Source organism: Pteropus medius, unplaced genomic scaffold, assembly GCF_902729225.1.
Source record: "Pteropus medius unplaced genomic scaffold, Ma_sr-lr_union100, whole genome shotgun sequence".
In the NCBI taxonomy this organism is placed as follows: Eukaryota; Metazoa; Chordata; class Mammalia; order Chiroptera; family Pteropodidae; genus Pteropus; species Pteropus medius.
This window is the reverse complement of record NW_024349225.1, coordinates 4,432,920-4,721,277: the sequence shown is the minus strand read 5'-3', so window position 1 is coordinate 4,721,277 and position 288,358 is coordinate 4,432,920. Positions and strand designations below refer to the sequence as shown.

Here is a 288,358-nt window from a genome sequence, read left to right as displayed (position 1 = left end):
TTTTATTATATACACATCTGGGATTATTTAAAATTCAGCAGTTTGATTAAGGTACCTTAATTGTTATAAAATATGGTAGTTTATCTGCCACTTTAAAATTATAAGATAAAAGCCAAAGCAAATAAAAAATTTTCTTTTATGATAAAGGAATGTATTTTCTAATCTAATTGTGTATAACGAAGTATCAGAAAGTGGTAAGATCAGGTAAATAAAGTACGGTATATTGTAAATTGAATGCAATGCAACCATTAAAAATATATTTGTGAAAAGTATATAACACGTAAAAATGCATGTCATAATTGTGAGCAACAACAACCAAAAAGCGAACATAGATTTTTACAGAGAGAGAGATCACAAAGAAGTAAAAGAACAAAATCAGCTGGACAGAGAAAAAAAACGGGTAGGAACTAAACTAAAATAATAACACTGAGTAATGGGCTCATGAATAAATTTGTTTCCTTCTGTTTTTATAAGGGCTATGGTTTATATTTTATTTCAAAATGGGTAAGAAAGAAAAAAATAATAAAATAAAATGGATAAGAAAGAAACTTTAGCCAGAGAAACAGTCCAGACAAAGTTATAACCTGCTTAGCTAAGGTCTAAAAAATCTGCTTAACAAACATGCAATTGCCTAAATAAAATCATTACATATTATTAAATTAGTATTTAAAAATCAAGGTAAATGGGTGTCCTGTTAACTGCCAAAGCATGGCAAAATCAACCCAATCATTTGACGAGTAGAAATAATCAATAATAATCTCTCAAACAGCATCAATTCCCCCATCATTTTCAGGAATATTTATACACTTGAAATAAGCAGTAGATTTAGCTAAACTATGATTCTGTGCTCTAGTTATTTCGAGCACGTAGTCTCAATTTTAAACAACCAGTAATTATATAATAATAGCAATTTCGGCTTAACTGTTTCTTTTCTCATTTTTGCTTCTATATTACAATTTTCACACATGATTCTTTCACAATATATTATATGAACATAATTATAGTAAGTGAATTGAGAGTAGAAGAAATAATTCTCCCCATCGTGCATCCTCACAGACTCAGACTACCTTCTTTCCTTCCACTTTTTCATGAGGCACACTCATCCTCCCACGCCCTCACCCTGACCCACTCAACCTCCACACACAGAAAGGATTAAGAAGTCACGGGAGAAAGAACTCAAATGTACTGGGAGGTATAAGAAGCATGTAAAATGCAATGAGCTTAAATCATTTTTCTTAATAGTTTCATTGCATTTGGCTTCTGATTAAAATAACTTCTGTTCCCATCTATGACCTTGGTGTCATAGTTTGTTCATAGAAACTCCCTTCCTTGCAATCCCAGCCAGTCCTTTTCTAAATCTCAAAATATTTTTTTGTCAGTGTATTGAAGTATAATTTATAAAACCTAAATTCAACAATTTTAAGAGTACAATTCAATGAGTTTGACAAATGTTTATAATCATACAACCACCACATGCTCATGATGTATTTTTATCACACCCCAAAACCCAATGGAAAAAAACCAATTCAAGTCCCTAAAATCATAATATTTAAAATGCTTCCAAATAGTGTTGTCCTTTGACAAAGTGAAGTGTAGTAAGTCTGGTTTCTAAAAGTTTGAGAGGAAGGGCTATGCCACTTATTTTTGTGTATATAAATAGCAATTTCCTGGAAGATTCTAAGTTTTATAAGAAGAAATATAAGTTTTAAGGCACTTGTTAGTTTTTAAGAAATAAAACTCACTTATAAAAGAATTTCCCTCCGAAAATATGTCTTTTTTTCCTCCACCAAATAGATGTACACTTAAAAAAAAATTTTTCCTTAATATAGCAATAAAACAAGTGCTAGCTCATTGTATCAGCTCAGTAGAATATGTTAAAGAGTGTACCTGATAGATCACTATGAAAAGCTAATAGGAAGAAGATTTGGCAAACTTTTGCTGAACACAGTGGCTGGTGCTCTTTAAACATGATCACGTTGCTTCGTCTAACCAGCCAGAAGACTGCACTGAGCAGATTAGAGCAGAGTACCCCTCCAGAAGTAGGAAGAGGAGTAAGATCAAAAACAGAAATCAAGAACTCGTTCATCCCAAGAGAACGCCCAAAGGATCAGTACATCTAGCTCCAAGCTGAACTTGTCCTCTTCTTGCTCCAGTGACCTTGGCTATCAAAAACCAAAGTCACCATTGTCTCCCTTACATCTCCTCTCTTGCAGACTTTTCAGGACCATCTAGTTTGCTGGTTTTTTCTTTATCTTCTTTCACAACTTCCTACTCAATGTTTCTTTTACCAATAAATGACGAGAAAAAAATCTATCCATCTTTTAAATGATCGGAAATGAAATAAAAGTCTTCAGAGATTAAAATCTAGGTAGACGACTGAAAGTTTGAAATCTGCTCAATTCAGAGTGAAGGCTGCCAAAACAGGTGTATCTATCAACCTGCAGCCTGGGAGAGCAAGAGACTGACAGTTTGATTTCTTTTGGCAGGTTTCCCATATCTCAATTTATGAGGCAGACTCTGCGGTACGGGGTGCCTGAAATGCGCATGCTCACTGCGGTAAGACTGAAACTGACTCAAGGAGAGTTTAAGTTATACAATTTCAACCTAAGCTTTCTGGGTGTACACAAAAAGATATGCTTTACTAGATGAGGACCATCAACAAGTAAATCAAACAAGAAATGAACAAACTCATCCACTAAATAAACCAATCAAAAATAAATAAACTTAAGTGATTCATGCTATAGGCGGAATGGAGCAAGAGCATATATGTCTATGAAGCCTTTACACATAAACACACAAGCACCAACTTGGGAAACAGAGTTAAGGAGTTTGGATGCTCAGTGTTTCAGCCTCCCTCCTGGTAGACCCCTCTGGTAAAATTGCTGTAGTCACCACGTGTACATTGTGGTTTTAGGACATATGCTGATATATAAAAAAAAAAAAAAAAACACAAAAGGATGTGGCTTGACCAATTTAGTGTTTGGTGACAAAGGCAACACTTCAGCAAGAGGTAGGCTGGTCCCTGGGCATGTTTTAAAGTGAATACATTTCATTGCTCCTAAAATACACAGTTTCTTCACATTTTAACATCTCTAAATTGGGAGTGTGTCTTATAATCGATCCAGTCTTATAACTATCTTCCACAAAGTTGCTGTCATGGGGTGGTTACATGTGTACAAAATGGTCATAGCTGTTCATCTGCTGTCGCATTCACTGGGCTCTGTTTACAGTTAGTGCTGAATTCAATTTCCATTTTAATATATCTTTAAAAGATTATACTGATTCAATATCAAGACAAAAAATTATTGTGTAAATAAAAAGGCATGGAAATGGAGTTGCAGGATACATTGGATATTAGTGGAATAAATATTTACCTTTGGGAAAATGACCACGATTCCTTATTTAATTGCAAAGTGACATTTGATTGTTTTATGAGGTCTAAACAAGAGAGAGAAAATTTTGAGCTGAATTTTGTTACAGTGGTACATGATAAGTACGATCTACTTCGTGCCAAGCAATACAACTAAAAGCAGGCAAAAGTACCAATTATCGCAGAAGAGATCCAAGAAGTGACAAAGCCACTAAAGGTCAATTCTTGTGTAGTACAGAATGGTCACTGAACGGGAAGTACTTTTTCTCTCAATGATACATAAAATAGTAGTGCACTTATAACTGAGCTCATATACAAGTCAGTGAAATACTACAGTCAAGTTTGTCTTCAGCACCCTTTTCATGGTCCTCCTCTCAGGGATACTGATATTTGAGACAAAACATCTAGTTATGAAATGAGTTATGGACAAGGCTAGTTCAACCATAAACTATTTTGCATTATACCCCTTGGAACAATCTGGACTATATGGAAAAATCATAGGTTCAAATATATTTGACTCCTTTATTGGTGGCTACAGAGTGCCAGTTCATCCCAAAATCACAAACTCTTCCTTTTGTATATTTGGCTTCTTTGACTTGAATTTTAGGACTTAAAAAAAAAAAAGCTTGAAAGCTACTAATGCTTAGCATAGTATTTAAAAAACAAAACAAAACAAAATAATGCTTGGGGATAATCAAGAAAAACGTATCTGCCTCTCTTTTCCTTCTTAGTGCCAGTCTTTTTATATCTGTTTTCTTTAGCATACAGAAAAATTATCCCTTTTCCCTACTAAGGACCACCTATGACCCTTCCAACAAAAAGTAGAAACGTAACAGATGACGGTTATAATGGCAAACTCTCAATAACCCAGAGAGCATGACGAAAAAGTCCCTCTCTCAAAATCTGGCTGGAGACACAGAAATGAAAGAATAACTATACTGAATTAAGTACAACCCCTCAATTCTAACACCGGAAACTCTTTCAATACCCCCATAACATTCCCACAGTACATTTGCTCTTCTTTTTACTATTCCCTGCATTCCTGTCACGCTTGACTATTGTCTTGCCAGCATGACCTGCTATGCTTTCCACTCGGAATGCCCTTTTTCAAGTCCAGTCCAACCCTCCAGAATCCTACCCAGTCTTCAAAGTCCATTCATTCAATATATATTAAGCACCATCTCTGTGTAGAATACTAAGGCTAAAAAAAGTGGAAGGTTCTTTCCCCGAGGAGCCATCAGTCTGATCTATCTGAAATGCTACATCTTCTCCAAAGCCCTTGTAGATCCACTCAACTGTGATCTCTCCCTCCTTTGAATTCATTTCTCTTTTATTATTTTAGCTTAAGAATGTCTTAGTGATCTCCTCCTACATACCAGGGGTAACACTGGGCACTTTCACATACATTTAATCTACACAACAGCTTCACTAAGTAGACCCTCCACGGACCCACGGGGCACATGAGAAGACAGATGCTCATAAATTCATATTCTTAGTAAATGTCCTGTTAGGGACCTAGAACCTGGGTTTATTGACTTTTGTATCTGGGATAATTTCCATCAACATTTCAGCAGCTCTCACTTGATCTTATTATCTGTGTGCTCATTTACCTTCTCTATTTCAATAGAACTTTAAAACAAGAATCCAGCTCATTCTAATGTATAGTTTGGACACTAATTATATGAAACGTCTGGCTTACGATGGCTGCTCAAAATGTGTTTACAAAGAAAGTTGCATCCAAGTATTCTGGTGAACGCCAGTGCTGGTTTATAATGATGCAGAGATGAGAGTCTGAGAACCAAGTGACCTCCCTGCCATTGTGAGAAGTCAGGACATATTGAACCTTACTGGAAGTGGGGATGAGAGCCGCGAAGGATCTCAGAACCCATATGGGGAAATCGGTGGTTCAGGAAAGGGGAAATGACCTTATTGACTGGAAGGTCTAAAGTAAACAACATGCTTGAAATGTATTAAAATAAAAAAATGCAAAAAGATAATAAAAGTTTGTGAGAATTCAGACTGGCTTGTTCAAGCTCTGTTCAGAGAAGCTGAGAGAAAAGTAGATACCTAGGGTCGAAGACAGTCTAGCTGGGTAAATTCCAAGGTCTGAATCCAGGAACACCAACAGAGTCAAGAGTTAAGTATTTTTAAAGCTTTGACCAGAATCTGGGATCCAGAAAGAAAAACGATCCTCCTCCACTAGGAACTTACGCAGCTGAGAGAGCTCAGTGTGAATCTAGTGGTAGAGGAAGAAGCTACACAGTGAGAAAAAGCTACAGGCTCATGATTGAAATCACATGCAGACTAACGAGGCAGTGACAGAATTTCAGAGTTGGAAGGAACCATAGCTATTATCTAATCAAACCTGTTTTTGTGATAGAAACAAAAACAGGGGAAAGTTGAGTCTATTGAAAGGTTTACACTTACATTAAACTAATTAAGTACACAAACTTGCTCACTTATAAATGACCTCCACCGAATATAGCTGTGTTCCCAGAGTCCATCACCAGGCAGTGAAAGCCATAAATACGCAAAAGGAATGCATATGCATGCCCTGCCCAGCAACGATGGATCCTGGGGTCAGAGACAGAGAGAATTGCTGCTGGAGAGGTCTCGCATTCCAGGGGCATGGACCTAGAGGCAGACACTCAGTTTTTGATCCCTCAGCAAGTGAAAGTAGAACACGTGCCAGGGAAAGAGGGATGGAGGGCCCTTCGAAGGAGCTCCTTGTGTAGGGGGCATCATCCTTTTCATAGTCCCAGACTGCCGCTTCCCGGTATGGACTAGTTTCCCGCAGCTGCTGTAATAAATTACCACAAGCTTAAAATAAGGGAAACGTACCCTCTCACAAGTCCAGAGGCCAGAAGTCTAAAATCAGTAGCATTGGGATGAAATCGAGGTGAAAGCTGGCCCGGCCCACATTGGCAGGGCCACTCTCCCTCCAGAGGCTCCAGGGGAGAATCAGTCCCTTGACTCTTCCAGCTTCTGGCAGCCACTGGCATCCCTTGGCTTGTAGCTGCATCACTCCCATCTCTGCCTCAGTGTTCACATTGCCGTCGTGTGTGTGTGTGTGTGTGTGTGTGTGTGTGTGTGAAATCCTCCTCTGCCTCCCTTATAAGAATGCGTGTGATTGCACTTAATCATCTTGTCTCAAGATCTCTAACTTAATCACATCTGCAAAGACCTTATTTCTAAATAAGGTCACATTTATAGGTTTGAGGGATTAGGACCTGATACCTTTGGGGGATATTCTTTGGCCTACTATACTACGTTAATAGAAGTCACTCCCACTGTCAATATAAAAATATCTTCATATAAAGAAACATAGTGTCTTGTATGAAGCCACAGTGCCAGACTGTCCTCCATGTCCCTTTGTTCCCTGCACAGGCAAACTTTTTATAAGGATTAATTATAAGTTCATCTAAGGAAGCAATAATATTAGGCAGTACAAATATTCAAAAAAAATCTAAGAAAATTATCTAGGTATTCATTCCTGGCTTCTTTCAGCAGCTGATTTTAAAATCCTTCCTAAGATGGTTCTAGAGCTTACACAACCTTCTACTGAGCTCCTATAACCCTTCAGGAAGTGGCCCTCATTAGTTCTTTCCTTCTGCTTCTCCACACCACCGCCAAGAAAAGGCGAAGTTCTATTATCCCCTCATAAATGGCTGGAGTTTGCATGATGTTTGCATACTGTTTGGTTCATTAATGAACTCAGTGAATGTTTCTTAACTACCTATCACGAGCCAGACACTGTGCTAATCCATGGAGAAGTAAAGACAGAAGGTGGGCCAATGCCTTCAACGAGTATAGCAGAAATGGCAGATTGCAGACTCTGTGAATGAAATGTAAATACAAGCTATAACGAAAGTAAATACGGGCATCAGGGGAAACTACTGGCAGGGGCAACATGTTGCAGAGAGAACTCAGGTTCTTGAAACAGAAAGAACTGGGTTCAAATCCCAGTTTACCACTTACTGCCTTACTGTGTGACTTCAGGCAAATTAAGCTCTCTGAGCCTCAGTTTTCTTACCTGTAAAACAGGGACAAAGACAACCCACTTTAAACAGAAATGGTGAAAACTAAATCGTATAAATATAGGTAAAGCACTTGGCACATGGCAGGCGCAAGGGGCATCTAAGTGGCCTGAGGGAGTTAGGAAAGCTTGATGGAGAAGTTAGGCCTGAACCGAAACTTGGCAGGCATGTAGAGTTGCCTAGACAAGTCTAGGCAAAAGCCAAAGGCACAAGGTATTTGGAAAGAAGGTCACGAGACGAGGCCAGAGGGGTGAGCAGGAGTCAGTCATGAAGCAGCCATGGAAGACCTTCTAATGGGGAAGTGACATGCTCAGATTTATACAGACATGCCAAGAATAGTTTAGGGAACACTCCTCCAAAAAAATGAGAGTGAGATGAGTTACAATTTGGTGTGATAATCCTGGCAAAAGTTCATAAGGGCTTGAAGTTGGACACTGACATGCAAGTAAATAAAAGAGGAGAATATCAGAGACATTTTGGAGTTAGAATTTACTATTTAATGGGGCATTGCCAGTGACAGGAAATGGACAGTAAGATCGAGATGGCTCCAAGGGCCACCCCCACCCCGCTCCATTTTCTTTCTTTTTTAATAAAATTAAATGAAATCTTTCTTTTTAAATCAATGCAAAAGTATGTTGAACATATTTTCAGCTTTTAAGTGGGTGTTTTGACAGCATGAAGCCACTATGATTATATTTTTAAATCCTTTTAAGTTTTTTCTTCAGAAAATTTAATAATTTGGATGGAGTTAATTTAAAGCATTCTTCTTACTAATAGGAATTATAGAGTGCTGAGAGACCCTAGATGCCAAATATGAATAAAATATAAAGGTAGAATTTTAAGGCTCGTAATCATGACCAATATCCCACAGCCGGTGGATAAACTGTACCTTTAAAAACTAGTTGCAGCAGCTGAATTAAGTTAAATGGAGTGGGTCACTTTATCAAATATCCATTTGCCAATTTATTCTTGAAGTAAATTGATTACCATTTTCATAGGACAAGGATTATGGATTATTTTGACTTCCTTTTCCAATAATTTTACTTTTCTTGCCCAGGTTAACATTCCTTCAATTGTCAACAAATGTGTATTGAATTGCTGTTCTATGCAACTGTACAAGACGCCACAAAATTATAAAAAAGTTATAAAGAATTTGGTGCTGGACAGAGGTGAGATACAGCATGTTCAGTATAAGGCAGGATACACTGGGTACCACATAAGTGCCACAAAGTTCTCACAGTTCAGAAGGCAGTTAACCTCCAGGGGAAAACACTGAAGACAGAGATGAAGGCAGAAAAAGTCTCAGGCAGAGAAAATGACATAAACAAAAAGGCTGAATGTAGCAAGTCCAAGGCTTCTCTCTCATTCTACAGTTCCCCAATAGAGCATGCTCTTTCTCACTTGTTATATGTATTACATACTATATTCTTACAATAACATAAGCTAGAGAAAAGAAAATGTTATTAAGAAAATCATAAGGAAGAGAAAATACATTTCTAGTCCTGTACTATATTTACTGAAACCATGAGTTTACTTTGTTTACAAGATGAAAAACAATCCACACATAAGTGGACCCGAGCAGTTCAAATCCTTTTGTTCAAGGGTCAACTGTAGTAGTTTTAGCAGACAAGCGAAGGTGGAGATGGGAAGACAGGGTGACAAGGGGTAAGAGTGAAACAAAGTAATAAATATAAAAGGTCGGTGGTGAAGGAAAGGAGAGAGACAGGACGGCAGCTCAAGGAACAACAACTCAAAAGATCAAAGGAAGGGATTTCTTGGTAGTGAGAATGAGAATGGTGACAATGGCATCTGTGGGACAGTAGGACTTTGGCCTGTTTCCAAGATGAGGAGAAGCAACCAGTGAGGAAGTGGAGACTCCAGACAGAGAGTAAACGTAAGGGGTGAGGTCAGGTCCTGGGCTGATTTGGGACTATGAGGAGACACCCCTCGCCTTAAAGGACAGAGTGGCCATTTCGATATCATTATGGCAGGAGAGGTCAGTGACCAAAGTCCCTGGTTGCTAGAATAGCTCTGCCCGCTGCTAGAGTCAACAGATTTGTGACTGGACCTCAGAGGCTAAACAAGAACCTCCACATTCACTGCAAGACCTTGGGTTACGAAGAAATCAGTGATTGTGAATGGTGGCAAGAAACCATTATAGTGAATAAATTTCCCTAAATTACTTTTGCAGGCCCGGCAGTGACTTGAAACTTTTAAATACTTCAAATCATGTAATACCACAGACTTCCCCCATACCATTCAGCAGCAAGCGCCTTAAAAATATATGAAAGAAAACAATTTATGATTTATTGCTTTTAAATGCTTTTCTGATGAAAGCACTGTTATAGGTATATAGGATCCTAATTATAAATTAATATACCCTATTTTAGTAGAGGGTTGGGGAAAGGACTATTATTGTCTTAAAACCTTGTGACTATAATATGATTCATATTAACTTACTATTAAAGCAGGCATTTGGCAAGAAAGTTTAGCAAAACACTTGTATTATAAATTTTTTAAAGACTTGTCCTCATTAGTTCCATGAGTAAAAATGCTTAGGCACATTCTGCATTCTTAGTTAATAGATGAAATAAATAATCTTTGTAAAAATGTGAGAAAGCCTTTTCTATTTCTGAGCAGAAAAGATACATAGCAAAATCATCAACATTTTGTCACTCACTCTGCTCGAGATGGGCTGGATGGGTGGACAGTACATCTCCTGGCTGGCTGAAGGGGCAACGTGCTACAAACGTTGATACAACAGAAAGGGCATCTGGACTCACTTTAGTCTGCTCTGTCTTATGTCCCAATTATTTTCTGGTTCATTTTATGGGAAAATGTGGTAGACATTTATTGACTCTGGTCATCACTTAGAACAATACCCAAACCACTTAGAGATTTGGCAAGAAAAAGGAAAGGAGTTTAAAAAAAGAGACAAAATAGAGGCAAACAAACTAAAACCAATCGAAGCTCTTTGGCAGCCCTGTCCCTCTCTACCCCAACAAGTCTTGTTCTATATTAGGGTAGTTAAACATGTAAATAAAAATGTCAACACTTTTATCTGAAGAATCTGGGGGACACTCCTTGGACCCCCTGAATTTAGGTTGTGGGAAGGGGACAGAACACATATACCTAATTAAGGTCTGGTCTCCCCAGTTCTCTCTCAGAAACAAGTTGTATGAAGGCGTTAGTCCCACCATGAACTGTCTCCAGGACCTGGAAAGAGGTACAACAGTGCCGGGCGAGTCTGCAATGAACTGTTTGAGGTTACAACTGGGTTGATGGGGTCCGTTGCTCCAACAGGGAAGTGCAGAGAGCATATGAGTCTCCCACAAAAAGGATGTCCACAGTCCTCGGGAGAAGAGGGATGTTTTCAACCATAGGGGAAGGATACAGAGACAGCTCAGATAGGTGATATTAAAATAAAGGACTGATTTTGACTGAACTTCCCACAGTTCGCAGCCCAATGACAGAAACTTTATTAAGCTAACACATAGTACATAATTAGGTCTGCATTAAAAAAAATTTTTTTTAATGAGACAGATTAAAGTTTCCTGTGGTCCCTATGTTATCATTGACTCAAATACACAAAAATTATTGACCCATACAACAATTTCTTAGGGAGCCAATAGTTTATAATGAAAGCTGTGTAGACCAAGAAATACAATAATAAACTATCAGAAAGAGAACACAGTAATTACTCTATCTTTCCACTTCCTGTGTGCATGAAAGTTAAGCTTTTTTTAGTCTATTTAGTTGTTTTCCGTTTAAAAGAGGAGATGTATTTTGCAGGTTACAAAATGCAAAACACTTAGCTTTGGAGCGAATCTATAGCACAGCAGGAAGAACACAAATGAAAGAGAAGCTTGAATTTCATCCCCCATTTGAAGAACTCTTTACAAATATATTTAATGAGCAAACTTTAATCTTAGACATATGTGCAGTAAAAATATACTAAGAGCCGCCATTTTTATCTTATTTTATTTTTAATAGGGACGATGTTTAATTCCTTTGTTCAGAAATCCTATCTGGCTTATAGAAGAAGCTTTTTAATGATGATGATTTGCTTGTACTTAAGTGTTTGCTTCAACAGTATGTTTTCTGACCCCCGCTTCTCCTTAAGAAAGATTCTTTCCTATTCCTCCCATATTCTGATGACAGGAGTAGATACAAACCACGAGAAGAGAGGAAAACAAGTGTTGCTCAGAGAAGTCAGGCAGCCAGACGCTCAGGGAAACCCTAGAGGAGAATGCTTTCTGAGCTTAAAAATACATTTCTGTCCATCTACGAGGCAACGCAGAAAACCTTTCAATCAATAAAATCATTTCCCACCAGCGGGGCTGTGCTATGTCTCAAGGCTGGGCCTCCGACAGCGACATTACAGCCCTCAGGTTGAGAAACCCCTTTTCTAAGAGAAGACCATAGAGTTTCTAGAGCTGTTGGTTCCTGGTCACTTTCAGAATCCAGGATAAAGTTCTAGGGCAACAGTCAGGGACGGCATCCTGGGACAGGCTCTGCATACGAAATTAGGCTTTGACTTTCTTTCTAAAATAACCAAATTTCATTAGTTTTTTTCCTCAAAAGATGCAGCGATACTCTCTTTTTCCTTTCTTTACAAGTCTCTGTATCCTCACTCAAGATTTGTCAGAGCTGCCATTTTTAAATCATGTCTCTCCTGGACTCTGTCATTGTCGTGCTCGACTAACTGCCCACGTTCAGCACCAAGGTAATGAATGAGCAGTGAGGGCATCGCTCCCATTCCAACTCTAACTCTGCATACTGACAGTAAAACCAGGCCCTGTGACTTGTCACGTCAAATATGAGAAGGGTACTTCCAGGTGACTTGAAAAACAATGATGTTTCAGAAAAATCCTCAACCCAGAACAGAGAAAAGAAACGTGCAAAGATAAGAACATCAGCGAGAATGTGAGCGAAGTGTTTTGTTTATTTTGGATCCTTTTTCTTGTAATCTGAGATGTCTAGGAATATGCTTCAGCTTTTTGGGTTATGGGCCCCTTTAATAATATGCCGAAAGTCCTAGATGCCAGAAAAAACAGTATGACACAGAATTTTGCCACTTCCAATTCCCTGACACCAAGTCAAGACATTTTGATGTAGATGTCTGTGAAGAATCCTCTGAAGCTAGCAAGACTAACTCTCTCAGGTACAAAATTAGATCAGAACGAGTTCTGTGAAAAGCCTGCACTGGCCATTTTGTCCTGAGAGAGTAAAGGAAAAAAGGAGATTCTATCTAAATTTTATTAATATTTCAGTTCAGACTTAAATTCAATTTTTAAAATGGTGACTCTTTTATAGGTCTCCAATCACTGCGACTTTAATATACCCATGCATCAATGCCATTTCTTAAGAGAGATATTTTCATTTTCTTAATAGAAGCAGAGAGGTTATATTTGGGGTTTATTAATGAAACTAGCAAATGTTAATGCTGAATGACACACGAAAGAAACCATAATGTTTAGCAGTTGCCCACATACCTCGTTGCTTGAATATTTGCATCTTGCTAAGGTAATGCAGTGTAGCAAGTCAAAACTGGTAACTCGGCAAATGCAAATTACTATTTAAAAATTACTTCCAAAATCTTTTGCTAATATAGTTAGTGGGATCTTATATGAATTCATCTTAAAAGTCTCTATGAAGTGCTAATTTTTCTAGTACACTATAATAGACACAGTGGGTGATACAAAAGAGTATACATAGTTCACTGTAGAAGAATATGCACCCAAAAGGGAGGAAAAAAGCTCAGGATATGAAGCTCAGCACAAAAATAGAGGCGGCGGGGGTAGGATGATCTTCTAAAACGAAATATGGAAAAATGACAAACTATATTTTCCCTGCCACATTATACAGCAACTGCTATACAGTTACCTCTATGGACCTTGCTGTGTATTTGGAGCATCAAGGACTCATATCCATAAGACGCCCAGGTACCACTGGAATAAAGAAGCCTGCTCCTGGGAATGGTCACCACTCCTTGTTGGGGGTATTAAGGGCTCTGTGCAGAGGAGATGTGGTCAGTCGTGCTTGCTGTCCGTCCACCTTTCTGATGACTAGTTCTGGAATATAATAGTCTACTGAAACATACTAAGCCCCACTGATTCAGTCCTCAGATCATCATGAGAATGCACTGCATTGCTAGAACACAAAAGGAGCATCATTAGCACCTAAGAAGTCACAGGATGGAGACTAAAAGACCCAGGAGCACAAGTGGGGTTCTTAGACCTCTTTTCTTAATGGCTAGGGACTTTGAAAAGTGAGAGTATTGGGGAAGTGAACAACTAAGTATGAAGAGACGATCGGCAAATAGGATTTTCTATTTGGTGTCTTTATGCACTAAAACGGACTTTGGGTAGGGTTGGAGTACATTACATGAGGACAGAGAAGAAAGTCTTGGAGATGACTAGGTGGTCTTTAAATTGAATATGGAAGAAAAAAAATGAAGCAATGCTCCTATACAACCATGAACCCAGTTACCCAAAAGGTCTGCAGTCATGTCATGGGATAAAGAACAGTTCAGAAGGAGCCATAAGACTCCTATGAAAAAACAACTGGGAAAAGTTCCCAACATGATACTCTCAAGGGTCTCGTAGCCATATGAAACTAGTATAGAGCATGGTAACTTAAGAATAAGATGGCGAATACAATCTTATAATAATTACTGGGAGTTAGTAGTATTCCAAAGAATATCTGAAAGGAAGGGGGACAAGGAAATATCACGTGTCCTCTGTGTGAAAATCCATGAACCTAGGTGGTAAGGATGATGAGGTGGTAAGTTTGAATGAGGTTTAAATGAAAGGAAAAGATATCTTATTGTTGCTGAAACTGAAATGAACAGACTCTCTGGCCCAGTGGAAGAAATGGACGATGTGTTCCTAATTTAGTTTACAGTGCTGGCACAGAGGCACGAAACAGTTGCGATGGGAAACCTCAGCTACCCAAACATTTCATTGGAGATACTAAACTAAAAGCAGAATGTCTGACACGTTACTGCCTGGACTGCATAGCAACTTTATTTCTCTACAGAGAGAGGAAGTAACCAGGGGAACTGCTACGTGGCTCTAATTCTAAACAAAGATATCAGCTAGTGAAGTAAAATAACGAACCTTGGGTGACAGCAATTATGCCATTATACCATATGACAGATGGTGAAAACGATAAATATTATGTTACGTATATTTTACCACATTAAAAAAAACAGACGTCTGGCTTTAACCAGACAGACCTGGGTTTGAACCCCAGATTCTTATAGGTTGAGCCCCCTTGCTATACACACAGGAGCCTGGGTGCTGGTGAAGATCTAGAGACCAGGGGGAATTGGCTGGGACTGGGAAAGAGGGGGCGGCCTGGCCCAGGAGCTAAGTATGAGCAAAGAGGCAGGGGCGGAAATTAGGAAGAATCCAGTTCTAGAACAATTCGCTAACAAAATAACTATCCAAATAGGGATTGAGTAGCTTTAGAAGATAATGAGTTACCTGTTACTGGAGGTATTGAAAACCAGTCATGGGCTTATTAAGGGCATTCAAGCATAATATCACCTTTAATTACCTTTAAATTCTCTTCCAAAGGGGCAAGCAGGTGATATTTATTCTTTAAACATAATCTCCTTACACTATGAGATATATACAGTAATGCCCCCAGATAGTGGTAAAGTGGAAGCATAATAGAGATGGAAAAAAATTCTCGGATTATTTGTTTATTCAACCTAGTCCCAGATAAGTACAATCAAGATATTAAAGAATATGTAGCAAGAAGAAAAGATCCTTAGGGAAACCATCAGCAAAATAAAAAGACAGTCTACTGAATGAGAGAAGATATTTGCCTATGAGACACCTGATAAGGGGTTAATAGCCAAAATTTATAAAGAATTCATACAACTCAACACCAAAGAAACAAACGATGCAATTAAAAAGTGGGCAGAGGACCTGAATAGGCATTTCTCCAAAGAGGACATACAGATGGCCAATAGACATATGAAAAGATGCTCAACATCACTAATCGTCAGAGAAATGCAAATTAAAACCACAATGAGATATCACCTCACACCTGTCAGAATGGCTATCATCAATAAATCAGAAAACAACAAGTGTTGACGAGAAGATGGAGAAAAGGGAACCCTCAAGTACTGCTGGTAGGATCACAAATTGGTGCAGCCCCAACGGAAAACAGCTTGGAGGTTCCTCAAAAGGTTAAAAATAGAACTGCCTTATGACCCAGCAATTTTACTTCTGGGTATTTACCTGAAGAAAACCAAAACACTAATTCAAAAAGATCTATGCACCCCCATGTTCGAGGCAGTGTGCTATTTACAATAGCCGAGATATGGAAACAATCTATGTGCCCATCAATAGATGACTGGATAAAGAAGTGGTACATATATACATTGGAAAATTACTCGGCCTTAATAAAAATGAAATCTTACCATTTGCATGGACCTAGAGGGTATTATACTAAGTGAAACAAGTCAGACAAAGATAAATACCATATGATTTCACTTATATGTGGAATCTAAAGAACAAAATAAACAACAACAAAAAAAATGAAAACAGATTCATAGATGCAGAGAACAAACTAGTGATTGCCAGATGGGAGGAGGGTTGGGGGTTGGGTGGAAAAGGTGAAGGGATTAAGAAGTACGAATTGGTAGTTACAAAATGGTCATGGGGATGTGAAGTACAGCATAGAGAATACAGTCAATAATGTTGCAATAACTATGTATGATGTCACACAGGTACTAGACTTATGGGGGGATCACTTTATAAGTTGTATAAATGTCTAATCACTATGCTGTATAACTGAAACTAATATAAAATAATATTGAATGTCAACTCTAACCGAAAAATAAAAATTAAAAAAAAGATCCTTGAGAATAAAAATGGTCAAATTCAATCATCATTATTAAATATACTTATAGAATTTTAAAAAAGAGATCCTTAGGTATACATGGTATTTAGAATTCAGAAACATTTCTGTCTGAAAGAGGTCTGGATTCAGTTAACTCCAGATCAAAGCAAATATTTATTCATTTATTTATTCATTTATTCAATCATTCAGCAAACAAGTATGGAGGACACATCATGGACTACAAAGAGAGTAAGAAAATAAGATAAATTCTCTGCTATCAAGAGCTCAGATTAGTTTCTGTATTATAGGAGGTTTGGAAATTCAATGTGGATGATTCACTGCACTTCTATTATGCCTTTTGTTTTAAAGCTATAATTTTTAAAATTGTTCACACTCTGACATCTAAGAAGTACTTCTAAGAAAATAATCAGATGCGCTTTAAATATTTATACATTAGGATGCTCACTAAAATATTATTTATAATAATGAAAACCTGAAAACGACCTTCATGTCCAACAGGAGGAGAATGGTGAAATAAATTATAGGATATACAGAAGCTAGTGTCCTCCACAGCCAATAAAATTTATGCTTCAGAAAAATATTTGGTGATAAGGGAATTGTGTGTGATATAATGTGGAATAGCAGTTTACGGGTTTGTATACAAAATATGATCCATGGAGATAGCACACTGCACTTCCCTCTCAAGACAAAGCCGTTATTTATCCTGTGATAATGCTTTCCTCTAGAGTAACTATCAAAACTGAGCTATGGCAATGCTAAGGGGTATTCATTGCATATGTTCAAGCGTAAAATCAAACTGGAATTTAAGTCTCAGCTCTTAATGTGGAAATCGGGGATGATAATATTTATAGAAAATTATGTAGAACTGGGTTTGGGTCCCTGCCCTGCCATAGACCAGCCATAAATAAGGCTCTCCCACCACCAGGCAGACAGCAATCATCACCGTCACTACTGCCATCAGTACTGAGTGGAGGCCAAGAAAGAAGCAATAAAGAGATAATTCAATGGAGTGTTCATTTAAAACAACTCAATTAAGATAATGATTTTTTTAATTTGCTTTATCTTCAAAGTGGTTTTTTTTTTTTTAGATCGAGGGTTGTAAAGGTAAGGAGCCCACCTGCCCCTATCACGAGTGGCTGCATTTACAGAGAAGTCTTTGTTAATTTAGAAGGAGATGGTCTCATGATTGACCATCTATTAGCTTGATGCTGAACAAGGAAGCTCTGAGCCTGTTGGTGAGAAAGTGCACGATTTTTTTCTTCCAGGCCATCCAGGATTGTTTAACCTAGTGAGGTGAAATTTGCTAAAGGTAATTGAATAGTGAGAAAGAGCTAATGTAATTGATTCTCCACCGTAATTTACTCCATACTCTTAAGCAGAAAGTCCCTGAATACATTGCCCTTCCACTCCATCATTCTCCTGATATATAATAGGGGCCATTAAACTAGGTAAGAAGATGAATTGCTAGAGATGATTATGCATGCCTTTAGCAGCCCATGAAATGTACCCAAGAACAATAAAGATATCTGATGACCTGCCAACAAGATGCTGATGCAAATGAGAACATCATGAATACACTTCTGCTTGTTCATCTAAAGGCTACTATCATGATATATAGAGAGAAAACTTTCACTTGCTCATAGCATCATGAATAAGAAGCTGGTTTCAGATTAGGATATGCCAGAAATGAAAATTCATGGCCAAATGCCTAATTTAGCTATAAAAGAGGACAACAATGGACATAGATCAGCATCCAAGCTTATTTCTTTTGAAAACAATAATTTCATTAGATGACAGCTCTGATTGCTCTCCTGAAATTATAATATTTGGCACTAAAAATTATTTGTAATCCTCAGAAGTAAAATACGTTGTAAATATTTGTCATCGGCCTCTTTCTGACCTTAAATAATAAATGATGTTTCGGACCTGAATTCGACGACCTTCAAAGTGCCCATGAGAATTAACACAAAAAGAGATTGAGGCAATTGATACAGAGCCATCAGGTATTCAGAAGCCCGGCTTCCTCTTGTGGCTACACAGTGACATGTACATAAGAGCAGGACACTGGCTTCAGGGAAAACTTCATCCATTAAATACTACATGTGTGGCCTCAACCACAGACTTAATCTCCCTGCACCTATCTTACCCTCTGAAAAACAGGCACGATAATATCTATCTTAGAGGATGACTGTGAGGGTTTAAATGAGGTAACATGTAATATGTTCTTAACATAGTGTCTGGCAAGTAATTAAAGGCCTTGCTCAACAAACAACACTTTGTTGTTGCTGTTGATAGAATAGAGTCCCTAGTCTCTATTCTATCTGCCTATCTGATCTCTCCACTTGGATATCCAACTCAGCATGTCCGAAACTGAACTCTTCATTTTCACCCCCAGTCTTCCCTGTTTTAATAAGTGACAACTCTATCCTTTCTGACCTTCCAAGGTCAGAAACCTTGGAATCATCCTTGAAGGCACGATATTACCTCCCATCCCACAGAACTCATTGGCAAATCCTATCAGCTCTACTTCCAAAATATATTTGCAACCCAAGCACTTCGCATACCTCAAGCTACCCTCTAGTCCAAGCCGTCCTGACCTGGATTATAGCTCTAGCTTCCTAATTGACCTCCTGCTTCCTCCCTTGTCCCTCTTACAGTCTGTTCTCTACATAACAGTCAGAGAAAGTAGATTATGTCATTGGTGTACCCAGAACTCTCATGGTTTCTCATCTCAGAGTAAAAGCCCAAGTCTTTACAATGGCCCATAAGACCCTCTGTGATGTGGCCTCACCTTCCTCCCTGCCCTCCCGAAGCACATGCCTCTCGAACCACACTGGCATTCTTGCTGCTCCTAAAACGAGACAAACACTTTTCTAAATTCAGAGCCTTTGAATTTGCTATTTCCTCTGCCCAGGACGTACCTCGCCCAGATATTCCTGTATCCCACTCTGGCACTTCATTCGAATGTTAGAGAGGACTTCCCTGACCCCTGGCCCTTATCACGCCCTTGCCTCTTCCCTGTTCTTATGTTTCTTCATGATTTTATGACCACATGCCATCTTATTTGTTTATTTACTTCTTCCCACTGCCACCACCTCCATGACGAAGCCCCTAGTCTCTTTTGTTCCTCTCAATTCACAGAACAGGGCACATTCTATTTGATGACTAGGATAAAAGGTATGAAATGAATGCCTCACCATAAGAAATAGACGTGATCCATGAAGCTTTATAAGTTCATCCAAAGTAAGATTCTTTGGAGAGCCTTAAACAATTAAACGACTTTTTTACTAATAAGAAAACTGAAGCCTAAAGACAAGCCCAAAGTCACATGGTAAGTGTTAGAACCAGGCCTCAAATAACCTCTTCCATACCAAGTTTCACATACCTGTCCCTAAAGTCCATGCTTTCTACTGAGTCTGGAGTAGTCTCAACACCATAAATTATAGAAAATACATATCAGTTTAGTTCTGGTGAGAGGCAGTACTATGATCCTCATTTTATAGTGGAAAAAATCAAGGTCAGAAGAGGTTAGATAACTTCAAAAGTTTGCACAGCTAGTGATGGGGTCAGTACCTGAACTTGGGTGGTCTGCCTACAGAGCTGATTTTCTGTTGAATCAAGAAAGCTGCACAGTTAACATTTACAATGAATATTTTATAAGGATTTATCTGTTCTGTAAGTTCATTTTACTTTGTTTACTTTTCTGAAAATGGACAGATACTTATTATAAATATCAGTTTGAAAATTTTTATTACAAATCAATGTCTCACACTCATTTCAAAAATACATCATATGTATATATCTATCCTTTTAATTAACAAGGCAAAGTTTTAAAAATACCCCAGGAGAAATGATGCCTTTAGCTAGCAACACCTCTCAAGGCATCATATATTTTCATGAAAACCATTTGGAGACACTAAGTCTGCGCTCTCTTTCCCAGACATCAATCGATGTCAATAGCTATGATGATCTGAAATAAGCCAAGTAGTTATGGTACGCCTTCAGACTTTCTCGTGGAAGTGTCAAATAATATTGAAGAGAGAAAATAACAAAACGTGAAACATAAAGAAATGAGATATAAGTCATCATCATGTCAAATCTGGTCAGTGGTGGACCACTAACGGTCAGAAAGCATTCCTTATGGCTCTTCTCAGAACTTCGAATTCTAGAGACCACTTAAAATGAAAAGAGAGGCAAGTATAGAGAAAATGGGACACCCCAGATCATCTTTTCCTAAGAGTCTAAGTAAGGTAACTACATTATTTCAATTTCAACAGCAAATTATATAATTTGAAATCACTTACATTATTTACAAGTCCTAAGAGGGAAAAAAATGACATGCTGGGAATACATCATTTAAGATAAGGGATTTAAAAAATATAAACTCTCATCTTAAATATTACTTAAATACATAATGACCCAAATGTGATCCTATGAAAATGGATATGTTATAGAGGGAAAGAGAATTGGAGGGGAAAACACCCATGGAAAAGAATATTCTGGAACAAAAGGTCATTAAAGACTCCAGACATCCTCTTAAATTTGGCTATAGAGTCCAGAGCAGGAGCCAAGAAAAGAAAATGGGAGAAAAAGAAGACAAAGCCCATCATTTCTTTCTTTAAATTGCTATCCACTCTACCACCTCCTGGCTGGGAGAAAGGGGTGGTCGTGTTAAGTACTCTGGTTCCACATGGTTCCATCCTTGAAGACAAAATCCAGAAGAGTGGAGAATAGTTTAGCATTTCTTTCTGAGCTTAAACATTCAACAGAGCGAAATGCAGGGGGCCAGGGACAAAGGAGAATGACCTCAGGGCTTCTTTTTTCTGGGTTGAGGAGCAAGTTAAGTACCAGTCAGTCTATCCACCTGTGCACACAATTCTTCAGTAGCAAGGGGAAGCTATACTTAACTTTTAAATCTAGGGCTGGGAGATTCTGGCTTTTCTATCAGAGGAGACTTCAATCATCTCTTGACAGATCTAGGATATTGAAATCCAAGGGACAAAAACTTCTCAACTTGGGTAGGGACTACAACCAGAGTGGCCAAGATGTTAAAGGCCAGGTCTACACAAAATGGATTTGATGTCCAAGTGGCTGAATAAATGTTTTACTTTCCCCTGATGGAAAAAGAAAAATCTAGGATTGAATAATACATTAGATTGAAAAAAAATACTGCCATTTTCCACATTTTTATGTGTAAGTCTGAATTAGAATATATCCTGGTTTAGACTGGAAACTTAAAGCTTGGAGATTTTTGGTTCAGTTTAGTTTGGTTGAAATACCATGGACTATGACAAGATCTCTGTACCAGGGGTGGAGACCTGAGTTACAGTCCCATGTCTGCCATTACTAGCTATGTAGACAGGGGCAGCTCACTTTGTCTTCGATTACAAGAAAGGAGTTACACTAGATGCTAGTCCTTTACAACATCATTAGTTATAAAAGAAATAGAATATAAGCCAGAGATGTGAGCCTCAAATGTAATTTTAAGATTCCTAGTAGCACGTTAAAATTTTTTAATAGATTAAATTAAATTTAATATATTTTATTTAACCTATCGAACCAAAATAATATCACTTCAATATGTGATTGCTACTAAATAATACTAAGACATTTTGCATTCTTTCTTTTGTACGAGTTCTCAAAATCCAGTGTGTATTTTACACTTGCATAATACTTTAATCTGGACTAGCCATATTTCAAGCGCTCAGTAGTCACGTGTATCTAAAGTCTACCATATCAGACAGCTCAAGTTTGGAGGGCTTGAACTGTTCTTATCTAAAGATAAAGATACAGCCTACCCTCAAAGTGAGAATACACTTAAAGCAGAAAAACTATTTATCACAATGTTTGGGTCGACTTGCTGAGGGAATGTAAGGGAAGAGGTGGTCATCAGAGGGAGAGGACTTTTGATGGGAATTGCCAAACAGGAAGATACAGAAGGAAGCTGTGTCATGCAGAAACTTGACGCTTAGACAGTAATGATATATGCCACCTTCAGGCCTGGTCTATAAAATGGTCGCAACTAATCCACCACTGTCCCTCCTTCTATCTGTAGATATATGCGGATATCCAGTTAAGGTCTTTTTGGTCCTGGAAATAATGGAGCCACTAGATCAGGGGTTCCAAATCTGAGGTCAATGGACTCTTATGAGGGTCTGCAGATAGAACTCAGGGGAGTCCAAAAGTTGAAGAGGGAGAAATACTTTTTTTAACTTCTAACTCAAATTCAGCATTTCCTTCAATTATGAATGTAGGCAACAAACCACAGTAGAATTTAGCAGTACTTGTGACTCTGTCATCAACAGAGATCCCAGCTGTTTTCATAGCACATTTCGCTTGCTGCTTATCTTAGATAGCATTTCATCATAATGACAGCAGTTATTACACCCACCATGAGATCTTGTCATTGAAAGCATTAATGAAGAAATGCATACATTGTTATGTTACAGATTTTAAAAAATATTTTGATAACTGCATTTTAATAAAATTGGTTTCTTTTGTAATCCTGTGTATTTTTTTTTTCATTTAAAAATGTTATTCTGAGAAGGGGTCCATAAGTTTCACCAGATTGCCAATGGTGCCCATGGCACAATGCACTAGATGAAAAGAGTCTAGGTCCCTGAATGACGACCCCTCTCTATTCCACAAGGAATCACATCAGATTGAGTAATGAGTGAGATACAAATCATTATCAAGTCAAGCCACTGAGATGGGAGTGTGAGTTTCAGCAGTCAGTCTATTCTGACTAATATACAACTGAAATCTGGCTTTAGGCCACTGGCGATTGGTTCTGACTGCACCCAGATGCCATGCACTGACGAGAAGGACCCTGGCAGTAACGTACTGTTAAACTGAGTCTCAAAAAAAAAAAAAAAAAAGGCCTATCATGGCTGATTTCAAGCTACCAATATGATGTAATTTTAAGATTTCTAGTAGCACATTAAAATTTTGGTTAAAATACCAAACTCCAAGATTTGGCACCTGCCAGCCAGTGAGAGCTAACGTCTGGCACACCACTGGAGCTGCTGTCTCCCATGATGGCTCCTAGAAAAGTGTCTTCCTACTGCCTCCCCTAATTTGAGGGGAGGGATATATGAAGAATCTTGAGAATAACTGTTTAAAGGCTCTATTTAAACCATGGTGCCTAAGTATTTCATAATGAATAAATAAAGCAGACAGAATACCTTAGATGCAGTAATTTGTAAATTCAACAAGCTATTGAAAAGAATCTAATTAGTACTAATTACAATCCTAGAATGTCCTAACAAATTATAATGCCATTGCTTCTGTAGAGGCATTGTGTTTAAACACTCTGAAACATTAATTAGTCTACAGAACAAATGTGCGAAATAGGTATTATTCGACAGTATCTGAAAGCCAATTATTTACTCTGAGAATGTTTGATGCCATTACTTATAGTAAAAACAAATTGATTAGCGTAATAGTTGGGTTGGGAAATTGAATAATTATATTACCTTCATTCCTGAGCTCTTCTTATCTCACTGGGTATTATTCCTCATCCCCATTTTACATATGAGAAACTGAAGGCAGCCAGTTGACGGCTCCATAATCTACAGAGAATCCAGCTTCATATTCAGTGAGTCCTAAGATTATCATGCCTGTTTTTCAAATTTGACAGCTCCAATGATGAGTCTTTTGTGCCTCACTTCCCAATTCTAAATATTTTCTTCAATAATAAAGAAGGTGCCTAAAGTTACCATTTTACTTAAAGTTTTAAAATGACCTACCATGCCTGCTTTCACCTATTTGAAAATTCCATATTATGTTTTGCTAACATTTAGATGAATTTTAATCTCTGAATTAAGCTATTTGTAATCTCATCCACTGATAATATTCACTTCAAAAAATCGTCAAATTGCTTACAGTTAATATACAGAATCAAAGATTTAGTAAATGTTTCGGTTTATACCAAGGAATAAATTACCGGTTTAATTCATTTAAAGTGGATATGTCACTGTTCAAATCATATCAAGTTGATATTCCTTTCCATTAAAGAAAAAGTTATGTGGACAAAGCTTGTAATTTCTGGAAGGAAACTAGATAACCTGTTACCTTTTCTCTGAGACACTGACTTGCCTGGCACATAGTAGGCATTCAATAAATATTAGTGTTTACTGTTATTGTTATTATCATTCCTCAGACTGGGAGCAATCATTTTTCATTAAGAAGTGACATCCCAGTTGATAGTCAAGCTCTTACGTCTTGGTCATGCTCTAAAATTCTTATTTACTTTAAGTTTAAACAGCACATTTCAATTAATGTTACTAACTTAATCTTCCTCTCCAATAGAACTATTTAAAATATTTATACTCCAGATGTTACACATTTTCCATTGTTGCTAATAAAATTTATCTTAATCTAACTCGAAGCCCGTGTCTGTTTTGTTTAGGCAATTATTCAGACATATCTCTCTAACTCATTCAGCATGACTTATGTAGGAAATAATTTTTCAAAAAAAAAATGCATTCAGTTCAAATTGGGAAAAACCTCTGAATTCTTCTGAGCTAATCATAGAAATTGTCTCTTGTCCTGTATGAGCATGAGCAACAACGATAATGGCACAGGACCACAACTAACGATGTCCTTTTTGAAAGAACATCCAGTTTCCCTCCATTTCTGAGTTGATTCTGCTTGCCTGTCCTGGCCCTAGAACAGCACATGTCAGCAGTTCCACGTGCAGATCTGCTCTGCTTCTCTCCCAGATCCACTGAGAAGGTTGGTAGCAAGTAGTACAGCTACATTCTCCAACAGATGTTCCACCAGACCTCAGAAACACAGTAGCCATATTGCTCTTCCCTAAAGACTGTAGAGAAGAATTATTTTTTACATCTTCCATTTCTCTCTTCACCGTGTTCATGTTTTCTGCTACTTTAGCATATGAAAACTGTCCCAGCATCCTTGTCTGCTAATTTCACTGTGTCTATAATTCCCAAATCTCTTACTATTGATGAATTTTTTCCCCAGAGTTACATTTTTCTGCTTCTTCATTTGTCTGGTAATTTTTGATTGGATGCTGGATAGTGAATTTTACACTGTCGAATGTGTATTTTGTTGTATTTCTATAAAGAATGTTGCACTTTGTTCAGGCATGCAGTTAGGTTACTTAGGATCACTTTGATCCTTTCGAGATTTGCTTTTACATGTTTTATTAGAGCAGGTCCAGAGCAGTCTTGAATTCTAGGGCTAATTTCTGCTGGCTGCTACTGAGGAATCTATATACTGCCCTATGTGTTACAAGGTCTTTCTATTTTGGAAGATGGGAACATGAACTATTCTCAGCTTTGGATGAGCACCAGGATTATTTGGCTCTATAAATCCGGAGACAAATTATCTGTTTTAAAAAAGATTTTGCTTTATTTCTTTGATAATTTTCTCCCCTTCATTTTCTTTGTTCTCTGTCTTCTGGTATGCTTGTAAGTCAGATATTGAAATTTTGGGACTGACCCTTTAATTTTTTTGTATTATCTCTTCTATTTTCCATATTTTGATATTTTTGCCTTATTTTCTGCAAGATTTCTTCAACTTAATTTTCCAAAGCAACAGTTGGGTTTTTGAACTCTTTGATCATTAGATTTTGAATTTCCAAGAGCTATTTTTTATTTTATTATTGTCATTTCTTTATTGCATCCTGAATTTCTTTCATAAACTCAATACTTTTCTTACTTTTTAGGATATTCATAATAGTTTTTCTTTTTTTCTCCTTTTATTTATTTATTAATCAAGTATTTATTGATGACAAGCCATATACCAAATAGTAATCTATTTGCTGAGAATATAGCAATGAATGAAGATCCCACTTTTATGGAACTTACTTTCTAGTGGTGGTAGGCAGGCAATAAAGAATTAACAAACAAACATATCATGTCTGTAGACTGTAAATGCTATGCGGGATCCCCTCCCATCAAACCCCTCGCCCTCTTGCTCACTCCACTCCAACCATACCACCTTTCTTCAGTTCCTTCAAGTTTCATCTCCTCCTTCCCTTTCTATATGCTGTTCTCTCTACTCAAAATACTCTCCCCGGTTCTTCGCTTGAATAGCAACTGAACACCATATCGTAAGTATATCTCATCTCCTTGCCCTATCTCTATCATCAGTTTTCTATCTCAGTACATTTTTTACTTCCTTCATGACCTTTATCAAAACTTGTAATGTTGGTTATCTACCTAAAAGCCATTCATGTTTCTTCCTTGCTAACTGAACCTCATTTGGTTCAGGTATCAATGATCTTCCCTACAGCCATGTGCTTCAGAGAAGGCTGCCCCTAATTCCAGTCCAGGACTAAATCTGTAATCGTCTAACCTAATCGTGATAATTCTAGGCTTTCGCAGTGATGACTTAGGAAGGAATGTGTGACCTAATTCTGATCAGTGGGATGTAAGGGGGAGTAAGGCATCTGGGAATGGTTTGCTCTTATAGAGACTCAAAGAAGACACAGTCCTCTTTTCAGCCTCTGAGACATCGTTTTACCTAAGAATGTGATACCTATTGCTGCTCTAGGCATCTTTCAAACTAAAGGAGAGCTAGCCTACAGATAGTAGAAAGATAAAAATAAGCCGACCTTCGGTGGTATCACTGAGACACTAAAGTTAGTCTGTCTTCATACTTCTTTATGTTCCTGTGAACTCTTCTTGAGGAATCTACTAGATAATGAGCTTTGAACACCAGAGAGATTTCAACATAAGGACGAATGCATTAAATAATATTTATTTCTAAAAAAAAAAAAGTAAATGAGAAAAGAGAATATAATATAATGGTTATAGTCTGACACAGTAAAACCATAAAATAAAATTGGAGAATGGGGATAGCATATACAAAGAATCGTATTACTGATTCTTAAAACAATTTGTTCATTAGTTTTCCACAATCATAATTAATGGTGGTAGGATTCATATTGTTGTCTGAGACTGTTATATATATAAGGTGAGAGAAAGTAAATGAGAATTTGGGAATATTTAATTCTATTTTCTTGTGCGTCGAGAACCAAGAAAAAAGAGATATAAATATAATGTAGTAAATATACACTTTTTCCTAGTTCTGTCCACTAAAATGGTCCAGAAACAATAGTCAACCTAGTCCTAGCAACGAGCCTCCCTAGGCCCAAACAATCATCTTGAAATACCATTTCCCACTACGATAAATCAGGGCTTCTTATAGATATTGCTTGTTCCAAGTACAGGATAGGAAATAAACAATATGAGCCTAGAATAGCCTGACCTACCAGATGGCAAGGAAGCTATCAAATACTATTAGGGTAATTTCAAAAGGACTCAGAAGTCAACCTGAAGAGGCTTTCATTGCCAATTATGGGAAATTTAAACTTCAATGAGGATAATCATTACAATGGAATTCGTGAGTTCATAATGATGCTTTTTAAGTTCATTGATCACCTTTGGGGGATGACAAGAAACCAATAAATTATCTTGAAAACTAGTAAATAAAAGGAAAAGATAAAGTTTTTATCCTGCCTTGCTTATATGAACTCTAATACAAAGTAACCGAATAATAGATAAGGAAAGTAGCATTCTATATAATTATTCTAGTCAATAAATGAAAACAAGTGACATAATTAGAACATCACCATATTTTGAACCCCCAGTGAGTTAATGGGTCTTGGCAATGAGCATCAGTGGTTGCTAATATCACAAAGAGACAACCACATGGTATGTGCCTCCAAACGAAGAACACAGCACCACCTATAGTCTTGACAAAAGTATAATCTTGAGTCCGATCAAGTCTTACGATCACTGTGTGGAACTTGCACCATTAGCAAATGCCAGACTGTGGAAAGCTATGCATGTCAAATGGCACAGATCCTTTGACAGATAATTAATTTGCAAGCAAAAGACAGAGATGTAGGGGAAAACTGTGGATTAAAAAAAAACTTAAAACAGATGTTTTTTAAGTGGGCAAGACTAAACGATAGTATTTAAAAATGCACTGTAAGGTGACAAAACCATAAGGAAATATAAGGAAGTCATCGCTATAAAATCTAGGATTAGTGGGTGATGTGGTAGGCTGTTACAGTGCTAACCTCCAACGAACCATAACTCAGGTTATTCATGACTTCACGGAGTCCCTTACTCTTGAGTCATGGCTGACCTCAGACTTGATTTAACCAATAGAAGGTAGCAAGTAATGCTATGCTATTCCAGGCCTAAGACATAGGAAGCCCTGGCAGCTTCTAGAAGCTTTTGCACTCTTGCAAACCCTGACCCACCATTTTAAAAGTCCAGTGCCCTATTGGAAAGACAAGGTAAAAGGCCACCTAGAGAGACAGAAAGCCCTCTAAGGTGAGGCCAGTCGCCAGCCAATCTGTCTGTGGAATGTAGCCACAGGAATGACCACCAGGAAATACAAGGTATAGAACTGCCCAGCTGAACCTAGGGCAAAAGCAGAATTGTGAGCAAATAAATTGCTGTTTTAAGAGCCAGTATCTTTGGGGGGAGTTTGTTGGGCAGCAATAGACAACTGAAAACAGTAGTTATTTTGGGAGAGACAAAAAGGTCTGGTGTTGGATGGAGTACACGGAGGCTTCTGGGATGGCTACTGAAGTTCTTCCCATTTCTTAACCTGGCTGATGGCTTTAAGGATATTTGCCTTATAACGATTTATTAAGCTCTGCATTTCTGTTATGTGGTTTTCTGAACCTATGTTTGGGTTTAAAATAAAAATGATTTTTAAAAAAGAAAAAAAGTCCACGTGGTTTGGTATAGACACATTTACTGTTCTTCCAAAATTCCTTCAGACAATGAACTTTTAAAAAATCGCTTTGGGGCTCCTAGTAAAAACTATTAATTTATTCTAATCCTAGAGACATCAATGTCCGAACACGAAAAGCATAAAAATATAAACTACTTTGGGTCCTAGACCTTGCAATTTGTGAAATTGAATTAAATGCTTTCATCTCTCTAAATTTTTCCTTCTTAAAGTAAAAAAAAAATATGTAGTACAAAAAAAAATAGTCATTTTTTTATAAGCTGGTTTGTATTTTCTTATTGGCAGAAACTTGCTAGTTTCTCTTTTAAATGAATTTTCCAGTTTCAAAGGAGAAAATCTGTATTGCATTTGGGGTTTGTTTGTGTTGTCTGTGTGTGTGTGTGTGTGTGTGTGTGTGTGTGTGTGTGTGTGTTTTAATTTGGAACTGTTAAAATTTTAGCCCTCACGTCCTATGTTTTACTCAAGTGCTTTAAATGGACTGTAACAGATGAACTGCTCTTTTATTCTTTTGTCTTCTTTTCCATTATTCTTTTATCTTTGCTTCTCACTTGATTTTCCATTTCACAATGCAAATTGTTGTATGTACCTTTTTTCTTAAAATAGTATTACTGAGCTTCACTGACAAAAAAAGAAATTAAAATTTTTCATTAGGAGATTAAAAGCCACCACCATAATGCACATTGCATATTTTGTAAAACTTTCATAGCACCGTTAACTTAGTTATATTAGAAACCACTGTTACAAATTGAGTTCCTGTTGTTGCACTTTCCACCCAGTTCAAACCTTCTCGAAGATTACAATGGAGTAAAACTCAATCAATTGAGGAGCCTGTGGCAAAAATAAATTAAAAAATAAAAACGTTAATATCACTATTGTCATTTTAATAGTTGTTATGACTAAAGCACCTTGATGGTGTGGTCCTCTTGCTGGCAATGCTTCTAGAAAAAAGAAGTGTTTTATCGGGCAAGATCTTGATTTAGCATCTGACTCTATGAGTTCATCAAAGCATGAATTGGGAACCAAGAAGGAAGGTCACTGTTTCTTCCACAAGTACGGGAGAAATGTTAATTTGTCTCAATTTAGTGTCTTTATTTTTGATGAATCTAAGAAATTCTCAATTCATGCTAAATTCCCAACATCTTGATTTCCATTCACAGAATCTGAAGGTGGTAAAAAGTAATGATTGCCACTAGAAAGCTCCAATCTGCAATGGCTTTCCTGATTTAAAACTCCTCTTAGCTTCATCAGTAGTTTGGTATGCTCGAAGGCATTTTTAATTAAAATATAATGTAATCGATATACGTTCATACGTTATTCATACTGGGTCCTCTCCTTCATTCTGCCTTCCCTTCTATTAGGAGCTGTGATTCCTAATTTTAAGAGAATCCATTCATTTCTACAAATTAGGAAGTGAGACAAATATTGATGGTACAGTCTTTACCCACTTCCTACTGTCATTTCTAGCCAGACAAATTGGCCTCTAAGATAACATTGTCATAGTTATCCAGATAAATCAAACCAGTTCTTATGCCCATCTCCTACCAGCAAATGACAACTGAAGAATATCCAAATGTGCGGACTAGTAAAACACTTCTAGGTTAAGTAGACTGCAACCACGTCCAGTTCTCCTACCTTCGATTCGCCTTGCCCGTGGAGACTTTAGTCACTGCTATCAGCATAAATTTCATATACAGTCACCCAAGTTAACTCTTACAGGACGAATATGAGAAAATTCCCCGAGAGAAATACATGTTGTTTTTAAGCTGAAACTCATCTCTTACTTTAAAGCATCAGATCACTGATGAGCATTTCAGAGGAAGCCAGTGGGCCCTTCACAGCTTGAGCGTGACTTACTGTGCAATAGTAAATCTAGGAAAAGAACAGTTATTTTCTTTTATAATTGCTATTTGCTTTTACCAGGCCTAGAAGTGTCCACCAACCCCTATCCAGGACCTGTGTATTCCAGAGTTGCTAGCTGCAGCACCGATTTTCCATAAAAAGAGAAAAGTGACACTTATACCTAGATTATATGAGCTCTATTTTTTATTAAAGGAAGACCCTTTTAGGTCAGTGCTAAAATCATCACTAAAGGCTAACAGATGACGCTGCCCATGTGATTAAAATTTGGTCTCAGTATTATTTATTAAATTAAACATCTTATTAAGGGAAGTTACTGAAAGTCTTTAACAATCCTAAAAATTTATTCTGTTGTAAGAAACATGAGTGCGGTAATAATTTTCAAACTAACACCTTTAGAAATGAAGTAACGCCTTAATGCTCCTAATACCCCTTTACTTACCGATTTACCAAAGCCTAAGAAATAATGTACTCTCAAAACATCCACGTGCCAAAGATTGCACCAAGTTTTGAGGCACACAAACCAAATGGCAGCTGTTAAATGATTTGTCTAAAAATAAATGCTGATTCAGACAGCTGCTGCTAACCCACAAGTTAAGAAAATTCACTCCAAATACACTAGTTATTCTCCATATGTTAGCAAAGTTTATCAAGCTTGAAAGAAATTTATTGTCTCGGCTACAAGAGCTTTCAAATCTATAATATTTCCCTGGCAGCTACTTTATGAGAAACGGGTCATAAAATTGTATTTAAACTTTACAGTCATACTTTCAATCACTCTGCTTACAATTAAATCAAAGCTTGAGAATATTTATGGGCTAAAGGATGGGCAAAGTGGTGAAGATAGGGTTATAGTTTTTTTCAAGGATCTGGGGCTTCAAAACCATCAGGAAACGACAGCCCATGACCTTCACTTGCTCATGCACTAACAATCCACAACACCGGTGCATTTTTCCAATGCTCTTTTCTCCTTTGGCAAGACTTGTATTCTCAAATGAGGCAACGTCTCGTTTTCTCTGGAGATATTCTAACTTTAACTCTTCTCTTCCCTCAGTCCCTATATACCTTGAGAGTGCCCTTCCAATAAGGAGATGAAACTGAACAAGACTAGAGGATGTGGTCACTGTCACACAATCTGCTATAGTTTTATTCATTCAGAATGCATTCATTACAAGTCCTTCCTGTGCACTGGCTATATCATACTTTTGTAGGTTTAATAATTTAATTTCGGAATAAAAACGTTATACATTTTCTTATCACATGAATATAATGCATGCATCAACAGCAACTGTCACGACCACGAAGTCGTCTTCAGGCAAGTTAATCTCTCACGTTGCTGGACTTCCAGAGATTGCTGTAGATGACCATGCTTCCACTTCAGGTGTTTTTCTAAGCTTTTCAGTGAGATGAAGTCTTTTAAAATAAATGTCATAAACTCTATGCAAGCCCCTTCTCATTATGTTCTCCCACATCATCCTTTTAGTCCCCCACATACACACTGGTGAAAACAATGAGCAGATAGTCAAATGTGTAAGACTAAGGCAGGCTTAGGTTAGCTCTTTTACTAATATAAATAAGTCATTCATATTTTTCCCACTTTAAATGACAGCGAAGGGATACTTGACAAACTTTTATCCCATGAAGGTATGGATTGTTCATGACCTTCTAGCTCCAAAAACACCAGAGCAGGAATCTGGCAAATCAGTTAGACTATGCTCAAGCGCCCTGACTTGATATCCCTTTCAAATAGGTTTAAACATTTTGGTGACTGAAAACAAATATGAATAAGGACACTAAATAAATGCTTTCTTTTTATGAAAAAGTTCAGAGGCCAGAAAGGGGTATCGGGTAGAACTTAACCATTTCTTTACCGAATTATGGTAAAACCTAGAGTTTCACGCCTAATTTAGAAAGTATTTCTAAAGAAAAAAAAAAAACAAAACACCAACTCACAAGATAAGCAAATATTAGGTGGTGGTTGTAAAGGTGGGGGGGGGGAGCCAGGGAGGCCAAATACACCCAGTCACTATTTCCTGCAGTTTCAGTTCAGTTGTTTTTTTGTTTTTTGTTTTATGTTTTGCTTTTTTTTTGTTTTGGCCTCACACTCTTTTCTGAGTCACCTTATCGATGAGTCTCTCCCCATCTATAACTTTAGCGCTAGTTACAAAATTTGTTAGTGTTCCTCTTTTGATTTCTCCCTTCTCTGGGGAGGGAAGGGAACCTCACAACCTGGGAGCAAAATGACATTGTCCTTTCTGCCTCTGATGAAATCATCCCCCAAGTCACACTCTGAAGTTCAAGTGAAACCATGGCCCACGCTGCTTTTTACAAAACCAGGCCACCGTGACCAGGAGGGAAATTCTGCTTACAGGCCGGGAATCCCCTGAGAGATATCCCCGCGGTTCTCTGCGGCAAGTTCACAAAGAACTCCAAACGAAGTCCGGCGCCAGAGGCCGGAGGGCGAGGTGTTTCTGCGCGCGGGACCCGGGGAGGGGCGGGAAGGGGCACAGGCGAGACCCGGAGGCTCGCGCGGCGGAGGAAGGGAGGTCGTGCCCCACCCGGCAGCCTGCACCTGCCTCTCCCAACCATCCCGCGGCGCTTCCCGAAGCATCCCTAGCCCCACCCCGGCCGCAGCGCGCGGGCCGGCTGCACCGCGCTGGGTGGCACCTGGGGACCCCGGCCCCGGGAGGTAGAGAGAGGAGGCGCGGAGACCGGGGCGCACTACGAGCACCCGCTCGGGACGCCCCCACTAGGCGGGCATGGCCCAAGGGTCCCCCGGGCGGGCGTACCTCGGATGTAGGCGCACTTGCCCTCGTCCAGCTGGCTGGAGGCCGAGGCGCCCATGGCGGCGGGGCTCGCGGGTGCTGCTCGGTGGCGATGGCCCGGCCCGCACCTCGGGCGGCACTGACGGCTGCGGTGCGCGCCCGCTCCTCGCTCCTGGAGGCTGATGCGCTAGGCACCAGGGCTCTGCAGTTAAAGGGCCCACTTCCTCCGAGAGGCGCCGCCTTCTGGGCGCCTCCTCCAGGTCCGCGCCCTCTGGGAGCCGTGGGCTGGGCCCCGGCCGCCTTCCCGCCCGCGCTGCTCAGCCGAGCTCCGCGGGGATGTCTCGTCTGGAAGGACTTCCCGCTCCTCCTCTTTGCCAGCTTCTGCTTCTTAATGTCATGGATTTAGGGCAACCGAGAAACACCTTGGGGTAAGTGGACCATTTCCCTGGTGACTGGAAACATCTGTGAGCTGGAACCTTCCCCACTCACGTCCTAGAAGGCGGAATTCTGGGTCTCATCGCTTTGCACGTCTTCTGGTACGAGAAGCAAGAGTTCTCCTCAAACATCCCTACGAACTTGTTACAAATGCAAAATATCAACTCCCTCCGTCTCTGCCCCTCTACATCCAAACGCGCGCGCGCGCGCACACGCACACATACGGACACACACACACACACACACACACACGGCCACGATTAGAAACTCTGGGAGCGGGGCCCACCAATCTGTGTTTTCACAAGCACTCCAAGTGATTCTGACGCCTGCCGAAGTTTGACAAACAACGGTAAACTGTACCTTCCCACGGCCAAGAAGTTGGGCCAAGGAGGGGCTAGGGAATGAAGGGGAAAAAAAGAGAGAAAAACTGAAAAACAAGGAAAACGTAAGGCTCGGTGCTACAGTATGCTGCCAGCCCTGAAACTTCTTAACACTTTAATCAAAGTCTGTCCTTACACCTTTAAGTTCAGTTTCTCTTCTTGACAAACTGGAAAGAATTCATTAGAAAGGGCATCTGTTCTTTTCCCACAAACACTGTTTAGTTTGGCAGCCTCTCCCAAACAAAAACCCTCTTGGGCAGGAGGGTCACCACTTATGTCTCCCTATTCTTAGCAGTCAGATTTTTTTGAAGTTTACTTAACCCTCAAGGTCCAATGGTCTCTACATAGGAGGACCAGGCCTGAGGAAGACGTTGAAGGCTTTTCCCTCCAAAGGTAATTCGCTAGCATTATAACAGGTCAGCATTACAAATGTCTCACATCTCACACCCCATCTCACACCTTACCTTCCAGGCCATCTGGAAATCCTCTCGATTCTACAGTTGACTCTTGAACGACACGGGTTTGAACTTCACGGGTCCACTTATATGCAGACTTTTTGTCAATAAATATGCAGTCAGACCTCGGTATCCCTGAGTTTCGAATTCATGGATTTTAGTTATTTGCGGGGATTCTGGAACCAATTCCCCACTGATACCAAAGGATGATGACTGAGTTTGGGGGGAGTCAAAAGTCATACGTGAATTTTTAACTGGGAGCATCAGTATCCCTGCATTGTTCAAGAGTCAACTGTACTTTCAAAATATATCCAACATCCAACCATTTCTCATCCCCTTCACTACTATCGCCCGCATCAGTTCTTACCTGGATCGTTACAATAGCCTCCTAACTGTTCTCCCTTCTTCAGAGAAAAAGCCACGGTCTGTCACTGACACTGGGCCCGAATTTCTCTCTTCCCTCATCTATGACCACCACCCACTTCCTCTCTCTATTCTAGCCCCACTGGCCCTTTTGCTCTGCCAGGATCACACCAAGCTCAGGGCCTTTGCACATGCTCTTCCTTCACTTTGGATGCTCTTCCCTCAGATGTTCACATGGCTCACTCTCTAAGCCCCTCGCTTCATTCAAATCTCCACTGAAATGCTAACACCTCAGAGAGGCTTTTCTAGACTCCCTGCTTAACCATTAGCCCTCATCTCTTTCTGCCCCTTATCTTTCATTATTTCTATTTGTACCATTTAGCATCATCAGACATATATTTCTCTGTCTGTCTCCCCACACTGAGAATGGAACTCCATAAGGTCAGGGATTTCTATGGAAATGCTGTGTCGTGTTCGTTTTTTAATTATTTGTTCTCTTTTTTATTATTTTTCTTTAAGGGCAGGGATCTTTATCCATTATGTTCTCTGATGTATCTCAAATGCTTAGAACAGCACATAGTAGGTATTCAATAGATAACTATTAAATAAATAAATAAATAAATAAATAAAATATAAAATGTAAGAATTTGAATTCAATAAAAGCTGTAATCCTAATGCATAAAGAGCATTTCTGGATAACTACATACTCAATGATTTAAACTACTCGACGTTCAATTCTTCTCTCAATATTGGCTCTTATAATGAAGCACATCTTCTCAGAGTAGTAATTCTTTTCATCATATAAATTGCTATAATTGTGCCTCAGAATACTATTAAGGTTATTAAAGAAAACTAATTTTGATCTGCCAGAATATAGTTTTAGCTTGTCATCTTTTGTTTGAGAACACTCAGAAAAGATTGATTATTTTGACCTATCCTTCTTTGCTCATTTGCAGCGTTCGCAGATGGAACAAGGTACAAGGAAGGATTTGTACGGCGTCAACAAGCTTTGTAACCCAATAGTTCTAGCTTTGAATTCTAACCTGATAACTAAATAGCCATTGGACTTGGTCAAGTTGCTTAAATTACCTGTCTCAGTCTCTTTAACTGTTAAATGGAGCTAATAACACTTACCTCATGGGGTGTTGACAAAATTAAATTTAATCAAGTGTGAGGCACTTAACATAGTCCCAGGAATGTAGTAAATGTTCAGTAAACAGAAACTAGGATTATTATTATGAATAAGGACAAGCATGGTCAAAGAAACAGTTTTCTAGAGAAAGTGGAATTTTAATTGGATCTTGAAAATCATTGAAGTTATATTAAGAAAGAACTTCTGTTCCATTTTTTTCCCAAACAAATAAAGCACTTTTTCCCCAATCGGTTTATAGGAAAAATTAAGGAACTCATTATTTTAGTCATAGTATTTAATATTTGAAAATCCTATGTGGGCATCATTTTATTAATCACACACTAAAAATGAGTCTCCAAGCAATTCAATAACTTTATGAACCAGATTCAACTTCATATGATTCAAATCAGCTAGTTTAGAAATTTTCCTGTGCGATGTTAGGTTCTGTACTGTATCCGTGTATTTAGTATTAAAATATTCTTAAGACTATTTCTTCCAGGTAAGTATCATATTCTAAAATAATTACCTTTTTAAACATCTTAATTGAGATATAATTCACATATCATAAAAATCTACCAATTTAGATTAACTTTTTTTAAAGGAGCAAATTGGTTAAGTAGACATTCAGTGCCGTTAAAATGTGCGTGTGTTTTGGGATTCCCTTGCATGTCATAGAACTATGAACCGCTTGGTTGCCATGTTCTCATTTGAGTTAATGCCATTGTCTACTTAATTGCTTGCAGAGGAGGGACAATCTCACACTTCTTTGTACTTCCCCAAATACCTCTACTACCCTGAAATGTAGGAGTAGGAAATTTGTAATTATTTGATTGATTGATATGTACACACAGTAGGTTACATAGTAATCTCATTTAATATTCACAAAAAAAACATTGAAGTAGGCACTATTATCATGATCATTTTACACATGAAGAAACCAAGGTTAAAAAATTCAAGGAGTTTATCTAAGATCACCTGTCACCTGGCTCCAGAGTTCATCCTGTTAACCACCATACTGCTTCTTTTATCTGAGCATTCTAGGTTTTACTATGGAAAATTAGAAACTATCGATAAACAAAAAGAAAATGTGGAGAGAATCACCCAAGTCTCAGCATCAATACCTTTAGATAACTTTCATTGCCAATTTACTGTAGATTCCTACAGATTTACATATGTGCAATTGTAATTCATAATTATTTGTAAATTTAGAATTACTTATTTAGCAAAAAATGTTCTCTGTATATTCTATAATTTGTGACATTATTTTTCATTTGAAATATTTTCATTGAAGTAAATATTTAGATACAGGTCAATGAAATTCATTGGGTAAATGTAATTTAATTCACTTACACAGCAGCAATGTATACATGCCTCTCTCCCTACTCCTCGATCACATTGGACACTTTTATGTGTTTTATTATTTCCTTATCATTATTTTCATTATTCTTTTTAATATTTGGCAATTTGGGAATTGAAATAGGTATTACATTCTATTATTTAATTTTGAAATTCTTTAATGAGAAAGATTAATTATTTTACCCATGGGCTTTCTTTGTGTATTGGCTGTTGTACTTTTTCATTCTTCTATTGATTTTTTTATTCTTATTGATTCGAGTAGTTTTATATGTAAATATAAAAGACATTGACTCATTTACTGTGACACACATTGCAAATGAAACACATTTTGCTTATTAAAATGTATTTCCCTATGTTCTTTATTGAATCACCTTCTTTAAAGATTGTGCTAATGGTCAACAAAGTGTACAATCAATTTAATTTGTCTCTGGCACCCTCTCATCTTTCCTTAACATTCACTTCCCTTCTTCTTTTTGTATAATTTCTAAAGAATGCCTAACCTTATCAACAATATCTTTTATACGTTGTCGTACAAAGGAGGCTATTAAAAGTCATTGTATGGATTTTTTTTAATGACGCTCCTTCACCTATTAGCAAGATTGTTGTAATAATCTTATATTACAAGGATTATAATCTTATAATTTTTCTCAGGGATATAAGCTTTAGAAGTTCCAGTTTTCATTCTGATACTAACTTGCCTCATGATTTCGGAAAATAAATTTCCTAAGCTTTATATTTCTTGTCTTCAAAATGAGTATCTGTGAAAATTAAGTGAGATTATATATGTAATGCACTATATACCTATTACTATGCCCAACACATGAAGAGCATGACAAGAAGTAATAAATGAGAAGGTGTTTTGTTAGCTGTTTAACTGTTTATTAACATATCAATGCTTGTTCTTTTTATTCTTATGCTAATTATAGTACCTTTGTTTTGTGACCAGCAAATCACACTTTCTAGGAGGGCCAATTATGAAAGGAAAAAAAATATACCTATTGTATTTTAATGGTCTATTTGAAAGACATAAAAAAAAAAGCTGCTTCATAATACAAACTATAGAAAACTAAGCTGGATAAAAATCTTTTCTAGGGAGAATATGTAAAAGATGGAATCCCATTTCTGCTCATCAATGATTTTTGATGGGAAGTTTGAGGAGCTCCAAGGTATGTGGAATTTTTATTAGAAAAAGATAGATATTTTAAATTGAGAAACATTGCTTTTGCTCAACATGCTTTTCAAATATGAATCATCACAATTTTAATATAGATCTCTAGCATTGCATAAGACCTTAGACATTGAGGCCAAGAATTTTAACCCAAACCAGCCAAGGCTTAGAACTAAGAATGAGAAACTCTAGAACCAAAGGGGCATTTGGATGTGTAGATACCAATCTTCAAGTGTGACAGAGACCAGATCAGCATAGTCGCCCTTGTAAAAGTTATAACTGTATTTATTGCTATAGATAAACAGGTTCTAAGGGTCTTCTGAAGGCAATGCTGACTACCCTGTATAGGACAAGTTGTAAGCTTCGTACTAGTGCACAGAGGAAAGAGTGCCACCTGCTGGACCAGCAATGATACTCCATGCGGGGGCAGGATTTATGACAATGAGAAAAGACAGAACCTCTGGTCCAAATCAAATTCATATGCTTGCACTTTAATTAGTTTAACAGTCATTTAGCATTATTCAGCTATTTGTTACAAGCTTCTTTTGTGCCGCTGACAAATGAATTACTCTTCCAGAACAGACTTTTCCTGTCAAATTTATTTTGGGAGCTAATTCTATTATTTTATAATACAAGCTTATACATACTGCTTATAACACACATTTTGACATTAATTATAATCTATTTGATTATTTCCTCTTGGAGTCACAGTTCACTCTTTTCTTTATAGTGCAAGTCACCAACACATTAATTCTCCTAGTCAAGTATCAATAGTTGTGAAAAATCATTTTCCAGGATTCTGACTCCTGTTCTGGTGTGCTTGAATGGGCAGATAGGAGGAAGTATTGGCAGGAACCTCCAAGGGGATGCAGGAACAGTGAGATTGGTGCATCTGGGTGGAAGGGATATTATATCACTGATATTGTTTAGAATTTGTGTACGTGATGATAAAAAGGCAAGCTGACTTTATCATTGCTTTTCTGTTCTATACAGACAATGCACCCCTTATTGCCTTAACCAAGGGTAGACCACTCCTACAGCATCCCCCGCAGTACACCTCCAACTATTTTCACTCACAAATGGTGTGGGTAGTAGGGCAAAGATGTCCAGAGTTACATGTCTTGTATATGGAAAGAATATACTCTTTTCTGCCTTGGTTTGACTTATTGTATCTGCTTAAAACTCTCTCATCCACACTACCTTAAACTCCTTTTCTTATTTTGACATTGTACCAATTATCAGTTCATTTAGGTTACAGATGATAAAGCTATGAAATTAAATATCTTAAGGTGAATCCATTAAATCAGATTACCGTCTCCCAAAATTTAGCTAAAATCAGCTCACTGCAGGAACAACAGTTTTGAAGGAGAACAGCATAATCTAGGAGCATGAGGGCTTTTGAATACGTTTGGTTAGTCTATTTCCAAACTGGGCCAGTCAGGATCTTCTATTGTAAATCGGGGTTTCTATAGGATTTCCCTGTTGTAGCTATTGGAAAAGACTGTTTCTGGGTTTGATAAGCTGGTAGGATATGAATGCTGAGCTGCTTAATGGACATTTGTCAACCAGAAAGAGAGCCCCTGATTGAAAAAAAAATAATGCCCCGATGACATCACATTAGTTGAGTCCTGGCTTGCCCAGTTACATGGAACTATAAATTCCCCACCATTTCTGATTGTTAAATTAATTTGAATTGGATTTCTGTCTTCCTTCCCAACCAAAAGCATTTTGACCAATATAAGGCTATAAATACAGGACTTATATTCAAGATTAAAACATTCTATAGCTATACTATATCCCTTTACATACTTGATTAAAGCAAATGTAAGTAGACATTGCTTTCAATGAGTGATTTGCAGCATATGCTAACAAATGGCAGTTAGCACAATATATAGCAATTCACTTTTCTTAGTCATTTTTTAATTCTCTGTAGTCAGTTTTTCATTCTAGACGTTTGATTAATTATTGGCTCTGCATATACACTAATTCCAATTCAGATTTAAAATTATTTGCCTCAAATTTTGGCAAGAGAATTAGCAGTCCTTCTGCATATCATGACCTAAATATATATAAACCGAGTCCCTTAGTACTTTCCTTTTATTTATTTTTTAAAAATTAGATTTATAAAATTAAATTTTTTAGTTCTAGTCATGTTGCAATTAAATTAGGAAGCATGGCAGAGTTTGGATTAGAATGAAATCAGATTGGCAGAAATTCTGCAGCCTTAATGTCTATGTTTTACATTGTGCTGTTAAAGTTATAGCCACATAAATTATATCACTTAATCCTGGAATTCTTGGAAATTAACTACTGTAAGAGCAATAAGTTTAACTTGGAGAGAGCTCTGTGTAGACACATGAAGGTGAAGAATCAGTAGAAAACCAGCGGGAGAAGAAAGGTAGCATTGACCTTCTGGGTTTTCTATGTTTCTTTGCTTGTTGATGCACTAGAGTCTTGATGGCTATGACTTGGCCTCTAAAGCCTAGAACAGGTTTAAGGTCAGCACTCAATAAGGGCTTATTGAATGAATGAATGTTCTACTATAGACACAAGTCCAGGGTGCAAGAAGATTTCTCCTGTAATTGCTGTAGGTTATGAGACATAGTCATTGCAGACAGAGCCAAGAGGAATTTCAGGTGTTCTTTTTTTTTTTTTAAGCTTCCTCATCTTAATAGTGAAGAAAATGAGATTAGAAAAGCTAAAGTGACTATGCAAAACAATGATAGAGTAATAAGTCAGTTAACAAACATTTATGGGGTACCTCTACTGGATAAATGTTTGGCACCATTTCAAATAATGGGGGTACAGAAGAGCATAAGACAGGCAAAGTCTCTACCTTCAAAAGAGCTTATATTCTAGTGGGGGGAGATGATTAACATGTCAGTGAATTAATAAGATAACTTCAGGTCCTGATCGATGATGCTAGGAAAGGACTAATATAGAATATTATGGTGGAGAATGATGAAGGGTGGGGAGAGACACAACCGAATTATTAGACTACTCAGCATAGGACTCTCTAAGAACTCTCACATGAGCTGAGCCCTGAGGAGTGAGGACACACCCATGCAAGTGTATAGAGGTGGAGTATTCCAAGGGCAAGTGCAAAGGTCCTAAGATAGGAACAAGCTTCGTGAGCTCGATGGAAAGGAAAGTAGTGCTTCGACTGGAGTGAAGAGGGGAGGAGATGGACAGAAAGGAGTTTAGGTGGGCAGACACCACGCACTGCAAAGCCCTGTGTATTTAGGAAAAGGAGCCGGGTTTTATTACGGAGGGGGATTGGATGCTGTTTAAAGGGTTTCGAGGAGAAGAGACATATAACCAAATTTTCATTCTAGAAACATCAGTCGGACTGCCGTGTGGAGAATAGACTAGGTGAGGAAGAGAGGAGGTGGCGAGACTGATTGGAAGCCTGTCCTAATCCAGGCTGGATGGTGGTCAGTTGGACTAGGATGTAGCAGTGGAGAAAGGGAGCAGTAACTGGACTCAAGACATATTTCGTAAGTGCCTGTAGGACCTTCTGGTAAATGCATGTGGGCATTTGGGCAAATGAAGATGCCATTTACAGTGATGGGGAAGACTTTGGGAAGTAGGAATTGAGAGGATAGGAGAAATGATTAGTTCTGCTTTGGACATGTTAAGCTTGACACTCAAGTGGAGGTGCCAAAAGATAGTTGGATAAGTAAGTCTAGACCTCAGGATAGAGGTCAGGTGAGGTGGTGTGGATTTGGAAGTCATCGATAAATCAATACTATTTAAAACCATGGTGCTAGGAGAGAGCGCAGGTAGAAGAGAGAGGAGAACTCTCTCCCAGAGCCCGCAGCACTGCGAGAGGCCTGCCAGTGGAGGAGGAGCCGGCCGAGGGGCTGAGAACAAGCTGCCAGAGGGAAATCGGAAGAGTCTGACGTCGTGGATGACTACTCCGGCAACCTTAGTAAGAGCTGTTTCTTATCAGTGTACAGATGGGAGAATACAGGAATGAAAGCCTGGCTGACATTGAAGGAGGTGAAAATGGGAGGTGAGGACAAAAAGTAGCAAGTTAAACATGGCATTTGGGGATTTTCCCGTGGTGTGAGGAAGAGAAGCGGAGTGGTGGTTGGGGTGGAACAGAGGGCCGAGAGAGACGTGTCAGACTGCTAACGGAGACGTCCGTTGGATGATAAATGAGGGGAAGGGAATAATGAAGCTGCACAGCCAGGTGGAAGGATTGGCCTTTGGCCTTGGATGGAGCACGACTGCTTCTTCAACTGTAACTCAAGGGAAAGACGGACCAGATTCTGATACAGGTGGGCTGCAGTGTTTGGAGGGGAACTGAGGGAGTTCATGGCCAATTCCATGAGAGTGGAATCCAATTTTCCCAAATTCTACTCCAGAGGGTAACCACACAGCCTCCATTAGAATGATAAAGTTGTATTTGTTGTATTAGACACAGAAGCTAAAACTTTTCAAAGATGTGATTTGATGGATTTGCAGTGTGAAAATGTTCTACAAAGCTGATCATCTAAGTTTAATGGTACAAAAATCCCATCATCAATTTAAACGGGAGTCTTACAGCACTAAGCGTATTTTGAGTACATTGTAAAGAAACACAGCTCTCAGGTTTCAGTTTAAATAAAGGAATAAAGTCAACACAATGAATTCAAAAGTAGAAAGAATCTTGGTGTCTGAAGTCGTTGTTGAACCACTTAATTAACTCGAGAACAACCCCACCCCAGATTTTTTGTTATGTGAGTTAATAAATGTGTTGAATGTTTAAGCTGTTTTTTGTTGGATTTTGTCACAGCTGAAAGTATTTTAACCAGCATAGTATTTTATTGGGACAACTGGTAGCCATCTGGAAAAAATAAAGCCCAAACTTTAAACAAAAATAGATTCCAGATAGATCAAAATACAATTTAAAAAGTACTGAACAAAGCTATGGGCGAATTTTCCTGTAATCTTGGATTAGTGAAAGTCTTTACAAGCATGACACAAAACCTAGAGGCCCCATGTGGATGAATTGTTGAATAATACCGTGATACTTTAAAACATATTGTGATGTTCGTATGGAGAAAAAAATGAGAATACATATGTACGCATTGCATATACCTTGTATAAAAATATGGCTCTATGTTCATTGGGTTCTTTTTAATTTTACTATGTTTTCTTATTTGATTTGTTTTAAAGATGTTGACTTAATTATTAATATAATGGAACATATAAAAAAAAAAAAACCTAGAGGCCATACAAGGAAAGATTGATGAATCTATATAAATGGTAAAAATTCTTCATTAAAAAAACATTACAAGTCAAAAGACAAGTGAAAAGTTGGGGAAATTTGCATGGGCGTGCAATTGCACTTTAGGAACGTGTCCTAGAGAATTATTTGCCTACTTGTAAAATGACCTTGTACAAGGTTATTCTTTGTAGCATTATTTGTGAAAACGAAAGATTTATTTCACTATTCTCAAAATGATTACAGTTGCTTTTCTCAACTGTCACCTGAGAAATAAAAGGACTTGTCAATAATAGATGATGAGGAGCCTTCTGAATATGGACATAACTCCTGTGGTCTTTCTGTTGGATGTGACTTACTGGCAGGTTTCTCAGGAGATGAAAGCAACAGCTTTCTTAGAATCGTAGGCTCATGGTTTGGCTTTGGCGCTGCTCAATTAAAGATAATGATGTGATATCTAACCGGAACTGTGAATAGAATAGCCCGTTTAGCCACTACAGCCATAAAGGCTCAGCAAAAATCCTTACGTTCTCTAGTCTGGGTAGTCCTTCACTACACAATTGCCTTAGATTATTTGCTTGCGGCCCAAGGAGGAAAGCAAATCAATGGTCTCTGCCTTATCAGGGAAGCAAAACCATCAACAGACAAGGGAGAGAGTTAAATTACTAAATTAAAGACACTTACTAATGGCAATTAATAAGTACATTACTTCACACATCAAAAAGGCACTTAAACAGCTATTATTTTGCTGCATAAAATACATAAAAATAAAAATCACTTAGCTATTCGACAGATTGTAAAGCTGTTAAATACACGAAAGGCTTTAGTGCTAAACTGTGTCTACTTAAAACACAAAATTCACTGCACGTAGCTTAATGCTATTTCTCATTTTCAAATAAAGGTCAGCTTTTAAACGATCCATTTTCTCAAAATTGTCCAAGAGTTAGTTTTTATTCCGGTGCCCTTGGACCTTTTGTCTCCATTTTCTGTTTTTCCTTTTTTGGAGCCCAGCTCGAATTACTATTTGCTGAAAATAGCGAACTACAGATTGTTTATTTCACATCTAACAGTACCCTCAGTGAGAATGACAACTCGTTATAACTAAACAAATTAAATTACTGTAAAGTCAAATTATGATGAGTCCACAATAGCTAGATAATTACAGATCAGTGTCACTAGTCTATCTACCAAGGACACGCTGAGTAATGAACTAGGTAACAGTCATTAGCCATGTATGATGTCTAGTCATTTCAGATACGTATTCTCCTTTAAGCCTTATGATCAGGCTGCAGGTGAGTATACACGTCCCTATTTTATCATTTAGGAAATGAGGTTGAAGAAGGTTGAGCAACTGCCCCTTGCCCCCAAATTAAACAACTATGAAGTCACAGGACTTAATATAAACTCAATTATTTTTCTGACCCCAAAGCCTATGCTCTTAATACACTGAGATTTTGTCATGCACTACAGCTTTTCACTTTAATATACACATTTGCACTCTGGGTGTTTTTATCTGAAATTAGGACTTAAGGCAGCTTCTTTGATACTGTGACTCAGCTGAACAGACACAATTAAGGTAACATCAGATTACAAAAATCATGCCACTCATTTTAAATTATTTTTCAAATACCAATCTTATTTATGCTTTGGTTGATGAGCAATACGAATTTTCCAGACGTTATTTATTGAATCTTAGAAATATACAAAATAATTTTAAAAACTCATTTCTTAACAATTATTAAGAAAAATGTAAGTTTTCATCATCATTCCTTTGTTTTCCTAAATTCCATTCATGCTATACAGTAGCGTTCCTGTCGCTTGCTTCTGTCACATACCCAGTACTATAAATGCAAGAGTCCCTGATTATTTCATGTCTACAAAGAAGTTAAAAGATAATGCTTTTTTCTCCCCCTCTCCTTGATAGAAGGAATTTCAGATACAGATTAGTCAAAAGTCTCCTGACCTATGGAGTAACTCTTTGGCAGAACAATGCTGCTGACCTAAATTAAATAAATTTCCATGACTTAACATGAAATGTTTAATGTAAATTTGTTTTTATAGTTCAAGAGAGGCTATGCTAAATATGCGATGAATTATAATTAATTAATGCAACATTTGTTATATGGTATTAAAGACTAATATCAGGTCTTATATTTAGGTCTTTGATCCATTTTGAGTTAATTTTTGTGTATGGTGACAAACAGCGGTCTAGTTTCATTCTTTTGCATGTGGCTTTCCAATTTTCCCAGCACCACTCATTGAAGAGGCTTTCTTTTCTCCATTGAATGTTTTTGGCTTTTTTTGTCAAAAATGATTTGCCATATATATGTGAGTTTATATCTAGGCTCTCAATTCTGTTTCATAAGTCCGTGTATCTGTTTTTCTGCCAATATTATGTTGATTTGATTATTATTGCTTTGTAGCATAATTTGAAGTTGGGAGTATGATACCTCCAGCTTTGTCCATTTTTCTCAGAATTGCTTTAACTATTCAGTGTCTTTTGCAGTTCCATACAAATTTGATGATTTTTTTGTTGTTCTATTTATTTTAAAAATGCCACTGTGGTTTTTTGACAGGGATTGCATTAAATCTGTATCTGGCTCAAATGTAAGACCTGAAACAATAAAATACATAGAATTTATAGGTAGTAAACTTGTGGATTCTAGTCTTAGAGAGAATTTTATGAATTTGACCTCAAAAAACACAGAAAGTAAAAGCAAAAATAAATGAATGAGATTATATCAAACTAAAAAGCTTCTGCAAAGCAAAAGAAACCATCAAAAAAATAAAAAAGGCAACCAAGCAAATGGGAGAAAATATTTGTGAACAACACCTCTGATAAGGAGTTAATATCCAAAATATATAAAGAATTGATAAAACTCAACAACAACAAAAACAAACAATCCAATTAAAAAGTGGGCAGGGGGCCTGAACAGATACTTCTCCCAAGAAGACATACAAATGGTCAACAGATATATGAAGAGATGCTCAACTCCACTAGCTATTAGGAAAATGCAAATCAAAACCACAATGAGATACCACCCACACCTGTTAGAATGGCTAGTATCAACAGGACAAGTACTAACAAGTGTTGGAGAAGTTGTGAAGAAAAAGGAACCCTTTCACACTGCTGGTGGAAATGTAAATCGGTACAGCCACTATGGGAAATAGTATGGAGTTTTCTCAAAAACTTAAGAATAGAATTACCATATATATGAACCAGCCGTCCCTCTTCTGGGTATCTACCTGAAAAATTGGAAAACATTTATTCATGAAGATATATGTACCCCTATGTTCATTGCAGCATTAGTCATGGTGGCCAAGACATGGAAACAACCGAAGTGTCCTTTGGTAGATAATTGGATAAAGAAGACATGGTACATATATCCAATGAAATACTACTTAGCCATAAGAAGAGATGAAACACTGCCCTTTGCAACAACATGGATAGATCTTGAGAATATTATGCTAAGTAAAATAAGTCAGATGGAAAAAGTCAAGAACCACATGATTTCACTCATATATGAGATAGCGACAAATGAACAAGCAAGACAAACAAAAACTCATAGACACAGACAACAGTTTCGTGGTTACTAGAGGAGGAGGTAGAAAAGGGTAAAGGGGGTCAAATAAATGATGACAGAAGGAGAGTTGACCTTGGGTGGTGAACACACAATGCAATATACAGATGACATATTATAGAGTTGCCCACTTGAAACCTATATAATTTTATTAACCAATGCCACCCCCATAAATTTAATAAAATTAAAGAAAAAGACTAATATCAAATGAGAACCACCAAAGACTGCTAGAAAATCTCAGGTCTATATGGGAGGACTCTGAGCTTCTGAGGTCCTCCTGTTAGGTTGAAAAGAATTTTCAAGTTATAGTATCCATTGTGGCAGAGGTTTCAGGGAACAGTCACTATTATACACTGTAGGGGAACATATAGTTGGTGTAACTTTTCAGTTGGAGAATCTGATGTTATCAAAAACATTAAAATGATTAAATTCTTCAATGACCAATATTTTCTCTTAAGGAGTTCATCCTACAGAAATATTCATTATGAAAGAGATTCACATGAAAGGATGTATGGAAAGCTTATATACACAAGAGTTTTATGCAAGGATGTTTACCATAGATTATTGATACTAAACGAAAAAACAAAGTTGAAAGACTTAGATATTCAACAATAGGGGATCTGTTTATTAATTGGTGGCACATCAACATGATAGCATACAATAGGCAGTGTAATATACTAGTTAGAGGATAGGTTTTTAAATCAGACAAAGATTTAGTCCAAATTCAATCAGATACTTGCTGTGTAATTTTAATATCTTCTAGCCTCAGATTTTTCATCTGTAAAGTAGTGATAATAGTGTCTACTTTTTATAGCGATTATAATAATTAAATAGTGTACGTTTCTAAACACACATTATCTAACACTTGAGAAATACTATTTTCTTTCTATTACAAATTATGTTTTAAGTATTTCAGAGTATGGGAAAATGCTTACAATATACTATTAAGATTTAAACTGTATACTGATAACGACTGCAATTGCAGCATAATTCAAATAGTCCTGTAACATATTGGTATGAATATATTAATGCTCAACTTTTCTTTCTCATTAGCCCCTCACTGGGTAACTGCATGACCTCCGTTCTATCTCCCTAGTCTTCCCCAGGCGTTTCTGGGACACCCCAGGGTATATCTTATGTGCACTCCATTCCCATAGCATCCAGGCTACTCCTGGTGTCACTTTGTCCAGAGCAACTGAGTTGAAGTCTCTTAATGTGATCTGAAATTCTCTGTATTTCTTGGCTTTGGTGCCTGAATCTAAACTGAAAAATTGTGTAACTGTCTAGAGAATTAGTGCTGCCTGACTTCTACTGACTTTCTTAGGACTTATTCTCTCCTTAGCAGAGGCTAGATTTTCTTTTTCTTTAGCATCCTCCTTTTACCGTAGACATAAAGTATGAACGTAGGAAATTCTTATTAATGCAGTCTCAAAGATGCAGTAAGGAATCAATCGTGTCATAGATAACTCTGACTCAGCAAGAAGTTATTTTATGCTAAGAGGGTAGATATTTCTGTATTGACTTCTCCCCATCGTTCCCTACACTACCACTATCCAGCCCGGCCTAAAACAATGGAAAGGCAGCAAATCTCCGTTCTGGGCTCCTCTGACCTGGCAAATTCTTCCCCAACTTGGGCTGCTGAGACTGCTAAACATGAAACATGCTTTCTTAAGGAACAAGGCAGGCGTAGGCACTGGGCGCTGCATTCAACAGTGCTGCCCTGTATCCTTGGTCAGTTTCACAGGTATCCTTCCTTTTTTTTTTTTTTTTTCCTGTTTCTTTGCTGATTTTAGGTAAAAATGAAACTAATCTCAATGAACTTCTCATTCACATTCAAGATGTAAACCTAGATCAGCTGTGTGGTCTGTCCCAGTTCATCAGATACAATTAAAAATCCTTTAATACAATATGTCGTCCAGTCCTCTCAAAACAGTGATTTAGCAAAGATAGTTAGTGCTCACCAATGACTCTATAACCTCCTCTACATTTACAGCCTCCCTGGCAGATAGATTTGGGCCATGTGACTAGTTCTGGCTGATGGATCGAGTAGAAATAACATATGTCTCTTTCAGGCCAAGGAAATGAAAAGCTGGCATGCCTTCTCCATCTCCCTCCCTCGCCTGCTGTGACAACCTTAGAGTGGAAGCTATTAGTCACAAGAGGGAGGACAGTTGCCAGATCCACGATGGAATCTATGAGAGCAAAAAATGTAATTTCATTGTGTTAAACCACTGAGATTTCACAATTGTTACTGCAGCACAGCCTATCCAGAATATTTAATAACTAGGACAGAATGGGCACTGATCTATCAGAATGCAATGACCCATAGCCAGAACAGACATTGGCTGTAAACAACTGGTATGGTCATATGAGTCCATACCAGTTGAATAGCCCAGAAAATAATCCTACAAATTTATCCCAATTTTATTGTTGATGAAATTGAAGTTCAAAGAAGGTCACGTGGCCTGCCTAAAATCAGTGACTGGTAAGTGATAGTCGATCCAGCTCTGTTTGATACGCAGTCCATTCTCTATCTTGACACTCTGCTTCCTATTTGTTGAATGATGCCTAAATTACCTCAACAACTCATCAAAAGTTAGGTGGCAATAGAACTATCCAAATAACTTAATTGTTTATCTCAACCATGGTAGTATGGCCCAATAGTATATGCTTATTATTGTTGAGTATCCTTTAACTTGAATCCATTCTTGCCTCTGTATAGCATGTCAGCATTACATCTTGCCTTTTCTTTTAAAATTTCCTTTTGTCATTATTCATCATTAACCCTGAAACTGTATTATTTAAGTCGATACATCCAAGTTTATGATATAACATATATTAAAAATGCAGGAGAAAATTAAATTAAATTAGATGCTTGGCCTTTGTCATAGCTCTTTTGCTCCTGCTGCTCATTCTTCATTTAAATTCATAAGTCTCTCTTCTCCATGACAGGATAATCATCTCCGCAGCAACTAACTATTATATCACAACATACGGTGCCTGTGAGTGAGAACCGATCAGCAGGAGCTGAGCAACACTTAAGCAACAGAGATTCTATTTTCATACAAATATCTCTAATTATAATAAGCTAAGGAAGAAATATATCATTTCCCCTTTACAGCTCCCCCCCCCCAAATAAGCAGAGCTATTTCTACATAGTTTCTCACAAAAATAGAGTACCTTCAACCACAGATGGCTTTAATAAGAGCGTATTCCTATGCAGAGATGATATCACCTGTTATTGGAAGGCAAACATGTGTCTAACTGGAAAGCAGGCACAAGTTAAATTAAAATTACAGATTACTGCAGGGTTTAAGAGTAGAAATCAAAGCAGGATCTGTGTTTTACAGATTGCTAATAACATTCAAACCAAAACCTCTTCAAAAGTGAAAGGAAGAGTACAGAAATGTTTACTTGACCAAGAGATGAGTATCACAGGAGTTTCTCCTTCCAAAGGAAATTTGCAGTGAGAGCGGTGTGGTCAGGAGCTCATACGAGTGCTTATCACAGTAATGACAACGTGCTTTAAATTTGAAGTGGGTTTGAACACTATAAAACACTCTTAAGGCAACATTTTCACTGGCAGGCAGAATTCTCTAGAGAAACTGAAACCATAGTACATAACGGCAATGAAGTCCAGGAGAACAGTAGGTGATTATCATACACTGCCAACTACCCACTGTTTTTACATCGGTTTCATAGAATTTAAAGTCAGATCATATTTATAATCTATAATGGACAATCTTACAAGTGACATGTGTTGTTTGAGGAACACCAATCTTGCCCCTCCCACTAGGGGACAAGCATCTCTGGGACAGATACCATGTCTTATATGACTACGTTCTTTTCTATAATGCTCAAGGCAATCCATGATAAAGAGGTACTGTACTTTAATATTGAAATGACAAGGTCCTCAAATCTAAATTACAGCAGGAAAAAAAAAATCATTGAAATTGACACTGTCTCTCTACCCTTTTAGCCCCAAAGTTCAAATGAGTCGGGTGGCAGGGTGACTGCCATTCTGGGTTCTCTCATCAGTGGATCTCTCCCCAGTTGTCTAACCCTTTAGTCTTCTAATGCGTTTAATTCTTAACCTGGATTCCGTTATCAGCCATCCCACAGAGGCTTTCTCCTGGCACCCTAACTTTCTAGTCCCTGTGCTCTTGTGACAGTATCTGTCCTTCCTGGATCATCTCTTTTGTCGCTTTGTGTGTGCTGGTTCCCAGGCTTATAATTGTCACTAGAGGAAGTCATGGAACTTCATTGACATGCTTTTCTCTAAATTCACACTTTTCACCTCAACCGGGCCCATACTGTTGCCCAGGAATCCTTTTAATCTTCTCTAACTGATTCCTTAACACTATCTACATTGGGAATAACATTCAAAAATTTTAACTTGTATACCGGAGGCAACAGTCGTAAGCTGATAGAGCAGGATCTGAGAGAGATTCTCTCGGTATTTACCCTTTAATTGCTGACTGACAGTCCTGGGGAGGAAGCCGGGGTTGCCTGGGCAGCAGATACAAGAATATGTCAATATTTTAAACAACAGATACATACAGTTGTATGGTTTGAACCAATTGAATATCAGTCCTGATTTCAACTATGACTTTTCCAACAACTGTCTCTCCTTTTTCCTTGCCCCTCTTCACCATCAACCTTTCTATGTTATTCATTTAACAATTATTTATTGAGCACTAGGCATCATTCTCAGCAAACAAAAGAGACACACATCCCTCCCCTTGCGGCCTTGCGTTCTTGTGGGAGGCAACAGATAATAACAAACACAGGAAGTAAATTAGATAGCATATTTGAAGGTGATAAGAGCTATGGAAAAAAAGAAAAAGGAATGGGTAGGGGAATTGAGGACTTCGGGGAGCAGGGGAAGATTTTAGATATGGCGTGAGGGTTGGGGTTATTGAGAAAGTGACTTTAAAGATGAGGGATGAGCCACATGATGGGGCCAAGCATTCAGGACAGAGGAAACAGACCACATAAAGGCTAATGCTCTAGATTTCCTCATTATCCATTTCGTTATAGAGTTATAGGAGTTCTTTATATAGTGTAGATATTCTCTTACTGGATATATGTTGCAAATATTTTCTCCCATTCTGCATATTGTCTTTTTACTCTCTTGATAATACCCTCTGATATTAAAAAGTTTAAAATTTTGATGCATTCATTTTACCTATTTTTTCTTTTGTTGCCTGTGCTTTTAGTGTCGCATCTAAGAAATCATTGCCAAATCTAGTTCTAAGAGTAAAACCTCACTCTTAAGTTCTACCTAGTTTATTTAGAAATCTAATAATTTAAAATATAAGAGATCGCTTTTATTTGTTATTAAGTTAATATTCAGTTAAAGTTTAAAACACTAAATTCCCCTGAAATATTTTAAGCTATGTATTTAAATTTTACATAATTTTCACGTGCTTCAATATCTGACAGAATAGACTTAAACCCTAAAAAACATAATTTATCTAAACATTTAAATAACCAACAGACACATACGAATTGTTGCAATTGTAAAACATATCCAGAAATGAATACAAAAATGAGAATTCTATACATTTGAGCTATATCATCATTTTCTATACATTCCCACGGTTGCAGAATCACTTATCTAACCAAAGGTAGCAGATTTTACATCTTACTCAGCCTAAAATTTAGGACTACAAAAGTGCCACAGATTTGGGTCACTGGAAATTCTGCACCTGGGGGCAATTCTTGAGCCCTTTCTTACTGTAATGGGCATTCTCCTGCCTACTCATTTTCTTGCGACCTAATAAGTAAATGGAAAACACAGATTTGAGCTCAGGAAGGAAATTAGAAATAAAGATACAGATTGGAAAGTCCTTGTCGGAACACAGAGTTGAAGTTGCTGAAGATCCCAATAGAGAGAGGATATGCGTTCAGACCCTTTTTTTTCTTTTAAACAAGCAACTTATTTTACAATTTTAATCACCTATTGTGACTAATCTCTTTTCTGCCTGATTGGATTCTATATTATTTTCTTGTATTTCTTTTGCCTCCCTTTTATAGGCCAGACCCCTTGAATTTAGAAAGCTTTAACCAGGATTGGCTACCCTCCTCTTTTTTGGAAACTGCTTCCTTGCTTTATGAGGCTAGCCTCCTGGATGTTTTGTTTTGTTTTGTTTTGTTTTGTTTTGTTTTGTTTTGTTTTGTTTTGTTTTGTTTGATCTGCCTTCACTGACTTTTTTGTTCTCTGATTCTTTAGCTCTTTCTTCCCCCCGGCACTGCATAAAGGTGACCAATCCCCAAATTTCAGAGCAGAGCTTTCTATTTCTCTCTATGTTCTCTCTCCATCGGAATCTTCGGGACCTTGAACTCTCTCAGCTTTTGACCTGGACTTTCCAATCTGTATCTCTGTCTCCGATTTCCTTTTGAGCTCAGATCTGTTTTCTATCTACTGCTAGAAATTTGCCTTTAATTCACATTCAGCTGATCTAAAAAAAAAAATGTTTTTATCCTTTTTACAAACTAACACCCCCTCTGAAATTCTCTTACTGGTACTAGCATTCTCCTAGGCCCAAGACTAGGAGAATATATCCAGAAATGAATACAAAAATGAGAATTCTATACGAAGAGTATGAAAAGAGAAAATTGGAGATTTTAGGGACTAGAGTAGTAGGAATGATGGTACAAAATGAACATATCTGGAATAGAATCTTCAGAGAGAATAAACCAACAAACCCCAGCTTCTGGGTTGCGTTCCAGATTTGTGCCTCTGTGTCCTGCCAGGTTTGGTTGCTATGGAACAGTTACCTCAGGCCAAGTTAAAGCTCATAACTCCATTTGTTGGGGAGGGGACAGATGAGCTTCCAGGTGGGCTCGAGCTTTTCCCACTAGTTAAAAAAAAAAAAAAAAAGGCTATTTAATAAAATAGAGCTCAAGAGTTTTTCTTTACAGAAGCATCCAAGCTAATTCACTGACTTCAGGTTCACCGCTCCCTGAATTTTAACTCAGTGTTCATTTGTCCTTAAGCACCCTGAAGATTTCTGTGACTCTTTTCCTCGCCTCTTATATTTGATCTGACACCAACTCAAGTTTTCTTTCTCTAATATATTTCTCAAGCGTGCATATTCTTGTCCACTCCCTCAACCATCACCAGGTCCAGGTTCTTATTACCTTATTCCTGAAGTACTTTTTTTTAATTTTTTTTTTTTTTTTTTTTTTTGGCCAATGGCCTTTCTCCTTCCAATGATCAAGTCTTGTGGTCATAAGAGAACTTGAAGTAAGATAGTCCAAAGTCCATCTAACTTTTGTATCACCTCCCCAGTGCCTCTTATTGCTTCTCTAACCGGGGTGATTAATCCATCTCAAGCACAGTGATGAAGTTGGGTACCATTTTACTCTCTTTCTTCAAAAATCTCCTCTGGGTTTGCCAGAGTAAAATTTGAACACCTGACCTCGTTTAAGTAATGCTCATACAATATAATAGTGATCAAATGCTTCAGCCTCATATCTCATCACAGCCTCCCCTCCACCCACAGTAGACCACTCATAGTCCTCAAATATCACATGCAATTTCACTTTGCTTATCTGCCCACTTGATTTGCTCTACCCTAAAATGTTCCATTCTCTTCTTACAAAATCCTCCTTATTCTTCAAGATCTAAGGTTCAACTGCTCCTTGTTAGAAACTGTCTCCTCTTTTCTGCTCCCCTAGCATTTTACTTATACAAGAGATTAGCTTTACTAATAGCTGTGCATATGTTTATCTCCTTCAGAAAACTGTGACCTGGAGGACATATATTATGTGGTGCTTTTGTTTTTTTGAGGAATTTTTGAGATATTGCAAATTTCTATTCTCCTGGCTTTCTGCTTTGCAGACATTTTGATTGGTCTTATGTGTGGCAAAGAGTTTTCATATGATTATTAATCAAGCATTCAGTCTCTCACTCTGCACTAGCAGCACAGGGGCTGCAAGACTGAATTCTCGTCACAAATAGTACATTAGGGCTGATGACAATAGTTATAAGAGGACAACTGCTTTCCTGGCACAGAACTAACTGTAATGGGGCAAATTAACTTCTAGCACCTGGCGGTGGCCACGTTTAGATCATTAGATCTGCCTATGGGACATGGTTTTGGGGCAGTCTTTCTAAGAGTTTAGCTTTGAGCCTTATGTTTTAACCATCCCAAACTTCTGTGAACTACCTCATACCTTTTAATAAAACTTCTTTTCTACTCCGTCAGTTTCTGTTGCTTACAACCAAGAACCCCGACTGATATATTTTCCATAGACCAACTAAGTCAGGATCATAATATTTAACAAGATCTTGCTGAAGGCTCAGGTATAATACATGAAAATGCAACACAAATATTAACCTAACACAGGCTACTAGATGATTGTTGCTCTCAGGACTTACTAGCTCCTAGGGATTATATCATAGGCCTCTGTACCTAGTTTCTGACATGGCTACATATGCAAAAGCTAGCTTTTCAGATCTTTTTCATTTTCTTTCCCCCTCATGCCTAGAAGAGTGTTCAGAACACAATGAGCGCTCAATACATGTTAGAGGAAAGTTAAACAAATGAACAGATTGTTTTGGCAGCTTATAGACATACAATGCGACATTCAGGTAGCTTCTTTTAGACATATGTTTAATTTCCTACTAATAACTCCTTACATAGAGAGGGGCCTTCCTTCTGTGCTTTTTTTAGACAGTCAATGATTACTCCAGCTTTGAGCAAATTAACTCTATTTGGCAGTTAATCTGTATGTATGTGAACACATGTGTGTGTCACCACAGTATACTCAATTGTCTTGGGTTGTTCTCTTGTGATAGAAACTGTCTAAATGGACTATTTTTTAAAATTTCTTTTTACATAAATGCATAGTAAAAGTAAACTGAAAACTAAATCACAAGTACTTTTGAGAAACACATCTTTGCTCAGTTAATGTTTTTCAAGACAATTTCTCCTCAAAAATAGAAGAATGCCCGCAAAATTATTCTATATTGTGTATTTTTTGTTCCAAGATGGTTTCCAAACTAAAACATTTATTATGAGAAATGTTTTCTCCATTAATAATTTTAAGGTTTTGAAAAATAAAGATTATATAACTATAGGTTGATAATTCATGTTAGGCTAATGTGGCAAAAAAAATTTCTTCTTAGATGTATATCCTTAAAATAAAATTACATTCAATATTTAAATGTGACTTGAAAAAATAGATTTTTTTTTTTAAAGCTTCAGTTAAAAAAAGCAGATGGCAGACAAAGATGTGTTACTGAATTCTAGCTATTATAATGTGATGTCTAAATTCCAGATGAGAATGAACAAATGGGTATGTGTAAATGTTAATATTTACATACCAGATCTGTATTTTCCAACAATGTTTTGTTTTAGATGAATTAAAAGTTACTTGGGAAATCTTATATCTTTCTCAAAGTGAAAATAATTGCATTTCAAAAGCCAGAAGTTTCAACAACTTCCAGATTAAGAAATGAAGTCCCAGTTAGTTTGAAAAGGTGATCGGAGAACTTTTATTCTATTACATAACTAACATGAAAGGAAACTTCTGAACCACCTCTAAGTTCTCACTTTCTGCTTTCAAGTCAAGGTCACATCCCTGTCCCCTGTCTGCCCTGGGATGGCCTCCTCCATTAAGCATCCATCTGGTTTGAATTCCCGCCATATGTGATAAATCGATGCGCAACAGATAATAAATTTGGAAGACTGACTTTGTACAGGGTGTGGCTTCTATTCTCTTAGCCTTTGCAAGTCTGATGATTTTTCCATCTCAGCTAATCTATGTGATAGTAATGAGAGAAGGCCCAAAACACAGAATGGACTTTAGAACTAAGAGCTTATCTCCAAAGGCAATCAGCAGGAAACTTGAAATACTATCCCTGGTGTTGCTGTGTCTTTATGAGCTTTGAAAACTGAACCTACCATTTCACAGCTTATTATGCTATGGTCCTCTTTATCTGATTATGTTTCACAATTAGGGATTATTACTTAATTATAATGGACATTCGCATTGGGATTATTCATACACTTATTCTTTTATTTTTGTACAAATATTAAGAAACAAAAACCTAGCACCCTTTTTATTAGTTAAAGCGGGACCACTAACGGTAAGAAGGCAGTGTAGAATAGTGGTTAGGGATGTGGACTTGCTCACCATTATACTTGAGATGACTTAGGCAAGTACCGAAATGCTTTAAACCTCTATTTTCTCATCACGCAAAATAGTAATAAAGATGGTGACTTCCTCATAGGGTTGTTGTAAAGATTAAATGAGGTGATGCTTATAAAGTATTTAGCACAGACCTGACATACACAGAATTTGTAAGGTTGTTGGCTATTAGCACAGTTGTGAACTTACCTGCAACTCTTCTAATTTCCAGATTAAAGCTAATATTGGCAAGACTGGAGCCCTATGAGAGATGCTGTTCCACAGCGTGTAATTAACAATGGGCCTCAAGGGAGAGTTATTCCTATTGCCTTTCTCATATCCGCCTCACCATGCTTGGTATGCGTCTGTCTCCCCGACTAGATGCTGGGTTCTTTGAGGATAGGGTCTACGCCTTATGTCTCTTTTAATTACTTGTTAAATTGTGGTTAATCATGGACTCTTGCTAAGGGAATGTATAAATGAACATGTATGTAAATATACCTGAAACATTAATTTTAAATTTGAGTTATTTATGTGGTTTTAAGAAGTTATCTAAAGCATAATTTCTTTTAACAGGTCTGGCAAAGCAATATAGATAGTATAGCTACAAATAAAACAACAGTTCACAATCTTATATTGTTCTGTGTTTACATTTCAAAGAGGAGGTCCGGTTTAGGCATTTCATGTGTGAGATACCTATTAAATGTCCAAGTGGAGGGGCTGCTTAGATAGTTGGACATAAGTTTACAGAAGTCCTTGGGTTTCCAGAAACTTACAGAAGTCTGTAAGTTTGGAGAAAATTGGGAGTTGTCAACATATGGGTAGTATTTAGAACCATGTAGCTGGATAGGATCACCCAGGGCGAGGATATAAATTAAAAGGAGAAGAGATCCTAAGACTAAACCCTGGGCCATTCCAAACTTAAGAGTTTGGGGTGATGATTAGAAGTCACAAAAAAGACTGAGCTGCAGTGGATCAGAGGGTCAGAGGAATTAAAAGAACCAAGAGAAAGCCAGTCATCGCATGTTCAGCTCTCACTGTCCCTGGCTCTTTGCTTCTCACTCTGATTCCTCCCATTTATCTCAGGAGGTTTTTTTTTTTTCCAATTTTGGTGCTCCATTTGGATCGACATCTCTAGTTTTCCTAACTGACTCTCTGCTTCTCATGACCCTCACTCAGTAATTCTCTGTTTTGCATGTGTCTTCAGATTTGGTCCACCTGAAACTTTAGGAATCAGAGTTGGGTGAGGGCTGTCGCTATGCCAGCCTCAGCTCACGTCAGCCATGCTGTACCATGCCTTCATTCCTCACCTCACTTGTTACCCTCTCAACTGGGGGTGGAGGAGAGATAGCTATTCTTGATGTTCTTGGCTTTAGACCCCCTGATTCAGCTTTCACCCCCTTAAACTTATCCTGAGCCCTTTTTTTCTGGACCTTGTCCTTGCTCGTGTATTTTATTCTTGCTCCAGCTCTGGGCATTTGGCCACTTTGGACAAACAACCTGTCCTTTTCAGCCAGTTCCTGAGTCCCTTTATTTCTTCTCAACCCCACACCCAGTCTATCCTATATTCAGTGGCTAATACTCTTGCTGTGACCCTTTAGGTCGTTTGAGTCATATTTGGAGGGAGGTCAAGCCTCCTGAACTCAGCCTAATATATTGCCCAAACTTTTTACCATGTAGTGATCTCAGAGAGTCTAGAAAATAAAAATTCCCTGGAATAGAAGATGGAAAATGCAAATATTTGATTCTCAACCTACAATCGGTACTTGCTTCCAGCAATCACATGCTAAATCAGTAGGAATTTCTTAAGGGAGTACCAAGGAGTCTAATTAGCAAATAACACCTGATATTTCCCCTAGAGACTATGGAATTTAAATTAGTAGGCGGAGATAGAATCCCAAGATAATTATATAGGTCCTAGAACTCTTTTAAAGAGTTGCTGTTTGGGAGGTCTATAATCATTGGTTAGTTCCTGTTTAGCCTAACTTCTTACTAGTAGGGTTAGGAATGTTTAGGGGAATGGCAATTGAGGTCTTGTAATAAGCCATTTGAATCCCTGATTTTTAAGGCCACTATACAACTAGATCTCTAGAAACAAAAAATTTCCAAGTTCTAGTTTGTCTATTTATTTTGGCCAATGACGCCTGATATAGAACAGCTGTTTTCTTTGCTTCAGTCGTTCAGTTAATAGGTAGATAATGTGCTGAAATTGTCACTCATTTTTATTAGATGTTTACTTTTTATATGTAATTGCGTTTTTACTGCTTTTATGATAAAACACATTTTATCCCATTGTGAAACATTCAAACGATACAGAAATTAAGAAATAATTTAGGAACTAAAACTTCTAAAAAGTACTCCTTTCCTTGAATATAATCTCTCAATAGTTTGGTGTACTTTTTATTGTTTTTGTACTACAAAAATGGGATATATGGTACATAGTTCTAAGAAACTTGATTTTTTTCCTTGATATCTTTCTATGTAGAGTCAGTGCTTGTGGCTCTCATTTCTAACAGCTCTGTGATGTAGTACTGTATGAATATGCCAAAATTTATTTAGCTAAAAATGTGTTATTTTCAGTGTCTCACAAACATAAGCAATGCAAAAATTAACATCCATGTATATATTTCTTTGCACACTTGTGTGAGTACTTCTGTAGGATACATTCCTAGAATTTAATTTCTTAAGCTAAAAGCTATACACATTGGAATTTTGAGAAATAACTACCAAATTGCCCTGTTAAGAGGTCGTGTGTCATTTTTCATACACATCGATAATGTCCATGATATCGGTGTTCATAAACATTAACCAACAATGAGTATTATGATTGTGTGAACATGGTAGGTAGAAAATTCTATTCAAATTTGCATTTTCTAAGTGTTACTGTATGAGTAAACCAGGCACTATTTTGTCAAATATATTAAGCAAGCATTTTTAGTGACTACTTTTTAAAATTTGCAATTATTATCATTACTTAAAAGCAGACCAAATATATCTCAGGAGCAAGATGAATAGTGTAGATACATATGTGTATAACATGTATATATTACGCTGTGTCAAGTGCTGGGACCTATATAAAGATGAATGGTGACATGGAGCCCTCATGCTATTTTCATTCTGGCGGGATGGAGGCGTGCACTTGCACACTTCTCATTGCAACAAATAAATAGGAGAGAAAGATGCTAAACATAGTTTGAGAACTAGTCAACTTTCAAGTTCCAGTTGGCATATTAAGATTAATGTATATCACTTAAACTTTTGAAATGTTATGAAATGTTAGTGTGTTTTGACAGCATTCTTTAAAATCAACATCCAAGTACAGTTTTTCTTGAAAGTCCACCAATAATAAACTCTCCTGTTGGTCATTATATTTCTTTGAGTAGTTACAAAAATATCATATGACATTCCTAACATATGGATTCTCCCGACCCAAGATCATTCCTGGAGTATTCAATACCAAAGATAGCAAGCGACCTCATTGCTTCTCTGTTCTATTTCTCTAAATAACTCTGTATTTTCTGTGTTTGTTGAGAGACCTGGCTCTTTTTCTGTACCATGAATGGCGCAGTGCCCACAAATTATGTTTGTGACATCTTGTAATGCAGTTTGTTTTAACTATGTGTCAAGCCCCAAGCTAAAGGTTGAGGTAAAAATATAGCCAAGCCTAGTTAAAGAACTGAGTCAGGAAATGAATAGGTTGGCAAATAATTAAGAACTGGATCATGTGGAAGAAAGGACAGCTGCGTTGAGGTCAGGCCCATAGTAGTCTTTCAAATTTTAGGAAAGGGTCAAACCAGGGCAGCTAATGTGATGAAGTCTAAGAGTGAAGACTGGAGGCTACGGATATATAAACATCGAGAAGTCAAGGACTTGGAGATCCACTAACTATGGACATTAATATTGTTCTAGAACAAGAACTAATTAAATCAGGATAGGAATGAGTGTTGGAGAGGGATATGACAAGGTGAGTTAGGCCACCAATTTTTTCCTAACAGGATACAAGGACAAGAAGGTTCATTTGCAGCTACCTTTAATCCATCTAACTCCATATGTGGCAGACATCATAATTTTTAAGGAAGCAGAGTCAATTCTGATCTTATAAGCATGATTTATGAAATGTGTTTATTTTAAAACATGATAAAACAAAAATTGTCTATAGACTAAAACCCATAGAAAATATCTCTTCTTGCTGTAACACGTGAAACTTCAGTTTTCTAGGTTGGCCAGAATGGTTTTTAGATTTACCTAAATTATAACTTACTTTAATATGTTATTCAATGTATATTTAAATGGTCCACTTTTGTGGAGTATAAATTGCTAACGAGTCAGCAGATGGATACTGCAGTGGTTTCCAGATCTTGACGTAGTCAAAAATAAAAACTTTCTTTGTGTGGGTGGGATTTGGCAGTTCTTTTAAATTCTTTATTAAAAAAACATTTCCAAGAAATGTGATCGATAAGTGATGTCTTTACCCTTCACTTCTCACCCCACAAAAACCTTTCTAGCACTGTGCTTTGTAAGTGGGAAAAATTAAAATGCCCACAAAGGCAGTTTGAGTGAGCTGTAACTCACTTTAAATATTTTGCACTCTTCACCTACCCTTCCCCACTGGGATCATCCAGCCTTCTTTTCTAGAGAAGTTTCCATTTTAGTTCCAAGTTTTGATCTTAATTGTCTATTCTTTGTTAGTTTCCAGAATGATTCTTGGTGTTCTTAACATCAATGCCAAGGCACAAATCTCATCTGTTGCAGTAAATATTATGAAAGGAAAATACCCACAAAGTTTGTATGAATGGAATAACCTTTCTTTATATTAGAAAAGTAAAACCAGTAATTATTTTGTATTTGAAGTTTGATATCACAATAGTATCTCCCATTTATGTACTCCATTATTAACTGCAAAGAAACAGTTGGCGATTTGTGCTGCATCAGAATGAAAACTTTTATTCATTCTTTTGACTTTTCAAACATATGGTAGTTCATTATTTTAATAAAATGCACTAACAGATGTTAGGCAGAATGTGGCCACATCTGGGACATATAAAATACTATTCCAAGTCTCCATAGGAAGGAAATAGCAATATTGTTTAGTTCTCCCCCAAAATCCAACTAGCCCGTCTCATTGAATCTGTTCAACTCCTTTAAGCTGAATAGTTAAAAGTAGTATGAATTATTTTGGTTGTCTTGGGAATGTAGAAAGAGAACAATGAACAAAAACACAAAGGTAAGTGTCACAGAAAGAAACACGCTAGGTTGAAATACAAATGAAAGCTTCACTAAAGCTTGTGGCTAGAGCTATATATATATTTTTTTCACTGGAGAGGTTGTAAATCTTGAGTTGCCTGCTTCCTGAAGCCACCTTGAGTCATAAGTCTCTTTAGGCCTTTCTAAACGTCCCTATTTAACTTGATCCTTTCAAAGAAAGTACAACACACCTAAAACATGCTAAATAAAGATTCTGGTAGAAGATATATTTTGACTATATACATATACATATATATATATATATATATGTATATGTATATAATGATTATATATACATATACATATATATATATATATATACATATATATATGTATATGTATATAATGATTAAATCCTAAACTATTCCGTTCTTCTAATCTACCTTTTAGTTTTAATTTTGCTTTCTTAAAGCAAGTTTTCTATGAACACAAAAATAAAACTTGCTAGTTTTCTTTCAATGGATCAGATTCATATACTGTTATATTGAGCATCATCTCTAGCTTCTTGAAAATAGACCACACTGAGAATTGGAATAAATACTAGTATTGAGAGGAAGCTCTGGAGATGTTCTGTTTACCAATATACTGTTTACCAATTAGAAAGAAAAAAAAAAGGCTGGAATTGTGTAAGTAGCACAAAGCAGGAAGGCACAAGTGGCTTAATGAAAAGTATCCTGAACTTGGAGTCAGATGACCTACCAGTGTGAGCCTCAGCTCTGCCACTTTGAGCTCAAGTGACAGAAGTCACATTTCCTTTGTCTATAAAGTAGGAATAATACCTTCAAGGATTGTTCCAAAGATGCGGTGAAACAATGGATGTAAACGCGCTCTACACTGGGATACATATCTAGCTTATCTATTGGTGGCCTGCAATCTTCATCTCAGATGAGCAGATAACAATTAGATATTTGGAGGATAGCTGAAAATAAATCCATGTGGTAGATCTGAATTTCCATTTAAGACACATTGCCTAACTAAGAAAGCCTATGGAAGGACTAAATGAAATCTTGATAGAAATTTCTGTTCTTAAGTGATAAAAGTGAGGTAAACCAAGCTCATATGTACATTCTACTTCATATATACACTGGGATCAAAGATTCCCAGTCTTTCATTCTCTTGACACCTATTTCTTGAGTATCTACTATATGTGCCAACCATTGTGCTAGTCTCTAGGTATACACTGATAGACAAGATTTCCACTTTCAAGGAACTTACGTCCTAATAATAAAAGTTATATTAATATCTTTATTCCAAGCATTTGGTAAAGTGTAGGCACATAATAGATAGTCAATAAAAGTTAGTTGAGCTGAACTAATCTCTAATTTTGTAGCATTACTATAGCAGAGAGCCAAGAAAGAGGTAATTTTGTCATCAGAGATGCCTCCCCAATTCACTGTGTGATTAACAAGATACCACTTCTGAAGTTTTGAGGGAAAAGAATCTTTTTAACTAGAGAGTTCATCTAGTCATCCGCCTCTAACACGATGCTTGTATTATGTGGTATTAATGTAATGTTTTCCTACTTAAAATGATTATCACTTCTAATTAGTACATTTAACATGGGGGCAGAGTGTTAGAAAATGTTGAGGGTGGCATACCTATGTCAGATCCAAAAATTAGCAAAAAGAAAGTAGGCTGGATATATTGTATCAGTATTGATAGACTGACCATGGACTTCGATTTAATATACTAGTAAAACAGAGTAAGGAAATGGAAAGTCCATTCTATTATCACTATAGTCAACTCTTAACAAGTACAGAGAGTTTATTTTTCAAAGCATAACTTTCTTGAAGTCACTCACCAGAGCCAGTGTTATAGAATGAAACTTCCTGGAGTTTTTTTCACAATATCTAGGAGATGACTGGTGGCATCTGTGTGGTTGACAGTATTGTTCACCAGTATCCCCACTTCTCCTGAACTTGGTTCAAGGACTGGGTTCAAGGGCTCATTCCGCTTGCAGATGAGGGAGGCTATGTAACCAGTTTTAAACACTGAAATGTCATCAGAGATCTGTTTCCTTCCCAAGCAAGCTAAGGCTGTGAAAAGTTTATGGAGATTTTTACTCACTTTGTTCTTTTGCCACAGACTCAGCTGCTGTGTTCTAGGTGATATGGTTCCAAGATGGGTGGACCCTCTGTTGACCTGGTTCCCAGAGTAACTGGAACAGAGTGAGTCTGATTCACATGAACCATGAAGCACAAGCAAGCAATAAACTCTTGTTTTGTTAAGGCATGGAGATTTTGGAGATATTTGTAACTACACCATAATATAACATTTCCTGATTAACATAGTCAGTGAAGGCCCATAGTACTCTCAGTGTTAAGTTTTTGAGTAAGCAATAAAATAGACAATATGAGTTCTAATCATTTGTCAGTAGTTTTTCATATTAAGGATGCAAGCCTGAGGTCTAGTTTTTTAATCATATTTAATCCAGATATCCCATAAGTTTTACATTTTCCCACTAATTCTCCTGTGAATCTTTTTTAAGTACTATATTTAACTTTCATCTATAAAGTTCCTATGCTTTCTGCAAATGATCACTTTTCTCAACATCAAATGAATTTCTTAATCTAACCACACATCATTATTTTTGCAAGCATTTTAACTAAAGCAAATGTTCTGAATTATGAACATCCTTAATTGAACTACACATGCAGTCATCAGAAATAAAGAAAGGAGATGCTTCTCCAACCGCACTATCTCTAGAACTTGGATCCTTCCAGGAAGAGAAAATTAGAAATAATATTGATTACTTTTTTTCACATTGGAGGAAGAGCTTAACCTTGAAGGACTTGTAGAACCTGAGAATTATAATTTCTTATGTAAAGCTATAGATAGTAAGTTTGAGTTTTCAAGTCACTGAAAAAGAATGCTTTGCTCTTCATTACTTACTATAATGGATTGTTAGGTGGGATGCATAATGTGTTGTCTTTAATAGCTTAATTCCTGTTCTCTTTCTTCCCACCTAGCCAAAGCTATCCACAAATTCCTACTCAAATCCAGCTCCTCGGGAATCATCCCTGAACATGCCAGCTGGAATTGATCTTTTACTTTTCCAAAATCCTAAGTAAATTCATACCGTTTATTTGGCATTGCTTGTAGAGAGTTTAGAGAGTTCAAAAGCTGAAAAGGACCTAAAAATCATTCTACATAATCTTCTCATTTTGCAAATAAGGAGAATAAATCCTGAGAGTTATGCAATTTTCCTAAGTAACATGGACACACATTGGAGGCTACTTTGCCCAGTTCCCAGTGTAGTCCATTCCTTTATGCCACAAACGCCTTCACACTTACTGCCTGGTATTACTGGTTATTTTTTCAAGAAGACTTGACATCTCACCAATAGCACATCTTGAGGTCGGTGAACTCTTTAACTTGTGATTTCTTCACTTTATAGCTTAATCTATACGCATTTTTTTAATATAATTTTTTATAGACTAATTGGTTGTGTTTTAGGTAATGTTTACATCGATTTAACCTATTCTTATCTTCTCAAATTCAAAAGGTAATCCTGGAAGGGTCCAAAGAGGCAGGAATAAAACAGCAGCAAGGTAAACAGTAAGAGCTGATGAGAACAATCAGAACGCTTACAAAAATCCAACAAGACACTTCTAGAATTGAAGGTCATTTTCCCTGGAATAATCACATCTCGTAGGTTCACTCTGCAAGGATGGAAAGTGTGTTTGTTGAAGCAGGATGGCAGGATGCCCAAGTGCAGGTGAAGTTGTAGAGGTGAGCGAGCGAGGAGGGCTTCTGCCGGGCGGGACGGGGGTAAGAACAGTCGCGGGATTGCCGAACTCCAAGCCCAAGCCCCAGCAGGCGGCCTGGGAGCTCAACGGGGTGGCTGGGCCGAGTCGGGGGACGACGGGCGGGCGGAGCGGGGCCCCGGGCGCGGCGGCGCCGTCGCTACCCGGGCGTTGCCGGGGGGCCGCGTCGGGCCGGCGGAGGGCGCGGGGGCGGGGCCGGCCGGCCGCGGAGGGGCGGCGGCTCGGGGCCTCCAGGCCAGCACGCGGCGGCGCTCCCGCGCCGAGCACGTCCCCGGCCTCCGCCTCCGCCCCCTCGCTCGCTCGCTCCTTCCCGCCCTCCCCGCCGCGCCGGCCGAGCCGGCTTCCCCTCGGTCTCTCATGAATATTGAGCGGCCCCTGTTGTATTTCCCGAGCTCCATTGCGGAAGCCGAGGCTCGCCATATTGTGCGGCGGCGCCGGCGGCCGCGGCGGCTTGGACCCGAGTCTCGCTCCAGCCGCGGCCAGCGGAGTCCCGGGCCGGGGCAGGGGCCGGTGAGTGGGGCGGGCGCGGGGGCGAAGGGCGCGGGCGCGGCGGGCCGGGCCGCGCGGCGTGCGGAGCGGGCTGCGGGCGGCTGACGGCGGCCCCGGGGCGGGGGGTGTGTGTGTGTCCGCGGGGGTGTGAGGGGAGATGGCGTCGCCGCCCCCGACCGCTCTCGGGGCGGGGATGGCGGGGGACGCGGCTTCTCATTGTTCCCGTCCCTTCGAGGGTCTGGGCGGGGGTCGTGCGTCCGGCCCGGGGAGGACCCGGTGGGCGAGCTCACGGCTTCCTGCCTCGGCTGCGAGCCCCTCGCTCCCCGCAGTTCAGCGCGGAGGCCGGGGCTGCGGTGCGGCGCCTTCGCCTCCCGGGCCGGGGCCCCCTCCTCTCCTCGGCGCCCTTTCCGGAGGCGAACGGCGTGGAATGCGGGTTCTTGCCCTCGGGCTTCCCCCTCGCAGCCGAGGGTGTGTGTCTGCGCCGTGGGGGTGGGGTGGGGCGCTTTGTGCAAATAGCCCCCTTCCCCCAGGGTGCTGGAGTCGGGGTTCGCCGGTGGAGGCGGTCCTCGGCGTCGGAGTTCCTTGCGGGCGGGGGTGTAGAGACCCCTTTGGGTTAAAACATTCCTGGAGTGCCGCCCGCTTGCTCGGGGGTATCTGTTGCTGCTTTCTGAAACCGCGAGGTTGCCCCGAGGGGTCGTGGGGGGAGGGGGGTCTCGGTTTGTTTCTGCTGGAAGCTTCGCGTTTTGAATGCTGCCCTTTGCGCCGAGATCTTTGGTACCCCCGCTGTCGCCGGGGAGCCCTCGTTTTGGTTGTCAGGATCGTTTCCCTGCCACCGAAATAGCCTTCCTACTCCCGGAGATAGTGTTAGTAAAAAATTGGTCTCAAACTTTGAGGTTCATTCCGATGATTTGCCCGCTAAGGCCGTCATGGCTTATCTCCTTGAAGGCTTTTTGGATCTCTCTACTGCGTGGCTGTCAGAAGTTGTGGGAGAATGTGGGAAAATGGTTTGAAATTGTCTGGTTTCCTTGAGGGGTGTGAAGAAATTTTCTGTGAAGGGGATAGGTTTTGTATTCGTTATGTTAATGTGCTTTATTTTAAAAATTAAAACCGAGACATGGTTTCAGTGTTTTAGACGGAGAATTATGCTCAAAACCAGTGTATGCGTGATTTGCATCATATAATCTACCTTCGGTAGTTCCAAGATGATCAGCTGTAATACTTAGTGTAATCGGTAGATAATCTACTTTCCCCACTTGCCTTGGGGTATAATTGTTGAATATTTTATTAACTTAAATATTCATTTTTAAGGACCAAGATCAGTCTGATTCTTTGATTTATAAAGAATTTAAATGGCAGCAGTCTGGCTCTTGGTTATCTCTCCATCCCCACCCCCCGAAATTTCTGCTTGTCACAATCAACAGGTGTCTTTTAAAGTCTTCATTGTCCATTGAACGTACTTTTTCCGTAGAAAAATGAGTAGTCATATAAGACTCCATTTTCCAGGGATAGCACAGCAAATATGGCCTCTCTTTCTAAGGATTTGAGTTATTTCCTTCAGGTACCCTTGCGGAGTCCACATTTGAGGTTAATTATAGTAGGTGTGGGAGTGAAATGGGGAATTTATGAAAGAAAACGGACTGACTAGTCTCTTTGTGTATTTGAAAAATATGCTATGGTCCTCAAATGTGCTGCGGTCCTCAAATGTGCTGCTTTGAAAGATTTCAGATTAGAACTACTAATATAATGCATACAATGCAGACATTCAGAATACCGAAATTTTTGAGTTTTTCTCTGCCTGCGTGGAGCACTCAGACAGCTCCCAGATTTGTATGGATAGAAATGTAGAGCAGGTCAGCAAACATTTTTGGAATTTCATTTGTCTATTACTGACCTTCAGTGCGTGGTGTCAGGTCTCTTTGATTTATTCATGATTTGTGTTTATATTATGCAGTCGTTGGAGTAAAGGTGATATATGTGTAATGAATAATATATAACCAGATGTTTCAGTGACAGTTTCATTTCTATATGTTAGCTAAAAACCATAATTCCTTCCAGCAAGAGAAGTGAGTTAACATTAAAAGGCACTTTATTAAAATTATGACAGCATTTCTGGTATGACTTAAAGCACCTCATAATTTTATAGCGAGTCATTTATTAAATCTGGAGAAACTAAACAATGCATCACAGTGTACAGTTTTAAAAAAAGAAAAATACTGTGAGGTTATGTATATTCTGCACACATACAGATCTACACTTGATTTTTAATTAGTATTTATTACACATGCTGTGGGGGACATACATTGTCATCAAACATCAGTTATTTGATTTCCTGAGTTTTTCTCTCTTTCTCTGAATTCTGTTATAGTGACTTATTGAATATTTATTTGCATTTAACTGCGTAGATCCCCATATAATTTGGGGTACAAAGATACAACATTTACCCTGTCCATTCACTGAAGGTCCAGATAGCCTCTCTACCACCCATCACCCTCTGGTGACAACCGAGTTTCACCGTTTTTATTTAATGTGTCAAATGGGTCTTCTGGTGTCTCGCTGTAAGGAGCAGCGTGGTTGATCTTAAAGGATGTACTTGACTGTGATAATGCAGCTCTTTGGCATCGAAGTAGAAGCTGGTATTAATTAGTATGTCCATGGGCAGGAGCTAGGTGATGAATCCCTGACTCCTAGGTGCTCGGGTTAGGTGAGCCATGGCCAGATTCTAAGCTATGTGGAAGAACTCTGGTGGAACTGGCCACAGACTTTCAAGTTTAAAATTCTTTTCACTTCTGTTTTATTTTACATATGTTAGGCAGTTGAAGTACACTAGTACGTCTAGGCCTACTGATAACTTGTTGGATGCTCAGCACCTATATACATTACTAAAAATTCAGAGAGTCCTATTGCATGAATTTGCATTCTCCCATTTCATTTTGAAAATGGATTAAGAACATGTTTACTGCTTCTACATAGCTGCTGTTTTGTCATAATTTTTAAAAAATCAGTTTAAGTACAATATATTGTCTAGTGAGGTCATCTTATTAAGTGAAGTAACCATGTGAAAACTATCAAAGCATTTTTGTCGTTTGTTTTTAACAAATGTGTTGATTATGGGCTCTCCTGCAAGAGAGATTTCTTTTTGTTTCTATGCTATAGAGTGGAGTTGTATTTTCTGAAGAGGTTAGTTTCTAAAGTCAATATGTAAAATGAAAATCACATGTGGTAAAAAATTATACTTGAAAATCCTTAAGGGAGAGCAGCATACCAGTAGGTTCAGCTCAGTTTCAGCGTTGGAACAGATTGCTGTTTCTATTGCTGAACACTAGGTGTTCAGTTTGGGGCTTGCAGTTTGGGGCTATTTTGAATAACGGCAAAGAAAAGTCTGTCAGTACCGGAATCACATTCAGCATGGCGTAATGCTCACACTAGGAGAGGCTTGTGGGAACTCATTCCACCGAGGAACAGCGGATCAGCTCTGACATCTCACATTTTCTCTCGGATGTGTGCTGTAGTAAAGGAGGTGGCTGTGTGCGCTTGGAATAGCTTGCACTATTTAAATATTTCTCGTTTCCTCTCATTTTTCAAATTAGATGGTTTAAATCACAAAAGTTATATGATTTTTATGCTGCAACTTAACAGACACAAATTTAAAGCATTTTGAGTTATCCTTTATAAAACAGATTTTGTCTATAGGAATAACTCCAAACTTTCTTCCCCCTTCAAAGAAGCAGCAAGATACCTCAGAGGAGAGCAGCTAGAATCACTGTGTTTATTAATGTGTTAGTGTCGAGTAGAGAAAACAGAAATTTCAATAGGAATCTCAACAGAGGGGATTTAATATAGGGAGTTGGTTAGATGGGTGTAAGGGCAAAAAGAGAACATTACGGTAATCCTAAGAGCTCAGAGAAGAGATTCCACTGACTTGGTTCTGAACCTTTGAGGAGGTCAGGTGTGTTTAGCTGCTGTTAGGGCTAGTGCTGGGAGTGTGGAAAGAAGCTGGAGACTGGAACCGATTACTGCTGCCAGGGTCAGGGGTTACAGTTGCTGCTGCCAGGAATTGAAAGGAAGTCCCTTTGCCCTCTCTTCCTCTTTTATAACCACTGTTTACTACCCCCATTGGCAAAGCCTAGCGAGGAGCCTACTGGCAGAAGAGTCAGTTAAATATAGTTGTACAGTCTCCATAGAGCAGAGTCTAGAATGGTGATTTGGAATTGGGGGTCAGTGAATGAATGACCTGCACAAATAGTTTAGGTTAAAATACAGTAATTTAAGTAGGGAATCCTCTCCTTACCTTGCCTGTTCAAAAATCCTTTATTTCTTCTGTGTGCCAGACCCTATGCTAGAGATTAGGGATAGAAAAGTAAATCGAACAAGATTTCTGTCTTTGAGGAATTTACAATCTAAGTGGAGATGACAAATGAAGTATTGTACAGTGTGTTAAAGGCAGTAACAGATGAGTAATGTGCTTTGAAACCCAAAGGACATAGCATCCTACCTGCCTCTTCTCTGCCTAGCTAAACATAATGACTACTCTTTATTTCGTATCTTGGTCAAATCCAACTTCATTTTCCCTCATTCCTGTGTTCAGCCCAACTCCTATGAAAGCTTTTTCTGAGATGCCTCAATTTTCTCATGTGGTTATAATCATTATTAAGCATTTCTCTGTGCTTTATTCATTTGGGTTATAAAGACCATCACTTTCTCTGCGCTTCTAGTCTGTCCTGGTACTGTGCATGTAGAAGATGTTTGAGGAATGTTTATTTTTGCACTGGATAATGGGAATTAAAATATTGATCATTACCTTTGCAGACATTGTATACGCCTTCCAAGGTCATTAGAAAATAATTTAGGTAGAACGTTACTTGATTTTATAGATATGAGAATTGAAAGAGTAAAATAATTGGTTAATATAAACTGTATTGTACCAATAGCTGATCTAGAGATAGGACTTTGGATTTCTGATGTGCTGTATTCCAGAGCCAGCAATTTTGGAAGGCATTCTGTTTGATGGCTAACTCAAATCTTCTATGTCTTTTATTATAGCCTAATATACTAAAATCTCACAGTTATTTTGGGGGGTGGGGGAAGGAAACACAACTCTCTCATTTTATTACTTAAAATTAGAAACATCTTGCAGTTTTTCTTTACATTATTATTTTTAGTTGTTTATTGTCTCCTTTTTTTTCTATTCTCTGTATTACCACACCTGTATTAGCTATTGTAAAAAGTGCACATCTGCAGTACTACTTTTTAGAAGCGTTTTCTGCTTGTTTCCCCCACCATACACACACTTTGTTAATTTAACTTAAAACCAGCTGATTTTTCGCTTTTAAAAAGATGTATGCCTCCATGCCAGTAATTGCATTAAAGCCTCACTGTTTACACTACTTGCTATATAGAGTCTAATTCAGGCTATCTTGGAATCCAGCCACATGCTTTATAGAAGTCTTTACTATGTTACAGAAGGGGTAGTGTTGGACATAGTAGAAGGAGCTTCAGAATTGAAGGCAGAAGACTTGGTTTCTAGGTCTGGTGCTGTCACTTCCAAGAATGTTGGCTGTTTGTTTTCTATTAAAAAAAAGAAAAAAAAAAAACAAACCACCCTTGTTGACCTTACAGGTTATTTGTAAAGACATGAGAAGTAGTGTAAGTAAAAGGGGTTTTGTAAACAGTGAAGCATATTGTAAATATAAGGAGTGTATGTGAAGAAAGAGAGACAGATGGATTGATTTATGGCCCGGATCCTGGGGTTGGTTTTGTGTCTTTCAAGTTTTTAAGTTTCCATATCTAAAAGAAAGTCGTTAGGGTGAAAATGGGTTGTGGGAGTTGTGAATGTCCTATATAACCTTACTTTTCCCAGGTCTTGTGATAGTGTAGTATTTTCCCCTAACAGGTGTGAGGTGGTATCTCATTGCGGTTTTGATTTCCATTTCCCTGATGATTAATGATTTGAGCATCTTTTCATTTACCTGTTAGCTGTCTATATGTCTTCTTTGGGAAAATGTCTACTCAGATCTTCTGTCCATTTTTTAATTAGATTGTTTGGGTTTTTTTTTTTTGGTTATTGAGTTTTATAAGTTCTTTACATATTTTGGATATTAGTCTTATGTCATATATATGATTTGCAGTTATTTTCTTCCATTCAATAGTTTGCCTTTTCATTTTGTTGATGGTTTCCTGAATATTTTAATTGCTAATAAGGAGCACCGCCTTAATGGACATTTAAAAAACCTATGATTTAAACATGCTCCATTTTGTAAAGAGGTTTAGATCTGCATATTGACCCTTAAAATCGTGTTGATTTCCAGTATATATGACCTATACCGAATTTTTGCTGCTTTCCTGAACCTAAATTTTATGCTAATCTTTGATTTCATCAGAGCTATGAGTTCTTTCTGTCCTTAAAGTATCTGGTTTTTTTCTCATACCTCTTCTTACTCTGGCCTTTGAAACTGCAGGAGCTGCCTTTCTAGTTTTAAACTTTTGATGTGAGTTGCAGATACCAGAAGACAAGAAAGACCTGAAAAGAAGAAAGATTAAGTCATTTTACCTTTTGGAATTGTTTCAAGAACCCCAAATGAGAATTGAGGTTTCCTGAATCCCAGTCTGGGTGCTACTATTCTGCATAGTAGTTTTTTCTTTTTCAGCAAGATAAAATCCACCTTTTGTGACAAGGGGACATTAGGAACACTTTCTTCATTTCTTTATTCTTAGCTATTGTTGTCTTAAAACTCTTTGTTAAAATCTGTGCTTATTGTAATAATAATAACAATAATAATAATAGGGCTTGAAAAAATGGAGAGAACCCTACTCCTTACAAACTCCAAACAACTGTGTTGCTTTCTAAAACATAACTCTTACATAGCTGTAATTGTAGTACAGATGCAAATTAATGGCTTCTCTCATCACTTTACCTTCCTTACAAGTTTTACTCGTCATTGCATGTGGTATTAATAATTACTTTTCATGATTGAAGAAATTTCCTTTTGTTGATGCTGCAGCGAATGTCTCCCTGCTTGCTGATGGCACTATTTGTAGTAGTAGGAATGATGGTTTGTGTGGTGTGTTGGTTAAGGGCATGGCCGTCTTAGTCAAACAGACCTGGGTTTGAGGCTTGCCTCTCATCCTCAGTGCAAGACCATGATGCAAATTGCTTGCTTGCTTGTTTATTTAATTACTTATATTTTGGCTCGATTCCCTTATTTATTAAATGAGGGCAGTTGTACTACTTTATAGAGTTGTTAGGAGTAAGCAGGATTTCATATAAAGTGGTAAACACTCTAAATGTAATCTCTTATTATTATTAATAGCATTATTTTCTAGAACTGGGATAACTGGGTGAAAGAATCTGAATGTTTTTGTATCTCTAAATATGAATTGCCAGCTACTTGCTGAAAAAGTTATTCCAGTTGCTATTTGGAAAATGTGAGGGCATCAGCCTTCAGCTTTCTTTTTTTTTTCCTTAACCTAATTATTTTTTTTCCTGTGTCACTGCCTCACCACAAATTTGATTTTTCAACAGATTATGTTCTTACCAGACATGTAGATCCCATTGGTATATGTATTTTCAGTGACATAGGGAATGTTGTTGTGACTTTCTGCGTTGTTACTTGCTAAAGCACGTCTGCTGCTTCTGTCAGGAATCTGCCCTTGATGAGAAAAATAAAATAAAATCTCTTTCTAGGAAAGGATAACAACATTAGTATACCACTTTTCAAAAGTTAACTTTTGTTCTGACATATGGAGCTTTGGACTAAAAGTCAGTGTAGTTAACTAGATTTCTCTTCTTAGCTTTGTCTTGATATGCTTATGTAAATCTTTAAGCTTTGCTTTATGCCTTAGTTGTAGTTTACATCTTCCTCTCAAAGACAGAGATACTAGATCTGTCCATTAAATCAGCAGATTTTTATTGGGAGCCAACTATGTGTGCCAATGACATAGAATCTACAGCCAATAAAATAAAACTGGTTACTGCTACCACATCAATATGCTCTCTTGTTTACAGTTTCCTGTAACCTGGGTAGGGGTGTGAAGTAAAGTTGGTAGCCTCCTTTGCTTTAGTTAGAACTCAGGATTTTTCTGTTCTGCTCAGAAAATTATCATTGTTCTTTGCGTCTCTTGGTCTTAGGGCACTGGAAGAATTAAAAATATTCCCTCTCTAAGAATGCGGTTAGTTTGTGGTATAGAGTTGGTGTGTGTTCAAGGCTGAGAGCCTAGATTATGCCAGAGTCTGAGATCTAAACTACTAGTGAGTCAGTAGTTTGGCAGTAGGTCACTAGATTCAAATAATTGGATGAAGCAGTTGAAAACCCCTTAGGCAAGCAGAGGTTGAGGCATCCTTAGAAGTTACAAAATCTAGACTGGCAGGTGAGAACCAGAAGTAAAGCACCAGTGTAAGGAATATCTTGTCAGAGAATTTAGAATTCAGGAAATCAACAGAAATGGAAAGTTCTGACCAAATAAAGTAAAAAATATGTAACACAAGAGAAACAAACAACCCCCCTCCCCCAAATGTACAGCCTGGAGTATCAAGGATACCAGTTCAGGGGAAAATCTATAGCCAGCTTATTGTTTAAAATATATTTTCACATAAGCCAGGTGGACGTGGAGAAGTATGATATCAGCAATTTTCTTTAAGACAAGGAAAAAAATTGAAGAAAGCCTTGACGATGATTTGGAATGTTAGATTTGTGAACTTTAATACAGACTATGCCTCTTTTTGACCTGCTTTGAGAAGATTAGAGGAATCGACTGCTTGTGGTTGAAGTATTCAAGTCGAAAGAAGTTGCCAAAGGTAGAATACCTTCTTAGCTCAAGAGGAGAGGACTGTCTTTAGGCATAGTACTATTAAGGATATTTAAGCAAGCTTTTGGTCCACAAAATATTAGAGCTAAGAGGGCTCTTGCTACTTGATATAAATTCTTATAAATTTATAAGAATTTACAAATAAGGAAATTGTATCCTCAGCTAAAGTGACTAGGCTTATCTCACTCAAGAATTTAGAAACAGCATTTTTACCATTTGAGTATATTTGCAGAATATTTGTGACTACTCCTATTTCAGTAACCAATATTCCTGTCTCCACCTAGTGGCAACAGATATTTTGCAAGGCTGAGTACAAATGTGGGGGAACACTGCTAGGGGGAACTTTATTAATCACCACATTTGAAGAAGAGTCATCCTGGTAACAATTGTGTCATCTTTGCAAAGAGAAAGGAGGAGAAAGGAGGTGTGCCTAATGCTTATTTTCATATTTCATAACCTTATTAAGGAATTTGTGAACTCTGTACAGTTATACCTGAGTTAGGCGGCATGTTCATTGTTAGTGTAAAAGTGTTAAGCTTGTGTTGTAGAGTTTACATATATACACATACATGTTACATACATATGTATATATTCACACATATAGTTTTTTTTTTGTTATGAGTTAGAAGATAGCATGGTAACTTCATCGTTGGAGAAGAGATGAATTAATAAATGATGATGGGACAATAGCCAGTTACAGATAATTTAGAACTCAGGAAATCAACCAAAATGGATAATAGCCAGTTGGTGGTGGTGGTAGACGGCAGATCCTGACCTCTTAAATGTACAAAATGAAACTCTGATTGTATTAGAAGAAAGTATGGATGGATGGTGGATGTTTATGTAATTTTAGAGTGTGGATGAGCTTTCCAAAGAAGCCATAGAAGAAAAGATAAATACATTAAAAACATGTAAAAAAATAAGATCTATATTCTAAAGAAGTCAAGAACAAAGACAACAAATTGGGGAAGAATATTTAACACTCATGACAGGCAGGTAAAGGTTAATTTCCTTAACAGAAAAAGTCCGTAACAGAAAAAGTTCTTACTTAAAAGTATTTATATATAAGTAATTGACAGACCAAAAAATGGCCAACAAAGCTTTGAAAAAGCTTCAACTCGTGATTGAAGCCTTGAAAATTAAAATAACAATAAATATCATTTCCCATCTATAAGATTGGGCAAGCTTTTTTTAAAAAATGCTGCTAATCCTTAATTGATAGATGGGTAAATTGGTATAGCAATTTAGCAGTATTTGTCAGAATAAAAAAATTTGTTTTCCTGCTTTTCAATCCAGTAATTTTGCTTTTAGGAATTTGCCTAATCAACTTCTTACCTAAGGCAACTTATTGTAAAAGATTAAGTCAGCTTTACAATATGTTTTAAAATCAGGAAGTATAAGTCTTCCAACTTGTCATTTTCAAAATTATTTTGGTTCTCTGGGGTCCTTTGAGATTCTATATGAACTTTCAGGATGGGTTTTTCTACTTCTGTAAAAAAAACAGTTGAGGTTTTGATAGGGATTGCATTGAGTCTGTATATCACTTTGAGGAATATTGTCATCTTTATGTTTCTTCTGGTCATGAACAAGGGATGGAATGTCTCCATTTTTGATTTCTCTCAGCAGTGTTTTGTGATTTTCAGTGTACAAGTCTTTTGCCTTCTTGGTTAAATTTATTCCTAAGTGTTATTCTTTTTAGTGCTTTTGTAAATGGAATTGTTTTCTTGATTTCTTTTTCAAACTGTTCATTGTTAGTCCATAGAAATGTGGCTGACTGTTGAATCCCTCGCCCCCCGACTCTGCTGAATTCATTTATCAGTTCAGTATCTTACACCTGTTTGTGCACACTTTAGGGCTTTCTACATATAAGATTAAGTCATCTGTAAACAAACTTTTGCTTTTGGGAGTTTGTGGCTTTATTCTCTTATATAGCCCATGCATTTTACCTCTTAAGTTTTTCAGCTATGCCCCTCCTAATTCATTCTTCTTATTATTAATGGAGCCATTGTAGGCATTTATTATTTGTATTATCGCACAAGTCCTTTAACTGAGTGGTCCCCAACCTTTTTGGCATCAGGGAATCTAATGCCCGATGATCTGAGGTGGAGCTGAGGCGGAGATGCTAGCGCTGGGGGAACGGCTGCAAACACAAATGAAGCTTTAGTTGCTTGCCCGCTTACCATCTCCTGTGCAACCCTGTTCCTGTACAGGTCCATGGCCTGGGAGTTGAGGACCCCTGCTTTACCTAGTATTCTTGCTTTGTTAAAGATCTTCTTCCACCATTGTCAGAGTTGATCTTTTTGTCTTAAATGCAAATCTGACTTTGTCATTCTACTGTGGATATTTCCCCAACATCCTTGCATGGTATGTCAGGCCTTCCTAATCTGGTCCACAATTTAAGCTTCACTCTGTGCTACTCCCAACCTCCCTCTTTTCTGTTAACCTAAAAATAAAAAGCCAAAAATGAGAGGCAAGAAGCATTTATTAGAGATCAAAAAGAATTGCAATTCAGGAAACTGATTCAGACAGAGGCCCAAATGGTGTCCTGATTACAGGATGAGGGCAGGGAGTTTTTATGAGACAAGGGAATAATTATATGAATAGAAGAATGAAATTTCTATTGGTGTTAAAAGCTGAATTACTCTTTAGTTATACATAGCTGGTTACTGATTTTGTCTTCAGAAAGAGTCTGTAATCAGTTTTCATGTTCAGGAGGTGTGCTTTCGTGTTAGCTATGCAAATGATTGTAAGACAGTAGTGGTTCGGCCTAGTCCAAGGGTTATTTTGCCCAGTTCAGACATTCCAAAGGTTCAAGAAGCAAGACATGCAAGGCAGTTCCTTTGGGATGGCTACTCTGGCTCCATTTTTAAATGGCTCCACCCAGTTATGTAAACTTTTCACAGTTCTCTGGACTTGTGAACTGCTTGGAATTTCCCAAACACACCATGCTGAGCTGTGTCTTTCTTATTCTGGTCCTTCTGGACTCCTTTCCTTTCATCAGTTGGTTAACTTCCACTTTAAACTCTCTTCCAATCTATGGCCATGCCACCCTGAACAAGCCCGATCCCGTCTGATCTCGGAAGCTAAGCAGGGTCGGGCCTGGTTAGTACTTGGATAGGAGACCACCTAGGAAGACCAGGTAGGTGCTGTAGGCATAAAAAATAAAAAAAAAACAACAAGGGATTGTAAGGGGTTGACCTTGCAATCTGTAAGGTCAACCAAGGGTTGCCTCACCTAAAAATAAACAAATAAACAAACACTCTTCCGAGGAAGAGTCTCATTCTTCAGGAAACTTTTTCTGATTTCTGCTCCTCCTTTTGACTGCTTCTTTGTACTTTTATAGCATTTACCAAATTGTATGGAAAACATGTTCAGGGCCCAGCAGGAAGCAAACTCATGGAGGGTCTCATTTCTTATCATATACTAGCTCTCATTGTTTCCTAAACTGTTGAACTCAACTAGTTTTCATTATGGATCTGTTAGCTTCTGGTAGGGGTAGACAGAAGGACAGAAGGAAAATAAAGCTGTTGCCCATAAAATCAGTGTTGACTAATATTAGACCTTGTTAGGTGCATCCTGAAGCCTTGGGGAAAGACTGAATTGCACCATTAAGAAAGTCTGTCTGCTGGAGGGGAGGGCGAAGGAGTAGTGTTAGAGGAGATGAAATAGTGATGGGTGATGAGAGCTAAATGGTAGGAGGGCACAGATCTAGATCTATATTATCTAGGTCTGCATTTTAAATATTACTTTAAACCACCTTAAAACATTTATTTTCCTTATAATAATAACTTAATTATCTAGAGACTAGAAAACATTAACTCTATTACCAATACTCAGAAACTTAATTAAGACTAGATAATGAAGATTTGGTAATTCACCTTTGAAAAGTTTCTGCTCTGTGTTCCATAGTATGGGAAAAATATAATCCAATTAGGAATTGATTATATTATCATTTTAAATAAAGAAGCTATTAGGTTAGCAAAAGTAAGTTAGATGAGTCTTCCAGATGTTTAGTACAATGACTTTTTCAATATAGAGCACTTCCTTTGTGTCTTCAGACATTTACAGAAATTAATGTCTGTCTGACAGCTGTAGTTTTAGATTAAACTGCTGCAAGTGGTTTTTATGAGGTGGTACTTACTGCAGGCAGTGTTATGATGGCAGCTGGATTGCTTACTCAGAATTTATTATTGCTCCCTGGTTTGCCTAGTGTTGAATAAATTTCTAAAAGCTAACACCTGTGTCCTGTAAACAAGCAGTGTTTTAATTAAGGAACAAATCATTTGCTCATTCACATGTTGTATAATATAATGCAAGAGGAAAAGAAAAATTCTAAAGATTGGAAGAGTTAATTTGATGTGACCTTTATTTATGTTCACAGGCGACAATGGCCATGGAAGAAAAAGATAAGATTTTTATTACAAAAAAAGAGAAGAGCTTCTTAGTTTTGTTTCATAGTGCCTAGGGAAGCAAATCTCAAATGAAGAAAAATGCTTTATAGGAAAATGGGATATAAAATAAGTAATTTAAAAGTGATTGTATTTTCTGATACATATTTCACAGTTTTGAAAACAAATTAAGCACTTCTGGCCAAGAAGGCATAGTAGGTAAACGCTGTGCTCACCTCCTTTCATGACCACATCAGAATCACAACTAAACTACAGAACAGCCATCGTTGGGAGTCGCCTGAGCTCTGGCTGAACAGAAGTCCTGCAACTGGGGACATATATAAGAAGCCACCTTGAGGCTGTTAGGAGAGGTGGAGACGTGAAATGGCTGAGCCCACACCACATGTGGCAGTTCAGAATCAGAATGATATCTTGGCTGCAGAGGTTCCCCCATAGGAACAAGAGGTCCCGGCCCCACACCGGGCTCCCCAACCCAGGGTTCCAGTGCCAGGAAGAGAAGTGTCCACCACCTCTGGCTGTGAAAACCAGAGAAGATCATGGCTGAGTGAGAGGAGGGCTCTGGGTGTCAACAGACATTCTTCTTAAGGGTCACATGCTGACGGACTCTCTAGCTCTGAGCTCCAGCAGTGGGGCAATTGCTTGCCAGGGACATACCGGGAGGAAACTGAATTGTCTGGCTTCAAGGCGAGGGCTGGAGGGGCAGCTTTCTCCCAGACATGTGCTGGCAGAATCCATTGATTTTAGTTGAACCCTTCCTGCTCCTGCATGCAGATGGAGGCAGCTGCCATATCTGAGTCTCTATCAGTCTGACTAACATAGGTCATCCCATCCTGGTGATTCCCTGAGACCCTGCCCCGCCCAACTTGTGGGCCCACCCAAGCCACCTCCAGTGGCTTTTCCATACATATGGCCTGTGTTGTCTCATGCTTCGGACTTTACTAAAATCTCACAAAGGTGCACAAAACCCACACAAGCATTTGGCCTCAGCATGCCCCATGCCTGTTGCTGAACAGCCCAAGCCTGGCACTAGCAGCAGCCAGCCTCGTTGCTCTGGCTTGACCCTTCAAAGCATCTCTAAGCCCAGCAGGGGTGGCAGCTATCTGCGAATTAGGGGTGACTCTTGACAGGTGGCCCTGGGCATAGCACAGACTGTGGCTTAACTTGGCCTGCGTTGAGGCCCCTTCCAGGAGGCCTTGGGGCCGGTTTTCCTGATGGTCTGCTTCAGTGGAGCTGGAGCACCACTCTGGGCTGTATCTGAGGATGACACATCCAAAGGTCAGACTGGGCAGGCACCAGAGGGCTGCTAAAGTGAATCCAGCTCCATAGGGTCAGCCCCTCACTGGCCAGTCCTCATAATCAATCAGCCTAGGAGTCAGTCCCTCCCACTGACATGCAAACAGCAGCCAAGGCTACAACAGGAGGGCACATACAACCCACACTAGGGACACACCTGGAGCACCTGGCCCAGGTGACCAGAGAAGATTGTGCCACTGGGTCCCATAGGACACCTACTACATAAGGCCACTCTGCTAAGACCGGGACTTAGGATCCCTACCTGATACATAGAAACAAACAGAGAGGCATTCAAAATGGAGAGACAAACAGGTCCCACATGAAAGAACAGAACAGAGCTCCAGAGAAAAAACTAAACAAAATGGAGACAAGCAGTTTACCAGATGCAGAGTTCAAAACGCTGATTACAAAGATGCTCAATGAACTTAGAGGAAAAGAGATGAACGCAGTGAGAACTTTAATAGAGAGATAGAAAACATTAAAAAAAGTCAAACGAAGAATACGATAGGCGAAATGAATACATTAGAGGGAATCAACTGTAGATAGATGAAGCAGAGGCTTGAATCAGCGATTTAGAAGATAAGATAGCAGAAAACACCCAGTCAGAACAGCAATAAGAAAAAAGAATCCAAAAAATGAGGGTAGTTTAAGGGAACCTGTGGGACAACATCAGGCATACCAGCTTTGCATCATAGGGGTACCAGAAGGAGAAGAGAAAGTACCAGAAATTTAAAAACCTTTTTAAAATTAATAATGACAGAAAACTTCCCTAACCTGGCAAAGGAAGTAGACATTTAAGCCCAGGAAGGTCAGAGGCCCAAACAAGATGAACCCAAAGAAGCCCACAGCAAGAAACATCAAATTAAAATGTCAAAGGTTAAAGACAAAGAATCTTAAAAGCAAGAGAAACTCAATTAGTTGCCTACAAGAGAGCTCCCATAAGATCAGCTGATTTCTCAACAGCAACTTTGCAGGCCACAGGGATAAGCACGAAATAGTCAAAGTGATGAAAAGCAAGGACCAAGGTTACCCAGCAAAGCTGTCATTTAGAATTGAAGCACAGATAAAGAGCTTCCCAGACAAGAAAAAGCTAAAGGAGTTTGTGAACACCAAATCAGTGTTACAAGAAATATTAGAGGGACTTCTTTAAAAGAAGCAAAAAAGATCAAAGATATGAAAAGTAAAATGGTAATAACTAGACATGTATCAACAATTACTTCAAGTGAGAAAGAAATAAATGTTCTAATCAAAAGACATGGTGGCCGAATGGATAAGAAAACAAGACCTTTACATATACAAGAGATTTACTTCAGATTGAGAGACATACAGAGATGAAAGTAAAGGGATGGAAAAAGATATTTAATGAAAATGGAAACAAACAAAAAATCTGGGGTTGCAGTACTTATACCAGACAGAATAGGCTTTTAAACAAAGGCTGTTTATCATGAGACAAAGAAGGACCCAGAAATTTCACTTCTGGGTGTTTGTAGGAAGAAAATACTACTTTGAAGGGACACATGCATCCATATGTTTATTGCAGCATTATTTATAGTCGCCCAGATATGAAGGCAACCTGGATGTCTATCAGTGGATGAATGGGTAAAGAGGTGGTACATATATACAATGGGATGTTACTCAGCCATTTAAAAAAATTTTAAAGGAATGAAATCTTGCCATGTGCAACAACATGTATGGACCTCAAGGGTACTGTGCTGAGTGAAGTAAATCAGACATAGACAGATGCCATATAATTTCATTTGTGGAATATAAACAAAATAAATGAACAAATAAAACAGATACAGAGAACATTTTGAGGGTTGCCAGATGAAAGGGGGCATTGAAGAGGTGAGTGAAAAGGGGGAAGGGATTAAAAAAGTAAAAATGGGTAGTTACAAAATAGTCATGGGGATATAAAGTATAGTGTAAGGAATTTAGTAATACTGTAATAACTGTATGGTATCAGATGGGTACTAGGTTTATCAGGGTGATCACTTTGTGAGTTATGTAAATGTTTAATCATTATGTTGTACACTTTAATATATCACGTTAACTATAATTGAAAAATAAAATTATTTTTAAAAATCAAGGAAACAAATCATACAGCATAAAGACGTAAAGTGTTGGCTGTGAGGTTATAAGTTCTCTTACCTTAGTCAAATGTGGTAGACTGAAAAATGGCCCCTCAAAAGATATCCACATTCAAATCTCTGGAATCTGTAATGTTACTTTATGGAGGGTGGGGTCTTTGCAGACATCATTAAAATCTCAACATAAGGAGATTATTCTGGATTATCTGAGTGGGCTCTAAATGTCATCACATGTGTCCTCATATGAGAGGCAGAGTGACCACAGGCAAAGATTGGAGTGATGTGACCACAAGCCAAGGAATGCTAGCAGTTATTCCAAACTGGAAGAGGCAAGGAATAGAGTCTCCCACAAAATCTCTGGAGAAAGTGCGGTCCTGTCAACACCTTGCTTTTGGCCCAGCGATACTGATTTAGGAATTCTGGCCTCAAGAACTGATAGAAATAAATTTGTTTTATATCACCAAACTCGTAATTTGTTGCAGCAGTCTTAGGAAACTAATGCAGTAGTCATTCTTCAGAGTGTAAATGGACATTTCTAAATAGCTCCATTTACCTAAGGTCTCCATTTTGAGAGGGTATAATTTATCGCTCACTCATATTAGACTATAGTTCTGTTTCAAACACTCTGAATAGGCCAGGCCATTCTTATGATTAGAGCAACTGATAAACATCTTTAGGCACAGAACTCTGAGGTTTTTCGCTCCAAATAAGTTATATTTAATGCTGCTGCTGCCTTTTGGTGGGGGCGGGGGGGAAGTGGCAGGGGAATGTTTTATTCAGTCTGGAAGCTCCCTCTTGGCTTCTTTCCTAAAGCTGCTGCACTCTGGTAAGAGTACAATTTAGACTCCTAAAATTATAGGACACAGTGTCAGACCTTTTGCTTGCACTTGTGCTATTTCATATCAATTCTTCTTTCACTTATACTATAGAAAATGTACACTTGAGGTTCTTATTGAGAATTAAATTACTTACTATGCCCTAGTATGTGCCAGGATCTCACTTGAGGCGTTAGTCTATTAGGGAGTCTAACCAAAGGATGAAGGCCCTACGGGTGTTCTCTACACTTCAGTCCTTATATTTTTAATGATCAGACAGCAGTGCACCTGGCGCATATTGTCTTAATCCCCTCAGAGATGGTATATGTGTTGGAGGGGTGTGATAATCCAAGAAACACTCTTTGAATGTCTCTGAATGTTCTGCAAAGCTGTGGTTCAGGTTGTCCTTCTTTATCTAGTGCCTTTCTTGTAAAGAATCTACATGTTTCTAATGGAATTTGAGACAGAAGTGTTTCTATCCAGTATTTTTCTTTTTTCCTCTTAAGATTCTAGGAACTACACATAGTGTTCAGCCATAGACAGGTCACTAGCAGTAGACAATTGACAAAGAAATCTGCCTTTTTTTTTTTTTTGTTATTGTCAGTATTTGTTATAGAAAAGGCCTTAAACAAGTAGTCTTGGATGAGCCTGCCAGTTGATTTTTTTTTATCACATGAGGCACTTAATATTCTTACGTTCTTTTCTAAAATAATTTATTCTTTTTGAAAGGGGGTTGATATAAGATTTTTAATAACTTACAGAGTGGCTAAATAATTTTTTTCCTGGTCTTTTACATGTGGGGGGGTTGAGTGTTAAGAAATAAGAATCCTTGTATAAAGGAAATTGTGTCCTCTCAGTTTTATAGCTAACATTTATTGAATGTGCCAGGCACTTTATATGAACATCTCATTCAGCTTTGCCAATGACCCTGAAAATAATTGTCATTTTCCTGATTAAAAAATAAGGTTTGAGGGATTGAGAAATTTGCTTGTGGATTTATGGCCAGTAACTGCCAGCACTAGGATACAGTTCCAGAAATCACTTAGTGTGCTTTCTAGTTGTCTCATTTGTTGTACCACAATGTAAATACATCCCTAAAATACGAAGTTCTCTGCCCTTATTGTTGAGGAATTTGTGGTTTAGTGGATCTATTTTTCTTTCTGAGATGATCGTGATGGTCTTAAGAGCAAATATATGGCCCCAGCAAGAGATTCTGAGGGTGAATGGAACCTGTATTAATATTATCTTTAATTTTTTTCTGCACGAAACCTATTCTTTGCCACATCTAACCTCTGTAGACTTGATCATGGTATTTTAATACTCCCCTCAAACAGTTTAAGGATTGTAGATTAGGGGTGGGATAAAAATGGCACTCTAGGGGAGCCTCTACGTTATTTCGTTTGCTAGGTACTATTAAATGAATACTTACGTAGAAACAAGGTTATTAGGGTTCAGGTCCCTCTACTAGTCTTCAAAAGACCAGTCTATATATACAGTGAACCTAGTATACAAATAAAAATTTCCTAGTATTTCAGACACATTATTTAAGTATGATATGTTTTTAATGGAAAAACTTAGAATGGAAAATTTATTTTAATTTTTTTAAGTATAGGGGATATACAATATATTAGTTTCAGGTGTTCAATATAGTGATTTGACATTTATATACCTTACAATGTGATCACCACACTAAGTCTAGGAATCATCTGTCATTATGCAAACTGAACACAATATTACTGACTCTATAGAGTAAAAAGTTTAGTTTCTAAGTTGGGGATTTAATACACTTTTTTCCTGAAAAAGTATTTTTTATATTCCTTTTTAAAAATTTGTAATTCTTAAAGCTTGAAGTATTATAAGGTAATTTTAGGAACCCAATTCTGTATGTTAGAATGATCAATTTTTAATAGCTATATTCATATTATTTTGAAAATAGACACAGAATTCCTAGGACAAGGATAGATTGTTAACAGCAGTGACTGGATCAGTTCCCCTCCCCGCCGCTCTCCCCCACCCCACCCTCGCCCAGCATTGTACTGAGAGCCAGATGTTTGGTAGGTGGGGAACCTAAAAAATATGGATCTGGAGCTTCTGTACTTATTACCTGAGAGAGCGACCGAGACCTTTGCTTCTGGTATATTTTCAGTTTAAAGATGCTTCGGTCTGTTTCTAGCTAAGACTATTAATTAGGAATTGTTGAATTTATTTCTTGGTATAAAGTTGAGTATAGCATTCTCATCTAATTTTAAAAATCTATTTCTAGATGTATGCATTTTTAAAGCTTTTGGTTTTGTCAGAAATTGAGCTATAGTATTAAGTATATCAAAAAACTAAATTTTGTTTTTGTGAACAAGTCCATTTGTTTTTTATTTTTATTTTTTTCTGTTTCTGTTTGATTTGTACTTTTATAATGATCATATTTCCTTTAGGTTCATATTCTGATTTCTAATGGTCAATTCATTTTTTTCAGTCTTCATGGTTTTATTGTTTACAAATTACAAGTTATAAATACTGGTGAGATTTCATTATACATCCTATAGATTTTGATAAGGTAGTAGTTTCAAATTATTCATTAATAACAAATTTGTAATTTCAATTTTGATTTCCTTTTGCCCATTCCGGAGTGGCTTTTGACCTTCTACTCAACCCCATTTGATTCTTGAGAAGATCACCATTGTGGCCTCTCTTTAGGGCTGTAACATCTTGTGTGTTTTCCCCTCTACTTACCAGCAATACTGACCTACCTTTCTAACATGTCTATTCCTTTGAATAGATCCCTCTACTTTAAATAAATAGTTCCCCTTCTTCTCTTGATTATCTAACCCAGTGCCCTTTTAAAAATCTTTTATATAGCACTTAAGAAAGCTTTAATTTATTGTGTGCATACTTGTTTTGTTTACTGCTCTTATTCCTAGTACTTTTTACAGTGTGCAGGGTGCAGTAGATAATCAGTATTTGAATGAGTGGATGGTATATAATTTTATAAAAGGGTTGGGGCAAGGAGAGGAATCTACCTGGATAAATAGGCCTGTTCTCAGGCAGATTATTTTTGGTAAAAATGCTTCAGGAAAATTGATAATATAGAAATTCTCTTAAAATTAACCAAATCTTGCGTATAGCCCTCTAGAAAGCTTTTGGGTAGTTAAGGAGAGCACATACATATTCCACTTTGAAGATTCCTAGTTAAATCATATAAATGCAGCATTGGTAAGCAGTGGTTTTCTTTATGTACCATTTAAGGTTCATTTTTTCCTTTCTAAATACCTTACTTTACTCATTTAAGTTTTACTGAAAAGCAGGCTCATACTAAAGTAGACTCATTTCTGAGTGTAGGAGAAAGTATTAGGACATATTAAGCTATTTAAGTCACTGGGGTAGACATGGAAGCAATTGTAACACAATACAAGTAAGTGCAAAGCATGGAATGTACTTTATACCTCTGCATTAGTTTTATTCTACTCAGACATGTATAACCTTTTCTCTCTGGCTTCTTTCAGATTTTTTTTCTTAATCTTTGAGTTTCTGTAATTTGAAAATGATATGCCGAGGTGTAGTTTTTGAGGCACTTTTTCTGCCCGGTGTTCTCTGAGTTTCCTGGACCTGTGGTTGGTAATCTGACATTAATATGGGGAAATTCTCAGTCATTATGGTTTAATTATTCTGTCTCTTTCTCTCTTTCTTCTCCTCTTGGCATTTCCATTATACATAAATTACATGTTTTGTCATTATTTTGCAGCCCTTGGATATACTATTCTGTCCCCACCACCCCCACCCCCAGTCTTTGTACTTTTTGCTTTTTGATGTTCAAGGATTCTATTGGTATATCCTCTGGCTCAGCGTTTCTTTCCTTAGCTGTATCCAGGCTACTGACAAGCCCATCAAAAGGCATTCTTCATGTCTTTTACAGTGGTGTTAATTGCTAGCATTTCTTTTTTTTTTTTTTCCCCCCTTAGGATTTCTACCTTTCTGCTTACATTGCCCATCTGTTCTTGCGAGCTATTTTATCCATTAGAGCCCTTCACTTACTAATCATGGTGGTTTTAAATTCCTGGTCTGATAATTCCACCATTCTTGCCATGTCTAGTTCTGATGCTTGCTTTGTCTTTTCAAATTGTGTTCTTTACCTTGTATGCGTTGTCATTTTTTCTAGATAGCAGGACATGATGTACCAGGTTAAAGGACCTGCTGTGAACAGGCCTTTAGGAATGGTGTAGGGAGAAGAAAAGGGTTCTATAGTCCTATAATTAGGTCTCAGTGTTTCAGTGAGCCTGTCCCTCTGTACTGTGTGCACATCACAGGTGTTCTCAGACTTCACCCCACCCCTTTAGACGTGGCAGGATGGCTAGAATGAACTAGAGTTGGGTATTTCCTTTCGCCAGGTCAGATGGGTTCCAGATAATACCTCAGCAGAATAGGTTCTGGTTAACCAGTTTCCCTGAGAGCAGGGCTTTTTAAGAAGTCTTCAGTGACCTAATCAGTGGTTTAAAGAACTATAAGGTAGATTTCTGTGTCTTTGGCAAAAGTTGGACTAGGTGCCCATGCTGAAGAGTCTGAGATTTTCCTGATTTAGTTTGAAGTTGTATGACCATGAATTAAAAAAAAAAAAAAGTACTGTTTTGGGTTAAGACTGTTTTCTATACATTTGGTAATAATTAAGTACTTTCTGTATATCAACTTTTTGGGCACTTAGAGATCGGCAATAGTCTCTTGCTCTCAACTAGCTCATATTTATAAGTAGAGGGAGTCTTGAGCTTTTCCTCTTTTTAAGTTTTTGAGAAGCCAGTGTGTAATTTCTATTTTTATTATTCTTAGGCTTTACAATTTCTAAAAATCGGTTTTGAGATTTACTTCCCTTTCAGATACTAACATTGTTTTTCTCTTCTTTTTATTCCTAGCAATGTCTCAGGCTGTGCAGACGAATGGAACTCAGCCATTAAGCAAAACATGGGAACTGAGTTTATACGAATTACAACGAACACCTCAGGTAATGTAGGCTAAGATAACTTAGGGGAAATATGAGACATGTAAACTGGGATACATTTTTAGAAAATAAAACTTGAAAGAACATAATAGTAATAACATTTATATACAAACAGTCCCGACTTGTGTATATTTGGTTGACACTTTATTCATCGATTAAACAAATATTTTGAGTGTATACTCTGTACCAGGTCCTAAGACAGGCACTAGGTGATGTAGTGAATAAAGCATGGAACCAGCCTTTAGGAGTTCATAGACATTAAACAAGCAGATATCTATGGAATTACATATTTGAGAGTTTGGGTAAAAGGAAAGTCCTCAGTGCCGTAATAAATAATGGTGGGGGGAACTGGGGAAGACTATTTTGAGAACGTAAAGATGAGAAAGACTAGGGGAAGAAACAGGCTTGAAGGAGATAAGCATGCTTAAAACAACCTATTTTGAGTTTGAGATGCCTATGGATAGGCAGGCAGAGATGTTAACTAGGGGTCTGGACTAAATATAAAATTTTGGGGTTTGTCAGCACATTTTAAGCAATGTGAATGGAGAAGATAGCCTAGAGAGAGGAGCGGAACTGCATCCAGAGGCGCTTCAGCATTTAGAAATTAAGTAACTGATGAGCCGGCAGAGGAGACAGAGTAGGAACAGCCAGAGAAAAATAAGAAAAAATGGGAGCTGGAGACAGGGAATTAAAATCTAAGATGAAATGTTTCAAGAAAGAGGTTGCAGATGAATAAGATGAGAATTACAAAAGCGTACATTAGATTTGGCAGCATGTCCTTGGTGGCACTTGAGTAGATGGTGCTCCTGTGTTGAAGAGGGAAAAAGTGAAAATGCATAGGCAATTCTTCAGAGAAGTTTGGCTGTGCAGAGGAGCAGAGAAATGAAGCAGAAACTGGAAGGGAACATAGAATCGGGAAGTTTTAAATTTTGTTTTGTTTATAGGATGGGCGATAGACTTGTGTTGACACCTGACACACACACCCCTCCCCACCAGCACTAAGGTGCATCATTGTACATCTCTCTGCAGCAGCCCTGTGGAGGTACTAAGCGAGGCTGGTTTAGTGAAGAGGGAGAGATTGCTGAAGCCTGAGAAAAACTAGAATAAGCCAAAAAGTGATATACTTGAGATGGTAGGAAGGAATGTACTTTTGATAGGAAGAGGCATCCTTCCTCCTTGTAGCAAGAAAGAAGATTTATCAAGATTTCATAGAGGGAAAATGAGAGCTCTCTCTTGTAATGAAATTTGAGGTAGGGTAATCTATTGAATGTTCCAGGAGAAAGAGTTCTGCAATTAGAAGAAAAGATACAGTGTACCGAAAGGAAAAGTGAGTTTGTTAGAGAAACGAGTTGCTGAGCAGTATTTAACACCCATTTGAGGCTGGTGAAATTTTTAGTGATACCTGTCTGGTTGTGAGATTCCCCCTCTCTTTCCCCCACAGTGCTACACACCTGTACAGATTTAGGCATGGAGAACATGGATGGTTGAGTTTATCCAAGGTTGGTGTTTTGCTAGGCAAGTTCTTTCTAATTAGGAAGGGGAGGATAGACTTTTACTAGCTGAGTCATCATCATACTCTGTTTCCTCATCTCTAAAATGGAGGTTATAATTCCTAAATCAAAAGTTCATGTATGTATTTAAGATAAAATACAGAAAGTGCTTTATAATGAAATATATTATAATTATCTTGAAATATGGACACTCGATAATAGTGATAGTTATTATAAATGTAAATATATTTTACTCGAGTTCTTTATGGACAATATCTATAGTTTCTCTCTCTTTCCTGGTGGAGTCATCAGTCTTTGACCCTAATAAGAAAACAAGAATAATGGAGAGGCAGTGGAAACAGGAAGCAGCATTAACATATGGGAAGCCCTTATTTCTCCTTGCATCTTCCTTTTCAGTAGTCACCTACTAGACCTCTTTCCTCAATCCATAGGAGTCAGTGTTGGTGGCTTTAGAGCTAGGTAATTTTCTTCTCGATGCCACTTTGTGGGAAGGGTGGGGGTGGTGGGGGGGGACTTCTTCCTACATAGGAGTCACTGATCTCTTTGCAGCTGGGAGATGTGCCCTGGAATTCTACACTGGAACTCCAGATGCATTTCCTCACTGAAACATTTTTAGACAGGACAAGTAGAAATACTAATACTTGTTATCCTTCAGATGTACTATAGTTTAAATCAGTTTGTAGGTTAGCCCGACCACTTTGTTATAAAACTGCTTCTGTGGACCAGACTTTTTAAGGTTCAAAAAGTGATTTTAAAATGAAATCCTGTTGAACTGTATATAAAATAGAGTATATATTGGAATCTTAAAATAACTTAATGGATGGTATGAAATGTATATTTTACAATAGTCTTTTATCAGCAGGACTGCGTTCTCAGACCTCCAGTGGATGCCTGAAATTATAGATAGTACCAAACCCTACATATGCTATGTTTTTCTTATATCTACCTATGATAAAGTTTTATTTAGGAATCAGGCAATTTCATGGATAGATTTGTTCTTACTATAGATCTTAGCGACCTCAGCATACAGTATTTTTTTCAATCCTAAGGAACAGTTATTAAGTTGAGAACTTTCACCTTTTCACTTAACGGAAGCACTTTATGGCTTCTCTGGCATATCCAAATTGTCAGCATTATTACTCTTGCACTTTGGGGCCATTATGAAGTTAAATCAGGGTGACTTGAACACAGGCACTGTGATACTGAGACACTTGATCTGATAACTGAGAGGGCTGCTGCATGACTAAAGTGTGCCGTGTATACAGCAGCCGTACGCTTGGCAAAGGGATGGTTCGTGTCCCAAGTGGGAAGGGGGAGATGGCATGAGATTTCATCACATACTCAGAATGCTGCACTATTTAAAACTTGCGAATTTAGTTTTGGAACTTTCCATTTAATGTTGTCAGACTTGGTTGACTGCAGTTGACTACGGCTGATTGTAGTTGATGGCGGGTGACTGAAATCTCAGAAAATGAAAGTGTGGATAAGGCAGGGGCTACTGTATTTCAGAATGGTGTGAATGTTGAAGACAGGAGCATTCTTAGGGTTCATTTAGCCCTAATTTTCTTATTTTGCAGGGTAAGAAAACAATTATTTAGACTCACATAACTAGTTAATATAGCTAGCACTAGAACCTAAGGCATCTGAGTCTGAATGCAATGTTTTTTTTTTTTTATTATTATACCAGGCTAATTTACCATTAGTTGTCTTTAAAACATATTAATATGTTATCTTTAGCATTAAAATAAGAGCATTTATATAATGAGGTTGGGGGAGACAGGAGAATTGGGGGAAATTAAAGCTAAAACAAGATTGGCTGTGAATTGACAGTGGAAGTGGCTGGATGAAGGGTATGTTGATGTTCATTTTTGTCATTTTCAGTATTTGTATATTTGTACTTGCCCATAATAAAAAAATAGGTAGCATTTAATTTTAAGGAGACTCTTTTGTAGGAGGCAATAACGGATGGCTTGGAAATTGTGGTTTCACCTCGAAGTCTTCACAGTGAACTAATGTGCCCAATATGCTTGGATATGTTGAAGAACACCATGACTACAAAGGAGTGTTTACACCGTTTCTGTGCAGACTGCATTATCACGGCCCTCAGAAGTGGGTATGTTGAAATGTGTTATGCTAGATACTTAAATTGCACCGGGACAGTGCGTGCCCTGTGGGTTTTGAGTGCTCAGGTATTCATTTGAGAATTGGAAATTTTTCTGAAGTCTAGGTTTTAATTATTGGAGAATCTTTGTTTTGAAACAGTTGATTTTACACAATTTTAGAAGCTTTAGAAGATGAGTATTTGAGGAAATTACAAAGAATAAAGCCATGGTTTTACCACTTCTTAAGTATATAAAATAATATTTATGTGCTGTTTTAATAAGAGAATCGATAACATAAAGTAACATATATTAGTCAGTAGGTTTTTCTTATATGACATGGATATCAGAAAGGGGAAATTTATATGAGGAAAGAATAAATTTCTATGTCTAAAATGGTTATATATAAATTATCATTCTGAAGTATTTTTCTCTATTGGAAAGTAGTATAGAATGTCTGCAGTTTCCAAAACTTTGCTTACCCACTAGTCAGATTTTCAAGAACGTTTAGGTTAATTAGTTTAAATTTCTGTGGCTTAGTAAAGGTATTAGAATAAAGATGATAACTATCTAGAAACTAGATATTTTTGTCTTTAGCCTGAAGATACTGGAATTGTTTACATTTTTTTCTCTCTTTTTTTATTTAGCAATAAAGAATGTCCTACCTGTCGGAAAAAGCTAGTTTCTAAAAGATCACTAAGGCCAGACCCAAACTTCGATGCACTCATCAGCAAAATTTATCCAAGTCGTGATGAGTATGAAGCTCATCAAGAGAGAGTATTAGCCAGGATCAACAAGCACAACAATCAGCAAGCACTCAGCCACAGCATTGAGGAGGGGCTGAAGATACAGGCCCTGAACAGGTATATGGGAAAGAGGGTTTTAGAGGGGGGCCATTTTTCTGAATATTTTATTTAATGTCACATTTACTTAACAGCCTCCGTTTTTCAAAAGACAGAGTACAAAAACAAATTGTAATTCTGCATGGCTATATTTTCATGCAGGTGCAGTCTGTGGCTCCAGGTATAATATATGCCTCTAGGTATAATAGGTGTTCTCTTTAAAATACTAGAACTTTTAAAAGCCTTCTCTCATACCCACTTCTCTCTGCACTTCCCTGCCATTCTGTTTCTCCTCGTTATAGCATAACTTCTTGAAAGAGCTGTCTTTGCTCACTGTCTCTCTCCTTCTCCCATTCCCTTTTGAACCTTCTATGGTCAGGCTTTCACCTTCACCCCGACCCACATATCATCTTCATCATTGTTACCGGTGATATTCACATTGTAAATTCTAATTGTTGATTCGCAGACCCCATCTTAGCATTTGACAAATTTATTTTCCTTTAAATAGTTTTTTTCAGCTGGCTTTCAGGAGGCCATATTTTCCAGGTTCCATTTGTATGTGATTAGCTGTTTCTTAAACTTGCTATGTCCAGTACAGAACTTTTTTGTTCTTACCCCCTCCCTCTCTTCATTCTTGATCATTTCAGTTGATGGCGGCTCCATCTTTCCACCAACTTTAGCAAAAAACTTTGGAGTCACCCTTAACATCTCTCCTTTTTTCTCACATTATGTATTCCAATCTGTGAATAAATATATTTTATCTTTCTCCATAATATATCCAGATTGGTCTAGGCCACTGTCATCTTCCATTTGAAGTACTGAAAAAGCCTCCTGATTGGTGTTTCTGCCTTCCGTGCTTACCCCCACGGAGTCTGTTTTCAGCACAGCAAACAGCCAGAGTGATTCTGTTAAACTGAAAGTCAGATCATGGTTCTCCTTTGCTTCAAAGTCTCTAATAGCTTCTGTTCACATTCAGGTTAAAAGGCTTTAATGAAGGCTTCCATAATCTAGCTACTTTCTACCTGCATTCTGTTTTCCTCTCTTCCTCTCTGACGTCTCTTAATATATTCTCAAGAAGAGTCGTTTTCCAAAGTAGGAGATGCCAGTAGAGCCCCATCCATACCTAGTTGTTCTCACCTTGTCTGAACATCAGAATGACTTGGGCGTCAGGTAATACCCTAGAGTCTCTGGGTCCAGGCATCAGTATTCGTAAGGTTCCAAGAGTGGTTTTAAAGTACAACCTGTAGCCACTGGCTGAGAGGTTAAAAGATGGGCTCCATTCTCACTATATTAAACTGACTTACAATTCTGTATAGCAAAGTAAAATAAGGCATTAAATATTGAATGTATTTATTTTAAAAGATTTATACAATCCTAAGAGTTGGAGGGACTTTAATGGTTATTCAACTTAGCCTTTTACTGGGAGAGAGAATCCCCATTGCAGAATCCTATAGCTAGTCCTTCGGTTTTGCTTGAACATTTCTTGTGGATGGGAGTATGTGGTAAGAGCTCCTTTCACTTGCTGACAGCTTTATTACAGCTTCCTTACTTTCTTTCAAACTCACCAAGCTTCGGCTTCAGGGCCTTTGTACTTAACTGTTCTCTCTCTCAGGAACCCTCCTCTTCAAGATAATCCACAGGGCACCCTTTCTCACTTTTTTCAGGTGTCTGTTAAGTTCCTGTCTTTCACCTTAGGACTCCAAACTTTCTGCCTTCCCTGCCTCAATTTTCTCCACGGCACTTATTCTCTGATATGTATGTGTTATCTGCCGCACTAGTACAATATAAGCCCTAAGAGGGTAGAGACTGTCAGAATTATTGATTCTTATAATACTAGGACATGGAACCATGTTTGGCTTAAAGTAGCTGCTCAGTAAATGTTTTTGAATGCATGATTTTTTTTAAAAAAAAGTTTTTCCTTTGTATTGAAATAACAGTCTCTTGTGCAACAGTCTTGGGTTTGTCTTTGTCAAAATACTTAAGTTGAATTCTACATTTATTTTAGATTCTGCTTCTGTCTGCTAGTTCTTCAAATAATTTCCCATAGACACACATTATTATATGCACTTTTAAAGGTTAAATATTCACAGTCCTGATTTATTATAGTTCTTCATGTGACATCCAAGTTTGTTGGTATAATTCTTGAAATGCTACCTCTAGAACAATGTGTAGTATTATAGATATGATTTGATAAATGCAGGATATAATAGGCTATTGATCTCCATTATCTGAACATTATTCTATGAAAGCTGCCTGAAATAAATTAATCGAGCTCTGCAACCTCAAACCGTTTTTGGGAAGAAGTGTGGGATAAAAATAAACACATTAGGACAGGTGACCATGTCAGATCACTTTATAGTCGGCTGAAACAACTTTTCTTTTGCTTTAGTTTTAGGTTTTAGACAATATATAAGTATAGTCCTTACAGTTTGTTTTGTTACCTTGGCCCGTTTATACTTTTTTAATTCTGATAAAACTCACATAACATAAAATTTAGCATAACCATTTTTAAGTATAAGTTCACTAGTGTAAGTACATTCACATTGTTGTACAACCAATTTCTAGAACTTTTCATCTTATAAAACTAAAACTCTGTACCTATAAATCCACAATAATTCCACATTTCCTCCTCCCCTCAGCTCCTGGTAATCACTATTCTGCTTTCTGTTTCTATAAATTTGACTACTTTGAATACTTTAGTTTAATCCTATGGTATTTGTCTTTTTGTGACTGGCTTATTTCACTTAGCATGTCTTCAAAGTTCATTTATATTGTAGCATTTGCAGGATTTTCTTTTTAAGGCTGAATAATATTGCATTATATGTATTCTTATCTTTTTGAATCATAGTTTTATTATTTAACATATTAGTCATCTTTCCTAAGCAGTGGGCTGTTATTTCCTTGTTCTGGCAATAAACATGTAATAATTACGCTGTTTTTAGACGTGCATGTTCTTCTTCCATGTTTCTTTTTCATTATTTACCCCTTCTTGTATATACAGGTACAAAAAGGAGTGGTGTGGTTGAAAGAATGTGTATCACATCCTAGTTCTAGTTCTGTCACTTACTGGCTTAACCATGGGCCTTACACCTGTTTCTTCCATTTTCTCAATTATAAAATGATGATAATGCCTTGACTGTTGTTTTATTGAGTAAGATATATGTGCAAAGCACCTTGCCCAGCTATTTGTATTTAGAGTTTAGCTTGTTAGATTGCTGTTTCCATATCCATGCTCCTTATTTACATACCACCTCATTTGCCTCATTAGCATAATTTTGCATTGCATTAGCAGGCTTCGGGTGAGGTCAGCAAGGAGGGATTGCTTACCATTCCTCTTAAATTTTGTTTCAGTAAGAATTTCTAATTAAAGAGGCATAAATATCTTCCCTCAGAACTTTTAAATATTCTTATCTGAATCATGCCTTTCTTTAGATTTAAAATCTCAAAGAGGTATCAAAATGTAAATAAGGATTGCCAATAATTCTTATAGTCAATAAAGAAAATTATTAAGTGAATATAAATATTTGTTTAAGTTATTTAAATGGTTGTCTCTGTGTGAGTGGGGTTCTCTAGGACCTTTCAGGGACATGTGGGAAATCCATTATCCAACTTGGAGCAAATTCAGTACTCAAGATTTTCTTTTAGAACTCTATTAAAGCTCAGTAAACATGCTTCAAAATTGATTCATTGAAAAGGCCTAAGTGTAAATTTTCTGCAACCTTTTTTTTTTTTCCCCATTAACTAGATTACAGCGAGGCAAGAAACAACAGATTGAGAATGGTAGTGGAGCAGAAGACAATGGTGACAGTTCTCACTGTAGTAATGCATCCACACACAGCAATCAGGAAGCAGGACCTAGTAACAAACGGACCAAAACATCTGACGATTCCGGGCTTGAGCTTGATAATAACAATGCAACAGTGGCAATTGACCCAGTAATGGATGGTGCTAGTGAAATCGAGTTAGTATTTAGGCCTCATCCCACACTTATGGAAAAAGATGACAGTGCACAGACAAGGTAAGTGTGTGGGTTAGTTTTAGATTATCCACATTCAGAAAATTTAACAGGGGAGTTTAAAGCCAATTTTGCATAAGAAATAAAAGCAATGTTTGTCATCCCATTGAATGCTAGGGCTCATTTGGTTATTCTGGCTGTCTAGGTGGTTTTCTTTTTCATGTGCTTCCCACCCACAGTTATATATCTGAAAGGAATGAGCCTCCTAGGTAGACGAGGAAAAGGAATCATTTAAATTTTTGACATTGATACTAGTGTACCAATAGGCTCTAAAATTTATTCCTGCAAGATGACTCCTTCACCACTGTACCTTCTCATACTGCCTGCCCATGAGTGCAGATAAGCATCAAATATTTGTTCAGTGAGTGAGTGATGTGTACCATGCTTTAAAAAGAAGATCCCAAGATTAGCACTTTTCTGTTCAGTCTTAAAAATCAGAAAATCGATGAATTCTTAGACAATAAGAAATTTGCTCATATTCTTACTATTCTTGGTGTAGGCAGCAGAACTTTGGTCATTGGGGTTGAGGGATATGTTCTTTTCCTCAGTACTGTTTTTACTGAGTACTCGTATATTTGTTTGATTTTTTTGTCATATTTTATGGATGGTGAGGTAGGTGGCCTGGTAGATAAAATAGTGAGCATGTACTTTCCCCTCTTCTGTACCTTTCAATACGAAATTACTAGATAATAGAGGAATAAATTTCTGATACTATTTTTGTGAACAGTCGACATATTTACATTTTATAGAATTGTTTTCTATAACCTTGAGTACATTTTCATCGTTGATCTAGAAATTAAATTTTTAACGATTTATTTTTTCAGATACATAAAGACTTCAGGTAATGCCACTGTCGATCATTTATCGAAGTACCTGGCTGTGAGGTTAGCTTTAGAAGAACTTCGAAGCAAAGGAGAATCCAACCAGATGAACCTTGATACAGCCAGCGAGAAGCAGTATACCATTTACATAGCAACCGCCAGCGGGCAGTTCACTGTGAGTATTTAAAATAATAGGCTGTTCAGACCGGGAATGCATTGGCCATCTGAGGTTGGCCAGTGGTGGGTGGGGCGGGGCCTAATAACGTGGTACAGGACCGGACCTTGCGAACCCCTGAGAGAGAGAACAGGGTGGTTAAACTTCTTGATACCTCTTATGTGTTCTTTTACGAATAGTATAAGCGGCAAGAAGTTTATCCTGAGATTTTTTTTTTTTAAGGTGGACTTTTAGGTTTGTTCCATCTCACTATTATTGTGCTTTGAGCAGTTTTCATAATTCTTTCTTTTTTTGTTTTAGGTATTAAATGGCTCTTTTTCTTTGGAATTGGTCAGTGAGAAATACTGGAAAGTGAACAAACCCATGGAACTTTATTATGCACCCACAAAGGAGCACAAATGAGCTTTTACTAAAACCAATTCTAAGAATGAACTTTTTTATAGCCTATTTCTTTATTATTAAAGATGTATCGTCATTACTTTTATGGACAGAATCTTGGATATGTTGTTCAGTTTTCTTCCTGAGCCAGACTCGTTTACACTATTAGAATCTTTCCCCTTAATTTAAGATTTCCTTTTTGGAAGGGACTACAATTGTTTAGTACTTTTCTTTCCTTTAAAAAATATATCTAAGTTGTATGTCTTCACAAAGTATGGTTCCATTTGGAGCACCCTTTGACCCAGGAATTTTTCATAGTTCAGTATTCTTAAGATTCAGTTGGCCATCCTTTTCCCTCCCCTCAAGAGTTTAGGCCTTACAGAATGTTAATAATATGTATTTTGACTTTTTTTCCTGGAGTCTTGTATATTTATAGTTTTCTATATAAGCTGTAGTATCTTCATGAAGACCAAGGCTCAAATTTACTGTGCTTAAAAAAATTCTCATAGGATTATTATTTTCATGGTATTTTCTTCCATAATATCTCATTTTAACAAAAGGTTCTTTATGAACTTAGTGTCCATTGTCATGCAATGTTATTTTTTTTTTTTTTCCATTTTTCCCCCGCTGTAATTTTGGAATTTATGATCCTGGGAAAGAGAATCAAACAAAATCTCAAGTTCTATGAGAACTTGGTTCATTTACAGATTTCACTGAAGAAAGAAATATTATATTGGTCTTGTGTAGTCTTCAGGTGTATATTTGAAGAGGTCTTTCTTCGCATTAGTTCTCCTGTCACTTCAGTTCTTCTATTATGTGTTTGATGTTTTTTTCCTATTAAAATACCAGAGATATGGAGATATTTTGCACTTTAGCCTTGATGAAAAGTACAAGATATGTTCAGAGCTTCCCTAATTCTTTTTTTGTTAGCTACGTAAGTTAAGAATAATATGGCACATAGAACTAATAGCAGGAAAAAAAAAGTTTGCTTCTGTTTGGAAAGTGTGTTAAGCATTTCGTGTTGCCATATATCAGTTTATAAAATTTGGTGCTCTGCTAATTACACTCTAAAGAAGCAAGTTAGTGGAGCTCGAGCCCTGCCTTGGCATGTAGTAAAAGATAATTCTGTAGGAAAATGTCAAGCCAGTTGGGTAAAAGTCATTCTGCTCTTCTTAGTTTTATACTGAGGGATAGTGTTTGGCATTTGGACCCAGAAGGCTTTATGATGACAGGTCAGAAATAAGATGGACTTGTGTGTTATTTTTCATCCCTGTCCTGATTTCAGGTATGTTTCCAAGTTTATATTACAGTATTGCATTGAGAAATAAACCCTAAAGGGTTTTTGCCATGGGGGGACTAGTCCTCTCGAACCATTGTAACTAAAGCCTGTCTATTCATTATAACTATTTATCTGTCATTTTTGACAGATTGGGGCCAGCTTGACGTTTTAAATTCTTCAGTCCAATATGAAAATTTAGAGGCTTATTCAGGTTTTTACCATTTTATTAAAAATACTTAAAATGTGTTTTTACAGGGTTTTTTTTTGGTAATCTGTGCCATGAAATTTGAAAACCACCAAAAACCAAGGGAAATTTTGTATTCAATTCCTTTTCTGGTGTAATGTTAAGTTGTATAGATTATTGATGCATGTCCACTCAATATAACCCTGGTTTTGTGATATAACTGTTTAGATTTTATTGGTGACATTAGATTAGTAGTTGCATTAAATAACTAAATTCCCATTGTGATTATTGAAATTTTGTCTTTAAGCAAAAAGTTATTTGTGAATATAAGCTTTGTGCTTAGAGAATGTATGTATCAGTCACTATGGGAGGATGTAAACTCTGCATCATTAGTGATTTCATTGGACGTGTAATCCTTTGCAAAATATAAGTATTTGAGCATCAATGTAGTGTTGTGTGTGTGTGCGCGCATGTGTATGTTTTGGGTGGGTGGGTACTTTTGTTCATCGCCACCAACCAAGATTTCATAAAGTATTCGAGAATTCTGTAACCACCATCTCAACTGAGGAACAAAGGTCACTGAATGTGGTGAGGGCCTTTGGATACATCGTCATTTTAAAATTTATTGTAAAATACAATTAAATTTACCATTTTAACCATTTTTAAGCATACAATTCATTGGCATTAAATGCATTCACAATATTGTGTAACCACCACCACTATTTCCAGAATTTTTTTATTACCATAAACTCTACACCCATTTAACAGTAATTCCCCATTTCCTCTTTGTACCCCAGCCCCTGGTAACCTCTATTCTATTTTCTCTTTGAATTTGACTAATTTTAGGTACCGTATGTAAGTGGAATCAATTCAACATTTGTTCTTTGTGTCTATCTCATTTCACATAGCATGATGTTTTCAAGTATCATTCATGTTGTAACATGTATCAGAATTTCATTCCTTTTTATGGCCGAATATTTCATTGTATGTATATACACATTTCGTTTATTCATCTGTTGATGGACACTTAGATTGATGGACACTTTTTGCTATTGTGAATAATGCTACTCTGAACATTTTTGTATACATATCTGTTTGAGTTCCTACTTTAATTCTTCTCAGTATATACCAAGGAGTGAAGTTGTTGGGTCATATGATAATTCTGTGTTTAATTTTTCGAAGAACCCCAAACTGTTTTCCAAGGTGGCTATACAATTTTACATTCCCACCAGCAAAGTATTCCAGGTTTTCTACATCCTCACCAACAGCTTGCTTTGTTTTTTTTTTTGAATAGCTATCCTAATGGGTGTAAAGTGTTATTTTATTGTGGCTTTCATTTGCATTTCCCTAATGGTTTGCTATGCCAAGCATCTTTTCATGTATGTATTGGCCATTGTATATCTTCTGTGGAGAAATATCTAGTTCAATCTTTTACCCATTTTTAATGGTGGTGTTTTTTTTTGTTGTAGGAGTTCTTTATATAGTCTGGATATTAATACATTATCAGATATGTGATTTGCAAACATTTTTTTTTTATTCTGTGGCTTGCCTTTTTACTTTCTATAGTGTCCTTTGCACAAAAGTTTTAAATTTTAGTGAAGTTCAGTTTGCCGATATTTTGTTGTTGTTGCCTGTGCTTTTGGTGTCATATCCAAATACAATGTCATGATTTTCCTCTAGGTTTTCTTCTAAGAGTTTTATAGTTTTAGCTTTTACTTTTAGGTCTTTGATCCCTTTTGAGTATTGTATTTGTTGAAAGGTAAGGATTTAACATATAGACATCCAGTTTTCCCAGCATCTTTTGTTGAAAAGATGCCCTTCTGCCTTGGATTGTCTTGGCGGCCTCACTCAAAAATTAATTGACCTTATATGTGAGGGTTTATTTCTGGGCTCTGTTAACGACTGTACTTTTGCCAGTATCATACTATTTGTTATTGTAGCTTTGTAATATAGCTTTATACATCATTTTAAATACTCTGAACCTTGTGAGAAAGACAGTATTTCCTTTGTATATTTGAGAAAACTGAGACTCAGGATTCTTAGATAACTGAACATGAAATAATTGAAATGCCAGATGAGAAAAGGAGTCATCTTAAAATCCTCATTACATACCTACTTGTGCAGAGCTGTATGCATCTCAAGAAAAAAAGAAAGGAGGTACTAATCTAACCTGTGGCAGAACTTGAGGCTCTATATGCAGGAAGTGAAGGCTAAGGCAGAGTTGTAAACTTCATGTTGGCATGTTGAAGGCATGTCCCAGCACATTCACAGAGCACTTCATCAAGCCTGGGAGAGTTATTGTTTCAAGGCATTTAAGGAATTTTCTGTCCAACCATTTGCTGACTTTTAAGCTAACAAAGCAGAATATAGAGATCACACAGCCTCAATTCTGTAATGCTGACTTTACAGAATTAGTCCAGGAAGTTCACTAATCAAACAGCAAACACCACCAACCCCAAGGATGTGAAGGGATTCTTTTGTCCAGATGTGCCACATTATAGTATTTTAAATGTCTAGTTTTCAGCAAATTTACAAGACATACAAAGAAATAGGAAAGTATAAGGAAGCCCAGATGTTGGGCTTAATTAAACAAAGACTTAAATCAGCTTTTAAAAACATGTTCAAAGAACTAAAACCATGTCTTAAAACTAAAATGTGAAAGGTCTTTCATCAAGTAGAGAATAAAAATAGGTAAAAATTATAAGAGAACCAAATAGAAATTTTGGATTGGAAAAATACAGTAAATGAAATAAATTCAATAGTAAGGCTAAGCAGATTTGAAATATAAAACGAACATAGGCCAATTGAAAGTACCTACCAGAAAAAGGAACGAAGGAGGGGCGGGAAACCTACAGAGACCTATGGGACACCATCAAGTGTGTTAACATGCATAATGTGAGTCCCAGAAGGAGAAGTAGTAAAGGGGCATGAAGTGTATTTGAAGAAATAATTGCCCAAAATTTCAAAATTTGGTGAAAAACGATCTGTACATCTAAGAAGCCCAACAGACGCTTCCAAGACACATTTTTGGATGCAGAAAGAGAAAAGTGATACAAGGGATCTTAGGTTGGATTAACAACTCGCTTCTCTTGAGAAGTCTTTCAGGCCAGGCGGTAATGAATGGCATTCAAAGTGCTGAAAGGAAAAGGCAGTGAACCAAGAATTCTAGAGGCAACAACATTATTTCTCAAAAATGGAAGGTACTAAGACATTTCTACATAAAACAGAACAAATTTGTTAGTGGCAGGGAGTCTTAGGCAGAAATGAAAGGACATAAAGGACATTAGGTGGTAACATAAACCCACACAAAAATAAGGAGCACTGGTTAACAACATAGATTTATTAGTGTGAGCTTGGACTATTATAACGAAATGCCATAGACGGGGTGGCTTGAAAAGCTCATTTATTTTTCATTGTTCTGGAGTTTGGGAGTCCAAGATTAAGGTTTGGGTAGATTTGGTTCCTGGTGAGGATCCTCTTCCTGGTTTGCACACAGCTGGCCTTCTCAATGTTTCTTCATGTGGCAGACGAGGAGAGTGTTCTGGCTACTTTCACTTTTTATAAGGACACCCTCATGACCCCATCTAAACTGATTATCTCCCATAGGCTCAGTCTCCCAATACCATCACATTAAGGGTTAGGGCTACAACATAATGGATTTGGCAGGGATGCAAACATTCACTCCATAACAGTACTTTTGTTTGTAATTCTGATTTAAAAGAAAACTACATGAAGTAATAAATATAAAACTGTCGAATGGCCTATAATGTATAAGTATAATTTTTATGGCAATAGCATAGAACATCCAGGAGGGAATGGAGCTATATTGGAGCAGCAAAGGTTTTGTAATCTATTAAAATTAGGTTTGTATTAATCTGAACTAGATTATTTTAAATTAGGATGTTAATCTCTAGCACAGCCACAAGGAAATAATTCCAAAAAAAACAAAACAAACAAACATGAAAGAAACAAGGAAATTAAAGTAGTATATGAGAAAATAACGTTTAACACAAAAGCCTGTAATGGAAGTATAGAGAAAGACATAATAGAAATCAGCAAACTAACGTATAAATCCTGTTACCATTAATTACATTCGATGGTAATGGACTAAACACTACAATAAAAGGCAAATATTGGCAGAGTGGACTAAAAACAATGCAGGTACATATTGTCCATATGAAGCATTAGTTTCAAAAAAAAATTGAAAGCAGAAGAATGGAAAAATATACCAACAGAAACTAAAAGAAAAGCAAAGTAGCTATTAGACTTTAAGGCATACCGTACCCTAATTGTGGTGTAACCTTGGCCAAGGGTCTTAGTTCCTTAACCCCATTAGCAGTGTCCTAAGATGAAGGGGTTGGTGGTGTCTATAGTCCTTTCCATCTCTGAAACACAAATACTTTAGCTTTGAAAGTATGCAATAAAATATGGGATTGGGCACACTTAAGATAATACATTCTTACCAAACGTATTGAGATTTTCAAGTCGTAACTGAATACTGAGATCTGGAGTTTAATGGGTTTTAATTCAAAGTTGTAGTTTGCAAAGATTTTGCTATCAAAAATAATTCTGGGAAAATCTTGGCCATAGAAAGTGGGAATGAAGCTGAGTTAGTGTTTTGTGCATATGAATAGGTTATTGAGTACGAAGTATACTGGTTAAGAGGGTTTCAGATATGGAAAAAGTAAAGTAGGCCAGTAGTTAACTATTTTTGTAATAATTCTATTCCAGAAGTTTCTATGGGACTGCCTGTGGTCAAAGTTTATAATTAAACTTTTATGTATGTCTTTATTTCCCATAATAAAGTAGATCACCAAGTGACTGAAAGCATGAGCACTGAAGTCAGCCTGGGGTTGGATCCCAGCTCTTTAATTTCAGAATGGCTTTGGGTAAATGAGTTAATTTCATTTAGACATACAATAGATTATGTAATATAGGTAAAGACAACACTGTGTAGTGCTAAATCTCACACTTCCTAAGAAATGTTTTTACTTGGCAAGTTTTGTTCTCTGGCCTACGTGATCTAAAAATAGGTTGAAGTTTGCAGTTTGGGGATAACTCATATTTACAATGTACTCACATTTTAAAGTTAACAGTCTTATCCACTCTTGAGAACTAGGAAAGGATCCATGGGTTAGAAGAAGGGTTCCAAGCAGAGTGGGAAAAGGGTGGCAGCAGAGAAAGGGATCAAATGGCCATGGATGATAAGGTATGGTAGACAAATGTAGATATTGGCTTTTACTTTTTATTGATGCTTCTGCCTTTGTAAACTCTTCTTGGGCTTTGTGAATTCCTTTCCCTAATGAGGGAGAGTCAGTCTCCATATGGAGACTGAAATTGTGAGAGATTCGCTTTTCTGGCCTCTCCTATAGCTTTAAGGCTGAGATAGATGGAAAAGAAAGTTTGATCTTGTAAATCGGCAGTTTGCTATCTTGTCAGGTCTCTTAAGTGAGAGAAACTGGTCAAGAGAGTGGCATTCTGAGAATTGGATTAAGAGTTTTAGGAAAATTTGGACGAATCAGTATCCTAAATCTTTACCTCCAGTGAGCTTCGCTTAAAGTGGAAGAACCCCCTTAGATGTTTTTGCTTTGGCCGACGATCCCTTAATAACCTCACTCAGGTAGTTACCTTGCAAAAAATAGTTCACTGCTTTATCCCTACAATTAATCCCTCGTCTCCAGAACAGATAGCCAGATCCCAGTATGTTCTGAGAGACAAATACAAAGTGCATCCTGAGAGAGCGCAGAGTGCTGGATCTTGAAGGAACTTAATTTGAAGTGTACTCCAACTATCGATATGGGTACACTTATTCCAGAGAGTCTGTCTCATTTTGTCAGCTTGCACAGCTGGGTGTGGTTCTATATACTTGGTTGAAGTTTTGAATCAGCATAAATTGGAAGTGAGATGCTAGAAATGCCTTGATACAATATAGAGAGAGGAAATCAGAGACTTAGAAGGGGAGTGTTGGAGTGGAATTATGTGTGATCTGCTCGGCCATCTTCCTACTATATCCCGCAGAAGAACCCGATTGACTATTTAAGGCATTGAGAAACACACAGGTGAACAGAGAATTAGCACCCTGAAAAGCTTTATAGTATAGTCTGACAAAGGGATATTTTTTGGCCTTGGCTACTTGATTATGTGACCCAAATGCCCCAAGTGGTTCTATTTGATTTATGTAACTGAAAACTATAGGTCTGACTTGAGCCACTGTAGTAGTCACGATCCCTTATCCATTTCCCAGTTGGATTTAGTTCACACCCTTTGAGAAAGGACCCTGCCATAACATCACAAGTTTGTGTCATGTATGTCCCTCTTAGCCTTCTCCAAAGTAACCTGTGGCCATTTACCACAGCAGCTATGCAATGAGGAAAGAAATTCGTAGATCTTTTGGGATTACTAACTGGCCTCGTTTAATTCCTGGAAATCAGAACATCATGTATTTATTCAGAGTAGAGTCTGATAGATGGAGTTTTTACCCAAATCCTTAGTTCCTTCTCCCATTTCCTGAGTATGTGGTTAGAGTATTAATTAGCAACTAGCGAAGTCAACACACCGGTTTCCTGACTGGAGTAAGAACTGGTTTCTTGTGTTTACTATTTCTTGTGTTTAACAGAGGGATACAACTGATGTTATTTTATGTCCCAAATTACTGTTGTTACAGGAACAAGGTGGTAATGTAGAATCAAATGGAATTTTAAAACTATTTTCCTCTTTAGGTTGATAGAGTCCTTTAACAGAGTTCCACACTGCTTCCTACCAAACTCTTCAGGAAGTCTGCCTGTATATGTGAAATTAATACAGATAAACATCTATTTAAAATAACAGTAATTTATATAATTGTTATCAAATTAGGCTCCTGGCATAAAACTCAGCTTCATCAATGATCAAAATATGCCATGCTGATAAGCATTTAGAAAAATTTGAGACTGTTACTGAATTTAACAATATATTCTAAATCGGAAGGTCCAAATATTAATTTGCCTTTGGATTTATAGTAATTTTTCTTTTAAACTATGCAAACAAAAAAGTAACAACTTTTATTTCTTTTTGTGCGCATTTCTGAGTTATAATTTTAATTGGCAAGAATTATAGTTTTTTTATGTTCGTCATAGAAGCTAACTTGCACTTCATCTATTCATTTATTTTACTAAAATCAATGATTCCATTAATTGGAGCAAAGAAAAAACATCCTCCTAGGACCATGTTGTAATAATAGAAAGAGATTTCTTTTATTTCTGCCAAATAATCTATGTAGATGTAATACCTCACTCCCTGGATTTTCGTATATGTCATGGCAGTGATTTCTTTTTTTATGTAGTATATTTAAAATCTCGTAACTCCATCCACCAAGCTTAATGATTATAAAGTTGTTTCCTCTAACAGATACTTTAGGGTAAATATGTATTAAATCCTTGAGACAAAAATCTAAACTTTATACTAAATCCTTTCACCCAAACTCATAATTCAGATGAAGCAAGAACAGTATTTATTACTGGAAACAAAAACTTTTTTTTTCCAACTAATTTTCATTGTTATGTTAGCTTGGGCTACTTACACAAAAAATCAGTACACACACACACCAAAAAAAAACAAAAACAAAAAAAAACCCTACAAAAGAAAGAAACACCCTGAAAACAAAAAATCCTTACTTCGTAGGTTCATAAGGTAACAAGTTTAAATCTGAGGTAGCACAACCAGGCAAATGAAAATGGTACGTGCATTAACTGAGGCACTTGAGATCACCCAATTTGTTTAATTTATAACAAAATCTCTACTTGAGAATTTCAGTGCTTGCGAACAATTACAACAATGGTCTCATTTTTCTTCGACAAAATCTTACTTTGAAGTTTAGTCACCTAGACCTTAAACTTACCAGAAAAATATATTTTTATCTCAGGCAAGTATTTAATTTCTCAAAAGCCAGTAATAAAAGATCAATGTGGGATAGGTATGATTTCTTAAAATCAGGATTATATTTTAGCTTCGTAATTGTGAAATACGTTAGTGACCTGAAAGGACACTGTTCTTCCAATTCTATTCAGGGCAGTTTAAGTACAGATGTGATTACGAATAGTAAAGAATGGCTTCCATAACATAAAATTCCAAACACTTTGCATGTAAAAATTTTTTGAGTTATTAAACAGTAGGGTGATCTCAGTCATAAACTTGACTTCATATGAAATGTTTTCTTTAAAATTTTAAGTTTTCTTTAAGAAAAACTTGAAAAGCGTAGCTTCCAAATCAGCTTAAAATTAGAAACTGCTAATTTATTGAATGAAAACAGTACTGTTTTTATTTTTACACCACTGAGTTGAAAGAATAGAAAAGAACTACAGTTGGTATAGAGAACAATTAGGCCATCTATACAGACATCTGCAAATAAACTCTACATTTACCATCTTCTGCAACCACTTGCTTCTGCTTTGTCATTCACTGACATTTCAACCCTGTCAGTTACTGTATCTTCGGATGCTGATTGGACATGGCCCTCTGACTGTCCTCCAGTGTAGGTGGGGGTGCTGTACTTTAAAAGGATAGATTTAAACTGCATCAGGGGTGCATCTGTACGAACACCCATTGGGTCAAAATGAGTTCGGCTTACTCGAAAGCCTGCTTGAGAAAGATAGCACAGAAACTTTTTTAACCTGCAACAAGGAAAAGAAAAAAAGTTGTATTTTTATTTAAATCACAGTGTTATTAAAATATAAAATATATACGTTGCCATTTGCTGGCTATCTTACTTTGGCATATTCATCCCTTTAATGCTGTGTCTGTGGATGTTGTAATAAAAGGGAGGATGTTCAGTACTGACATCAGTCTTTTGCTTCTTGGCTAAATTTGTGATTGTTTCATTACCTTTTCTCTTTCCTGAAACATATACAAACAGACAAAGTTAGCGTTCTCTTAAAAATTCCAATCCAAATACTTTTATAACTATTTGCTATCTCAAGTCTGAATCCTCTGACATACCATTTCAACTTATCTATCTGATCTTAATTTTTAAGAGAACTTTTTATTATAAGAATATTTATTCTTGATATTTTCACTGTCCTTCAGTGATGTAATTTTTAACCGCTGAGTCAGAACTTACTTTCTACCTTCAATTTCAAGTCTCAACTCTATTATCTGTAGAAAACTTTTTATGAATTCTAGGCCAATCACCTCACAGATTTCATTACTGTCAATACTATAAGTTTGTCATTTTTCCTTTTATTGTTTCATGTATGTAGATCTATGTATGTAAATCCTTTCTTCTCAGGTTATAGTCTACGTTCCTCGGGATAATGTCCTTCCACTCTTATATCTACCCTGTACTGAATGCCAGTATTTGGTACATCATAGGTATTCAGTGAACACAAAACATGGCCAAGGTTACACAACAAACCGCACAAAGAAGTAGAATGATACTCTAAATCCAAAGTTCTTTATAGCATACTATAATGCCGTTTTCTTCCCTTTAATAAAGAAATTAAGTAGAATTAACCATTTTAAGTGATTTGAATGTTAGCAAAATCGCTGCACATGCCAAATGAACATGACTTAAAGCATGCAATAGTCACTAAACAACATGCTATTAACAGGAGTTAAGGTTTTCTTGTCTTTGAAGAGCAACACTAAAATGTTAACCAACTAATACACGATTACAGGTTATAATTATAATCCTCTGCTCTTTCAACTTTAACACTCTTCTTTTTACCTGTATTCAAAACATTTAGAATCTAAAGTTGTCTTTAGGTTCTAATATCTGATATAAATCTGTTATAAATCTTACACCCTTTTGATAGGAATTTTCAATGCCCAGTACAACTATATTTTAAAGTATGTATATATTCCAAATTATAAGAAAGGCTATATAAAAAATTCTTATGGCTAGAGAATAGGTCTTCAATGGAATTGCTGTATATATGCTGAGAAAGTTTGAAAAAATAAAATTTAATCTTAACACTATAAACTTATCAAATATAATTTGATCTTATTTTGGTTCACATGGTTCTTCAAGATCTTCTAGTTCTTTCAAAGTGATCACCATATATTAGAGATGTGAACAAAGTACGTGTTAACAGAAATTTTGAACTGAGCAAATGCCAGATAAACAAGTTTTATTATAATTATGTTGTCAATATAATATGATAAAAGTGCATTTTGAAATAGGCTACCAAAACAGTCTCATCTCTTCCTACCTTTGTGCCACCTTTTTGCACAGATACACACATAGGTACATACACCCACACACATATCCGTACATACCTTGTGCAGTGTAATTATCTGTTGTGGTATCATCTGTAGTTTTAATAAATACACCATATTCTTCTAAAATTAAAAAATGGGAATCAAAATATTTTACAGAATGACATTACATAACGATTCGAAGTTTAAATAAAAGCTTACTAAATTATAGCCACATTCTTCCTATGAATATATACATATTACAGACTGGCAAAAACAGGGCAAGAACTACATTTTTAAGTCTATAGTAGCTGCTGTTTCTAATGACTTACGAGAAATGCTAGGATGTCTAATAGACCCACCATAAGGTCAACAATCAGACAAAACTACAAAAGCCTATTTTTACTAAAAAGAAAACAAAGGAGAAAAAAATCTAGCTTCTGTGTCTCAATAGATATTACCAAAAATTTTGGCCATACTACTCTCAGAATTACCTAAGGTTTCTATTTCTAGAAAGCAGATATAGGGTAGTAAAACCACAACAGACTTTCAGTACTTTTAATCTACTAAAATTAGAATATATATATCTTAATAAAATTATTATTCATTTCAGGTTTTGACTATAAACCTGAAGAAAACTACGCAATTAAAAATAAGTTAACCAAATGATTAGACTCATTACAGGGGATTTAAAACACATTTCTTATAATTTTATTGCTTTTGAATATAACATCAAATAAAGATAAAGGCATATTTTTGATACTCAATATGTAAGCTAGTATTCAATTAGCTACCTTGCTTGTTGAGATTTGATGGTGCATGAACTGAAAACTGACTTTGAGGAGTACACTCGGACTCAAAAATCAGTGTCTTTATTAGGGGCTGAATGTCATCTAAACCATGGTGAAGAGATTCAAATAGCATTCTTTTAAGAAATCCTGTATTGAAGAGAGAACTTGACCTGAAAATATATATATAGAGAGAGAATGGGATGTGAGAAATGTTTATTTTCTTAAAGTAAGTCTTCATCATTTAACCACAACTAAGATAATTACAGGATAGATTAAATACTACAATTAAAAAACCATGATTTAATTTAAAATTGTTTATTTGCTATTTCCCCATACCTTTTATCATGTTGGTTCTCTAAACTAGTGGGATTAATCAAGGAAATTTCATTCAGTAAATCAAGAATTTATTGAGCCTTCATAAGGTGTACAGTCTTACAGTACATAGAGGTGTGGAGAATATATCAAAATAAAAATTACAACGCTTACCCTATAAAAATAAGCCCACAAATCTATAGATGGGGACATAATGTAATGCAGAGGTTTGTATAATGCATATTCCTCTCAGTAATAGTATTATTCCAGTGTGTATATGGTAGAGTGGGGCAGGATAGGAGGAGATAAATGAGAATTACATGTGGTGGTGGTAGTGCTGTTAAAAAATTGCCCATGGGTAAGTCTGATGTGCTTTCCTTTTAATTTGAGAATCACTGGTATGTACAGAATATGAAATTCTGAGCCAGATAAACCTAGATTCCCACCCTGGCTCTCCCATTTACTAGCTATGTAATCTTGAGTAATTATTGCTTTTGAGTATCATGTTCCTCCTCAAAACGGAAACTAAAACCTCTCACAGACCTGTTACGGGAATTATTCGAGGTAGCACATGTAAAATCTCTAGTACAAAGAATATCCTTAATGAATGGTAGCTATTAGTGTTAGCAAATATATGTGAAAAGATATGTGATTTTAAAGTGTCAAATTAGTGATACTCATTAAGCTAAAGCCTAAGCCTGAAATAGGTCGACATGTTACAACAAAATGGCAAGCCCACTATTAGATTTATTAAAAGAGAATTCAGAAATAATTTGGGTTGAAGCACAAAGAGACTTCAAAGAGGACACAGAATTTGAATTGGAGGTGGCGAAGGGGGAAGAGATTCTGAATGAGGGTAAAGACATGACCATGGCTTTGAGTGAAGAAATCCTAAGCCATGGTTGAGAACTCAGTCCTGGGAGTGAGAAAACCTGGGTTCTTGCTCTACCTGACCTACTAACTAAATTTGTGGGGGTCAGTTTTAGCTAGCACTTAAAAACACTGTGCTATAATTTTCTCATCTGTAAAATGAGAGAGTTGAATTAGATCTTCCTTCTGGGTCCAGCAACCTGTTGAGAATAGTTTCCCCAGTTCTGAGATTGGTGAGTGATATCAACATGTAGCAGACCATACAGGTAAGCAAGTACTAGAAGGCAAGGCTGGCTAGGCCATTCTTTATCTAAAGGTATTTACATACGATAAAGATAAAATAACGGGCATCAGCACAAACATTTACCATTTGAGTTCATTTTTAGTTTTAGTAGATGGTTAAACCTTGACCTTGTAAATTAATGAAGTGGAAATCTGCAATGATTCTTGTCACAATGTTGTTAGGACTCTCTAGTTATTAACGATGCAAAAGCACACATACATTCAAAATCTGCAGTTGGGTCCCATCTAAGCAACTTTACCTAAAACAAAGTGGACATTTACTTTCATATGCCCATCTTACTTAAAACTGATTTCTTGAAGAGCTTTTATATTAGTTGACTATTCTATAAAAAGTTATTGTTATCACTTTACAATCACACCCCAGTTCTACAATTATCTTCTGAAAAAAGCCTCATTCTTACTATTCAGAAATGAATTAGTTTGCATATCAGCCAGGCTTCTCTTTAATTCCACTGCCTCTAAGCACTGTCAAACTTGAAAGAATGATATAGAAAAATGTGAAAAAAAAATGCCTAAGGTCCACAGTGGTAAAAGTCATAATTATTTGCCTAGACTTAAAAAAACAATCAAAATTTGTTTCTGTTACTACCACACATCATCGAAAGTCAGTAATCAAATCAATACATAAATCAATTCTGAATGTTTATTATGCTTGGGCACATACCATAGAGGTCCAAGTTCTATTGCTGTCTTTCCAGGCATGCTTCCATGACAGTTACAAGGCAACTGTCTATATGGGTTTTCTGTGAAAAAAGATAATAGAGAAATCAAAGGAGAAAGGACAATGTAAATAGTAGTAACTGTTATATTAATAATAATCTGCAGCTACTATATACTGAGGATCTACTATGTGCCAGGTATTGTGCTAAGTATTTTTATGCATTTAAAATTTCTAATCCTTACAACTCAAGTAAAATCTCAATTACACAGATCAGAGGATTAAAACTTGAAAGACTGTAGAAATCCATGTCAAACAGCTTATTAGAGGCATAACTTTTACTAAATTTTAGTCGATACATGAAATAATGTAAGTAGGAGAAAATCTTGTAAAGTCTTCAAGTATCTGTATTTTAAAATTAATTGATTGGGGTATAATTTACATGCAATAAAATGTATACATTTTATGTGAAAAGGTTGATGAATTTTGACAAATATATATACCCATATAACCAATAACCTATCAAAATAAAAGTCATTTCTCATAAGTTAACTTCTGCAACTGGGAAGAAAATATTCTCTAGGCCCAATTCATAATCAGCTCCAAAATGTTGGCTAGAAGAATCTAATTCAGTTTAAAGAGTAATGAGAAGCCTGACACAATCACAAGGTAATTGGAGAGGTAGTAGCACTATTCTTACTTTCCAAAATGGAGCAATATTCTACTATGAACTTTTCAGTTCACTTAAGGTCTAGAACAGTCATTTTAAATCAGACTCTCTTCAACTAACTTCCCCCAGGTTATTCCTGGGTGGATCACTCTTGGAATGGCCTTATCTGATCAATCTAAATATATCTAGAACCCAGGACTAAGGTGGTAGAGACATAGGACTACAATGCAAATTAATGGTATAATGCAGTATGAGATCTTTTGGATTACTTAAAGGCTCCCGTCACTGTTTTACCTAGGTTTACTTTTCAGTATTTAAGCTAAAGGAAGGTGTGGTTATCATCAATATTAGCTTTGTTGAGAACTATGTTCCCTAAACATTATATGAATATATTCTAGAAGCCTTCCTGGAGCCATTAAATAACTCAATTACAAATACTATACGCAGTATTACCCAAATGAGGGCAATTTAACATTTGTTTCTGTCAGTTACAACCATTTACCCCAGGCCGGAAGGCAGCACACACCCGAATTTATATTAGTCTGTTTCTTGATGCACTTTGCTCCCATCATACAAACCTGTGTCTTTTCCCAAGTCCCTTGCCTAATATTTCTTAGTGTTGGGTCAGCACCAGCAAATTCCCTGAGGAGTCAGGGCTATCATTTCCGGTTAGAAATTATATCAGAGCAAAGTTGCAGCAAAAAAAAAATGAGGGGGTAAAGAAAGCTAGTATTTCCATGTCATTAGTATGTAGGCTATGAAGGCAATTTCAGATGATGAGTTCAAAAATAAATATTAGCAGACTTCTATTTAAATGCAACGAATTGAACATGTACTTCGCCTCTGTTGTCTCTTAAAGAATTATTAAAATGAGAGCAAAGAAATAACAAATCAAACCCCAAGAGTTAATAGAATAGGACAGGGGGTAATAAGATGATGAGAGATGTCAATAAAATTTAGAAATGGGAATCAGAGACACAGGGGGTAACTGATTTTGCAGGTCAGAGAGAGCTAAAGCCTAAGCCTGAAATAGGTTGACGGGTTATAACAAAACGGCAAGCCCGCTGGCATTGTGGGACCCCAGAAAGGCCTGAGAACTGAAGGTTCTGACCCTCGCTGAAGATGGGTATAGGGTGGTACTGCAAAAAAAGAGGCCTGGTTAAAAAATGTTAAGGGGTTCAGTTAAGACTCTTGAGTCTTCTCTAATACCCAGAGTCAGGCTATTGAGTCTTCTTCATCCGAAAAGATGAAGTTAATCTTGGGGGAGGCTGAACCATCGAAGACCTGGAACCAGAGGCATCAGTCACAGCCGAGGGTGAGAGAAGCTCTATGAGAGGGGAGAGATTAAGTAAAGGACTGCATAAATGGTAAGTAAAGCCTTCCAGTCTCCTCCCCCAACACGGCTCCTGAAAAGCTGATAGAAGACTGGAAGAGTCCTCTCTAGAGCAGCTTTAGTAGTCCAAGAGAAAAGACTGACCCATATTTATCAGCATGGTGTGGGGGGTGGGGGGGTGTCGCCCAGTGAAAAGACAGATTGGCACCTTTTCTTTACAGTTCATAAGCCTTGCCCCAAGTGCTTCCAAACAACTCAGTGTGGATGACCAAAGACATGAGATCTACCGTGACAGACAGAACAAAATAAAAGGTAATATGTGGTTAGCTATAAAAGATGTTTATGCATGTGTTTTTTCTTGTTTTAATTTATTTTAAAAATCATTATGTACTCAAAAAGTAAATATACTGTGTTTTTGGATTAGGTCTATATAAATGTAATTAATGTAAGACAAAATAAGCACAGGAGAGAAGAGGAAAACAGAATTATATTAGAGGAAAGTTGCTAGATTTTATCAGTCTTTCCTCAGTATTAACCTGAAATAGGCCAAGATAAGTTAAAGGTATATATTATAACCCCTAGAGAAACAATTAAGAAAATAACAAAAAATAAAGCTAAAAAATCAATAGAGGAATTAGTTAAAATAACCGACTAAAAATATCTGTTTAACACTTAAGAAGGCAACAAAGGAAGAGGAACAAAAAGACATGAAACATAAAACAAACAGCAAAAGAGCTGACATAAAAAATGCAAAAATGATCAGACTAGATTTAAAAAAATAAGATCCAATAAGACACTCAGATTGAAAGTAAAAAGAAGAAAAAAAAATATTCTGCAAATAGTAATAAGAGTGGTCTTTATGTTATTGGATAATACTGGCTTTCAGACAAGAAATATCACAGAGATAAAGATGGACAAGTTATGATGAGTAATATATGAAAAAAATAATTAGAAATGTACATGAACAATTTTAGAGATAAAATGCTAGTTAAAGAAGACAGGTTGAGGAGGTCTACACGGGCATGATAGTACAAAGGTAAGAGAAATCAGAATTAAATACATATTTAAGAAAACTTTCTTGAAATAAAATATTTGAAACTACATGATGAAAAAATACACCATGCCCTGGAACCCTGATCCTAAAAGGCTATACATAAAGTTACTGGATTTCAAAAATAAATATTCCATTGGATACCAGACAAAACGATCATGTCACAAGGAAGAAGGGAAATTTATAATAATACTCAGAAGACAGTAGAGGAATTTCTACAAGGTCCTCAAACCCTTTTAAATTCCTTCAGTATAAAGGCATGAATAGTGAGCTCTAAACATGCATGAAACCAAGGAGTATTTTTCCCATGAACCCTCCTAACTAAACTCATAAAGTTAAATTTAGCCAACAAAGAGATGATTAGAGAAATTATGGCCAAAAGACAGATGATGAGCACCGAATATGTTTATAGATTATACTGGCAAAATAGAATGTAAATGTCACATATTCTAATACCACAGAAATGGTATAATGAACAAAGATTAGGGAGGGAAAATGGAAAACGGAAGGCTGATCACCTCATTTACAGTACCAAGAAGCCTGAGCATATTATTGAAAACCAATAGGTTTAAATTATATAAGTATATATATTTTCTACTACAAAAGTAAACATTAACAAAGATAATAAACAACAGAATAGATAAGCCAGTATCTAATGTAATAAGGAAAAAAGACATGAAAAATATTAAAAATTTAAAACATAAGGAGACTATACCCACAGATACCAAGGAAATTAAAAGGAATCTTAGACACTATTTTGCTCAACTCTATAAATAACTTAAAAAACCTAGGTGAATACTGCTAAACCTTTAATGAACAAATAATTCTGATGCTAAACTGTTTCCAAATATTAGAAAAAAAGGAAAAGTTCCAAATTCTTTTTGAAGGGAGTTTAAACTGACTCTAAAACCTAAACGGAACATGCTAAGAAAGGAAAACTATATGCCATCTCATTTTTGAATATTTAACAAAAATCCTTAAAAACATTAGCCAATAGAATCCATATTAAGAGAACGCTTTCTGATATAAGTTTATTCTAGAAAGTCAGAATGATTCAATATTGGGAAATTTTATTATAATTAATCAAATTAATAGATCTAAGGAGAAATACCATATAATCACCTCCACATACACTGATAAAGCATGACAAAATGAAACATCTTAATAAAATATAGTAAAATTGGAAATGAATGATACTTTCTTAGCATGATAAACCACAGCTATCTCAGACTCATGCTTGAATCAGAAAGCACCAGAGGGAACGAAATAAGGGACGTAACAGGATGCCCTCTATTCCCACCATCAATTAGCACTGTAGCGAAAGGGCCTGTACCAATGAAAAGCATCCTAGGTTCTTAGGAAGCTTCAAAACCATGATATCATCCTCCTTCATTTAATGTGATCAAAATAAAGTACCAAGTGGTCTATTTACTTACGTTTTTATTAAGAAAAAAAGAAGACCCCGTGTATCAGTAACACTCTGAAAATAGAGATTTGAGGAGGAAGTGTCTTAACAGATATTAAACAACACTAAAATCTATAATCAAAACTATGGTAGAGGTGTATAGACATCCACCCACCGAAACGGAATAGAAAATCCAGAAACAAACTCGAATACATGTGGGACTTTAGTATGAGAAAGAGATGGTATTCTCAAATCAGTGGAGAAGAGGTGAATTATTCAACAAAAGTTATCTTGAATAACTTAGGAATAGGAAAGCTCTTTAACTATAGACAAATTCGGAATACATAAAAGTTCGATTAACTTTCCAACAGCAACAATGACAAACTTATGCATCCAAGATTTAAAAAATAGACTTGCAAACAAGTGACGATGAGAATATTTGCAACTCACCACAAGGGTTAAAGTCTAACATATAAAGAATTCTTAAAAATCCAAATTAAAAAGTGCCAAAAACCTAATGGAAAACAATGGGTGACTGTTTCTATATCCTAGAATAGGAAAATAGAAACATCTTTATAAGGGCATAAGCCACACCTCTTTCCTTGATCCCCAGGCCTGGCATATAGTAGAGGCTCAGTAAATGTTTACTGAATGAATTTTATAACTGATGGCTTTTATATTCGGCCAGAAACATCAAAATTATTTTTATAAAATTAATTATTTGAAACAGCCTAGACAGAGTTAATCTGACTTATGTTCCTAAAATTAGTGATAGTGGAAACTAGGTTATTTCTAGATGTTTCAACAGAGCAGGGCTGGGCTAGAGAACGTAAATTGTATAGCATGAGTAAATAACTTTAGTAAACTCACATGAATGTCTTGTCTGTTGATGAAAGGAAATCCAGTATAGGAAATAAAGTTAGCACTGTAATCATTAAAATCAAAGGACAACAATATGTACAATTAGGGATGTGATAAAGGCTTATTCATTGGAGGCTTATACATAAATTAAACACAGTACAGTCAAAAGAAACTTGAATTTACCTTCTACCATATTACCATCCTTCTGAAAAATTCTCTCTTCACACCACTGACAATGGATCAGATACTGAATCTTCTTGGCTGTTTCATCTGCAGAGGTAGGCCCCCTCAAAACTCTAACCACCACCAAGACAAAATGTTCCAGAGCCACTGCAAACAGTACTTCTATGCCTTTGTTACATCGGGCTGCAGCTCTGGAAAACAAAAAATTGTTATTTTGGGTGCTTATCATTTTCCTTTGTTTGGCATTATATTAGTAGTACTAATGTGGATAGTAAACTATGGGTGGGTTAAGAGAAAGCAAGGAAAATGTGATTCTTAATAGCAGTGCTTTTAAAAGATCATGACTCTCGATGTCCATTTATATTATATTACTCTTTTAGCATAATATTCTCAATAAAATGGGTACTCAAAGTCTTCTTTCTTCAACTGTTTAGAAATCTTGATGAGAAAGAACTTTTTTTTGTAGGTGAGATCATTTTGCAGAATCAAATTAATAAGCCATCCTTTATAATTTATTTATATAGAGAAGATTAGATGAAATGGACATAAAACGATGTTTGTTTCTAAATCTTTGCCTTCCCTTCTCATGGTGCTATCCCTTCTGTACTCTACACTGTTGAGATAACAGACTTGAAATTAACTTTCATTTTTATCTCTGCTTTCTTACTACTTTAATTATCTTAATAACATTTTTAATTGGAGAGTAAACTGACTATACTAGGCACAGCTTTTAAATCAAATTCTAAAAGATACAACATAAGATTACCAAACAAATCAAGATTACAGATATAGAATACAGAATCTGTATTTCATGCATATTTTGAAAAGAGATATACATTTCTTGTATGTTATCATATACACATACAAACGTGGTACACCATTGGTAATTTGGTACCTTGCCACCGCAGCTACAACAATTCTGGCTGCTAGTTCCTTGTAATACTCAGTTCGGACAATGTTACAGCCGTAGTGACGCCGGGCAACGTGTTGTGCCTTGGCATACAAAGAACTGATATCTGTAGAAGTCACTGATACTATGCCAAGGTTTCTTATATTTCTGAATGCAGAATCTAGATAGTTCACTGATGTTCCAAAAGGGTCTAGGTGTCTAAAAGCAGAAAGAATACAGACATATTTTAAATTATACTAGTAACCAAAATTATACGATTGTCATTTCTAATAATAAAATTCCATGAGTACAAAATTGTTTTACAAATCTACTTTAAACACATAATTCCATTTTAAAATTAAGTTATAAAATGACCATATGATATGTTGGAGATGTAAAAATAAATAAGGGTTAGAGGAAAACTGTCATGCCCAGGCATTTTATTTCAAAGTCTAAAAAATATTCTATTGCATTCTTTAGGCCAATTCTAAAAACAAAACAGAACAAGACAAAAACCCAAACTTATAAACTGAGTAAATAAACAGCAACAACAAACCGTCTTAATTTTTAACTCCCTCCCTGCAAAAAAAAATTCAGGTCAGTTTAGAAAGTGACCCAAAACATTTTATTCACTTACATGAAATCAAAAGACCTCAAATGCATGAGTACATTGGCATCCATTTTGGTCACCGTAATATTACCAAGGTTTTCCTCTCCTTCCAGAATACCATCTCTCTCTCCCTTTTCCTTACTGTCCACCACCACTTTCAATTTGTTTAAGTGGCAGTTTTCCTGAATCAGTGTCACAGAGTTTTCATTCAAGTCGTTAATCGTAACCTTGACTGCATTTCCAAGATGTTTTGCCCATTGTAATCCCATTATCCCTTAGGAGAAATGGGAAGAAAAATGTTTTTAATTGTAATAATTAAAAAATAAAAATAGCATAACAACATAGAATATAATTTTACAAACAGCAAAAACAAATTGTTTCAAAATCTTAATACTTTCATAAATAATGCTTTTCTTACTTTCTCACTACAAAGCCTCTGAAAAGTTACCACAAAAAAATGTATCTTACAGGTTTTCATTAGTACTTCTTACAAAACTTTTCTATGATCCATTAAAATAAAATCGCTAGTAACAAGAATACACATGAAAGACTAAATCTCACTCAAAGGTTAATTATAATAGGTAGTAAAGATAGTGAATTAATCACTTTTATAGGTAGTATGAAGGTTAAAAGACAAAAGTAGTAAAAATAACTATGATTACAATTAGTTAAGGGATATACAAGATAAAAAGATGCAAAATGTGACATCAAAACAAAAAGTGGGGTTGGGGGAGAGTAATGATGTTGAGCTTTATAATGGGATCAAAGTTAAGTTGCTATCAACATGATTAACTTGTGATAGGTATAAGTTGATATATGTAAGCTTCATGGTGATCACAAAGCAAAATCTATAGTAAATATACAAAAGATAAACAAATGTAAGCACACCATTAAAGTCACCAAACTACAGAGAGTAAGAGATGAAGGAAAAAAGAATTGCAAAAATAGCTAGAAAACAATTAACAAAATGGCAATAAGCACATGTCTATCAATAATTACTTTAAATAAATGGACTAAATTCCCCAATCAAAAAACATAAAGTGGCTGAATGGATAAAAAAAAAACAAGACCCACCTATATGCTACGTAGAAGACTAACTTTAGATGAAAGGACACAGACAGACTGAAAGTGAAAGGATATGACAAGATATTCCATGCAAATGGAAACCAAGCAGAAGATGGAGTAGCTATCCTGGTAACAGAGAAAATAGACTTCAAAACAAAGACTGTAATAAGAGACAAAGGACAGACATTACGTAATGATAAAGGGGTCACTCCAACAAGACTATAAAACATTTGTAATATTCATGCATACAACATAGGAACACCTAAATATATAAAGAAAGTATTAACAGATCTAAAGGGAGAAATAGCATTATAATAATAGTAGGAAACTCTAATACTTCACTTATATCAATTAATAGATCATCCAAACACAAAGTCAATAAGGAAACTGAATCTTAAAAGACATGTCAGACCAGATGGACTTACGTTATTTACAGAACATTCCACCTAAAAGCAACAGAATATAAATTCATTCTTCTCACATATGGAACATTTTCCAACATAAATCGTAGTTTAGGCCACAAAACAAGTCTTAATAAATTTAAGAGGACTGAAATCATATCAAGCATCTTTTCTTACCACAATGGTATAAAACCAGAAATTACATGAAGAAAATTCACAAATATATGGAAATTAAACAACATGCTACTGAAAAACCAACAGACCAAAGGAAACAAAAGAGAAATTTAAAAATATTTTGGGACAAATGAAAATGGGAATGTCACATACCAAAATTTACAGGACACAGCAAAAGCAGTTATAAGAGGGAAGTTCATACTGATAAACGCCTACCTCAAAAAACAAGAAAAGTCTCAACCTAACTTTACACCTCAAGGAACTAGAAGAAGAACAAATGAAGCCCGGAGTTAGCAGAAGAAAAAAAATAGCAAAGGTTAGAATAGAAATAAGTGAAATAAAGACTAAAAAGACAATAGAAAAGATCAATGAAACTAGGAGCTGGTTCTTTAAAAAGATAAAATAAATTGCTCAAACTTTGAGCATGAAAAAAGAGAAAGGACTCAAATAAAATCAGAAATGAAAGAGAAGTTACAACTGATAACCAAAGAAATACAAAGGCTTATAAGAGACTACTAGGAACAATTATGTACCAACAAGTTGAACGACGAAGAAGAAATGAATAAATTCCTAGAAATGGTAACAACCTACTGAGACTGAATCATGATGAAACAATATCTGACCAGATGAGTTACTACTAGTAAGGAGACTGAATCAGCAATCAAAAACCTCCAAGGAATAAAAGTCCAGGACCAGACGGCTTCACTGGTGAATTCAACCACACAGTCAAAGAATTACTACCAATCTTTCTCAAACTCTTCCAAAAAACATTACCCTGATACCAAAACCAGACATGATACTATAAGAAAAGAAAATTACATGCCAATATTCCTGATGAACATATGATGCAAAAATTCTCTACAAAGTATCAGCCAAGTGAATTCAACAAATACATCAAAAAGATCATACACCATGATCAAGCAGGATTTATTCTACGGATGCAAGGACGGTTCAACATCCTAAAATCAGTCAATATTATATACTACATTAACAAAAGGAAGGATAAAAAGCTTATGATTATCTCAATAGATGCAAAAGAAGCATATGGCAAAATTCAACATCAATTTATAATAAAACTCAACAAAGTGATTATAGATGGAATGTAACAACATAATAAAGGCTATATATGATAAGCACATGGCTAAGATTATACTCAACGGTGAAAAGCTGAAAGTTTTTCTTTAAGATCTGGAACAAGACAAGGATGCACACAGATAATTATCACACACACATAAATGACAGAAAGAAATAGAGACTGAAAAGAGCAGACACATTAAGCAACTGAAATAAATGGTCTTTGTCTGGATTCTGATTTAATTTTAAAAACAGATAATTGGACATAGCTATACATTTGATACTAAAGACTTATCCATTTGTTTAGGTGTGATAATGGTATCATGGTTTTGATTTTAAAAGTCCTTATCTTGTAGAGATCCAACTGAAATATTTACATATGAAATGACTTTTTGGTGATTTGTTTCAAAATAACAGGGATGGAGGATGAAGATGAGGTATGAGGGAAAGTACATGAGGAGAGTTACAAGACTGAGCATGAGTTGATAATTTTTGAAGTGTGTGATGGATAGAAAGGAATTCGTTTATTATACTAATTTTGTATATATTAGAAATTTTTCCACAATAAAAGAATTTACCTTGGAAGTTAAATCTTTATATTAAAATATTCTGCTATATGGTATCCATATCCATTTTCTAAGAAAAGATACTATATAAATCTGATAAAATTGGATTCCAAAAAAGCTTCATTACTTACCAGTGGCTCCAAAGGCATCTAGACATTCCAAAGGTTTTCGTTCCTTGGCCAAAGCAGCCAATGTACAGAATATTAGCTGCCTATAGAAAAGTACAATAATCTGAAATCATTTACTCTACCATGGCTTTATCATTATAGATTTTATTTTATTTAACAATACTGAGAACTGAGGTTCTTATTTACTATACAAAATATTTTGAAAAGAGGCCTAGTAACACATTCTCTACTTTATAGTATGAGAACTAAAAATTTGTGAAATTAAACTATGAATCTCATTAGGTTCTATTAACAAGCATTCACTATGATTAATGATTTTATAACTAAAACTTGCTCACAAAAGCACTGTTCATTAAATATATAAAGTTAGGCCTATTTTACTCTCTGAGAAAGAATGTGGTCTGGTAGAAAAAAAGAGAGAACAATCATTCTGAGAAAATGCTAAAAGATGATTTTAATTCTGCACCTCATTTTAAATCCAATACATTAGAACATAAAGATTAAGAGAGGGTACATTTGTAATGATTTGAAACATGTTACAATCCTTTCCTCAATTATTCTTACCGATTTAGTTTCATTTTGGGATTAAAGTAGGTATCTGTTTTCTGAGGTACAGAATAGTTAGGACAAACTTGTACATCTGTGTCTGCCTCTTTAAAAATTTCCTTAGGTGGTTTAGCAGCAGAAGCTAAGAAAAAAAAAAATAAAGATTTCCAGTGAAATAAAACATAATTCTAAATATCTAAACCAATATATATTTAAAAAATAACTTTATAATAATTTGCGTTAATATAATTAGTTGGGTAGATGGTAAAAAAAAATACATGAAAAAACTGGTTTATTCACCACTGTCTCTGGAAAAGAGTAGAACTCAGTTAAAGTTTATTAACTTAAAATCCTAAATTTCTAGTACATCGATATATCAATACATGATACCTAGTTAAGAACAATCAACCTAATACAGCACAAAATCATACAATACCTTCATTACTCATCAAACACTACATTGTGCTTGTACATGTTGGCCACTGAATATACGTTACTGTGGTATAATTGTTAGGAAGTTAGTATCTCTGTATGGTTACATTTCATTACTCAGCATGGATGACTAAGAATCACTATACTTCTAGAACATGCTAGATTTCAGAACTCTTTCTCATAATTATGATTTTAAAACACATTACATTCAAATAGTTATAAAGTAATAGAAAAGATTCTACATTTAGCTAAAAACCCAAGTACTGATGTATTTGTATTTTACATATTTAAGAAATGAAACATATATATGTGAGTAAAAATAACTTAGATTATGTTTGAATTTCTTGATTACATTACAATCAGAATGTTAACTAAATGGCAACCATATTTCTCTTTTTACAATGCTAAATAACAGTAACCTTTCCTAGGATTGTGTTTATATCTTTCTATACCCACCATGTCACATATCACATGAGATCGACCTGATTCTGTGAGAAAATTAAGCTCTATAAAATTATTTCAGTGACTATTTTTTCAATTCTTAAAAGAAAGGTACTTTATCATTCTAGATGTATAGGAAAGAAATTCATTATATACAATGGATGCCTTAGGGCATGAGGGTTTATTCTTAATTCTTGAGAAGGCTTGCCTCAGTAATAACTTGATAGGATTTAAGATAATCATCTTTAGTCATTTTACCTCATTTTCTAGTGTTTTTCAACAAGTATAACACAACTATTGGTACAGGAGCCATCACTAGTAATACAATCCGATAATCTTTTATTAAGATAATTATATTTACTTGAGCATCAATTGCTTTTTTTCCTACCTACTTATTAAATGTTACTGTTTACCGAGGACCCTTAAATGTTGTTGGGAGCCCTGCAGGAAGAAAACAAAACCTGAAGTAATGGATTAGTAGTTAACTATATGATAGGTTAAGTCACTGCCTTTTATCACTCTGATATCTGAAAAGAGTAATTGGACCATTGTTTAATGATTTACTTATTAACATGTTAATAAGATTCTTCAACTTACCAGCAATATACCTGGATTTAGTCTCTCCTTTATTCACATGGCGCCTAACATGTCCTAGCATATCAGTCCTTCTGGTGATTGTTGCTGAACAAATGATACAATGATAATGGGCGCCCATTTTATTGGATATCTATCAAACAGAGTATTTATTTTAAATACATAAATAAGTTACTAAGACAATAAAATAGAAGTTTATTTAAGGTTGCAAATTTAAGTATATTAGTGTGCCTTTGGTTTAACAGAATAGAAGACAGTATTAATTTTGTATGTGACTTTAAAGGGGCCTTTACTTCCTTACCTATATTTACATATAGGCTACCACTTTACAATAGGCTACCACTTTAATTTCTTAGATTTTCCAATTCATTCTAAACATCAAATAACTATCCTATTTTCTATAAGCAGTATTTACAAATGGCATAATAGTAGTAGCGATGTACTAGTAGATGGCTCTCCAGGAAAATAAAGTCCTGATGTGTAGTGTTTGCAGCTTTCTGTAGTATAAATAGTCTCCAATTTCAAGAAGAAATACTGTATAATTTCAAGCTGCAATTGTGACAGATTTCAAGCTACCAATGAGACATCGCTGGATGTGAATTTGGGAAAAGATGTTCAATATTACAGCAGAGAAGATTACTGCCATGCAGATATAATATACATAAGTATAAGAGCACAGAAAATAGAAAAATGTAATAAAATAATTAGGAAGCAGTGAGTTTTGAGTATGCATTACCTTTGTTTTAAATATAATTTATTCACTTTTAAGTTTATCTAAGCTAATTTTTAATGATGGCCACATTTAACCAGCTTTCAAGATTTCTGGAAATATGAGCTAGTTCGAGCATACATGCTAGAGACATAATGAAAAGTCTATTTTTCCAAGTAAAAAATTCTTACTTTATAATTTCTTACTTAGCTGAGAACCTGAGAACCAAAGACTACTCCAACTGCTCTGTCCTGCTTCTGATGCCTTTTTACTCCTATGCTTCTACCTCCTACTTACTTGGGATCATATAGCAAGTAGAGTATAATCAAGAACATTGCACAGAGTTCCTTCAAATGTGGTTATCATTTTCAAAATACCTTGGATAAGGTTGATAGACCAAGCATTGTCCTGACTACCGCTTAAGAAATATTTGTTTCCCACTCCCCCAGCACTTTATTCTGTTTAGTGAACTGAAAGAAAATTAATAACGATGACTCATTAAGCTAATATGTATTTGGGATAGTGTCACTAAAAATATTTTATAATGTGCATTCCCCAAAGATCAGATCTATCCTAAAAATGAACATATGTACTTTTTAAAAAGTTATCAAAGATTTCAGAAAGTTTGATTCTTTCCTTTCACAAATTAAAAGAACATAGCGAGAATGAGTATGAATCAACATATACTAAGATATTTACTAAATCACAGAGATTGAAGAGTCTTATTCCATGATCAAAATTTATTTTAAAAGAAAAAAATTACTTTCTATTTAAATTCTCCATTCTAAAATTAGTAAATAAGTTAATTTTCCTTTTGAACACAAGACAGCAATTTAACTGACTGAAATTAAAAATGTACTGCAACTTTTTTTCATACATTTCATATTTTTCCTACAATGATAATCTGGGAAAAATCTTAAAGTAAACCTCATTGCTGAATATGTGCATTTCAGTTTGAAAGTAAAAAATGCACTTTCTTTAAAGAGGAATAAATTTAAAAATAAATCTAACATCTGTTTACCTGTTCTCCAATAATGTTTGGTTTTACTGGTCGACAAGGTAAGTGACAGATGCACATCCTGTAACCTAAAATGAAGAACAGCTGGTTCATTAACTATTCAATTATCATTAAAAAAAAAAACTAGCAAATTTTATTTTGTAAGAAAAACTGGGATTATTCTTATATTTGAAATGTCATTATTAATTTATTTGAATGAGACTGCCTTAGCTTACTTGTTATATATGATATAGTATAAAAATAAATATAGGAAATCCAGGTTTGAATTTTGGTTCTGCCAAGACTATCTGTATTATCTTGGATTAGCCATCTACTTCTCTGAAACTCAATTTTATCATCTAGTCTCTGCCATCTTGACTTTTTCTTCAACTTCACCTTTGCCTCTTCATTTATGATATGGCACTATCTCGGTTCTCCTCCCATTCTTTTTAATCTTCATAGATCCTTTTCCCTCTCTCATACTCTAAAATGTCAGTTTTCTGTAGGCTTGATCTGCAACATGAGTTTTTTCTCATTTCCTTGGTAGCATTAATGTCTTTCATGATTGCAACTATCTCCCCTGTGTGAAGGAAACCCAAATTACAACTCTAGTTTTCTATTTCCAATTGCCTACTGAGGACATATGACTGGTTATCAGGTCAGCATTTCAAAACCTACTTGCCAAGGAATAAATTTATCATTTCCTTCTGAACAAAGTCTCTTTTTCACTTTTTTTAAATGAGTGATAATGACTTCTAGTCACTTCCAACTCAAAACCTGTAAGTTATCTAACTCCTTTCTTCTCATACCGTATATCCAGTCATTTCTCTTGCTTGTGTATGTGGAAGTGTCCTGGGACTCAGACCTTGGGCAACTTCTTCCTTCTATTTATATGTACTCCTATGGTTGTCCCATCCAGTGTTATGGCTTTAAATATCATCTAGAGTCTGGCAACTCCCAAATGTATATGTCTGGCTCAGGCCTCCCCATCAAGCTCCACATTCACGTACCTACAGGCTACTTCCCATCTCCACTAGATGCCTCTAAATCTTTCTGCGTCTAAACCTGAGGTCCTGGCCATCTTTCCCATACTTGGTCCTAACATAGATTTCTCCGGCTCAGTAAAGGACAGCTCTTTTTTAGTTGCTCAATTCTCAGACCCAAACATTCTTGAATTTCTTTTCCTCACATCTCACTTCTATTCCTTCAGCAGATCTTGTTCTCTCTTCAACACATTTGCCAACTACTCTTTGGAGCCTTCTCACTAAGACAGAAACTATCATAGTCACTGTCTACAAGATCAACACCACGTGAAAGGACTCAATAACCTAATGTATATAAGAGAGTGGAGAGATACCATGAGCCATTTAAGAAATAAGAAGAACTTGAAGGAAAGAGACCAAAACCTAAAGGTTAAACAATGGTTTAAATAAAGACTATGGAAGAGACCTTCTTAGTTGAGATCTTTCTTTTTGATAAGAAGTCAATGTGGTTAAATATACATTCTTACATATAATTAAACATAAAAGACAGGATGGCTTCTGAATTAATATCTAATTCTTTTTTTCCTAAGTAACTAGTAATAACCTTTTACCAGTACTACTAAGAAAATAGTTCTGTATTCTTTTTTGGGTGTCTCACATTGGCTGTTGCATCCAGTTTGGCTGAAACTCTAGGTAACCCATTTAACATCTATGCTCACATAATCATATACAAATATATGTTTATATTTGTTTAAGATTACTATTGAGTGGTTTTTTTGGTGTGGGGGGGGAACTTTTTGTTTTTATCCAAATGGAATATAATAAAATCTTCCTTATCTATTACTGTTTTCATTAGTAGTTTATCATGGAAATCCTTCCAAGTAAATTGGCATAGATCTAATGTATTCTTTTTAGTGGCTGCATGATATGCCATAGTATGTACGTACCATAATTTATTCAACCATCCCTCTTTTACTTTAGTTCCAAGTTTCTGTAAGTACCATGCTGCAATGGATATTCTTGTGCACCTATACTTACTTGTCTTTTGATTCTTTTACTCTCAGGAGAGGGAGTGCCCGGTGGTTGGGTATATGTATTTAAAATTTTTTTAATGTTGCCAGATCTCTCTCCAAAACTGCTATAATAATTCATAGAATTCACTACCCCAGAATCTAATAATTATTCACTATCTCTAGGAAGTCTTTTAATTTGATAAGATCTTGGTTTTTGTCTAACTTTAATCATTTCTTTATATGAGTCCTCTTGTTTATCCTCCCAAACTGTCATTTTTGTCATTATTATAATTGGTATTTTCTTCTAATTTCTGTTTATCTAGAGTAGAGGAAGGCTATGGTTTTGAATATTTATCATATGTCCCACCACTATTCTGAATACTCTTAACTCGTTTTTTTAAGCCATCAAGAGAAAACAGATATTCTTTTCCAATATTCATACCAATTATTTTACTTTGTTTTACTACAATTATACCTTCAAAACTACGTGTAAAATAGTAGTTGTTCTAATATAAAAGAAAAAGTATAACATTAAAATGTTGTCAATAAGTAATGTGGACCTCCCAGGGCACAGTACTCAGCACAGAACAGACACTTAATAAATGTTTGCCAAACTAACTACTTGTGTCATATATAGCTATACTGTCTTTTATTAAACATTAAAAGGACATTCATCTCTCATAATGTTAAACTGAAAGTACTTGATTAAGTTCGTAATAAAATTCCAAAACTGGTATCCAATCTTGAATTTCATTTATATCACTTTCCAGCAAGCACAAAAATACTAACCTTCAAATTCAACTGAGACTTTCCAGTGTAAGTTTTGAAGGTGACGACGAAGTTTATGGCTATTACAAGCTCTGAATTTTTCCTTAGGGCATAATGGACAAACCAGTTTGTTTCCTGCTAAAGAAAAAGAACCAATAAGACACAGAGGATACTAGCTATTAATGCCTAGATTCAGCTACAAAAGAAGTAACAGGAGACCCCCAGCCCCCACGCCCTCTTCTTAGATAATGTCTTTCTTAGTATTAGGGGAAGTCATCTCTGCCTCAGCAAGTAGTTAACAGTAACTGTTTTAGCACATGGTCAGCGACTGATTTTTATCCTACAACTCCCCTCTCTGTGACTAGCCGATATTCTTGTTGCCACCGGGAACAGAAAGGACAAGGAAGTGATAAACTGTGTATGACATCCCTCCAGCCAAAATGCCTGGCAGAGTGTCGCTCTACTGAGGACAGGGAAAAGGCAGCAGTCATTACACTCTCAGAGGCAGGGGCTGGGCTGGGCAGAGAGCATAAGTGTCTGCTGTGGTATTCTTCTACTCTGGCAGCAACAAAAACAGTTAACATGTGGAGTTAGGTAAATGGAAGAAGGAACTCAAAGCAATAGAAAAAATTTAACACAACTGGTATTATGAAACTGGGGGCATAGTTAGAACCACTGTATCCTATTATTGAATTTGTAAATTCTTCCCTATGACCATATTCTCAAAAAGATTATAGATTATATCAAAATAAGAGTCTAATTATTTAGAAATGTAATGAATTTCAAATAAAAACTTCGATAGTATACAAAAGAATTAAAATGACAAATTCAGATTTAAAGCAATAAAAATATACAGAAATAACCAATAACTCAATAACTTTTAATCCAACAAATATCTTGCACATAAAGCACACTCCAAGTACAGGCACAATTTCTTTTTTATATACTCTGCCTACTTCAAAAAACCATAAGGTGACAACAGGGATGGCAAAGCAGAAAGAGAGGAGCCTGGGGCACTGACGGTGCTGTGGAGCTCTCGTACCAGCCCTAAACTGCCTGCCCTGAGACTTTACACGAGAGAATACAAGCCTCCATATTATTTAAGGTACTGTTTGGGGGCTTTTTTGTTACTCATAGCCTAATGCAATTCCTAATTTATAAAATACATCGCTGTTTTATAACCATGAGATTTTAATTTCCTTGAAAAGTGGTGAAATAACTAATACCCACAGCACATTGGCATATAGATGACTTATCAATTTCCTGAATATAAAAATTTATTTTACCCCTGCTCTAGTTTAATGGAATAAACAAGTTTATTATTAGAAAATGTTTCATGAGTCGAAAGATGACAAACCATTAGAAATTAAGAAAAAAAACAAACAAACCCTCAAAACATGGAAATACCTGCATCAAGATTATCTGAGTTCAATGAACTGGCCGAGTCAAAATCCCCTTCAGTTACAAAAGCTAACTTCTCTAGATCAGCCAGCTGCCTTTGAATTGAGATGTGTCTCTCTGAAAGGAAATTTTAAGAGTTAGAAGATTATGCTTCAACAATCTGTATCCCGATTCCATTTTTATTGGATCACATCACTAAGTCTTACAGTTTTATTTCCTGCAGCATAATGCCCTAGTACCTAGATGAAGAATACTGCTGGAACTCAGTTTCTAAAATGAGAAGTGTGCCTCAGACGCAAAGTTTGGGGGAAAACTCCACTGTGGAACTTCACAGCTTTAAAACTTACCTATTTATTCAATATAATTCTACCAAAAAAAAAAAAAGTTTCTACTCTGCACAAATACTGAAGAAACATAAGCCATGTTTACTAGCCTCAAAGAACTTTAATCAGGTAGAAGAGATTAACTATAACACAAGGCAGGATGAAATGAATGCTAGGGGTAAAGGTAATATAATATGGGCATACAGAGGAAGGGGTAATTAATTCCATCAAGTGCTTCTGAGAATGTCTTCACTGAAGTGGCATTTGACTGAAACTTAAGGTATGAATAGAATTTCAATAAGTAGAGATTTGGCGGCTGGCCTTTTAGACTTAACCTCATGAACAAAGGTACGTGGTATAAAAAAATACAGTCACTTCTATCTCACCCTCAACTGAATGGATAGTCGACAGAAAAATACACAGCTAAAAATGTAGTACAGATCATGGAAGGCATAAATTCAATGCAAGTTAGTTTGGCCTTTATTCCTTAGGTAAGGTTAAGTCTTTGTAGGTTTCTGAGGAAGTCAATGATATGATCTGAATGTGTTTCAGGAGAGAATTCTTTGGCTGTAGTACCAAGGATTTAATAATTGAGGTGAAAAATTAGTAATGGAAAGGTACAGAATAGAAAGTTAAAAAAAATAAAAAAGCAAAGAACTTGGGATATGAGTGTAAAGTAAGGGTGAAGAGTAAATGTACGAATGATTCTAAGATTTTGAGTTTATATGCTTAAGAATGATGGTACCACTGACCCATGAAAAAAGAGGAAAGGAAAAAGGGGAATTTAGTTTCTGACAGTCTGTTTGATGTACTGCTGGTATCCATGAACTGAAGTCCAGCAGGCAGTTGTTTTTGGAGCTCAGAAGGGATTTTAAATAGATGTCAATAATAGATACATGTGTTAGGTGAAACTATGAGCATGAGTAAGAAAGCCTAACGAAAAAATGTTGTGAAAAAGAGAAGGAAAAAGCCAAAACCCAGTCCCATTAACACATTTTCAGGTTTCTCAAATATTTTGGAGAACATTTACAAGTGGGAGCCTAAATATATAAGACTAGTTGATAACTGTCAGGAACAGATCTCCAATGAGAAAGGAGATGATGGAATAAACCATAGGGCTCTCTAATATTCATCATATAATTAGGTTATACAGTTTAGAACTTCAGCCTTTTAAATTCAATTTTTGACACTGGTACCTTCTTAATTCCTCTTAGAGATTCACTCCCAGTTCCTTTGTTTACCCTTCTATATAATCTGTCCTTGTTTTGTCTCGCAGTAACTTGCACACAGCAGGCAGTAAAGTTTGTTAAATAATTTTTTAAAATAATTTTTAAAAATAATTCATCTTTTTGAATGCAGTAGCACGCTGAATCAATAATTTTGGAATTCAATTCAGCACTATCAAATATTCCTGCTCGAATTTATTAAAATACAATTTGTACCTTATTTTTAAATGAAAAAAATGAACAGCAATATGTTATTGGTCAACTCTGGTATTCAAGTAATTTATGAGATATAATTCTTATAAACAGGCAAATTTTTTTCCATTTTAATTGCTAGGTCAGACAGTAAGATTCAGGCAATGAATCCATGTGTATGTATTTACTTTGTTTTTGGCTTCCATATTTCAAAGATCTGTATTGTGAAATGAGATATATAGTACAATATAAAGATGTGTTTATTGAAATCATCTAACTGCTAAGTATAACAAAATAAGAGAAAGGGCCTGGTAAGTTAGAAAATGGAAAATCCTGTGGTCCACTACTGAAGAAGAATCCCAAAGATCTGTCTAAAGATTCTTATATCTTTGTACATCTCTGAAATCACTTTCTAGATCAAAATAGTAGATATTATACAACCTGTACTTTAATCTTTTTATCACACACTAATGATCCAGAAGTCAACAGGCAAACCTCTTATTAAAACAGATGAGTCCAAAGTACTAGGTTCTTTTACAACTTCTTGTTACTTTTTCCTCGTATTTCAATTTTTATTTTCAATTGTTTCAGATATGCCATCTTCATCTTACCTAGTGAAGACTGACTTCAAAGCACTAACTAGACCATCTAAAAATGATTTTTAAAATGTGATTAATATATTTCTCATTTCAGACTTCCCAATCATTACATAAATTGTCCCAGTAATGCATTTTCAGTTTTCTCAAACACTGCATATTCTTCAAATTACATACTTGTAAATCTTCCCAAACTGTTGAACATATTCTTGATGGTGAGGAGGTAGAGAAAGCATGCATTCCCTAAAGCTGCTTGCTAAACCACTTCTGATTAATATAAACGGGTCCAATCTAGGGTATAAAGGGTAACTTAATCAGGAGCTTGTACCCCTTTCACCCCTACTGTAGTTGTGGGTGAAGAAACTGCCCATACTTTGCACTTACTAGCTCTGATCTTATGTGATGAAGAGGGGCCTACTTGAGGCATGCACACTGTCTTTCTGTGATCAGCCCTACTCTTAAATCTACAATGACAATTATATGTTGTTTTACAATTGCAATATAATTCTATCAGACTATAACTATCCAAGTGTTTTATAATAAACTCACAACTGACCAAGAAGTAGGAAAACAGTGAATTAATTTAAGATATTTTGCTATAATTCAGAAAGAGCATAGGATCAATTTATGGATCACAAAATAATTTAAAAAAACTTTCTTAGACCTTACATTTAAAAATGTTCGGAAGATTCTGACAATGTTATTAATCTTTTAGAGTCCTTATGGTCCAATAAATCATCACTTAGAAAACATGCAAGCACATTCAGAAGCACAATAATATGGACTATTAATTTTCAAGTTGACTTCTGATGGAATGGAATACAAAACTCAATTGATATTATGTCTGAGGAAAGACATCTATAATTTGGTCCACTCTTTACTCATCAGCCTCAAATTCTTGTTGGAAGCAAGCTATAGAAAATGAAATGAGAAAAACCCATTTCTTTTGTGTATTTCGAGGCATAAAAAGCTCGTTGACAGCAATGGTTTCTAAATCTTGACAACTAGGACATCCTACAGTAAGCAGGTTGCCTCGGTTACGGTCACTGTCACAATTTAAAGGACTTAGTGAACCGTGACTGACGAGGCTAAGGGAAACTACCAAATTAGGTGTAACTTCCTATTTTTGCACTGGGAAAAAACCTCCTTTAACGAAGAAGCCCCCAACCTCATTTTGCAGCACCCCTGGCCCCCACATAACCTTTATCATGATGTCTCCGAGGTTTGTGGAGATGCCCTCTCCCATTCTGTAACCGTTTTCCGCGCCACACGGTCCCTCCTCCCTCCCCATCTGAAAACCTGCCTTTCCCCCATAAAAGCCATCCCAGCGAAGAAGGGCCTCCCCAGCAGGGCGCACTTTCTTGCTTCTCCTGCGGCAGAAAGATCTGGGCCTCCTGCACTTACTGCTTTCAGCCTCGTCAGGGGCAGACGCTAGGGACGGGGACAGGGCCGGCGCCTGAGCCAGGGCAGGGACTGGGGCTGGAGCCGAGGCCGGAGTCGGAGCCGAATCCGGGGTCGGGGCCGAGTCCGGGGTCGGAGCTGGGACCCGAGCTGTGTCCGGGGCCGGGGTCGGGACCGGGACCTGGGTCACCTCCACCTCCTCCTTCTCCTGGGGTAGCAGCTCCTCCTCCGCCATATTCTCCATAGTTACCGCCTCCGTGCCAGGCCCGCCAGGGGACCGGGAGGGGCTCTCGGCGGGGTCAGAGAACTGGCGTGAGTGCCCAGAGGGCTGGATCCAAGGAGCGGGAAAGCGAATGGGGAGGGCGGGACGCGCGCAACAGACAAAAGATGAAGAACCAGGGACCAAACCCTGTCAGCAGAAAAATAATAAGCCAGAGGCAGCGATTTGCTGTCCCATCCGCTTCCCTTTCCCCGAGGCATTACGACGCCACCACAGATTGCGCAGAAGCGCACTGGGGACGGCGGCCAATGAGGTAAGAGAGTTCGGTTTCCACGGTACGTCTCGGTTCCAGCCGTCAACCACCCGGCGGAACCGAGACTACAATGCCCAGCGTGCACCGCGCCGCCGGGGCGGAGCTGGAGCTGCGAGTCCTCGCAGGGAGTAAATGCAAAGCTAAACAAACGCCCCGAAGCCTTCGAGCAGCAGTCGGGATCCGAGTGCGGAACTACATTTCCCAGCGGGCTTTGGGTCCAGGGGTCTCTTTCCTTTGGCCAGGGCGTCGGCGTCGTCACTGTCTCGGGGGCTGGTAAGGTAGGTAACTGGGGGCCTCGTTGACGTTTGGCTGGACAGGCTACCCCTCTCGCTCTGGGGCCTAGCGGCCGGCCGGCCGGACTAGGGACTCTGGGGACCGCTCGAGCATGGGGCTGGCAACTCCATGGGCGGACCCAGGGTCGAGCCAGCTCAGTGAAGGGTGTGGTTCTGTCCCGGCCCTGCCTTGGTGGCTGCCCCTCACTCCGTGTAAAAGTCTGGTCAGTTCCCGCAGAGCCGGTGGGCCACGGCGGTTTATGAGCCGCCGATGAGCTTGCCTGTCGTGACCCGAACACTTTTATTTTGTTCGTTTTTATTTTTGCTTTAATCTACGTATTCTCAGTATCATCAGCGCTGCGCTGTGGTTATTAAGCGTCCAGTGGCTAGGGCTTCGGTGTATTGTATTTAGTCTTGTATTTAGTCTCTTAATAACCAGAGCTCTGAGAGCGTCTGGGCACCTGATTGATGCGATTCTGGTTCCCCAAGGCATATGCCAGTGAGCCCCGTACTTTTATTCTCTTTCCTTTTGGACTTGCTTGAGTTTAAGCCTCACTCATTCAAGCCCACAGGGGTAGGCAGGGTAAAAACAAACTTTTCTGGCTGCTCTGCCAAGGACAGGACCGACTGTTACAGTGGCTATCTATATTTGTCCATCGTCCAAGAATCATTGATTTTTTTTTAATTTCTAAAACACTAGGTGGTTAGTTGAAAGCTTGATTTAGTATGTCAGTCTTATCATTTAATACCAGCTGGAAAACAGAAAATGACAGGGTTAGATTTTAGAGTGTGCGTTCTATGGAAACTTTAGTAAGAATTTCTAAGCATGGTTCCTGCGCTTGAGACACAATAAAGAAGGAATCTTCAGAGTTTGAATTATATTAAGCGAGTGTATCACTAATCTATTGCTGCTTAAGTTTTCCCAGTGCTTAGTGGCTTAAAACAATAGTAAACATTTATTATCCCCAGTTTCAGTGGGTCAGGAATTCAGAAATGACTTTCTGGGGGTATGTGGCTCTGGGTCTCTCATGAGATTGTAGTGAAGTTACCTGCCAGGGATGCTGCCACTGCCATGTGAGGACTGATTAGGGCTTTAGGATCGTCCTCATGGGTGACTCACATACCGAGCAGTTGGTTCTTTTTTGGCAAGACACCTTAGTTCTTCCCTAGTGGGCTACTTGTATGTCCTCATGTCATGGTGGCTAGCTTTCTCTAGAACAATTCAAGACAGAGAAGGGCAGAAGCCACAATATCTTTTATGACCTAGCCACATACCACCATATAGCAATATCCTATTGGTTGTATAGGTCAGCCCTGTGTATTGTTCAAGAGTGTCATTAGGAGTCAGCAGAGATCATCAGGAATCATTTTGGTGGCTGGCCAGGACAGGAGGTCTCCTCTCATTTAGTTTATATTTTGATTTTCATAAAATCAATATGAATTTCACACTGATATAAAGCGCTTGTCATGGTAAACATATAGGTGTTTTTCCTTCGATAATCCATTATCAGCAGTGTGTGTTTGTTTTTTTTTCAGTTTGTCTTGTGGGTAAGAGGTTTAAATTAATGTTATTTTGTATTCAAAGCAACATCAGACCAACATGGATCAAGTTTAAATTATGAAAAAAATAACATAATCAGACCATTGCCTCTAAGCAATTCACTTTATGGAAGTTATTGTTTTCTTTATTGTATCTCTCTTCCCCCTGCACCCATGCCATGGAATGGAATCTTTGGAACAAGAAAGGGTAAAGAGGATAATTAATATGGAAGGTCAAGTTATTGCCATAAATTATCTTGCAAAGCAAAATTTCTGTGTAATTTAGAATCTTCTTAGAAGTCTGTTGAATATTCTTTTATTAATATTTATTAGATTTTCTAATAGCATTTTTATCCTCTTCATATTCATCAAAGCATTCTAAAAGTTTAATTTCATATAATCGATCATTCTTTCATAGAACTTCACTTACCGTGCTCATGATTGACCAGGAGTAATAGCAATTGCTTGGTTTCTAGCCTTCGTTGTGTTCATAATCTCAATATGCGTCACTTCCAGCAATAAACTCTCCCTTGGGCTCTGCTTCTAGACCTCTTTTATATTTTCCTGTCCCAGCAGACCTGGTGACGTTCCCAATCTCTAGCTTCTGTTCCAGCACAGGATGCTTTTGGTGCACACAAACTCGACAGAGTGTTTATGGCTGTGAAGAATAACTATGTTTGTCTTACTGCTGGTTTTTTTTTTTTAATTTTTTGGTGCGTGCGGGGGTTGGATGTCAGCAGCTAATAATATTGACTTGATCCAGAGCTGAGTTGGAAAAGTGAGGCCGGGATGGGAAGTGGACAGAGAAACTGCAATGGGCAGGAGTTGGTAGTGGTTCAGAATGATACGGTAAATATTCTGAGGAAGAAAAATTCATTCATTCACTCAACAGGTATTTATGAGCACCTCCTAAGTTTTTAATACAGCATACTCTTCAAAGAACTCAGGATCTAGTAAAAAGACAACCACATAAGCCACTATTTAGACCCTATTATGCTCTACCTTTTATACACGGTATTTTTTTATAACCATTGTTTTATTTGAGTCCCTCAAAAACCTTCTGGTATAGGTTATTGCTATTTTACATATAATGAAACTGGGCCTCAAAAAAAATGTATGCAATTTGCCCGAAGTCTCGCTCAGTGAGTGATAGAGGGTATGAAGGAAAATGAAGGAAAATAAAGACTTATGACTAATTGGTTTTGAGGTGTAAGTGAGGTAAAATACAGTAGTCCTGCAGACAGTTAAAAATGGTGATCTGTTGCTTGAGAGAGAAATCAGCGCTAAAGGCATAGTTTTGAGTCATTTCTAAAAAGGTAATAATCGAAGCCGAAAGAGAGGAACAGATCATTATGAAGGAGACTATAAGTGAAGTAAAGTAGAACAGTGAGAAACTCCTGTCATCTTGGGAATGGTTAGAAAATGGAAATCTTTATATAACTGAAACAAGAATAATTTCTAATGTATTTTTGTTGTGGTGGTAAAAAACATATGTTTTTAATGTCTACTTTAGCTTTTCAAAATGTCCAAAGAATCTTGCGGAAAAAGAGAGAAGTCTCGGAGAAAAGGCACCACCTCATTACCCAACTTTGATGAAGAAGTAAGGATTTTGATTTACTGACCCAAAGATCCCCTTGTTTACATTTTATTTGTACTTAATGCAAAAATATACCTCTGTTTTAAAATGGGATATATAAGTAATTCGTTCTGTCCTTATGGCCCAGGAGAAGGCATTTATTTTTCCCATTCTTTACTTGCATTATTTTATATATCACAACTCTATGAGGTAGGTGCTTTTATGGTCTCAGTTATACAAATGAAGAAACTGAGGGTTAGGGACATAAGTAATTTGTCTAGACATTCCTGCCTTCATTTCTAAACCTCTCCCAAATCCTTTTTGTAGAAATAACTCACCATTAGAGCATTTTTCACCTCTTCCTTCTGCATTTGGATACGATTACACGCTTGCCAGTCAGAATGGCTGTGCAGGGGAGGCTACGGGTAGGGAGGGCATTGGTCTTCATGTCCCTTTTCCTGATATAGTCAGCACACTACCTTAAGAAGTGTTTTGGTAGATGAAATTTATGATATCTAAGTAATTGAGCTGGGTGTTGTCTCCAGGAAGCAAGACGGTCACATGATGGATGTAACCAAAACAAAATACCCTGCAATCGGTTTTACTATAAACTCTCTCTGAATAGTCTGCATAATGCATTATCAGAATTAGATAGTGTTTATGCTATATTACCATCCAAGATGAGAGACTGAAGTCTGGCAAAGGTGAATATTCACTAAAGTGATTTCTGTGGTAGCAGGTTAGTTCATACAGCTTTTTCATTACTTCAATGAAGTATTCTAGAGATCATTACACTTTTTGGTGTTTATTCCTTGCTTACTATGTTTCTGATTACTAATTTGGCCTCCCAGGTATAGTGGTAATTGGAAAAGGGACCCTAGAGTGGCCATAGAGTACTCTGGTGTTCTCGATTTATGTGTCTCCTATTTGATAGTAATAATTGGCATGGTGTTTGCAATTCTCCCATTCCTTCTTTACTTACTTAAATGAGAGTTTTTCTTGCCCTCACTTCTCCAGAAATGCTCTCATCAAGGCCAGCAACGGTTTCCACGTTGCTAAATCCATTGGTCAATTTGCAGACCTCGTCTGATTTAGTCAATAATGTTTGACATAGCTTCTCCCTGAAGCACTTTCTTCACTTAGCTTTTGAGACACCATACTCCTCTGATTTCACTCCTCACTGGTGAGTTCCCAGTGTCTTTTTGCTATTTCTTCCTCATCTTCTTGAACTATATAACCTTTTAAGTGCCCAGACTCAGTTTTTCCAATTTGGTAAATTGCAGTTCCGTTCTTTCAGTTGCTTGGTCCAAAACCCTGGTGCTCCTCCTCTGTCTGCGCCCAGTCTTCAGCTAATTCTGCCGGCTTTCTCATAATCACATATTCAGAGGCTGACTACCTCCTCTGCTGCTGTCACCATGATCCAGGCAATCGACTCGATTTCCTAGATAATTCCAATAGTTTCTAAATTGATCTCCTCACTTCCGCCTTTTTCTCCTTATGTACTTTTCTCAACACAGCTGCTAGAATGATCCTATTAAAATGTAAGTCAGATCCTGTCACTCCTCTATTCAGTACTGTCTAGTAGTTTTCCACGTCAACCAGAGTAAAAGCTAAAGTACTTTTTGGGGCTGACAAAGTGACCTACTCTCCCCACCTCATCTCCATCTCATTCTCCCTTTACCTTCTACACTCTGTGGCTTCCTTCTCTGTTGCAATAAGCCGGGCCCATTCCTGCCTCGGGAGTTTTGTCCTTGCTGCCATTCCCTTTGAACTGAAAACTCTTTCCCTAGATAATCACATGGTTTGTGCCATTACTTTTTAGGTCTCCATTCAGATGTCAACTTATCAATGGGGCCTTGACTATTTAAAATTGCATCTGCCTCTACCCCCACCTCCTAGCCCTTCCTGACCCTTTTCTCTGCCTTATTTTTTCCACAGTGTAATGTGACACACTAAATATATTACTTGTTTATTTGTGAATTCCTGCAGTAAATTTTAACCTCCATGAGGGCAGGGACTTTTATAGTTTTTTCATTAATATGTCCCCACTGTCTAGAATGTCTTTGGCACATAGTAGGTACTCAAACTATGTTTGTCCTGGGTCTGTTGAATTCAGAATCCGCAGAAGAATAACTGGATATATGGTTTGGCTTTGTAGAAGATTGAATTCTACCATGGCAGTGCCACCTTCCAGTGTCCTTTTCTGAGCTGTCAGCTGGCTGTCTTCTGTCACACCTGTATCCCATCTCATCTCTAACTTAAGGGCACCTAGATCTTCAGAGTTCTCGTTGCGTCTCCCTTCTAGTTGAGTGTTTCTTCCTCTTACTGAAGTTTGCCTTTGAACGTTGTTCCCCTCTGAAGTTTATTATTAATGTAGAAGGGATGTTGATTTATAATAGCGATGAAATAATGTTGTCTTATACTGTGCTTTATTTTGTGGTTTTCTTTCTTTGTTTCCAAATGGCATTCTTAGGATGAGAAAGAGAAAAAAACTTCAGCAAGTTCTACTAGTTCAGCTTGCTCTATAAGATCCATTTCATCAGAGAAGAGAAAACTGGTAAGTGTTTAGATTCTGTAACTCTAAAAATTATTTATATTAAGATTTTAGTCTGCAATTGGTAGGCTTCTGATATAAATTCCCCCACTAGTGTTTTTCCCCTTATATTATACTTACTTTTTGATAGCCAGTGGGGGAAAAAAAGAACAGTTTGGTTTTGTCTTCCTTCTACTCACCAAAAAAGCATTTATCAAATTCTTTATTTCTTTGTGCTGATAGACCCTATCATGTAGGATCAGACAACATGGATATAAATTCAGACATTGTTTTGTGTCTTTTCCCATATATGGTTGTATTTGTCTTTATAATTTCCTTTTGAAGTAGCCAAGGCAGATATAGTGTCGGCATTTTTTTCAGATTCAGAAATTGAGATCCAGAAGGTTAACTGACTTGTCCAAGGACACAGTATTGTACAATAAATCCTCACTTAAATATCATTGATAAGTTCTGCAATTTAAGCGAAATTAATTTTGCCATGGGCTAATTGACATACACAAGAGTTAAGTTACTGCAGCATCTCATCGACATAATGAAAGAATGAATGAAACGGTGTCATTCGAGGACCTGCTGTACACAGCAACAGAGCCAAGTCCAGAGTTCTTTCCACTGTCACACAAATAATGGGGGACAGTGGCAGCAGACTAAACACTGGGTAATAAGAAAAAAGTTTTAAAGGTTCCATGTATACAGAATTGTGTTTTTAAGAACTTGTTTTTATATAATGAAACTGCTGTTTCAGTTTATTATCATTATACTAACCTTCTTAAAACACCAATTTCATCATGTTTTCTCTCCGTTTGTCATTTAGGACCCTCTTAAATTTGGTTACACCTTAACTATCCAGTTTTCTTTCTTCTTCTTCAAAGCTTCTGCTTCTAGATAAGCTGGGTTATCTTTCTGCTGAACTTGCTCTGGTCGTCTCTAGCTTCTTAGAATACCTAAGCATTCTCAGCTGAGAATGCCTTTTTTTTTAACCATTAATCTTTATTTAATCTGTATTCAATCTTTAGCATATATTTTCCATCTTTTTTTCTAGGTATGTCCCAACTTTTGGTGGTTGATGTTTTTGAACCTTTTACAACTTACTGTGTATTTTTCTGCTTTAGTATTTAATTATGTCCTTACATTAGGTTATTTGTACATATCTTTTAATTTCTCTTTACTTTATTTTTTTACTTTACTCCAAGCTCTTTAGAGCAGGGACTATGTCCTGTTTGTCTCTTATTTTTCTTGTGCCTAACCCTGTAACTCCAAGGTATATAGAAAGGCAGGGTGGTAGAATAGAGAGTAGACAGTTCAACAAGTATGGAAAAATTGTTTCCCAGTCTTCTGCTCCTATAACTGTAGTACCAGTGCACAGCCTGTTTCTTAAATGATACATTTTTTTCTTTCAGAAATCAGATCATACAGACATTCTGTACTGTAATATAAAAAGAAGACAAGAACTGAAAAGGTAAATTCTTCCTTTTTTTGATATCTTTTTACTTTTTTTGGCCTACAATTGTGAGACTTAAATATATAGATTTGCAATATCCTTTACTTACTTAGATTAGTACTATTTTATATGCAAATATATCTAGGTATATCACAGATTATGATTTTTGAATTTTCTTCATATTAATATAAATTTAAGAAAATGTTAAGTGAAATAAAAAGGCTATCAATTCTATACTATATGTGAGACACTTTCAAATACAGTGTAGATTTTTATCTTAAGTGATTTGATTTCGACACACCCTTATAAGATACATAACTTCATTACATGCAGTAATAGAAGAAGTTAAGAGGCTGATTTATGAATTTTGGATAAATTATCTTTAAATATTACCCTTGAAGAAAATATGTAGCTTATTGAATTAATGTGGCTTGAAAACCATGTTCATGAAACAGGATATGGCTACAACCGGAGAACTTGGGGAATAATGGAGGAATAATGGAGATTATTCTTTAATGTCTGCGTTCTTTGGATAAAAAGTTAAGAGAATTTTGTGGTGATGATGGGATTTCTCACCACTAATTACAGTAAATATGTATAAAAATTATAATGCATAATAAAAGTTAATAAGGTCAAGGTTTCTCTGAAAATAAAAAGTTATAGGAAAACAACTTAAATGGTATTAAATATATAAATAAAAGTTCTACTTCCCTGACAAGCTCAGTTAATGTTTATTAAAAGCAAAAACAAAAATAAAAAAAATCTCACTTGCTCGTGATTCTTCTTTAGTTTTTCTTTTGAATCACCCTCTATTTTTTTGTGATACTTTGCTTCTATTTTATCTGTTGAATTACGTTGTCACAAATTTCATGTCATGTTAACTATCACTTTCTAAATTTTCGAACTAGATTTTTAATGCCTTTTGTACTAGTATCCTTTTTTTAAATTTTAAGTTCTGAAACACTGCTTGACAAATAAAAATAAATGAAAAAATATAAAACACTGCTTGATTGTTCACTAGTTACCTTTTGCTTACAGGTACATTTTCTAGCCTTTGATTTTATATCCATATATAAGAACAATTTTTAAATAGACTTCTGATGTGCCCACAAAGTCTTTGAGAGGAGGAAGAAATATTGTTGAATTAGTTTGAGAATAAGATCTAAATTATTCTAAGAATCCAGTAAAGCTCAACTCAGTTTCAGCATTTACGCAAAATCTTGCAGTGCTTAGTAGTTGAATAACTACTTCAACAACATTTCTGATAGGTAGTCTTTTTATGGGGATAGCAAAGAAAATAAAATCAGATGAAGACTCAGAGGAAACTCCTATATATACTCTGAGATCTTTAGAATTTGCCCTTGCATAATTATTTGAGAAGTCACTTAATTATCATCTCTTTCTCTCCTGCTGGACTGTAAGCTAATTCAGGATAAAGATTCTATCTGATGTGTCTTCCACTGTCTCTCCAGTACCTAGCAGAGTGACGGGCACTTAGAAGGCACTCAAGGATTTATTAATATAAATTACTGGATTGTGTTACATTGAAATTTTTTTCTCTTTTTTGATTACAAGGTAATGTCTACTTTTATTAAGCAGGAAAATATTATCACCTATAGCTATTACTACTTCTAAGATTTAGCACATTTCTTTCTGGCCTTTTTACTATGTTTATTGAAATTGTTGAGACCACATTATACATACAGATTTGTGTCCTGCTTGTTTTTTGCTTAATATTATATCAATATGTTTTGTTATATCATTGAAAATTTTTATAAAGATCACTTGAAATGACTGATGTTCTCTCATATTTGATAAAATTATGTTTCTTAGTCATTTCCAAAATTTTAACATTTTTAAATTAAACATAATTAAAATTTTACATAAAACATAATTAAAATTAAACATAATTAAAACAATTAAAATTAAAATTTTAACATTGGAATTTATATTGTCTGGTAAATTTTGCTATTATAATAATCCTTAATTGAATATATTTATTTTTAGTTCACTTATGATTTTTTTTTTCACCTCGAGATAGAATTGTAAAATGGGAGTTACTGAGAAGTCAAAGAATATGAACATTTAAAAAACTTTTAATTATATTGTCTGATTCTTTTGTGGAACTATTATCATTTTGAATTTCCACCAGCAACTTATGAGAGAAGGTCCATTTAACAACCTCTTGCCAATATTTACTGTTATTTTAAAATCTTTGCTAATTTGATAGAAGAAAATGGTATTTCATTATAATTAGCATGTCTATAATTACAAAGGAAGTGAAATTTATTTTCCCAAATGTTTATTAGCCTTTCCTTTTTTCTCTTTTATTAATTTTCTTTTTATGTGCTATTCTAGAGTCTTAGTATTTTTTGATGAGCTTTTTATCTACTAAGACTGATAAACTGACATATATATATATATATATATATATATATATATAGCGCAAATGCCATTTCCCAGTTCTTTGATTTTATTTATTATTTTTTAATATGCTAAAGTTTTACAGTAAGTAGTCATTTACATTGACTATTTTCTCTTGTGATTTTTCCCACTGCTATTAAATTTAAGAAATTCTCCATTAAGTCAGATAAATATTCTCTTTTTTCTTCTGTGGGTTTTAAGGGTTTGATATGAATATAGCAATTATGGTAATAATAATAATTTTGCACTTAAGTATATACTCTTTTTGGAATTTATGTTGTCTGGTAGTTTAGAAAGTTGTAAATTTTTTCCCCCAAATAGCAAACCAATTATTCATTTTCGATGTAGTCATTTCTACTTTTTATGAAGTTTGTGTCAAGCTAGTTCTGTCATTTCCTACCTAAAGTAATAGAGTACAAATTAAGTATAATCATGTATAATTGTAATGTAATGAGGTTTCTGTCCTGCTTTACAGACTGAATGTAGACACGACGACTCCAAAAAAAAGACCAAATATTAATCCTTCATCCCAAGGACCTGTTAAACTCCAAGGAGCATTAAATTCAAATGTTAATCAAATTATTTCACAGAGTCCTTCTTCAAATGGAACTAAAAAAGACATAAGTAAAAGTGTAGATTTTAAAGTTAATGATACCAAATTGACAAATGTTAGGAGTAAGCTTGACCATGGAGTTCAAAACCTTAGCAGTCCTAAGACTGCCAAAGATGTGAAACCTAAAGCTGAAGTCCAGGCAAGTGAAAAAAAATGGTCTCACTCGCTTGCTCAGAGGGAGAAGATGAAAGAACTCAAGAAAGAAAGGCACAGTAAATTTAGAGACAGCTCTGAAAAATATGTTTTGGAAAAATGCAAGAGAATCCCATTTTCTCAGGATTGTAATTCCAACAAGTTAAGTAAGGAACCCCTCGAATCTAGAAGAAGGAAGATCAGTTTCAAAATCCCAGTAAAATCCCATGATCCTCAACAGAAGCTTGTAGAAGAAAATGTCTTCAGTTTAGATTCTAACAAGTCAAAGACTAAGCAGAAGAAAAAAGAATGCCTGGAAAGCTCTCAGGTTTCATTAAATTTGACAAGGCACAGAAGTAAACATTTATTTTCAGATTCCACATGTAAACAGACTGTTTGTGAGTGGAAAGGAAAATATGAGCATCAAGAAAGTAATGATTCAAGTTCTAGTGAAAATCTAACCCAGGTAAGGTAATGCAAAACAAAGAATACAGATTTTAGCAAAGGTCAGTAGAACAACTGTTAATGGTTATAGAGGGCCGATTCAGATTTAGTCAGGAAGATGTGTGCTGGTTTTTATTTCACCTCTTTAATTTCACCTTTCTTAGGAAGATAATCCTGGCAGATATCAGGATCCATCATAGAAGAGATTGTGTAAAAATGTAGAAAGATAGTCCTTTAAGTAAAGCACCGTGACAGTCTCCCAGGCTCTTTAACCCCAGGTACTGTACTGTTGAACACTCAGGGCTTAGTATCCTGAATAGCTTATTCCGTTAGCCAGTTATTTTTTGAGTGCTGCTATGTGCCAGACATTACAATAGAATAAACTGTAAGGGACACATAGTCTGTGTTTTCAGAAGCTTATATTCATGTGAGGAGACACAGCAGTCACTTAAGTCAGAAAAGCCCTTACCACTTAATATGGGGATTAACGTGGCCTTGCTTCACTGTGGAGGGAAAGGTTTACCAGAGGAAGTGGGAGTAACATTGAAACAGAACTGAAGCATGAATAGGAGTTACTGAGGTGAAGGTGAGGTGAGGGGGATGGGGTGGAGACACAAGGGTGTTCCAGCCAAAGGGAACTAACCGCGTGTGCCAAGATCCAGGCTAGAGAGCTGGCCACGCTATTTTGGTTCCAAATTATGGAGTAAATTGGCATTTATGGAATAAGTGGACTACTTTGAGAACCTATTCTCTATAGCTTTCTTTCTATGGCAAAATTATTTACCTTTAAGAGAACTTCTAGAACTTCGGAACTTCAGAACTTTAGAACTTCAGAAATTTAGAGACTGCTTATAAACAGGAGTGGTTGGAGTCTACCTGCTTTTAAGTGTCAAGATTATAGATACTTGCTACGAAAGATGGATTATAACTAGGGAGGCCAGAGGAGCTTGAGAGAGAGTACTTTTGTCCAATGAATATGAAAGGTTCCAAAGAGGGAAAGAATTGAGTTTGTTCTTTTTATGGCTTTCTTAAAGGAAAACAACCTCTAGTAGTTTCTTGTGTTCTAACCAGTTCTCTAGAATAAAATGAAAGAAAAAAACTCGAACTTGCCACTACCTTCAGTGAACATCTTTGTGTCATTGCTTGGTGCACATCTAGGGAACAGTATAAAAAATTCCTGCAGTGCATCTTACAGTTACTTTTGGTCTCTATAGAATTACTCCACAAACCAAAGGAAGGACTTAGCATGGATGTTAAGTTGTAAGGGAAGAAATGTTCGCGTTTTTACTTTTCAGTTTTTTTAATTAAAACTTTATAAAACTTTCTTCGATGGCAGCCTTATCTGACTTAAAGTTGTTTGGACACAGGAGCAGCAAGTAATATTGTTCTTATCTTGAATATATTTTTTTCCACAGATTATTGACAGTAGAGAATCATCTCAATATTATGTTTGTTGTTTTGTTTTCTTCACAGATTCCTCAATAGATAATTCTTTTCCTAAGATAATGAGTGTACTTTACAAGGAAATAGTTGTATTTTCTGGATTTAGTAATCCTGTTATTTAGTAATACTGTTACACTTTCCTAAGAGAAAATGACTTCTTTTTTTCCCTAGGTTTTATAGTCCTTTGATATAGACCCCTCTCAGATTGTACCCTCCCCCCAGCATTCAAAATTAATGTTCTAGAAATTTATGGTTTTTAGGCCATTTTTACAAATAGCATCCCAGTTAATCCTTACAAATCCGTGAGATAGAAATTCATCAGTTTATCAAACATTAATTAAAAGTACCTATTATGTATCAGGTATGTTTCTCATTATTAGGGATTTAGAAATGAATAAAATGACCTTTACCCTCAAGAAGTTCTCAGGGAGGCAGATTAATAATTAAACGCAATTGCAGTACAGCGAAGTAAATACTAGAGCCCTAAGAATGGGGTCGGTGTTAGTAGAAATTTTGGGGTGAGTTAAAGAAGGGCTCACCAAGGTGGAGATTCTTAAGCTTGGTATTGAAGAACGTGTAGAGCAAGGGATGGAAGTGTTGTCCTGCAAAGGCAGAGGTCCAGCGTGTGATGGCAGAGTTGTGACACCGCGTGGCGAGTACTTGGGCACTTCAGTTGAGATGTGTAGAGAATCTGTAGGAGAGGAAGTGGGAGCGGAAGCCATGTTCCAGACAGTGGGTTATTTTGCATCCAGTGAGGAAAATTTTATGTTTTATTCAGTAGGTGGTACAGAGTCCCTGAGATGTAGTCATGTGAGCAGTATAATCCGGTTTTCAGTTCAGAATCACTCCAGCAGGGAAAACCATTACCAGTCTCACTATTGATAGTCCTGTTTGTCATTCTGAGAAGCCTTTCTCCCCATCCATGTCTTTAGTAAAGCATGATGGGGAGGACTGACAGTTTTCCCTGAGGAAAAATTAGGTAGGGACAATGGACACAAACTTTTCTGTTTTTTTAGGTGGTAGAAAATTTATTGAAGTGACTTGTGGCTAAAGAGTGAAGGGTAGTAGTGACCTAAGTAAAACAGTGTAAAGACTTCAAATGTCAAGAGTTGCAGGAAGTTCTGATAATAATCTCTAGCTTGCTTGGCACTTCTTGGTTGAAGAGAAGCTTAAAAATCCAGGGAGATTTACTGTCAGGTGGAGAAGGGATTATAAAATCCAGGGTCCTGGGGTAGTAAAGTGATAATGGGCCCACGTGTGTGAGGTATACAGTGTTATATCATGTGAAGACTGGAGATGGGAAATTAAAGTGGAAGATGAATTCCCAATGAAGGAACATGTGATACACTTCTTTAAAGAGGGTTTGTAATTTATACCATATGTAGCTTCCTGTAAAGTACATGTGAGTATAGTGTCATCTTGGAGAATTCTTAGAAGGTGATTTGGTTCAGTAGTGGCTTTTCTGAGTTCTGTGTTACCTGTACGTAGGGTCAGGGAGGTCTCATCTGCTCAGCAAAAGTGCCAGTGAAAAATTGGAATTAGAAAGATTTTCGATCTCTGCTAGAAGACAAAAACAGAACACAGACTTTTGGTGTTCTGTCCGTATATAATAATACAGCTGTGCATCTTTTAGCCTTTCCCTCTCAGCCATATTATATAATCTTCTGGTTCCCTTTGTTGTGCGATGTGACTTTCGGAAATGGCTGTTATTCCTGCATGAAAATTTCCCACCACCAGAGACCAGCTCTTTTACCTTTCTATTTCTTTGGGTGGCATGTAGTTTCATTCTTAGAATATGAGTATTTTTAGGAATGTATAAATGAATGAGTAAACCCTAAAGAATTTCTGCCATGTTTCGTGACATAATACAAGAAGGCTTTTCTATTTTAGGGGCAATTTCACTCCTTAAGGGGCATTTGGCAATTGACTTGATGGAGACATTTTTGATTGTCGAGCTCGGGGGTGGGTAGTGCTTCTGGTATCTAGTGAGTGGAGGCCAGGGATACTGCTAAATGTGCTACAGTGCACAGAACAGCCCCCAGAACAAAGCATTGTCCGACCCCAAATGTCAGTGCCAGGGCTGAACAACCCCACTGTAGATAACATGCCTTGTTCTTAACTAATAAAACCACTTTTCATTTCAGAGTTTTGAAGCACCATGTTCTTCAGTGTCACTCGAAAGTATTCAAGATACAGATCAAGAGGTTACTGCTATACTTATTTACTTTGAATATTTTTAATGAAATTAAGTGAAACAGTTCCTATTTAATAAATGAAAATAATACTGATATCCATATGTAAGTTTTTATGAAGTCATGAAAAACTATTTGGAGAAGTATTTACATTTACTTGATCACCTTTTTTGCCTTCTGGCCCACAAGTTACGTGAATTTTGATTTAATGTTATCATGTGTTTGCTTATGCCTGGCTTGCCAAAATGCTGTGTGATGCTGACATGTTTTTTGCACATTTTTCCTAATCAGCAATAAGATGAAAATGTTATTCAGTGAAAATGAGAATCCATACATATTTATTTTTTTACCTGTTGCATCATTTCCCAGGTAGAATCTCCTGATTGATCCTCGTGGAATTATTGCATAGAATTTTATGGTCCGCAAGCCTAAGTTAAAATTAGATTCATAGAACACTTTGTGTTTTTCTATTTAAGGCAGACTTGAAAACCATATTAATTGCTTTTTATTACTGAGAGTCAGTTGTATTTTCCTGTCTGGTGGGTAATTGCCCCTTGATAAAGATTTCTCACCTCTGCCCTAAAGCTAGGTTATACTTTCATTTTTTTGCACCAAAATCCATCAAGGAACTACTTCTCTGAAGTGCGAAGCGTCTTAAGATCTAGGTTTCATAGACATCTTAGAAATCTCAGGGAGAGTGCTGCTCATCATCCCACTAAAAACACATTTGGCTCCTAAAGCACTTTGAAGTGAGAATGGGGATGAGAATTAACTTATTTTGAACGTCTACTATGGATTAAGTTTGTGTGAAGAGCTTCAGATTATTTCATTTAATCATCACAAAAATACTAAAAGGAAACAGATATTTAACATTCTTATTTTTTCAATGAACAAACTGAGACCCAAAGTAGTTAAATAATTTGCTTGCCTAAGGTTATGGAAGTCATAAGAGCTATTTTAAAACCCTGTGTAGGTGTATAAATCTGTTCTTTTACCATTCCGCCTCTATTTTTTTGTAAATTTTTTTTTCCCACAAACCATCTCAAGTGAAGTAATTAAGAATTAATTGCTTTATTATTAATCTGAAGAGTAAATGAAAAATATTTTACTGTGGGTCTTTTACAATTTAGATGCAGATAGTTGAAGAGCTTCATGCTGCACGTGTGGGAAAAAGTATGGATTCACCTGTGGTGCTGCCTTCTGGAGAGTTAACAAGCATGGAGATTGATTTAGTGGAAGATGATAGACATTGCTCTGCTGGTATACCCTGTGTGTATATGATGATGTCTATGATGTATGCTTTCTTAAGAATGAGTGTGCCAATTCAATTTTTATAATATTGAGATGTAAAATGTTAAAATATGCTCATTTGCAATAATAAAGTATGGTATATTTCTTTATAGGAATCAGGTATAATATTTATCTTATCATCATTTGTTTTTATATATCTCACATTATTAGGCAATTAGACGTATTTTCTTCTTTTTGTCAAGGGGCAGCAGTCACAGTAATTAGTTGTCTTTTATTCCTGGTAGTAATCATAACTTTTTAACAGTTTCAGCTATGTAAAGCATTGATCAATTCTTCCTACTGGGAGATAGATAATGATATATTATCCAAAATCTATTAGCATACTATTTTGAATTGTATTTATAAAAATAGTAATGCTACATTACATTCACATTGAATTTTTCACTCTACTGTTTTTGTGTGCATTAACATATATGACCCTCACAATAGCTCTATGAAGTAATGCTAATATCTGTTTTCTTTCTTTTACAAGTATTAATTTTTTCAATTATGTTTCACTCAGTATATTAAAATTAGCTTATGATTCCTAAGTGCACAGCTACCAATGGTGAAGGACGGGGTTTTGCAACTGTAATTACTGTAATTACTACTGGGGCATCAGTTTATGTTCTTTCTCTTAAGAATTGCAGTAAATGTGTTTTTGTTTTTGTTGTCCAAAGGACTGCCTTCTCTTAAGAATGTTATCAAAGTTCTATGATATTTAAATTTCAGTTATTCAAGACTGTTATCAAGTGTCATGAAATCCTAATTTTGCCTTCTTTTTCTAGCAAATACTGCTTCAGACAAAAAGCTTCTGATTGTTATTGACACAAATATTCTCATGAATCATCTCAAATTTGTTAGAATTTTGAAGACAACAGAAATACCAGGTATTTATAAAACATATTTGCTGATTCTGATTTTTATATTTTAGTTGATATTTTAACAGTGACATGGGTTTTCCCCCCCACAAGTACATTTCCATTTGGATATTAAGCATATGTATTAAGCATAATCAGCTTAACTTAAAAAAGAAAAACCTTCACAGGTTAATCTAGCAATCTACATTTAACTCTTCTTTGATTTCCAATACTTTCTCCAACATTCTTTCGACAAATCTGTTAATTTCCGTTTTTTTTGTATTAGCTCTTCATTTAGATTGTGAATTCCTTACTTTATAATTTTCAGTTCTCCTACAGCATTTCAACTGAGTAACATAATATTTGTTGACTTCTAAGATATCTTTTTTATTTTTTAGGCTTTGATAGACTTGTGTTAATAATTCCCTGGGTTGTTGTGCAAGAGCTAGATCGTATGAAGGCAGGAAAACTACTAAAATATGCCCAGCAAAAAGCTATACTTGCAGTTCATTTCATCAATGAATGTCTCAAAAATCAAGATAGAAATCTATGGGGTCAATCAATACAACTTGCATCTCAAAAACTTTGTAAGTATCGTTCTGTCATGGTGCTTCCTGGTTAAGATTTGTTTGGGTGCCAACTCATTGGAGGGAAATGGTGCAAAACTTTAAAAACTTTATAACCGTTGGAAATGTGAATAGCAAAGCATGATGATGCTTTGTGGGATCCTTGATTTATTTTTCTGCTTCTCCTAGACCTTCTTAGGTTATGTCTCTATTTTACAGATAGTAACTATTATAGTTCTGTGTGCACAGTAGTCTGTAATACAGTACTTTGGGTTCTTTTTTTTAAATACTGTTGCTGAGTGATGAGGCCCATAGTAATCTAGGTTTCTCATCTGTTACTGCACACAGTTAATATGATGTAGAGGCAGGTATTATTTTTCTCTAGTTTAATTTGTAATAAGAAAGTGTTTTTGTAATAAAAGTCTATAGATTTTCTCCCAATTTTTTTTCCATATTAGTTTTTTTGTTGTTATTTTTAAATCATTCTAGTCTTAGAACCCAGGTATGCTCTTTATGTTTTACATGAATTTTTTGGGAAAAAAAATCTGTGCTTAAAGCAACACCATTTCCTCTACAGTTTATACATCCATTTAGAGGATTTGTCTCATCTTTAAAAATTTGTTTCTTCCCAGCTCAGAATTATTTTTATATGTAGATGTACATTATTTTATATATCATGCATGGATTTCTGTTGTCCACTGTACCCATATTCACCATAAGATGTGAAAGAATTCATCCTAGATGAATCTGATAATGGTATTAATGCTGAGAAGGTATTAATGCACAGCTGGCTTCCACCATTTATTCATTCATTCATTCATTCCATTTACAAATATTAGCTCTTAGTATATTCTAGCTACAATACTTACACATTTTAAGTAAGAACTTTATGTGATATAAGATCTTTTAAAGGAAAATCACAAATAAATATAATTGATTAGAGTTAAGAAAATGTTAAAATGTTTGAACATGGTATTAAACACCTTAGTCTTTTTTTTTTTTTTTTTTACTTCTGCAGAATTTCAAATGCAGACATAGAGAATAATATAGTGAATCTCTATGTACCTATCACGCATTTTCAGTAATTATCAACATTTTGCCTTTCTTGTTTATTCTTTCATTTCCTTTTTTCCTTTTCTCCCAACTCCTGGAACTTCTGCAGTAGTTTGAAGAAAATCCTAGATACCATAATCTATTGTTTTTACCCATAAATATTTTGCTATGTGTTGCTAACAAATAAGACTTTTTTTAGACAACCACACAATTAACAAAAGTAAATCCTGATCTAAACCATTATTTCAGTAAAATCCAGTCCTTAATAAGAGGTGGGAATTTTGCTTACTCTTAATCTTTTTGTTCAGTTATATATATAAATTATATTTTATTACATAATAATATAGACAATGATGGTAATAATGGATAACATATATATTGCCATTATTGTCCAGACCCTTTTCAAAGTGCCTTAGAGCTGATCTCGTTCAAACCATATAGTACTGTGGAAGGTACTCAGCCACATTTAATCAATGAGGAAATTGAGACAGAGAGATTAAGTACTTGTCCTAGACCAAAATTCCTTCAGTAGACCGGCTGTGAAAATTATTTTAGAATAGATATTTTGGCCACATTTATTATTTATAGATATTTGGCCACATTATATATAGCTTGTTAGGTTTCTTTTTTTTTCCATTTTCATGCTTTTTTGATGTTTTGACTTCTGTCTATGCATCTTTGATGATTAAGGAGGATAAATCTTAGTCATGGCCTCAGACTTCTGTATTGTTTCAATTTCTGGGTGTTTTCTGTGAAATCCGTATTTCACTTTGTTTGAATGGCATTATTATCTGATCTTAGTTTTGTAAATTATAAGATTGTAGATATAATAATAGATTATTTCTATAATAGTCTGTCAGGTAAGTCCTTTATGTGTTTCTCTTATCATTGCTTTTTTGTCAAACTGATCATATAAGACATCCTTTATATAAAATCCAATGTACTTAATAAATTTACTTTATTGATAGTTTTATCAGATTATCTGTGATAATGATTTTATGATATCCTTGAGAAATATCTTTAGTCATTTTTATCATAATAAAATTACATCTTAAATCTAATGATAAACTGAAATTCTTATGAAAAAACTTAATTCAGGATTATTGAGTAAAATTAAAGTACTTGTTTGGAGGAAGGCAAGATCAAAATGAACTTTTAATTTACTTTACATCTGTCAAGTGCATTTACAGCCAACTCTAATAATTGTTCATTTTGCATGTATTATTCTATATAATCATTGAGTATTACAACAATGTATTTTTATACGACCATTTTTCCATTAAAAAAAAGTAAAATGTCACAAATTGAATACAGTTTGTCCATGTTAAATAGCCTTAGTTGCCTATAATTTTAGCCTTGTCCTTAACTCTTCAAAATTGTATATTTTTTTGATGTATTTATTGTGGTAAGAAGAGAATAGGACTTGAAATCTGATTTACCTGGTTTACAACCTGAGCTGGAGACAGTTGAAGGTTAGGAAACTGAGTAAATAAAGAGGGGAGACAACCTTCAACTCAAAAAATGGTTGTGAAGATTGGTTAACATATTAAAGTAGTTAATGGCTCATGGCCTGGCATAGGTGATAATTCTCGTGTGTCCTCATTATATGAAAAGCTTACAGGTATTGATTAGAAGAACTAAATATCCCCTTCTCCTAAATGGACAACGATTATTATTAGGTCATTCACAAAGGAAGAACTACGAGTCAGCCATTGGTACACTGCAAATATTTTCCTGCCTGTTTGCTGTTTTTAATATTGTTAATTTCTGATGTATAAAAATTTTTAGATCTTATCTTTTACTTTTCTCTTTGTTATTTCTTTCTATTGCTTCTAAATTTAGAAAGTTCCTTTCTCCCAACAGCTGCTAGGAATGCTTAACATCGCTTCAGTGCTTTGGAAATATGAATGATTAGTAACTTTTCAGGAGAGCAATTTATCATTGTGTATCAAGAAGCCTAAAGATATAATTCTCTTTTCAGAAATATATTCTAAAGAAATAATCAGAGATGCTCACAGCGATTTCTATAAATAATGCTCATCACAATATATGTACAGCAAACAATTTTAAACAATCTGACTGTCTAACAATTGGAGAAGTTACATCCAATGCTATAGCCATATATTTTATATAGCCATAATATATTTTAAAACATGTTAATGATATGTATTATTAAACAAAATTTATTGAATATTTCATGAATATTCCTGCAGTATTAGGTATGTTTTCCAGCCCCACATATCCTAGAAAAAGCGGTAGGACATATTCTTGAACTTTGAAACATTAAGAGCAGTGAACTGTAACTTTTAAACTTCTTTTTGTCTCTTGAATTGAGTTGTTTAAAGGTAACTGATGCATTTGAGCTGCCTCTTTTGCATTATTGTGTATTTACTCTGTGAGCTAAAAAGAAAGAAAATTGGCTGCTGTGATATGTATCTGTCAGGCTCACTAGTTGTCTGATTAAAGAACTGAATTAAATATCCATCAGGCTCATTCGTTGAGATCAGCTGAGTTCTGTCTAGACTTCTCTATGAGACTGTGAATTCCCGGTTTGTCTTTGCATATCCAGTTACTTAGCGCAGTGACCTGGCACGTATTAGGCCCTTTATAAATATTGATTTCAGGAATAAATAAGTTTTCTAATTTACATGTTTAAGGGTCTACTTAATATAGGCTAAGAGTTGAGGTGGGGGAGTTATAATCTGAGAACAAATTTAAAGCTCACTGGCCAGTATAGTTTGAATTTTAGTGTGTAAAGGACTTGCCGAGGGCCTGAATCTCTGCGTCCAGGCTCCAAAGATTGTTATACAGAAGTGGACCTGGAGTGCGGCCCTGCAATCTATATTATTAGCAAGGGCCCTGGGGAGTTCAGAGGCAGGTAGTATAAGGATCTAGGAGAAACACTGTCTTTGGTCCTATTTCTGCACATTGCATTATTTTCACAAAAACAAACTTTTACTATATGCATTAAGGCTTGGAGAATGGGAGAGGACACCCTGTCAGCCACTGATTAACGTTTGTTAGGGATTACTTCTTGTGTTCTCTGCCTAGGGCCCATATTACCCTCTCCTGTACATCTCTAAATTGTTATTGCTTTAGAGAGTAAGGAAAAACACACGTGAAAGTGTTCTGTTGCTGGTAGAACAGTTACTCATTACACATCTCTGTTGAGAGCATTTTAAGTGTGATTTAATCTCATAATTTACTAATAATCTCTAAGTGGCTGACTTGAGACCAGAATTCATAGCTTTTGGTTTCTAGTCCAGCATTTAACCTACTGATCACATTTCTTTGAGTCTATTAATAGGCATATTCTATTTCGTTTTAGTAGTAAACTAACCATGTTGTCAAACTCAGAACTATATCCTACCTGTGTTCTAGATCCAGAATTTTCAAGGTATTGTTTTACTGTCTTATCTTCCTTTTTTTATTTAAAAGGTTTTCTTTGATTTAGATGTTTTTGATATGTATGTACGGTCTAGATTATTCATATGGTACCCAGATTTCTAGTGCTTATTGACAATTGCTTTTGCTAAATTTGCAGATGGATTTAGTGATGAGAACAATGATGATCGAGTATTAAAATGCTGTCTTCAGTACCAGGAATTATTCCCTTGTTCTCTTGTTATACTGTGCACGTGAGTTTCATAGTCATTTTATTCTTTTTTAAAAAAACAGCAGATTATACCAAAGAATTTTTAAAAATCATACACTATCTGCCATACCAAACATCAAAAACATGTATACTTTTCTAAATCTGCCAGTAAGCATATTCGATTCTATCTCACCATCTTTTTTATTTCCATTTTTATTGAAACGTAATTGACATATAACATTATATTAGTTTCAGGTGTATAACATGATTTGATATTTGTTTATATAGTGAAATGATCAAGATAAGTCTAGTAAACATATCAGTCACCATCTCTAGTTACAAAAAAATTTTTTTTCCTGCGTTGAGGACTTTTAAAATCTATTCTTTTAGCAATTCTCAAATTTTCAATATAGTATTATTAACTGTAGTCACCATGCTGTACTATCTCACATTTTTATAACGTGTAAGCTATAGAAAAATGAGATTCGAGTCTCAAGTAAATGAAGATTCGTTTCAACTTAATTTATATGAGTCAGAAAACTTTTGAGAAAGCAGGGGAAAATCAATTCAATATCCCAGTAAACTAGTTCAGAAATATAAATCTGACATTTTTTGGTCCTGAGGCAAGAAGTTTGACTAATTAATTAATTAACTTGTGGGAAAAGGGCTGATGCTGCTGTAGCCGTGTCCTGGGTGCCTGTTGAGTGACTAGGTTGGAGTTCTAGATCTGCCATTTACCAGCTTTGTGACTTTGGAGTTGCTTAACAGTTTCCTCAAGTGTAAAATATCGGGAGAATAATAATACCTGCCCTATGAGGTGATTGTATTTAATCAGGTAGTATGCAGGAAGGACTTAGTGTCTAGTACACAGTAGAATAGCATCAAGATACTTTTCCTCCGTTTCTCTTTCTCTTTCTTCCTTTCTTCTATTCCCAACTAATATTTTCCTACCTAAGTTCTAAAGGTGAAGGTACCACAATGCCAAGTGAGGCCGTATTCATCATGTGAGAAAAGGCTCTGGAGGAACCAAGAAGAGCAGTTTTAATTTGCAGTTTTAGTCTGAATTTTCTGACTAAAAATCACTGCAAAGTGGGGTTTTTACAGTTTCATGATCATGCCTACATTCTCCGTGCAATGGAGTGGCTACAGAAACGAATGGCCCTAAGATTTTTCGTGTAAGGAGGTTGGTTAATTATTTTAGCTGTCTTCAAAGATGTTATTCTTTTTGGTATTAAAGGAACTATTGGCCATTTTTATCTCTAGGTTTTAAATTGTTTTATGATTTATAACATATATTGGAGTTTGTTGAAGGCTGAATTAAAATTAGCAATGTGCTGGTCATTTTAAATTTGAGATAAGCTAAGTTTGAGAGATAATTATATAACTTATATTTTTTGGTTCAACTTAGAATGGAAATTAAATTGGTGAGCCTTCATCAGTTGTAGTCATTGTTTGCGGTAAGCAGAAGTAACATTTTTTTTAGTGAAATGAAAATTCATAGTCACACCTTACTTTTAATTCTGGGTATTGTCATTTTGTAGGTGGGTCTATTTTTTATTTTTATGTTTTTCCTATAAAGGGCAGTAATCATGCCTACTATGTGAAGTCACACATTTCTTGTGAGGATACATTGGTAAATAGATGATAATGATGACATTAATTGGTAATGATAGTAACAGGAAAACCTGTAACACTATGTACTATACATCCTTTTAGTGCTTTGCTTACATTAACAGCCCTAAGTATGGGCCAGCACCCCCAGTTAATATCCCCAGTCCATGTCTCTCTTCTAAACTCCAGGGTAGTATGCTCATTTACTTATTCAATATTTCTACTTGGATGTCTCATAGACATCTGCCACTGCTCCCTCCAAAAATGACCTCTTGATCTTTCCTCCTAAATTGTTCTCCATCTGAATGAAAAATGCCAGCTTCTGCTCATTTGCTAGAAACCTAGAAACCTAAGAGTCATTTTTGATACTTGCCTTTCATTTCCCTTATAATCTATATCTAGTCAATTAGCGGGTACTGTATTCTTTTTTTTTATCATCCCTGCCACCATTCTATGTCAAGTCATGTTATTTTTCCTCTTTTCTACCTTTTCTCCTCTAAGACTAACACACTCTCTACTTCCACACTTGCCCTCTTTCATTTATTTTAATTTTTGAAAAGATTCATTATGGAGAATTTCAATATTATTCAAAGTTAAGAAGAATTAATAAACTAAGTAGCCAGCTACAACAATTATCAAAATTCTGCCATTCTTTAGCTATACTTTAATCCACTCCCTTCCTCCTATATGATTATTTTATACAGTTCTTTGTATTTTGAGGGAAAAATACACACGTCTTAACTATATAGTATTGACAGTGCATTCACTCGTGTAGCTCACATCCCTCTCGATATGAAGAACACTCCATTAGCCCACAGATACTCTTAGGCCTTTTTGTGCTTTTTTCCTAGTTTCTTATGGTAAAAGCTTAGGTCATTTATTTGAGACTGCTGTAAATTTCCCTTTAAGTACCACTTTAATTGCATCCCACACATTTCGATGTATTTCTATTTTCATTCAGTTCAGTATTCTTGGTAATTTTCCTTGTGACCTCCTTTTTGATCTACAGATTTATTTAGACGTTTGTTCCTAAATTCCAAATATTAGAAATTTTTCCAATTATCTTTCTGTTATTGATTTGTAAAGTTTAATTCTGTTATGACTTGAGAACATAATTCATATGACTTCTTTTACGTTTGTTAAGGTTTGTTTTATGGATAGAAATATGGTCTACCTTGGTGAATGTTTTATGTACACTTAAAAAAGAATGTATATTCTGCTCTTGTGGGTGGAGTATTCTATAAATTTCAATTAGGTCACGGTTGATAGTGTTTTTCAGGTCTTCTGTAACCTTACTGATTACCTGTCTGCTTATTCTGTGATTCCTGAGAGGAGAACTGAAATCTTTAACTATAATTGTGGATTTGTCTGTTTCTTTCAGTTCTCTTTGTTTCACTTTGTGTGTCCTAAAGCTCTATGGCAAGATGCATACAGATTTAGGACTGTTTAGGATTGTCTTATTCAAGAAGTAACCCCTTTCTCATTGTATAATGTTTCTCTGTGTCCTTGTTAATATTCATGGTTCTAAAGTCTCTTTTGTTAAGCATTAACATTTTTCCAGTTTTTTGGGGGGTGGTATTTATGTGGTGTATCTTTTTCCATCCATTTACTTTTAACCTATCTGTGTCTATATTATTTTGTGGGTAACATGTAGTTGGTACTTTCTTTTTTTGTCTTTTAATTGATAAGTTTATGCTAGTCACATTTAATTGGTTGGATCAAAATCTACCATTTTGCTAATTATTTTCTTTTTATTTTATCCGTTCTTTTTTCCTTTATATTTTTGGGTTAATTGTATACTTTTTATGGTACTATTTTATCTCCGTTATTGACTTATTTAAACCTTTTTGAAAAACTTTTTTAATGGTTGCCCTAGTGTTTACAGTATAGATCTTTATTTGATCAAAGTCTACCTTCAAATAATATTACATTGCTTCACACGTAGTGTAAGGATCTTAACAACAGTATATTCCCGGTTTCTTCCTCCCATTCTTTGTGCTGTTGTCTTAGATTTTTAACATTATGTGAATGATAAACACATAATACTTTGCTGTTATTTTTGCTTCACTCGTTTACTGTTCAAAACAATTCAGAGTGAAGAAAAAAAGTGAATATTTTAATCTTGCATTCCATTTTGAGCACTCTTCATTTCTTTTTATAGATCCAAGTTTCTGTCTGGTGTCGTATTCCTTCTGCCTAAACAACTTTCTTTGACATGTGTAAGTCTCTTGGCAATGAATTTTCTGATTTTGTTTGTCTTCTTATTTTTGAAAGATATTGTCACTGGGTATACAGTTTTGGGTTGACTTTTTATTCTCCGATATAATAAGATGTCACTCCATTTTCTTCTAGTTTATATGGTTTCTGATGAGAAGTCTGCTGTAAATGTTATCTTTATTCCTCTGTAAGTAATGTGTCTTTTTTTTCCTCTCATTGCTTTCCAGATTTGTCTTTTGCCTTTTTAGCAGTGTGTTTTAGCATTTTTTAACAGATATGCCCAGGCATTCGTGTGTGTGTGAGAGGGTGGGAGCAGGGTAGGGGAGAGCAAATTATCTTACTTGGTGTTCTCTGAGCTTCTTAGATCTATGATTTGTTGTCTGTCTTTAGTTTTCGAAAATTCTCAGCCATTATTTCTTCAAATATTTCTTCTTCCCTGTTTTCTGTTTTCTCCTTGTAATATTATAGAATTACATTGTAGTAGCCAGCCTCCAAGATGACCCCAATGGTTTCTGCCTCCCAGTATTAAGGCCCTTGTGTGGTCCCCTCCTGCGTTCTACCAGGGTTGGTTGTCTGTGTCATAAATAGCGTGCATCAGAAGTGATGGAATGCCATTTCTGAGATTAGGTTATAAAAGACTGGGCCTTCTTTCTTGCTTCCCCCTCTGTTTTGGATTGCTTGTTCTGGGGAAGCAAGTTGCCATGCTGTAAGCAGTCCTGTGGAGAGGCCCACATGGTGAGCAACTAAAGCCTCCAGCCAAGAACCAGTGAGGGGCTAAGGCCTGCCAACAATCTCATGAATGAGTGCCATTTAAACCTTGAGATGGCTGCAACCCTACACAACAACATGCTCCAAACTTGTGAGAGACCCTGAGCCAGAACCATTCATTCCAGCTGCTCCCAGATGCCTGATTCGTAGGAACTATGTGAAATAACAAATGTTTGTGTTGAGCTGCTAAGTTGTGGGATAGTTTGTTACACAGCAATGTATGACTAATACATATGCATATGTTAGACTATTTCATATTGTCCCACGGCTCTTGGATTTTTTTAAACTGTATTCTCTTTTAGTTTCAGTTTGGGTAATTTCTTTTGACCTATCTTCAAGTTTTTTGTTTCTTTCCTCACCTCTATCTAGTCTACTGAGGAGCTTGTTGAAGGCTCTTTTCATTTCTATTGCCGTTTTTTTATTTCTACTACTTCCATTTGATTCTTATAATTTTCATCTGTGCTGAAACTTCCCATCTGATTATGCATACTATTTATCTTTTCCTGTCAGATAGGGTCAACCTCTGTGTCATTGCTGAGTCCGGTTCTGTGGATAGCTTCGTCTCTTGGCTGTGTGTTGTTTTTTTCTGGGCAGAATTCATATGCAGATTTTAGGACTCATGTATTCTGATTTCCTTCATTCTTCAGTTTCCCTCTTAACTTTCTACCTGCTCTGGCCAGTCCTGAATATTGTCTTCTGACATTTCAAGCCATTAAGGCTGTGGCTTTTTGTCTTAAGACATTGTTGAATTGGGGAACACCTTCAGACAAAAAGATAGACTTGTAGCTCTCACCAGTATAGTTTTTAAGTCTTGAGGGTAGTCTCCCTGCCAACTTCTGCCTACATTTTATTGCTTTCTAGTGTCTTCAAATAGTTTTTTTTTTTTTTGGTTCAAATCTCTCTATTCTTATCTGTAAGAGGGTTGGTCTGACCAAAGTACTCTGCCAGTAACAAAAACTAAAAGCCTGCTGGACTCGAGAACAATAATAAACACAGATCTGATTGTATTACTGCCCCATCGAAGTCCTTAAATGTCTTTCCATTTATTAATGTCCTTGTCTTTCTCTGTAGCCATGTAAATTGGTCCCAAGCACTATGCTAATCATATTGATTTCTTTCAGCAAATAGCAAATTCACACCATTTGTCTTATGCTCACTTTGAGTAAGTTTGTAATTGCCTGCTCTGTGTAAATTATTTCTCTTACTGTGGCTCTCTCTGTGTATTTCTGTTTGGATGTTATTATTCTCAAAAGCTCATATGACGTGGCTCTCTTGTTAATCCTTATAACTTCTCTATTTTAAAAAATTGTTCTCTTTTGTTTGTACATGCTGAGAATCTCAAATCTCTGATTAGATTCCATGTTTTGAGTTGCCATGTGATTTATCTCATAAGAAATAAAATGTTTTTTCCTTCTAACTCAACCTTAGGGATGACAGAAATTTAAGAAACAAAGGCTTAATAAGTAGTGTGAAGTCGCTCAGTAAAGAAGAATTGAGTGCAGAATTCTTAAACTTATCTCTGAACACAGAAACATATCACCAGCCTTGTGATATATCTAAGCAGCAATTGAAAGCAGGTAGTATTTTTACTTTGAATAATTAGAAATGTATTTTATTTTATATTCGAACATTATTGATAACAATTGGAATTTATAGCAGATTTTTATCTTGTACATTTAAAATAATGTTGTTTGGAATGTTTGTTCTCACATAATTGGACATTTAAAATGGCATTGTCCGGAATATTTGCTTGCATGCAAATGGTAGAAATAAATGAATATTATAATGGTAATCCAAAAGAAATCATAATTAATAGTATTACTTTCTACATACACTTTTATAAATTAATATGAAGTTTTGTTTGTACACTCAACATACATTTTACATTTTGGCTACAGAAAATATTCATTCTAAATGGAAATTTTTAGTTTCATTGTAAAGTTAGCTTCATGTTCATAATTTTCTGTTAATACTGTAACAACCCAATAATAGAAAAACTTGAAAGACTCTAGCTGTAGTTTTTTTTCTAATTTCTAGTTTTTTTTCTAATTTTAAACTCATAGTTAAGAAAATTAAAGGCTTTATTTTTTTCTAACCAGCATTACCTCTTTTTCCACCAGAATAATCTGTTCTATAGCTTGATATTTGATGGAATGTTATATCAAATCTGACATAATTTAAAAACACATACCACCTTTTCCCTCTGTGGGGAAAGTAATTATTTAAGTTTCTGTATCGTATGTACTTTTATATATAATAGTATAAGAATTCCTGTATACACATGGTACTTATTTGACCATTTTCGTAATAAAATTTCTTTAGTCATAATATTCAAAATGGCATTTAGAAGGAGTAACAAAATATTCTAATTTATCTTATTTTAAGGGTAGCATGCTTTTACTTTGCCCATTATATTACTGTCAATTTAAAACCTTAGTTCGTATTTGTAGAGATAAGCCACTTAATATTTTGAATTTCTCTATAAAGAAATTGTAGTTGTTTCCAGGTATCAAAATAGTAATGGTAATGAAATAATATCAGTTAAAATAATAAAAACTCATTTTAAAATGGAGGGCATAAAGGTAGTTAAGTCAGAGATTTTGGTCCTTTCAAAAAAAATTATTGATGTGAGCTATAATTGGAAGAATATGCTATTTTTGGAAGAAAACACATTTGGATCCATAGTTCTTGGTTTTCTAAAGTAAATAGATTCAAAGCATTTTTTTGATTTTTTGTATTTTTGGGAGTAAAATTAAAATAATAGTTAAAACCACGCATTTCTTAAATTTTTATTTTAATGAAAATATGCAGTTGTCTTTCATCAAAAAGCTAAAGAATTTGCTCATGTAATGTGTTGATATCGCATCTAAAACAATTATACTAGAGATACATGTTTCTAAATACTGTTTTTAAAATAAAGTACTGGTTTGTTGTTTAGGTAACTCAAATACTAATTATATACATAAAATGTTTATTATTTATGGCCAAATACTAATTGTATGTGTAAAATATTTACTATTAGTGTCCTAAATAAAGTTTGCAACTGTTTTAAAGAAACACCTTTGGAAGAGAGCAATGAGGAAGAATCTCCAGATTCTGGTCTACCCATTCTGCTTGAAAGCATAGTATCTGATCTTGAAAAATCTCTTGGAACAGCTCTATCTTCAATATTAGAAACAGAAATGAAACTTGCTTTTGGAAACCTCTGGGTGGAGGTGATTATTTAAACTCTTATTAGTTGAAAAGTTCTTTTTTATTGCTAATGACTGGTTACCTTATTTTAAGAAATATAGCTTATATAAAATATGTAAGCTTCATTGTAATAATGTTTCACATTATACTTTTTTCTTGAAGTTTTCGAAATAAAATTTTGAAAATTAAATGATGGATATTTCCTAAAGATTAGAACTATATTTCATTATTTTTTTCAGTGAACCAATATTTATTCAGTTATTTTTTTGCAGTGAACCAATATTTATTGTGCATATATTACGTGTCAGAGACTTTGCCCCCAGGAGCTTAAATTGAATTCAGAAAAACTTCTTTCATATTAGTTTGAGTCAAAATGTCTATTATAGGGAATTGTCCTACAATACGAATTCAAAAAAAGAAAGGTATGTTTTGGCTTATGTCATAAATATGAGAATCAATATAACATTGATTCTGTTAGTAAGATATTTTGAATTTTCTTTAGATTCACATCTTTTCTGCAATTAGTAAAACACCGTATTCAGCAATAGTGGCCTTTTCAGTTTCATGTCTGTTTGCTGTTCACACTTATAGCTAGGAGAAACATTAATTGCCATCAGTTGTAGATTGTGTCTATTCCAGAAATTCAGTGAGATTCTGATACCTGCCAATATATTGTGTTTGCTACTTGATTATATTATCAAGTGTTGAACCAAGATGATGAAGAATAATGAGAAGATTCTAGAAGGGCTGACTTAAATTGGATATTACATAATAGAGTCTAGAACAGTGATTTGATATGAATGGAGCAGAAAAGGACATGCTGACATCTCGTAGTACTAAATGATCGATCTTTATAAACATGTCTTTGTAAGAGTGTAGCAAGTGTCAATTATAATTGACAGCTTTTTTCTGTATCAATTTTTTCACCAGTTACATGAAATAATTAGATTAATTTCCTCATATAAATGAGTGTCGAAAAGTAGATTGCCGATCTTTGCTAATTAAAACTGTGCTGCTTCTAATTAGAATTATGCTTGCTTTTTGCACATATTGTTTCTGAAACTACATAAGGATTAATACTAATATGAATTTTACAAAAGCAATTTGCAATGAAATTAGCATTTTAAGATTATGATTGGCTTTTAATAAAACATCTTTTAGTTTAAAAAGAATTCGACTAGCTATATTTTGCCGAGAAATATATGTAGGGACTCCTAAATAGGAACAGTTGACCTTTCAACAACATGGGAGTTTGGGGTGCCAACCACCCATGCAAATGAAAATTCGTGTATGACTTTGACTTCCCAAAAAGTTAACTGCTAATGGCCTACTGTTGACTGGAAGCCTTACTGATACCATAAACAATCATGTATTATATACTGTATTCTTATAATAAAGTAAGCTAGAGAAATGCTAAGACAACCATAAGGAAAATGCATTTATAGCACTACTGTGCATATTTATTAGAAAAAATTTGCCTATAACTGGACCTACACAGTTGAAACCCATATTATTCAGGAGTCAACTGTACTTTTTAATAATAGTAATAATAAATAAATCAATAGATGCTAATTTTTTTCTAAATACTTTTTAGATGCTGTACTTGAAACCACCATGGACTCTAATGCATTTATTACAGTGCTTTAGAAAACATTGGTTGGCTGTATTTGGATTAGTTATGGAAAAGAATTTGCTTTTAACCATTGAGAGCTTATATGAAAATCTCTGTAAAGGTATGAATCTTTTATTTTGTTTTTAGCAGTGTTGTATTAAAGTCAGACTAACAGATATATTCCGTGTAATGTGAAGATAAATTAATTCAATAATTTGTTAATTAGTTCTTAATCATTTATACTTCTCATTTCCAGAGGGAATTTGTGATAGCTGGCTGAATGGATGCAGTTCATAGGGCTTGTGACTATTGGTATTGTTGATGTTCCTGGATGTTGTGAATATATAATTTTTTAATAATGTTTGAAAACATTTAAAATCAGATTTGATCTTCAGGTATGCAAATGGAATTATTTAGATTTTTTCATTTCTTGCTGTATTTAACACAAATTTTGACCACTTTTCATGTACTGATTTTAAAGTGTAGTATAACAAGGTTTCTAGCTAAAATATATGGATAAGGAGTAGGAAACCTTTGGCTTTGGTGCATAGTGAATTTTAGAACCAGAAGAGACGACAGTCATCCACTTGATTGGAAGTGTTTAAACTGTATTGTACAGAACCTCAGGCTTCCGAAGTGCCCCTGGAGCTGCCACACTTAGCCTGGTGGGCCTTTGGCCTTCAACTTCAACTTTAGCCAAGCAGCTTTCTTTTATCTATTTCTATATGGAGATTCCATGTAGGATTTGAAAAAAAAAAACAAAAAACAACAAAAAAAACCAACTTTCTCTGCTAAGAAGAAAAAGATGTGAAAAGCACTCATCTGATGTTATTAAAGTCCATGTTTTGTGATGAAGGAAACGAGCCCAGATAGTGGCGAGTGTCTAAAGTCTAAACAATTAGATTTGTCTTGCTATCTGTGCCTTTTAAAAAGCAGAGTAAAACAGAAGGAATTTAAAGTGCCTCGTCAGTGTCTCATGACCTGTACAAGGTATATGTTGCACGAATATCTATTTTTCAGAGTTACCATTTTTAAAAGAAATATAATTTCCAGGGGTTATCTTTAACCATAGATTATTTGTTGGGGGTATTATTATATAAGGGACATTGAACAGTATATTGGACATGTCTTCAAAGCAGTTTTACAAGATATATAGAAACACTTTATATATCTTACCAGGGGCATAATTTAGTTGGTTCTAACAAAAGGCAAAATCTTGATCTTGAACAAGATTTAGTTTAAAAAACAGCATATCTAGTTGCCATCTTCCATTTGTCTGTTCTTTTCAGGGGTGGGCAGTGTTTTGCTCTTTGCAGTTTAGATGTGGTTAGTGGGCAGCAGCTCTGATTGGCAGTAAGGAAAGGATTGAAGAGATGTGACTGTTCCTTGTGCTAAAGGATTGAAAAGATGTGACTGTTCCTTTTTTGGAATCATTGTGTGCATAATTTATTGATCCTTAGTCTAGAAGAATCTGATGCCTAATATTTACTGACTCGTGATGAATATTAAAAGAATTATAAAAGTGCCTTCTGCTCTAAAATAATTTTGATTAGAAGAATCAGTTTGTGACTTGTTTACTATCTTTAATAGTATCCTCAGCTGTTGGATTATACATGTGTTTCTCTTCAGTATACCAAACATATACCCTTAGAATAATTCATGGAAAATTGTGTGGAAAATGTCTAGTTGCTTTTTCTGACTTTGATATCCATATTAACTTTAGTCTAAATAATTATCATTCTTACATAAGCATTAAACTATTTCAATCATGTAGATGTCTTTTTATGTTTTGTCTAGGTGCTGAATTTATCACTGTTATTTCCCTTTTGCCCATAGTGTTCATAAAGAATTTCTGTAAGACCGAAATAAAATGATTAATTCAAGGATATAACCTTGCTAGATATAGACTACTTTGAAGAAGCACACTTAAAAAAAGTCATGCCCAATTTCTCCTCCTCGAGAGATTTTCTAGGTTCATCAGATCTAAATTCTGTCTCATATGTAGCATCTCTCTCATCTCTCTTTTCCCATAGGAATTTAAACTAGTCATTGACTTTAAAAATAACAAAGTGTTATTGTAAGGAAATACACTGTTTTGTAAGAAAATACACTGTTTGTTTGTAAGGAAATACACTGTTTGTTTGTTTGATAAAGGGGAAGCGAGAAGCTTGCCTGTAACCATCACATTAGATTAGAATTTCTAATGTTGTTTAATTATTAAAATCTTTTATTTTCATTTAACCTTTCATTAGTTCACAAGCAGATGCTCATTGTGTAAGTGATACAGGGGAACTCTTTATTTTTTTAACTCACAGAGCCAGTGAAAAATCATGCTGGTGTTTCAGAGAAACTGAACATTAAAAAAAAATAACACATTATAGCATGGTTATTGTAAATGCCTTTGAAAATTGTTACGCAGCATTCTATCTTAATAATGGAAAGATTTTTCTTTTTATTCTGAGTTTTGGTGACTTTAGAAAGTTACATAACTTCATTGTTCCTAACTTTTAAATTTGTTGAAATTATTGTTATCATCTCTCCTAATTAGTTTGAAAATTTAACGCAAGTCATTTTAGTTCCTTGAGAGCAAATCATTATACCTTTAAATTATTGCTTTAAATTAACTCACTGCTAATTTACAGTGGAAGAAATTTTGCAAGCTTCTCTTGCCTATAGCTTACTGTTACTTAACAAATAATAAGAATTATTTATTTTCTGCTAAAGCTGTATTGAGCACAGAGAACACATTGTTTTCAGCAAATTCAGTATTGCATTTCATGTGATGGAATTCGAAGGTGAATCACTGCGTAACAACCAAGGTGATGATGAGCGGTCCCACGTAGGACTTACGTGCTCACCACCAAAATGTGACTCTTCTGATGCCTCCACAGTAACCTGAATGTGAAGCAACCTCAGTTTCGAAATTCTGTAGTGTAACTCATTTGTTGGGTGATCATCTCTCTTTTCTGAAGAGTATGATGTTCATTCATTTTTACTTCAAAGTTGACCATGTTGAGGGGACTCCGGGAATCTGAGTACGGAATACCAGAATCAACTCCAAGTCCTTTGTCGATAACCAAGTTTGTCAGTTGTTGCTTTTAACACCATAGAGGTAAATTAGGAGTGGCGTGTAGGTGTAAATGTGTACTCTTCTTAAATTTCATAATTAATAATAGATCGGTTTTCCCAAGACATTTTTGTGCTGTATGCTCGTTCTTACATATTTTTTCCTTTTTAATTTTCTTTTACCAGCTAACAATGAAGTGGATTTTACAACCGTGAAATTCCTGCTTCAGGATTCTCAGAGTCTGTTACATGCTTTCAGTACAAGGTCAAATTATGATGGTATTCTTCCACAGGCCTTCGCTCAAGTAAACAAGCTACTCCAAACATTTACAGAGGTAAGATACCTTTGGAATGCCACTTTGATCAGCTAATCACTTGCGTTCTACAATGAATCTAGCAGACAACAGTAGGTAGGGGATATTTTAATTCTAACTTATTCTAAAATATTAAGGCATTAGGTAATATATTAAGTGAAATGAAAATTGAGTAAACAATTCTTATTACAAGTTCTAAAACACACATCCTCTGGTGGAAGCGGTATCACAACAGTTGTCGGGATTTTATGTGATTTCATTTCTTGGATGGAAGAGAACTATGCACCGTTGTCGGAATACTCATTTTCCAGCTCCCTAGACCCGTGAACCACAACATAGATCAAAGTACTTTGGAAATTTTTTTTTTAAACATGCATGTGCCAAGGCCATCTCAGACCTTAGGGATCAAATATCTGGTAGTGGTGCCCGGTGATATGGTTCTTGTTTTACTTTTTATTTTGAAATAATGTCAAACTTACGGAAAGGTTGCAAGAGTAGTACAAGGAATTCCCATATATATCCTTTATCCAGATTCCCCAGTGTTAACATTTTAATCACATTTGCTTTATTGTTTTCCCTATCTACCTACCTACCTGTCTATGTACTTACCTGTCCACATTTTTTTCTGAACTCTTTGAGAAAATGTTGCAGATACGATGCTCTTTTACCTCTAAATGCTTCCATATATATTTCCTAAAGTATATTTATGTAACTAGTATAATTAATCAGGAAATTAATATTGATATAATACAATGATAAAGTGCTTGGAGGCTTGCATATACCTATTTGTTATCGTATTCTAGGTGTCCTCTCTAGTTCAAAACCTTATGTGTACAAGAGTTCAAACAGTATTGAATTGATATTTGCATTTCAGCTAAGAAAGTTCACGATGATAAATAGAAAATATTGTTTGATGTAAATGGAAAAGGAAATTTTTTTTAGCTCTGATACTTTTCTGGGAATATTCTGTACATAATCAAAGACAAAGACCAGTGAGCACTTTTTAGAAAGCTAGAACTTTTGTAAGTACAATTTGGATTTCTTTTCCTCTCATGTCTAGTGAAGGACTAGCTGCATTTTATGTAATTCTTATTTCCCCAGGTCAAGGCAAAACTTAATCGGAACCCTTCTGAAAATGCAGCGTGTAAAAAGCAAGAAGATACCTCTCCAATGAAGTCTAATGACCAAGAAATCACCACTTTCTCAAGTGCCCATCTTCCCCCACCCAACAGGCATCAAGAAATCTGGTCTATCCTGGAGAATGTTTGGATTACAATATATCAGAACAGGTACTACATTCTAAGAATATTTGAATTTTAGGGTTTTCCATCGTTACTGTTATTCATTGCATCATGGGTGCTTGGATTGTGATTTTAATGTACTAGATTATCTTATTGAAAACTTTCTGTCGAATTGGGACCTTAGAAACAGTGATGCTTAAATAGGGGTACACATCAGAATTACCTGGAGTGTCTTAAAAATATATATGCCTGGGCTGTATTCACAGACATTCTTATTCAGTAGGACTGAGGTGAAGCTTAGATAGTACATTAAACAAAATCTCTCTGGGTGATTCAGCTATGAAACCCTGATGAGAAACAGTGCCTATATATGTCAAAACCAAAGAACAGTCACCTAGGTGGGCTCAACAAATTAGCAAGATACAAAGCATTAATGAAATTTAAAATGATTTAAGGAAAGGTAAGTCTGGATTAGGGAAAATTCATGTGAGATTTTTTAAAAAGGAAGATACTTTTATTTAAAAGGAAGAAACATTTTATTACTTTCATACACATCACAAGTACTGTAGTCTTGGTAAAATGAAAAGATAGAGATCATTTGTGAGCAGTTCTTTAAATAGGCTTCTGTTAAAACAACTTTTAAAGCAACTGATTTTAAACTAGGCCAACACTTCCTTCCATACTTTTACCCCAAACCCATAATTTTTATATAAGTAATTCACCAACGATACTATACACTTCATAGTATGGTTTTGGTGGAAGGGCCCAGGGTGACTATTGTTTTGGATTAAGATCATCTATCTATTCTAGATAGATGTTCACAAGAGCAGCAAAGTAATATTAGCTCTCTCTTTAAACATCTATTCTCAGTTAGTCATCTATTACAACACTAGATTTGGGGCCTATTTTTAGTCCTTGGCTATAATTAAAAATTTTTTTCAAAACCATTTACAGTCTTCCACACTGAAGAAATATCTATACCTGACATGTGTGCTAAAGAAAACAATATTTTAAAAATTGTCTTTTCATATAAAGGATAGATTTTGTTCATTGGTTTGTCTGATCTTAACATAAGTTTAATATTTTGACTAATCAGATATTCTGTTTAGTTGAAAGTTACCATATGTACCAGGCAGAGATTATCACTTTCAAAGTAAAATAGATTAAAACCATATCTAAGATGTTTTAATCTTCCTTTCATTTAGAAAACATTTGAGTACTTTATGTACCTTAGAGCTGACTTGTAATATACATACGTTTGTGTCGGATGTTATTGAGTTCTGGGTAATTTCTGGATAATAGACTTTACATTACAGCGTTTCAGTGAGTGACAAACGCTTATATTGCTTTATCAGTATATAGTTATTAAAGCCTCCTTCACTGTTTCTCATGCCTGGTTGTGCACCTGAGTCACTGTAAAACTTTTCACGTATTTGTGCTTGAACCTTCCATGTGGAGAGGCTCATTTGAAGGTCTGGTAGGCCCTGTGCAGTTACTCACCTGAAACTCCTAGACTCACAGCGGTCCCCAACCTGTTTGGCACCAGCGACTGGTGCTCCCATGAGAATCTAATGCCTGATGATCTGAGGATTGGAAGACTTCAGAAAGTTGGAGGGCTCATATTTTCCGATTTCGAAATGTGCTACAAATTTTCCAGAATTCAAAACAATGTGCTACTGGCATAAATATAGACACATAAATCAGTGGAATAGAATTGAAAATACAGAGGTAAACTCATATATCTACAGTTGATTTCAACAAGGATGCCAAGACCATTCAATAGGGAAAGAATGGTCCCTTTTATAAATAATGCTGAGACAACTCAGTAGCTACACACGGAAGAGTAAAGTTGGACCCTGGCCTCATGCTACATACAGAAAAGAACTCAGAATGGATAGATGACCTAAATGTAAAACTATAAAACTCCTAGGAGGAAACAATTTAAACAGATTAGCATTATGAGAGATGAGCTACAGATATGAGTTGACTTATTTTATATGTTAGAAATGGAAAACTTGAATTACAGTACATATGCACGTGGACCTAAAAGTATCTCTTCTTTTTCTCTATTTCAGCACAGATGTGTTTCAGAGATTGGGTTCAAATTCAGCTCTGACTTCTTCAAAAATAGCTTCATTTGAAGAAGCATTTATATATCTTCAGAAGTTAATGGCAGCTGTGAAGGATATTCTTGAAGGAATTCAGAGGTATACATGAATTCATTTTAAAGTTTTATTTATTACTTTTTTCTTCTAGGCTTATCAGATTTGTCAGAGTTGCTGTGAGTCTTCCAGCAGATTTCCTAAACTAATAGCCTTTAGATTTAACTCTTCTTCCTCCCTTACAAAGAATCCCTGTTTCTGGTTTGGACCACAAGAATGTTCTGCTTTTTCCTTTCTAGAAAAAAAATATACCAGATTGTAAGCTTCATAAGAAACTTTATTTATTTTTTATTGTGTAGCTATAGCTTCTAGAACAGTGCCTAGCATATAATGGGCACGCAATAATTACTTGTTGAATAAATACATGTTAATATTTATTAACATTATAATTACTTTTTGAATATTTACTTGTTGAATAAATACATGTTAATATTTATTAACATTATAAGTTCCTCCAATGCAGTCTCACAGTTTTATAAACTTAAAAAGTTAGAGAAGCAACAACAGTCTTATGATGTTTTACGACTTATTCATAAGTGATTATTTCAAATATTTGTGAAGCATATAGGAAACATAGTGCCAGAAAGCTATAGAATGGACCATAGCATCTTCATAGCATGAAGTCTATATGTTTTCTTTGTGGCACTAAAGGAGAATACTTGACACTTCCTTTTCTACAGATAATAGGGATTTCAGTCTGTACTCAGTTCCTTGGTAAATGTTTATTGAGCGCCAGCTATGCTTGGCATCGTGCTGGGCTCTGGGGAATCAAAGATAAATAAGATGCAACTTGTGATTCCAAAGAGCTTGTAGAAATAATGCAGACAGTCACATTAAAACATAATTGCAATAGAGAGTTGTTAATATTTTAACAAAGACATGTGCACTGGAGGGAGAAAAGGTTTGGCAGAAGATAAGGCTGGATGGAAGTTGGAGGGGAAGGTCTTGTGGGCCACTCACAGTTTCCACTTTATCCTATAGGCTGGTATTTCACATGTTAGCAACTGTTTATCATGTGCCTTGATGAAAGTGTTTCTGGTGCAAAAAGGTTTGGAAATACTACATGTTATACTACCCTCTTAGAAAATCACTGTATATCTATTAATATATTAATGAGTTTTATAAGCCTTTGCTGTAGAGCATCCTTTTTAATTTTAGGAGCTTTACACAAATTGATGCTTGGGTCCCCTACCCAGGATATTCTGATGTCATTGGTCTGAGGGTGTGTCTGACTCTCAGGAGTTTTAAAATTTCTCAAGGTGATGCTAATGTGTAGACAGGGCTGAGAACCACTAGCCAGTGTGCTTATCTACTGGTTCTCAAAGTGTGGTCACAGAACCAGCATCATCATCATCACGTGGAACTTGTTAAAAATATAATTCTCAAACCTTGTCATACCTCCCAAATCAGAAACTTGTGGGTGGGACCCAGCAGTCTGTGTCCTCCAGGTGGTTCTGTGCACTCAGAGGCTGAGCATCACTGGCCCAAGCTCTGCCCTGGTGGCCGATTATAATCATATGGGAACTTTAAAAAAAAGAACAGTGTCCAGATCCTACCCTAAACCAGTTAAATCTGAATCTCTGTGACTGGGACCCGAGTATAAGCATGTTTACAAACTCCCTGGGTGATGCTCATGGGGAGCCGAGATGGAGAAGGTATTGCACTTACTGCCTACATAGCTGTACCGAAAGAAAGAAATACTTGGATTTTAAGGCTAATAGAACTTTTCATTCTTTCCTCTAAGGACACATACTCCAGGAATAAGAAAATGTTAGTAGCTCTGCTACTTTTAAGATGTAACCTAGGGTAAATTGTCTTGAGCCTGAGTCTTCATCTATAAAACAGGCATGATGATGCCTTCCCAGAGCTTTGCACGGTTATCATCCTTCAAAAGTCAGGTGTTGGTATAACTAACGAAACCAGTGATTCTCCACTTATTTGTTGGGGAACTTGTTAAAAATGCAGATTTCTAGATCTTACCGCAGAATTATTGAAATCACAATATCTATATAGATAGTTTGTAAAGGAGGGAAGTTGTGTTTTTAACACGGTTTCCAGGGGATTTGTGTGCAGGTCGTGAGAGACCACACTTGAATTAATCCAACCTCTTGTGGTAAATATTAGAACTTCTTGAGCTACCAGTAGAGGGCATTATGAGTAAAAACATTTGCTCCTTTCAGCACTCATTAATCAACAGGAAACTACTATAATTGCAAATCCCACCCCCTCACACACACCTTTAAACAATAGGCATTTAAATCCAAATGTAATAAAAGTTAATAGTTATATTATTTTGTCAAGTGTATATGTGGTCTTAAAATTGTTAAAGAAAGAGTCATGTTAAATCAAAATAAGTTCTGTTAAAAATTTTTTGGCTGACTTATGTTTAAACATTGAAAAATACACTCAACTTTGTAGTGAATGCAAATTAGTTAGCATTTTTTGGTGTTAAAATGGAATAGTTTTATTTGGTTTTCAGATACATTTTCAGTGAATTATATATCAACTCTATTTCTTTTTATCATAGCAAATTGTGTATGGTGTTACATTGATGACCTATTAACCAGGTCTTTCAATTAAAGAAGTCAATGAAAATGTATTTGTTAATCTAAGAGCTTGGACTTCTAGTTCCATATTTATCCCATTTACCAGGTGACTCTGTCCTAGCGAAAGTGAAATACTCAGACTTTTTGCAGGATTACTAGATATTGGCTCTGAGTTAATGCAGATCTCTGGGGACCTAAAATTCCACTGTAGTTGGGAAAATGGTCAGAAAGGCAGATCTACCTTGATTAATAAACAGTGACTGCTGGTTTGTTTGGAAACTTGGAAACAGGATTGGAGAACTGGTGACAGGAAAGTCAGGAGAAGGGCGTGTGGACGGTCATCTTGTAATGGGCGCAGAGAATGCGGGTGTTTGTGTCCCGTGTGAGCACTCATCAAAGGCTACCCACTGGAGCGGAGACTCAGAATCAGAGGGACAAGGCCAGCTGTCCCGAGGAGGTCAGTCAGCCTCTTTCCCCAGCCACCCCAGTGTTTGGTTAGGGACAGTGACAGCCTGGATAACGTGAGACTTCCCCTCATGAAGGCTGCTCTGGCTGCTACCACTGCTGAGAGCCTAAACTGCCAACAGCAGAGGCAAATGTTAGGCATTCAATAAAGCATCATTTCCTTGAGGACCAGTAAGCCACTTAGCAGAGTGCTTCAGACCCCTTCTGTTATGGAGGGGACAGTGATTTGTCCTCACCGGAATAGACACTGGGGTGACCTGTAAAAGACTTATTTGCCATATCAGCTGCAACCTGTGAAGTCAGAGTGCTGGCCTAAATAATGCTGTCCATGGTGCTGTTTCTCCCTTAGAATATGTAAATGCAGAAACCATGGAAGGTATCTCAAACAGAAAATGTAATATACACTGTACATACTTACTTTCAGTGCTGTTGATAGGACAGGAGGAACAAAAAAGAAGGTTTTTGATGCATTTTGAAACTTTCTGTGTCTTGGTGCCCCCTGTACTGTAGGAGCACAGCACATGATTACTACGATTATTTTTAAAAAGTCAAGTTCCTCCAGATTGCTTGGAAATAGTTGTAAACACTTAAGAGAGGTAGATGTGCTTTTATGACCTATTTCATGGTTAGAGTAGAGGCATTCTTCAGTGTGTTCCATTCAGTTAAGCTGTAATTGTTATTCTTCCTATACATAGTTGAGCTTAGGGCCTAACGTGCACGCGACCATCTTGTCCTCAAAATGAAGATCAGTACCATTAGTTAAGAATCAGGTTTTTTTTCCCTAAATGTGTACACTTTCAGAGAAGTTGCAAACGTATAATTTTACTATAATCTGGGCTAACATTTTCACATGTGTGCATTTTCAACTTTTTATCAAAAGACATTTTAAGTAGAATTCTATGTTTAGAAATTTAATTGCCACTTCTTCAACTTAGATTTCCGTGATGGAATGACCCATGTGGGAAGGGAATATTGTTTATACACCTCTTTCTTATGGATTTCTATACTCCACCTCAGGTCTCTGTCTTACCTGGGCTTGGGGGTGATTGGTTCCTGCTGCCACTCTCGTACCTGTCCGCCACTAACAGAGGTCCCCATCTTTCTTCTCTCTACATGCTGACATAGGGAAAATAATCTCTCTTATTTCAATTAAGATACAGTAGGACGTCATAGGAGGAAGCTTCACTAAAAAGCTAATGAGTACCTGACTAAGTAGATTCAGACAGAGGGAACATAGATCCTGCCTGTTACTAGGAGGAGGTATGTCAGTATTATGTTGCTCAAAGAACATGTCGGATGAGAGATCTCGTTGTGTTGCCATCTTGGAAAATACGATCTCACAGTCTATCGTCTGGCCTCTACAGTTTACATCCCTTCTACTAGCAGGATATACTCATCCCATCTTCCCAAGACCCCCAGTCTTATCCCATTACAACACTAACTTAACGTCTACGATGTCATCATTTAAATCAGGTCCGGTGTGGTTGAGGCGAGGCTCCTTGGGTGTGACTCCGTCAGTACAGCTCCTCCAGGACTGTCTGTCTTAACTACTGTGAACCTAAGAGACAAATTCGTTCCCCCAACATACACTATCAGGACAGGCACAGGATAACTGTACACTTTCCCATCAAAAAGGGGGAAAGTAAGAGGCACGTAGGAGCTCTAGCAATTATAAAATCCAGCCGAGCACATGCTCCTGGGAATTACTCACAGCTGCTTCTTGGGTCTTGATTTTGGCTCCAAACCTTTTCCGTACGAATAGCAAGCTGCAACCAAGGAGCCTTCTCATCCTGCTTCCTGCATGTCAAAGGTAGGGAGTCCAAAGACTTTTCATTTTGAATTATCTCTGTCTTGTTTAGTTTAAGTGGTGGGACTTCTACGAAAACAGTCCTCTAAAAAACTGTTTTCTATGAATCTTATTGGGGTTTGTTCTATTAGAAAAAAATAACAGTCTCAAATTTCTTAGAAATAAACCCTTCTCCATCTTGGGTTCCCCGTGAAACTGCTATGAGCAATGCTGTTAAGATTTTTGGAGGCATTTTTGAGGCACACTCTTAAGCCCCTTGAAGGGCCTTTTGTCTTTCTGAAAAGTTCTCCAAGGCACATACTCAGATGTTTTTGGAGTCTCATCAAAAGGTTTTACAGTGATGTTATTGTTGTCTTCATCTTTAAACCATGTTTTCCTCCCACACTTGTTAAAGGTAAGTATTGACTAGTACTTGAACTTCTAACCTAAGATAAATTTAGTTGTTACTTTGGGAATGTTTTATATACTTAATGCTTTTTGCAATGTGTCTCCTAGACTTTTCTATGTCTTCTATCACCACCACCCTCCCTACATTCTCTTTTGTGATCTCATTTACTTCCAACCCCTTCATGAACATTGCTTTCAGTCTTAACATCTCTTCGTAGCTCAATTGTGAATATTCAGCTCGTATTCTAAATGTGTAAAACTAAACTCATTATTAAAATGGTGACACCTGACTCCTTTCTGTTTTCTTCCTCTACTTTTTAAGGTACAGGAGTCTCTATGTGTCCATTAGATGAAATTTGTTCATTGTATATTGATTTGTTTATTGATTTTTCTATATGACATAAAGCTGGATTTGATTTTTTGATCGATAATTAATAAAAACTGTGATTGAAATAATGATTGAGAATGTGCCCAAGATCACATAGTTTATACTTGGCAGAATAAGAAACTTGTCTGATTCTGGAGAACTCACTTTTAAATACACTAAACTTCTTGACTGAACAAATGACTTTAAAATTAGTTATAGTCAGTAGATATTTTTTAGTTGGATTCATAAAACTCTAGAAAATTTCCAAATTTAATTTAAAAGATTGTCTGACAAAAACCTAATATCTTTGCTTTAAAAAGATATTCACCTTCTTCATTTGTTTTTCTAAATTTGTCTTTTTCTACCTTTTACTTTTCCGAGAGGAGAATGAGTCTACTTATCTTGGTTTGGATGAATATCCCACAAAGGTTTCCATTGGCATATAGTCTGGTTTCAAGAGACAGATGTTAACAAATGAGACAACTAGGATAATAAAAGCAGAAAAGAAAACTATACCTGAGTTGATATTGCTGATTGTCAGCCCCATATAATCCGAAAGAGTAGTTAACACCTGTCTAAAGCTGGAATAAAAATTTCCATCCTATGGCATAGCCAGACTAGGTCAAGACTAAGCTAGCATCCATGTATAGCAGGTCATTTATAGAAAAAAAAAATAGGCAAACTGGTTGTTTTGGCACATTTTAAAAAATATGTCATCTGTACTGGATTGGGTATTTTAGAAATGTCTTAGAACTTACAAAGCATAGTTGAATTGGACACAATACTTCTAAGATTGGGAAGAGAAAGGAAAGCAGTGGTTATTTATTTTAGAGGTTGAGTACCCATGGTACCTTAGGCAGTAGCAAAGGGCATGTGTGATGCCAAAAATTTAAGGTAAAAACACATTAGGTCCAGACTCCACCGGAAAGGAGTAGGGAACAAAGAACAAGGGCAGAAATAGGATGAGAGGACCCAAGGCATTTTTCTTTAAACAGTGCGGGGGTGCTTGTGCGTGTGTTTTATTGGCCAGTGCCTGTGCAGCATGGGTGAGTTGGCCCAGTTTAATATTAAGATCTAGAAAAGCAATTACCAGAAAGATAGAATGAAAAGTTAAAGAGACTGGCATCGCAAATAGCAAGGAAGGATTTCCAAAAGAAAAAGAATCTCTAAGTGTCATATTACTATTGGGAGACTAAAAGGATAAAAAGTGCCCATGAGATTGTGTAACGCGGGGGTCAGTGGTGAGTTTGTAAGTGGCAATTTCATGAGAGTGTTGGGTCGGATATTAGATATTTGTAGTCATTAAATTTACCTATAAACTCTTCTTTTTCCCACCACCAAATTTTAAAAATTTCTAGTATTCCGAATAGATCAAATTTTAATTATTAACTTTGTTCATATTAACTAGTCAAAAGTTCCTATATTCAACATTTATATCTAATTAGTCTAATCAACTTGCAAAGTTCTTTGGCTCTGAAGGAAGAACAGGAACATAAAATAATTCATTTTGTTTAAATTTATTTAAAATGTTTGATTTTTTTTTTTTTTTTTTTTGCCATTTTAAATTATATATGATGTTCTTTCTACATCTAGGGCTCATGGATAGCTCTCATTTGCATGGCTGCTTTCACCTAGTTAACTATAGAAAACATGATTTTAATGTCACTTATAATAAATGACAAAAGGTGCTCTGAAGATCCAAGATAAGATTTTTTTTCCTAATGAGCGTTTCCTAATTGTTAATTTGATAAATTTTCACCCACTTCATCAGTAATACGATTTAAATTGATCCGCAGCAAAATCTAATTTGATGGTATTGTCCACATGAGAACAGGGGAGATCTGAGGCTCAGAATGACCTGAGGTCGGTTCCTGGCTCTATCCATTTATTAGCTCTGTCACCCAAGTAGGTTAATTATCGTTTTTGTATTCGTTTCCTGATCTGTAAAATGGAATTTATCATAGTTGCAGAGATGAAAGGAGATAGCAACTGTTCCAGCCCCTGGCACTGGGTAGGTGCTGAATAAATTATATTTTCCTCAATAATAATAAATAATAATAATAATAAATATTATTGAGGAAAATGTAATATATTATATTATTATATATTATATTATTATATTACATGTAATATATTATATTATTAATGTAATATATTATATTATTATATATTATATTATTATATTACATGTAATATATTATTAATGTAATATATTATATTATTATATTACATTTTCCTCAATAATATTTATTATTATTATTATTTATTATTATTGAGGAAAATATAATTTATTCAGCACCTACCCAGTAGTAGCGGTTCCTAATAATATTTAGGTCTAGAATCAGTTCTTAGCAGTAGAGAATATCAAATGAGTTTTTTAGATGCTGTATACAAACACTTTTATTTCATGTAATTACCTTTTTTCTACTTTTTATGATAAAATACACGTAACATAATTAATGTGTTAAATACATTCGTAATGTTGTACAACCATCACCATCATTCATCTCCATAACTTTTTTCATCTGACATAACTGAAACTCTGTTCCCTTTAAACAAAACTCATTTCCCCTCCCCCAGCCCCTGGCAGCCACTATTCTACTGCGTAAGATTTTGGCTAACTTTGTACACAAAAGAATTAAAATCAGTTTTGAATGTCAACTATAATTGAAAAATCAAAAAAGGGTTGAGAGGGAGGGAGGTGAAAGGGAATAAGAGGTTCTAATTTCCAGGCATAAAACAAATAAGTCTCGGGGATGTGTAGTGTATAACATAGGGAATGTAGTCAATAATATTGTAATAGCATTGTATGTTTTCAGATGGTTCCTGAACTTATCATAGTTATCACTTCTTTAAATATGTAAATGTTGAATAACCGTGGTGTACACCTGAAATGAATACATTATTGTAGCTAAATGTAAATGAAAAATCTTTTAAAAAAATTAAAAACAAGGTCTGAAAGAGATATCTGCATACCCATGTTCATAGCAGGATTATTAGCAATAGGTAAAACGTGGACACAGCCCACATGTCCATTGAGGGATGGATAAGAAAAATGTGATGCGTACATGCAATAGAATATTATTCAGTCTTAAAAAGGAAGGAAATTCTGACATGCTACAACATGGATGAACTAACCCTGAGGACACTGTGCTAAGTGAAATAAGCCATATAAATACTTTTTAAAATTTAATTTTTTTCACACTCTCAAAAACTATTTTAAATATTATATTAATGTAAAACTTTTGTCTTGCCAATAGGGAACATAATTTATTCAGTTCCGTGGGATGTAAATTGTGATTTATAAATATCTAAGAACATAGTCTCTCTTCTTTTGAATTTCTAGAATTAGATATTAAGCTTGAATATTCTAGACTTCTTTCCCCACTCCTGAGTCTGCTGCTTTATTTCTCCTAAATGGGAAAATTGTTTTATTCAAATTTTTAAAGTCCTAATTTAAAAGTTAGTCCATTTTAATGCATTATTTGTCTCTTTTTCGATTTTGAGTGGTTAGTTTTTGTTTTTGTTTTTTCCTTAAAGAGATACATTGATATTTTACTAGTATTGGATGAAATGGAAATAAAACTTGTTTAATTCAGATTAACATGTCACTTACTTAATGCTAATTGTTCATATAAATAGAAAACTCAAAGTGATTCTGTGGTTAAGAGTCAGGACTTGTAGTGAGTGTTGGTTCTGCTACTTACTTCCTTTGTGGCTTTGAGAAAGATCAGTCAGCTACAAACATTTAGGGTTGGAACATACACAAAATAGATTGCCAGAGCATTTGATAAAAGCCAGAATATTTTTGCTTACATATAAAATTATTTTAAAAGAACTTTATTTCATATGATTTTGTAAAATCATTTACAAGCAAGAAGATGATGGTGGTTATCTTTCTTATTAGTGGTAAAAGCATGGGCTCCAGAACGAAACCAATAGAGGTTTGGATACCTACCGCCACTCTGTAATCTTGGACAAGGTTTTAACAACTCTTACCTGTGGTTTCTACACCTGAAAACTGGTTTTCACAACAGCTAATGTTTATTGATACATGTCTGGCATTGTGCTAAACACTTTAGATACATTATTTTATTTAGTTCATATAATCACCTTATATATATTACCTACTCATTTCACAGATGAGGAGCCGGGGTGCAAAAAAGTAGGTAATTTGATTAAGGTCTTGTAACTAAATTCAGGGTGTTAAAAGCATTAGAGATGATATAAGTAAGTAGTATCACACTTGGAGTAAGCGTTCAATGATACATTATGTATCATTGTCGATGCTGTTATAAAAGAAACCAAAGTACCTTAAGATCAGACTTGTTTTGTAAATAATCTGCAAGGTGCAGATTGAATCCTGCCTTACACAGAGTGTTGGTAGGTGTCCAGATGTCTACTGGTTCACTCTGGAGCCCAGGCTTTTACCACTAATAGAAAAGATAACCACCATCAGATGTCTGATCCTCAGTTGTGATAACAAAATTCTAAATTGAAATTCCAAGATAATAAACAACTTGAAGATAGAGAACCAGGTCATTTAATTTTTTTTATATTCCATAGCTCTTAGAATAATAGACATTTGAGAAAATAGTATACATTTGTTAACTTACTGTTATGAATTTTTCTTGAAGGCACAAGTGTGGGTATATTTAAAAATAAAAAATAGCCATTTACTGAAAAACATTTCTTCTAAGGGGTAATTCTTTCATTCTGGTTTTTTTTTTTTTTTTTTTAAGTTGCTATTGAAGGGTAATGTTAGGACTTTCATTCAAAGAGTCTTTTGTCTTCATCTTGGTATAAGAAAAAAAAATGAGAAAGCTATAGAGAAGGCTGACCTCTCAAGAATTTTTGTGTGGGAAGGCATGAAAGTCCATAAACCATTTTTCTCCATTTTGTTTTTTGTGTGTATTTTCAACAAGCTGTACTTATAGTTAATAAAAGTTGGCAACTTTTTCTTTTATACTAGGTCTAATTTCATTCTCATAAGCTGAGAGTTCATAGGACGTAGTGAAGTCTAAATTCAACCCTAAATTGAGTGTACTTTAGTAAAAATTGTCTAGTCTATTTGTGGCTTGGTTTACCTCAAAACATTCATTGAGGATAACAAATTTGAATACTATAATGTATATCCTAGTTTCAAGAAAGAACATGTATAGTTTTATTCTGATTAAATAGATATCTATGTATGACGCCGACATACCAAAAAACTTTCTTCATTAGAATATAATTCTGTGCTATTTTGTCAAATAATAAAGTGTTTACATTTGGAGCACGTAATTTCTTGTAAATTAGTGTTTACATTTGGAGCAAGTAATTTCTTATAAATTAGTTTGTTTTCTTATTTTTCTTCCTTCATTATCTTTCTGTGCTTGCTTAGGATTTTCTTTCCTGGGCTCTACTCCGAACCTTTGTCTTTTTTGTTCACTGTTGTATCCAAGGGGCTGGGACAGAGTTTGGCTCATAGTAGGTCTCAAATACTTGTTGAATGAGAGAATAAAGGGCCTCTTATTCTGATCTGAGCATCTTTGTTATGCATCTTGCTTTTTTACTTACCAAGAACATTGTGAGGTTTAGCCATTATCCACTAGAGTTTACCTCATCTACTGGACTTTTAGTACGCTATTATTTATAGTTACAACTGTGCTTTTGTGAGGATGAGAGGAAATGAACTTATAGACTGAAAAAAAACAGTGTAGTCCAAAAAGGCAACTCTATAGAGAAAGAAAGTAGATTAGTGTTTGCCTGGAGCTGGGGTTGGAGGTGAGAACAGAGAATGACTGCAGATGGGCAAGAGGGATTTTTGGGGGGTGAAGGAATGGTTCTCAGAATGGATTGTAACGATTGCTCTACAGCTCTGTAAACTTATTAAAAATTGTCGAATTGTTAAACGGAGTGAATTTTATGGTATGTAAACTACCTCAGTAAAACTCTTTACAAAAATAAAACCAAGTTAGGAGTTTAAAATTTTTGTCAATTTTTTTGCTAATTGGAAATCTAGGATGTTGTAATTATTTCTTACTTTGGATATGATTTTGCTATAGATGAATAACTAATTTACCTAAAACCATTTTTTTTCTGCAGAGTTTTTCAGGACACAGAAAAGTTAATTTTATTCCTTAACGAAGTACTTTCTTTTGTGATAATCAGCTTGAAATTTATAAGGCTCTTACAAAACATCTTCTTTCATCTACTTTCCTTATCTGCTTTTATGCACAGTTTAAATGTTTCCTAAGCTATAAAAATGAATAAGTGAAAAAAATTAATAAGTGTAAATTATTCCACATTGCTGATAGTTTGTTTTATACTAAGTTACAGTGTTAGAACACACTTTTTTTTTTCATTGCTTTTCTAATAGATTGGTTTAACTTGTCTCAATGGTTTTGTTTTCATTTTTTTAAGCAAATTATTTGTGGACCCTCCCAATGTATTATATTACCTATCTTTTTTTTTGTTATTATTGTTAGATTATAGGTATTTTAAAATTACTTGTTGGTAGAAAATTTTTTTCATGAAATGGTACTATAGATTTTTGTATATTCTTAAAGATATTCTATATATGTCTCCTCCAAGGGAAAAAAGCCCCTTTGAAAATTGTACTATATCCTGAAAAATTATTTATAAAACCTCTCCCACAAGTCTAATAAAGGCCAAATAGTTTAAAGATCTAATAAGGTTATTTAGGTTAGTTAACTCAAAATGACAATATCAAGTGTCAACAAAGATGTGAGAACCTAGAGACATTGTAATTGAAAAGGCACTTGGAATTTCAGAGTTAATTGAGGTGGCTTAATTTCTCATTAGTTAGGTCTTTATGCACTTATTCTGTGGCTCGAAAATATTAGATGATGATGATGGTTGTTATCATTAATATTATAATTGATATATAGTGCTTGCTGGATATCAGACATTATTATGAAGGGTTTTCTTATAGTAGCTCATTTAATTCTCATAATAACCCTATGAAGTAAGGACTATTACCATTCTCATTTCAGAAACAAGGAAAATAAGTCGCCCAAAACTCACCCAGCTCAAGAAACCTAGGCAGACATTGCTGATAACCACTGTACCATAAAGAAAGTACTGGTTTCATTTCCTTTTTTCAAAAGAAAAAAAAAACTTCATCATGAAAGGATTTAAAAAATACTTAGTATAAGAAAATGAGAATTACTATTTTACTATTTTATTGCTAGGAGAAATATGTTCTTCCATTTTCTTTATTTCTATTTTGTCTAGTTTCCATTTGTTATTTTTGTTTTTGTGTTGTTTATATATTTAGTGTTATATTTCATTGTTGTTTTTATGAATCAGTGTTAGTAATAGTCTAATTATAAAGGCCTTTTTGTAGAATACTAGGCTTGATAGTTCAATATTGTTTGAATTTAGTCACAAAATCTTTTATTAGGATAGTTAAATCAATTGTCTGGATTGATTGAACATTTCTGTGGGAAATCTGTGGCTTAAAAATTATGGAATATAAATGCATTTCATATTTCTATGTACCTTTTGAGAAATCTATCATTGAAACTCAAAACGTGAGCTCTAATTTCACAGAATCACTTATTGTTGTAAAGTTATATGTCAAATAAGGAAAAATATTTCAATAAATTGATCTCTTTTGAGTTAAGCTCATGGTTTTATAATTTTAATTGATTTAAAATATAAAAAAGTTATAAAATTTTTAATAAGCCTATTATACAGTAAGTTATTCCTCACACTATGTGTATGTTTTTGAAGAAAAGTTCAGGTATTATTTTTTCTTAAATCATTCATTCCCCCTTTTTTTGTAATTATATTTTTTAGGATTTTGGCCCCCAACAGTAATTATCAAGATGTCGAGACTCTCTATAACTTCCTAATCAAGTATGAGGTATGAGAAATATTTTTAAATGTTTACCATATTTCCACCATAAACACCTGTCAAGAGAAAACATGGTAGTTCTAAAATGTAATGGAAAGCCATGTAATTGATATTTCCTTTAAACTCTCGAATGCCACAAAAGTTTGCCAATGACATACTCATTTTGTTTTCATTCTCTATGTAAAAACATGCAGTAGAATCCTAGAATAATACACTTTCTACAACACAGAATTGTTTGTCGTGAGAGGTGCTGTTGGCATATTCGACAAGTTATTTCTTTATGGTGTGGAACACGGAAGCTATCCTTGAGTTTCCTCTATGGCATCGGCATAGGCCCCAGAGTTAGAGCGGTGGTGGTGAAGCGCCAGAATATTTTGTAAATTAACCTGCATGCCGTCCTCATCCTTGCCAATCCCTGGAAAGTATTCTATTGATCTTCAGATTTTTGTTTGTCTAAAGCTCTTTGCCCATGTTCCCATATTTCCTTTTCTTTTCAAGTGTGTATGTGTTTCATTCTTAAAATGCTTTCTGTGGGGAAATATGACATATTCAGGTCTCACATTTCTTATGGAATCAAACTCCTTTAAATATATTTCTTCACTTTTATTCCTGGTTAGCTTTTTATTTAATTTTTTGTACGCCACATCTAACATTAAGAACCTAATGACTAAGAACACAGACTCTGAGGTCAAACTACTCGTGTTCAAATGTTGTTTCTGCCACCTATTAATTACATGCTCTTAAAGTTATTTAATTCTCTTTGTCTCAGTTTCTTCTGTAAAATGGGAATGGCATTAGTAGAGAAATTATAGTATTCTTCAAAGACTGAGTAACTTAATAGATACAAAGTGCTCCAAACAGTACCAGTTTCAGAGTAAATGTTCGGTATTACCTATTTTATTTAAGGAAACAAAACGTTTGTGTACTTTTTAAAAAATCAGCCATAATACTGTATAACTACCCTGTGAGATTAATAGAATTTCCTCTTTTGAAATGATTCATATAATTCTTCATACTTTCTGAATTTCAAATTGTCATTAATTCTAATAATAAAAATAGATATTTGTGGAACTAATAGGACAATTTTAAAATTATATATTGTGGAAAAATCTGAGACATAGATCTTTTTAGTGCTTCCTATTGCTGAGAATATTGAGAGAAAATACATACCGTTATCTTTAAGAATATGTGGAGTTGATTCTCCGTTTTTAAAATCATTTCTCTTAGCAGAACTTCCTTCCCTATAACAGTTACTACATTGGAGATATTTGTCTCATATCATAATAGTAATGGCACCACCTAAACTTTTTATATTTAACCTTTGCCTTTTGCTCTTGCAACTCTAATGTTTACTGACAAAGGTATCTTATAGCTATTTGTTCCTTGGGATTTAAAATTGTGCACTTGAGCATAGAAATAATATTAACCAGTGTAATTTAAAATGTCCCGATATGAGTAATTAAAAAGGTCTTGAATCAAAATTAATAAATATGATGAAACAAGATATTTCCAGCTAAATTCTGTAATAAGGTAATCAATTTGTATTTCATCGGCCCTTTTTACTAATAAATTGTCTTCTTTGTAAGCCATCTATGAGCTAGAGCCACATCACCCTTATACCCCAGCTATATTCTGGGATAAGTGTCTAAATTTATGTGGGTGATTGGTTTTAAAACGAAAGAGTCATCTAGATACTCATTTTTCTCAAAATCTAAAGGCCTAAGGAACTATTTTGTGTTTATATTATGTCAGGTTCAGGATCAGTTCTTCAGCTGATTTTTCTCAGCAGTTGATGGAGGAAGGATTTTCTTCATCCTCTGATCAGACATATGCAGTGTTGTTGACATTTGTTGGCCTAAGTTTGGATATAGTGTATATATAGGTCCTGGGATGTTGGGGCAATAAGGAAAATGTCAAAGGCCTGGAGACCAGGGAAGAACACGTAAAGAAGCAGGATTTGGACTGGTTGATAGTTTAACTCTGAATGTATATCTTAGGATCTTTTTAAAAGACTTTTAATAAAAATTGTAAAGTACCTAAAAAAGTTATGATAAATTAAATGCTAATTTTATACATTAATTAAATATATTAAATATTATATATAATTAAATAACATTGACTATAAGTATCTAATCCTAATTTTAGCAAAATTCAGGATTATGTAAATTTAAAATATATTTTAAAATATGTTTTTAGCCTTCAGTGAATAAAACATTTTCTACACAAATATGGTGAATTTCTTATGAAAATACTAAAGAAGCTCATAGAAGCTCACATTTTGGTAATAAGCAGTCCCCTAAATTCTATAGAAGACTTTTATGATATGAGGCTTTAAAGTAGTGATGATTAAATATGTCACATTCCCCCACGGAAAGCATTTTTCCCACCAAAAAGTTCATTCCAGCTAATATTACTTTAAATATATAAAAAAGAAGTGAATTAAGTAAAAGATATCCTAAATCAGTAGTAGTAAGCCTCAAGAAATACAAAATTCACTGTGTCCTCCATGTGTGTGCCATGGCTAGTTTTTGTATGATGAAGGACTTTTATATTTATAATATTGTAAATTATGTCTCTGAATTATAATAGGTATTTATGAACTTAAGCATATCAGTTTAACTATTTAGACCTCAATAGTCTGAAAAATATATTTCTTTAGAAAATGTCTGTAAATCATACTTTTTCCCAAACAGGTAGATATTTCTACACAGTTTATAATATTTGTATTTAAATGAAAGTGAAGGTTAGTAATAACTTTTGAAAGGGTTATCCATAGTATTCAGTTATTGTTAGAGTTGAATACTTTCTTTCAGCTTTAATTATTTCTAATGTTCAGGATATGAACAAGATGTGGCTTTTTCTGCTTACAATATTCTACCTATTAGACCCCAGCCCCTTAAGTATAGAGTTATTTAAAATTAAGTAGTTTTTAAAAATTTTTCTTAGATTCATTTACTTTTCCTAGAAAATAAATATTAAATATTAGAAATCTTTTAACAGGCTAGGCCAATTGAAGCGTGACTATTGCTAACAGCCAGTAGCAGTAGAATTTAGTGTTTCGTGCAGTATATCTTTTTTTCTGTCCATGGGATCTACAAAATGCTTCGTTGTAGTCCCACTGACCCTAGGCCCATCTCACTTCTGGTTCTTGGGACAGATTAGGTTGTAACAATAGGACCAGCATTTTTGCACCGAGTTTCATGTTAGCATTATGGTCTCTGAATTTCTGATTGTTAATTTTCTGTTCTTTTTATGCAAAAACTAGAAACTTGACATTCTGTTCCCTCAGAATATTGGCGATTCTGATTGTGCTTTTACTACTCATTTGATTTAATATGCATTTTAATAACTGTATCTTGGTTTTTTTCAGGTAAATAAAAATGTCAAATTCACCGCCCAGGAACTTTATGATTGTGTTTCACAGACTGAGTATCGGTGAGTCACATCTGTAGATGAGTCTTCATTGTAGCAAGCTTTCGCCTCAGACAGTACCGCCTGGTTGTTGTGGGGAAGGGTTTTTCTATGTCTTTGTTACACTATGATTTTTTTTTTACCTTTATTGTTGTGAAATATTTCATACATGCAAAAGAGCCGTGTGTGCGTGTGTGTGTGTGTGTGTGTGTGTGCGCGCGCGTGTGTGTGTGTGCGCGTGTGTGTAGCAGATAGAAGGTTTAAAGCAGTTCTCCAATTTTTTGGCCTTGAGATTCCTTTATATTTTAAAAAATTATTGAAGACCCCAAGAGCTTTTGTTTATGTGGGTCATATCTATTTATATTTATTGTCTTAGAAAGTAGAACTGAGAAATTTAAAATGTTTATTTATTTAAAAATAACAATAGCTAATTAATTATGTTAAGATAAGTAACATATAATTATGAAAATAAGTTTTCCCCGGACAAAAAATATCACAACAGTGGCATTGTACATCTTCACAAATCTCTTAGCATCTGGCTTAGTAGAAGACAGCTGGTTCTCATGGCTGCTTTTGCATTTAATCTGTTTCCATAATGACATGTCATGTATCACTGGGAAACTGCTGTACACTCTTGCAAGAATGAGAATGGAAAAGGCAAACCCTGTCTCATTTTTTTTTTATGAAAATAGCTGTGACCTCACAGATCCTTTGAAAGAGGCTTACATTCTCCAGACCATGTTTTGAAGAATAACTCGTATAAAGAATACTCATATGCCGCTACCATTCAGTTGACAAAACAGACCTTAATTCACCCTATTTGTATTCTCTGTTCCATCCTTTCCCTAGTGATTTTATATTTATAATTCTCATCCTTATCTTTATGATATTTCTGTGTATTTATGTACCATGAAAACTAAGTGGATTAATTTCACCTGTTTTTGAACTTAACGATATCACACTATATATAGTCTTTAAAAAAATAATTTGGTTTATAGCAGTCACATGTAAAAAGAATAGGAGTAGTATAAATCAGATTCTTGTACACATGGGGTCGAGATGTGCAGCCTTCCAGTCCTGGGCCCGGACAGACCAATTCCTGAGGAGCCAAAACCCGTTTAACCCTTTCAGCGTTGCCCGTCAGTCCCATGTCCCCAGCTCCGCTGGATTCTTTTTCTGACTCAACATCGAGCTTCATCCATGTTGAAGACGGGGCCGTTGGTTTACGTTCAGTTCTATTACATCACGGCGTAGGTGGTTCTGCATATCACCGCTGCCTGCCCAAACTCACGCCGTAACAACCACAGGGCTCGTGGGAAATGGGGCTGAGGCACATCGCTCAAAAGCTTAATAAGAGACACACTAAAAAATAAAAGTGGTATCACAGTTTTACACATTTTAAATGGTTAGAAAATACATAAATACTGTGACAAATTTGACACTTTACCTTGAAAAAGAGCTACAGTTTGCCTGTGGAAGGCACTGGAAGGGTGAATGTAATGTGCAGGAGGGCAGGTTATCTGAAATCGGATGTAAAGTTGAAACCAAATGTGAAAGGATGGTTCTCCAAACACAGCAAAGCCGAGGGAACTCGTGCATGTTCGAAGTGTGTGCCCGAGTGTGTGTTGTGTATTCTTAAGCGGCTTGGGTCAGCTGGGTGCAGTCGTTCGTCTGTTTATCTGAAACTCTGTATAAGAAAATGTGAAGTTTGTGTTAATGCTCACATTGTTCTGTAATGTGTCAGTGGTGTTGGAACAATTCATGCATTCAAAACAAGTGCTGTAGCAGAACTGACTGTATTTTCACTGCTATATAACATGCCACCATATCACTAAATCACTGTTTATAGGCTATTTATAATGTTTAGATATACCTGTGTGGCTACAAAATTTTATGAGCAGGTGTAGTGACTAAGTTGGCTATCAAAGTGCTTCTACTGTTAAAATTCTAGGTTGATAAATTTATTTGATGATCAAGGCACTAGGATTGATAATCATACACAAACATTATTAAGCAGCACAGCTATGAAAGTTCACTCACTAATTAAAACTTTCCAAGAAAATCTGAAGCCGGTAGGCATGCCGAATCTGTGTAGCTGGGGGTGAGAGTGATTTTATTTTTACTGTAGTCCTCAGTTATACTCTTATTTATAAATCGTTACAGGCAAGTCACATTTAGAGGTTGTGTACATGAGACTTGTGTCAAAAATATGTCTATCAAAATTAGCATATTTTTGAAGAGGGAGAAAGCGCACCGTAGACAACGTGGAGGGCCGAGCCTCTGGCAGAATGGTTCCAATCAGTTGTCTAAAATTATTTTGACTTCAGCTTACTGTTAGAGTAGTTGGAAGTTATGTTGTTGTTGTTTTTGGGGGGGTACAGGGGTCAAAGTTGAATGTTCAAAGTTAAAGCAATTGTACCTGTTTTTCTCTTTGTTTTCTTTCCATTTACAGTGCCAGGGATTTGAACTATGATATTAATAAACTCCTTATACCCAAAAGGATGATTTTGAAATCAAATATATCTAATAACTATCTTGAATGCATTGAAAAATGGCAATTGCTGTTCAACAGGCTTTTGATTAATAGCTTTTAGATTTGTTACTCTGTTGTTTGTTTTGAAATTATTTGCCGAATTTACAGTGAATAGTTTCTCCCATATTAGCCTCTGACGTACTTCACAGCTCACAATTTTCAAATAAGCTGCCAAAAGAGAGGTTCTTTTGGTGTCCACAGTTTTTATTAGACACAGGGCCAAACGCAATAGGTAAAAGGTGGCAACATTTTCCTGTGGGTCAGAGGTGAAAACAGGTGAATGATTTATTAAGTTGCATGTAGCTGGCCACCTTTGGGAATGTTAAGGAAAACAATGACTTAAATTGTCTGAATATGCTGATTTGTGGTTAGTTGTTGAGGAGGATGTGCCCAACACCATATTTATTGCAGCAGGAAGGTAATTAAGTAGCTGAAGAACATAAAACTATTTTATAGGTTCTGAGAAAGCAAGGAATGAAAGTTTCAGACTGAAAGTGGCTTTGATCAAAAGTTTGAATTCTGTGGTACTGTAGAACCTTGGTGTTTGTATCTGTTACAAACCTGTTAGCGTTTTCTGTCTTCTGTAGTTTGTAGACTTTTTCGAAGTAGCTTTTGCCTTGCCAGTGGGGTATGTGTACTGTTTACCCTAAGTAGATGAGGAGTTTAGAAAATTCGGGATGGTAAATCAGTGAGTTTATCAAACAGATTGCCAAACATTTATCTTGTGTGGTATCTTTTATATGTATAAGACATAAGTTAGGAGCAGTGTTTACTTCACTTTATTTGCCCTCTAAATTTTTGACAGTGCATCTGGCATATTTGCGAGGCACGCTTCTAAGGTCATTTTTTCTATATGAAATGTAGACTAGTTTGGGACATCAGCCTCACAAAGTACCTGGCATATCCAAATGATATGCTGCCTAAGGTGTCCTGTGTATCAGAAGCTTCCTTTTCTTTGCGACGTTTTCAGGAATTACTGCTTTCCGACTTTGGGAATCACGTCTATGGTAGTATCTTCTAAATTACAGTAGAGCTGTGGTTCCAGCACCCGAATGTCAGCATCACCTGGGCACTTGCAAGAAGTGCAAACTGCAAGGCTCCACTTTAAGCTTTCTGCATTGGAAACTCCAGGGCTGGCGCCCAGCAATCTGTTTGACCGTCCAGGGCACGCAAAGTTTGAGAATCCCTGTGTTAAAGTAATGCCCTGGTTCGTCCAAGGAGCCTGAGACAGAAAAAGCCTTAGAGAAAAAGAATCTAGAGATCAGATTTAAACCTTTGATGTTTCTGCTTTAATTAGGAAAGAATTTCCTTATTCTGTGTCTGTAGAGTAATATTTTGCAGTAGATACTTTATTATTTGTGATATAAGATATTACAAAATAAATGTACATACGTTTTTCTTCTTTATAATTGAGGTAAAATTCACATAACATGAAGTTAACAATTACTCAGTTTAAAGTGTGCAATTCAGTGGCATTAAGTGCATCCCTCAGCTGTGCAGCCATCACTTCCGTCTAGTTCCAAGATGTTGCCGTCACCCCAGCAGCAGATGTCACATCCATTACACAGTTGTTCTCTGTCCTCCACTCCCCGCAGATACTGGCAGCCACTAATCTGCGCTGGTCTCTATGGATTTATCTATTCCGGATGTTTCTTGTAAATAGAATCTTACAACAAATGGCTTTTTTTTATCAGGGTTCATTTACTTAGCGGGATGTGTACAAGGTTCATCCATGTTGTAACATGTATCAGCACTTCATTCCTTTTTATGGCTGAATGATATTCCATTGCACGTATGTACCACATTTTGTTCATTCAACTGTTGGTGGACATTTGGGTTGTTTCCACTTTTGGGCCATTGTGAATAGTGTTGCTATTTCTGTACAACTATTTGAACGCTTTCCAATTTGGGGGGCATGTATATCTAAGAGTGGAATTCTTGGGTCAGTTGGTAATTCTGTGTTTAACTTTTTGAGGAACTTCCTGTTTTCCGCAGCAGCTGCACTATTTTACCTTCCCATCAGTGATATGCAAGTATCCGAATTTCTCCACATTCTCGACATTTTCCATTTTTTATTATAGCTATCCCAGTGAGCATGAAGTTTTATCTCATTGTGATTTCGATTTTGGTCTCCTTAATGACTAATGATGTTGAGTATCTTTTCATGTGCTTGTTGGCCTTTTGTTTATCTTCGGAGAAATGCCTATTCAGGTCCTTTGCCCATTTTTAATTGGGCTGTTTTTCTTTCTCCTGTTGAGTCATAAGAATTCTTTATGAGGAGTCAGTCTGGCTCCAGGGCAGAATCCTATGTATGATCTTTCAGGCCTGACCATAGGCAGTTACATGGCTTTATCTGGCAGGATCCGTAGAGGAAGCTGCCTTCCCCATACCGGATTTGGTGGTACACAGCCAGCGTATTGCAGTCTCCTGGGGGGAATTGCAGACACTTCTCGGGTCCCCTGCCCAGCCATGCTCACATGCACACCTGCATTCCTAGCCCAGGCAGCTCCATTTGGAGGCTTCTTTATTGGGGGCTTTGGCTTAGGCACCTCTGCTGAGACCTTTTTCTCGGAGGTATTAGCTTTGGCTGAGATATTTTTCTCCACTCTGACTCAATGCCTTTCCACTCCTCACTCTTCATTGCTGTGGTTTGAATATTTATGTGCCCTCCAAAATTCTTATGTTAGAATCTCGTTGCCCAATCTTAGAAAGTGAGGCCTTTTGGAAGTGATGAGATCATCAGGGTAGAACTTGAGATTAATGCTTTTATAAAAGAGGGCTTTCATCAGAATGTGACCATGGCAGTGCCTTGAACTTGGACTTCCCAACCTCTAGAACTATGAGAAATAAATTTCTCATGTTTATAGCCCAACAAATGTGGTGTTTTGTTACGGCAGCCTGAATGGACTAAGACACCCCTCTTCCATCCCTTGACCCTTTGAGTCCATGAAGAGGCAGGAGCCTTAGATCAGCAGTGAGATGACGCACCCTGTCTGCACTGTGTCATCTGACCCTTGCCTGGCGTCATTCGGCAGGGAAAGTGGAGTGCTAGGGAGCGGGCACCTTTCATTTTGCCTCTTACTTGCAGGGTCACAGTAAATGAATAAAGTCTTGATTGTTACTTTTGGTTTCATTTGTTGACCTTATCAACCACCTTGACACCAGCTTGACATGTTATTTGTTCTGGATGTTACGCCCAATATTTTCTCTCATTCTGTAAGTTGTCTTTTCACATTCTTGATATCTTTTGATGCACAAGTTTTTAATTTTGATCAAGTCCAATTTATGCGTTTGTTCTTGTATTTCTCAGGCTTTTCGTGTCATATCTAAGAATCCATGGCCAAAGCTAAGATCATGAATATTTTTCCGAAATATTTTTCTAAGAACTTTTAGCTCTACCAGTTAGGTCATTGATCCATTTGAGTTCATTTTTGTATATGGCGTGAGGTACAAGTCAATCCTCATTCATTTGCACGTTGATGTCATGTTGTCCTAGCACCATTTGTTGAAGACACTATTATTTTCTCATTGAACGGTCTTGGTACCCTTGCCAAAAATCAATTGATTATGTGAGGGTTTATTTCTGGACTTTCAAAGAAATTCCATCAGTCAGTCTGTCTGTCTTTATGCTAGTACTACACTGTTTTGATTAAAGTTGCTTTGTGGTAAGTTTTTAAAATTGAGAAGTGTGAGTCCCCTAACCCTATTTTTCTTTTTCAAAATTTGCTCTTTGGGGCCCCTTGCAATTCTGTGTGAATTTGGGGATCAGTTTTTCCATTTCTGCAAAAAACATTGATGGGATTTTGACAGGGATGACATTGAGTATGTAGATTGCTTTGGGGAGTGTTATCATTGTATTAAGTTTTCTAATCCATGAACATGTGGTGCCACTAATTTAGGTCTTAAATTTCTTTGGCAGTATTTTGTAGATTTTAGTGTACAAGCCTCTTTGGTTACATTTATTTCTAAGTATTTTAATCTTTTTCATGCTATTATAAATGGAATGTTTCATGCCATTGTTATTTCCTTTCAAATTGTTTGTTAGTGCGTAGAAATGCAACAGATTTTTTGTGTGTGGATCATTTATTTTGCAATGTTGCTGAATTAGTTTATTAGCTCTAACAGTTATTTTGTGGATTATTTAAGATCGATAAAGATAATTTTACTTCTTTATTTATAATTTGTATAACAATTACTTTTTTGTGTGCTTAATTGCTCTGTATAGAACTTCCAGTACAGTGTTGAATAGAAAAGGTTTTGTGGGCGTCTTTGTCTTGTTCCTGATTTTAGGGGGAAGGCTTTCAGTCTTTCACCACTTAGTATGATGTTAGCTATTACATATTATTTTTATATTAGGATTACACTGTATTCCATTTTTCTTTCACTTGAGATACACATTGCAAATGTATAGAAAAATTTAGAGTCGTAAAACGAATATCCATTTTAGACTTTCTTCTTGTTCCTAGAAGGAATTTTGGAAAAACTGTATCAAAAATTGGAATTAGGTCACATAAATTCACTTCTACCATGCCATTTTGACAAAATTAGCCATGGAAATGAATCTCATAATAGCTGGAATTATTTTTTTAATTGATTTGATCAAATTTCCAATTATTTTGACCTGAGATTTGGTCGAGCAAGTTTAATACCCATAATGAGACAATTTAGAGAAACAGCAGCAGTTTTGCAGAAGTCTCATGAGCAATGCAAAACCAGAAGCAGCCTCCAGTTTTGAGTTCTGTTTCAGAAACTATTAAGAATTGGAATTGTTTCATTTGGAAAAAAAAATAGGATCATTATAAGAGACATAAAATATTTGTATTATTGGAGGAAAAGGGGGTAGCGACTTTTTGTTTTGTTTTAATTTAGGCAGACTCGGGTCTGATAGATGTGTTTTTCAGGTCCAATGTAAAGGAAGACCTTGTTCCTAATTAAGAGATCAAAATATGTAAGGGGCCGCCTCTCATTTGTGTTTGATGAGATGTCGCAGAATGGCAGGCAAAGGTGTTCAGGTGCTCCCACATCTAATATTTTGCCATTCTCCATATAAGCCATGGGAAAAAGGACCTCAAGAATTCCTCTTACTGTAATCTAGTAGATCAAACGTACAGGATGAAAAACACCCGATAACTTTCCTCTAGTCAGCAATGACAACTTACTGAAGGAAACAAACTCCATAGGTGATGATCTACTGTCAGAATGGTGATTCACACAAATAAAAAAACCAAATGCCACTAGGATGCAAAGAGGAGGTACAGAGCTCACCTCTGAACTGTGAGAGGAGAAAAATAAAGAAGAAAAAGAAAAGACACAGAAATAGATTCAAAGTCTAGTTATTATGAAAAGATAAATAACCAAGAACAGAAATTGGGACTTGCCTTTTTTCTTTCATTTTTTTAAGTTTAAAAAATCATTTATATCTTTTTTATTTTGGATTTCTTACCGTCTTCCGAAAATCATTTTCTGAGTAGTTGTAAAGAATTGGCAGCAATGTAACACTAATTTGAAGCAATCTAAATATAGAAAATAGAACTAGAGTAACACAAAGCCAAAAGTCAGGTTTTAATCAGCCTCACAGAAACCACAGCTTCAGGAATTGAGGCCACTTAAAATATGGTATATTTATTTTTGCTGTCACTACTGCCTCTCATCTATTCCCTGAGTTCTGATTAACTTTATTTTCCTTTGTAACCTACATGAAGGGATCCACACAGGGTGGGGGGTGCAGTGGGGAGTTGGTGGCTGGTGATGCTCCCCAACACCATGAAAACACTCCATTACTTCCTTAGAAGCCAAGGAAGTAATGACAATGTAATTTACATAATACAAGTAACTGTCATTCCTTGACCACCTCATGTGCCAGGCGCTGTACTAGATGCTTGGTATTCTTCATAAACTTATGTAGACTGTCTACCAGTAGATTTAAGTAGATTTCCATGAGATTTGGACTCTAGACACTTGCGAGCCCAGCTAGGCTTCATCTTAGGTAAAATTGTGTATAGGCATGGCATATATTAGGCATTTCTCCCTGCTTCTCCACCTTCGGTTTAGGGTAACTAACTAATATTCATTTTTTAACTGCAAAGCAACTTATTTCGGTTTAGGGTAACTAACTAATATTCATTTTTTAACTGCAAAGCAACTTATTTCAGCAATTCTTTTTAAGAGTTGAAGCTCTGTCAATTTCCTGTCCCCTCTCCAGTGTCTGTTCCTATCAGCAGGTGCATTCTCTTAGTATCCTCCAATCTCCCAAGCTAAATAAGAAATATGCGTTCTACATCTTGACTTAGAACATCTTAACATCAGCCCATCTGCTGCTGGGAGAAGTCCTTCAGAGTCCATACAAAGGACTATTTTCAAGCATCCAAGTTTACTTGTTGGCTGCAAGCCTGCTGTGAGAACCCTCATTCCTGAATTCTAGGAATTGCATCAAGATCTTCTCCATATTGGTTTAGAACTATTCTACTAAGTGCTTATCTTCTCATGTTTTTTCTTCTGTGCTAAGAAACCATAACTCTTGGTATCTTATCTCTCAGATAGCAAACCCATTGTTATCCTGCTATGTTAAGATTTTTTTCATTTATCTGACTATCTGTCTCGGCAGTGATTTAACCTTTCTTTATCCTCTAGGGAAAAGTTAACCATTGGATGCCGCCAGCTGGTTGAGATGGAATATACCATGCAGCAGTGCAATGCATCTGTCTACATGGAGGCCAAAAACAGGGGATGGTGTGAAGACATGCTCAACTAAATGCTGATTTGTAACTTAAAAGGAATTGCGTTTGTCTTCAAGAATAGCAGAGTAGCGTTCAACCTTTTGAGCCAGATCAAGAGACTTGTAAGAAGTGTCTCATAGGTACACAAAGGTGTTTGCCTCTTACCGACAGTTTCGTTTGAGGTTCTGTAAAAAGCCTGGCACACCCATTGTGGGGTGAACTGCTCTTGCCTCTTCTGAAGCCAGCCACGCCTCCCTACCTCTAGTCCTGATGCTGAGCCGGTTTGTCCAAGGAAAGGAGAGCCGTCGTTTTAGTCATCTTAGGGCAGAGCCGCTATGGCATCTGGGGAAGGCACGGCATCAGCTCCTCTCTCAGCCCTCAGTTTGGTTATGTGACCAGAGACACTTCCAGACTCCAAGAAGGAATTAGGACATGACTATGCTCGCCACACTGCATAAGTGAAATCTTACCCTGGGCCGTTTTGTGATCAGAGTGTCTTCCATGTAGACCTGGTGAATATAATACACTTCCCTTCCACTTCCTCCAAGGTATTGAAAATAGAATTTTGACTTCAGCTCCAGTTTGCTGTGACGGCCTCTTTTCTTCCCTAGGCTTGTCACTTTTCAGTGCATTTCTAATGGGAAGAGCAAGGAGACCCCTATGTTGAGTTTCCCCTGAAATGTGAAGCAGCATGAATTTATGGGATTAGGGGGCGGTGACCAGTGTTTGCCCCTCACTAGACCAAGTGTTTAATTGATGTATTTCTTACTTAGTTATACAGCAAGTTGGAAACTCTTGTTTACTAGAGTATATTATGCTTTTGTTAATACATTAGATGAATCTAATTTGATATTCTATTATAAATGTTAATTTATTTTTTAAAAAAGCAATAAATTATTTTTAGTAAGAATTTGCTTTACATTTTACTTCCAGATTGTATTTCTGAACTGTGTGTAAGGTATGATTATAAAAGTGACCTCCAATGAAAGAGAACCCAGCCAGGATGTCGCTCGCAGTCCCTGTGGGACCCACTCAGCTTTATGTTTGTGTAGAGAGCCACACTTCACTGGGGGCTCAGAGTGCTGTCCCATGTGGACCAGGGGGAAGGGGAATCTTCTAGAGCATTTCTGCTCTGCCTCTTTCCTTTTCTTCTTCAGGAACCTGAACGTCCCCTCCCCCATCAAAAGGCCTTTGTTCAGGTCTCTGTGCCCTCAGCTGCTCCTGGTTATTACTGTTGGGTTTTGGTTCTCAACACCCCTCTCTTTTTCCTCCTATCTTTTTAATGTAGGTGATGCTTTTAGGAAAATTTCTTTTTACTGCTGTAACCCATATACTCACACATATTTCACACTTATTCTTGTAGATTGTAATTTTATCTTTGTCTTTTGCTTTGCGCATTAATTTGTCAATTAATTCAACATTTCTTAAATTTTTTTTGCTATGTGAGGGTGTTTTCTTCTAACTTTATGGTCTTATTTTTTATTTTGATTTAGAAACAGTCTTAAAATTTTTTAGTCTTTGTTTCTTTGAAATGTCAGGGTTTTTTTTTTTTCTTTCCCTTCTTCATTGACTTCCTTTCTGATCTTAATTTTATTTAATTTTATACTTTTTCCCCTAATAGTCCATTGCAGGAGTCGGGGGTCCCGTTTCCTCTCACCCTGACACTTTCTTTTCTGGGGACCAATCTGGATTAGAGTAAATCGGTTGACATAGGATCATAAATAAATCCTACCTTACAGAACATATTTTCTGTTTATTTTTGAATTTGAATATAATTGGTATAGGATATTATGTTCATTTCATGTATACAATATAGTGATTTGACTTTTATACACCTTACAATGTGATCACCGCACTAAGTCTAGTAATCATCTGTCACCAGGCACACTTATCACAGTATTATTGACTCTATTCCCCATCACCTTTTTTGCTCATCCTTCCACCCCTCTCCCCTGTGACAACCATCAGTTGGATCTTTTTCTATGAGTCTGGTTTTATTTTGTTTTGTTCATTTGTTTTGTTTTTTTAGATTCCACATGCAGGTGAAACCATATGGTATTTGTCTTCCTCTGTCTGACGTTTCACTTAGCATAATACCTTCTAGGTCCATCTACGTTGTCACAAATTTTTTTTTTTTTTTTTTTTTTTTTTTTTACTTCTGAGTAATCTTCCATTGTGGTGTGTGTGTGTGTATGTATACCACATCTTTATTCACGTATAGATGGATACCTAGGCTGCTTTCCTATCTTGGTTATGGTATATAATGCTGCAATGAGCATGGGGTGCATATATCTTTTTGAATTAGTGTTTTTTGGTTTCTTTGGATAAATACCCAGAGGTGGAATTGCTGGGTCATATGGTATTTCTATTTTTAGTTTTTTGAGGAATCTCCATGTCTTCCATAGTAGCTGCACCAATTTGCAGTCCCATCAACAGTGCACAAGGATTCCCTTTTCTCCACATCCTCACCAACACGTTATTTGTTGACTTTTTGAGAATAGCCATTTTGACTATTCAATGAGGTGGAATGAGGTGATATCTCGTTGTGATTTTGATTTTCATTTCTCTGCTGATTAGTGATGTTGAGTACCTTTTCATATGTCTATTGGCCATCTCTATACCCTCTTTGGAGAAATGTCTCCATGTCCTCTGGCCATTTTTTGATCAGATTTGTGTGTGTGTGTATGTATGTTACTGAGTTGTATGAGTTCCTTACATATTTTGGATGTCAACTCCATATCAGATATATCATTTGTGAAAATATTCTCCCATTCAGTAGCTTGTCTTTTTGTTTTGTTGATGGTTTCCTTTACTGTACAGCTTTTTAGTTTGACAAAGTCCCATTTGTTTATTTTTGCTTAGTAATATCCATAAAGATATTACTAAGGCCAATGTCAAATAGTTTACTACCTGTTTTCTTCTAGGAGTTTTAGGGTTTCAGGTCTTACATTTAAGTTATTAATCCATTTTGTGGTGTTATAGAGTGGTCCAGTTTCATTTAATTTTTTTGCATGTATCTGTCCAGTTTTCTCGTCATTGCTTGTTGAAGAGGCTGTTATTTCTTCAGTGTATATTTTTGCCTCCTTTGTCATAGATTATATGACCGTATAAGCAAGGGTTTATTTCTGGGCTCTCTCTTCTGTTCCATTGATCTAAGTGTCTGTTTTTGTGCCAATACTATGCTGTTTTGATTACTATTGCTTTGTAGTATAGTCTGAAATCAGGGAGTGTGATACCCCCAACTTTGTTCTTTCTCAAGATTGTTGGCTATTCATGGTATTTTGTGATTCTATATAAATTTTAGGATTTTTTTGTTCTAGTTCTGAAAAGAATGCCAAAGATATTTGATAGGGATTGCATTGAATCTGCAGATTGCTTTCGTACATTTGTTTTGATGGAAGAATGATCAGATCCTTAGAAGAGGAACTTCAAGTTTTAAAATCTCCATTTTTCAATATGTATGGCTATTATATTTTGAGCAGAAGCCATCATAAAGCATGCCATGAGCCACAAGGGACTGCTTGGGAGAGTCACACCAGGGAAAAGGGCTCTCTACAAAATGCTCTTGACTTTGTCTTAGTGAGGAGCTGCTGATGACTTCAGGAGAAGCCTCCATGAGGAATCTTCCAGCACAGTTCCTGGCACTATTTTACACACTAGCCTTTTCCAACTTATTTTATAGAAGATAGTCCATTTCCCTCATGTGAGGACCAGGGAGGCTCCTCTGGTTTGGAGCAGCCCCAGCTCTTCCCGCGTCCTGTTCCTAAGAAAAGCTGGCTAAAGAGTTGGGGTCTGTCTTACGACCTGCAGTGGGCAATTAGGACGCACAAGTTAAAACTTCACAAGTGGGTTAATTTCACTTTCCTCTTCTGGTCTTTGCCTGTCACGTGAAAGACAGGACACAAGACAAATCGGAAGTTCTTTTTTCTTGATCTCTTGACCATGTCGAAGGTGTTTTTTCACTCCTCCAGGGTTGATCGGGTTTATCAAGACCGTGCCTTGGTCCACTTTCAGAGCCTAGGTCATATTGCTCATACTGACTTCTGACAACCCCCTCAACCCACCCTTGTTGGAACCCTTGTTAGCTCCTTACTCTGTGTTGGGATGAACTTACCTCTTCTTAGAGCGAATTTACCTAACTATTGAATCATAAAATGCATCTTCCACTACCAGAAGTGTTGCCACCATAACCCTTCTCTGATTTAGTTGGGACCAATGGGCCAGTCCTCCCAGTTGATGGCTCTCTGGCTCTGTTCCCACTGAAACCCACTCTATTGAAAGTAACTCAGCTCTGTGAACTTGAGCAGAATTACCAGCTTTGAACAGGACAGTGTGGTGGTAGACACCCACATCTCAGCTACTAGCTTGGCTCAGGGTTCCCAACTACAAAAGTTTCAACATCCTATTCTTTAGGAGTTCTAATCTTGTCTCAGCCTTTGCAACTTTGCTGTAGACTAATGGATATGTGTTTAGCTACATTAACTCATAACCCTTGGGTGGCCATGTGAATAAACGGTTCCCTGATGTAATTTCAAGTGAGGTAAAATATGAGCATGTCCTCATTTCTTTTTTAAGCTTTTTCCTCTAAATGTTTGATACCCTTGGGGTTAAGCAAAAAAGACAGAACTTTTTTCCATTTTAAGTGTAGTTTGAGTTTTATCAATACAATCCCAGTCACCATCACAATCAAAAGATGAGTCCCATTGCTTCCCTTGTGCCCGTGTAGTCAACTCCATCCCTACCTGAGGAAGCCGTTGACATGTCTGCTGTCCCTGTGCTTTTCTCTTTTCCAGAATCCTATATAAATGGAGCCCTTTTGAGGCTGGCTTTTCACTTAGCATAATGCTTCTGAGATCCATCCATGTTGTTTATCAATACTTCATTCTTTTTATTCCCAAGTAATATTCCATTATATGGACTGAATTTATTCATTCACCAGTTGGAAGGATACTTGATTTGTTTTTGGCGATTATGAATGAAGCTGCTGTATTCACACAGCACATACAGGTTCCCGTGTGAACGTGTTATCGTCACACTTGGATAAATACTTAGGAATGGGATACTGTCATAGGGTATTTAACTTTCCAACAGCCAAACCTTACCAAAAGTGACCTTACAATTTTGTAATTCCTCTAGCAATTTGAGTTTGTTGCTTTTGCATCCTAACCAGAATTGGGTATTCAGGTTTAATAGATATGTATCATTTTGCTTCTCACATTTTCTAATATGATAGCATCTTTTCATGTTCTTATTGGAACCCATTTTTGTTCAAATTGCCCATTTTAAAATTGGATTGTTTTATTGAGTTCTGAGAGTTCTGGATTCAGATCCTTTATTAGATGTTTTCTTTCAAGCCTGTACTTTAAGACTTGGTGCCACTTTGGTTTAGACAAAACACTTGCTCAATGTATAAGGTAGATCTCATGAATGGCAGGTATCCTTAATGGATAGCTGGCCGTTTGGTAAATGCCTTTAAGCTTTTAATATAGCAACCCTTATTCTTAAGTTGCTGGATATTTTGCTTCATAAATTTCATTCTCTCATTCAAGTTTGGTATCCTGTTTTTCCCAGGCTAAAATTATATTACTCCCTTTGCTCTGAGCAAATGTGTGGCTATCTATTCAGATGCCCCTTTACATTCTTAAATTTCCACAAGATAGCAATCCTATACATACTCCACTTGATAACTGAGCTTTTGCTTCTCAATTATTCATGCCCAAATAAGTGATGGAGCTAATAACAGTGAAGCTTATTTTGCTGGCCTTTGTGCTAGCAGAGTGAAGAGCCCATGATATCTTACTGCTCAATTTATCATTCTAAGACTCTTGAGAAACTTCTGGTTTTATTATGAAGGAAATTGGTGCTTCACAGTAATTCCTTTCTAACCATTGGTTTTTCTTGATTTTAAAAAATTGAGTAAATTTGACATCTAACTTTAAGGTGTACAGCATGTTACTTTGATACATTTATATACCGTAATGATTGTTGCAGTGATATTTATCACATCACATAATTATATCATCTGTATTCATCATACTGTGCATTAGATCTGTGGTTTACTAGTTTGTACAAGTTTGTACCCTAAAAACACCATTACTCTTACCTTCCCCCCATCTCCTGTTCACCACCATTTTATTCTGGCTTTTACTAGTTTAGCTTTTTTAGATTCCGTATATAAGTGATATGCAGTATTTGTCTTTATCTGACTTATCTTGTTTAGCATGTGTTCAAGGTCCATCCATGTTGTAGCAAATGGCAGGATATCCCTTCTCGTGGATGATTTAACTTATTTACAGGTCTCCTGGTTATATAGGACAAAATTTGTGGCTTGGCCTTACTATTTAAGATTCATATATTAGTATTTCCCTGTTTTTCTTTCATTTTTACACCCAGTTAATTTACTTATATCTTATGTCTCAGTGAAAGGGTATTCAAATCTTTTTTTTGGAATAAAGTAGGATACAAATAAATGGCATACCATACAAACTGAGCTTTCTGTGACTTTTACTCTTCTAAAGGCAACTCTGACGGAGTTGCAAAAAACTCTACATGGACTTTCTCCTTTGCCTACTTCAATTTTAAGAATTCTGAGGTCTAGAGAGATTATAGGGTGCACGCCTGGGGTACTAGGCAAGGATTCTAGCATTGTGGGCCATTCCCAAGTCCAGTTTTTCCTAATGTGATCATGTAAAGAATTCTAAAACATGTTGAGCAATGAATGGTAATGCATGTACGCTATACTAAAAGCTAAAAATCAAAACCTTACCTTGAAAGTCATAAGAAAATTCATGCCCGAGGTATAACCAATTGTTATGTTAATTCAAACAGGTTTTATAGTTTTGCTACTGTTTTAGGAATCTAATATATTTTATGCATTATTACAACCGATCGCAAAAGTGGTTATTATCTGTATTATTTCTAAATTACTCCAAAACCCATACTGGTAAAAAATATTTTTTAATTATGCTGAGGCTATGCCACATTTTCTCCTTCCCTCAAGAAAACATGTACCTTTTAGATGTGGATAAACAGTAACAACTCATCACTGAGCATTTTTTTTTTTTTCCTTTATGGAAGCTTCATATATTCAAAACATACTTAAAAAAAAAAAACATTTTAGCCATCAAACTACCTGCTTGGCATCCATGGTAATACAGGCAAACCTTAACCGAAAGTAATCTTGCATCTTATTTACAGTGTTACTTAGGAACTGAGAAGTAATTTCAAGGATTTTACTGCTGAATCCCCCAACTAATTTACCTATGTTAAATAGAACATATACAGAGCCATTTAAAAAAACAATTATGTCGGGCACATTCGAATCTGCCAACCTAGTTTTTGTTCAGAACCAGCAATAGATAAAAGTCAGGAACTAGCCACCAGGTGAACTCATTCTTTCTTGGTGTCCTTATTTCAGATGTAAGAGGCTACGTGAATGTTTTATTCACCAATACCTTATGAAAAAAAAATCACTAACCAAAAAGTTTCCCCAAAACTTTTAGTAATGAATGAGTACACACACAACATTTAGATGCTAATCCCATGGTGCAAGGGTTTCCTGCAAAGTACCTTTAATACGTTTGCATCAGCAGCAGGCATTAGGATGCGCTAATTTTGGCACCATAAGTTATATGTGTAGCACTACACATTAGTTGCCAAGTCACCCCAACCAATATTTATCCTTATGAATAGAAAAACTGAACAAAAACATAGTTCTGATAAAGGCTGCATTCATAAAGCCAACAGAGTTTAAAGAAATTGTTTTCACAATCGAGGGCTGCCATTTGAGATGGTTTCGTTAATGATAAAAACAGGAATTATTTAGAAGATGAAATACTTCACTGTCCTTTACTGTGAATATATTAAGTGTTTTGCTATATAAAATATACCCTCAAAAAGTCAAAATATTTAAAATCAATGTTCCAAAAAAAAAAAATTACAGCTATGTTACTGTTCAGCTCCATTCAAGTAAACAGTGATACTGCATTCTCCAAAAAAGTTGTAGCTGAGGCAAAAGCTTAGAAGTTTGCATTCTGGGAGTGTAAAAGAAACACCTCACTCCGCATACTGTTAAGACTATCACTCTGCTTCGGTAATTTGAATCTATCACATCTTATTTCAACAGGTAAAGCACTCTGCTGAAAATATAAAAAGTTATAAAAGGCAATCATAAAAGATTAAATCTTGGTAGGCATGTCAGCTTTCTTTTAATAAAAACTAAAATAGTCACTGCCATCTAGTTAAATAAGTCTCTTGTTAAGAGTGTTCCAGTTACTGAAAAAGGGCCCTTAAAAACCCCAACTGCCTGTATCTCCAAACCCTACTACCCCCGCATCTTGCCCCACAATACACATTTGGGGGAGGGGTCACGTAATGTGCAAACTGGCAAAACAAATGTGGAGGAGAGGGGACTTCTTGAAATGATGTGCCCAATCAGTTCTTGGTTTATTCTTTTACAATATCAACTTCCAAAAAGTAAAATAACCAAAGTAGTCCTAAAAATACACAAAACAAACCTTCATCTTTGCATTCCTTTCCCAACACAAAAGTATGTACAGCATGTTTAATAATATGCAATATGCAAAAGCTTTGTGTTGCTGTTAGCAACATCTATACCCACCCACCCTCCTTATTCACAAGTGTACCTCTACTAAACACAATTACATCACTAAGCCTGTTAGTTTGAAAGAATCTTAAATTTGTTAAAACTGGAAAATCTTTGTATAGGGGCTCCACTCATTTGACTCAAGGTTATAGACTTCCACCGTATTCAGAAATTCATTGCCATCAAATCCTCCCACGGCATAAATGGTGCTCCCTACAGTTGCAATCCCAGCATTGCTCCTTGGTGAAGTCATATTTCCCATCATCTTCCATTCATTCCTAGTTGGATCATACATCTCCACACAACTGATGGCATGGGAACCATCAAAGCCACCACCTACAAACAGTTTGCCTAAAAGAGAAATGAAACAAGGTAAATCTAAAGGATAAAGAATAAAAAACCTAAATCTGTCTTTTGCTAAAACCAGTGCTTCTTAGAAATGCCTCTTCATTGTACAAAATGTATTAAATGCCTATTAGTGTGGCAAGCACTCTCTAGAGGCTGGGGATACAAATGGAATAAAATGGATAAACACTCATTTGCACATGGAACTCAGGCATTTAAAGAAGCAGCACCTAACCAGAGTGCAATTCTCACAACAGTTCTATGTGACAGTTGCTATTATTGCCACTTTACAGATGAAACAAGGCACAAAAAAGTTGGACAACTTGCCAAAAGACACAGCTTGTAAATGGCAAACCGGAAGAGTTCTGCGTGCTGGAAGTATTGTATTAGTTCAGTATGTAAGAACTAGGATTCAAAAGAAGTTATGGAAGAGCAGATTTCAGATAAGTGAACATTTTCTACAGCTTTCCAACTACATGTTTTTGATGAAGAAATCTTTTTGAAAAAAATTATGACTGTGATCAAATATACATGCAGAGCAGTTAATAGTTATTTTCAAACAGAAATGTTAGCATTAAATACTCTAGCTCAGAAAAAATTTTCTTAGATTCTCAAATTCATCATTTTCTCATCTGATTGTCACTTAACCAACCTGTATCCATGTAAGTCCACACTTAATGTTGTCAGTAGGTTCTGAGACTTTAAGCAAAATGATATACAACGAAACCGATTTTACCACAGGCTAATTGATATAAACAAGACTTCTGAGTTCCTATGGTATCTTATAATGAAAGGATGTTATTCGGGGGCCAGTATTTATGAAAGAACTGACAAAGCTCACAACAGGCTGAAGACGCTCTCACCTGCTGAGCCACAAGTTTACGAAGATTCTGCTTTTGTTCCAAACTAAATTCATTATCATAGTTATATAATTTAACATTATATAAATAAACTAGATGTGAAAAGAAATTGAGTTTATATAAAACTATATAAAAGTTTAACGCCTTGGAAAGACTTGTTAAAATAGTCGAAAAGTTTGCTTCCAATTAGGTGTACACAGAATAAAGACTAGTTATAGATGATTGGCACTTATTTTGTTTTGCAAATCAAATTCTTTAAATTTTTGCTCTAAAACTCAAACTCCAAGGTGATGCACTATGGGTATGGTTCATAAAAGAAAATAACTTAGACCTTAATTCAGTGAACCCATCAAAAGATTGGTGAATTAATATACTTATGTTATATTAAGTACTGAGTCTCTAATTAGAAAAGACATTTCTAAAAGATAAACTACCAATCTCTACTGCATCAGAAAAGACGGCTGCTTCTGGATTCTTAATTATATGAGCGTAGTTTTCAATGACATTCTCTTGGAATTTTAGAACAAACTCCTGCCATTATCTAACTCCTCAGCTCTCCAAATCCCAACACTCACCGTCAAGAACAGCTACTCCAGCTCCTCGCCTGGCCACATTCATGGGTGCAATTAAAGTCCAGGTGTTATTTACAGGATTGTAACGTTCTACTGTATTCAGGCAATTCCAAGACTCTGCACCTCCAATTATGTACAAATAACCTCCAAGCTCACAGACTGCAGACTGGTGTCTACCTATAAAATCAAGTCCAAACAAAATCATTATTCTATCTCCCAAACTCTTAAATGTGTACTACACATACAGTCGATTCAAGTCTTTTTCAAAGACAACTTTAAGAGAAAAGAAAATCAACTTACGAATGTTAAGAGGAGCACAGCTTGTCCATGACTTTGTTACAGGATCAAATACATCACAATTTTTCAGTCCTTTCTGACCATATGGATCAGAGCCACCGACAATGTATAATTTCTCATTCAGAGCACACACTCCTATGTGAGTATGAAATAAGGTTATACATCGACGGTTATCATATTTAAATACTGATTACTTCTGAAGAAAAGCATTATTACCTGCATTACAACGGTTAGTTCTCAATTCTGGAACAGGAATCCAGTCATCTACATTTGGATCATACATCTCTCCACAACTCAGGTCATCTGAGTGGCCATTCGATCCACCAACCACATAGAGCTGGCCCTATGCCAAAAGTGAGAGATCAGATTTCCACCATTCTGAAGCTCGGAGGAAAAGCTAAATATGGGCTGCTTCTTCCTGCAGCATAATGCACTTACCATAAGTACAGCCATTTGAAAGCGGGCTCTTGGTGTTCTCATTGGAGCAAGAAAGGACCAGAGATCTGTATGTGGATCATAGCATTCAACTGTTCGAAGACATTCCTCTCTGTTATAGCCACCTGGTCAAAGAACCATGAAGACTCATGTTCAAAATGTTAAACTGGACCAGAGTTTCTGATCCAAAATGGTTTAAGTAATCTGCACAATGAGAAAATTTGTATGCACAAACTTAAGGCTCCATTAGTTGATGTTTTTTAACTAAGTGCTTATAGTAGCTATTCATACTGAACATGACATTATCAGTATGAGTAAACTGCTTAGTCTTGGCTTGAAAATTGAAGGGAACGATTTACCCACTTTATAGATTTTTTAAGAATTCGAAACAGACATTGAGTCTGAGATGTAGTAAAGTGGAATGCTAAGGAAGGCAGGCATATTGAACCTTCTCTTCAAAAGTCTGCATGTCACAAGCAAGTGTAAATAAGTGTCCACTTAGAGGCTTAGCTAGTTGAAGGTTTCAGACAAGAAATCATGCATTCTTGTTCTTACCTGCAGCTATGAGTTTGCCGTTCATCTCCGCTGTCCCCAGGCCAGACCGTGCGTAATGCATGGGAGACATGGGCTTCTCGATTAGCTCATCTGGTTGCATCTCAAAGCTTAAACTTTTAGTCAGTTTTGGAGTGCTTGTTGGTGAGCTCTGTGGGGTGTTTCGCCCATGAAGGAAAATTACACAAAATATACCATCCAGCACAGCCAGGCACAAGTAAGTGTTATCTGTGAAAGCAGAAAAGTTCTGTTTAAAATGCGGTTATTTTAACTTTTGGTTGCTGTGTAATCCTGAATTAGACTCCAGATTCCAGGTGGGAACGATCTGCTATTGTTTTCCAAACTTAGTTGCTTCTGAGTTTTTCCCTCAAATAGTCAATTTAAAAGTGTTAAGTGATTCCGCTAACTTAAGTGGTTCCTTCTTAAGAAATAAACTGAAGAAAATCTGATATGTATAATACACTTACTTGAAGTCTTTTCTGAAGCAACGATTTTCCACTCATGCTTAGGGCTTTGTACAGTAGCATTTGGAGAAGAGACACATCCAGTGGAACTGCTACTTATCTGCTTATGGCCATTCTCACGTGGTGGCTTTTTCTGCAAAATCAAAAGGCAGCTACAGAAACCTAGCCAGAGACCATCCTTGGTGTACCCTTGTTCCTGAGCTATTCCACGACACTGAAAACACACCTAGTATCCTTCACCTGTGTGGACATTTATAGCACACCTAAATTTAATACAAACCAACACTTGCCAATTGACAAATTACTGGCGTACGTCTATCTCCACTTAATAACAAAACAACTACACTTACACAAATTGCCTGGTCAGGAAAAGCTCAATTTAAACAATTCAATATGTTGTGGGTCAAGTATCAATTCCTCAACAGAGGGGAAAAAAAATCCCCAAACCCATAATCCACATAAGCTCATATACTCTTTACATTAAGTACAGAATCTTCTAAAATTAACTGGGAGACATTTAACCCACTGTCTCCATAAAACAGTCAACTGTCAAACCTAACTAGATTATGGACTGGTATCCTTCACATAATACCAGTAAAAGTGAGCAGACATATCCATCGAGTCTCTCTGAAAGTATTTTATAGGAAAAAATTAATTACAAGAAACACTTAAAAGAGTATTTCTTTAGGACTACCTCATAGGTATTATGGCGTGGTTTTCTAGACAAAACTACATTAAAACACAAAAATAAAAACTAATCAGAAATGAAATACTAAAAAAACCGAGCATTCACAAAAGTAGAATACATAGGAACACTGGAAGAGGTCCCACCTACCACCTTCAGTACCTAGCCAAGCCTGCCCATCCCTTATTTTAGTCCCCAGGGCCAGAGCCACATGGGTAGATAGTATTTTTAATGAGAATTTCTGTTTCTAGTGGAAGCTTTTTGCTTACACCTGACAATCAGGTGCTCAGCTTTTTGCTTCCACTAGAAACAGAAACATAGAAAAAGACTTTGGTAGTTACTTGAGCTGTGAAAAAAACTATTAAAAGTTTGATCTGGGACATTCAGCAAGTGTGGTTACAGCCTGTGTAGGCTATTTTGAGAAAGGGCAGAGAACACCATGTTAATGGTTATTAAATCCCATTTAGACGTTATGTACCTAAGGTATTATTAGGTACTTTATTCACATCATTTTTAATCTAGTGAGGGCAATATTACCTACCCATTTTGTAGATAAAAATATGGAAACTCAGAGAACATATGCATTACCTAAGGCAATACAATTACAATATTAGAAATTCTGAGTATAAAGCCACTATTTTTATACTACGACAGACCGTGTCAAAACCCCAACCCAGTCTGTGGGAAGAAGGGGATCCAAGGTATCACAGACTGATGATGCTTACAATAAGAGCTTCTATCACAGCAAGAAAACTGTCCTAATGTAAGGACTAAACAGAGAAAATCAACAATGAAGACTGCTAGTGTTATATGACTAACAAGCCTCATATAGAAACGGTGGTTAACGCCTTTATAGTCTTTCTGGAACATTTTCAAACATAATCTTTTAGTCTCTCTTATCTCCAAACTTTCCCACACAAACTTTTACCACCCAGCCTACCTCAGTGGCTCACACTTTCTTTGCCTCTGGCTCCCCAGGGGTTAGTCTCCAGTGACATCTCAAGCTGAGTTTCTTAACCTTAATACTCTTTGGAAACTATATCTACTCAAGGCTACTACTAGGTGGCTTCCTAAAACCAGAGTGGCATTGTGGGAGAGATACCCCTAACCTTCTTTTACATGACTTCTCAGAGAATGAATTAACGTAGCTGACAATTTGGTCCTCAAACTCTCTCTTCCCATGTTAGCTAGCTTTTACAACACTATTTGATTCTAATTGTCCTACCTTTCTAATGGCTTCTTCTCAACCTCTTTTCCCATTCCTGAAGTCTAATGTGTCCCCTCATCCTTTTAACTTCATCTCCATTCATGGCACCACCTTCTAAGGAATCCCGCTTACTCTCAAATTCTTCCTATTTCTTAATTTTCCTAAACAATTAAGGACTACTGACTCAACTTTTCTAACTATGACTATCTGAGTCCATCCTCCTTCCTTGTGCCCTTAGATCAAAGCCCTCATTTCTTCACTTGAACTACTGCTTCTAACAGCCTACAAATTGGTCTCACAAGCTCTAATCCACCTTCTGTACCTGGATATAAAAACGAAGGGTTTAATGCAATCATTTTGCATTAAAGTAAAAAAACACAAACCTGCTGGAATCCCATGACCCAGAGACTGCCACCCGACAAATAAATCATTTATATAAACTATGATTAACATAAAGAATTTTGCGATACAGAAATATCATAATTTAATCAGTACCCCTATTGTTGGAAAATACATCTGTTCATGTCTACTCCCTTGTCTAAAATTTTTTGAAGTTCTCCACTGCTTGTAGGATAAAGTGCTTAGCTCCACTCAGGTGGCATTTACCCACTTTCCAAGTCCTGTGACCCGCAATTTCAAGAGTTATCATCCTTTCACAGACCTCCTTTGCTACCTGACACACTTCCCTCTATCTGCTCTGCAAACTCTTCTGAATCCGAAGATTGCTCAAATGTTGTTTTTTGTGAAATTTTCCTGGTTTCTCTCCTCTTGATTCCACTATGCTCTCCCTGTTATGCCTTTGGTAGATATCTCTTATAAGTCTGTACTGTTTTCCCTACTAATAGGTAAAAAAAGGTCCTGAAAGTAGAAACTGTCTCTTACACACTTTTGTGTCCCCATATCTACATTACTGCCTGACAATCAGGTGCTCAACCTTTGCTTTGTTGAAAGAATACTTTTTTAAAAATGTTAAGATGTGTGGAGTTAAGAGGGAAAACACCCTAAATAAATGTTCAAAACACACAAACATGAACAAAGTTCTCAACTTAGACCCAATCACTTTTTCTGAAAATATTCAGCCACTAGTAACATAGAACACCTAGTAACATCACCATATAGAATACTGAGTCTATCATTTATCTTCTAATTATTAAAGGAAAACAGCCCTTCAACTAGGTTAACTCAGCCTACTTTATATTTTATTCTTCACAAATACACTGTTAAGCTAAAGGCCAAAACAGAATGCATACTGTATGGTCATTTATATAAATTTCAAACACGGGCAAACAAATCTGTTGTTTTAGAAGTTAGGATAATGGCTTCCTTTGGCGGTAGTGTAGGGCAGTGATTGGGGAGGGGCAAGAGGAAGGTTTCCAGGATGCTAGAACCCTCTTCTCAACCCAGGTAGTGTTTAAACTAGGGGTTCACCATGTGACACTTATGATCTGTGCACTCTTCTCTATGTCATTTGTCCATAAACAAAAAGGTTTATCCTGAGATTTTAAAAAATTGGGTCTGACATTCTTGTTGCAAACAACTATTTTTCTAACCAAATAATTTCTATATCGCTTCATCTTATTTGCTTTTTCTTACTACTTATAAATCCTACTGAGAAAAAATCTAAGTGGGGTTTCCTGATTTGTTCATTTCTTTTTATGTAGCAAAAATGGTAATAACCCTAAGGTATGCTTTTCTCCCAAAAATGTTTGTCTCGTCATATCAATGAAATTCTTCCACTTTCCTTTATTAAAGGAAAATTTCAATATACTATAAAATGCTCTAATCAAATTTTAACCTGAGGTTACCTCAGATGTGCAATGTGTACCTGCACAAACTGAATGTGGTCATCATCACTGCCAAACACCTCAGCCTGTCCATCTAGTAGGTTCCCATCAAGCAGCTTGTGATCAGCTGAGTAGTACAAGGTTTGAACCTGCAAAACAGCAACAGAACACCCATGTGGCTACTGTCTCCATGGCTACTCCACTAGTATGCAGATCACACAAACGCCTCAAGGTAACCTCCAGTGTGCTTCTTGAGCTTCTTGACATCTTATTCTGGCAGAATCCCAAAGTAAAGAAAATACATGTCATGGTTGAAAAAATTTTAAAAGCAAAAATAAAATACAGAATCTTCTAATACTGGCTGAGGAGTCCTTGGCTTGATTGGCGTGAAAGAAATCTTCATTGGTTTTCATAGCTTCTATTATATAGCACTAAGAAAAAAGGCACTAGTACAATATATAGGGTCTTAAAGAATACATATTTACAATAAAATACTGAATACAGTTTACACCTTTGAAGATAAATGGTCTAATTTGCATAAACATATTTCTGTCCTGTAGGCAATGTCAAAAACAGATGAAAAACAAATTCAAAAATTCAAATAAGCTATAGAGAGACTTCCCTTAACAGATGCAAATACATGGCGAATGCATCTGATTTTCAAGTGGGAAACCACGTAGAACTTAAAGATCACCTGTTAGCCTTTTTAGAATATAACGATAACAATATTTTTAAAGGCCTAACAGATCTGGTAAGCCTTTAGTGAATCTGAAAGGCTTATGTGGAGTGATACTCAAGGCTGCTCCACTGCTCCATCTGCATATATTTAATTCCCACCATTTGTCCATTAATTTTTTTGTGTGTGCTTTTTAAAAGTAGCCCAAAGTGGGGTGACTCTATGTATGAACAACACCATTGAAAAACACAAAGCTTTAAAAAAAAAGATAAGAATCCTGTAAAGGAGTAAACACCATTAAATCATCATCGTTCTCTGCCCACAGCGGATTTTTCTTAGGAGAACTGGGGCAGGACTGCTGCTTCTTTACGTGTCAATACACTTGAGGTTTCTTCTTGTTTCTTCAGTCTTGGGTATCCTAGTTTTGTTAATAAACCTATGGGGAGATAAATCAATGGGGAGGAACAACCATTAGAAGCTTTTACCTACTTGTCAATTTTAAAGCAAAAACCTGTGAAGAAAAATTAAGAATCTACAGAAAATTTCAGTACCACCTCCCATTTCTAAAGCAAATTACATGCTACTTAAAGAAAGTTAATAGCACATAATAAGCAAAGAAATAAAAGAAAAGCAGAAGACCAAACTGAACAGTTCATTCAGCTCACCTGGACACCCCCCCTGTTTCTCAGCTTAGGGGTACCTATAGCAAAATTTAAATTCTTTAGGGTCATGGTTATAAAATAAAAGTGAAAGGGAATCCTTCATGTTATAGCAAAATAATTCTTAAGAACTGTTGAATCCCATTTACTTTCAAACTAACCTCTTCCATCAGCTCCTCCAGACTGTCTCCATTCTCCCAGATGCTACGCTGCACCCAGTTGATTACCTTTGTGTACAATTTGCCATTGCTGGGCAAGCAAACGTTATCTTCCAGCATTACCTCCAACTAGGGTTGGGAAAAACAACACATGGATCAGTGCTGAACCTCTCACCTCTCATCTTCAGCTTAATCCTCGATTTCAAAATAAAGCTGTCAAAGATGCTCGGTTGTATTCCATACATTTACTCTAATTTGTGAAGAAACCAGTAGCCCAAAAACAAAGAGTGTAAACAAAGTGGCAGGCGGAAAGCCATTACACTGCTAAAAATAATATCATTTCAAGGTACTGTCTTTTTTGTAACCATCACTCACTTGTTTGAAATACCCACAAAGATTCCATGCCTGGAACTAAGTAGTATCTCTCTCTTTAGAGATTTTACTCCTTACCTTTAGCCGTGGAAGTTTAAGAAACTCTTCCTCTTCTGAAATTTGTAACAAATGCTCCTGAATATAAGCATCAACCTTATTCAACAAACGGGAGTCTCCCATACAGCTTGCAAAGTTTCGGTAAGAAATGCAGCTGGTTACGTCCATTCGAGATAGTAGATAATCGCCACAAACCTTGGAAAACAAATACGAGTACCAACATTTAAAATGTTTTATTTAAAAGACATTTAATACTCATTGTGTAAGCATTATGTGGACATACAAAGATGAATCAAAAATCACTGCCTTAATACGAGTTTAACAGTGGGCAGAAAAATGTATACAAACGATACACATCAAAGAATGCCATACAAGTATGTAAGTTGTTTAAGGAAAAAAGCAATAAACTAAAATGCTATGATAATGCATGAGAAATGTTAAGTACTATTTCCAATGAGAATAATTAGATAAGGCTTCATGAAGGTAATATCTATCCGAACTGGGCTCTACACGTGAGATGACAGTACTGAACGCAGATAGGGAGTAGGGAATTTGTTGCAAACAATAGTTTGGCTGGAACAAAAGACAATCAGGAAATAATTCTGAGAAAACAGCAACTACATTAGGAGGAATCTGGTGCTAACTCAAGATGGGGTATGTGCTACAAACCACCGAAGGATTTTTAAGCAGAAGAATTGCTGTTAGAGGAGGGGCCGGGAAACCTTTTTGTAAAGGGCCAGATAGTAAATATTTTAGGCTTGTGGGCCATACTGTATCTATCACAACTGCTCAACTGGTGGAAAGCAGCCATGGACCATATGTAAATGAAAGCTGGCCTGAGGCTTGCAGTTTACTGACCCCCACAGTAGAGGATTAAATGTTTTTCCTACGAATCATTAACCACTTGTCAATGGCATTAAATTCTAGAAGGAATACTTTTAAAGAAAAACAAAAGAATTTTAATTCATGCTATCAGATACTGACAACCTGCCAGAGAAGAATATTGGAAGAGCAAGATTTTAGCTCCTATTATCTGAGAGGAGGTGTGACCTTCCTACATTACTATAGCCACATAGTTTTAAAAGCATATGCAGTTCTCTAGGGAGAAAATGATTTCAAGTTCTTGAGACTAATAAATGTCTTATGAGAAATTATGCATCCTAATCAATGTAACAGTACTACTTGTATATTACTTTTGGTACTCTACCTGCTTTACTCTGTCCATCTTCAGCTTTTTGGCTGCAGAATAAACATCTTTCACTAATTCCTTATCGGCTTTCAACCTATTACAAAAAAGTTATTTATCATTTAAGATACCAAAGCCTTAAAACACAGATACTTAATCTAAATAAGTTCAGAGAAACTTGAAATTTCTTGATGACATTCCCTAATTATGAGTTACTCCAAAGAACTTACTGTGCAGTGTAGGCATAATTCAACAAGACTTCAACAGCTTCTGGATTGAGATCATCAAATTTAACATGGGAAACTCTATGAGGATCACTATCACTATTGAAGATTTCAAATAAATAGGGACTGCAGCAAGCCAGGACTGCTCTGTGTGCTAACATCTCATGGCCACAGACCTGAAATTAAGAGGAATTAAAATTAGAAATACTGTGGACTATGTATTTCTCTAGCTAATTATCGGATCCTTTACCTTAAATTTTTTTTAAAGTTATTTCATTATATGCCTCCTATGAACAAAAAATAAGAAAATCCAAGACCCTACAGCTTTTAGTAATAAAAAAATCAATTCTGTAAGTTTGCAATTCTGAAGTTGTAAATACCTGCAGTCGAACATCACAGAACTGGCCACTTTTCCTCAGGGCATTTAATTTGGCAACAGAAGACTCAATGAAATTTTCATCTTCGAACATTAAATATCCATTGGGAATCATTTTTCCTTATAAATTTAGCTAAAGGGCAAAAAGAAGCCGAGTTATTCTACTTGTGAATGTAGTTTTTATATTCTAAAGATATAGTATCTTTATTTTCAGATGCCATCCTATGTACAGCAAAAATTTTATCATGCAGAAACATAACTGAAACAACACCCAAACCCATTCCACAAGCAACCTAAAAGCCTGGAAGGTTCTGAAGTGGTCATCACATGTAGGTTTTCCCTTGATTTGGGATACATTCCTTTACCCACAAATGAGAAAAACTGATACATAAGATGAACTTAAATTCTGTTCCCTTTTCAGGTTTCATATGTTCCAAATATAAAAATACATGAAAAAACCTTATATTCTTTTTAAAAAATTCCATTTCCCCTATTCTTGTGAACAAATGGTTTTTTATATAGACTAATGGCTAAACTAAAATGCATCATTAAAAAGCAGCAAGAGGAGATTTTAGTTTGAAGTAACATTTAAATTCAAAAGAGAAAGGAAAAAATAGTGACATGTTTTGTTTTGTTTTTCCTACAAATGATTACTGACTTCTCTGCCTTTTAAAAAATTATGAAAGGGTGTTAATGTACCTGGCTCAGTCTTTAGAAGAACAATGTGTCTTAATGCTGCTCGGGGCAATGAATATTCACTTACCTACTATACTGGTGAGAAACTTATTTCTGGGTCGTCTTAAATAATCCAAGGACCAAGGAGTGTGAAAACTTAGCACTTCGTTGAGGTATGAAGACAGGTGGCTGAACTGAAGGCAGAGATGTCTTAAGCTCTAATGGTGATTCCAAAACTATCAGGCTTGAAAATGATGTAATCAAGTCCTTAAAAGCTATAGACATGAATTTCTTCTGTGATAATCATGCATCATAATCTGTAACAATGAAACATTTTAGATATTCAGAATGATCAAAGACGGTCATTCATCTAGGTAAATCAGATCACACAAAGTCCTGATCTTAAAGAGATTTTTGAGGTAAATCGTACAAATAGAAAAAGTAACTACCACAAATGTGATTATATATAAACATTTTTCATTTAACCTGTAACTACTTAGGTGATCCAAAAAAAATCCCTTCGCCGAAAAGCAGGAGCCAATAATAGTTTTCTAATATTCTTTACTATTAGATACCAGTTGATACAGAAACATGTGATCAGTCTGTTTTCACCAGCCAGCAAGCAACCTTTGGGCACTATTCCCAGACATGTACACAGTGTTACAGTCAACAGATATGCTGTTCCCCAAAATGTGCTTTGTACTTCCCAGCCTCTGTACCTTTGTTCAAGTTGTTCTTTCCTGTTGGGATACCCTTAATCCAACCTCTACCAAATGAAATCTTACCTCCATTGAGCCCTGCCAAATCCCCCCAGGTAAGAAGTAGTTTCTCCTCGTCCTCCACAAACTAAACCCTCTCTGAAAAGGATGTTTAATCTTCCAGCTGGCCTGTTCTGGGTTGTGCTTCTTTAAACCTGCTTATCTTCTTTGATTTGAGGTCCCTTGAAGAGGCAGAGCCTCTGTCTTATTCGTCTTTGTATCCACCCCATCTACCGCCTACCAAAACAACTGGCATAGAAACTTGAATATAAAGATTTATCTGAACTGCCATTACACTACTAATTCAGGAAACCAGAACTAAGTAAGAAATTATTTGAAAGGTGTGCATACTTTTTAAAATGGACATCTTAAAATTACCCAGATTTTCCTTATACACCATTCATATCCACAATTCTGACTCTAACAATTATGTTAAAGTGAATAATCACTTAACCCAGGACCCATTGAAGGCTGGTCAAGTTCTAATTTAACAAACCGATTGTGTTAAATTCAACGCGAACAATCTGTAAGAGAGCGGGATCCCATACGTCCTACCTGTACAACTTAGGTTTTATTTCAAGGAATCCTGAGTATTCTGACTCAGGGTAGGATTGTTGTTAATGCTTACGCCTGCAAAGAAACTATATCATATTGTTATGTAATATTGATTTCCTCTGCTCTACACTTTCATCTAGATTAATTCTGTGTTTCTCAAGAAAGCGGTTCTAACAAAAATGTTTTCTAACACAATTCTCTACACCTACAGAGAACACACTATCTTAAAGAAACCTTCAAACATTTTTAGCCTAGACCCGGCTCAAATTCAGAAAATCTTTGTATATCTGGTATATAATAGGGTGGCCACTCCACAGGCAGTTGGTAACTCACTTCAATTTCCTAAGCTCTTAAAACAAGGGTGTGTGTGTGTGTGTGGTGGGATGGGGGTGCGGGGGGCTCCATGCAAATTATGTTGACATGATTAAAATGTGCCCTTTGAAAAACCATGATACAGAGATTTATAAATATTTTAAACTTTGACCAGTTTTATTCAGTATTTACTTGTAAACTAGTCTTGATCCAACTATATAAAAATGGCATCTATTTATATTTAATAAATTGGAAGTTCTATCTTAATTTTTAAAAACAAATTTGTACAATATTAGTTTTGCAATAGAGTCCTACTGCCTCTAGTACTTGATGTTAATATGAACCTCATTACTTAATGTCTACTTATCAGTACAACCCTACTTGATTTAAATACTAGCCCAAGTCCACTTGACATTTAGTAGCAAACTTATTTTATTCAATTACCGACCTACTCTCACCCACCCCCAAATTCAAGGGGTCATATCAACTCCTGCTTGCAAAAACATGTCTTTGAAAGTTCACATTCACTTTCACTAAAGTAAGCTTAGGCAAATTGAGAATTTTAAACTATTCCAAAAATTCAGTGAAGATCTTCAAAAATTGGTCTATGAAACTCAAGCTTAATAACTAGTAGAATAAAATTACCAGGGAGAACTTTTTTCTTTGAAAAGCCAAACCAAAAGCCCCAACATCCCAGAGTTACATAAAAGTAGAAAATTTAGAATTCTGTTTGATATTTAAAATATACCTTTGACTAATCCATTTTTATCATTTAAAATGGGGTCAAATACAATATATTCTGGTAAATATACTTTAGTTTCTTATAAGGCCAGTGCAAGAAAAGGGAGACAGAAGGCTCATAAATGAGTAATTAAACTTCTTTAGTAACACCCAGAAGTTCACAAGTTACCGCAGCCTCGATTAGCTTAACTGAAGTACAAGTCAACAGGTCTCATCAAAGAGTTGTAAAAAAGGTGGGCACAGTATCACCTTTCTCCAAATTTTTCTTGGGCTTTCACTAAGAAGGGCAAGATAAAACCTTATCATCAAACTTTCAAAACATCCTTAAACTTGAAGGCAAGTTACAAACGTTTAAGCTTCCAGGCAATCTTTTGAGGGCAGCCAACTCACACAAAACAGCAATCAACTCCATTTTTTAAGGACAGATTTTGTAAATCATTAGAATCTTTTTAAAACCAAAAGTAACAGATTTTATGGATTCCCAGTGTCACCTCTGAAACTACTATCACCATCCCCCCATATCATTAGAATTCCAAAAAGCCTAACAGTCGTTTTTAGTTTGCTGAATGCTAAAAAAGTAAGGCGGTAGGGAGAAATTTGCTTTGGGACATTAAAAGAAAATATAATCCAGTCCATGGACCGGACTTGTTCGACTGTTAAGAGTATTACAAGGCTTCCAGGGTTGTTCTTTATTACTTCTAGATAGATCCACACACGAGTCCTCAAAGGCTTGACTGAAGCCGGGGTGTTCTAATCCTCCAACACTAACAACAGACATTAGCAAACAAAAACGCGCGCGCCCTTTAGGCATCTGATTTCTACTTGCTATAGTGTTGAAGTGTCAGCTGTCTCAAAGTAGTGGAGAAAAGTAAATCTATTTCTACGGTATTTGTGGTTCAAGTTCCCCTACGTTCGCCTCTCAATCTGATACTACCCGATCCTCCCTAAGAGTTTACAACCAGAAACCCCTTGCAAGATGATTAGAAGGCCGAAAAAAGGGCTCGCCGATTTTTGTAAAAAAGAAAGTGGCGAGCGCCCCTGAGTGAGAAGAGCCCTGCAGCCCCAGGCCTACCTCCGCCCGCGGCGCGGCGGGCGCCCACTCCGCAGGCTGCGAGGCAAGGCGCCCGGCGCCTGCACACCCCCGCCCGGGATTGGCCGGCCCCGCAGTCATTCAGCGCTGACACGTCAGGCCAGCCGCTCCCTCCCTCCTCCCGCCCCCTTCTCCCCGCGCTTGGCAAGAAAAGCGGGCAACGTGGAGCGGGAACAAAGGACCCCGCGGCCCACGGCGATCAGGGACGCGGTGCCACTCCACTCCAGGCCCCGGGCACCAATGCGGCCCGGGGCTGTCTCCCCGCCCATACGCGCCAGGTCCTGGGAGCAGAGTCCAGACCTGGCGGACCCACACTAGGCGTCGGTTCCTGACAGCAGGAACGGAGATTCCCGCGTCCTCCTTCCGGCAGGTCATCCCCACCCCGCGCCGCCCTGACCCAGGCTCCCGAGCAAGAACGTCTCGTTCCTCCCGCCCCGCTTCCTCGGCCCTGGCGCTCTCCGAGGCTGCCAGCTCCCGCCCGCGACCGCCGACGCGACCTAGCAACCATGGCAGCGCCCGGCCGCGCGGCGCCGGCGCCTCGCCCTCAGAGAGCGGCGGCGGCGGCTGGAGGGTTACTCCCCGCGGGACCGGGACACCTCCCCGCACCTCACACCCTCTTGGCGGCCGGCGGCGCCATCCTTCAGATCGGATTCCGGCCGCGCCCTCTTCCTCCGCCACCGTCCGTGGGACCAGCGCGTCTTACCTGGTTCATCTCTGAAGAGATGGAAAAACTCATCTCTGGAGCTTCGACGGGGAGCAGGAGGAAGCGGGCGGGAACAGGCCCAACGGAAAGCGCCTCGAGGCCGCGGAGGGGGTAACCGATCGAGCGGGAGAACGAGCGGTCAGTCCACGGAGGCTGCGAGAAGGGGGGGAGCGCCAACGGGGATTCGCGGGGACTCGCTCGCTCGCTCGCTGGCACAGTCGCGCCGAAGCAGCAGGCGGAGAAACTGCGCCCGGCAGCTCAGAGCGACCGACCTCCACGCGCGTCCCGGAGACACTGCCGCCGTCGCCGCCCGCTCGCGCCTCACCCCCTCGCACGTCACCACGTGCGCCGTCGCCGCCGCCAACGCCTCCCGGACGCTTCCGGCTCGAATCTGTCCGCGAATCAGAGGCGAGCACCAGGAAGATGCGGCTCGCTGCCCCGCCCACCCCTCGCCCCGCCCCGCCCCGCCCTTCTCCTTCGCCCTCTCTGGTTCTTTCCTGCACAGCTCAACTAGGTCAACGCAAGGTGATCCCTGGGAGCGAGGCGGTTCTCTGGGTGCGCCTCCTTTTACTTATCGCGTGGTTGTTCCTCCTTCTCTCGCCCCGCGCACTTACTTCGCCCTTTCGGACTGTTCCGCAACTGGTTCCCTCCAGTCGTCCTCACCTGTTCTGCTTTCCCCTAGAGGCACAGTAGCCAGAGGAATCAGATCAGGGAGATTAGATCTCGTCAAGCTTACATCTAGGCAACTGCTCTTGACTGGAGCTGGCCGCAGTGGACCTTAGAGTCTGTAGTTGGCCATCGGCCCTTACCTCGCTGGCGGGTGGTGGTGTGCGAGGAGGAGGCCTGGGGATTGTGAAGAAGAGAAGCACCTTAAGAGAAGGGGTGAGAGGATTCAGAAGCTTGGAAAAAACTATGGGAGAGGTCAGAGAAGACATAACATCATTGAGTCGGTTCTTTGCTGGTCTCGTCCTCTTTTGGAAATAGAAAATAGCCTTAAGAATTGATAGTCCCTCTCCTAACCTTCTGGGGCCTTTTAGACCAGATGCCAAACTTAATTATCCACCCCACCGCCTTGCCCCAAGAGGCAAACCTGTTCGAGAAAGCGTGATGTTTCCTGGGCTCTTGACAGCACCTTTATGTGACTGAAGGGCACATTGGAAAGTTTCCTGGAAGGAAGGTGAGGGGATATAGTGAGGTAAACTTGTTCAGAGTTTGGCAAAGGTTTCCAGGTTAATGTGCTGCCAGCTTATCCTGGTTTGGGGAGGGCACTTCAGTGGTCTAGGCCTAACCTTGTTTGTAGTCGATTGCTGAGTTAATTTATAGACATTTCTTTGTGAACACTTGCTACAATTTTTTATCATTAGCTATTTAGTTTATGCTTATGAGAGCAGAAAAAACAACGTTGAGGCCTTTACAATAGAAGCTTTACAACTTTGTATTCTAAAATGTCGAGGCAAGGAGACTTGTTTTCTTTTTCAATTCAATTGTGAGAGGAAAGAGGAACTAGGGTATCTGTTAAAATGATTCGTGTATCTTAAGAAGAAAAAGATTGACATTTCCACTGGGTTCTTGTTTTTGTCTTCTGAGAACCAACAGCAGTGTTTGCTCTTATTGCAAATGAAACTACTGGAGTATATACCTTCTAAGTTTTTTTAATACCCTGGGCTCCATCCTTCCAGTAAGATGTTATGAATTGCCCACTTGGGGTAGGCACACGACTGTATGGCCTGTTAGACACATGGTCCTACTTGCTGAACTCTAAATAGTGCCTTTGTGACCTGAAACAGTCAACTTTTCTTAAAGCTACAGTATGGTCATTCAGTGCATCTTTGCCTTGTATGGAATATATTTATATATTACCTTCTTTATGGATAATGACATGATTTATGTGTTCCATTTATCTTCCAGGCAACTCCAGACTTAAGCCTCTCCATCCAATTACTATATAATCCAGATGAAAACTTGAAAATGGAACATGGTAGGTAATTTCAACCTTATAAAGTAACAACTTACAAGATTTTGCTCTTAATATTTAAGTTAGACAAAATATATTTGAGGAGTGCTTAATGAAAATGAAAAATATCAACTATTTTATGTCAGACATCAAGAAAGATAAATTAGGAATTGGTGCCGATTTGCAATCTTTCCATTTTTATTACTCTGATCCAGCTTCAAATGTCTCAGCCCTAAATTCTGACTTTATTTATTACGTATTAGTCTGTTAAGGCTGTTGTAACAAATTAACACAAACAGTGGTTTAAACCAGCGGTCCCCAACCTTTTCAGCACCAGGCACCCGTGCTCCTTTGAGAATCTAATGCCTGATGATCTGAAGTGGAGCTGAGGTGGTGATACTAGCTCTGGGGAGTGGCTCCAAATGCAGAAGAAGCTTCGCTGGGTCACCTCCTGCTGTGCGACTTGGTTCCTAACAGGCCACAGACCAGTTTGAGTCTGTGGCCCAAGGGTTGGGAACTCCTGGTTTAAACAATAGAAATTTATTGTCTAACAGTTCTGGAGGCTGGAAGTATGAGTTCAAGGTGTCTGCAAGGCTGTACTCCCCCTGTAGGTGCTGGGGAAGGATCTGTTCCAGGCCTTTCTCCTGGCTTCTGATCAGTCCTTGGCTTGTGACAGCATAGCTCCAATCTTTGCATTTTCCCTGAGTGTCTGTCTGTGTCCAAATTTTCCCTTTTTATAAGGATACCAGTCATATTGGATTAGGGGCCCACTCTAACCCAGTATGACCTTATCTTAACTGAATGTGCGATGACTCTGTTTCCACGTGAGGTCACATTTTGAGGTACTGACGGTTAGTACTTAACATGAATTTTGGAGGGGACATAATTTAACTCATAACACTTTAGTTCAGTATGTCTCAAGTTTGGTTCACTGACCACATTTGTCAAAATCACTTTGATGTTCTTTTTGGAAATGCTGGTCCCTAGGCTTCACCCTAGACAAGTGATTCTCAAAGGAAGGGAGTGCTTTTTGTTCCCCGTGACATTTCGCAACCTTTGGGAACAGGACTGGAGCAGGGGTGCTACTGGTATCTAGTAAACATCATAAAATATACAGGGCAGTCTGCCACAACAAAAAATGATTCCACCCAAAATGGCAATAGTGCCAACATTGAGAAACCCTACCCGAGAGCTACTAGGTTAGGATCTCTGAGAAAGAGGCCTAGAAATCTACATTTTGCCAAGCATCCCAACATCTAGTACCCACACTAAAGTTTGAAAAGCACTACATTCCCAGACAAAAAGCTAAAAGAGTTTATCACCACCAACCCAGTATTAGAAGAAATGTCGAAGGGCCTCCTTTAAGAAGAAAAAAACCATGAATAATAAAATAGCAATAACTACATACCTAGTAATAATTACTTTAAATGTAAAAGGATTAAATGCTCCAATCAGAAGACATAGTGTGGTTGAACGAGAAGAAAACAAGACCCTTATATATGCTGCCTACAAGAGGCCCATTTCAGATCGAAAGACACACAGTCTGAAAGTAAAGGGATGGAAAAATATATTTCATGCAGATGGAAATGAGAAATGAGCAATACTTAGACCAGACAAAGTAGGCTTTAAAACAAAGGCTATAAAACGAGACAAAAAAGGAAATTTCATACATAATAGCCAAGATATTGAAGCAACCTAAGTGTCCATCAATAGATGATTGAATAAAAGAGGTGGTACATGTATACAATGAAATGTTACTTGGCCATAAAAAAGAATTAAATATGGTCATTTGCAACAACGTGGATGAAATATGGTCATTTGCAACAACGTGGATGAACCTAGAGGGTATTATGTTAAGTAAAATAAGTCAGACAGAGAATGACAAATACCGTATGATTTCACTTTTATCTGGACTTTAAAGAACAAAATAAACAAACAATCAAAACAGAAACAAACTCATAGATAAAGAGAACAAACTGGTGGTTGCCAGACAGGAAGGGTGTTGGGCAATGGGTGAAAAAGATGAAGAGATTAAGAAGTACAAATTGGCAGTTACAAAATAGGCATGGAGATGTAAAGTACAGGAAATAAAGTCAATAATGTAATAACTATGTGTAGTGCCAGGTGGGTACTATACTTATTAGGCGGATCACTTTATATCTTATGCAAATGTCTAACCACTATGCTATACACCTGAAACTAATATAAAATTGAATGTTGACTGAAAATTTTTAATAAAATAAATTAGAAAACTACCACAGATACAAAAGCCTCTTCTAGGTATAGGAACATGCTCCATTTCATGCCAGATAATTGTCACCTCTTTTATTCATTAGCCATGCAAATGATACGTTAATCTAATTAAATATTACTCCTAGCAATTCACACAATTTACAAATTTTACTCTAACATTAATTTTAAATTGGAAACTTGTTGTGTGATGAAAACTGTTGTGTGTCTATGGCTTGGCAAAGCAATGCTTTGCCTCCTCTGGTCCACTGGTTTCTCCTGTACTCTGAGTGACCGATTTTTCTATTTCATTTATTTCTCTCATCCCTTGTAGTCAATGCTGCTACTCTCTCAATTTCTCCTCTTTTGGCATTTGAAAAAATTTTTGGGTTACATTAGTGGTGTCTTAAGAGCAGAAACAAGAAAATGGTAGTGTCATAAAAGGCACAATAACCCAGAGGAAAATCTTAAAACTTCCATTAAAATAGGTCATTGGAAATTGTTAGGTATTGCAGCGCATAACAAATTGAGAATTTGATGGCTCTCTAAAAAATTGTTTCCCTTTTAGAGAGAATCTTCCATTTTCCTGGTAAGACTTCATTACAGACTTTGCATCAGAACAGGCAAACTGTTCAGATATTACTTTTTTTTTTTTTTAATCCAGAGATTATAAAATCAGAATACTTTTTGTCCTGCATTGTCTTTACTGGCTATTACATTATCCAAACTGACTATTTTATTCATGAGCTTTTGCTAGTTTTCTAAAGTCATCACTGCTAAAATTTTGAGAACGACTCTAGCCTCCTCTTCCAACAACCAAAATTCCCTGATAGTTTCTCTTTCAACAATTTCTTAGGAAATAGAACTTCTCATGCCATTCAGACATTCTTCCTGTAACATTATATGACCTTAAAGCCTGCTACTTCTTTGGACTATGTGGCCAACAGTTGTATATTCAGCTCTTGAATTCTAATGAGCAACCTAAGCTTTCCAGAAGCCTTAATCCAAAAAACCTTTTTTGAAAATCAACATGATTGCCGAGAGTAACAAGGCACAAAATAAGCAGGCTTTATAGTAAGCTGAGTTTTTAATATAAATATTAAAAGCAAACATATAAACAAAAGTGTGGTAACATATAGCACAATCTATACATTTAATATAGTTCAATTGGACTAGCCAGCCAATTGTTGCTAGTATAAACTGATCATTTAACATATGAAGAGACTACTTCAAAGAAAAAATCAGGACAGAACAGTGGGGTTGTGACATTAGTTCTTCCTTCTTTATAATGTTTCCTACTGTCTGGAGGAGACCAGAGTGAAGTACAGTGAGAAAATGATGAAATTTTACAAGATTCTAGTGAACTTTTTAAACTACAGAAGACACAAAGTCACAAAGTTGTTATCTAAGTATTCCTACCACCGAGAGTAAGCACTCCCAGCTGTGCTTCTCCAAAACTGCTACTCTTAAGAACAGAATTATCAATTGAAATGTTTTGTTTCCCAATTATCTCTTCTCTAATGTCTTACTAGAGGGAAAAATGTGAAGAAAAACTGTAGAAGCAACTCATTCTATCAATGCCCTTATGGGTCACCATGCCTGAGACACCCTTCTCCCTATTCAATGCTTCTCTCTTCTCAATACGTCGCTCCTACCTATCCTTCAAGACCCAATTGATACCTTTCCACTTCCAAGAAGTAAACTAATATAATGGAAAAAAGGATGGACTTGAAGGCCTATGTCTCAGTCTTGGCTAGGTTACATAACTATTTAAGGAAAATCTCTTGTCTTCTTGGTGATTATGTTTTCTAACCTTTAAAATGGGAACAATAATACTTGCCTCACGGAATTATATACTTGGCACGTGGTGGGTGATGAGTAAATATTTATTTTAAGGCCTCCCCAAATTACTCAAGTATACATAACTTATATCTCCCTGAACCCTGGAACAACCCCAGCTTCTAAGTAGATTGTCTCTCTTACCTCAGACATCCAGAAGTGCTGGATGAAAGAAAGTCAAAATCACATATGCCTCTCCTGGCTCTTTCTGTCAAACAGATGTTTCCAAATAGTGATGATATGTGGTGGAGGAAGCTGGAGTGATAGAAGACTAGGAAAAGAAGAAAGGAAGTGGTTATTGAGGCATATCACATACTGGGGGCAGTGAAGTTACCGCAAATGACTTGGAGCAAGGACATCAATCAGATCTCCTTGCTAATTTCCTTTCCTTGTCTCAAAGAAGTCTCAAATATGTTGAAGGGGATATAGAATTCTCACCCTCCATTCTCCTAAGTTCCTGGTGGTCCAGATTCAAGGTATGTTCTATTCCATTAGTGACGGGAGCCTGAAAACCTATATTGATAGAGGAAGAAAGAGGATAACCTATTCTGCTCTGTGCCCAGCTTTATGGGGATGAGGACTGTGGTTCACTGTGTGTCTAACTATAGTACCTAGCCTAGTGATTTTGCACATGATTTGTCTTCTAAAAAACAGATTCATTGAATTTTAGGAAATAATTTTCTTTATGTCAGTTGAATAAGAAATTTGGGGAGAATTTTCTTCTCTTTGAAAAATACTAACATTTTCTTTGCTATTAAGTAGGTCCTGTCAATTTCTAAACATCTTTCTTCAATAACTTATTATAGTGTCGTAAATGATTTAAGGTCTGCTGAATCATAAAACTTTTATTGCTCTTGCTCTACCTAGAATGAATTTATGGATATTCAGTTAAATATAAATGTTAAATATAAATGAAAGAGAAAAATCCTTTATTACATGCATTTTTAAATGTACCGGATTGTCTACGTAGAAATAAACTTTATTAATCGACTACAGTGTCACTATATAGAAATTTGTAGGTAATCTCTTAGTGTAGCACCAGTTCTCATTGGTCTCATTAAGTTTATGAAATGTGATGAGGTCTCACTTGAGGACATAGTAATTTGGAGATAACTTATAATTAGCCTGAACTACTTTGAGAGTCTACATCAGAGAAATTAAATATGGATTTTAAAAATCCTCAAAGACACCACAGAACCATGGTTATTTCTTTACCGTGTTATAAGTAAAGTGGTATAAAGAATGAAACTCGAGTTGCTGAAAGGTTAGGGCACTTACAAATGAATCGAAAAGCTTTTTTAAATATGTGTATACAAACAATATACTTCCTGTGTGGGAGTGTTCATTACATAGCTGTTTCTCAGATTTTTACATAAAGTTATTTTTGCCATAACTAAATGAATCCTGGTTTTTACTTCGCATTTCCTAGAAAATTAGGAGAAGTCTGTTACCTGAATTATGGAGAAAGTCAAGGTTCTTCCTTGTCTGTGTCTGTGCTTTGATATAAGATCTGCCCCAGCAAATCTCATCTCCTCATGTTCCTTTTCAGTCATACTGAACCCTTCCCCTCCTCAATACACCATGCCCTTTGGACCTGCTGTTGGAACTGACTGAAGTACCCTTTACCTGGTTAATTTCTACTTGTCCTCCAGGCCTCAATATAGAACTCATTTCCTCCAGGCAGCCTTCCCTGACTAGCCAACTCTGGGCAGCCTATCCCTCCATGAGACATCTCTCATTTTGCATTAATAACACAGTAATGCAAGTATCACTTGTCTGAGCCCCCTCTGCATGCTGCACTCTGGGAGGACAGAAACCATTCTGTTCTTCGTATCCCCAGTACCCATCCCAGGCCAGGCATGTAGAGATCCTCAAAATACGTTACTACAAATAATGAAGGGAAGACTGAATATTGCATTATTATTATTGCTTCGAGCTTTGAAAACACACAGATGTAGAGAAAATGACTTTTGCCTGATTTTTGTAGTATGATGATCCATTTGTTTTAATCTTCAAATTCTCACCTAAAGTAATATAGCAGGTCCTGGAATAACTTTGTTGAGTTCGATGTTGTTTCGTTATAACATTGATGAGAAAGGAAAAAAAAAACAAACCCAATTCTCTGCAGGGCCACAGTCTGTGTGCAGTGCGCACATTCTCCCCACGCATGCATGGGTTTTTTCTGGCACTCAGGCATCCTCCCGCATCCTAAAGATGTGCACGTGAGGTGAACTGGCACAGGTGCATATTGTCCCATTCTGAATGAGTGTGATTGGCTCTGTGCTGGAAGGGCATCCTGTCCAGGGCGGTTCCAGCCTTGTGCCCCAACTGCCAGGCCAGGCTCCAGCCCCCCGAGGTCCTGAACTGGAATAAGCGGATTGGAAAATCATCTTACTTAACCTTTCTTAAACGCGTAGCTAGCTCCCACTTATTTCACTCTAATATTAGAGCATTTGGATCTTTATTTAGAAGTTTGGTGATGTGTTTATGATTAGAAATATGCCATAGGAACTTAACTCTTGTCTATATCAATCAGACTGTAGTAAAATTGGCTGTTATATGTTTCATTTTAAGTTGTAGTTTCCAAGAACATATAGGTGAGGTATGTGATGTTCACAAAGTAGGAAAGTACCATGTAGGTAGACACTTCTCTGTCACTTTCCAGAGAAACGTATCAGTGTGGACATTGAAAGCCTTTCACAGGACCTGTTTACCCACGTGTGGTGGCCCACGTGTCAATATTAGACACCAAGCAGCAAATCAGTCACATAAATTCTTAACACATTGACTCATTCCATTTTCTGGAAGATAATGTTGCAAGTATGTAAATCCTCTTATACACTGCAGAGTCTGTTTCTGGGTTTCTTAAGCTCCTCCATTACATCACAAGCTTCTTGCATGTCTTCGTGTTTTCACAACCACAGAGCAACAATTTTGAGTGTTAGAGGCACGTGGGCCCTCCTTACATTATTTTATTCACAACAGCCTCATTATCATTCTATGGGTAAGGAGATGGGAATTTAGCATGTTGGGAAGCTTTCCCAAAGTCATGTTGCTTGAATGTTGGAGCTAGGAGTTCAGTTCCGGAGAGTGATCCGAAGCCTGGCCTTGTTCCAGCGGTGTGGGCTGCCCTTCAGTGCATGTTTACTGAATCGATTTCTTAATAATTTCCACAGGAGACTAATGAATCGTTAGGCACAACTAATTCATCTGGCAGAGGGGTAGATAGGGAGGATATTGATAGCTTATGTAACTGAACTTTTGTCTTTGGAGCTAGTGAAGTTAGGTATGAAGGATAATCAGAAGCACACTATAACCAGTAAAGAGCCATAAACACATCAACCTGGCATGCAGACCAAAATGGAGTAACTCTTCTGGATAAACAACGTCAGTCTAACCTTACTAACAGATCTCTAAGAGAAACAAGGTGAGGTAGAAACAGCTAATTGCCTATGTCTTCTATCCATTCTCATTCTCCTCCTTAGAAACACAATATTAAAGGCTACAGTCTGTAGCCTCCCTTGCAGCCAGTTTTGATAAACGGAAGTATTGTGTGAGGACTTTGTAAAACTGTCTTCAAAAGGAAGAATGGTGCTCTTCTGCTTTCCTTTTTCCTGCTGTCTGGAATGCAGATGTGATGGGTTGAAGTCAGGTGGCCATTTTGGATCATGAGGTGATAGGCGGAGGATGACCAGAGCAGGGCCATAAAAAAAGCCTAGCTTCTAATGACATTTGAGCTGCCATTCCTGCTCTGCACTGCCAAAATGTAGACTTCCTCTATGTGAAAGGATAACACACTTTCATCCTGTTTAAGGCAAAAATGGAAGAAGAAATAGCCAATTTAGCGATTTCCGTCATTTAAAAAAGTATTCCTTCTGTGTGTTATTCTGTTTCTGTTCAATTTATTTAATCTTGCAATACAACAGCTGTTTATATTTCCTGAAACCTACACTGTACATTTGAAACTAGCAAGCAGCAAACATCATTTCTGGTGTTTCGGTTATCGATCCTATATAACAAGTTCACAGTTTGTTGTTTGTAAGAGACTCTGATTAAAGGTCAGGAGATCACATGTAAAGTCTACAATAATCTCAAGTTTTGAATTATACAATTTAGAAGGTTAGTCTCTGCCTCAGCTTTCTCTTATCTGACCATTGATCTAGTGCTAAATTATTTTTATTCTTCCAAATGGCGTATTATCCTACTTGATGGTTAACAGCGAATGTTTACTGAGTTTATGTATAGTAATATGTAAAACATTGTACTGTATACAATGAGTTCCCAGATGGATTGTAAAGGTTTTGATTTTCTTAGGAGATAATCAGTTTATTGAATGGGGTAAAAACTCTCTGGGGTGCAAAAAAGGAATGGCTTTATTTTTCTCTTACTTTCAAACGTATACTCTCATTCCTGCCCTACAGGTAACCCTGCAGAGAGATCCCATAGCTTTTTCGTCACTTTGGGGTATTTACAGCTCACTTTCGGATATTAAAAGACAATTACAGTTCAGTCTAAATCAAAACCTTGCATCTAATTCTTTAATCCAATGGTATTTAATCTCATCTGATTCAAAGTTTCCCCACCCTTTCCTCCCCGCTCTCCCCAACTCAGGCCTGATCCAGGCCTCAGGCACCTGCAGTGGGCGGGGATGTGTGATCTTTCTCTATTCATCTGGTAAATACGACTCCATTCTAATTACTTCCCTTTATTCCTGCAATGTTCCCTCTTGTTTATTTCTCTCTAGTCTCATTGGCCTCGTTTCCATCCCAGGACATATTAAGCGTGTTTGCGGCAAGGGCCTTTGGGTTTCCTGTTCTCTCTGCTTAAAACCCTCGTCCCCCAGCTGTCTGCGTGGCTTGCTCCCTCACTTTCAGGCCTCTGCTCTGTGAGGCCTTCCCTGACCACTCTGTCTCAAGACACACACCTACACCCGTCACTTCCTTATTCTGCTTTATTTTTCTTCTCTCGCCATCTAAGTTATGCTTTATTTTTCTTTTCTCACCATTCACTAAATTCTGCTTTTTCTTTCTTCTCTCGCCATCTGATACATTACACTTCCACTCTCTCCCCTACTGCAAATACCTCCCATCTTTATGAGGGAGGCTAGGGGGAGCCTACCTTTCTCTCTGTAAGGGGAGAGGAGGAAAAAAAGCCAAAACACTCTCTCCTCCTTGAATTCCCATTCTCCTTGACTTTCTTCAGTCACTATTCACAATTTGGCCATGTCACATAGATACTGGACCGATCTATTTTCTTTGACTGAGTCTGTCATAGATATATCAGGCACTCTTTTTAGCATGTGGGGGAAATTGTCTCAAATCATTCTCTCAGCTTTGAGACTTCAGCTAAAAATATAAAGACAACAGGTAGAACTTCATTCAACATGCTGTTAAATAAGAAACTTATAAACTAACATGCTCTAATTGTCACAAAGAGAACATTTGAAATTCGAGGTAACCGTTGTGATCCATGAGTTTAGGATGTCCAATTTTTAGGAAATAGGCATTTTCACATCTCAAAAGCAGTGTAAAATCATTGGTGCAGTTACTGTGGTGGAAATCCACTGGTTCTGGCTATCTAGCACTCGCTCCTTCTCCTTCTTGGACTAAGCACCCTTGGGCCACAGTAAATGTTCATGGATGGGTATGTGACCGATTTTGGACCAGTTAGAGCCAATATTTGGAGAGGAATCTGGAAGATATACACCTGATACTGCTGGAGCCATCACCTGGAGAGTGCTTGCCTCAGAGTGAAGGCTGGAAAGAGGAAAGTGCATGTGTGAGAAAGAGGCCAAGGTGCAGTGATGTGTTGATCCAGCCATGCCTAGACTTTTTGTCTGAGTCAGTTATTTCCTTTTTTTCTTAAGCCAGATGACTGGACATTTCATCACTTGCAAGCTAATAGTCCTGGCTATCGCCATGTCACTTCTCGACTTAAATCGTTGTCTCTAGGTTGCCATCTGAGCTGTTCCCGGAACATTTTCTCACGATGGGCTTTTTTCACGAAGTGCTGGTAATCAAAAGGACTTATTAATGTTCCATTCTGGGATTCTTTTGGCCACAAGGCACAACATAAGAAATATTGTGAGTAATTGTTTTGACAGTTTTGATAATGTTATGTTCGGATGCAAGTTGTATTTGTGATTCTGAATTTTACTGTTCAACATATGGCTGAAGAAGACATTCTCTTTTTTTATTTACTTTCCATAAAAATCCAACATGTTAGGTTTATATTCTTCTTGTTTATGTTCTTCTTATCACTTTCCTTAGTTAGTCTTTAGAGAAAGTATACAAATATCTTTAGGTTATTAATCTTTTATGTTCAAATATGAGTAATATAACTAACTTCAAAGGTACTAAAATTCCCTAAGAAACCTAAAATCCTTTAATATTCAAAAGCATATATTCTCCCTGGTGTCTGAAACGTATTCTTCTAATAAAGAAATTTAAAAAAATTTTTTAAGTAAATTTTTATTTTTCAATTACAGTTGACATTTTAGATGTACAACATAATGATTAGACATTTATAATTTTTATGTAATTATATCATATTCTTCACATTACTCCACCAATCTCTTCTAATAGATGACCATCTTCCAACTTCGTATGTCCAAGTAGGTGACGGCTCAGTTTCTGTCTATGGGCATGAAGAGCCACTTCAGGGAGCATTACCTGCTTGCCCTATTACTGTACCCACAGTTGTTTGTTTAGTAAGCATCCATTTTATCTTTGTGTCCAAGTCCTCTGACTTGAAAACAAGGTTGTAATTGACTGCGCTGCCCATTCAGAGACTTCATGTTGGTATTGGGTTATTCAGCTCACAGCCCTTTAATGTCAGCAAACATACAAATTAAGATGCACAACAGAACTCACCCTTAACTCCATCTCAGCTGCTCCATCCCATGCTCAAAGAAAGTTTGTGTACTAGTTTTCTATTGCTGTGTAATAAATTTAGCAGCTTGAAATAACATCCATTAATTATCTCAGTTTCCAGGGATCTGGAGTCCCTGCACGGCTTAACTGGGTGAGTCCTCTGCTCAGAATTTCCTAAGGCTAAAATCAAGGTATCAGCTGTATTGCAGTTCTTACCTGGGATCTGGGTTCTCTTCCAAGCTCACTTAGGTTGTTATCAGAATTCAGTTCCTTGCAGTTATGAGACTGAGTACTTGCTTTCTTGCTGACTATCATCCAGGAGCCATTCTAGCTCCTAGGAGCCACCAATACACAGGCACTCTCAAATGACAATACGGTAATTTACTTCTTCACCAGCAGGAGAAAAACTTTCTGACATCTCCTATCTCTGACCTCCAGGCCCTCTATAATGTTTTTTTTTTTTTTAAATTAAATAATTAGTAAATTGAAGAATTATTAAACCCCCCATCTACCTCCTCCCTACCCCCTACCCTCTGTTAACCACTATTGCATTGTCCATGTCCATGAGTCTCTGTTTGTTTGTTCTGTTCATCTGTTGCTTTTAGGTTTCTATCTCACATATAAGTGATATGTGATTTTCAACGTTTTCTGTCTGGCTTATTTCACTTAGTATGATTATTTCAAAGTCCATCCATGTCGTTGCAAATGGCAGTATTTCATCTCTTCTTATGGCTGAAAAGAGGTTTTTCTTAAAGTCACATATAGGCCAAAGTGATTTAGATCTTTGAGAATTCTTAGCAATGTTACTGTTGGGAGAATTAATATTCTGGAATAAAAAATTAGCGCTAATACTGTGATTTTATACACCACTAAAGTTCTAACTTTAATTTTTTATTTTTAATCTAGAAGAAAACATTTGCTGGAAGAAATACCAAAAATGGAGAGGAGATTTGAAATCGTTTTTATTACAGATTGAACCAAAAGAAAGAACCTTGAGCTCTGGATACCATAAAATACCACATGGGGTCTAGTTTTGGGTTCCTCCTCTAAAAAGGATGTGGAGATGCTAGACAGGTTCCCAAGAGAAACAGAAATGAAGGTGATTAGGGAAGCAGGAGCCTTACTTGTTATTCTTCAGAATTTGGATGTCTTCAAGGCAATGGGAAGTGGCTGAAGGATATCAATATAGGGAGGAATGTTATCATATTTGCATATTTTAAAAAGCCTTTGTAGAAGGTTTTGGTAAGGAGAAAGCTAATGAATTCTCCATATCCACAAGAGAAAGCGTAAGAGGGAAAAGCTGAGATGCAAGGATTGAATTATTGCAAGAAAGTGTCGGATAAAACAAAAGCAGTTGACCCTGTGAGTGATGAGACAAAGACAGTGAAGAGCTGAATGCGTTTTATAAAGGATGGTCATCTTTCATATTTTAAATTATGTTTCTGGTTGAGGCCAGAGGTTAGATAGACTTAGATTTCCTAATTCAATTGTGTTCTTTAGAAGAGTTGTTAATAGATGTTTCATGAACGGGAAACAAGTTTCAGTGTCTCCACGAGTTCGGCTCTGGCACAACCGGATGGGCCCATCCGTTTACTGCCGGCCTTTTTACCACCTTCAACGTGCTAACCTGCACTGTGAACCTTCGAGTGGGACCCTGGATTCGGGGTTCCCCAACTTAACTGAGCACTTTGCTCCTCTGTTCTAAGGAGCACACTTGGTAAATTACTGACCCAGATGCTTCTGGTTCTATTAAGCAACTCACAGATTTTTCCCAATACGAAAAAGTATTTAAATTTTGCAATTACTTTTTCGTAGTGTTGATCCATTACAAGTGATTGATCTTGCAATCCTCAAATAGGTCTGCTAGAATTTAATAATAACTAGATAATGACTGCTTTTTAGAATCCTTATTTTTAAGATGGATAATCAGATAAAATATGTCCGGCTATGGTCGCTTTAAATTCAAATCAGACTAAAAACTTAACAGCCAGTTTAGTAGATAAGTTGGAAAAGCACAGTTCTATTTATTTCAAAGAATTAGAAGAAAATAGGGAGAAGATAAGCTGTTCCTGTTCCTCCACCTGAAGATATTTCCTGATACAAGTCAAAACTCTTAATGGGAGTTACACTTCTGTGTCATTTAAACAAAGCTAGATGAAATTTTGGAGTTATCTAAAGAATGTTAATTACCATTGAGAATGTGCCACTAGGTTGCCAAGAATTAAAAAAAAAAAAAAAAAAATCTCTCAAGAATAGTTTTTCTAGTGATTTAATCTAACCCTAGGATTGCAAATAGATTTCAGTATAGATGCCAATTAGTTGACAGTGCTGCTTGGAGTATCAGGTCGGGAAGAGTTGAGACTGAGTCTCGGTGCAGTGGAGCAGGTGTGACGATTGAGTGTGGCAGTGCAGCAGTGCCTGCCTTGTGCCGGGGAGGGGAGGGGAGCCCCCCATCTTTATGGTCGCCATCCCCGTTTTTAAGTCATACTCAAAGGTATGTTAGATCATAAAAGGTGCCGTGAGCTGGACTGGGTCAGAAACAACTATTTGAGAAATGTAGATTACTACAAAACGATTCAGAAGATCTTGTCACATCACCCAGAAGGTTTATAACCCTACAGGTCTGCAAGAAGCTATTGTACGAAGCAACGGTATTACATTAAGTTAGGTGAGAAATGTGAACTTTGCTGAAATGTGGTATGACAGTGGACTTCCTAGAAAAGGATCTTTGACAAAGAAAGCTACAAATCTCCTTTAGCACATGAAGTGTAAGTTTTCAAATTTGGTATGTCTATATGAGGTTTTCTGTCCATATGAGGTTTTCTGCTGGAAATGAAATAGTTTATCTTTTTGTGAGTAAACGAGTTAGTGTTCATTATTATCTGTGTTTTGCCAAGTGGGACTGTAAATTCTTAATGAGATTCTCCATATAAAGACTAAAGAATTTTCTCTCCTTTGGCAAATGAGGCTTCTATTATGGGGATCCCGAAGTCCCTGCCGTGGATGGGTGACATTGTCAAAGGAAAGGATACTTCACTGGGAATAAAAGAGGAAAATAGTAATGTCGTATGCTTGTTGATCACATAGAATGCAGACAAATCCCAGCCCACATCTCCCAGTGAGCTAGTCCTGTCAGTGGATGAACTGCCTGCCACCCAAGTGGAGTGACACGCCTAATGAGTCAGGGACAGTTACACCTTCACACCCTGCGTCCTGCCCAAATCCAAGCCGATTCTGTTTCTTAGCCAAATGACATGAAAACAACTTGAGGAAAGTATAAACTTATGCTCTTCTGAGACAGTCTGTTTCTAGTCGTGTCTAGTCTGTGGCCAAAATTCTGGACTTGAAATTAGGAGAGCTGGGCGCAGATGAGACAGAGAAAGAAATGGAGAGATCTGTGTTCCTTTCCTAGCCCGAACAGGCCCTGCCTCAGAACCTTTAACAATTCAGCTTCCTGGGGCCTCAGTGTTCTCATATTTTTGAGGAAGAGAGGGAGGCTGAAGGTGGAGACAGTGAAAAAAGGGATTACATAGTTAATGGGTCCTAGATGTTTTATCTAATGCATTCCCTGATTTCCCCAGACCATGACCAGTGGACTCACCAGAACAACAATGAGCTGCTGGTCATACATAGCCGATGAAATAGAGGGAGCCCCTCTTGACCCCTCCCAACTATAACAGGAAGTCTCCAAGTTTTGCCACACAAGCAATCTGGAATTTCTGTGGTCTCTTTGGCTACCTTTGGTTTCAGATAGTTCGACTGCCCTGTGGCTCCCGAGATGTACACAGTCACGAAAGTAGCAACTCACCCCTCATTTGTGTGATAGTCTGCCTTAAAACAGTGTTGTTTTGAGCTGTTTTCCACAGATGTCTAGGTAAAATGGCTCCATGTTATTCATCGGCCCTATTGTAGGTCTCTTTCCCTAGTAATGAACAAAAGTTACCGAGGGTCAGACTTGGAACAGTCAGACTGTATTCAAAATCACCTTTTTCTTCAGAAGGCCCATGCTGTTTAGTAAATTGTGTGCGTGAACCATCAACTCTTTCTTACCTGGGGTTAGGTTTCTCGTACCTGAGGTCTTCAAACTTTTTGCTCTCAAAAACTTGAAAAGACTGCTGTAACATTCTCTATCTCTTTGCACATTTTTAAGTCAACATCTGAACGCTTTGTACAACAAATCTATTTTATATCATCTTCAGGCTTTAAATACCTTTTCCTCCAAATCTCAGAGTTGCAGTTTTGCTTTATTCAGGTCAGAAATTCTTCACAAAGTGAGAGAGCAAAATATCTGGCCAGGTATTATATTAGACTGGCTTTCTCTGTCAGGAGAAGGCTGACTTCATTTTTATTTTATTTTGTTTTATTTTATTTTGTTTTATTTTATTTTATTTTATTTTATTTTATTTTATTTCATTTCATTTATTGCAAATCAACATGGTTTAATGCACATCTGTGCTACCTCACATATATATTCGAGAGAGATAAGAAACATGAACAGACAGAGAGAAGGCATGGAGCCTCGTGGTGGCTTTCTTTGCTTTACTGCCCTCTCCAGAAATCTCCTCAGGAAATCTACATGGTCCCTAGATTTGGTGGCCTGGAGGTGTTTACCCCTGGAGCAAGCACACAAAAGTTAGGGCCCAGTGGGACTTTGCTTTCACTTTCTTTCGTACAGTGGTTGTCGGGCCTTTGGCTGGGAAAGAGGACATGGCGAAGGGCACTGGGACCACGGCAGCTTTCTCTTCAGTACAGCAGTGCTATGAGAGGACATGTGGGAGCCGAAGATTTGAACACTGATTTTGTTACAATGATCCATGCCCGTGAACCTCTGGAAAGTCTTCATATCTTCATATTTGTACCCAGCATCGCCGGGACCCCGGTTTAAGGACCACACTGCCTTCCACCCCCTCATGTGCTTAAGTTAAGTCTGAGACATGCCCCGGTGGGTCTAATCGCTATTCTTACCTTAGGTCTGCAAGTTTGTTGAACATTTACAATGTCCTGGCAACTTAGCTATGGAAGTTTGTTTTCCTGAAAACCTTGTTGTAGCTAATTACGTGTGTCATCCAAAGTCATGTAGCAGAGGACTCAGAAACCTGACTGAGGTGCCTAACTCGGCTTTTTTTTCTTTTTTTCTTTTTTTTCTTCCTACCACAAGGGCATAAATTGTACAAGACGTGGTTGGCTATCAAGTGAGTTAGGGGAGGATTTCAGCAGAAACCTCAGCCTTTATAGACTGTTTCTGATCAAAGGCCACCAGCCCCCAGATCACCTTGGGCTGCCTTCACCTGTTAGGTCAGTTTAGCCAGAATCCCTCCTTCCCCTTCATGCCTCCTCTCGGTACTTTTCCATCTACTGAACCCCCTCCCCGACTCCCAACGCCCCCTCCCACTCTGATCCTTGGCTATATAGTGCCGCCTTTCCTATGTTTAGAGCCCAATCTCCCTCCCCTACTATAAAACCCAACCATAGTAACCACTCTTTGAATAAAGCCTTACTGTCTGTACAAGCATCCTGAGTAATTGTCTCTTTAACACCCCAGTAAGGCTTTATTTATTTTAGATAACTGCGTGAAGCACTTTGATTTACATACCAAGATCTGCATAACATTTTATTAATTAGTTATGGTAATTAATAAAATGATGGCTTGTTAATTCGTAGGACAGTTTTCTAGTGTCTTTTTTTGAAATTTGCTACATAGTGGAATAAAAGATTCAATAGCTCTTAAATAGCCTTTCTTGAAAAACGATAAATTATCTCCAAATTACTCCTAAGTATTCTGAAAATCATTTTCCTTTAAAAATTGCTGGCCAGGATTCCAGAAAAACTTTTCATTTTAGAGAATCTCCCTACCTTTTGCTTTTCTTTCCACTTATGTCAGTCATTTCATTTGTTTAATCCTAGACAATGAGAAATCAGTGTTACTTTGACGTTAAAGACATTCATGTTTTTCTTTCAATTTTTAAAACTATGTTTTGTATTTGGTGGTATCTTAGACTAACGTAACAATTTCCAGTTTTTTGTTAATTAAAAATTATTCATTTTACTGCCTCTATTCATTTGGATAAAAAAGGAATAGTACCTAATTATACTCTAACTTCCCACTTATTGTTTTACTTTTAACTGTCATTTTCTTTTCCACTTTTCAAAAATCGAGGTATAACTCACATAGCCTTAGCCCTTTTAAAGTGTACGAGTCTGTGGTTTTTAATATGCTAACTTCCTTTTAAGATAGCATTTAGGGTCACCTTTTTAAAGGGCAGATTTCTACAGCAAAGTCCTTCCAGTTTACCCAGGAATGCCCTTTTCTGTTCTTGAAGCAGGAGCCCAGCACAGTGTCTGGCGATTTATTGGTCCTCGGTTAATGTTTATTGAATGAATGAAAGAATCGAAATGTCTGCTTTTGGATACTGAGTTGCTTTTGACAAGCTTAAAAATGAAAAGCTTCGAATAGTTTGAGCATCTTCTTGAACATGATTGGCTGTGGCGGACTCTTCATTTTGCCCCCCATTTTTTTTTTCAAATCATATTGGCAAACAGCACAGACTAGCATTACTGCCCTCATGAAAGTTATGTTTGAATCTGGGTGTTATAAACGTAATATGGTTAACTGGCAGATGTCACTCATATCTCTTTAGTCATATTTCTATTACACATCTCTTTACAAGTTTTTAAAAATTCCTTTGCCATTATATAACTTGGGTCTGCAAAACACCAAGCAGCTGTCAGGGTGAGATCTGCCAGTCTTTGAGAATGTGTATGTGTGTATACAATTGCTCGCTCCTTCCCTTACTGGGAGCCCTCTGGAGTCAGAGCCCTGGGACAGTGGGGTCTTCTGAGTTTGCTGGTAGATCAAGGCCAAGAAATTCAGTGTATAGTGTACAGTGTGAGAAACATCAGGGCACTAGGAGCACAGCTACCCTAGAAGAAAAAAATATTATGTACTTTGAAAGAGTTTTGATGAGTTGGATTTATTTTTATTTTGTTTTTCATCAGCTGCTTTTTCAAGCCAAGATACTCAAACCGTGGGTCTATACTGAAAATGTGTGTGTTTTTAATTTTTTTTCTGAAGGACCTCTATATCAACAATAGGGCCTTTCATGTTTGGTTTTCATAAGTTCAACACTGTAAAAGAGCTTTATTGAAGTGAAAATGCAAGCAGAACTTTCCTCCCACAGTTAAGTCCCTTTAGGACAGACAGGCCACCTGGGTGCTAGCGCTCGACTCCCTCTCTAGGATGTGTGTTCCCAGAGATACCGCAGCCCCCAGCTGAGCCATCTGGGACAGACGGGCCCATCATGAATCTGAGCCACAGGTTCTCATCTTGACCCTGAAGGAGTAAGATCTACATAGGATATCATTATGCTTATAATTAATTCAATTTTACATTTTATAATTTGTATTTTTACTAGTCGAGCAAAGACTCCTTTGTGAAACACTAATTAATTTTAGGGCTTCCTTGCCTTTTACCTGGATTGTTGTCATCGATCCTCACTGGTGGATCCGTCTCTGTTCTCAGGGGACTTGAACCCTGACTATAATTGCCAGATCAAATACTGAATGCCCTGTGAAGTGTACATTCGAGATAAACAAAGGACATTTTTTTTTTTTTGTATAAAAAAATACTTAGTATATTTTGCCCTAAAACATTACATAGGATGACTCTAACATATGATAAAATGACTCGTCATGAAACCTTTTAAAAATTCCTTTTACCAACAGTGCTGACCATGTCCCCATCACAGAAACCAGCCTCCTCGTTCTCTCTAAACTGAATATCTGCATTACGATGTCTTGCAGGCAACACATGGAAGTCTGATTGCCTTTCCTCCCATGTTCTCAGCGATGTTACCACCATCCACGCTGTTCCTGAACCGCCCTGGACGTTCCCTTTGCCCCCACATCCATTAGGCGGGTCTCTGAGACTTCTCACCAGCCTTTTTGTTTCTCTCCCTATTCGAGCCTCAGCAACCAGCGATACCCTTAAGATTATAGCACATTCCCCTAGTGCTCTTTCTTTTATATGCCCTTCCCTCTTATTATGTGACTTTTAAACTTTGAACAGTGACACACACGCACACATGAGTATATGTATGTAGAGAAACAGAAGTTTCCTGCAACTATACTTACAACCCATGGGCATTCTGATGTTTTCTATTTTATTCTTTTTTTAAAAAAAAGCTATTTGATGGCCCCCTAAATTGAGGACTTATGACCTGCAGTATAAAAAAAAAACACTGCCTAATCCATTTTACAAAAAAAAAAAAACAATCGGAAGGTCATTGTAAAACCTTGAGCATATCAAGGCAGGTCCCTTCCTTAAAACCGGTCAACAGTTTCCCACGCATTAGCCTTAGGGTAAAGTGCGGTATGCTTAGTGTGGCCTTAAAGGCTTCAGTCTGCTGTGTTCTCCCCTCCCTCAGCTAGTCCTCTTGTCTGGAAAGAGCACCTCCCTTTCCTCTAGAGCTAACTCCCCACAGTAAACAAATCCTGTAGGCCTAAACGCCATTTCTTCAGTGTGGCTTTCACTGACTTCCTAGCCTTTACTGGATGGCCTTCCACACCTAATACTTTTATTGCAGAAAGAACCTTTTAAAATACTGGTCAGTCCCTCAACTCCTCAAAAGCCTACAGAGGCTCCTTATTTCATTCAGAATAAAATCCAAGGTCCTTACAGTGACCTGCATCGTCCTGCACGGTCTCCCTCCCTACCTCTTTGCCCTTACTTCCCACGGCCCTTCCCATGACCCCAAATTTACTCTGCTCCAGCCACCCACACTGGCCTGCTTCCTATTCCTCCAGGTTTGCCAGGTACCCTCCTACCTCAGGACCTTGGTACTTGCTATTCTCTCTTCCTGGAACACCTCCCATCCCCATGTCGAGATATTTATCAGCCATCTCGACACTTCTGGCATTCTCTCGTTCCTGCCAGTTCTCACAAGTGTCGTCTTGTCCGTGAGGTCTTCTCTCACCACCCTATTTAAAGTTGCGTCCCCACTTTGGCACCTCCTAGTTTCTTCTCTGCTGTATATTTATTTTACTTACTTATTTTGCTTATTATCTATCTCCCTCCACTGAGATGTAAGCTTTATGTTAATAGGATATTTTTTTACTCCTGAATTCCCAGCACCTGGAATAGTACTTGGTTTGTGATATGTGCTCGATAAATTTATTTGAATAAATGAATGAGTCAATAGATAAATCTCATATATTTGCTTTCAAATCATTATTTTCTTACGGGAGAAGATGCTTGTTCTTTTCACTGCCGTACCCACCTTAGTGCCTGGCACATTGTAGAATCTCAAAATTAATTTTTTAAATTAAATTCATTTAAATTGGGAATGGTAACAATGAACGGAGAATGGTATGTGTTGCTTTAAGAATTCTTGGATTTATAGTGTTTGTAACTTGAATGTTACTACTCTACAGAATCATTAAAAGAAAAATATTTTAGTACATTGTTTCACTTGTTTGCTGGAACAAATATTAGGCTTATACTGTTGACTAAAAAATTGGAGGGGCGTAGTATGTGGGAGCATTGTAGAAAAAGAATCTTGATGATTTCAAAGTGGTGGCACCCCCTTTTGCTGTAATCATAATCAAATGGAATATAGGTCCACAGTTCCTTATTGAAAACCTTCAGAACCAACTGGGTTCAGGATTCAGATCTCTGCTCCCACCCCATCCCACTCCACCCCACCTGGCCCACCTCCCACCAGGTTTCCTAAGGTAGAATGTGCTCATTAATTACAGACTCACAGAGCCTGGGGCAGTGTCCCATAATCAGCCGTCTTGACACTTCTGCAGAGAAAAAGTATCAATAGTTACATGGGGTGGGATAAAGGTAATAAATTTCCCACCTCAGTTCCCTTCAAGGCTTTCCAAAAATGATGCCAAAAGCATGGAAAATTTTGGTTTTCAGAGCTTTTGAGTTGTTTTCCTAGCTTGGGGGTATTATTATTGCTGGGCTGTTGGTTTTCAGGAAAGTTTCTGTTCCTACTCTGTTCATCCAATAAACCAATTGTTTAATTTTGAATGACTTCATCTGTAATAATTCAAGCAAATAGACACAAGAAGGAAAATGTCCTTTTCTATTCAATATCCCAGAACCATGACCAGAAGAACATGGTCCTATCATTAGTTATGTAGAAACCAATGTTTTTATTTGATTGCTTATAGAGTTTGAAGTCCTTAAGGCAGAGGTTCTAAGTTTAGTGTTTAGACTCTATAACAGGAGTCAGCAAACTTTTTCTGTAAAGGGCCAGATAATATTTTCGGCTTTGCAGTACTGTATCTTCTCTGCATATGTACATATTTTCAATACCTCATTTGCCCCACCACCTCCATCTCCTGCCCAGAGAAGGCTGCCTGACCCTGGACTTGTCAGCACGATGGGATAAAGCCATCAAAGGAAAATCCTGTGGGTATTTGGATTTATAACGTGCTTCCCAGAAGTTACCCTTATCACATAAATCACTGTTCTCACTCCAGTAGACGATAGCCAGATCATTTCTTGCTGGTGAGAACACAGCTGCTCATTGAAAAGGTGTCCTTTGGAAGAGGTTCACCTCCAGAGGAAATGGCCCCAGTGAACACATCATGCCACCAGCGAGGTGGTGACGTCATAACCTGCCTCATGGGTTCTAGATTTTCACTGTTAGATGTGCTTTGTTGGATCCATAGCACCTTAACTAACAAAATTCTGAGTTTTCACTTATTAAAAGTTAACTGCCAGCCTGGGACATTTGTGTTAAAAGGTGTTTTGTAAAATATAAAACATTTCTGTTAAAACAAATAAGTAAAGTGTTACATAGAATAATAGCTAGCATTGTGCCATCTACTGTGCTAAGTACTTTATATCCATCCTTCTGGGTCGTCCCCACCACGACCTTGTGAAACCAAGACTTGATCAAATGACTTGTCCAAGGTTACTCAGTTAGTGTCAGAGTTGAGCTTCTAACCCAGGTCAGACAGAGTCAGCTCCTAACACACTTGAGAATTACAGAATATGGTACTATATATATTATATATTAATTACATATTACATATGTGATTATATGTATATATTTTTGCATGAAAAGAGGAAAGGCTTATTGGTTATGCCTTGGTGTTTTGTGTAGATGATCCTACCATGAGAAATATTTAAAAATTATTTTTGCATATAGTGTAATCGATTCCATTATTTTTGTCTAACTAGTAATGACATAAACTTTTTGCTTTTTAGGGATCTTTTCTTTTTAGCAAAATCGTCTAGAAGGTTATTGTTTTTTTCAAATGTGATTTAAAAAATTAGTTTGAATTTCATCACAAAGATATTTCCAAGGGAAAGTTAAAATCCTTGTGACTTTTTTTTTATTTTAAGTCATCAAGACAGTTTTTATAAGGCTTGAACTTTCCCTAATACGCAAGAATAACAGGAAATAGAAAACAATTAAGTTGTTAATTTAGCACCTATGGTATGACTAATGGTCTTTTCTCAATTTATGAGTAAAGGCTTTGAATTTCTCGTTTCTTAGATTTTCTGTGTCTAAAGTAGGGAAGCAACACTAGTACTGATTATTTTAAGCTCATCGAAGTCTGTAGGAGTCTATATTTACCATTAGTACATGGGCTCAAGACTATTTTCCTCATTATATATAAGTGGAGCCTGACTGAACCTAGAAGAGCAGTAAACATCCCTTTGGAGACTTTCTCCTAAGAGAGGAGGTAAGAGGCCGAATCATAAAAGTAATACAGTAATAAATACCCAACTAGAGAAGGCGATGAAAGAGAAAGCACACCTACGCCCCCTTTGCACCAAATTTAGGAACTTCTAGGTATCAAAACCGACAGAAAGTATTTTCTAACCAAGTCTTCTTTTTCAGAGGCAACTATTTTATTTTAGGTTCTGCCGCTAATTTCTAATTCTCGATTTATCAATTCTAGGCTAGCTCCTTGCTGTAAAGGATGGGAAGGATTCTCTTGAAACTTATACTTAAATTGCTGTTTTTCACCTCCTGATAGTTTTTGTCTCTGATATTATATTCAGTTCTAGTGGTTGCCTTTAATGCCTGGATCATAAAGATGGCCTCTATTTTCCAACTGATTTTTAGATGTTCTTATTGACTCCTTGCTTTGAGAGTTGAGGAAATTAGCACAGGTATTCATGGATTCATGTTTTAATTTTTATATCTCCGTGGTTTATTACATTCACATTTATAACACGCTTCATTGTTTTTGAGCACCTCTGTCAGATCTTGGTTGCCCTTAGAATAAAGTCCAAGTTCTCTACTGTAGTAAATAAAGTCCTTAACCATGTGGCCCACTCCCATCTCCCTGGCCTAATCTGCGGTACAGGAGCTCTCTCCGTCCTCATGTGGCCTTTTATCTCACTGGGACTTTGCGAATTCTATGAACTCTAACTAAGAGCTCCAACTTCTTTTCTTTCAAATGGCAAATTCCTACTTGTGCTTCAAGGCCCTGCTCTCATTTGATACCCTTTCGTAGCAGCATTTCTACCTCCCATCCTGAGGTGGTCAGTCCCACTGGTCCCCACCGCCCCCTTCCCACCTTCATCACGGCACTTTCACATGAAGTTATGATTTCAGCTTTATGCACCTGCTTCCTCTGCTTGAATGTGAACATTAGGTGTGTGCATTTCATTTCTGAGTCTCTAAGATCCAGTGTAGTTTCCTCACACAGAATGAATGAATAAATGAATGAATGAATGAATGAGTAAAAGTTTCAACAAAGAGCTCAACCAATGAGTTTGGGGGCTTCTGTCTTTCCTAACCCAATTTTATTCAGCTAAGTTTTCAGAGGTCCTTTTCTGGTCTGGTTTATATTTTTTCTTTACTTTGAATACCTTGTACCTCGTTGGGTAGAAATGATTGAGGAGAAAATAGTTTCTGTTTATATTGCTTGTAAATACTCACCTTTTCTACAATGAGCTCAAAACTGAGGAAGAATTGAAACTACCACACCAGAACATGGCTTTTTTTTTTATCAATAAATACCATTTTAGAAATTTAAAGACAGAACAAGAGGGCAAAATTACTTCAAAAGGATATTTGTTATCAAGAAATCTAAATGAAAATAATTTGCCTTTTATTCTTACTTTTTGTTTTGGTATACTAAATCAATCTTTTTAAAAAAAATTCACTAAATACACTTTTAAGAAGGAAATCAATTCTCTGAAGTGGTATTTCTTTATGGCAATTCCTTAGAAACTTCTGTAAGTACACGATGTGTTTTGAGTAAACGCAGCATGTGGCCACAGGTTCGGTTGAATTGGCACCATTCCATTCTCCGTTGACTAAAATAAGCTCACATATTGATTCTCATTTACTCGTTAGATTTCTGTTGTGCTTTTAACTCCTACTGCAGGAAAACGGATTAAAGCTCATGGTGAAAAACTGCTAATGAACTGAGCACCCAGATATAGTTATTATTCTGTGTGTCCTAAGACAGTATAATTTTTTTAAAAAGTATTCGGGCAATACAGAAAGCACCTTAGAAATCATAAAATCGTGAACCCACTGCCTGCATTCGAAGCCTGGCTCTCTGCTGCTTTCAAAATGCATGACCTCAAGCAGGTTACATAACTTCTCTAAGCTTCTTTCTCCGTCTACCAAATGGAGAATATTCATGTGAATTAATGCATATAATGAGCTTAGAACAGTGTGTGTGGCACTTCATAAAAGCCCAGCAACTGCTATCAACACTTATTTTCGTTGTGAGGAATATGCGGGGGGAAAGGCAAATGGTCATTTCTCTATGGTAGTCACTGTTAAGTACTTGGAGTATATCCTCCCAGAGCATTAAATGTGCAGTTTTAACTAAGAGCAGTATTGCTACAGGGATGTTAATGTAGCAGTGACTTGGTTCTACAAAACCTAAGTGTACAGTTTACAAATAGTTTTCCTAAGGAAATTTGCTTCAAAAGTCTGGTTTCTATATTACCTCATGGTTTTTCAGTAGTGAGGACGATACTGTAAGAAAATACAGGTGATATAGTTACTGAAGAATTGATGGATCGAATATATTTGGAATTCACACACTGTCATTATAAATTCAATATTCGTGACAAGCATTCTGGGCGAACAGCCAAACTATGGGGCTGGGTCTTTCTTTAACTTCATATATATGTATATTATATTTTAAAAATTGGCCTTCTATATATTCTATTTCTGGTTCTTGAGAGGAAAGCTGTTGCTTGGCAACCAGTGGTTGCTTCTTGGCTGGTGTGTAAAAGGCAAATAATTCTGTCCATTAGTAGTGCTGAATTACTGGTTTTAACAACTAAATTGGCTCCCAACTTAGTTTATAGTTCCTTGTATGGAAAAGATAAAATATGAGACAGTCTGTATCATCGTATTTATTAATATTTTTAAAGAACACAGATTTGATTCACAAGATGTAAATTAGTCCATCAAAATGAAGAAACTCAGAGATATTAAACAATTACCTAAGTTTTAAAGTATATGTTTAAAGTTTCAGATAAAAAATACTTGTATCTTAAAAGGAAGAAACCTAAAAATGCATATACGTAATTCTTGAGTTATAGTCCACAACAACAACAAAAATGTTTATACCCTATAAAACTTTTAAACATGATTTTATATGTATTTTCTTCATTAATTTAGGTTTTTAACACAGATTATTCACTAGGTAGAGAGAGGTTAGGTCATACAGTGGTGAGAGATAATATGGCGCTGAGAGTCCTTTGGCTGCTGCTAACAAAAAAAAATCTGGACAATTGAAGCTAAAAAATATTTATTGGTGCAAAGCACTTGGTGGTGTTGACGGTGTGCTCAGAACTGATAGGGTATCGGAGAACAGGCTTGGCAATAGGTTGGAACGTTAGGGGCTCAGAAACCATTGCTGGGTTCTTTGTATCTCTCTCCAGTTTCAAAAGCCCCAGTGCGGGGCAGGCACCTGCCTGACGATTCCTCATGTGCCTGCTCTTTGGCTGGGGTGAGTCGGAGGCCAGGAAGGGTCTGGTCTTTTCAGCTTCTGTGGAGGCCATGAATCTAGATTTATAGGACTGAGCACTGTTCAGGAGATTTCTTTTCCCTCAAAGAAAATATGGGTGCTATTAGGAAAGAAATGGATGTTAGAAATGTACATATATATAAATATATATAGTACTAGACTTACAGTCTATAATCAACTCATCTGTAACCTGATTGCTTTTTTTTCCCTCAATCTCCTTACCTCTAAAGTGGATTTAAAAATCATCAACTTCATGTAATTACTAGATACTGTAAAAATGATTGTTTAGTATCTAGATCATTTTAGAGAGATAATATGTAAATACAGGTAGAATTTATAAAACAGTGATCTGCGTATTTTTATATGTCGAGTTAATTTTTATGATTTGAAGTTTTGTCTTTGTAATATTCCAGAATATCAAGGACATTGAAGAAATCTGCAGAATTGCAAAAATTAAATCAAAAGTTAAATAAAGAAAATAATTAAACCAAGGCCATGGAGCCTAACTTTTTATACAGTGTAGAAGCAAGCCAAAAAGGTAGTAAGTCACGTCATCCTTTTTATATAACTGGATTTTTAATTGCTATGTTAGCAGCAAACATGGTCTTCATATACGCTGATCTTTCTGTGATAGCTAATTATGCAGGAAATGAAACAAATTTTGTTGGGTAGAAGAGAAAAACCAGGAAACATCTTGTTTATAAGTAAGAGAACTGGAATAAATCTTCCTTTGTGGATAAGTAAATGTTCTCAGAAGAAAATAGTGGCATTTATTTTATGGAAAAATACTCCATAATAAATACGAGAAGACTTTCTATGACCTATCCTACTTGATAACATATTCAATCTCTTTTTAAGATATCTGGAACATCTTAATATTTTTAATAATCTGTCTTGTGCACAGTGCTTCTCAGATTTCACATATTTATATCCATCCATTTAATCCTTGTAACTACTATGCAAATTGAACAGAGCAAGTGCTTTTCTCTTTCTTATTTTATAGAGCTAAAAACTGATGCTCAAAAATGTTAACTGACTGGCTGAAGGTCACAAAAAGGTAAACAATGGATTCGAGATTAGTAACTGCCAAGAACTTCCATATGACGCTAGAGATCCAGGTTTCCTTAGCGGCCCTCAATGAGGTGTACTCATGTTTGTGGTTAATTATGCTATGGTGAGTTACACTCTGGTTCTGAGGTCCTGTGATCTGTTTAATCAACAGGCATGTCTAGAACTGTGCTAGTTAATGTGGGGAATGCAAAGGAAGGGCTGGACGGAGTCCTTGCCTTCAGAGAATTTGTCACAATTTCAGGAGGAATTGCCTATGTAAATGAAACGATAAGTAAGACAAAGGAGAAAATCAAATGCCACGATCTGGGAGACTTCACGCAGAAAAACCTCAAAGAATAGATCTGATTCAGAGAGGTGAAAGGCGGAAAAGCATTCCAGGAGGCAGCAGGGTCTGTGTGGAGACGGGGTGGAAAGAATGAGCAAAAGTGTAGAGGCTGAAACAATACGTTCTGGGAAAAAAGCAATACCAGGAGAAAGACAACCTGAGCTGCCAGGAGCACGGTGTGTGTGGTAATAGGAGCTGGACTTCTCGGTACCCAGCTGGCCCCAGAGTTCTCGGCAGCCAAGAATCTGTAATAGTCCACTGAACACTGCACCCTAGAAAAGTGAGGGAAGAGCAGTACTGATGTGTAAAAATTAAATTCAATGTTTAAAAATCCTCTTAATTCTGTCGAATTGTTCTGTTCTAGTCCCGTGGACTCAGCTCCTAGAATATTGCATCTCTGTGTTTTCAGGAGAGAGAGAGAGAGAAAGAGAGAGAGAGAGAGAGAGAGAGAGAGAGAGAGAGAGAGAGAGAGAGAGAGAGAGAGTGAGTGTGTGTGTGTATGCTCACCCATACGTAGGTGTGTGTAAATGTATTTGAACACCTGGCCATAACGTTCCTTTTAGGAAAACAGGTGTCTTTGTTTAGGAAAATATTTTAAGAATGCACAGTGAGGACACCGTCTGCAAGGAGACAGAGAAAGCAAAGTAACATTTATATAATGAAGTGACAGGAATTCGGGAGAGGGGTTAGCTGAAGAAAGAGAGGAGGGGACGAAGTAGAGAAGGAGGCCAGAGCCCGAGGAAAGAGGATAACTAGTAAGGAAAGTTCTGGGGCCAGGGTACCCAAAGAGCTTTTAAGAACAAGGATATTTAATTTTTACTTGTAAATTGTTTTTGGTGCTTTCATGTAAATCTTGTTCATGGCCTTGAATTTTCCGTAAAAGTTAGTTACACCCAAAGCCTTGAGTCAGAGGTGTTTTGGGGAAGTACCTAGTGTGAGGTGTGTATGTGCAGGAAGCGGGCCCACGTCCAGCATGGGACAACAGCAGTGGTCACTCATGCAATAGCAAGACAATCACAGACCAAAATAAGTTGAAGCCATTGGTGACAAAGAGAAATCTAGGTACATTGTCCTCCTTCCCCCCCAGTTCCTGGAGAAATGGGAAGGATATTGAGTTTTCCATTTCAGGTGGGATGAGGGTCCAGCCAATTTCAGTTGAAGCATAGGACGTGACGACCCCGGTATATATCTGGGCCACACCAGCTTGTGGTCAATCACTTACAGCGACATTTCTGTCTCTGCTTCATTGGGCAACTCTGTCACCATGGAAAGACCTTTCTGTTTGCTGTAAATCACCAGGCAAGTGAGCTGGCTCCTGGAGGAGAAGGTGGAGTTAGGTTGGCCAAGGATTGAGCCTCCAGGGAGTGACTCAGGTTCGGCTTCTCAGGGCTCCAGAGCCTATTTTCTGTTTACCGGGGGATTAATCATGGTTTCCAAATTGGTCTGCCAGGACGCCAGCAGGACCGGTTAAAGAAAGCAGAGGTGCTGAGTTTGGGATTTTTCCATGCCCTGGTGACTTTTCAGCAGGAAAATGAAGGGATATGATTCCTCCTTTATAGCCTCTCAACAAATTATTGTAACTCAGCTAATTCTGATCACTTGTCCCAGTTTAAATACACCCAACTTACAGCAACTGAGATGAGATGCCTCAGATCTTTCCTTTTTGGTCATCATAAGAGTGACTCATTAGTGTTTGATTAACCAGATTTGATGGATATTTGATTTAATTCAACCTAACAGCAATTCAATAAATAGCCAGCATGTGATAGGCTACAGAAGCCTAAATTTGATATTTCCAAGAATATCAGAAAAGGTTTGAAAAAATACATATATATGTAATATAGATGGATGGATGGATGGATGGATGGATGCATGGATGGATGGATGGATGGATAGATGGATGATAGGCAGATAGACATAGATATTTATGTTTAATTCTTGTAATGGGTTTGAGCCTTTTTGCTAGATTCTTTACAACCCTATTAGGATATAAATTTTCAGCGCATTCATATATAAGCAACGAACAATGTCTTCTTCCATCTGACAATGATATCATGGAAGAAGTCTTCTTAGAAGCTGAAGCAGTAGTAGTTTTGCCCTCATTTGTTGGGCTCTTTACCATCGGAGGTGATTGGATTGTTCTACACGGTAACTGCTTCTACAGGTACCCAGACGGATCATATTTTCCCAATGATGTCAAGGAAGCTCTTGAAAACACCACAGAAAATTTTTAAATGGAGAACTTGTTTTGCAATTAGCTGGAATTACTTGAAGTAATTTGTGATTATTATACTTTATAATGTAATACATAGATGTTTATTCTTATATTGATAAGAATAATCTGTAGCTGGGGAAGATCATATTAATCTCACAAAAAGACATACCGTGGAGTAGATTGGTGCAAAAGGAATTTCCGTCATGATATTCTTTGCTTTTTCATTCTTTCTTTCATATCGCTGTTTGAGTCCTGATCATTTTTATTCCTTCAACTGTTTGCTCTATATAAATCCGCATATACAACACAAAAGGACTAGCATTACTGTGATATGTGCTGTGGTTGGTAGATAGATGGATGGATGGATGGATGGATGGATGGATAGATAGATAGATGGATACAGACAGACAGACAGACAGACAGACAGACAGACAGACAAATAATGAAACACCTCCTAACTTAGTCCGCAAATCCCACCGATGTCTGAAATATCACCACCATTAGCACCCTACTCCATAGTGCTGGCCTAGTCCTCTTTAGTAAGTAGTGTTTTGTGCATGTGTTTCAGAGAGCGATGATGCTATTTAAGGAACTTCAACAACCAGGAAGTGTAGCATATTCAAGGGGCATGTTTTCAACTTTTCTGACACTTTTTTTCCTCTGCGCCATTACTCGGGCACCTAAAATTATTGAGAAAGAATGGAAATAGCCAACAGTCCATGCAATATTCTCTACCGATAAGATTTAGGAGAAAGGGCAGCAATGATAAATAATCATGCTCAGACTCTCTACTGGATTTGCTTATATTTCCTTATGCTTGGACACATCAAACACATGGAAGAAGTGAATACAGAACTGGCACATACACTTGAACTTCTGAATCTGGGGTTGAGAGAGAGTCCAGGTTCCAGCTACTTTGTGCAATTCCTGAAACATGGGCCTCTGTCATGACCAGGTAAAGTGAGGTTGGGATAGCAGGAAAGTTAGAAGTCTTCTCTGATAAATTCCTTAAAAGCTGGAAGCTGGGGTGTTTTAATCAGGCTGTTTGGAAAAGCTTCTAGAATTGTCCGATGGAGTGGTAGCGTCCATGGAGCCATGGAAGCAGTAGTGAAACGAGATTATTCAGCTCAGGGAAAACTTTCTAAAAAATCATTTTGAATTTAGAGTTGGAAAGGGCTTTAGAAGTCATCTGATCTACCTCCCTAGCTGCTGTATAAACTCCTCTATAGCATCTCTTAAGAGCTGTTATCCACTTTCTGCTTGAACACCTTCGATGGCATAGAATACACTTAAATACCAATTCAGGTAGTAGTCTTTTTAGGCATATTTGCATATGCCCCACGCATATCTATAATCTTCTAGGAACGTCCGCTTCAGCGTGGTAGCTAAGTAACTTTTTCCTTCCAGCTATTATTATATGAGATTTCTTTATTTTAATACAACAGTACAATGTTAGATATATAGGGAGAGTATAGAATGAATAATATAGAATAGAGCCCTGGCTTTAAGGACATTTTGGTCTAGTGGAGGAATTTAGACAAAACACACACACACACACACACACACACCCACACACGCACTTTGCCTGGGACAAGTGATGAAAGATGTTTCAGGGAAGAGGTAGTATGTGGGCTTAGCGTTCAGGTGTGAGAAGAATTTGGAAAGACTTTGCCAAGAATGGCCTAGAAAATAAGCGAAGTTCTATCATGTGAGAAAATAATTCAGTAAGAGTCATGTTACTTGCTTGAGGATCCTATTTTCCAGAAGGCAACCGTGGGGACCTTTCCATTAAAGGACTTGCTTTGGGAATGTAGATTATTGCACCATTTAATTTTTTTCAAAGATAATGTTAGTAGTTCTCTTTTTCAACAGAAGGTTCCTACTAAACCATATTTCCTGTTTCCAGAATAATCTGAAGCTGAATAGCAGAAAGGAAATAAATAGAGTTCCAGCAAGCAACCTTAAATTATATCCATTGTGAAAAAAATATCCTAAGGAGACATTTTTAAAGGTATTTTTATTCAGAAATTTCAAAAAAAGGAATGAACGAAAAGGCAAGCAACCCAGATTTCATCCGGTAGTATTCAAATGCCTTCTAAGAGGGAGGAACTAGGCATACTTGAATGTCAGAGGTTGGAAGCCTGAGGTTATTCGCTTTGCATTTTCTGGACGTACCATCTCAGTTACTCACTGCCTAAATGTAAGCTCTCTTGTTCATCTCCCTCTATCGTGGGCTAGTCAAAACCAGAATCTGCTCTGTCGCTCTGGGTTTGCTTACCAGGCACAGAAGAAGAATATGGTCAGTGGCTAAGCCTCAGGATAGAATACTGCCTCTGCCACCACTGACTCACAGGATGACTGGGCCAGCTCATTTCCCCTTCTGATGTTTCCGTTCCTGTGTGTATGGTGGAGCCACAGCGATCCTCACTACCTTTCTTCATTCCACAGAAATAAATGTGTATATTTGTGAGAGTGCTTTGAGACAAGGATGAAAATGAGACTAGTTCTCATCCCTTCCAGGTCAGCAAAACACGGAATCACATTCCCTTCTGTTCCTGAGGCACCAACAGCGTCCATGGGACCCATTAGGGATAAGCAGCAGCTCTCTCAATGCTGGCTTGTTTATTACAGGATGAAAACAAAATCTTGGGCTAAGTAACTTACATCCCCATCTTGACTCACTTCCTTGCCTTCCTCTTAGCTGCTACAGCAACAAGGACAGTTGCCGGAGGACTTATTTTCCCTTCTCAAAACAGGGTTCGTTTTTCATCTTTGAGTTCAGTGCACAGGATGGATTCTTATTCTTCTACAGATACAGAGGAACTTTATGCTATTGTCTATAGGATGATTTTTGTGAATATCCAATATTTGTCAACAAATGAAACTCCTCCCCCAGTTGGGATTATTATATCAGAAGAGTTTCTTCTGTTTTTGTGTTGACTGCTCAGCATGATAAACTGGGAAGAGCATCAGAATAAGAAATAGGAGATTAAGCTTCCAATTCTGGTCATGCCCCTAGTTAGCCATGTGACTTTGGGTAAACCACATCCTCAAGTTTCATTAGTCTATGACCTAGCCGTGTGAGGCCTCAGTTTTGTCATCTCTGATATTTCGAATGCAGATGAGATGATTTTTGTGGTCCAGTTATGGAATTCTTTAAACAATCCTAGTATTCCACGATACCGTTCCTTTAAATATCTTGCGTTTGGCCTTTCCCTAAAGAATTTATAGTAATAATTATCCTCCATTGACCATTAATATGAAATATGAGCATATGAAGTTTAAATAGCAGTCACACTTTTTTACAAGCAGAATTCTGATTTATAATTATAATTTGTCTCTTGTCGCAAAATAATTGACCATATATTTCTAGCAGTTTGATAAATATTCTTTATAACCTGGGCCCGGATCAGCTCTCTAGGCCTCAGACTTCTCTCCACACTCACTTGCGTGATTTTTTTTTTATACCTGTGGCTTTAGATACTGTCCATTTGTTGATTCCAATAGATATACATATCCAGCCCAGACCTCTCTTGTAAACCCCAGACTCATAGTCTATGGTCTGCAACATTTCCATTTGGATTTCTGGTTGGATCTTGAACTCAACAGGTCCAACACGAGTGCCGGATCTCCCCTGCCTCCCAGCTGCTTCCCCGCATCTTTGCGCACAGCCGTTCAGAGCTTCCACTTGTTCATGCCAGAAATTTGGTTGTCATCCTTACCATCTCTTCTCCTCTCTCACCATTTACTTAATGCCACCCGGTTGGTCTCCCAGCTTTCTGCCCTGATTCTCTTATGAGTCATTTCCCAAACAGCATCCAGAAGGATCCCTTTAAAAAATGAGGTTGGAAATCACGTCACCGCTCTGCCCAAGGCTCCTTAACTGATGAGTTGGTGATTGGTTCTTGACCACTCAGAGCACAAACTGAAGCTCAGGGTTCCTGTAACCTTTTCGGTTCCATCTCTGTTTCTCCCCATTTTGCTCACTCTGCCCTTGGCACATTCGTGTCCAGTGTCCTTGCTGTCCTGCATCTTGCCAAATGTGTTCATTTCTGAGACCTTTGCATTTGCTGTTTCCTGTCCTACGGTGTTCTTCCTGTGGATATCTGCATAGCTCACTGCCTTGACTTCCTTAGCTGCTCGTGCAGATGTCATATTCCTGCTGTATTCTTCCCTGAACTATTCGTCTCCCTCCGTCTGCCCTCCCCTGCCCTCCCCTTATCACCTTTCTCTGCTCTTTTCCTCCATAACTCTTGTCACCATATAATACAGAGTTCTTGACCTTGGCACTGTTGACATTTGGGGATAATTCTTTGTTTGGGATGATTGCCCTGTGCATGGTAGGATGTTTAGCTGAATCCCTAGCTTCTACCCACTAAATACTATCTCCCCGGTTTTGACAACCAAAATTATCTCCAGACATTGCCAAACGTCTCTTGGGAAGCAAAATCATTTCTGGTTGAGGACCACTGATCTAATACAATATGTGTCTTACCTATTTATTTGTATATTGTTCCTGTCTTTCCCACCACTAGAATGCAACCCTATGAGAACAGGAATTTTTGTCTCTGTTGTTCACTGCTGTAATGCAAGACCCAGAATAGAGCCCAGTGCATAGGGAGGATGCTTGACAAATACAAGTGAATAAATGAAGTGGGCTCCTGCCTTGTTCTTCTGTGTACTTTAAGCTCTAGTCACACTGGCCTTTCTTCTGCCCTTGTACCCAAGCTCATTCTCACCTTCTCGCCTTTTTCTTCCAGTTCTTTCTCCTGGAAAGTCCCACGAGTCATCACAGGGTGGACTCCAGCTTGTTATTCAGGTTTCCACTCAAATATCACTTCCTCAGTCAGGCCTTCCCTGACCACTCCATCCAACACGACTCTCCCTGCCTGCCGGAGTTACTCTCTATCATGTTACTCTGATTTAATTTTTTTATTATGTTTATCTCTGACATTATCTTGTTTACATGGAGAATTTCTGTCTTTCTCCCTTAAATGAATGTTCTCTGAGTACTTGACCTTACCTGCTTTGTTTATCACAACATCCCCACATTTTAGAACAGTTCCGGGCCCATAGTCTGTGTACCGATTGAACGAATAAGCCTATCTCCTAACCAACTTCAGCATAGAATTGTTCTCAATAGTTAAGAGTTAAGGGTTATATCTGTCAGGGTTCAGTTGCAAAGAAGAGAATCCACTTTAGCTAGTTTAAACTGAAAGGGATTAGTTACAGCATGTGGCTCACAGAATTATTAAGAAGGCTGAACAAATAGCCTCCAAGTTGTGGATCTTGAGAAGCAATATATCCTCTTGGTTAACTGAGCCCAAATTTATAACCAGAGTCTAGCAGCCATTGCCTGCAGAGACCTCACACATGCTGCATTTCAGGGAAAAGCTACAGACTGAGCCTTGTCTCTTGCACTGTGTTCCTGCCTTCTGAGTCAACTCTTATAAAGGAGTTCCTGGTATCCTCTTTTGAACAATGGCCTGAGACCCACCCTGTCCAATGGGAACTTTACTGCTATATCCTCATTTGCATCAATACTGACCAGTCAGAGCATCTCCACAACAATCAGAATGTCTAAAGCTAACCAATCAGGACAGTGCTATTTGGACCAATCAAACTCTTCAAATTTGGATTCCTCGTTTGGATAAAAATGAACCAACTGGGGACCAGGGCAGGAACTTTATCTATAAAACATCCCCCCTCCGACCCCCTGCCAACCTTTGTCTCAGTGGAGAACATTTTTGGTTTCCAGCAGAGACTTCAGTGCATCCCTGTTTTGCAAACTGTTCACCTGAATAAAGTTTTTCCTTTTTCTGTACCCCAGATTGGTGTCTCCTGTTGACATTATATTGATGGCAACGAACTTTTGTTGACAAGATTGAGCTTTCAAGAACAACTTCGAAAGCCACACACTGACTGGACCTCTGAGGGAGAGACTGCTCTTTGATGGGGAGACCTATAGCTGAACTGAGAAGCTGAGGTGCCAGTTGCTGGCTCTGAGACCAAACCACCACTGCCAAGGTCAGAAAGCCAGCATGAGAAGGAGGTCAAGAACTGTCAAGATCAGGAAACTGCCCCAGAAGAACCAGACACTGCCACCCTGGTGTCGACCAGCAGAAAGAGCCAAACATTGAAGCATATCTTCCTGCTTACTTGATCTTCCAGCTGTCATGCCAGTACTTCTGATTAGTGGAACAAATTAAAATGAAAACCCCACTGCTAGGACATCTGGGAGATGTGGCTTTTAACTTTCCAGTCTCTGCTATATGAGAGGGTGCATTGGAAGGAGACTAGAATGAACGTGGAGGGGTCAGTCCACCATACACAGGTATGGTGGTAAAGACAGGATGGAGAGAGAACTGATAAAGAAAAGTAAATGAATCTTCAAGTTCACATTTGCCAGGTAATAAGGTCACGCTAAAATCCAGGCAAACAGTCAAGAGTCTCTTGTACATAGTACTGATGATAGTATTTATACAATTTCGGATCAATTACTTTTCCCCAAAGATGCAATATAGCATGTTTGTGACTGAATAGCACCACCATTCCTAAAGCACCAATCTCAGACCAGCTAAGCTCAATAAAGCCATGATCTGAGACCTCCTGGAGAGTGGGAGTTTTTATACCTTATAGATCTACAAGAAAAGTGTGTGATCGGTCTGCCTGCGCACTATTTTTCATAGCTGGCCTTGTACATTTGTTTCCAATTTAGGGCAGTGGTTATTAAACTCTAGTATTTTTTTATTATTTAAAATCCATAAAAGCTTATTTATTTGACTGAATATTTTCATAATGTACTGTATACATTACATCAGATCACATAATGCAGTGTGTGTATAATTTTTTTTTATTTAATTCATTTTATTGGAAAGATAAAACCCACAAATTCTTTTTATTCTTAACCATTGCAATTATAGATGTTGGTTTATCTGTTTTAACACTTAAAATCCAACTTTAAAAATAGCTATATGAAATGATGATTGGGGAGCCCAAGCTCAACTAAAAATATAGAGATACGAAAAAACCTAAATGAAATTTTAGAATGTGCTTCTAAGAATGTGATTTTATCAAATTTAGGAGACTGAAAACTCTCTACGGCTTTTAAATTCTTCTTTTAAAGTACTTTATAGTTAAAAATAGCTTATCTGAGTACCTTCTGTGTGCTAGTCCTTAAACCTCATAGCTTCCCTTTGAGGCATAGCTATTATTTCTATTATGCCTACGTGGACACTAAGGCTCAGAGAAACTGCTTGTTCAAAGATACTTGGCTGTAGGAAGAGGCGGAGCTAAGATTAGAAACTAGAATTTGACCTCATATCCTTCCAACTTCAAAGCTTACTCCGTTTTTTTGCAATGTTTATTTCTTCACTCACACATTCATTAATTTATTCAGTTAATGCTGCTCGAGTACTTACTATGGGCCAGGGATGTGCTGTTTGCTAGGATTGAAGTGATGAGCAAAAAAAAAAAAAAAGGGCAGCATCCCTGCCTGTATGAAGCTGAGAATCTCTGCTGCCTTCAGGTTAGTTGCTTACTCAGAATTTTTAGATGAGGATTAACTTCCCACCAACCACAGATAAGAATGTAAAGATCGCCATTTTCTTCAATGCGGAAAATGACCGTTTTATAAATATTTCCATGTGAAAGAATATTAAAATCAATCACCAACCCTAGGTTATAGGTGTTGGCTTAGAGTCCTGGATAACTTCAGGATTAATGAATCGCAGAAATTTGTTAGAGAGGCTGATACTCAAGAAATCCCTGGTAAGAAAAATAAGGTTTATCATCTGTTTTTTACGTGGGGCAGAAGCAATGGCAGGAAGTGAGTTCCTATCAGGAAGGATTAAGTATTTAAGACTTGGTTTAATAATGTTTCCGGGGTGCTAGCAGCCTGACTACATTGGCCAACACTGCCCAGTTCCTGAGTGAAGGTACTAACCACCAACCACCAACTACAAATGACAGAACCCATTAGGTGCATCAGGAGCTCAGTGCCTTGAGAGGCCAACAGGCTGTGTACCACCAGGTCTATTAATAGGCAGAAGTCGTCTTCACTTCTACACACTCAAATATGTTTGCTCCTGTTGGTAGGTCTTTCATTTTTGTCTCTTCTGAAAGAGATATAGGGAATATTTCACTTTACCATAGAAAAACAGCAGCCCAAAGACAATGATGACTGGTTGGTGTTCAGCCTCACTCTGGGGAAGTAGTTTGGAGTGGCAGGGCAGGGAGTGGGACCCTGGAAATAGCATGATGTGTCTAATGAGGCAGGCCTTGCTCAGCTCTTGCTTATTGTTGTTATGAAGGAGGCTCCATGATATTTCAGTTTTTAAATAGAGGCAGCAATCTTGACTCTTCTGTGAAATCACCTGACTTTTAAGTCTTGGCAACTAATTCAAAATTAAAAACAGAACGAACTCTTAGAGTGACATTTTCAATAGGGTAACCGATCATCCTGGTTTGTCTGTGCCTGAGTGGTTTCACTGGGATGTGGGTCTTTTGGTGTTAAAACGAGAATACCAGGCAAACTGGGGTGGCTGGTCCTTCTAGATTGTGGACGATAAAGAAATCATCTTTATGGGCTGAAGAAAGTCTGTAGGTGGTCAGTATGTGACCTCTAATGAATAAGGCATCAAACTAGAATAAGGTTTACATTTTCAAAAAGAAAAAACTAGAAAACTCACATTTTCAAAGGAGGGGAAAGATATTTGATCAATAGAGGACTAGGTCCAATTGTTCACTTCTGTTCTTCCCATTTCATATCTCATGGCTGTAGCCAGGTTAGAAATTATCGTAATAAATCGTTTGCAGTGTTTGGAGTTCATAGAACATTACCATGGGAAGGGAGCTTAAACACCATGTAGTGCAAATCTTTCAATATACACAGGGAAATTGAGGCCCACTGCCCCATAGGTAGTTAGTGGCGGAATGGTTCAACTTGGCCCTGTTTGGAATGGTGAGGATGGCCCATAGCATGACCAAGAAGGCAACCCAACTCCTCTAAGTTGCATTTCCAGCAATTAAGAAGGTTTATGGCATAAAGAAAAATAACTGTTAAAATCTAAAAACGAAAGTTATTTCGTACTCTGCCTTTTGTTCATGGGATTCAATTATAATGAATCACTGAATGCTCATCTTGTTGAAACTCACAGCAAATGCATAAAACGAAGGACCGTAACACTGAGAAGGGGGCATCCTCTATCCAAAAGGCTACTAGGTTGTATCTGGGCCATTTCATGGGGGCAGCACCCATTTCAAACTAAAATCCTACGATTTGCAAAACAGACAAGGAAGTTTTAGAAAAGTCTTTCCAAAGATCATTCCATACTGGCATATATTTAGTTTCATTCTTCAGTTATAAATTCAACATTTCTTTACAACGGAATTCTCTTTGAAGTTAGAGAATGAACTTTGTGGTGAGAGTATGCTCCCAGGCCCATATGGAGCAAATAAAAACAAGGCTGATTTTTATCTTACTATATTGGTATGCCGCACCTGCCAAAGAATTTACTGGTCATGTTTATAGTCACAAAGAGATATCGTTAAGGTCCAAAGACTTGTTTGAATAATTAGAATCCTCCTTGCTTCCTTTTAGGCTAAAATGAAATACATGGTTCCTCTCCTCACCTGTTTGTGTAAATTCCAAAAAATCTCAACAGAATAAGATAGAGGCAGTGACATAGTAGCATGACTGTCACTTCAACAGACCACACAGGCCAATCTAGTTTCCTCATAGACACGAAGGAGCTCCCAGAGGCTAGAGATCAATGGTCACACTTTCTTTATTGTGTGGGTGAATTGCATGTAGCTTATAGGTCACTTAAACATAAGCTTGGTGAATAGTTCAAGGTCAGAATGATTTGATATGAAAGGCCAACACTTAACAAAGATCATGATTAAGGACCAGATCCAAAGCCCAAAGCTGCTCCAGCACTTACCATTCCCCTCCTGATTAGATCCAGGAAGGCAACGAGAAGGGAGGGGTTTGTTAATTCTTGGTAACAACTGTAGGTTTGTCGATATAGGAATAGTAGTCAACAAAATACAATACAAAACATCGTTTTGGTGTGCAGGCCAGACTCTCTTAAAGGACAAATCTCTGAGAGGATGGTTTGGGCACTGTATTTCAGAGGTGAGTTTTAAGAGTGTTGCTGCTGCCGTATGGGTATGTGTGTGTGTTTAAGTTAAAACAACAAACATTCATTATCTCACCTAATTTCTGAGAGTCGGGAGTCTGGGAGTGGCTTGGCTGGGTGGTTCTGGCCTAGGGGTTCTCATGAGGTTGCTGTCAAAGTGTCAACCAGGTACCCAGTCATCTTTAGGCTTGACTGCGGCTCAAGGGTCCACTTCCAAGATGGTGTATCTTTCGCTGAAGATGGCTCATTCACATGGCTATTAGCTGGATGCCTCAGTTCCTTCCATTTTGCCTTCAGCCTTTCTGTGGGCCTGCGTGAGTGTCTTCACGACGAATCATTTGCTTCCTTCAAAGCGAGCAATTAAAGGGAGATGGAAGGACTGTAATTATTGTGGCTTTCAGAACTGGATTTTTGAGACTTACAGTTGTGTACCACAAAGTTGCTTCATTTCTTCATGCCCCTAATAGCCACTATAGTTGGGGATAGTGTGGACTTTCCAAGGGTGACACACTTGCTTTAACATGAGAAGCAAATGAGTTAACAGTGGAAGATGTGGAAGGTGGGAGATGGCTCTGGCACGGAAGAGCCAGGAGCTGCCTTTTATGTAAATGACTGTTATGCATTGCTGAAAGCAGTGGTCAGTTATCTTTTGTAACACTTGGGAAAGAAAGATTTGAGCAATGTTTAGCCCAAACCTTCCAATTGAGGTCATGAGAAGTAAAAGTCTACATAAATATTTCAGAGTATTTATATTTAAAAGAGTCCTCATCTTGGACATGGTTCCATAGTGTAGCGGTTAGCATGTCTGCTTTACCGACAGAAGGTCGTGGGTTCGCGCCCCAGGGGAGCCATGGTCCATGGTCTATGGCCATGCCACCCTAAACAAGCCCGATGTATGATCTCAGGAGCTAAGCAGGGTCGGGCCTGGTTAGTACTTGGGTGGGAGACCACATAGGAAGACCAGGTGCTGTAGGCAAAAATAATAATAAATTTTAAAAAAAATTACTAAAAAAGTCCTCATCTTTAATTAACTTGCATTGTGAGTAGAATATTACAGCAGAGGATAGGTAAGTCATCAGTGGACCCCTCAAGCTCATTGTCAACAAAAACAAGACAGTGGCTGGCAAGGATGAAACCTTATTCTCAGCAACTTGTGAGTCATGTGAACCTCATTGCAGGAATAGGATCAAGATCATAAACTTAGTTCTCCTACACATAGGACGATGGATTGTTGGGAAATTATAAAGAAACTTTCTTCTTTTAGGCTTCAAAGCTTTTAGAAAAAATGTGATGGAAAATCTCTGGTAACTTGTTAACCTTGCCAAAATCCATTCTTCTGTCAAATGAGGCTAAAGGTAGCAACCTTTTGGATTTTTGTTTCTCCTGAGATCACTTGCTACAGAATTACCTGGCTGTTAAAAAAAAGATTCTTGGACCCTGTCACAGGTTTACTGAGTCAGTATGTCTGTGGATGGAACCTGCATTTTTAACAAGCCACTCAGATGATTCATATGCCCCCTAAAGCTTGGGAACCACTGCATAGGTATTTCGAAGCCCTAATGGAGCTCATTTGAGGGTAAAGCAGCTGAATTGATCATAACCAGAAGTTTCAAAAAAAATTTTTATTATGCATCCCAGTCAATAAAAAACCTTTTTTATAATATAATCCTAATGTTTGTATGATTATATTTATATATTTATTCATAAATTATTTATATGTACCACTATGCTGATCTATCATATGCATTATAAAATTAAATAGAAAATTTTAAAAAATGAAATAACAATTTTATATAAAAGTTTTAATATTTTTCCCCCCACATCCCAGCAGATCATATAATATACCCTTGGGATTTATATTTCCTAACCTGGAGACTACTCGCTAAACCAGGAATGCTCACTGTGGTTGTGTTTATTCAATCACTTATTAAGCAAATAGTTACGGAGTTCTTTCCAAGTCCCAGGCCTGTTTTAGGCTCTAAGAGCTCACTCTGCGTGATCATCTCCTTCTGTGATATTGAAGCACTAATAACATCACTGCCTCATCATGCATAAACACTGTGTTATTTCCAGGTTCTGTGGCTAGGAGAATCCAGTTTGTTTCCTTGAGACAGTAGAGCAGTGCTATGTCTAGTTCAAGGCTATAATCAAGGTCACAAATATCTAACTTAACAGAATATTTGAGATTGGAGGAAAGTCCAAGATAGTCTTGCTAAATTAGTAAGAATATGAACAATGAAGTAATACAGGTGAATGACCTTCCCTGAATTAAACAGAGCATCATCTTTGGGAAGATTTTGAGGTGCTGTGGAGAGAGCACTGGACTTGGCTTTGGGAGACCTATATGTGTGTACGTGCTTCTTCCCTTACTGGCTGTGTGACTCTCAGTAAATTATTTATCCTTGTTGAGCTACTGTTCGCTCCTTTGTAAAACAAGGATAATAACACCTTTTTTTTGACTACCTAATACAATTGCTGTCACAACCAAACTCTCCTTATCTTTGATAATGATCCCATTGAATTCCAGGCTTGATCGATCAGCTGTCAATGATTGCATTGAGTGCCTGATGGGTGTTCATTCCAGCATCACCAGGTAAGCAGAATTTCACTTTTCCTGATTTTACTAGAACAAGCAAGTTCTTATTCTCCTAAATTCAACAACTGCTCAGCTCCCATATGTCACACTTCCACTCCCACAAGGATTAAGAGAAGTGACTTCAAAGCCTGGTACTGCCACTTTGACATTTCATTTCCTTAAGCCTTCGTTCCCTCTTCTATAAAATGAGGATAATGGAATCCTCCCCTAAATTGTTATGAGGATACAATGAGATAATTTATGTTAAATGCTTGGTACAATTGGAACATAGTAAAAATCGAACAAATAATTATTGCTTAACTTAAATGACAAGTACAGTGAGGTACTCTTTCAACATTTTGGTAAATGTAAACTGTCACTTGATACACCTGTTCAGAATTGGATTTCTCTTGATGATTTAAAAAAACAAATGATTTGACCTTTTGATCTTTTATGTACTTAACCCCATCCTGGTCATTGATAGTGAAATTCAAAGATAGGTATCTTTTAGCATTCATGCTTGAGTTTGAAGCTAATCTTCTGGGTTTTAATTTCTCTTGGTATCTTATTCTGCTTTCCTATCATTGTGGACTCTCAGTGGCATAGGAGGTTTAAACAGGAAAGAACTTTAGAGACCTTCTAACTCTACTCCCTCATTTTTCGAAAGCGAAAACTGTGATCCAGGCAAGTCAATCAATTTTTTGACTCTAGGCCACAACCCTCAGCTCTCTGTTAATGGTTTATTTCTCTCCAAGTCAGCTTCTTCCTATTTCTCTGACTCCTGATTTAATTTTTGGTTCAGATGTGTAAAAGTGTGGTAAAATCGGATTAATCTGAAACATTGCGTTCCCTAGAACAGGCCTTGATATGTGAGCGGAAGTGCTGTATTTCCAGGTTCTCACCAGTGAGGTATGGCAAATTGACCAAGGATGGGTACTATTGCATCTGGTTGTACCCACCCCATTATATCTTTAGTTTTGCGACTCTTATAAATTGAATATAAAGTTATCTCCTATGTTAGTGACTGTTCACATTGAGAAATCACGTTTATTTCTTCTTTTCCACTGCAGTGTGACTTAGATGATGTATTCCTCAGTGAATTAATTACACTAGACTTCCGGAACCAAATTTAGGATTTTGTAAATTCTAAAACATTGTTAAAAAACTTAAAATATTGATGAAAAAAATTAGAAATCAAAAACTCCAAACTCATTATTGAACTTTAGCGGAGGGGAACCATTCTGAATGCTAGTCAGATATCCTGGGAGTTGTAAAATATTGTGTATAGGGTATTTCATAGTATTGAAACAGAAGATTCTATTTTGCAAAAATAAAGGTAAAAAATTTAGAAAAAAAGGCCAAGTAGGTGTCTGAGTGTAGCATCGGAATACTGAGGCAGGCTCCTAGAATTATCTGTGTTGGCAGAGAAAAACGGTGTAATGGAGATCTGGATATAATGGAAGAGCCCAGCCTAGAAGTTGCAACTTCAGGATATATAACTGTGAACAAAAGTATAATCTCAGAACCAAATACACATTATTATATATTGAGGAACAGTGTGAAGTGTGAGGAACCTTAGATATCTAGAAATAGAGGTCGTATCTATTTTCTCATTTGCTTAGTCTCTGTTCATAAGTTTCTACTCCACCATTACTGCAACTGCTTTCAGGAAAGTTTCAATGAAACTCAATTTACCAAACTTCCTTCTTCAAGGAATATGACATTTGACACTATTCTCCACTTCCTCCGGGAAACACTCTCTTTTTTAGCTTCTAGGTTGTTGCCATTGACTAGTTTTCTAGTCAATGTTCTTCCCCTTCCTTCACCCATACCTTAAATGTCGATATCCAGTATTCCATACTTGGTCTTTTTCTTTTAATGGTACAGGAAATCATGAATGTATAATATGAAACAAATCACACATTTTCATAGTAGACATTGCTAATCGATTTCGGTAATTTTCCCTTATCCCTGACTCTTCCCTAGAATTCTCAAAAATGCTTCAGGCAATCACCAAATGATCAGTTTACACAGGAGAAGAAACTTTTTTCTCTCTCCCGTTTTACATATCCACCTTGGAAGAGCTTATCTGTAGTCTCGACTCTAAATTCCCCAAATCCTGGGGCTTATTCGTCGGTGTCGCCAGCACCTTGCACAGTGCCGGAAAGCATGGCTTGGGTTGGATAAATGTTTGAAGAATAAATGCTAAAATGTTTATTAGCTAACGATATCTAAGTATGTTCTGCTATGTCTTGGGTGCTTGAATGCAATTAAAATTGAAATGTAGTGAACAGAGAATATACAAAATCGTGACAATATTACAAAGAGGTATGTACGTTCTGAGATATTTTATTTCTGAACAAAAATTTTTTCTATACTGTATAATTATTTTCAAATGAGTAAACTTAAGGTCTGTTTAGTAATAACAATAATAAAAACACCCAGGGAGCAGTGGAAGCTTGCATTAGGAGTTTGAGGCGTTGGTAACAGGCTAGTCCAGCGGGAGATTTTCCTCAAAGCTGTAATTCCAGTCCAACAGCCAGTGAGCATAAATTGTGCTTTCTATTTATTCCTAACCAAGCTTAAAGTAGTAACACATAATTTTGCACTCCACTTTGTAACCTTTTGAAAAAATTATAAATCTTCAATAATCAAACTTAGAGCCTTATCTTTTTTTTTTTTTTAATTAATGAAATAAATAAATCTCTAAAATGTTTACAGCAAAGACGCTTCCAATAAAACATGCTTATATAGAAGTAGAATGAAAGTGGTGAGGCTGACTTTTCTCCTTCCTCGCCTCATTTTCAGATTGATCTATAAAGGAGAATTATCATACAATAGGGAAGTATGGTCTACTGAGGCTACATGGCCTACACTTTATTTGCCCGCTACCTTTATGAGTCACCTAACGACAGGGATACATTCTGAGAAATGTGTGGTTAGGCGTTTTCGTCGTTGTGCAAACATCATAGAGTGCAGTCACACAAACTTAATTGGGATAGGTACTACACACCTAGCTCTGAGGCATAGTCTATCTCTCCAAGGCTACAAACCTGTACAGCACATTACTGTACTGAATACTGTAGCCAGTCGTAACACAATGGTAAGTATTTGTGTATCTAAACATATCTAATCTGAACGGTACAGTAAAAATACCATAAATAAGATAAAAAATTGTGCACCCGTATAGGGCACTCAGCACAAATGGAGCTTGCCAGACCGAAAGTTGCTTTAGGTAAGAGAGTGCTGAGTGAATGTGAAAGCCTAGGACGTGACTGTACACTACTGTAGGCTTTATAAACACTGTACACTTAGGCTACATTAATTTATTTAAGAAACAGAATAGTGTTGTGCTGTGACGTCACTAATAGGAATTTGTCAGCTCCATTATAATCAAATGGGACCGCCATTGTATATGTGGTCCATCGACCCAGACGTCATTATGCTGCATGTGACTGTATTCTTATAAACAGTGCTAGCAGATGGTGCTAAATAAATGTTAGCTGTTATTATATATTATCAAAGATGCTTGGCTTAAGCTGAGGGTGAAAAGTGTACATTTTTCAAGGCATGTAATACTGTGGTCGTTTTCAGGGAAGGGGCAAACTGTGACCCACCAACTCACACTGCATTTACACTAGTGCACTTTCATGGTGTAACTGGAAAGAAGCAGCTCAGAGATGGGGTAGAACTGCGCAGGACAGGAGGGCCCGCTTGTTTATAATGTAGTAATTCTCTAGTGCAGGTATTGGTAAACTTTTTCTGTAAAGGGCCCCTCGATAAATATTTGGGGTGTTGCGGGCCATATGGTTTCTCTTGCAGCTACTCAACTCTGCCATCACAGTGCAGAAGCAACCACAGATGATACATAAACAAACAGATGTGGCTGCATTCCAACAATATTTTATAAAAATAAGTGGTGTCCCAGATTTATCCCATGGGTCATAGGTTATAGACCCCCTATTCCAGTGGTGAGGTTTTATTGCTCAATTTGTTTTCTTAACTTTACAGATTCTTTTTTCATCTTATTTCATTGTTTTATCCTCTCTGTGTATTTGCCATTGCTGTGTCATTAATTTTTATCTTGCTTTAGTGTGCACAGAATTTTAATTTGTCTTGATGTAGGTACATTCTTCTGGACATTCTCCACCTTATCTGAGATTTGCTTTGCTTCCATCCAGAGTATAGTTTATAAGCTGCACATTGAGATTGGAACCACATAACATCTTTATTAAAAGACTTGAGCTTTGTTCTCTGATCTGAGATTTGGTTAAATATTCTATAAAAGATCAATCGAAGTAGTTTGGAGTGTATTTTATTCTTGGACAGATTCTCTCAGGCTTTAGTTCATTTTTCCAGTTCTTCTGGAAGTCCTGGAAAATGACAAAGCCTGAAGAATTAACTCCTCCTAATGTTACCTAGAAACTCCATTTTCTCACATATCCAAATTTTGGAGGGAGGAGAGGGGTGTTAGCAATAGTTTCCTGGATTTGTTTGATTCAAAATGTTAATTCAATATTGTTTCTGATAAGTGGGAACAAAATTAGTGCCCACTCTTAATCCCCCCCCCCTTTTTTTTGTTAAAGGCCTGTTTTCAAAGTTTATGGCATAAACTTAGATGCTTTCCTTGTCTGGTAACTGAAGGCTTTTTATTCTTTCTTTTCACATTGTATATTTCCCTATTTCTTCTACTTGAAAGAAGTGTAGTATGGTGGTTAAAGACAAAAGCTGTGGATAGAAGCTGCTTGCGATCAAATAAATCTCAGGTCTGCTAATTACTAGTTATGGTCTGCGCTTCTGTTTCCACATCTGTAAAATGGGGATAATAGTAGTATTGTTTTTCATAAAGATATTATATTTTAAATGAGTTAAGATGTCTAAAGCCCTTAGAATAATGCCTGGCACATATTAAGTACTATTTACATTTTTAATATTGTTATATATTTTTTATTTTTCTTTTCTCAAATATTGGGATAGGTGATTTTGCTATTTGGTGTACGTTGCCATATTTACCTTCCGCTACACTGTTTTTGAAGCTCTGAAGTCATTTTTTGTTAGAAATTAAAGCTAAAAAGCTGATAACAAACTATCACAATCCCTTATGGATAGTAGAAGAAACAGAAAGAAAAAAAGGTGTGTAATATATTTAATAGATAAGTAAATTTTAAGGGGTTAGCTTTATTGCTCCTTTTAAATTAAATTGATTCATTTTCAGCCACACATTGCCTTAATTTATTATCCTACTGGCCTGGCTGGTATATGACTTGACTCACTTCAGAGTATACACTTTCTACTGTGTTTTGTCTGTTTGCACATCACGTTCTTCCAGATCCCCTCTCCTGACCTTGTCTTTTGGCCATAAATGCCCTTTCTCATCTCTTGCCACCTGGAATTGTGTTAGCTCCACTCTTTTCCATTGTCGTTCGTGTACAGGAAGCCTTTGTATTCCTAGCTCTAAATGGCAGAGAGATGGGTTATTGCTTGCTTATATTTTCACCCAAAGTTTTAGGTATAGATGGCGCCCTTCATTTAATTTGATTGTGGAGTGAAAGGGTCCTATCAAAATCAGGGACGTTGGCTCCTTAAAAATATCTTGACTTATAAAGATGAATGGAACTTTTTCAACAGATTGCATTGGGAACTTGGGGTTTTGGGGTTGGTCTGATTTTGCGTAGATTCTTTACAGTTCCTAACCCCATGTCCTCTTGCAGTATGAGTTTTTAAAATCTTGGAATTAAAATGCAGCAAAACTGAAATAAACAATCCTATTTCAGTAAAAGCGGCATTGCTGGATAGGATGCACAGTTAAATTAATTTTCTGGTAAAAATGAAGATCAACTAGAAACTCATTTTATTTTCAGTCTGATGAAAATATTTTGTAAAAGTATACATCCACTCTCCTACCTTGATATTGAACAAGAGAAGATTAGCTTGACTCAGTGCTGATCCTACAACTTAACCTATAAGTCAAAGAGTATCTTTGATAATAGTTTGTTTTTGTTCTCTCCTAAAAATATTTATTTATGAAAGAAAAATTGTTTCTTGATCTTTGACTAATTGAGGATTTGATATTTTTCTCTTACTCTTGTTTATATGCTGCCACAGAATGAGGTGTCACCATAATATTTGGTTACTGTGAGTCACTGTGGCTCATGAGGCCGGTTACATAAGTGGCCTGATGTTTCTTTGTAGCCAGTCTACATGAGAACCAAATGATGAAGGAAATCTTTTAGTCATGTCTACTTCTACCATATTTGTATGAATATGACAAAAATTGCAAGGATGGTGGCATGCTTCTTTAAACAAATTAGGCAACATTTCAAGTATCGAGAGTAATTCTGAAAATTATATAATGGATTTCTAGGTAAAACTATTCAGATTTGACATAGATTTGAGGACTTTTAAATCCTTAAAAAATTAAATTTAAAAGGTGAAGGTGTTCCCCGCCCGATACTCCTCCCTTCTCTCTCTCCTTAAACTATTGTTGTTCTGAAAATGGTGTATGCATCACTTATCTATTGCTGTGTAAAAAAATCACCCCAGAGACTAAGTGACTTAAAACAACAACCACATATTTTTGCTCATGTGTGTGCAGGTCCACTGGGCAGTTCTGCTGATATGCAGTAGGCTGGGCTGATCTTAGCTGGCCCTGCTCCTGTGTCTGCAGTCAAGTGGTAGGTCAACTGCATGCTGGCTTGTCTTGGTATGGGCTGATTTATGCGTCTGGTGGTTAGCTAATTGTAGGCCGAGGCGATGGGGTTGACTGGGCCGTGGGTTGCTCATCACTCAGCAGGCAAGTCCAGGCTTATTCACAAAGTAGCCGCAAGGTTCTAGAAGAGAGAATAAAATTGAAGTGTGTAGGACCTCTGGCAAAACATTGCTTCTACTGCATTCTGTTGGTAAGAATGAGTGTCACAAAGACAACAGACTCAAGGGTTGGGAAAATAGACTTTGCTTCTCGGTAGAAGTGGTAAAGTCATACTGTAAGAGGGAGTAGATTTCTAGAAGGGGAGGAAAATTGTGGCCATATCTGTGATCTACTGCAGAGCATATGTATTTTTTCCATTATGCGTCTTCCATTTTAGTAGATGTTCTTATATTTATAAATAATATTTTATATTATAATAATTAGCATAATTAGTATCTATTCAGTATATGGCTTTGTACATTGTTTTTTAAAAAATTTACAGTTATGTTTTTGAAATGTACTGTTATGATGAATTTAATGCATATAATATCACAACTTACTGTACATTGTGTTGTTGATGGACATTTAAATTATTTCCCATTATATTTTGCAATCACAAGCAAAGCTGCAGTGAACATGCTTGTCTGCAATTTTGTGTGCATATATCAATCATAGTTTCCCTAGGTACATTTCTAAAAGTGAACCCATTAAATTGTACAGTACATATATTTTTCAGCTTTATTGGATATTGCTAAATTTTCCTTCAGAGTAGTTAGACCGATGCACATACCCCATTGGGGTATATAATAGCCTCACTTCCCCTACATCCTTATGAATTATACTTTGTATTATCAGACTTATTTTTACTTTTTGTGGAGCCAGTTGGAGAGTATCATCATTTTAATCACAAATTTATTCAGTAAGGCTGAACATATTTCATGTGTATACTGGCCAGGTGAATTTTCTCTTTTGTGAATTAATTTGACTATTCACATATGTCAATATTTAAATTTTATTTTAAATGTTAAAAGTGTTTCCATTGAATTATTTTTATTAGTTGCAATTAAAAAATGTATAAATACTGTAAACCAGTCCTTTTTCAATTATATGTATCATCTTTTAGATTGTAGCATCTCTTTTAACTTGGTTTATTGTGTATCCTGTTATACAGATCACTTTTAATATTAATATAAACAAATATTTCAGGATTTTCCTTTATGGTCATACATTTTTTTTGTCTTGTTTATAAAAACTTTTCCTACCAGGATGCCATAAATATATTTTCTTTCAAGGTTTGAAAGTTGTTTTTGTTGTTGTGGTTGTTGTTTAGTTCCTTAATCTCTCTGGAATCTACTTTGTGTTTGATGTAAAAAAGGGTTCTAATTTTATCTTTTTCCAAATAGAAAGCCAATTGTCCTGGCACAAGTTCCTCAATAGTCTTTTTTTTCTTCAATGATTTGTGGTGCTAACATGTCATGTCCCAAGTTCCTATGTAGACGTACATTTATTTTTGGGTCCTTTATTCTCTTGAATTGGTCCCATTTTTCCATTTCTGTGCCATTGCAAAACCTTTTTAATGATTGTGGCTTTATAATGAGCTTCATATCTGGTAGGGGTAACATCTTCATTCCCCTTCAAAATGATCTTGACTCTCCTTTGCCCGTTGCTTTTTCTTGTTAACTAACTTAGGATCCGCTTATTAAGTTAAAGAGTGGAAAATTCCATGTGACAAGAAAAAGCAGAACAAGGTAAGGGGGATTGAGAGTGCAGGAGAAATTTATGGTATTAAATAGAGTGATGAAGATAGGCTTTATTGAGAAGTAAGATTTCAGGAAAGACTCATCAAAGACAAAGAAATAAGCCAAACAGTTTTCTAGGGAAGTATCCTGCAGGCAGAAGAAATAGTCAATGCCAAGATTCTGAGCCAAATGTGTTTGAGGTAGAGCAAGGAGGCCAGTGAGACTGAAGTGGAGTGGTCAAGGGGGAGAATTGAGATTGGAGGGCTAATGGGGACAAGTGAGCCACTGTAAGGATATTGACTTTTGTTCTGTGTGAGATAGGAAGTCATTGTAGGATCTTGAGTAGATTTATAACATGTTCTGACAAGTTTTAAAAGAATCACTCGGATTGCTCCTGTGTTGAGAATAGAGAGTAGAGAGTAAGTGTAAGAGCAGGAAACCAGTTATGGGGTTGTTGCAATATTCCAGGTAAGAGATGTGGTGGCTTGGACCCAGGTAGTTGCAGTATAAATATGAGATGCAGCTGGATTCAGGATATATTTTGCAGGTAGAGTCATAGGATTGCTTGATGAACTGAGTGTTGGGTATGAAGAAAGAGAGGACTCAAAGATGACTCCAAGGGTTTTGGCATGAGCAACTGGAATAAAGAACTGCTATTAACTAGTTAGGAAAGACTGTGGGAGGACAGTTTTGGGAGAAGATCAAAACTCAATTTGGGACATGCTAAGTTTGAGATGCTTATTAGACATCTAAGAGGAGATGAGTCTGAGGTTTAGGGGAGAGGTTTGGGGTGGAGATATACATTTGGGAGTCATCGCTATACATCTATTTAAAATGTGGAGACCAGATGAGATCATCTAGGAAGTGAGTATAAGGAAAAGTGGTCCAAAGACTAAGCTTCTTGCTAAGAAGTCAAAGAAATATATATGAGACCTTTTGGGGATGGTGGAAATGTTTTAAAACTATATTCTAGTGTAGTTCAGTGGCTGCGGATTTATTAAATGTCATTAAATTGTACACCTGAAACATGAAGTTTACAGTCCATAAATTATGCCTGAATTTAACAGCCTTAGTTGATTAAAATATAATACATTAAATAAAGGAGTTCAAGAGATGAGCAGGAACTAGTAAAAACAAAAAATCATAGGTCCTGGCAAACAACTCTCTATAATTTTTTTTTTTTCGTCCTTCCCTGTATCATTTATCTACTATATTTTTCATAACCAAACATTGGATCGAAAAAATAAAAAATTGCCTTAATTGCATTTGCTTGAATATGTTCTTAATCTGGGTTAAAATCCTCGTTGTGCCAGCTTTTTTTTGCAGCTACAAAACTTTGAAGTGTGGCTAGACAAAATTCTCTCAGACTAAAAACAACTGATTAAGATTGGAGAAAAGGGGTAATGAGAAGGGGACAAGGGTACTTCACTCAGACGAATCTGTGTTAAGATGAGCTCTGCAGATGTGGAAACAGCAGTGGAGGATACTGTCATTTAGATCAAGTACTAGAGCCTCGGGCCTCCTCCTTGGTGGTGGCAAATAGAGAAGGCAAAATTTACAACAGTTTAAAATGACATTAAATGAATGTAGAAAATCCTGCAGCTATGGCTTTTTCTGTTTTTATATGTAGCCTAAGACACAAAGGTCATGCTTTGTGGCTTTAGGAACTGAACTAAACTGAACTGGTAGCGTTATGCAAAGCAGCATAGGCTTTTAGTCACTGCCCCACGAAGCCTCCACTTTAAAGGGTGTGGTGTGTTGCAAGATGCATGAAGTCACTTCTGAGAGGTGTACTTAAGAAGGGAGGATTAGAGAGAAGCAAGTATAGTTCTTAGGATCAGAAGAATAACTTGTGAGCAAGCACATATTTTAGTTGTTCTTTTTTTCTCCATGCTGAAGAATTATGCAAAAATCTGAGGCCCAAATAGGGAAACTCAAAAATGAACCCAATATATCGAAACATAAAATATAACAGGCGAGGAAGCAGCACATCAGAGGTGGCAAAGTGAGTCAGAACAAATTCGTGCCAACCTTCTCTATCTTCTACTTGATAATGTTGAATCAATATGTTTCTTGAGGATGGAAATAAATGAGCTAAAGATCAAGAGCAGGAGCTGGATAAAATACCTATATTTTGATAGATTGGAATTTGGAGCATTTCACTTTCTCTGCTTCCTTAGCATGAAAGAATATCTGTTTCTGCACATCTCATCCAAGAAGCTCAAAACTAATATATGTGGATTATTTTGGTTAGAAAAAAATATTTTTTTCTGATAAACAACAGTTTATTAGATGTGACTAACCTACGAATCACAGAAACCTTTTAAGCTTAATTTGAACATGTTGCCATTTCATTTTATCTGGCTGAGGTGGGAGAGGTGGCTGGTCCATGGGCCTCTCAGGCAGGGTCTGTCTGGAGTAGGGTGGCAGGAAGGAGTCGGAGGGTTTAAAATGCTCAAAGGTGTTTCCATTGGAATGGTGAGAGTTGAAGAGTGGGGGCTCCTTTTGAGGGGGAGCGATTTTGTTTTCGTTCCCGCAGCCATGGGGACAGTTGCAGAGTGGCAGTACAGGATCCAGCTCAGAGACGGAGCTGCTTTGTTTCCTGGGGGAATAGCCCAGGTAGTGGCATTCGATGTGTATGTGAATTTCTCCTCTACACTAAGCCATAGGGAAAATAAATAAACCCTCCTGTTGTGCAGGCTGCACTTGGCCGTGGGTGGATCACCTGAGACAGTCAGTGGAGTCAGGTGGCCTGGAGTAGCCTGGTGGATGGGGGTAGCCATTCGATCATCTGTCCATTTAAAAGGTGTCACTCAGTACCATCTATGTGCCAAGAATAGTGGTAGGAGCTAAAATACAAGAATGAATCATGTAGACATGGATCCTGCCTCCATTAGTTTAGTAAACTAATATATAATTAGAACTGAGTACACTAAAAGACTGGCTCAGAAGTCTGAATAATGAGCACAATGGGGTGGGGCGGGGCAGGGGCCTAGGGAATAGTCTGGGATATGAGAGAAAAGAGAAAGGAGCAGGGAAGTGGCCTGTGGCCCATCAGTTATGGTGGTTGTTGCCCTGAGCCCCGCCCTAAAGGAGTAGGAGTCCAAGAGGCTGGGCCATTTGGGAGGGGCAGCTCCACAGGAGGAACACTGGGAAAGCCAAGGTCACACAGCACAGCTATGGAGGAGGGAATGCCATGATCCATGCAGCCATGGGGGGTGTTCACCCACCACCTTGACCCTGTCCCTCGAGGGGAAGGAGGGTTAATTTAAAAAAAAAAAAATAGTTACATGCTTATTTGGAAAAAAAAAACCAACCCCAAAACCCAAACCTTAAAACAATGCATAAACATACACAAGGCAAGAAATAGTTAAGAGTTTTGAGGACTCACTAATAATTTCAAGGATTAACAGGTGTTAACTCATTTAATCCTCATCGCAGGGCCACAGGCTCGCTTCCTCCTTCGCCCCACATTGGGCATGTACGGCAGAGAGAGAAAAAGCAACTCGCTCCACACGGAGAGCAAAAGTGGGAGTTAATACTGGAGCTGAGGCAGTTTGTACTGGTAACAATTACACCCTATTTGCATGTCCTCTTGTCCATTCTTGTACCCTGAATAGGAAATATGTTTAAAAAATATAGATTTCCAGGCCTTACTTCAGAACGACGAAATCTAAATCTTTATTTTTAACTCATTCCCTAGTAGTTTTTTCCTGTGTTCTACAGACCAGCACTGAGGAATAGAGGACAATAGAAACAGTTAAAAAACTTTTTCGGTTAGGGGAGTAAAGTGTTATAATTTAGTGACTGACTTTTAAATAAATTCAGCACAGTCATCTAGAAAGTGTGTATGGACATATGTTGTATGTGTTGTATGTAACTATACACATACACGTGTGTATACATGTACATGTGCAAAGTACCCAGAATCAGACAACAGATAAAGCCATGAAGTCCCTGTAGACAGATTAGATCTGAAATGCTGACAGAGCTACCTGTGGCCAGAGAGATTGGTGGTCAGAACCAAAATGACACCTGGATGACATATCCATAATTAGTCGAGATAATTATAGCTAATTTTATAATTATTTTGGTTTATTAGTTTGCCTAGGGTGTGATTTAAAAAGGAGCTAACTTATTCATTTCTTGTAAAATTACAATTGAAGAACACCACTCAGCAATGGAAGAAATTCCTCATCCATTTGGGGTCTGCAATAGGGCCTGGCAAGGAACAGTTACACAGTGACACCTGCCAAGGGCAGTTGTGGAATTGCACAGGGACAGTTACAACATGGCATCGAGAGATGCAAAGTTTACTTTTTTTTTTTTTTAGTTTCCTTCATTTTTGTTCCCTTATAGTGGGTGCAGGATCTTGTACTCAATTTTACACATTAAAATAATTCATCCATTTCATTGATTCACCTTTAGGTGAACTCCTGAAGCAATGATTTCAATTCTAGATAGAAATGAGTCCTAGCATCTCTCTCTCCAGACAGCACAGGACACATTTATCTTGTTCTTGGGTTATCATTTTATTCTGCTCCATATGGACCACCATTCTTCAGGTAGTCAGTTTACATTTACCATTAAAACAAAAAAATACCAGCTTTATAGCCTGTAAGGCAATTTTTAAAAGTCAGGAGAAATGGGTAATAACTTAAAATCATTTATTGAAGGAAAAGGAATTAAAATTTGGTGAACCAGAAAGACCCCAAAAGGACGTCCTCCATATTCGTGACTGTTTAATTTTTTGTTCTTCATTATATTCTCATGTTTTTATTTTTTAAAATAAACTTTTACGATTTTCTTAACATTGCCTTTTTCACTTTAACCTCCTTCCACTCTTTGAAGCTTCCTTCCCAATTTCAATTGTTATTTTTATTTATGCCTTTGGGTTGCAAAACTCATTTGGAATGTTTTTGTCTTCATTCTTTGGATATTGTCCGTGCTTCCATCTGTGTCTTATATTTTCTCTCATTTTTCATAATTTGTCTCAAATCCCTTTGACATGTCAGGCCGTTCAGTTCCCTCAGCCACTCTTCTTTTTCTTTTTTGAACGACAAGAGATTCCGGCGCCCTCTCCTGCTCTCTCCTCCACAGGCAGTCGTGGTGGCGCAGCAGAGTTTTTCCTGACGGACTCTGAAGGATTCACTGGTGCTCGGGTGGCAGCTCTCCTGATGGACAGTGGCCTCCTCGTCCATCTCATATTCCTAAGATGCAGGGGAGGCCATTGTCCCTCCCACATTTTATTGACCAATAAATTGAAGTGATAGAGATTAAATAGCTTTCCCAGGAACAAACAGTGACTCAATGGTAAATGTCTTGCCAACTATTTACCCATTAGAAGTTGGTCCATCGACAATATTCTTCTATAATAAATTGCAAACAAACATAACGAATACTCTTCCAACTTTGTGAAGATCCCAATACAAGCTCTTGGGAGGGTTCCCTGTGTCTCTGCCCTCTCGCCCCAGAAGCACCGTCTTTTTCTCAATAGGCTCAGATGCTGAGCCCACCTGCTCTCCAGCTCAATTGCTCTTCTAAGCTGAGATCCTATGATAAAACAAGTATCGACACTAGAGTTGCCCAAGGATTACCGAGCACTTAATTTGTCCCTACACACTTCACTGAAGGCCTCTGTTATCCTCAGTTTACACACATTTAATATCATGTATTTAAGCCCTAGAACTATATCTCTTGGTTCTCTCTGTTCGATCTTCTAAAATTAATTAATGTTAATGTGTTCCTAGTTTAGATGTCATGGCTGTTCTCATGGTGAATTAGGGTGGTTGTATCTGGACACTGAGTATTTGTGTGTGACGAGATGAGTACTCTTGCCTAGAGGCTGGACAAGGCCTTCTCTCCAACCATCTATGGATGGTTCATTTCAGTAAAATTTCTGCCCTTTTACTCCAGGAAGAAGTTTCACAAAGACATTTCCCTTCTCTGTTCACAATGCTGGGTCTGTTTCTGCCACATGTCAATGGAGATTGTTTCATAAACTTAAAAAGAGCTTCCTCCTTTTGCTCTCATTCTTCTGTTACTCCAGCCCTCTGCTTTTTTAATTCTCTTTTCTTCTTTTAGCAACTTATTGTATTTGCTGAAGAATATGTTCGTCACATGATAGCGTGTGTGTGTGTGTGTGTGTGTGTGTGTGTGTGTGTAGAGGTGAGACTATAAATTGGAAACAAAGCAACAAAATAGAGGGAATTGAGGACACTACTTTCCTGTAATTAAAAAAAAAAAACTGCTTTAAGTTTTCAAAACCGATCATAATGACCATGCTTACTCATCTACATCTTGATACAAATAATAGTAAAGTACCATGTACTTTACATGTATTAAATTCTATGGAATATTTAAGACATGTCCTGTTGTTTTATACCTCCATTTTATAGGTAAGAAAACTGAGGTCAGAGAGTTTATATAACTTGCCCAAGGCCACACAGCCAGTAAATGGTGTATCAGGTTTGAAATGCAGATCAGATGACAGCCAAGCCTATACTCTGCTTCTTCTCCACTGTAGTAACTCAAATGTGGTCTGAGAGGTCTAGTGGGAAGAACTTGTTGCTATAAAACAAAATATATGTAATGAACATACAAAATCTGTGCAATTTGATATCATGTTAGACAATAAATGTAAATGGGAGTACACACAAATCACTCTGATTTGTTTCACTCTTATGCTTTTAAATCAGTTTTTTTTTTTTACTGTTTTTTTTTCCCCACATTTTGTTAGTTTTCAAATGTCTCCAATCACTGTTTAAGTGAACACTTTCCTAAAAGGCCCAAAAGATTATTTATTATTTTTTAAATGCCAACAGCACCCGGTATTCCTAGGTGGTCTCCCATCCAAGTACTAACCAGGCCAATCCCGCTTAGCTTCCGAGATTAGACAAGATCAGGCACGTTCAGGGTGGCATGGCTGTAGACCCAAAAGGTTATTTCTTATCTCCCACACAGTGTGCACAATGTGACCAAGTCAGAGGCTCTCTACGTTTAGGAGGTCCTGGGGGCTGCCAGCCATTCCCAGTTCATCCTTTCCAGCCATTCTCAGTTCATCCTTTCCAAGATCAAACTGTAGAAAAGCATCATTCCAATACGAGTGTATTCAAGGTTTGGGATGCTACCAGATTTTTACAGTGCAGTGATGCAGAGGTTGAGTTTTGGCATTTCATAGGGCATTGTTTGCGGTGTCCTTTCTGCCACTTTCTAGTTCAGCAGTCTTGGCTACACGTTTTCTAAACTTCAGCTTTCCTATCTATAAAACGGGCATAACAATAGTACGTAGTAGGCTTATTGGGATTAAATGAATTAAAGCTGAAAAGCTCTTAGTACAGTCTTTGATATAGTAAGTACTATTAAATTTTATAGTGAATAAAATACTAATCTTGCACTGTCCTCTGTTATACAGTAAGAGAAGGCGAGAAATGTCTGAGTGAATTTTATAAATTGTGTGATATTAACTTAGATTTTTTTTTCAGGGGCAACATTATAAACCCTGTAACATAATAGGAAGTAACTATTCTGAATGGATCCTTCTGAATTAGGAGATTAAAAATATCAGCAAATGGCTTTCAGATAGATTCATTTTGTTTTTCCTTTTATTTCTTTATTTTATTTATTTTCCCCAGTTTTACTGACATATAATTGACAAACAAAATTGTATACATTTAAAGTATACAACATGATGTCTTATAACTATATATTCACTTTTGGTGTTTTTTTCAGCTTTATTGTGGTGTAATTGACAACTGTAATATATTTAAAGTATACATCATGATGATTTGATAATATGTATATATTGTGAAATGATGACCACAATAAGGTTAATTAACAAAGTTGTCACTTCAGTTACCTTTTTTGAATTTGTGGTGAAAATGCTTGCTTAAGATTTACTCTCTCAGTAAATTTCAAGTGTAAAATACATTATTATTAACTATAGTTGCCACGCTGTACATTAGATCCCCAGAACGCATTCGTCTTATAACCGAAGGCTTATACCCTTTGACTAACATTTCCCCATCTCTCCTGTGCCCCAGCCCCTGGTAACCACCACTCTGCTCTGTTTCTATTAGTTCAAGTTTTTTTTAGATTCCACGTATAAGTGAGATCATACTGTATCTGTCTTTTCTCTGTCTGGCTTATTTCACTTCTCGTAATATCATCTAGATTCATCTATGTTGTCATAAATGGCAGAATTTCCTACTTATGGATGAATAACATTCCATTGTTTATATATAGTGTATATATATGTACATATGTATGTATATTCAGCATATATGTATATGTATACATATATATACATGCACACATGTATATGTCATATTTTCTTTAGCCATTTATCTATAAACAAACACTTAGGCTGTTTCCATATCTTGGCCATTGTGAATAATGCTGTGATGAACATGGGGGTGCAGATATCTCTTCAAAATAATGATTTCATTTCTTTGTATAAATACCCGGAAGTGGGATTGCTGGATCATATGGAAGTTTTGTTTTTAATTTTTTTAGAAACTTCCATCCTGTTTTTCATAATGACTGTACCAATTTATGATTCCCCAACGACAGGGTACTGTTTTGCGTGTGTGCCAAGTGTTTTGATGTGGATATAAGAGGATTTTAAACCCATTTTTAAAATCTGGTTGAGCATAGCTATTTATTTCCAGAGATTAGGATCAACATGATGAGAAACTTTTTTCTGTATTTTCTGGATAGTTTTTGGAAGATGTTTCCAGGGCCTATTTCTGTATTTCAGAACCAGCTACAAATGTTGTCTTCTTACCCTCACAAACCAGCAGACGTCATGTCCCAGGCCACCTCTAAACAGGAACCTGGCAGACAATTTTGATGAACAGCTAAGCTCAAGTTGTTTATGAGAGACATGTGGAAACATGCGTAAAGCTTTCAGGATGCTGTAGGAGGAACTTACAGCACAAGACTTGGATGTCTAACGCAATCAGTGCCTTAAGCAGAAAAGAGAAATCTCTGTTCTAAATCGCATTGATCGTTTTCAGTGTTCTTTTAATTTCACTATCCCAGGTACATGAAGTCTGTAAGTTATGCCAGTCTGATATCTAAAAATAATTGGTATAGGGATATTTGAGCCTAGTAAAAAGATCATGAAGTCCTTGAAACTAATGGGCAGGAGGGCATAACACTATTATTTTGAGATGTTCATTCCGAATCGAATTATCTTAAAGATTTTTTTAGGGGAACGTGGGCAGAAATACTCCATACACTTTAAAGTTATAAATAACCCTTAAATAAACTCTACAAGGATCTTAGCCTTAAAGGAACCTATTAAACCTGTTCTGAATGCACTCTTAAGGAGCGTGCAAAAGATAAATGGGAGAGCGAAGCCAGCATGGCAGAGAGAGGAACTTACTCATCATCAGGATGTTTTGGGGGAGCAATGGGCTTCCTTGGGAACGTGAGATTTCAGTCACTGGGCATGTTCAAGCGTGACCTGCGTGTCTCCTTATCACAGGTGTTATAGAGAACCCTAATGAGATCAGTGATCTTTTTCATTCTTAATGTTTTACAAGTAAATAGTGGAGTTTTTCAGGGCTATGTAATCTGTGATTTCACGGATGAGTCAATGTAGAAGTAGATATAGGAATCCAGCTATATTCCATTAAACTGGACATTAAAAAAATTGTAAAAATGAAAATGATGCCATTCTTCTACTTTTTGTTTTGGAAAATTGTTTTTCATTAAAAAAATGTCATCTACGTTAACATATACTGTATTTATTATGGTTATTTTTAATGAATTGGTACATAAATGTTTTTAACACTTCTCAGTTTTAATTTCTAATAAAGTAAATATACAGTTATCATTCATATAAATACAAACTGTCTGAGACCCTCATATTTGTTGTCTACTGCTGTGTATCCAATTACCCCCAAACTTAGTGGTTTAAGGCAACAAACATTTATTATCTCACAGTGTCCATTGGTCTGGAAGTCTGGGATTCTGGGCTTCATGGGGTTGCAGTTGAGACCTTGATGGCAACTGCCCTCATTAGAAGGCTTAACTGGGGCTGGAGAATCTGCATCTCACTGGCTGTGGGCAGGAGACCTCCATGCCTTGCTGTATGTGTTCTCCAAGATGGCGGTTAGCTTCCTCCAAGAGAGAGAAAATAAACAGGAAGCCACGGTATCTTTTATGACCTCACCTCCAAAGGTCACACTTCATTGTTTTGCCCCATTCTATTCATTAGAAGTGACTAAGTCACTAATAAGAGCCCACACTCCAGGAGAGCAGAATCAGGCTTCCTAGGGGGAATGAATATCAGAGAATTTGTGGACATGGTTTACAAGCACAACAGTCCTCTTTAAGAATTGCTGGACTAGATGACCTTAAAGGGTGTTTTTAACC

At 36.9% G+C, this 288,358-nt stretch overlaps 5 protein-coding genes and 3 pseudogenes across 13 annotated transcripts in view; 4 read left to right on the top strand and 4 right to left on the bottom strand.

Moving 5' to 3' along the window:
* The window catches only part of NIBAN1 (niban apoptosis regulator 1), a 125,380-nt gene extending 91,514 nt beyond the window's left edge, over positions 1–33,866 (bottom strand). Inside the window, exon 1 of the mRNA XM_039881250.1 lies at positions 33,675–33,866. Coding sequence (XP_039737184.1) covers positions 33,675–33,729 — 55 coding nt within the window. The 5' untranslated portion in view covers positions 33,730–33,866. The remainder of the gene's footprint in view (positions 1–33,674) is intronic.
* Positions 33,867–67,179: 33,313 nt separating this feature from the next.
* On the top strand, positions 67,180–101,511 carry RNF2 (ring finger protein 2). Its single transcript, XM_039881246.1, has 7 exons — positions 67,180–67,396; positions 89,677–89,765; positions 93,226–93,386; positions 94,020–94,235; positions 97,960–98,232; positions 99,054–99,225; positions 99,526–101,511. The coding sequence occupies exons 2-7, from the start codon at positions 89,679–89,681 to the stop codon at positions 99,625–99,627; spliced, it is 1,011 nt and encodes a 336-aa protein (XP_039737180.1). The 5' UTR covers positions 67,180–67,396; positions 89,677–89,678; the 3' UTR covers positions 99,628–101,511.
* LOC120617853 (uncharacterized) lies at positions 79,210–79,332 on the top strand (annotated as a pseudogene).
* Positions 101,512–108,532: 7,021 nt separating the features above from the next.
* On the bottom strand, positions 108,533–136,680 carry TRMT1L (tRNA methyltransferase 1L). Of its 2 annotated transcripts, none has more exons than XM_039881244.1 (15): positions 136,206–136,680; positions 132,471–132,581; positions 131,085–131,198; positions 128,324–128,388; positions 126,597–126,726; positions 125,145–125,268; positions 124,584–124,663; positions 121,200–121,446; positions 120,569–120,781; positions 119,674–119,864; positions 114,177–114,255; positions 112,031–112,197; positions 111,318–111,380; positions 109,811–109,937; positions 108,533–109,714 (listed from the first exon to the last, which is right to left on the bottom strand). In XM_039881244.1, exons 1-15 carry the CDS (start codon positions 136,444–136,446, stop codon positions 109,462–109,464), a joined length of 2,205 nt encoding a protein of 734 aa, XP_039737178.1. In that variant the 5' UTR covers positions 136,447–136,680; the 3' UTR covers positions 108,533–109,461. The 2 variants fall into 2 exon arrangements, with proteins under 2 accessions (XP_039737178.1, XP_039737177.1); XM_039881243.1 differs by having other exon boundaries at positions 131,085–131,201; positions 136,206–136,481.
* SWT1 (SWT1 RNA endoribonuclease homolog) lies at positions 136,523–263,445 on the top strand. Of its 8 annotated transcripts, none has more exons than XR_005656954.1 (20): positions 136,523–136,735; positions 140,060–140,146; positions 142,596–142,679; positions 144,074–144,132; positions 147,014–147,749; positions 151,315–151,374; positions 152,493–152,631; positions 153,441–153,542; positions 153,911–154,099; positions 158,676–158,769; positions 164,751–164,899; positions 166,377–166,537; positions 168,109–168,247; positions 171,379–171,527; positions 172,608–172,795; positions 174,823–174,954; positions 188,288–188,354; positions 191,716–191,780; positions 227,262–227,331; positions 262,662–263,445. XR_005656954.1 is itself a non-coding variant. In XM_039881240.1 (19 exons), the coding sequence occupies exons 1-19, from the start codon at positions 136,556–136,558 to the stop codon at positions 262,708–262,710; spliced, it is 2,829 nt and encodes a 942-aa protein (XP_039737174.1). In that variant the 5' UTR covers positions 136,523–136,555; the 3' UTR covers positions 262,711–263,445. The 8 variants fall into 8 exon arrangements, 5 of the variants coding, with proteins under 5 accessions (XP_039737174.1, XP_039737173.1, XP_039737172.1 ...); XR_005656955.1 differs by lacking the exon at positions 262,662–263,445 and adding an exon at positions 246,048–247,454; XR_005656953.1 differs by lacking the exon at positions 262,662–263,445 and adding an exon at positions 242,923–243,753.
* On the bottom strand, positions 207,944–225,741 carry IVNS1ABP (influenza virus NS1A binding protein). The gene is made up of 15 exons (XM_039881245.1): positions 225,354–225,741; positions 221,283–221,511; positions 220,524–220,652; positions 220,150–220,319; positions 219,941–220,016; positions 218,755–218,928; positions 218,308–218,433; positions 216,853–216,960; positions 213,139–213,268; positions 212,675–212,899; positions 212,123–212,244; positions 211,901–212,027; positions 211,688–211,819; positions 211,391–211,564; positions 207,944–209,961 (listed from the first exon to the last, which is right to left on the bottom strand). Exons 3-15 carry the CDS (start codon positions 220,632–220,634, stop codon positions 209,708–209,710), a joined length of 1,929 nt encoding a protein of 642 aa, XP_039737179.1. The 5' UTR covers positions 220,635–220,652; positions 221,283–221,511; positions 225,354–225,741; the 3' UTR covers positions 207,944–209,707.
* A 4,388-nt stretch (positions 263,446–267,833) lies between the features above and the next one.
* Positions 267,834–267,949, top strand: LOC120617806 (uncharacterized; annotated as a pseudogene).
* A 16,841-nt stretch (positions 267,950–284,790) lies between these two features.
* Positions 284,791–284,908, bottom strand: LOC120617794 (uncharacterized; annotated as a pseudogene).
* Between the last annotated feature and the right edge of the window lie 3,450 nt (positions 284,909–288,358).

What these genes read in the sequence shown, in the direction of transcription:
- RNF2 (XM_039881246.1), top strand. Translation starts at nt 89,679, where the DNA reads ATGTCTCAGGCTGTGCAGACGAATGGAACTCAGCCATTAAGCAAAACA. An exon ending in AAGATACAGGCCCTGAACAG is followed by an intron (nt 94,236 to 97,959) that starts GTATATGGGAAA and finishes CCCATTAACTAG; the next exon opens with ATTACAGCGAGGCAAGAAAC. An exon ending in GATGACAGTGCACAGACAAG is followed by an intron (nt 98,233 to 99,053) that starts GTAAGTGTGTGG and finishes TTATTTTTTCAG; the next exon opens with ATACATAAAGACTTCAGGTA.
- TRMT1L (XM_039881243.1), bottom strand. Translation starts at nt 136,446, where the DNA reads ATGGAGAATATGGCGGAGGAGGAGCTGCTACCCCAGGAGAAGGAGGAG. An exon ending in AGTCTCAGTTGAATTTGAAG is followed by an intron (nt 128,389 to 131,084) that starts GTTAGTATTTTT and finishes TCTTCATTTTAG; the next exon opens with GTTACAGGATGTGCATCTGT. An exon ending in AGATGCCTTTGGAGCCACTG is followed by an intron (nt 121,447 to 124,583) that starts GTAAGTAATGAA and finishes ATTTCTCCTAAG; the next exon opens with GGATAATGGGATTACAATGG.
- SWT1 (XM_039881238.1), top strand. Translation starts at nt 136,556, where the DNA reads ATGGGGAGGGCGGGACGCGCGCAACAGACAAAAGATGAAGAACCAGGG. An exon ending in ATATGAAAATCTCTGTAAAG is followed by an intron (nt 168,248 to 171,378) that starts GTATGAATCTTT and finishes TTCTTTTACCAG; the next exon opens with CTAACAATGAAGTGGATTTT. An exon ending in GTTTCACAGACTGAGTATCG is followed by an intron (nt 191,781 to 200,919) that starts GTGAGTCACATC and finishes TTTATCCTCTAG; the next exon opens with GGAAAAGTTAACCATTGGAT.
- IVNS1ABP (XM_039881245.1), bottom strand. Translation starts at nt 220,634, where the DNA reads ATGATTCCCAATGGATATTTAATGTTCGAAGATGAAAATTTCATTGAG. An exon ending in TGGAGGAGCTGATGGAAGAG is followed by an intron (nt 216,961 to 218,307) that starts GTTAGTTTGAAA and finishes GCTGTTTTGCAG; the next exon opens with GTTCAAACCTTGTACTACTC. An exon ending in CGGCAAACTCATAGCTGCAG is followed by an intron (nt 212,245 to 212,674) that starts GTAAGAACAAGA and finishes TTCTTTGACCAG; the next exon opens with GTGGCTATAACAGAGAGGAA.